Here is a 288,358-nt window from a genome sequence, read left to right on the forward strand (position 1 = left end):
TGACCTCTTCACAATGAGAGTGGTAGATATTTTCTGTTTTAAATAAAATGAGCTTTCCTGTTACAGTAGATTCAAGAGTTCTGTCTATCCAACTTGATGAAAGCTCGACAGAAGAAAATAAAAATTACATACATTTCACAGTTTTAGTTTGGATAAGCAAAAAGTTCTAAGTCACTTATGAATACAGGTGTTGAAAATCTAATGTCACCTGGGTGGACTTAAAATGTTGCCTTGTTTTTTCAAATAATATTGACAAGAAGATCTTGTCTATTGACAAGAACATTTTAGATGTGCATGTTTTTAAGAATGGAACAGGAGTAATAGCTGATCTCTTTGACCTAGCAAAAGTGCTCAGAATTTTTAAACAGATGAATATTATCAACTGTTTCCAATGTGCAACAGCCACAGCCTAATAAGCAATCTATTTTTCACCATTGGGAATACCATCTTTTCGTTATTTAATTTCAATTGAACATTTCTGGCTTATGCTTTGGAAGTACTATTCCAGTGTTGGCAAATGTCCAGAGGTTTGTAGATTTTTGGCTGTTGTAATGGTGATGGAACTGAGATTAAATTTGAGGAAAGGATGTTAGTGACTACAGAGGAAGGAGACGTTCTGGAAAGAAATGTGAGGAAATGGACTAAAAGTTAAGGGTCTCTTCTTACCTGAGTTTGTCATGGTCAATTCTTCCTTTCTTTCCTGGATTAGCATCCCATTTAATTTCTGCTATATTAAGATATGGAAAAGAAATGGTTGCAGGAGGAAATCCCTCAAAGGGTATGGATGGCCATCTGCCCCCTCCAAAGGTCAGAGGTGGTGTTGGGCATTCCGTTGCCTCTGTATATGGATGCTGCTTCTCACTTATTTGCGGTGCTGGCACTGACAAACTCTGAGATCTGGTTTAAAAATTGCTGCTGGCTTTTTTCTACTTTTTGTTCTCTAAGTGTAGACTTCAAGTGTCCCATTTGTTTTGAAAATTCTATGGAACATAAACTTCCTTCTGATCATAGCTGATTTTCTAAAGTTGCTGTGCATGTAGGATTTTTTTTTGTAGAGTTTTTTGCCTCTCAGAGTTAAAGTTGGATAAAAGTTGGTCATTGCATTCTGAGAATGCCGTAATGTTGGCTTTTAGCCATCAAGAAATGCTTTGCGAGTGTTTTTGCTGAGTCTCAGTTCCAGGTTTTCTGAATAAACTAGTGCTTGCTGGTTAAATAAAACTTGAAAAGCAAACCTGATCTAGCTGTTATTAAATGATGGGCTCTTTCTTTTGCAGATTGTCTTAATTGCTTGTAGTTGATTTTCCTGTGTCCTGCCATTTAAAACTGCTAGTTTTGAGGATCGTTGCAACCGTATGTCAGCAGGGACCATCAAATCTTAATCCTGTTCCAGGCTCTGTCTCCGAAATGCTCAGAACAGACTTTATCTTCACTTGAGCATTCCCCAGAAGTTCTAGTTTTCACAATCCCTTATCTCCTAATATTTTAGGATGTACTTTGGGTTATATGTGAGATGTGCCTGCATTCTATTCCTCTATTGTGGTAGCTTTTTTAAGGAAATATGATAGGCAAACTTTGCATGTGATTATACTGGCCCATATGACTTCAGGAAGGAAGGACTCTTGGCAAAATCTGGATGATTTTTCTCTTTGGTTTGTGGTAAGTGAAACTACAATTTAGAGCTCTTTTAAAAAAAATAAAATTCTTAGAAACAATGATTTTCATTTTGCATGTGAATGAAAACACAGACGAAAAGAGGAGATTTAACCTAAAACCTTGAGTTATTTTGTTTTGAATTATTTCTTAAAATGGAAAGTTGAATCAAAATGTTTCAGATTAGCAAAATGCAGCATTTTGATACCACAGAAAAACTAAAAATAAAACAAAAAACCCAAACAAAAAAAACCCCAAACCAACCCATTAATTTTTTTCCCCCACTGAAAACATGAAGTTAACAGCTTTGCACAGTAGTGTTTAAAAAGTTGCATTTTGTCAGTGGGTTTTGGAATCTGGGATTTGGTTTTCTTGTGGTTGCTCTGTGGTGTGACTCCTTCTGCCCTGGTTATTCTGATCTCTGCCTTTGGAAATTGCTCAGAGGTAATAATTATTTTTCCTGTCACCATTGCCAGACATTATCAGTCCTACTAGGTAGCTGCTTATCACTGAAATAAGCAAAAGTTTCCTCTGTCATCTACTAGCTGCCAAATATCACTCACAAGCAATTTTTTCTGCTGCAAGATGGACACGAAACACCTGCTAATTTCAGGCTGGTTGGTAAATCCCTTTGGAGCCTTTACAGGAGGCTACACACAGGCTGTTCCTTCAGTCGCCATTCAAAATGTGTGAGTGTTTTCAAAAGCTGACGTTCATTTCTCTGTGACCTGTATTCACACTTCGTGGCCCATCTTATGGGACTGCAAAGGGAGCCTCATTTTCCAGGATCTCTGTGTATCTCTCTCTGCAGCTCATCCTTGCTACACCGTGTTTAAAAATAATTTTGTATTGAGCAATGAGGATGCTTAGGTTGGCTTGCTTTTTAAAAAAATAAAAGCAGACTGTTTTTAAAGTAGGATGGCAATAACCATACCAGTTGTTGCTGATGGTTCAAAATCTCTCCCTCCAAGTTTCAGGGAGCCTTGCCTGTTGTTAATGCTCCTGCTGAGGCTACAGGGGTTATCTGCTCTGATTCACTGGTACAACCAGTATCTGCCAACTCTCTGAGGACATTCTTGGCAGCTGCAGGACATAATTACCACATTTGAGAATATTTTTTAGGCATTTGGATCTATGGTTGGCTTTTCAGATTGTTCCCCAGCTAACGAACCTGTTACTGGTTTGACACAGTTGACAGCTGGCTGTGCTGGTGGCGAAAGAACTGCCTCTGGGCCTGTCTGAGAATGAGGTTAATGATGGGCTAGATAAGTTCCCTGCATTTCCTATACATCATTTACCTGGAATTGTGCTCTTCACTAGGCTTTTCCATGATGACAAGGGACCTCACCAAACTGCCATATTTACTGAATGGTGCAGCTGGGTGAAATTTCAGCTTATTTATTGGGTTTGTTTGTTTTCTGTTTGTTTTTTTTGAAGCAGTGACAACATCAAAAAATCTCTGCTCTGAAAATGCACTGTTTTAATAAAGGGAAGGGCTGTCAAACATCCATTTTGGGCTGGACTCATACTTGTTAACTGCCTGAGAATCCCTTTTCTCTCTCAAGTTATTATGATCCACACAGGAGTGTTTGTACTTCAGTTGCTTTTGGTTTTCTTGCTTCCTCCCTACAGGGCTTCTGGAGACCATGACTAATGATGGATTTGTGAAGCTTCTATGTAGGTCCCATGTCTGTAACTGCCTCACACGTGGAAGTTTAGTAGCTATTTTTCTTGTGATACTTCATTTGTGGTGAGCTGTGCAAGGTGAAGAGCAAACATAATGTTGATATGTGGTGCTGATGTTTTAAACAGAGCCACAGGAAAATTATTATATTTGGGGAGGACAGCACTAAAGGGATTTTTTTTCCCTTAAAGCTTTTCCCTCTCTCTGGGATGGTTGAAATAGTTAAGTCATTTTAAAAACAAATTCCTATCTTCCCTGATTTAAGATCTATTCCTGCAGTACGTATTGAGTGGGGGAGATACTGTAGCATTTTTATGAGGAGATAAAATATTGGCTTAATGATAATTTGGCAAAGTTTCAAGATATCTGTGGAGACTTCCTGGAAATTAAAAACAACTCAAATGTAAGAGAAAATTAAGCTACTGACCCCAAGTACAAAAGGGGAAGAGCTCAGACATCCATTCTTCCCTGCTCCTTGATTTATTATTTTTTCCTTTCTTTTCTTCTACTTTTTTTTTTTTTTTTTTAAATCCCCTTTTGCTAATTATCTCCCCTTGACCCTGGATGCTCACGTTACAGGTTGGAGGGATAGTTTGTGTAAATTTGCTCTTACCACAGCTGCACATTTTTAATTTTCTGGAGGTTTTATTTTCTGATGGTGGTGAAACTTTTTGTGAAGGTTTCCAAACTGAGCAAGTGTGTCTGAGACCTTTCTGCTTGCAGTATGAGGGCTGAGGAGAGAGACACTTTCTCTGAGAAAATTAAATTCTTCTCTGTACTTCAGCCATTTGCACCATTTTTCTACAGGAAAATGTGTAAATATCTGGAGGTGTGCAGGATGTCATAGAGACTATTTTGGTCTTCCTAGTGCTGTTGCCTGTATATGGTTCATTCGAGCAGACTTCTCCATGCTATTCCCTCATAGGGACCTGAGCTGGTCCTCCTTGACATCCATAGAAGAAGACCTTATTTTTGGGATCAGTATGAGTTTTTGCTCAGTTGGCAAATACTGAATCAGACTGACTAGACCTCTTCTAACATAAGGAATAATTCCTTCTTGTCTGTGGAGCACCTGACCTCACTGCTGGGAAAAGTGGAAGGTGTGGTAATTGGAGACAAGCTTCCTGGTTTGGTTTTTCAGGAGGGTGGAAAGAGATTTTGACATTTGAACCTGCAGAGCCAGACACACCATTGACGTGTTTCATTTAATCACATCAGTCAGATAGTGATAGCCTTTGATTCCAGCACAGCAGACATTCCATGAGAACTGGCTGTGCAGAGCCTGAACAGCTGATTTTAATCCATTGTACGATTTAGCCTTTTAGAAAATTGCTACTTTTTAACACCTTGATCCTGCTCTCCTCCCCTTGATTCTGGGGAAGGCTGGACTGGGATGGAGCATATAACACAGAAGCTTGGGAAAGCTGAGAAAGCAAGGGAAGGGATATCAAGAAATAGGAATCAGAGTAACATTTGGTGGTGGTGTTGAAATGTGTGTATAGGAAAAGTTTCCAGCGTTTGCAGCTACAGGACATTGTAGATGTCACCCAAATATAATGGATGCTGGAGTCTGCAGTCAGCCTCAAAGAGCAGCTGTTGGGGATGTGCCCCACTGCATTGGTTTTAGCTCTGAAACCCACTGTGATTTGCTGTGGTATGGAGCACAGAGAGGGTTCATGGGCTATTCTTGGAGCCTAGACTGGCTTTTGTCTTGGGGAAGGCAGCTGGTCCTATGAAAAGCTCTGGAAATGCTGGTCCCTGCAGGCAGAGCCATGTTGTGCAGTACATCAGCCTGAGGTGTACTGCTGTCATCTGTAAATCCCACAGACATCAGTGGTTCAAGGGCTGATGGAGTCCAGCCCTTTAGAACAGTCATACACAGCACTGACCCTGGTCCCTGATTAAAGTCAGCACTGACTTTCAGGTTTCTTTTATTTATTTGTTTGTTTGTTTATTTATTTCCATGCTAACCCCTTAAAAGCAGAGGTTCAAGCCTTGCACTCTGACCTGTTGTTACTTGCTGTTCCCATTCTTAGCCTCTTAGTTCTGCCTATCATCTGTGTGCTCCAGAACCTCTTTTGGAAACTGTTGTAATTACTACAGAGCCTGTGGAGTCCGTTTTCTTGTCAAAGCTCAAGTTGTGAAACTCTATTTTGTTTTAGATGCAAATAGCAGAAACTTATTAGAGACACTAGAGAGACTCTTAATCCTCCCCCTTCTTAATTTCTCTGTCTTTGCACTGGATATTTCTTTCCTGCCTTTTAAAACAATTGCATGCCTGCTTAGGATATGTCTGTCTACTACTCTGGTTTGAAGAACAGAGGTCACGGAGACAAAGAGGATGTTGCCCACTGCTTTGACAGCAAAATGCTTCAGAACAGGATGCTCTGGATAGGCCAGCTGTGTCTGCTCCAAGACTTGAGCTCTTTGGAGGGAGGCAGTGATACAATAATGTTAGTGGAAATCTTTAGGAATAAATAGGCTTTGGTCCAAGCCAGTTGAAATGTAAAGGAAAGTTCAGAACCAGGCAAGAAGGGTAAGATTACATGGAGCATCTCCCCTGATATCTGGGCATTAGTTTTGTGCTCACCAGCCACTTTGAGATATGCCGAGAACTGGTTGTGTCCAACACTGTTGTTGCCATCACCAAGATCTGTGCAGAGGCTGTTGGAGTGTTTCCTCCAGTAAATGCCCCTGACTGTACTTAAATTCAGGGATAAACAGAGCTGATGGTTCAGTTGTCAAGATAAGCCACCTAGCCTGGATTTTGTGCCTGATTTCTTGCCACCAGTCCATCTCTAGGATCATATAAGGTCTCTTTTCCTCCCTTTAAGACAAGGATGCCAGCACACTCAGCCTCAAAAAGATGTTAGTCTACATTCTATCTTTGTATTCTTATGTTTACATTGAATAGAAAAAAGAAGTGAGCTGAGGAAGAGGAGGAAATCGTAAAGACATAAGTGCAATTTCAAGATCTGGTTGGCCGTCTGATTTTTTTTTTTTTCTTAATTTTATTTTTGTTTTGTTTTATTTTGTTTTTTTTTTACCCAAGGAAATTGTTCAGAGAGCTAACGTGATGTCTGTGAATTGGCAAGGTCTGTGAAATTTTGGATAATCTCTAAAAATGTGTCAGCTACATAAAAAATCTTGCTTGTGGGATTCAAGTAATTAGGATATAAGTAATTTGTAATTCAGGAATTAAATAGCATTGAGATTTCAAAAACTCTTTGAGGAGGCTGAATTATGTTTCTTGGTGTATTTTGTTTGTTATAGTCATGTTTTGCAGCATGTAGATCAAAGATTAATTGTGCCTGTTTAGGCATGGCCTTTGGGTGGGGGACAGAGGGCTTGTCCTTAGTGTGCTGAACGTGTTCCCTATCAGTGCTGACTGATGCTCTGTGTGCCCGTGTTTCACATGATGTGCTTTCCCCTTGCAGCTCTCAATCCTTTTAAGGCTCTTCTCTAATTTAGTAGGAAGAGTAAAGCATTAAAACGTTCTTTTCCTGCCCCTCTATTGCAAAAGTACAATTTCTTCCAAGAGCAGAAAGACTCAACTTCCTTGACCTGAGGAATCCAGGTGATGTGTCAGGGAACCTCAAATACCTGCCAGCTATCAAAAATTTAGCTTTGTGTTTGCATTGTTGGCTCTGAGCTGTGGATCTTCTGAGAGCTGCTGTGTTCACCCTGCTGGACATGCAAGCAGGCCATTCCCAAAAGGTGAACAGAACTTCCTCTCACCTTGAAAAGGGGTGGGGATCTGTGGCCATATACAGCTTTACAGACCCGAGCATCACATGCTGATACTTGTTTGTTTCTTTTTCCTTAATTGTAGCACTGTAGAAACTCAAGACAATTGTCAGGGATTCCATCAGAGGGCAAATGACAGTGGGGGAAAAAAGCTAGAAGAACAAGGTAAGTTTTTTCCCACTAGACTCCCTATGAATTATATTCTTGACAAAAAGGTGCATTATGCATACATGCAGTATAGTTTTGTATCCAGAAATTCACACCAGGGACTTAAGATTTCAAAGACTTTGGACATTTATCTGTTGTAAACGTAATTGTATCTAGAAGTAAATAAGACTCTGCAATTTATAGGCATTTTAATCGTGCGCTATTTATGGACATAGGATTGCTTAGAATAATGCTGCCTTATTTTATACTGATGGTGCTGTATTTTCACCACTGTAGTAAGGGTTATTTCAGCTTTGAATCTTTATCAGAGTCTGTGAGTTTCTAGAGGGTTATAAACTGGCTTGTGTTGTCTCTGAAGAAACATGAACTCTCAAGCTTGGAAGAACATAGTTAAAAATTTAAGATCCATCAGTGTACCGAATATTTATGTTTATGGATAAATACAGAGGATTCTTTCCAAACACGGGTGGGTGTGCTTGTATGAATGTTCTGAAGAGAGAGTTAAAATTAACAGCATTTTATCTGATTCTGCTGTTTGTTATGTAAGGACAGAGAGGGTGCACTCAGAACTAAACAGAAATACTTCTAAAATCAGAGAAGGTTGCTGTAAATAGACCCAAAGCCCTTCCTTCTTCTGAGAACTGGTCCATATGCAGTGCTATTCTCTCTCACCAGGGTAAGGTGGATGTGTTATTGCCCAGCTGGACTAATTTCTGGCAGGCTGCTAGACTGCAGGAGAACACCCACAGGTGTAATATTTTAGTGAGAAAGAGGGTTTAAATTTCTAGCATAGAAATAGGCTGGTAGCAGCAATGTTAACACAAGACAGAGTGTACCTCCTTTCTAATTCTAATATGCTGGCTTTTAATCAGCAGTGGTTTGACGTCTGCTGCTGAATAACAGTGAAAGAAGAGAGTTGCAGAATCAGGGTCCAAGTTTCTTAGCTATTGTATCTTGGAACAAAAGAGACACGTCAGGTCACTTCAGAGTACGCAGTGGGTTGGAAAGTGAGGTGAAACGGAGAAAATGTTTTGGATCTTCATCAACCCACAGAAAAATCTCAGCTGTTGAGTCAGCAGTAGAGATGTTTGTACCTAACTTTAGCCCTTTTATCCTTCCTAGTGTGCTGGCTCAGCTGCATTTGGATGTACCACAGAGGCTTTTCTCAAATGTGAGGTTTGTGCAAGTCTCTCAGATTTTTCTTCTCACTTTCTGCTATTGCTGCCTCTTATTCCCTTAAACAATAAGCTTCCCTACCCCACGATGTACATTTACATGTGTGTATATATGTATCTACACCAGCTCCCTATGTGCAAAGACAATGTTCAAACTCCTGTGTGCTGGTGTCCAGGCAGGTCCATTTATACTTGTCTCTAAGTGCTTACTTCTGCAAATGGGAGCATTGTTTATCTGCTGCTTTGTGACAGTCAGAGATTCTTCTGAAGCATCATAGAAAATCAAATAAATTACTTCAAATTTTATCCTTACTGGAAGAATGTACATTGATTAGTGTAAGTGAGGAGCCAACACATCTCCATCAGCAAGTAATAGCCTCTGGGAAGTAATTTTTTAGCTAAATAGGTGAACAAACCCTGTAAATGGTGATCAGTAAACAACAAAATTCCCCTGTACTTCAATATCAACAAGGATACCACCAATTCTCCTCCTCCTCATTTTTACCATCTCTAGTATTCTGTGTTGTGCTGTCCTTGCCTGAGATGATGGTAGCTCATTGTGTCAGATATTCTTGCTTTTCAGTAAAATAAATAGATTTTTGATTTAGAATAATTTATGTTTAGCAATAGAAGGGAGTGTTTTATTTTCTCCTTCTCATTAGTTACAGTTTGTTAAGGCATTTGCATTTGAAGAAGAACTTTTCCCTCTCTCTTCATATCTTCCTCCCTGTTCAAGCACTTGTGTGCCTCCTCATTTGAAATAGCTTCCTTTTTTTTTTTCCTAAAAAGGTCTTAAAGGCTAATAATACCCCAAATTACAATTATCAGTATTTATCAAAGTAAAACATGGTGTCATGCTGCATTTGATACAAAAGCATCCAGCTGAATATTCTATTAGACAGGTCCTGCAAAGTTAAAAAGAGGACCGGGTTGAGTTATCTCACCATGGGAGGAAAAAGGCATGCACAATCAGATATTTAACACTCCTTTGCAATTATGGGAATTTTTATTCTCTCCCTGATAGGGAACATAGCATTTTACTGCAGTGTTTCAAGTTTGCCTCCAATGGTATCTGATAGAAGTGCTTTTATCCCCTGAAGATACAGTACAAAATACAAATTGGTTTTATCTCAGCTGGAGCTGCCTATTTTCTAAATGAGTTTACTCTGTGCTACTGCCCATCAGGCACATTTTTCATCCTTCATCCCCACTCTTTTGCTATAGCTGGGTTTAAGTCCTTTCTTCTGTCCTTTGTTCCTTCAGCTCAGCGAAGTAAACAGCAGGATTGATCTTACACTGCATTTTGGTATTGTTCCAACTGCTCATCAATAGACATGGGCTGGGAATGCACTGACTGGAAAAGAAGGGCAAGATTGAAATTCACTTTTTGTTCTTTGTGCCTTTTAGTGTGCAGCGGAATGTCCCTAATCGGAAAGCTGCTACACTGACTGCCTATCAACATGCAAATTAATCATCGAGTGATGAGTCCCATATTCGCTAGAAGTAAAAGTCTTTAAAGGTATCCATGCAAAAAAAAAAAAAAAAAAAAAAAAAAAAAAAAAAAAAAAAGAGCGGAGGAAGTAAAACAAGTCTTTTTTTGTCTATTTGTTTTTCTAATGCAGTTGCTGGTGACTGGTAGGGGCAACAAACATTATGGGGTTTGAATCTACTCCCTTGTTTACTGACAAGCCTAATGCTTTAGAAGCATCTAGGTAGGAAAATCTTTTGGTATCCTCATAAGCAAGACAACTTAAACTAAAGATTACCTGTGGTTAGCAGCAAAGCAAAGTAGGGATTCCAAACAAAAGCAATATCATGACTGCAAATTATTTGTACCTGCTTTCCTGAGGAAATGCAGTAGAAATAAACTTACAAACACTGAATGCCATGGTTTCTCATATTTTTAGCACACAGTGTTTCCACTTGTAACTTTTCCCTGGGGTCTTGAAGGATTATAATTGAATTCACGGCTGTAGCAAGAATATATAGTACTACTGTGTTTTAATATCCATTGACTTTTATATGGCAGTTTGATAAAACGTTTGAATGCGGGAAAAATGTAGGTATTCTTTATGGAAGACTAAACAGCTGGCAGAGAATAACTGAGAGCTGGAGAAGAGCTGGCTTACATGTATGAGAGCTGTTCTAGTGTGCTTATCTAGCTGCTGAAGAGCAGTATTTCAGACAAGGTTTCACTTTCCATCATTGTTGGACTGATATGACTATAAATACATTGCACAAGAAATGGCACCAACCTGTGTCCCTAACTGAAGTAGCTTATTTAATCATCAGAGCACCAAATGTATTTCATCTTCCTGTTCTTACTAGTTCTGCAGGACTTATTCTTCATCCTTGCCTGTGTGATTAGAGTCCCAACCACAGAGCTGTATGTATTCTGCAATCTCGAAAACTTTATTTATTTATCCATCTTTCCCACTATATGATCTGAATATATATCTGCATCTTAGAAACAGAAAGGAGGAAGAAATAAGAAAGGATTGCATGCCAGTCTCACACCAGAGACCTACCCACATCCAAAGTTGCTCATAATTTTTGTGTTAGCTTACATTTTTCTCAGCCTTCTTATTCTGCACCCAGGGGTAAAGTATCCTTTGCTATGTAGATAGGGTTGTAATTTTCATTCTTTCTTGGAGGCAAAAATGCTTCCTCCTTATCTATCTCTGGAGGAATCTTTCAGAAAAGGGGAAAGGAAAAAAGAGAGAGAGAAAACCAGAATATTTTATGCTGAGCTGGGTCTGAGCTGTGAAGTACATGTAACAGTCCCAAACCTCTCACAGTCTGGAGAGTGAACACTCTGCTTTGTGTCAGGGTGTCTGGTTTCTGGACTTACAGAGAGCCTCAGGAGGGGAGGGGCACAGCATGGTGTGAGATGGAGGTACAAGCAGAGAGGCCAAACCCAGGGAGAGGAATTTAAGTCTCAGCCACATGGGTATGAAGGAAAGGGGGGTGTGTGTGTGTGTGTCCCCACAATAATCTATTAGTAGCTGGGGCTCTGCCTGCAGGCCCTGAGTACACCTTTGGCTTCCCAGTGTTGTCTGGGCTTGCTGTGTCACCCTGCTGCATGAAAGCAGTGGTGGGTGCACACCTGTGGATTTACACCGGGGCAGCAGGAAGAGTGTTCTCATGATTAACCTACCTCAGCACCAACTGAGAGTGACTTCCAAGCCAGCTGAGAGCCCAGTGGGGCTCTGCCTCAACACTCACTGCAGGGGGAGAGAGAATCTGAACACACTGAGCAGAGTCTCTCTGTGGCTTTGGGTCCAAAAGAATTCGTGCCTTTTAAAAATAGAAAAGAGATTTCTTCTTACTCAGGAAAAGAATAAGGGCTCCTGAAGATTTCCATGGTAACAAATTCTAGTATTTTTAATTTGTAAAGCAGTGGCATGTTATGCCTTTGTTCAATTTTAGGGGCCTTTGTGGTTTTTTTTTTTGGTTTTTTTGTTTGTTTTTTTTTTTTTTTTTTTTTTGTTTTGTTTTGTTTTGTTTTGTTTTGTTTTGTTTTAGTAAAGGGGAGTGGCCAGCTTCCTCCGACCTACCACTGGCTCAAACTAGCAAAGCTGCACAAAGTTTGTGAAGTGTCTCTTTTAAGCTGGAAGTGGCTATCTACATCCTCCTTATCCCACTGTTGTCCTTTGGCTGGGCTGTAGCTGAACTAGGATCCCAGCCTTCTTCCCAGTTGTCAGCAGGCACTGGAAGAGCCATATGCAATGAGAAGAGCTCCTGCCCAGATGTGGATGTGTGGGCATGCTGTCGCCATGGAGCTGTATCCCACTTCCACCTGATCCAGTGCCCTGCTGCCAGAGGGCACCTGGCTGCTGCCCAGGGGAGCTGAAGATCTTCTCAGCTGGAAGTCACCTTCTATGCAAGACACCAGGCTCTTGACTCTCAGCATGAAAGGGCACAGTTTGTTTGCAAGCAGCCAGACCAGGTAATATCTGTACAGACATAAACACAGGCATGTGCTGGTTTTCCCCTCGGGTGCGTTTTGGGCAAAGCTTTGGTTGCAGTGGTGTGTCTGTAAACTGCTGACATGCAGTAACATAACCAAGACCTGCATCTCGGCTTGTTGGAGTCCAACAGTGCTGATACACAGACTTGAGGTTTGAAATGGGCCTTGGTCAAGGGTCTGACTAGTCCTTCCCAGCAAGGATGTGCTCTCTGCTGAGAGAAAGCTTATTCAACAAGGTTGGCAGGACAACAGAGTGCTGACATGTCCATTAAAATTAGTGAGATGTCCTTCCCTCTGCTTCTGCTGCTGGCCTGATCTTTGTGAGCTGTCTTTGTCAGTAGGACCATAGTGATACACGAATCAGTGCTGCATATAAAGAAGGATGTCATATAAAACAAGAAATCTGAAGAGGTCATTGCCTATGCACTCCTTTGCTTTCTTGTAAGCATACAGGTCATGCTCTAGGAATGGTACTCCTCAATTTAGTGCTCCCACTGAGAATCTCCAAACCATGAACCTCTGGATGGAGAGGACAATTGGAGGCACAAATGGTAAAGCTTATTGAGATAAGAACAATTTACTGGAATTAGCAATGAGATAAGAAAAAACACAGCAACACTAATAATGACAGAGGGTACAAGAAAGAAGTGAACAATTCCCAAGGAAACCCTGTGACAACAGACAACACCCAACTGCTCCCTCTCCATGCTATGCCAACTGGAAGACACCCCTTCTTCCTGGATGAGACTCCCTTTCCCCCAGCCCCAGCAATGACATGAGGTGGTATAGAATAATCTCTGGGTCCTGGCCATACCTGACCTACCCTCTCCTGGTTACTGCAAAAATTAACCCCGTCCTGGATGGAACCAGGACAATATATTGGACTAGGAGAGAGGCAGGCATTACTAAACCCATACCCAGAGAGGAGTGGTGGGAGTAATGAACAGTAATTTTACTGTCTGCCACTCTTTCCTAGACATTAAAGTGAAACAATGATGTTAGATGGTTTGTGGTACCTGGCCTCAGTGCTCTATCTCTAGGCCTGCCTGGATATACACTTTCTTGAACAACTGCAGGCATTTTTCACTTACTTGTGCAGGGTCCCTGTTTCTGTAACCTCTGAATTTTGTGCATGCTAATGGCATAGAGCTTCCTGGCTTCTCTCGGAGATGCATTAACCCAGGAGTGCTCTCAGTCGTTACAGATCAGCATGTGCGTATTGATTGCTGTGGCCTGACCCAGAGCCAGGATGAAAGCAGGTTGAAGAGGGCAGTGCTGGCTTGTGAATGAACGTGGGTGACACTCTGGCTCTGTGACATCGAGCTTGTCCCGGTTGAAGTAGTCTTCTGCTCTTTTATATTATTTTGTAACATGTTGCCATGCTACTTTTATTCAGAAAACACTAACTACAGGTATCCCTACTCACATTCCCTTCTCCCTGTGATTGATTGTATGCTGAAGTACTGTAACTAACAGATGTACGTGTGTGCATATATATGTACATGCACCCATATAGGGTGAGTGCCGTTCTGGCTTGCATAAGAGCTTCTGTACCGGTCCTGTTATTTTCCTTTTGCAATATTACAGGTGGATGGGATCTTTTTCTCCTCTTATCTGCATACGTTGCCCATCCCTTTTCCTGAGACTGTGGGCAGTGATGGTGAAGGTTCAGCATCTTTGGATATAAAGTCAAAAAGGGAATCCTCCTCAGTTGCTGACTTGCTGAAGCTGGTCACATGCTGAGTCAGTGAGTTTGGCTCTTCACCTTGGTTGACTTCAGGGGTCAGTAACCTGGGGCCAGACGATTGCCTGGGATGTCACATATTGTTCCTGTAGTTCATGGAAAACTTAATTTTATTGTTGAAGCATTTCATTGATAGTAGCACAACGTTTTTTCAGTTAAAAAGGGTGCTTTTACAAGAGCAGGGCTTTTTAAAGCCATGTAGTGCTTTTTCTTTGACTTTTAAGAAGTGCCCACTGTACAGGCTCGATGTTTGTAGAGTAGGTTTTCCTGCACATGAATGCAGGAGGTCAGGTGCTAATGGAATCAGCTGGAGCTGCATGCAGGTTCCCTGTGGCACTTGGCCTAGCTGCTCTTTAAGAGAAGGAAGATGTTGCAGCAAGAGAGAATGATAACTGTGCTTAGACAACACAGGCTGGTAAGCCTATTGTCTACAGTTTAGGTGTAGGTGGGAGTTTTCCAGCAGAACAACGTGTTGGGCCAGCCAGTCTGCCTACATCAAAATGTTTCTGCAAAAATGGGGCATTTTATTACAGCCTTCCAGAGCTATGAGGACTGTGAGGCCTTGTTGGTTTTTCTGCCTGGTCTTTTGTCAGTGCTAGGCTGCATCGGTAGAGTTCAGAGCAGGAGGTAAGCTGCCACACAGAATAGATGGATGTTAGGCATACAGCCTCTGCTTTTAAGTGATGTTTTTAAAAATATGAGAGATTTCTTTTTGCATGTATGTGGGTTTCTATGTTTTCTGCTTGTTTTTGTTTGGGTTTTTGTTGTTTTTAAATAATTCCTTTTTTTTCAGATCATTAGCAGTAGAGAGGGGGAATCTTACAGCTCAACACAACTTAAAGCTGCAGGAATTTAGACAGATGTTCTGACTCCTTTCTTCCATATTAGTATGAAAGGTTTCAATATATTTGACTTCTTCTCATTGAAGTTGTCCCTGGAGATGGCGTGAATAGCCTTAAATGTTACCAGATCAGCCATTAAAAGTCACTGTCTTCTACAGCCTGTCACCTTTTCTGGGCCTCTAAGGCTCTCGTTTGTGCTGGAGCTTTCCAGTGTGTCTGGGATGGTCATCAGCCCCAGCCCAACCTACAGCCTCACAAGTGAGGGCCAAGGATTCAGATATGGTGATCTGCAGTGGTGAATTTAAAAACCAGACAAAATCTTTTGGCAAAACTAATTTTCTTCTAAAAGTGCTCTCCATTACACTTACTCCCCTCATTTTTATAATGGAATGCACACAACAGTACGCATATTGACTTATGTTTTCAGTCAATATCAAGATTTATTGTCCCCTGAGTTAAATGAATCACAATATTGACCTCATTGTAAGCCAATATCAGCTTAATGTATTTTTTTAGAGTATTTTGTATTCATTTTTAGTAATAGGGCCCATACAGTAGTCTATAATATTCATTTGTATTCCTATTCTTGCTCTTTCCCCCCCCTTTTTTTTATTTCCTTGTCTATGTCTGTTGATGGCTATCACAGGAGTAGACACTGGATTCATTTAATGAATGAGAAATAAAGATGTCCAATAGCTGGTGTATCTCCATTATAGAGACAGAATGAGTCATTTCCACAATCAGCTTGCCTTTAACTTGGGCCAGAAAAAACAAGGTGCAGTGCCTCTAGCAGGCACTGATATACAAACAATAGCCAAGTGTTACTTATATCTTACCACTTCTTTCTTTCCTTCTTTTTCTGTCTATCTTTTTTTTTCTTCTTTCCTTTTTCTTTCCTTTTCTTTCTACATTTCAATTTTCCACAGGAGGGGAAAAACTCAGTATTTCTTTAATATTGTATTCCATTTATCTCCATAAATTGGTTATGGTATACGATCTAAAGGACTCAGCTGTTTTAAAAATAGGTTTATTCCTTTTGCTTTAAGATTATTTCAGATTATTTCCACACAGTATAGGCGAGTTATAAGAAGACACATTTTGCAGACTTCAGTGAGAGCTGCACATTTGCAGTGCATCGTTTCAGATGTGGAATGTTGAACAAAGAAATTAAATTTATATGTATCACCTAAATTATTTCAGATTCATGGTTCAGCAAAGAGTTCAGATCCTAATCAAATATGTAGTTTGCATGGGCACTACACCTTTTCTCAATAATAATATGGCAGTTCTATTTACAATGCTTGACTAGATTTTGTAATAATGCTTTTACTGAAATTTACCTTTTGTTTTTTCTGCTGCAGTCTTGGCTGCCCATTAGACATGTGCACTCTTAGAGCAAAGATAATGATTGCAAGTAACTTTTCATGAGACAAGGGGTGAGAGACAGTGAAATCAGCGCTCCTGTCAAATATTCCTACCTCTCAGACTTTTCCAGTGACTACTAAAATACATGCTGATATATGGGCAAGTAGATCTGTATTCTGTGTTAAAAGGAACGGTTTGAATATCAAGGTTGTGAGAAATTATCTGAAAAGCTGCTTCACTAGAATTGCCCCAACTATCACCTCATCAACATCCTCTGCCTCTACTTCAGCACGAAGGAGAAAAATGCCAGTAGACTATGTAGAGGAGGAGAAAGCAGCAGAAGAAGAGGAATAATACATTATTGGAGCTGAGCTCAGGGTGGGAAAAGGTGAAGGAGCATCCTTCATGTGTTGGTCTTGGCCAAGAAAAGAGGAAGCCCTGAAATGCCTTTTTTTTTTTTTTTTGCTCTGACCTCTACAGTCCATCAATGGACTTTAGAGTGTTCTGCAATGCAGTGAACTGTAAATTAAGAATGTAGAAGCAAGTAATAAGCAATCTTTCTCCACTTTGTTTTTTGCAGTGGACTGCATCTTCCCCACTTGTCCCTGAGCAGAGCCTGAATCTGTGAGAATTTGGGTGACTATCCCAATTTTGGGTGACTGTCCAGGGGACTCTCAGCAGTCCCACTGATTTAGTACTGAGCTAGAGCTGGACCACAAAAGGCTGCACTTCAGTCTTGCCTCTGTGTTTTCTAGAGATTAGATTTTTAGACAGCAAGGGAAAACTATCAGTTTCCTTATTGTTGAGGTATAACTACTGGTGGATGCAGGCTTGGGCTTTTTCCTGTGTCCTAACATAAAACATCTGCAGAGCTGGGCATGCAAACACCCCAACCTGTTTGAGCAAATCAGTCATGTGTGTTCCCCTGAACAACATTTCTTTGATGGGCAATGTGGATTTGCAGATGTGCCCCCTGAAGCAAGCCCAGCTGGAGTCTCTCCAGGGCCTTTGAAGGAGACTCAGATCTTCCCTTAGCCCACATTTACTACCCTGGAGCCAAGGCTGCCAGGGGGGTGCCTGAAGCATCCTTGGGATAGGGATTCCTGGTGGGGTCATGAGAGTGTGAGTGTGCATGTGTGTGTATGCTCTTGAGAAAGGAGATCCAAGGTGTTGGAGAAACACCAGGCTACATGAGAATTACTTGGGGTTTTGTTTTTCTGCACTGAGGGTTGCAGTCTTGCACTGAATGGTTCTGTGCTGAACTCTGAGTTCAAATCCTGTAACTGATGTTTTGTTGGGCTCTTTTTTGTTGTTGTTGTTGTTTTGGGGGTTTTTTTTTGGTTTTTTTTTTTTTTTTTTTTTTGTTTTTTGATGGCAAAGGAAAAATTCCTGCTTTGAAAACAGCATTGTGCCTTATCTTGGCCCATTATTCAGAATAGGTATAGGCTATCCTGTTCAGTGATTTCCACTGGTGTTACACACCTTCAAACCTCCTTCATGTCCCGATGGTTGTGGTTGTCTCTTTTCTTTAAAGATCTGTGATTTTGTTTGTTATTTGGAACATGCTCTCTGTGTGCCTCCGAAGATCTGAAATAAAGGACAAAATAGTTTCCTAATATAAGAGTTTCTCTCTTCTCCAGTCTTTGTTAGGAGGACATGGGAAACCCAGAGGGGAAAACAATCTCCCCCAATGCAGTTTTTTCATTCCTCTTGGGGTTTTATCACTTTAACTTTCTCCTTTTTTTTCCTGCTTATCTAAAATTCTTGTTCTGACACTGTGGGTACTGTAACATCACTGCTTCTGAGGAATTTTGATGCTGAAAATAGGCAGCTAGGGAACAGATGAGAAATTGTTATTTGTAAGGCTAACTTCCTGTGTCTTGCCATCTTGCCATTCTGGTGTCTTTTCTGTGTTTCAAGAGCTCCAGCTCCCTGGGCAGCTACTCTTTCTCTGGCATGCATTCTTATCTGGAACCAAGTAATCCAGAAAACAGCCAAAGGAAGATGTTTTACTCTCTAAATCCTTCTTCTCTTCTGGAAATACAGCTTCCTTTCTCCTTGGCTGAGTGAGTGAAGACTGAGAGAGGAAGTAGATGCAAATGAGATATGAAGTTCCTCTGTTTGTTTCTAATGTTTTTATTTATTCCAGTCCCCAGAAATAAGAAAATAGACCAGAGGAATTAAATAGGAAGGTAAAAAGGAATGGCTTGGAGATGACTACTTCATCTTATGCATTGGGGGTGAGATGCCAGCTGTGTAAATATTTTTGGCAGAACTTCCCAATTTCAGAGGTAGAAAGGAATTCTTCCTCTCCCTCACAGCTTGAAAACTGCAAGGTGAAAATATAAATACAAGTTTATAATTAGGTTTCAGAAATTTCCTTCTGAGTCCTGACATTCCTGAGGCTGCATGAGCAGTGAAGGGTTTCTGTGAAGGTAAGAAAAAAAAAAAAACAAGTAAGAAACTCGAATACTCAAGCAGAGAGTGAGCTGTGATGATGCTAACAGAGAAGCTGTGAAGGAGCACACGAGAGAGGGTATAGAGAATTTGGGTTGTGTATCTGACAGCAAAGAGTAGATCTCTGATAGTTATACATTAATTGGTACAGGAAGGCAATTAGGCACCAAAAAAGGCAAAATGTAAATGCAGTTTTCTGTCCAGAGATGTGTCTTTGAAAAATTCCTGGCGAAGTTTTTAAACTTTGATGTCATTGATCAGATGTTAGCACCAGGTAATTAAATGATAAAATAGAAAGAGAAAGTCCAAGAGAAGACTTTTTTTTTTTCTTAATGATGATCAACTTAACATTCTCAGTAGCTGTTTTCAGGCAGAAGAGTTACATTTGATATCTGGTCAATAAAGCATTTGCTTATTAATAGACTGAATGATTTAAAATTAAATAAATGACCATTCAGATATTTATTAGAAGGCATGATAATGCCTGTAGTTCTAATACAGTGCTTAATTTATTTTAAAAAATAAATTTATAGTACTTTGTAGTGCTTCCTGGTAGATGTTGCTCTACTGGGAGAAGGAATGGCACAAGAAGTACAGTGGTTACAGCCCCATCCTTTTTACGCGTTGCCTGCTTGGTCTGGCACAAAATGCCGTTTAAAAAAAATTTTTTTTTTTTTTTTTTTTTTTTTTATTATTATTATTATACCACCATCCAGGTACTGGGGGGAAAAATTATTTTTAATCTTCAGAAGGGATTTGTAGAGAGGAAAGTAACAGGATGCAAAAATAGCCAAAACCATCAGTTCTTCTAGGAGTGATTCCTCAGAATAAAAACACTCTGTGACTTTTGGGATTGCTGAACTGAAGTGAGTTCAAAAAGGGAAATACCAGTCTCCTACGGACTGAGTTAAGCTTTGGGGGATTAATGTGCAGCTGATGGCAAGCTGAGAGGGGAGGGGGCACAAGGTGCTGGGCAGTAGTGCAAGGGCATACAAAGCTCTTTACAATTTTGAGATCCTTGAACAGTGCTGGGTCATCCCTGTTTCGCCGGCGCTGGAGGTTTGCTGGAAACAAATGCTCAGGAAGCACTCAGGAACGTCCTGTGCAGCGGAGGTAGGAGTGCAAGGCAGCAGAAGTAATACGAAGGAGTTAAGTGGAAAGCTTTTTCAGTGGAGATGCCAGGCTGAACAGACCTGTGACATAAGATGTGAGTCTGTTAAAGGGGATAATGCCACGGGAGCTAGGTCGTACCAAAAAGCATAATTCTCTCTTTTGCCCTGACCGTGTTGAGTCCTGGCTCCCCTCGGTGTCTCTGCTGTGATGTTTAGAAGCCCCAGGATGGGCTGTCCCCTCTTGCAGAATTTGACCGACCCTTTCAACAAGCACCGTGGAAGGAGTTAAGGATGCGAGTTCAGCCTGAAGCTCAGTTTCCTGGCTTATGCTGGTTGTTGCCAAAATCTTAATGTTGTTTTAATGCATTTTTTTGTTCATGAATTCATTTTCCAGAGCTGCCGATTGCACACACTAACCCTTTTTATGTGACTAAAAGCCAGCTGTAGTATCCTTGAAGAATCAAATGCTCTCATAGCTCTGGAAATTGCTCTGGGTGTGCATGCGTGTTTATTTGTGCGTCAGCTCTTTTAATCTTTCTACTGAAAACCTAATATACTGTAACTGGGACATTTTCAAAAAAGAGAACACTTCAAAACAATTCTAAATATAAATTAAATCCATTTCCAAATGGCTTGTTAAAAATGCAGATGGTTTATATTTATTATATCATTTTTTTGTTTTATCACCTTGCAAAATTTTACAGCATAGAATCTTATTTAACGCGGAGGCATTTTAAGCAGCAATATTAGACAGCTGTATGTGCGTCATACTAAGAGATTTTTACAGGATATTAAAGTCGGTTCTGATGTAACCTGGTGTTTTGAGCAGCATAGATTAGGCATTTTTCGATTTAGCAATTTTTTTTTAAGTAGGTGCTTTTTTTTTTTTTTTTTGCCCCTCCCAAAATAGCTTTTTATTCCTTGATTCCAATTGTTCTCAAGATGTAAGGAAATTCAGGCCAGACTGATTGAGAAACTTCTCTCTGAGTTTATACGAATAACAAAGAATGGCCCTGATATTATCTCAGATGAAATTAGGGGTAATTATACTCTATAGCAAATTATATACATAGTTAAAATAAATAACAAAGCACAGTGTTCATATTCTGGTAATTAATTTTTCCCCCCCAAGTTTTGTTTGCCTTTACAATTTTTTCCATTGCAATCAACATGAGAGTATTGCTGGGTAGCAGCAGCACCTGAATAAGTGCCAGCTTGATTTGTTGTTTTTTTCCTTCTCAGCCTCCGACAGGCACGAGCAGGTTTAATGTTAACTCAACTCAACTCCAGCTCCTCTGCTGGTTCTCACACCCTCCAGGTCAGAGCTAAATCCCCTATTAATTAAACAGAAATTATATCCGAAATAAATCACTTGGCGCAAGAAACCCACGGTGGAATTTTTTGAAAGATGTTTGCAATAATTAAACATTCTGTGACTGGTGATATTTTAAATAGCTCTTAAAATACCAATCTCTGATATTTAAAATAGGCTCTTCAGTGGAAAGGTAGTGATCCCATTGAGCAAATAAGATAAACTGCGTCATAGCATAAGAAGGGGAAAAAAACCAATCATCCAACAGCAGCAAAAAATTCCCAAATGTTTTCATATGGCAGCAGTCTTAAAAGTGCTTTAAAGATATAGGTTGGGGGTGATTCTGTCGATGTTTGTGAAGGAAGAGATGATAAACTTTCAGTATCTGTGCACTCCATCTCTGGTTGTTGAAGGGTATGAGGTGGGTTTCCTGGCTCATGGGCACCAGTATAGGAACAGGAAGGGTCATGGATTTTGGCTGGTCTTTTAGGGTTTTGCTGTCTGTTTGTCACCTCCTGCACTGCACCTTTCCTCCTGACTTGGCAATTTCAGGGGCATTTTGTGCAATCAAGAGGAAGCTCAAGTATTTCGTCAGTGTCCCCAGGCAATGTGCCACTTGGGCTGATGAGAGCTCACAGCAGTGCTGCTGCACACTTGCACGGGCTTGCCTCACTCTCTGCCCACTGGCTTTGGAAAACATACAAACAAAATAATACCTCACCACCAGCAAAAAAATCCCGCAAACGGTTCCCTTCTCCCAGAACATGTGAGGAAAATAAATAGTGAGCCTTGCCTGAATGTAGGAAGAGAGTAGGCATGGGAATGGTGGTGTAGGAGGAGACACTGTGTACCTTGTTGGTGGTTGACTGGTCTTTGTGGCCAGTTGGAATCCCTCTGTGCAATGCCTCTTGCAGGCTGGAGAGAGGGAGAGGTTTGGGTGCCTTGTTGGGTTGGGGATCAGTGTAGATGAGTTTTGCACTTCCCTCTTGTGCTCAGAGCCTGATGGACTGTGGCCACCAGCTGGGAGGAGGCAGAGGAGAGCAGCCATGCCCTCTGCCCTGAGAAGGCAGGGAGTTTGTCCCGAGCTGGGCAGACCTAGGGATCCCTCCAGGCCCATCCTTCCCCTGCCCTGGTCTCCGTGAGGTCCTGCAGTCTTAGAGCAGGCAGGGGTGCCTTGAGGTCAAATGCAAAACCGGGATGGGGATAACAATGGTCTTCCTGTGGGAAGTGCAGGCATCTCACATGGGTCTGCTGCTGTACCTTAATTAAAGGTGCAGTGGGTTATATGGAAGTGGATTGTATCTGTACAGAGACTGAAGACTGTCACACAGTACAGCTGTACTCGAATTTCTTCAAGATGTCTTATGTCCAGCCTCTTTTTCCGATCAAACGGTCACTGCTGCATGTTCCCTTAGCTGCCTTTTGCTTTCCATCCAGTCTGCGCACTGTGCCCTTCACCTGTAATCTCTGCCTAGAAAAGGACCTTGTGTGCAGCCCTACCTACTTTCCCAAGGAAAAGTCAGGAAATCCTGTTTATCTTGGTTTAGTCCTTTTTTTAAACTGCATTTTACATTCCACCTGGAATGCAGGCAATTTCAGTGAGAGGCACAAGAACCAAGAGACTTGGCATGTCTTTACTTGAGGAAAAATTGTCTTTCCTACTGCTGCAGCAGTCTGGCTCCTTGTCTGGAGTTTCCTTGTGTTTTGCTGGAGCTTCTCCCTGGCTGCTCACAGGGAGTGCAGCTGAGGAAGGTGCATGGCCAAGGAACCTGGGCAGCATGGTGCTCATTTGGAACAGCTGGGTGGCAGCTCAGACCAATGGTTTGTACCTGTGGGTTGGATTTATGAGCGTTTGGGAAAACACAGCTATTCTACTACGAAAACCATGGCTTTGCCAGTCTAATCCTGTTTTCTCCTTGAGGGATTAATTTCTAAGATTGGGACAAATCTTTCTGGGGGAAGAAGAGGAGGAGTAAGCAAGCGCAACTGTTACTTGGAACAAGAAGTAAGAAGACTAAATGTGAAGAAATGCTAACTTAAACTGATCTAATCACCAAACTGTAGCTCAGGGATATGAGCTATGAAGCTGAGGCTTGGACTACAGGAAACACCCGGACAGGTAAAATACAATAGTTCCTCTGTGCTGGTCAACGCATGTCCTCCTGGCTTAAGTCCCGCAGGTCTGGCAGTCGACGTCTTGTGACTGAGGTTACAATAGCGCTCGAAAGCTGTGGCACCACTGGTCCAAGCTTTGGATGGTCTGGGAGAATTTTCAGGGTCCAGCTCTGCCACCCACCCGTGCTGAAACCCAGTCGTGATGCTCCCCATGCCAGGGAAGGTGGGCTGGGGACAGTCTTATTGTTCAATAATTGCTACCGGCAGATATAAATTATTGCTTGTCCCAGCTGCTTGATGCTTTTAGGTGGGGGTTGAGAGCTGTCCCCTGAGTGGCGGCGCTGTGGTTTATTACTCGTCATTATTCTTTATTCGGGAAGCGATGGTTAGGCTTGGAGTGGGAGCACTACCGCAGGGCCGGCTGCGCGGCGGCGGAGAGTTGCGGGGCGCGGCGGAGCCGGGGCTCGAACCCGCGGCCCCCTCTCGGTGCGGCTGCGGCGGGTGGCCGGCAGAGGGCGCCGGGCCCCCAGGCACGGGGGGCAGTGCACCGGGGCTGCCCCGCGGCCGGAGAGCCCCGCACGCCGCCCCCTTTTCTGCCTGCGGCCCCTCCGCATGGGCGCGGCGCAGAAAAAAAAAAAAAAGGGTGTGTGTGTGTGGAGGGGTGTGAGGGGAGAATAAATTAAATGAAAAAAAAATTTTCCCAATTTTAGCCAGACTAAACTCTTTCCCCCGCGGAAGCGTCGCCCCCCGCGAGGAGCAGTGCGGGAAGGGCTCCACACGAGGCCCTGGGACTGCGGGGCTGCCTGCGCGGGCTGGGGGTGCACAAAGCCATCCTCGCTGACTTTCACTACGAGCCCACGCAGGGAATGCTCACCATCCTATACATTCCTTGGACCAGGTTTTTGGCACGTTGGGGCACTTTAAAGTTGAGCGGATTCATGTACAAATCAATTCGGAATTGGGAAACCATCACTTGCCTTATGTATACATCTCTCCTGTGTTACCAGTTTTCCAGCTGGGAAGGCTGGCAGGCAGACGGCTTCGGAGATGGCTGCCAATGCTGATTCATGACCCAACCCACAAAGGATATTAATATGGTACCATAAGAACATTTTCCCCTGAAAGACAATGAATGTGTAATTTCTGTGATGCAAGTGGAAGTCAGTCTGATGCTGCTCTCTTTGCCAGTAAGTTATACAATAAGTTTGTAAGTGTGCTTGTTGGACAGAGCCAAAACCTCAGAATTGCTTTCAGAGCCAGTTTTTTACCCTATTCGGTTTACTGTGAGCCCCTGTTTTTTGGCCAGCTATAGTCATACTATAAATTAATTTTATTCTGCAATTTTAGAAGGCACTGTAAGGTTTAAGAATATTTTTTCCAGTTGTCACGTTTCTAAATATGCCGTCTTTTATTTTTGCCATATTCATTGCCAAAAAGCACAGCTTAGGAATGTAGTAGGAACATAAGAATTGGCCACAACAGTCCATCTTGTCACTCTCCTGTCTCTGTCGGCTGCTGGTGCCAGATGCAAATTCTTGAAGCAATTACGTAAAAGAAATTCTGCTAAAATAAAAAAATACTGAGGTGTGGCGGGATGGTAGGAAAATAAGAGTTGCAGGAGAGACTGGGCAGAAAGCCTTTTTGTTTATTTAATGTATTTATTCATTCCATCTCCTTACAGATTTGTTTTACAGAACTTTAAGCTGATTTTCATTTTTCCTTCTTTTGCTTACTAGCCCTTAACTGTGCTATATATGCGAAGTAGCATAAACAGAGAGGGGAGCTTCTTACTTTCTGTTTCAGGAGAAGGGAGCTCACTTTCTGTGTTAGGAGGGGACATAAAAGGCTTCAAAAGACGCCAATGATTTGTCAAAGATCATGGGAAGATGCAGCAAATCATTTAGCAGAGGCGACAGCGAGGATGCCTTGTGCAGCACAGTGTCGGGAAGCAGGATATGCTGAATATATTTACAGCAAGTTCATCTAGCCCGTCTAATGGCTAGTTGTTTGAAGTGCTTGCATGAAAGCACAGCACCGTGTGAGTGCTAGAAAATTCAATGGTGCAAGGGAGTTATTTAGCTTATGCCCTTGGTATTAATCACAGGCTCAATAACAACTCCAGAGCAATCTCTTCTGCTCTAATGTGACTTACTCAGATAGCAGCTGAGCAGCCAAGCACTTTACGAAAATCACAATGTCGGATATTTTTTACGTGGAGTGGAATCCCCAGTTTGCGAAGCGCGGCTTTGCAGCCGGCAGAGCAGCAGGACCTGCTCCCTGCCTCAGTTAATCCGCTGGAAAACTGCGTTCCTTGTCACCCTGGGGAGCCTGTCGGGCTTCAGTGGTGACGAGGCACAGGAGGGAGAGAGCTGGCACAAGTCTCAGGGACACTACTGTGAGGTGTGAACGTTCCCGCTGATGTCTGTGGAATCATTTTCTATGCTGCAAATTGGAGTGAAATATCCTCCAGGTGTTCGGTGTCGAGGATTGTGATCTGATCTTTTAGCGGGTTCATTAGCTGGATGAAGGAGACCCTTATGGCATTTCCTCATGCTCTCGTGTGCAGGAAGCTTACAGAAGACATCAGATGAGCATTCAGTGTGAAAGAATACAGAAAATGCAGTGGATTAGGAGACGCTTGTGCATAAAAGTTACTAACCCTACGATGGATCACATTCATAAAGGATTTTAGGGATCAACTTATTCCTCGCTCAAGAATCTTTCCATCTTCACTGATAAGTGTACTGGATGAAGGATATTAATTTAAATGAATGGCTTGTGCTTATGTCTGAAGCTTATCCTCTTTCACTAGCAAGGAAAATAAATGCTTTTTTCTTCTCTTTATTGCAACTCTGTGTGGCGTGGTCCACCAACATAAAAAGAAAGATTTTTTTTTTTTTTTTTCCATACACATGTCCCCCCAAAATGTCGCCCTAAATGATCGAGAGGAGAAAAAAATAAAAAGGACATTCCACACAAATAAAATATGTAATTAAAATGATGAATTATTGTAAGATAGAATATTAGCCTTTTGACATTTTAATCTGAGCAGGAGAGTGAGAGAGTGCATTTGGAGCCGCTCAATTAAATTTAGAATTTTTCCCCTCCATTGTTATGAATAAATAGAAAGATTCTGTAACAGTCTGCGGAATTATTAATTGCAAGTACTGTAGAAGGTGCATGCACCGTATCATGAAATGGAGTATCATTGTTAGTGACTATATTTCTTGGTAATTAAGGCCCAGACTAATGATGCAAGTTTTCTTCAGCATGATTTTCATCTGATTATGAGGCTGCTTCATTAAGAGCACTCAGACTAACGAGCTGTAGCTGTAATAAAGTAATTTTCTGTCTTGTGCTCTGATTGATAAAGAGTTTCTATGGCTAAAAGGAATTGAAAATATAATTATAATTAGAAATGGTTGAATAAAGTTATTACAGGATTGCTGAAGGGTAGTGCAATTGACACCATAATGTTTTTTGGAAGTGTGCATCTTAAAATTAGACTTTATAAAAGGAAGGGGGGAAAAAAAACAACCCACAACCCCAAACCCTCTGTGCTAATAAATGGGCAGAATGTTGCTGCTTCCATAAAATGAACTGTTAGATTAAAGTAAAATGAGGTTTTCCCACATTGTTCAGAACAAGAAAAACATATGCAGGAAGAATGCCGTTGCCTTTCTTCCCAGCATTCCTCTTAAGTGAAGTAAAGCTTATGAAAGTGCTTTTTACTCCATTTATAAAAATTTTCATGCTGCCATATGTTGCAAAAAAGATCTTTTTGATTAAGCTTATGTGTTTTGAAGCATGCGGTATAATTTTGGTGTTTCCCTTTAAAAACGTGCAAAGAATTATGCGAGTCTTTTCTATGTATTAGCATACAGTAACTAGTGTTTTTTTAATACATGTTCTTGGACAGAGAGGTTTTCCTTTCTTTCTGTCTTTTCAAAAATCTCCTTGCATTGGCCAATATCAAAATATAACTGGGTCAAATACAAGGTCTTTCTTTTTTTTTTCTCTAGAGGAGGCAAATCAACTTTTTATCCCAGAAACCTTATTCTTTTTTATGATGTTCATATTATAAACAGTACAAACTCTGTTAGAGCAATCCTTTGTGCGTATGCCATAGGATATATATGCTGCATTGATAGAAAAAACTATAATAAGGGTTTTATTTAGAATTAGCTGGTGCACTTTAGTACTCAGAAGTTGTTTGACTTATTTAATTTGGAGGCTTTCTGTATTGCTGTATCTCCCTCTTTGGAAGTCATGCATATATTTTAAGGCTACAGTTATGCACATTTGGTTATGTAAATCTGTCCTATGCAGACTCCAAGGAACTTTATTGTATTGGATTGAAACAAACAGTAGATCATCTTGATGTATATTTATGCTAATTAACTTAAAGCCAGCATTTTGCATTGATTGCTCAGTCATAATGCTTTTTGGAAGATTTTTAGAATTTTTTAAAATAATTTTTAACACATTATATGGTGATAAAAGTGTGTTATTGGAATACCATTAGCAGGAATAAAAAAAGAGCTGAATTTTATTGGTTGTTCATTGAAAATGTTAGCTGTGATTAGTTACATAATCCTACATTAACCTGTAAATTAAAATTCCTTGGTGCAATTTGATGGCTGATTTAATTTTGTCTTTCTTTGTTTGCCGCAGGCTAATTCCATTATGAATTCTTTATACAGCCTTTTCCCTCAATGATTAGCAGCTTCTACTCAAGTTCTGATTACTATTGTACACTTAGCACTACATAAAGCTGGGGATTAATATTCCCCTGAAGAATTGTTGCTATGGATCTGCTCTATTCCTTCTAAGAGATGTTTCTGCAGCTTCAATTGTCCATAAATTATGATCTCTAGTGCATTATCAGTGGGAGTGAACTAAGCTTAACAAGCTGAAGAGAGCACTCTAGTTCTGAAAGAAAAAGGAAGAGAGAGATAAAAAGATTCTCAATTATTAATTGCAAGGTTTCCATAATACAGAAGTGGTGATACTTTCCCTATCTTCATTCCTGTAAGCATGTAAGAAATCAGAGTGAGTCAGAAATACTGAAGTCCTAGCCCCCTCCAGCACTCAGAGATAAAACCTACAGGAGGATCTTAATTATGTGAAGACAGAGGTGGAAAAATCAGCCCCGTCATCCTGGGGTTTAAGTTTGTAGTTTGGCTCTTCTCATTTCTGTTTCACCTCCTCTGTCCTCCTGATATAGTTTCCAGTCTGTCGATAGCACTATTAGCTTGGCTCAACTGCCTTTCAAATATAGTCAGGATTAATAGAAGATTTAATTGCAGATGTCTGAGGAGCTTTCATATTTGGAGAGGTTTTATTAAGAGAGAGCTATTCCAGTTCAAGTTTGTGAGCTCTTCATTATGCTCCCATCTGTTCCCCTTTGTTAGGACTTTAAAGTCATATTTCTCCTACTGATTCATGGCTGTTTCCCTTTTCCTCCCTTGAAAAATCTGTCTTGAAGGCTGTGCTGCAGCATTATTCTTTCTTGCTGGGTATGTTAGATTTTCCTAATTGAGATGATCACGTCCTTCTGCCTTCCAGCCCCAGCCAAGCCCCCTCTTGCTCAAAATTTAGGCTGCAGATTGTTGGGGTTAGAGACTGGAGCAGTGTGCCTCATTTTCAGGGAAGTCCTCAGAGGGCACAAAGCTGGCTCTGAGCCACCGTGCCTGGCTCCTGCCAGGTCAGAGAGGCAGTGACCTGGCATCACTGACCAGCAGAAGCAGAGCTTCTACTCAGGGCACTAGATCAGAACATCTTTGGCTATTCCATGCCGAAGGGAACAAATCTTTAGTTCAGTTAGACTGACGGTGTGTTTTAGGTTGTCTTGAGACCTTTAGGCATTAAAAAAAAAATTCTTTATACTAAAAGCACTGTTGGATTGCATCTGCTGAGCTATCTCATGCATTGTGGTACACCATCTGTAGTGGTAAATCATATTTAGTTACAAAAATGTTAGATGGCCTCTATAACTCTAGGAGTTACTGTACTTTCTTGAGGCCTGTCTGATAACCTCCTCTAGCCCAAGAGAATAGATTAGGTGCTGGAGCTGACAGTGTTTCAGACATCTTCCAAGATGAAAAAAACCAAACTTTTAATATGTGACTAATAGAAGGTGTTTTTTCATCTCCGTTTTCAAAGCTCCACTTGATAATATTCAGCAAAATCTGTATATGTTTTAAATTAAAACCAGCAGTTGAGTCCAACTGATGTTTTGTGCTTGGAGCTAGTGACAGAAAGAATAAAGGTGACTTAGGTTACTGGATCTGAATTCTCTAGTCTGCTTAGACCACTTTGTGCTGCCTACTGAAACTGCTGGAGATGCCCATCAGACAATTTCTGTTGTCACTGTTGAACCACAGTGTTGCCTCTTGTCTCACCCTGTAGCACAACCAATGGGATATGGTGTATACAGAAGAGTTTTGACTATCCCCAAATGCTAGAGCTGGGGCTAGGAAAACTGGGGAGTAGTTAGGGTGGTCCTTGCAGAAGGAAAAAATGCTTAGTTTTTAAAATTTTTGTTTCTTTCTCACCTGTGTGTTCTCTGCAGTACTCAAAAACTCAGTGTAAAAGACAATTTGACCTTATAGTTTCCATTCTGTCATGTTGAAACTAAGACTATTCTTGAAGAAGCTGCTCTTTTTCTTCCCAAACTACTTTTTTGTCTTCATAGTCTCCTTTTTTCACTGCCATCCTCAATTTAGTAGAGAGCTGTTGAAATTTTACTCCTTTTACTAGGATTTTGGCCTGCCTAGTGTTATTTGGGTGTTTTGGCGCTCTGTTGTGAAAAATAATGTCTTGCATATTTGCCTCCTGTGTCCCCTTCATGACTTTAAATTTGCTATGTCTTCTTTAGGTAGCTATTTTCCACCCTGAACATAACTGCCTTCCTACTCTGAGTGTCTCTTCCTGTGGTCTGGAACTGGTTTTCCTTCTTTGCTCCTTCTCCATTCTGTTGGAGTCTTTTCCAGGTGGGGCAATCAGAACTATCTGCATCCTCCAGACATGGATGTGTTGTGAGTTTGTCCTAATCATATTTTCTTGAGTTTATTGGCGTTTTATTGTCCAGTCACCTACTGCTGAGTAAGTCCTTGTACACTTTGGGTGGGGGAGTCCTAATATTTGTCCCTCTGTGCTGACAATGATTTTTCTGTTAGTCCTTCTACGTTGACAGTGAAGGCAAAACAATGACTGTAAAAAGTTCCTTCATGTGAGTGTTTGTCACTCCTGTTGATTGATGCTAAGGTTGTCCTAGTAGGGGTCTTTGCTTAAGCCTCAGGCACAATCATGTCAGTGATAGCTTACTGACATCAGTGCCATACTAGGCTGTGGTGGCCATTACTTTTTTTCTTTTCCTTTAATTTGGCAATGGAAATCTTCATTCTCCCGACTTCTCTGTTTTCCAGCTGAGATCCTAGTTCTTTGGCATTCACCTTACACATCACTGATCAAATATCAGGGAAATTAAACAATAATTGCTCTTGCTCATTTCTGGGGTTGGGTCTAGCTGTGACTGAAGCTGACTTTGCTTCAGTTTGAATTCAGTAAGATTTTTACTATGATCCAGATCAGTAGAATAGATGAAATCTAGGTCTGAGCTTGTTTTCAGTTCAAGTTTATTTCTCCAGCAGGGATAAAACCCTTAAGTTTTCTTCTTGATCCCCTCTAGCCATCTCCATTTGAGTGCCTGATGTCTCTCCAATGTTATTACTGCCTCTCTCCTCTCTCTGAAATGCTGGCTTCTTCCTCTATCTGCTCTGCCGTAATCAACTGGACTAAAAGTAGTGAAAGAGGGCAGCAGAGATCCTTTTTAATAGTGTATCTGCCTCAGCTATGAAAGGAGAGCTCCTAAAGCAGAGAAGTATTTGTAGCAGTCTGGTGCAGGGCTGGGGATGATGCCAGTGGAATTCCAAGGGAGGAAGCATGGGGACGGAGAACTATGCAGCACAAGGCAGAGATGCTCATGTGTGAAGCCAAGCCAGCACAAAGTGAGATCAGTTCTGAATAAAGGAAAAGTCTCATAATTGTACTGATGATAGAGCAAATGGGATGCAGCCCCAGAATGCTATAAATATTCAGGTCTAAATGCGTGTACCTATTCCATAGGTGTGCCAAGCCAAACTGAGCACTGAAAATTATGTTCAGTGATCTTTTCCAACCCAAAAGGTGCTCTGAATGTGGAGGTAAGGATGGCCTAAAAGAGAGAGAAGTGTGAGTAATGTTAGAGGGAAAGCAGTGAATCCCCTTGAGTCATTTTCAGGGGCTTCTCCTCCAATTCCATGGAATATAGAATTAACCCAAAATTGGGCTGGAAGGTGTACCTCCTGTGTGTATGGAGTTACAGTAATCCGGGTAGAATGGTCAGATGCTTTCCTGTGGTATGTTTGCCCAATCCATTCTGAGGGGCAATCAATGATGGAGGTTATGCAGCTGCTCTTTCTTTTGTGGCAGTACTTTATGGTGCTTTGTGGTGTTTGCTGTAGTCTTTACTTTTAATAGATGTGTCTTGAATCTCCCAGAAACTTCATCCTATTGCTGCTCAGATCCATCCACTCTTGAAGAGGATGCAGAGTTCCTGTGAAGCCCCTATGACACTGCAGAGAGCAGGGGGGCTGTTCTGTGTGTTTTGCAGGCTGCAGACCCTGTTTATCTCTTCTAGCATTATGATTTCTCTTTTCTCGCCTGCAGAGCCATGTTGACTCTGATCCAGTAACCCCTAGACATGTTTCTGGAGAACTGCTATTTAGCCACATGCTTCTTGTGTTTGAGCAGTTAAAACTCCAACATCACTTTTTACTGGTCCTGGTTTAATGTTGCCCTTTTTTTTTTTTTCCTGTCTGTTTCTGTGATTTATCCAAAGCATTTGAATCCTCTTTATCCAGCTCTCTGCTACTGTAAAATGGGCTAAACTTTGTACAAATGAATTTTCGCCCTTACTTGAATTTAAATTGGGATGTCAAATCATAATTATTCTTCTTATACCATGAACAGCTGACATACATTGTTCTGCAGGTCCCATTATTCATGTAATCTTAAAGGAAAATTTTTGCTCTTTGTTGGTGGCTTTACCTCTTCCTGCGGGAAATAAACCTGGAATTTCAGGGCCAGAGGGCAATTTTTCACATTTAAGCTATCTTGCCTAATTTGCTGTTTTATTTGTTTCTAAGGCAGATCATAATGACACTGTGGTATTTTTCATTAAGGGTGTATCTTCCTGTCAGAAAATTCATATGACAGTGAAAAGTGACTCCCTAGAAAACTTCATCCACACCCTTGACTGTCTTTCTTAGACATTTTTGAGTTTAGAAATTTACTTCACCTCCACTCCCCTCCTGTTCTCCTTTCTAGCGATGTCAATACTTTCTGCAAGATCTACATGGCAGAGGTACTCCTTGCTTTGGTTGAGCACCAAAAAATATTTAATTATTATGACACAAGGGCCACTGCATTTTGGAGGAATCATTGCACATCTCACTTAGAAGTTGAGGGCAGCAGGCCGCAAACATCTCAGGTCCCAAGAAGGGCACAGACTTGCTGTGCTGAAGAACAGTAATAGAGACAAGAAAATGAGAGGATACAGGCAGCCTAGAGAAGATTTACAGAGTGTTGTAGAAATAAATACACTGCCAACAGCTTGTCACATGCTCCATTCACGCATTTACTGAACTCTCCAGAAATAGATGTGTTTAATCAAAGAACTGGAACTTTTTAAGATCTGCTGGCAAGTGCACCTCTGCCAGATTTGTTTTCTGGACATGAAGCTACGTCTATAGCAGGGTGGAAAATATTCCTTGATTCAAGGATTTACAGCAAGAATGAATTTACCAGTCAGGTAGATATTGACCACATTTTCACATGCATAATCCGAAGATTAGTGTCTGATAATGAAACATCTAAACTTTGTTTCTGAAATTTTGTGGGCCTTACAAATGGCCTATTTGTCATAGAGATGTTTAGTCCTACTGTATCTCTTTCTCCAAACATGGTTTAACCCAAAGGTGAGAAATTATTTTTGTGGGATAGGGCTTTTAAGTGAGAGTGGATAATTTGTAGTGCATGAAAATATGATAATTCTTGTTACTGCCTTTTCTTTATTTTTATATTCAATATCTCTCACATCTCTCTGCAGCAGCTCTGATGACCAAAGACCTAAATTCTGATTGCTGTGGACTTGTTGCTAACTTTCAATGATGAAAATAGGCTCAGGTCCAAAAGTCCTATGTGAATATTTGCAATTCTTGTTAACCGCAGCAGTGTGTAGCACACATTAAAATTACTTCTGGGACCTTCACCATCTTTCCTATTAAATTGCTTACCTATAATCTGTTCTGGTAAGAGGTGTTCCCCAGGGCTCAATATTGGGCTCAATCCTGTTTATTATCTTTTATCAATGATCAGGATGAGAGGATTGAGAGCAGCCTCAGTAAATTTGCAGATGACACCCAGTTTGGTGGGAGTGCTGATTTGCTGGAGGGTAGGAAGACTCCACAGAGGGACCTGGACAGGCTGGATCCATGGGCTTAGGCCAATTGTAAGAGGCTCAACAGGGTCCTGCACTTTGGCCTCAACAACCCCCTGCAGCATCACAGGCTGGGGCAGAGTGGCTGGAGAGGGGCCCAGCAGAAAAGGAGCTGGGGATGTTGGATGACAGCAGACTGAACATGAGCCAGGTGTGCTCAGGGGGCCAGGAAGGCCAATGGCACCTGGTCTATATCTGGAATAATGTGGCCAGCAGGATGACAGGTGTTTCTTTCCCCTTAGTTGGCACTGGTGAGTGCTGTGCACTCACTACTCAAGTGCTCTATCCAGTTCTGGGCCCCTCAATTCAGGTAGGAAGTGCTGGAATGAGTCCAGAGAAGGGCAACAAGACGGTGAAGGAATGGCTGAGGGAGCTGTGCGTGCTTAGTCTGGGGAAAAGGTGGCCCAGGGGTGGCCTCATCATTCTCTACAGCTCCCTGAAAGGAGGCTGTAGCCAGACAGAGGTTGGGCTCTTCTCCCAGGCAACCAGTGACAGGACAAGAGGACACAGTCTCAAACTGCTTCAAGGCAGGGTTCAAGCAGGACATCAGGAGAAATTGTTTCACAAGAAAGGGTTTTTAAACATCAGAATGGGATGCCCAGGGAATTAATGGAATCACTGTCCCTGGAAGTGTTCAAGAAATGACTGCATGTGACAGTGCCATGGTCTAGTTGACAAGGTGGTGATCAGAGGTTGGACTTGATCTCAGAGGTCTTTTCCAACCTAAATGACTCTGTGGTTCTGTGTAATGGCTCCTTATTAAATGTTGATATCCTCTGATCCTTTTTACTGGGTATTGTCCACACAGTTTTGAAGTGTTGTTCTCCAGTTTTCAGCTTTCTGTCCCTGTATTTTCATATTTAAAGATAAAGTAAGTAACAATAAGAATCTCCATGGACATACCAAAAAAATAAAAACCACTGTACTTCTTCAGACCAAAGTTCAGCAAATCCAGAGTCCTGTTTCTGTTGATAGCTGTAAAAGGATGCTTGTAGAAGATTGTATAAGTGTTAAGATTAATGTTTCCTTACCAATACTCTCCTAATCTTCTAGTACTTTCCAATTAAGGGATTTCCTGATCAATGTGTGGAGTTTTCACAAGGAGTTTTCATCTTGAACCACTGAAAATATCATGTAGTCCCACCATCCTTTGCTAAGGAGCTCTCCAGCTGGTTCTTCATACAAGACAGGTGTTAGGCCTCCTTTGGTGTGTTTTGAAATTTGCTTCCACAAGCTTTATTTGATGATCCTATGCTCTAGTATTGGAAAATTTTGTCCTCTTGAGATCATGTGCAGTTGTTTAGGCTGTTACCACACCCAAAATAATTTCCCTTGCCAGATTGAAGCGTCACATCCTGTTTTGTTTTGCACAGAAATATTGTTCAATGTGCAAGTGTGCGTGGATGAAACCTAGCTTTCTGCCTCTGATGAATGGCAGATGACTGAGCCATGTACGAAGGTTGTTGCAAAGGAGGTTGCTGAATCCAAGTTTCATTCATTCTCATGCGTGTCCACTCCAAGCAGTTAATTTCTGGAATTAGTGAAGTGTTTCTTGTTCCTTCCCTCAACATCATCATAGGGCTGATTGCTGACCAGCTCTCCTGCAGAGAAGCTGAATATTTTGTTTTTGTTGTGTTCTTGCTCTGAGCTGGCATAGAGGAATGAATTGTGGATAGTCAGCTCTTGGGCTGATATAAATCAGCACAACCCTGTTGATTACAGAAAAGCAATACAGCTGGGTTAGCCAAGTCTTTTGATGTGTATGGGAACTGCTTAGTTTCCTATCATAAAAATGGTTAAGTGTGTGCCTGACTTCAAGCATCTTCCAAAGAGCAGTGCTGAAAAGGAGTTGATGCAAAAAACCTTCTCCACAATACTATATTCCTCCTCTGATGTTTTAGTATATGCAGTAGTCAAAATGTTTGCACATGGGTTATTATTATTATAACCCCCAGTGAACTTGTCTCCCCAGCAGGAGCTCAGATATACAAGATAAAGTTAATTGGGCTCCTTTTCAAATGGAGAAGTTAGACCTCCTTCCGGCTTTTCAGGTAAAGGGACATGTTTTGGACTGTTGTTATCTCTCCCTTCTCCCTTGAGCTATGCTAAGTCAAATACTGTAAGCTGATAAACATTATTCTAGCATTGGTAACACTTGTATAAACTCTAGTGCCGTTCCCTTCTTAACACCTCCCACTTCCTTGCATCCGTGTAAATTCTTTGCCCCAGCATGGTGCACAAAGGTCCGATATGGATCATGTAACACACCCAATACAATGAACACTTTCTTTCCATCTTTGCCGGACTCTGGAACTCTTTTGCTTTCCTTCTGTTCAGCGCTGAAACCCAGGCCAGCTTGCCAGTGATTTATTGGGTATTCAGGGTTTCCGGTGATTTACATTTTCCATCTTCCCTTGAAGTGCTGCTTCAGGAGGATGTGGTGTTTGGCTTTACTGTAAAATATTTTTTGCAGTGATTTTACTTCTGAATTCAATAGTCTTACCTTCTTTGTGGGAGTTTTAAAAACAGTACTACTAGCTGGATTTGGGCTTGAGAAAAAATAAAAGGAAAGTTTCTATTTGCAAGCATATAAAAAATGTAATGGTTTTGGTTTGGTTTTTCTTTGCTCTGGAAAGAGAGGAATAAGTCTTGGTTTGACAGACCCCAATTAATTCATTTGGAGTATAAAATTATCTCCATCTTTTCATAGGTATTCATCTAATTGGAAAGTGCTCTTTCTCCTCTCCTCAAGGTCCAGGCAACAAGTAGAACTCTTTCTTTCCATACCTAATCATTAGTGAAGGCTCAGCCTTTGTATTTGGGAGCACTTCTGCGAATATTTATGAAGAGATTGCATCCTTTGGTTAAAAAGTAAGATCAGACCATTCTTTTTTCTTCCCTGCCCCCTGTAGATTTCCAAGTTAGTTGAATAAAAGTTGCCATTTAGCTGTTGGTTCAGGGAACCTGAAGATACTTCTTTTAAGGGATTCACCAGCAACTTCTGAGTTTTGTCTTTCATCTTGTCTGATACTTCAGACAGTGAACTGACTCAAGTAAACTCCTCACCCTACCTTCCTAGGAGCATAAATTAGAGCTTCCTCCTGCAGCAATTAAAATCATTTCAGTTTTCCAGATAGCTGTGAGTCTACAGGGCACATGTCCCCTTTGTCTGGAAGGTCCAGCTGACCCCAGCATTTTTATCTGATGGGGAAGTAATATGGGCTGTGGGATACGTGACAGGCTGTGCTTTCCTTTCCCTTCTGCTGAGGTGTGTCTTGCCTGCTGCATGCACAGTAGGAGAATGATTTACACATCCCCTGAGAGCATAGGAGACCAAAATGGCAGCTACAGCGTAAGGTTTCGACCCTCCCAAGATGCTGGCAGCCTCATGGAACTGGCTGTCCTCCCAAGCTTTCTTCCTTTGTGCCTAAAATCTCCCAATCGCAAATTGGTTGGGCTCTGCTCCAGATACAAGTTACAAGGAAGCTGCATCTTTCAGGTGTGACAATTACTGCCATGGGTAAGACTGTAAGGCCAAGTTAGCTGCTGGTGATCCTCATCCTGCAGTCCAGAATCGTTCAGTTTTATTTTTTCTGTTGTACTGCTGAAAGACTAGTGAATACAGAGTAGAGGGGGCAGCAGGAGAATGAATAAAGGGAGAAGGTGGAAGTTAGTACCATGAAGTAGTGCTGTTCCACAATAGCATTTGCTTTTATTGTGAATCCAACAGCAGTGAAATGAAACCAGGAGAACATGATTCTTCCTCTGTGATGGTTCACCTGCTGCAGTTCCACTGGCTTTCTCCACCCTCATGGCTCAAGCAACTGAAAAGATCTCTTAGAGTGTCAGTTTGTTTTATTTAGCTCTAACATCCTTGAGCTCAAAGTGAATATCTAAAATCCATCAGACAGGATCACTTGTAATATCTTTGAATAAAGCTGTTGAACTTAAGGTCCTGTAAAACCTATAAAGCAGTTTGTCTTTCTTTTAATATCATTGTTGCATACTATAATTTTAATTGCAATATTCTTTCTTGTGAGGCTTTTAAGGATTACTTCTTGAAAGGTGTTGGAAAGGTGAGAATGACAATTAAATCTTATCTCAAGTGTAATTTTATGGTTATATTGTACTATTCCCCAGAAGTATGAGTTTGAAATTGTTGTCGGCTGTGAGTGAATCTCTGGGGCATAACTGAGAAGAAAGTGCTAAAACATGACTCTTTAGCCCAATTATTTTGATGTCTGCATTGGAATGAATTTTCAGTTTCTGGAACTTCTTTGATCATTTCACTAGTGTCATTAAGTAATTATAGTAAAAGAAATAGTCCTATCCTTAAATATGCTATGTTTGTCACAAATTGTTGGAAACTAGAGAGCTGAAAGGATTCCATCTGAATTCTTAGAACCAAAATTGCATGTATGCTCAAATGCAGACTTGCATAGACATTTGAAAAGTCCCATGCAGTGACTTCAGTCCTGAGCATGACTTATTCTTTCTTCTTCAGGAGTTCCTGTTAGAATGATTTTCTTTTTCAGGCAATATTATTCTCAAGTATCCCAGAAGAGAAATGAAAATCCAGTTTTGTGGTTATTGAAATTATTTGCAAGTCTGGATGAAATTCAAATGTTAGTTTGGGCAGAGTAAAAGGACAAAATCTCAGGAAAGTGTAAAGGAAATGTTTAAATATTGATCCAAAGGAAATTTTCCTTTCTTTTAATAACATTTCACGTTATTAACGAATATCTATTTTTAAAAAAATACTTTTGGTGCAACATGACACTTTCATTCTACCCCCAGGAAGATTTTCTTATTTATTCATTTTTGTTGAGAAAAATTTGGTTTCTGGTCATCCTGAGCCTATGCATTTTAAAATTTTCTTTCATATTCATGTAGCTGTAGTTAAATCTACAAGGTTATGGGGATAATTGAATGAAAGGGAGAGTCGTAGGACATTGCCTCTGCAGAATCTTCTCACAGCATGGAGTTTCCTTCAGATAAAACAGTTTGTTAGCTCATGCCTTCAACCAGCTGGACCTTGAGCCAAATCTACCTTGGAGCCCATCCACCCCGTGGTCCTGACAGTGAAGAGGTCACCCACAAAGGAGTGACAAACTGGAGTCAACACTCATGACTGAGCCCGAGTTTTTTTCCTGTGTGCAATCTGCAGGGGCATCTTAAAAGCTGAGGTTAAAAGGATGACTGAGCCCAGCAAATGCGTCTGCAGGTCTTAGCAGAATGAGACTTTTGTGGAGGGGTTGCCAACAGGAGATCCTCTGTCTTGCTGGGAAGGAACTGTCCAGGAACTAGCAAAGATGGATGGTAAATCTCAGATCCTGATCCTGGAAATGATCAGACCTTACTGGTTTCAGAGCTTACTGGTCTGTCAGAACTTACTGGTTTCAGACTCAGTCCTGGGTGTCATTCCTCTGAGTGCAGGAGGAAACTTTGCATTTTGTAATGATTCTGCTTGCACACTTTGGAAGGGTGTAGTGTATGTACCTGCCTGTGAGCTCAGCCTGAACAGGTCCCAGGTAGAAGTCCATTTGGAGAGGCAAAACCCCAGGTATTATTCCTACACTGCTAAGCATGATATGCACAAAGAACAGGAAACAAACTGAATGTTTCTTTTAATAATATTTAAGCCTGCACGATATTACATTTTCATCAAAAGTTCACGTGGAATGAAATTTATTCTAACTTTTTTCCTTTTCTTCTTTGTATTTTAGACATTCTTCTTTGTATTTAATAAGATTATACTTACTGTCAAAGTGCTTTACAAATTGAGGGGGTTAAATTTTTTTTTTCTAAAGGGATTTTTAAAATTTTGTGTGGCTAACTGATATTTTTAAAAATTTCCTAATGAAATCGAGGTCTAGACAGAGGCTGATTTTGCATAAGTCAGGCCATATTTCTTTTTTTCCCTTTGCAATCTCACAACTGAATGACTTCTTCCTGACATGAACGGGAGTTACACATCAAAAAGGAGAAAAAAGCACATTCCCACCCTCTTGCTTTAAAATGTATCCAGGAGATAATATGAAAGGCTTTACAGTCCTAATGATTTTTTCCCCCTAATGTTTATTTTAAAAAGTGTTCCTCTGCAGGGGGTTGATCCAAAGCCCATTGAAGTCAGTGGGAATTTTTCCATAGAATTCAATGAAGTTTGGATCTGGTCCTTAGATAGCTCCAGGAGGTAGCCTGCTCATTTTTTGCAGCTGTCCTTGGGGGTGTTGGAGGAGAACTGCTGCACTGGCAAGTCCATTCAGTGTGAAGAATGCTATTGATTATAAAGCATAACTCCTGCAAAATTTCAGCTGGAAGGGAGTGGGAGGTTCCACATAATAATCAATAGCACAATATGAGACTATATCAAGGAATTGGCATTTTAACAAACACTTTTAAAACAACAAAGGAGATGAGATGGTTTTCATTTAAAGGGCAAAGTCCCCTTTATTCTTGGGATTCCAGGCAGATTAGCCCTGGTATGTCCTCAAATGCTGTACTGAACATATTCATGATGCTTTCTGATCTCTTTGCAGAAGCAGCACATGGAATACTTGCCTTTCTAAATGTACTAAGTTGCACCTTCTTGTTTGCTTTGCAAAGCTGCTTAGTATCTTGTGAATGAGAGATACTCTGGCAAAAACCAGAAATAAGATCGTTCAGAGGGAAGCAAACTGAAGAAGGTGATGAACCTGTACAGTATCTACTTCTTCCAGTTCTACATTTTCCCACTGTCTAGTGGCATGAGAGTCCTCTGAAGCTCTATTTTCACATCTATACACTGCTTATTTTTTCAGTGGTTGCTTAAGTGTGCTGATGAAGGGAGATTCATAAGGGCAGGTAATGAGTGTGTACTGTTAGAGCATAATAAGGTAAAAATCCTAATTCAGACCAAATGTTAATCTTGAAAGAGAAGGTCGAGCCCATTTTGTTCATGGCAGCTCCCATACACAGTTCAGTCATGGCAAACCTGTGTAAGAGTTTGCATGGAGCAGCGGGATGCAGAGGTTTACCAGCTGTGCATAGCCAGATCTCTGTTCCTGCAAGGAGTCCCATGGATTTTTTGCTCATTGGTACTGCTCAGGTTCAGCACCAGGCATGTAGCTGAGGGTAGAGGACGGAGGACCTCTTTGTAGAAATGTATCATTGTCTCTTATCCCAAGTGTTAAATGAACAGCTTGGTTGTGGTGCTATTGATACTAAAACCATAATTATTCAAACCCTGTGGTGATTCCATCCAACACAGGGTGGAAAAACCCCCTTGTTTCTCTGCACACTACTTGTTTTGTATTGAGACATAATCACACAGGGCCATGGATCTTTTCCCTTTTCCACCACTTGTGAAAATATGTAACTACAGCCCCCAAACATCTGGATCCTGATGTTAAGGTGATATAGGAATCTAAGGCTCAACAGGAGTTAGAAGGCAAATATTTAATGATGATATTCTTCTCAAAATCAATTATATAAAACATAATAGTCAGACAAGGCCATAGTTCAGTTCCACCTGGTGCAGCTGCTTGTCTCAGGCAGCAGGAGATAGTCTGTGAGCAGGCATTTCCTGGACAGGTTCTCCTAGCCTTCACCAGATTGTTGTGATAGGTTTTTCTGAAGTGCTAGCTGTTATTTAAAACTCATCAGTGGGGAGCTTTTGTCCCTTTGTGTTCTCTCCCATAACTTTTTCATTCCTTCTTTGGCTGTTAGTGTTGTTGGTGCCCTGGGGCAGGACCACCAAGGTGAGAATCTCCCTTTCATCTTATACCACTTCCTTTGAAGTTCATTTGGCATCCCTCAATTCAGGGCTGAAAAAGATTTACCATCCTGGTCATCATCTTCACGACAAAATTTTATCTCTTTTTCCATATATGCAAATATCAGTAGAGTGGGAATTGGAAGGACCAAGTTGAACACTTTTGTATGTAGGCTTATTCTGAAACAAAGATATAATTTGGAAATATTAGTGATTTAATTTACAGAAATCTATAGTAACTATGTATTATTAACCTGGACTTTTTTACTAAAGAAGTTTCCTATAACTTAAAACATATTGTTTTTTGAAATTTAGCTCTTGGAGTTTATTTAGTTTTGACCGAGAAACTGCTAAATCCCTTATTACTGTCATTTTGTTCTCATCTGATAGAAGAATTGTCCCATTTTATTAATGTTCTTATTTGTCACAGCGGCATTCTATACAATAGATCTGTTTGTATCTCTTTTGTATTTCTGCTTCTTAAGTCACCCAGCTTTCCACAACAAACGTTTGAAATATTTCTTCTCCTCCTCTCCCTCTTTATCTGTCTTGGGCTAAAACTGAATAGAACTGATTAATGGTTGCGGGGGTGAAGAGGGATATGAGAGGGGACCGTGTGAAACCTCTAATTACTTTAATCCCTTTCCACATAAAATTTGGAAAAAAAAACCAAACCAGACCAATTCCCAAATGCAAAATGAAGAAAGCCACTGGCTCAGAAACAGAAAAGCCGCCTGAAAGGCTCTGGGTGAATGGATGCAGGAGACTGGCTTGGGCTGGTGCCTCCACCAGTCATGTGGTGGGATGGGACTAGGTGGTAAAACACTTGACTAAGAGCTTTTTGAAGAACTGGTGGTGTTCCTGCTGGTCATTTACTGATTGGCACTCTAATTTTTTAGAGGTGGGTTTGGTCCTTGGGGCAGGGGAATACAGGTAGATAAGCACAGGTTGTGGACTGCATTCTGTGTTGAAGGTTACTGGGTTCTGGACTGCAGCAAGGGTTGGAACCTTGCCTCCTGTGGCTGTGTGTGTGCTCCATGTCCCAGTGAAGATACACGTGTACCGATATTGCAGAACAGATGTTGGTCAGTGGAGTAAGGTATTCCCCAGTGAAGAGAGGGTGCAGTGTTTCTGAAGGCCTTGTGAACCTTCTACATTTCTGCCCCACAGCTGAGAGGGCATGTGCATTGTGCTTTTTTCCTGGATGTTACATGGTTTTAACATCCACATTGTCAGTTTGACCTTTGTGTGCATGACATAGCGTATTTATTGCACACCTGTATGTGTATATAATATATAGTGTCTGTATATAATAGGCATGCAGTATATTTTGGATTTAGCCTTTCCCTCAATTTATTTCTTTATCACATGTAGCTCTCTGTTCTTGCATGTGCTTGGCACAGTTGGCTATGTTTTTATTTCCAGGAGAAGAGTCTTTTCCACCATCACTGAGAGCTGTGAAGGCTCAGTGCTTTCAGTTGTGTTTAAATTGATTTAGGGAGCCAGTTGGCATTGACTGTTCTAGAAATGTGATAAATATTTACTTATATCTATAGATACATTTAAATCGCAATCCTAAGACCCTTTCCCCCTCTTCACTGAAGACATAAATGCTTTCTCTTTTTTCATCAATAGTTCTGCAAAAGAAGGAAATTTGTATTTAATGAGGGCCTGTCTCCTGGTGTTTACAAATTCCTCTGTGATGAGACTACAGTACTAGCACACGGAGACATTTATACTCTAATACGATTTGCCTTTACAAATATCTGAAAACCTTTTAAAGCAGAGATTAAATTGTTTAGCTCAATATTTAATCTGTTACTTCCTATTTAAAGACGCCCAGTGGAATTTGTCATACACTGAGCTGATAACACGTAATATTGATCAGTCATAAACATAAAACAGAGAAATCTCAGGAAGTCTGCAATCCTTTTCTTTTTAATTAAATTTTGATCTGAACTGCTTTTGATTAATTTTCTTATTTGTAAGTATGTGAATTCTGGGGGCCAGCAAGTTTCTTAAGTTGCCTGGCATTGGTCTCTGGTGAGTGGCTTCGCTCAGGAACAGTATGATTGCATTTTTATGGTTTTCAGATATTTAATAGCTTCTTCCTGTCATTTTCTGAATGAGTGAATAAGGTTTAGCCCTCTGGGAGCCAGTGCAGCATCAGAGAGTGGAGAAAATGACTCGAATCTGTGTACTTGACTGATTGCCTTAGTCTTAATTGTTCTCTTAATTAGCTGCAGTAGCAACTGCATCTGGGGAGAGATCATGGTATTGGTAAACAGCTCCACCTTGGAGCCCTGTGTAATGCCTTTTGGAAACTGACAATGAGCTCTGCATCTCCGCTGAGACACAAACCTGCCAAATCTTCTGCCCCTGAAGTCTTTGGTTTCCTCGTGTGATCTGTCACTTTCGTCTGTGAGATGCAGGCCCCCAACTGTTTGTTCTTAAACAAATTAAGCTTTAATATGCCAAAAGCCGGCTTTATTGAGCAGAATAAGGGAAGGGGAAAACAAAAGAATGTCGGTAGAGGGTTGTTCAGACAACTTGAGGGTGTTATCCAGATTTGGAGTGGGAGACAGATGTGCTTTGGGGAGTCAAGGCAGGCTTGAAATGTTTTATGGTGGGAAACACAGGCAAACTAAGGTCAGAGAAGATGTCTTGTGTCAAAGTAACCTTTTTCCTGTGGGGGTCAGCTCAAGCCTTCAGCGTGAGCTGCTGGCACCACACAGCCTCGGCCTCCAAAGGGAGCTATTTGGCATGTCTGAGGAATGAAAAATAATGGATGGTGGTGGAATTGCCCATCAGTCCAGCTTCGTTTCCCATACACTCAGTGATTCTCTGAACTCATCTCTGGGAGTTGCAATGAGAGGTCTTTAAGGTTGTATTAAGATTTGTGTCATTTAATCCCTATTTCAGCTTTGTAATATAGTCTTGCTACAGCACAGAAGCTGCAATAATAGGCACAGTGGATCCCTAAAGCTGGTGGGTTTTAAGAATATCTGCTAATTCTTAGGTGCTTTCATTGCTGAATAGCTGGCCCAAGATTTAGACTGAATTTAAACCGGGTTTTATGCATCACTGTACCCACACTGTGAGTGCCCATTACAGTGCCTATGGCATTCCATGGAACAGGGCACTGGCAATAGGAAGTGTGAATTAATAGGATTTTAAAGTCTGACTGAAGCAAGTTTGGAGACCAAAAATGTTTTCCTGTTTTTAATTAAATTTCTGTTTCTTTAATCCTGCAAGCAAATAAACTCGCTATAATATTGCAATATTCCCTTTTCAATAAACAGCATATGCCTTTTCATGTGCCTATCTAAATGAAGAGAATACTGATGGATTGTTTGTTTTTGGTGCTGCCAAAAGGAAATGCATGGAAGGACATGAAAAGGTTTGTTGCTGTGTCTTACCTGGCTTTCCAAAGGCCTATTTTTAGACTAGTGAGTATCTCCGTCTTATCAGTGCCAAAAGTTGGGTGTTTTCTATCTCTTAAAGAGGTTTAGTTCATAGCATCATTTGTTGTGTTACTATAAATCAAACCTGTTTATTAGCAGATTACACTTGATCTGCACAGTTCACCCGATCCTTAATTAGCAACAATTTGTGATCATTTTGCGCTGTAGAGGTTTGAGATTTGGAAGACTTCTCCTGCAGTAATATTTTAGATAGCCTTTCTTTGGAAGCTTTTCTATTCTTAGAAACCCTTTGTAACTCTAAATCTTCTGTTGAACCCCTTACTGAACTTTAAGCTGTGGAAAGAAGGCAGGTTCAGGTGAATGATGAGCAGAAAATGTGCATGGGATAAAAAAGGCCATTTAGTCAGGTTTGTAGTAGTTAATTCTGAAATTAGTAGTGAAGGTTAAACTACATTTTGTTATATTAGGGGCAATAAAATTCTGTAGGGAGCTATGGATGCTCAAATCCAGGATCAGTAGTGGTTAAAGTTTTACAGCAAATTAACTCATCCTATGAAACAAGCAGAAATTAAATCTAGGTAGCAAATTCAAGCTATTTATTCTAAGCATGGCTTTACTATTTTTAAATTCCTGTGGAATACTGAAAGGGCAAAACAGATATTTTAAAAAAATATTGTTGAAGTGAAAAAATGAATGCATTCTCCATAACTGTAGCAAGTATCCTTGCTGTTCTGAGAGCAACATAAGCATGAAAACCATTTGCAGCAACAGAGAGATGTGAGGTGAGAGAACATTCAACAGGGCATTACAATTTGGAGGAATGTGACTCTAGATGGGTTATCCTTTCCTTGTTACTGCCTAGCCCTTCTGATCAAACAAGACAGATGTGAAGGTGAGTGGTAGGCACTGAGAGAATAAATGCAGTGGATTCTGTATCAAGGCTCTGAGATGAGGTTTTGTTGTATAGGATGTGTAAAATAGAGGTGAATAAAATATCGAACTCTGGTTTTGGTAAAAAACCACCAAAATTGTTAAAGTGTTTCCTCCTGATACAGCACTCAGTTATTTCTGTGTGCATTCAGTCTTGGAAGACACTTATGTGAGCTCATTCTCTCGTGGTATCTAATGATAATATTAATACTCTGCTGTTTAAACCAACCTAAACCCTCAGAGCCAGTGAGTTGATTATCACCAAAACTGTACCAGTATAAATCCCGAGTTACCCCTGCTGGCTTCAGTAAAATTACAAGTTCTTGGAGAAACTTGTAGCAAGATCCTAATGTGATCTATTGTTAATACCACTTTTAAAAGCCTTAGTTAAAAGCAAATGGGTTACTGAGTAATATGTTCTAAGGGCCAAAGATAATTAGCAGCAATATACCTAAAACTCAGTTTTCTAATTTTTACTATCAAACTGAGATTGCAGTTTGCTTTGCACTTGTTCCACAATGTTTTTAAGCTAACTTGGGCAAATTCCACTTCAAATTTCCTATTCCTGGGTGAGTGAAGATGGATTTTGTTGGAAATAGACACTTGTGTTCATTAGAAATTTTTTAATAAAATGAGATTAAAGTGAGATTAAGAAATAATTTGCTGGAGATTTCTTGTTGCTTCATTAGCTATGTGCCTTTCTGACATCTCTACCTCAAGATGCCCCTCTGTGTTAAAGAGGATGATTCAGAAAAGTTTTGTCTGCTCTGTGAAACAGAAACTGTCTATGCCTGCCTAGTTTCCTGTTTTCCCCAAGCCCCTTCTGGATGTGCTTGTCCGTGCTGCTCATGGAGAATTATGCTATAAAATCCCACGGTGTTTGGAAACCTCAAGGGCCATAATCATAAAAAAAATTGACAATCAACCCTTGATTATTGGGAATGCCAGATATGTTATGAGCACAGCCACAGATTCTTTTCCTGCCTTTGGTCTAGGAGCAACAGAGCCATGTTTTGTGGGTTGCTGTGCTGCCTGGTGTGACTTTGGGGTGTGTTCAGGGATTCCCATGTTCCACAGTCAGAACCATCACAGATGTTCTTTCTATGTTGAGTGCTCATTTTAAGTCCCAAATAAGGAATCATGCAGTTAACACTCTTCTTTTTCTGGATTATTTTCTACTATGTTATTACCCAACATATTGTGAGTTCACTGTAGCTTAGAGTGGTATTTCTAAACCACGTTAGTAATCATAAATGTTGGCTGCAAAGGCAGGCAGTTAATCAAGATAGGAAGTTAAAAGCTGCTGCTTGTGATCCTGTTTTGTAGACATGATGCTCATTCCTAGAAGTCAAAGTCCCTTACTCTGGCTTCCAATCTTACTATTTGCTGTTCATCTTAAGCCCTGACCAGCTCAGTGTGTTTATTCTCCAGCCCAGAGAAGTTATCTTCTTTACAGACTTGGGTAACTGAGGCAGGATGAGAACAAATGAGCTCAAAGTTGCCAAGTTCACACAGAAGGTTTTGGAAGGCAGGGGATGGCTTGGAGGGCATGCTAAGCAAATCCATGCAAAACACCTCTTTCCTGTCCCAGCTTTTAAGGATAATAAAGGCTGATCTTATTCTCAAATCTGTTTTGCATTTGTTTCTACAAGTAAGGGCTATAAATATAAGCAGTCATAGTCCGATTTTCTCAGGGAGTCCATTAATTGCAGGTATCTGAAATTCTTCTCATATATCACTGTGCTTCTAAAACAACCCAAATTTCACTTTATGGTGAAATAGATTATTAGATTATGGTGTGAAATGACCTCAATATCTTCCCGCCATGTGCTTGACTACTTCCAATAAAACTATAGGTAGTGGCTACATTTTAATTTACACCATGGCAATAGAATTAGGCAGATTTTTGGTTAATCTTCATAGTGATTAACTAAAAAAGAAAGATTCAGATCTGAGTGAATACTTGAATCACAATTAATAATTTATTCAATAAATTGTTTGTGCAGATTGCAGAATTCTCTGATTTATTTGCTGTAGGAAGTTGCTCACAAAGTTCTCCAATTAATAATTCATTGTTTGAAGATTGTTCCTAAATACTTATCTTTGTGTGCTTGTGATTTGCAATTCATATTTTATAATTGTTAGTCTTTTGTAGCCTGCTGTCTGGTTGGACAATCAGCTTTCCTGATTAATAAATGTAACTTGTGAATATTGCGATTCTGTATAGAGGCAGAAGTAGAGATGATGTTTGAAATAGTTTTGTTTGTTTTTTTACTTAAAATATGGTACTTTCAGTATTTGATCACTAGTGCTATTCATGTCCAAGAATCAAAGTTTGGATTTGACTGCCTATTTATACACTCAATTTCCATGTGTATATTACACTGAGAAGGGATGATAGAAAAGGTCAGTCAAATCAAAACCCAAAATGACAGCAAAGACAACCAAAAATTTAGTAAATCTGCTTTGCTGAATTGAAATGCATAGTCATGGGCAAGTTCCCCCCACCTGCCACTGTCCATTCAGCTCTACAAGAATCATATTCAGGTCAGCATGAAAGTCTTTATTAGTAATTAATTCACAGGTTGATAACAAAGGTGACCGAGATTTTGCTCAATGCTTAGAAATGAAAATGTACTTGGTAACACTTTGGATTTTTCGTGACCTTTCTGTGTCTGGAGATTAAAATCTGTCATCACTGAAGCTAACAGCAATCATTATGATTTTTGGTTTTCTTCTGGATTTAAGAGTAAGGACTGATTATCAAGGTAGTGAAATAATTATATTTATGTAACCTGCACAACCTGGGTTCTGAGAATCCGCTTTTTTACTCAAATACTGATTAATACAATTTAAAAAAAAATATGCTTAGTGCTGGTACCTGGCAAAACATTGCCAGGAGTTAATTAGGAGCTGATGGAGTAGGATTTCCTTTGTCTGTGACAGACCAAATCTCCTGGGTCTTTGAATAGGCCCCCAAAAGATCTCAGTTCTGGTGGTGTTGATCAGAAGCCAGAATGTTTTCCTGAGATTTGGTGGGAAGAAGAGTGTATTAAAAGTTGTCCTAGGTGTTTGGAAAAGATCTCCATGAATTTGGGCATAAAAAGGTTCTCAAAACAATTATGATTAGCTTCCTATTAAACCAGAAGAGAAGATGTAGCATCTTTTTTACATCCAAATTTTAATCCCTGGTTGAATACTAATAATTTTAGATAAGAACGACTTAGCCTCCTAATGCCAATCTTCTTTATTTTGTCAAGAACTGATTTAACCCACATAATAATTATATAAACAACTGTCCACGCTGGGCCAAATTCCATCCTGACTCAAGGTCCATTTGGGATACAATGGCTCAGAGCTGTTCAGTGTAAATATTCCTTCAATTCTGAACATTACCTTTTTTTTTTTTCCTCCTGACTCTCCATTATATTATCTTTGGAAGGGAATAATGTCAAAAGGCTTTAAAATGTATATATATTATTTTAGTGATTATGTTATCAAAACCCCTCTGGGATATCCTTGCCTCTCTCTCCTTAACACACTTCCCCAGTTCCCCCTCCCCCTGCTCTCTCTAGTGTTTTCTCTAAGAGAGCAAAGTAAAAATTAAATAATAGTTGACATCATTTGGTTGGACTTGTGCTCAGATTCTCTCTATTATTCATGTGATCTTTCTTATTAGTTTTGTTTTTCATTCACCGTTATATTTTATTTACTTTAATGCGCTGGATGCTGGGCTTCAGCCTGGGACTGGAGAGAGACCTGGCATGCTTTCAAACTATTGTTTCACTGTGGTTGGGATTAACGTCATCAGGATTTTCCTCTCTGTTATTTATTAAATCTTTTTCTTCCTCACTCCCTCCCTCTCTCATGTGTGAGGAGTACCTTGGTGATGGTCATGAAATAGAAGCTACATATAAATAGTGAATACAGATTTGGAGTCTTTCATTCACACCTTTGTTTATGGAGACAATGTTAAGTGTAGCAGATCTCCAATTTTATTTGTTTCTCTTTTCAAATCTGAGTTGGATTCTAGCAGAGGAAATGTGTACGTTTAAATTGGACTTGTGTAAATTCCCTAAATTCTCATTTTCTGCAGAAATTTCTGGTCAGCAGCAACTCTGTGCAGAGGTAGCCCTGACTAATAAGCCAATATATATGTGTGGTGTTAGTAAAATAGTGACAGAGGACAATTAAAGGCCTCCATATCTCAGCTGCAAAGGGCAGAATGGGATTGAATTGCCTTTTCAGATCCCCTCTGCAGAATAAGTGTGTCTTTTGGTCAATTTTTTCAGGTAAATATGCACTTAGGGTTGTAGTCAAGTGGCTTAGATCCACCCACCTGCCTTTTGCTGGCTCTAAGCACTCAGAGGTGCCTATCCAGGAGATGTTACTCAGTTTCATACAGAATACAGTCTCTTGTGCTTTTTTCCCATAAAGATGTAATTTTGGAGAAGGAAACATTTAAGCCTTTGGTATTCAACAGATACTTTTTATCTGAAAGCAGTGTTTTCAGTGTGTCTGGCAAGATGGAGCATCTAATTTTTGGTTGCTGGCCATGAAAATTAAGAGGATTTATATCTGGAAGTTCAGAAAGTGCTTCAATTTTGCTTGATCTTGAGATAGACTAGATATTAACAGCAAAAAGGAGGCACATGAGTGGAGTGCAATAGCTGGAACAAGGGCTCCTTCCTCAGAGGGTCCTCTGTCTATGCATGCCTCTTTTGAAAGGTACCTGTCTGTGTTGCATTTTTTTATTTATTAGACAGGATTTACTGTATCAGTAGTCTTCAAAACTGGAATAAAAGGTAAGGCTGAGAATGTAATGAATTCCATGGCACATTTTCTCTTCAAATGAAGAAATACTCTAAAGCTTTTTTGTGTGTGTGTGGGGGGGGTTTGTTTGTTTGTTTGTCTGATTGTTTTTTATTTTTTTTTTAAGGCTGTTTATCACATAAGATTTTCAGGTGGGTTCCAGCATTCCCAAGTTGTTTAAATCGAGACTCTTTTGTCTCTTTTCAAAGAATTTGGTTCCTAGGGAATCTACTTGAGCCCATTCAGGTGTGTTGAATTACATGCTCTTTTTCTATTGAACTGCATTGCTATCTGAAATTTCAGACATTGTGGATTAGTATCGTTGATTTTGTTTATATTTCTTCAGAGTTAGTCTTTATTCTTAATCCTCCTTGACCTGGAAAGGCATTTGTATTGATCCCAACATGTGGGTCTCAGACTATGAAACTTAGGAGCTCCGAGCTGACCTTTGAATGTCTGGTGAACGCATCCTCAATCGTTTTAGCAGAAACGGGGACCTGGATATCTGTTCTCATTTATCCTTTGGTATCACCCGTTTTTCTCCAGCCACTGCATCTGGGATAGATAATTTTTAAACTCTTCCCTTCTCTGAAAAACTGTCTAGGTTTACCAGTCCTGTGGAATAACATGAATTGCAGATCTTCTGGTTAAATGTGAACTGAGTTGGGGCTGTGTTGTGAAGGCACCAACCCCAAAAGAACTTTTAGGCTATAAGAAAATTCAGTCTAATCCTAAGACCTCTGGAAATCATCTCAGAAGGACACTTTTGAAGGGTTGTTTTGAAAGGGATGACTCAGTGGAAGATCTGTCAGTTGAGGCTTTCCTTTGTGAAAACTCCGTTGCAGTGTGATTCCATAAATGTTGCTTCTGCTTGCAATGTTAGCATAGAAAAATTCTCTGATTCTTGTGTGTCAAGTTACAGATAAATTGATCCATAATAATTGATCTATACTGCAGCTAGACTAAATTTGCTACTCAGGAAGCAACTCAAGATGCAGGCTGAAAGTTTCTGCCTTCAAAAGATACAGTTAAAGATAAAAGCATGGTAATGATGTTCATGTTTTCCTAATTATACATTACCTTGGGCTTGGCACAATGGAGTTTTCAGGTCTCAATGGCTTTGCTTTATTCTGAATACACTTGCTAGTGTATTATGGGCATCTTCAATAACACCTTGAGCAAACCAGGCCATGCACCAGAGTGGTCCATTTTTTGGCATTAATTAATTTAAGTGGTGCAGGGGAGTGACTGCAGAAGTTGTTGGAGTACTAGTTCACCAAAAAATGTCATTTGTGCATTAACTCTGTTAGTGAATAACAACCTGCAATCCATATGTTTCTGGCTTATCCTTGAAACTCATTTTCTAAATAAAGTTGAAACCTAACCGATATGGTATTGAGTCCCTTGCTGTTTCAGTTTGTCAGACTTTCCAATAAAAGGCCTGTGTATGATGGCTTCATGCTTTTGGTATGTCAGAAATAGTTCTATGCATATATATTACAAAATTAGGATTTAATTTTTGTTGTGAGCCATAAAAAATTAGATTATATAATTATTATGTTTTCCTTTCTTATCTTTTATATTTTAATATAATTTTTGAGGATGCCACAGGGCACTCCTGCTGTGAATTACCTGCAATAAACTCTCTTAAACAGATAAACATCAAAGAGCAGTAATGTTTTAAAATGAAGCAACCTGCATTCGAAATCTAATTGCTTTATGTTGTAGATCTTGAATGCTTCAGCTGCTAAAAGTGGATGGGGTTTCTCAAGGGCACAGAGGAGTTGCATTACTGGGACTTTAATGCACCAGCAATCATTAGAGTGAAGTTGCTAGCAAAATCCATTTGTTTTCACAGGAACAGGCTTCCTTCTATTTTTCTTCTTCCTTATGGAAAATATCAAGATATGAATAAATTCTCTGCTACCAGGAATCCTGCACTTGTATGTAGAGTGTTCTCATTGAATGGGTTCACAAAATCTTGCGGACTTCATGGTGAGTTCTTGTGGATAATGGATTAACTGCAAACTTCAGTAGGAATATTAACTAAATAATTCCTTTAAAAATAGTTTAGAGGATTTTCTGTAGTCTGGCATTAGTGTTGAACCTAGAGCTGCTACTAGAACTGAAGTACTAAGCCTAGATTCTGTTGAAATGCTGCCAGTGTGACAAAAGGCCCCAAGTTTGCATGTTGGGACATCTACTTCATATAGCTAAGGCACTCTACCTCGTAAGGCTAAGGCTGCTTGGAAAAGCCACCTCCTGACAGTAATGTGAATACAGGATCGGAAAAGCAGGCACCTATGTTACTCAAAAAATACTCTGTGAAAGTTAGTAAGACCTCACACATAGACTAGGATGTTTAGGGTTTTACCATCAAGGGTTATGTTTACCCTGAGCTCCTCAATTTTCAACTTGTCCTTGGTAGCAGTTGTGCTTTGCAGGTGTAAAGGTAAAAATATTTATATTTGGGTACGCAGCTGCATTTGATTGCTCTATGCTTTTAATGATGCTTTAGCTGTGTTGCCTCTTTCATATAGTTTTCTGATGATCTGGGGTCCTGAAATAATGGTTGATAAATGCGTATTTTGTTTAGTTTTAACTTGAAATTGATATGAGACTGGGGCAAAACCAGAGCTGAATAAAGATCCCTATTTAAGCAAAACCTGTATTGAAGATCCAACCTCCCTGATACAGTAATTACAGGGTGCTATCCTTAGAGATGTTAAATAGCTCCCTTTAGTGTATCTGTTTGATCTTGAGCTGTGAATTCCCATTCTCTCGTGGGTGTAACTGTAAACAAGAGGATTTACATTGCTTCAGTGATGTTTTGCTTAAGCGAATCAAAGTTGAAAGGGTATCTTGAATATCTGTAGAAAGCTTTGTGTGTGCAGGGTTCCTGTTCTATATATATGCACAGTGCACCTTTCATGGTAAACTGCAGTGATGCTTTCAGGTTTGAGTTAATTTTAAGCTTTTTATATTTTGGTGTTTTTGTGGACCATTGTGAGTGGGATCCCCTGTCTCTGTGGTAGTGAGCACAAAGAGGCTGTGAAGTTCCAATCTACTACAGCCATCCTTTCAGCTACATAATTTTTTTCAAGACCTATCGTGGAGAACACATTATCATCATAAGATATTTACCAAATTTTATGCTTTCCTAAAGTGCAGTGATTGCAAACAGTGACTGTACCAGGGATGAGGGTCCCTAGGAGAGTGGAATTCTAAGCCATTGTCTTCTGTTGGTGCTTGGAATGCAAGCAGAGGAAGGACTGTTTCTTGAGGGGAAGGTCTGATGGCATTCCATGTCTTGGTGCCTGTGTGGGTTGTCCATCATATCCATAAGGCTCTTCTGCTCCTCCTGTTGCTAACTCAGTTCAGGACTCTGAAAAGGAAAAAAGAAAATGGGGATAGAAGAGGGTGAATATTTTCAGTTCAGTCCCTACCTGACATGGAGAGACACATGGTGTCATCATCAGCTGTGAGAGAGGAAGGAGTAGCATCCCTAGAAACTTGTCCCTCTGCAGGGCTCTCCCCGCTGCTCATCCACTCTTCAGCAGCCAAAATCTACCATTAGAGCACCCTCTGCACATGCATTTTTTAAATCAGGACTTTAATTGAAAAATACAATCCTCCTCCCTTCCCCCAGTTAGCCAAGTAAAAGCCTAATATAATGATTCTTTTTTTTTTAACCTTAACTCAGCCAGATTCTTGCTGTGCCTGACACCTCTCTGTGGCATGATTGATGTATGGAGGGTTTTCCTGTTATCTCTTACCTTCATCTTGTGTGACTCAGAGCTTGTCAGTGTCAGAAGCTACATCTGCCTCTTTAGTTGTGGCAGGAGCCCAAACCGTATCTCTTGGAGGGGACTCCTCCATGATTCCTTTCCAGGTTGTCAATTAAGTCTGTTATTTTCATTTCAGCATGCTTGGTTGCTCTGATCTGAAGGAGACACTCTGCTCTGCTTGGAAGCACTACTTTCAGGAAGACAACAGGAGTTTTGTGAGACCTGTTTTCCTGCCTGAATCCTGTGGGGGAATAAGCATTCATGTTCACATGCTATTAGTTTTTTCAAGACTATTTAAGAAACCACCACTGTTGAACTAGCAGGGAATCTTTCTTTCAGGGACCTTTGCGAGAGCAGCTGATTGGTGTGCCCCAGCTGCAAGCCATCATTTTCTTGGGAAAGTTTTAAGAGTGTCAGAAAAATGACCACCTCCCTTCCTAGCCCTTACTGATGTGTATGGGCTTTGCTGGCCTTTCCAACTCCAGTGTGGGAGGGGTTGTTTGTTTTCCTTGTAAATGTTATCCTGCCATCCTTGTTTTTTAACAATGCTGTATATACATGAAGACGTGCTGCGTATTCAGTGTGGCACATGGATGGAGTGGATGCTTTGAACTGCTTTTGCAACAATGGATTCTGCTTGACTGATAATGAAACCATGGGATAGACCTCAGGGAAGTGAGTCATATGTTAATTTGTTCTTGACGTTTCCTTGGTATGTTAAAAGCTGTGATCTTTCAGAAAAATCTCTTATTTTATTATATATATACTTTTAAAGCTACTTCCTGGGGCCATGGCAGATGCTGTTTTGGAATAGCACCCAATGAGTTGTTTAATGTAGTTCAGTGCTTGGTTGGCATTCTGCTATTGTGCGAATATTTTTGGTAGTTCTTTTACCACAAAGATATTTTATTAAGAGTGGCACATTGTTATACACATGTGGTGCTATGGAGCTTCAGAATATGCATGGGACATAATGTTGAGCTGCAGAAACACAATAGCAATGAGTCACTGAAATCCCTTGTTGGTCACAAGAGTTTGAACAACTGCAGTGATAATCTTTTGAGACAATGTACAACTCCAGTGGTATTTGCTATCTGGTCTGTGGTCTCCCTCAGTTAGCTGCTTGATTGACTTGGCTTCGTGGGTATCCTAATCATGTTGGCACAGTCACTTTGATTAACAGAGACATGCAACTTGGAAATCTCTAGGCTTGCACCGACCTCAATAAAGTTGTGTGCTTTTTCTCTTTCCAAATTTCAGCAGGTTCCTGAGGGCACAAGAAATGTTTTGCACAGCTTTCCATGATGGTTGGTGAATATTGAAATGTGGCGTTCAAGAGGAGTCCATCTGCTTCTCTGTAAATTGTAGGCTCAGAAAAAGAAAGAGTAAATAAATTTAAAAAGAAAAAGAAAAAAGAAGGGTCGAATACAGGATCCTTAAATCTGTGTTATTCTTTCCATGGCCTTTCCCACAGGTCCCAGGTAACTTTAAGCATTAGTTTTAGCCCTTTCTTTGGTAATACAAGAAATTAGTCTCATCAACATGACTTCATTTGTGCCTAATCTGGCCAATCTTCTCCTGTTACATTTACAGTATATTTCTAGGTGTCATAATGAATGCTCACTTGATCTTATTTAATTTCTGTACTCTGTCTTCTGAGAGAGTAGGCTTGTTTTTACAGTCAGGTAAACAGCCTTGCAGGTCCGTTGGCAAAATGAGGGAAAGCTTAATTCCTATTATGCCTCAGACCAGAAGAAATAGAAGTTTAATATCTCATATTACACTTAAGGAAACTGAGGGGATATGAAATCCATGTGGTGTTTTTTACTAGTTGTAATTCCTCTGCAATTTGGTTCTTGATGATATTCCCCAGTGTTCTACTTGTGTTTTTTAAGGAAATACAGTATTTTCAATGGCCATATTGTCAATGGCCATCATCTACTGCTATATGGTCCATCTCCATCACTGAAGGTAAGGATGTCTTCTAAAAGACAGCTCAGTCAAGCCAGAAGGGTATTTAACTTTGATGCTATGAAAGGCAAAGTGTCCAGGGCTGAATTTTGAAATAAAATGTGATTTTGGAGGGAGACATCCCTATCTATCCACAGACATATATCTTTAAAACATGCTTTAGACAGGGTAATTCTCCCAACTGTTGTAAATGTTGTTTGTAGAGAGAGTTTGTAGATTCCTGCAGTTACATTTAAGGTAGTTTCCAGGACCTGTTTGAGTGGTCTCTTTGTTTCCCGAAAACCTTAAGCTTGTTTCTTGGAGCCCTCTCTCTTCCTTAACTCAGCTCTGCCTTGTCTCACAGGGGTTACCAGGTCACATGCGCATTTCAGGGGAGTCATCATTCAAACTTAAAACCTTCTCATCCCCTCTCTGTGATGTTGTTGTTAGGGGTCAAACCTCATGCTTCCATTTCTCATTGAAGAAACTGTTACTTAAAATATACCACAACACCTGCTTCCTTGACCCACTTTGCCCTAAGCCCTTTTTAATAAGATTTTTATTTTTTTTTTCATAAAAGTAAAGAGATGAGGGATCCTGAGGTCACTGTGCCATGTGGGACATCAACTGAATGTGCCAAAGAATGTGAACATGAGTCTTCTCACAAGTGAGTTGTTTCCTGGTGTTGAAATTTCTCCCATTTACAGTTATCCCTCCATTTCTCCAACATTTTTTTGGTCTTTAAAAAAAATTAATTCTTTAGTTGGAATTTATAGTAATAACCTGTTCTTATCGAAAATAATTGTGTTTATTAGTGATTACTTTGAAACATTCTAGGAACAGAATCTGCATTTTCAGTCTTTCAGGAAAAGGAAGGGAATCACATTTTTCAGCTTGTTTTGCCTCATTATGAAAAAGCCCATTTCATTCTGTCTTTTTCTGTCTCCTCCTTTTCTCTCTTCATTCACAAGAACATTAGGACTTACAGACCTAAGCGATTTTAAAATAATTTTGGTTTTTATTGTTATAGAAGCTGCTGTTTCATAATGCATATTAATTTGACACTGCTAATCCTATACAAACACACTTTTGGTACTGACTTCTTAGGAATGCAAGTATTTTAAGTATATCAATGTAAATGGAATTTGTTAGACTGATAGTGTAGTGCTCATGTCTTTATTTCACTTGACTGTCCTAAATCACCACTTGTTGCATATGACATCTGCTTTTGTGTTCTAAGTTATTTGAGTTGGGAAAAGTTAAGCACACAGTGGCTATGAAAATAATCTTATTTTCAGCTACAAGCTGTTTTTTTTTCCTCTCTGTGAGTACTCTGACTGTAGAATGAGACATTTACTCTCTTTGAAGGGAACTGGTGTAACACTACAGAAGAATTTAAGACAATTGGACAGCATGCTAAGAGAAGATACATAAGCATCTGCATGAGAAGATGATTATTTCTTTAAGAAGAGATCAAAAACGGGGAGAGGTGGAGTTTTCCTTTGTTTTGTTTCTGCATGTTTTCAAAATGTACACCCAGTGAGGATGCTCCCTTCTGCTCTGGGCAGGAGCCTGTCTGCTATATGGAACAGAAAAAGCCGTGGGGAATCTACACAAACTCAAAGGATTTCGTACTTTGCTTTTGTCAACTGAAGCTGGAATTGCACCTTATTTTAACAATGGATACTCTCCTGTTACTTTGGCTGGGAATTGAGTGTGCAATTTTATCTCAGTGTCACGCTACTGCAGATGCTGGATGGGAAAAGAGGCCTTCAAATGCAGTTGAAAATACTGCAACCAAAACACTGGACAGCTTGGACTGCTGAAAACATTTTTCATGAAGCTCTGGCTCCCTTAAAGTAGCTGGCAATGCTTCCATTGAGTTCAGTACAGCCAGGATTTTGCCTTATATATTTATTCTGATTTATGAAAAGCTCAGTCATCGTGGTATCTAAGCACTGAGATACGGTATTTAGTTACAAACAATCATTTTAAGAGTGATGCCAAAATCTACACATGCATTAGCCTTGGAGATTAAAGAACATGGAGCTTTGGGTGCATGTGCTTCTCCAGTTGTAATTATTTTTCATTCTAAACACTGCAGACCTCCGTGCTGTTGGGCGCAGAGGGGCTCCAGACTGAGACAAATCAGAAAGATTATGTGATACAGTAAATAGCTCTAAATTAATGGATCTTGCTGAGGTGCCAGTAACTATCTCGGTTTCCCTGTCAGCCCCAGAGGAATTAATAATTCCTCAGATTTTAGCCAGCCATTGCAGGAAAGGATTTTAATCTTCTGCATTTTTTAACTGAAACTGTTTACCTCGCAGTAACTTGTACAGCACTGTGTGCTCTCCACTCTGATGTTGCATCACAATAACTTGCTGTAGAAGAAAGCTGGTTGAGTTCAAATGAAATCTATCCCAAGGAAAGAGTATCCAGAGCAGCTGGTTTCATTTATATATTTTATTTCTGAAGCCCATGAGCATTCCAGTGAGAGATGATATAATTGATTTAAATCAAATTATGAAACACGATACTTTTTTCTAAAATCCACTTTTCTGGCATTCAGTTCTGTAATGTATCACTCACAGGTAATGCTGGTTGAAGTTGAAGAGGCTGAAAAATTCTCCTCATGCAGTCCACTGTTACATGTTCTTGCCTTGGAGCAGAAGCCAAAGTTTCTGTTCGTAACAGAATCGTTGTATCATTAAGGAATTGAGGCTCCATTGCTTCAGGTGAGATGCAAAACCTTATTCCTTTAATTTCTTAGTAATAGAAATGTTCCTAGTTTTTTGCAGTAACATCTTGGCTCAGTGTTTTTTTCCAGCTGATGTAAGTATACACAGAACAAATGCATGGCAAGCAGAACAGAGCTGGTTTTAGAACAGTGAATGTTGGACATTCACTGCAGCACAGGTTAACCTGTATTTTAAGAGGTTCAAAATATTCAGTGTTCAATTGTTCACTCAATTTTCTAAGTCTTTGCTGAGGCTGAAGACCTCGTTAGTATGTTAAAAGCTTGCCAGGGTGCTTGTTTTCCCTAATAACTTCTGAACCGGCCAATTTAAACCAGATTTTATGGAGGTTATGAAATTCCTATAAATTTTCTGAAAAATTTTGGCTGAGCGGAAAGAAGAGGGAACAACTGGTGCTACCAGTAATGGAAAGGCTGCAGCTGGAGCTCAGCCGCTCCCTCCTTAGTTTTGGCCACCCAGCTTGGCTGGCTGGGAGAAACATGGATGTGTGGTGCACGTGTGCAGCTCGGATCTAGGGCCGGCAGATACCTGCCCGCGCAGGGCCGTGGAGGAGGGGTCAGCTGTGAGCAGGTAGACGTGTCTGCAGAGGAAATGTGTCCTCCATAAGCAGCACAGCAGAGGAAGAAAGGTGCTGGAGAGCATCCAGAGGAGGGCAGCTAAGCTGTGGAAAGTTCTGGAGCACAGTTCTGATGAGGAGCAGCTGAGGGAGCTGGGGATATTTAGTCTAGAAAAAAGGAGGCTCAGGGGAGACCTCATCACTCTGTGCAATTCCCTGAAAGGAGGCTGCAACCAAGTAGGGTCAGTCTTTTCTCCAGGGTAATAAGCGATAGGATGAGAGGAAATGGCCTCAAGTTGTGCCGGGGAGGCTTACATTGAACATTAGGAAAAAAAAATTCTCATGGAAAAGGTTATAAAGTGCAGCAACAGGCTTCCCAGGGAAGTGGTGACCTTCCCCGGAAATGTTCAAAAAATGACGGGACATGGCACTTGATGACATGGTTTGATGGTGAATGTGGTGGTGGTGCTGGGCTAATGGTTGGACTCAATGATTTAAGAGGTCTTTTCCCACCTTAATGATTCTATGATTCTTTGTGAACCTTGCACAAATGACAGTGTTTAGGGACACACGTTAGAAATCTCTGAACTTCACTATTTCCACTGCTTGGTTTGAAGCAGCTGCTAGAGGCTGACTGGGGACATGTGCCCTGACCTCACTGGCACCACATGGATGCACACAAGCATGTTGGAGATACTGTGACTCACAGTCTGGGTTAAGATACAGGACAGTAGACTGGGAGGTGATATCGCTGCCTGAGAAGCAGCTGTACCTAGAGGCAAAATGCTTCACGCAGAGGTGAGTGTAACTAGCTTTAAGGAGCCAGTTACAAAACACCATGACAACGGATTTTATTTAGTTACTGGCACCCACCCAAATTGAATGTGTATCTCTGAGCAATGTCAAGTTTCCAAAGTGCTGGTGCTTTTTGGTAGAATCCAAGCAGTGGCTGGTGTATGTGGACATGGTCATGGTTCTGTGTTTTACACTTCTGTCCCTTGATCTTTGCAGGGCCTGTGGGCTTGGGGCATTCATTTGCTAGGATACGCCAGTGAGGAAGCAGGAGACTCCAGCTTTGAAAAGCATTTTTCTAGAAGCTGTTAAAGTAAATGCTTTGTGCACTGCACTAGCCCAAAGCTTGATTTGGGATGAAGGCCTTTTCAAGGTTTCTCCTCTGTTTTTATTTTCCCCTCCTGTAGGAGCTTTTCTGCCAGGCTATGCCCACTGTTAGCCAAACTTATGTTCCATTTCTCAGGTGCTCAATTTAAGTGTGCTGGGAATCACACAGGTAACTTTTGCTCAGTCCTCAAAGAGGACAGCCCCTGTTGATGATGTCGGAGAAAGTATTTGTCTCGGACAAGATGGTTCTCAGCTCCTGTAACTCAAATCTGCACTTATTCTGGGGGACTTTTCAAATAAGTTTCTTGATGGCAAATAATTGTATTAGCTATTCCTCTCGGCTTAGGAACAGAGAGAGAGAGACCTGCTATCAAAAAGGTCCACAGATATAAATAATCCATTCTTATCAGTGTTTATACCATCACTAGCTGGATTTGAACCTGCTCGCAGTTCAACATCTGATTGCCAATACTTCGAGCTGTCTTTCAAGATCAGTGAAGTCATATCATAAATGAAGTATAAAATCTGTCATACCAGTGGTTTACAACAAGCCCACAGCACAGCTCAGTTGGTTGATGGGCCATCTCTGTTTATGTCAGCTGTTAAAAACTCATGCACACAGCCACTCTATGTACTGATGCCATCAAATGTGGTCAACACAGACAGTTCAGCCTGCACAAGTGAGCCAGAAAATGCATTAAAATGCTTAGTCTATTACATACTTCCTTATTTTTGTCATTTTGACATTTATGTGTTGTATCATTGAGGCTTTTGAGAAAGAAGACCCAATTCCTGAAGCAAACTGAACTGAGATGTTCAGTTTATAATGCCACAGCAGTCTGGTTTGCATTTAATTCCAATTGACCACCTGCATGCTGTTAACCTCTGGAAGGTTACTGTGATCACAGTTGTTGTTGTTTATTTAAAAGTTTTGGAGCTCAAGGAAAATACTAGTAATCTGTTACTTAACCTACACTGTTTACTGATCTCATTGAACTTGCAGATGCAGCTTTGCTGGCCGGTGAAAACTGGTGCCAGTAATAGCTTGCACTTATTTTTCAGGCAGGAGTAGGTTGAGCAATTAAAAGAATTTTATTTTTTTTAATAAACATGCTCTCTGTCTGTTGGCTATTTGTCTCCTATGTCAAGATTCTAAGTATAACTTAGAGCATGTGGAAGGTAGCTCCAAATGAGCCAACCTTTCACAGAGGTGTGCTTGAGTTGTGAATGCTGCTGATTACACATGCAAACCCCCAGAGCTGCATGTGAAAACATACAGGAATTGCAGAGGTAACTCAAGTGAATAAGACAGATGCGTTCATATTAATGTTCTCTGACCAGGAGTACTTAAATTGCTGTAATGAAGCATTTTACTAAATGACAGCATTCAGTAATTAGGAATTACTTCTTCAAAAGTACCAACATTTTTTTTAAAAATATGCCTGTTGCCAACACCCACCCAAGCCTACGAACAGACCCTGTTGCCCCTTCAAACCCCCCTGCCCCTTCCCAGCTGCATCTGTATTACTCCAAGAGCTTAGCACAAGATCATAGAGTGGATGGTCTCCAAATAGATGATGAGTGTTTGGTTTTATCACAAGTACCACCTAACCTTTCAGTTTGAGGATGCTCTGTTGGTACGAAATACTGGAAAAGCTTTTTCAGGTAGGTCTGGGTGTGTAGGGGATAAGGGGAGAAAGTTATTTCTGCATTCAAAATCTTGAATATTAATAGCAAATCAAAGGCCAAATGTGGTTTGGTTTAAGATAGTAAACATGCAATCTGGCTCCAAATCCACTTCTCTGATGAACCTTGGTTTATCTGTCACCCTGGTTGTATCTGACTACAGTGTGCTGGGTTAACTAATTGGACTGCAGACTATGGGGATATGTGATGGTCAACCAGATAATACTGCAGCAGCAATTCTTATTTCTAAAGGAAAGGGAATTTGGTTTCCAGATAAAATTTAGGAACACTCAATGTGAAATAGCTTTTTCAAAGAGACTATGTAGTTGAAAACCAAATTTTCCACCAAAAGGCATGAGGTAAAACTTTCTGCCAACCTCTCTTAACCTCTCTACTGCTTTATTGGCCTTTTGTTTACTTGTGTGAGTGTCTGTTGGGACACTCAGGCATGTGGATTCAAATGAGCTGTTCAAATAGATTAAACAACTTTAAACCCCTCTGTGGTCTTTGGAAGTGAATTAGATTAAAGTGAATTAGGGCTATTTTAATTCTGAATGAGTGAGTCCACATGGGCTTAATATAGTTGTATATAGAAACCCACATTAAAATCACATCCTTAGTTAATTTAGATTGTTTCCCATGTAGACAAACCCATCCTGTGTCTGTTTTGCAGGGCATACAGAGCTTGCTTCATCCGTAACTTGCACTATCGACAAGCACAGGAGCTAAATCAAAAATGATTTTACACTGGTATAAATGGTTCCACAAACAATAGGTCGGTAATGCATCTGGCCTGGGATGTGTCCAGAGAAAGAAGCTGGGCCTGAATAGCTTTTAGCTCTCATCATTGAAATCAACAATGCTTGCCAGAAGAAAGCCTTCAGCATTAATTCTGTAAGCTATAAATTATTACAGGGCTCTGATTCCTTGGAATGAAATGCAATAGATAGATGGCAGAGAAATATTATTAATGGATGGTTTACTACGTTCCTAACTGCACTGACTTCACGAGAATACATTATATTACTATCTGGAATAGCAATACTAAGGATTTATTAAAATGACTGAGTAAGAATTGTTAGCTAGGATACCATGCTATATTGGAAACATAAAGTATTCTGCATCAAAGCATGTAATCTGCATCTTTCCTTTTCATCCTTAATTTGATTATGAACTATTACCATGCTTAGCCATAAAATAGGAAAGTTGTACATTTTGATGGTTTCTCAAATGCTGATTTTACTTTCTGCACAAATACTTTGTATCTTTTCAGCATAATTATTTAGCAGCCATTTCGGGTTAATTATTGTCATTAAGAATATGAGTCCTATGAGGGAATATCAATTAAAATATGCACAGCTGAACTTTCAAATGAGTAAATAATTTAGTTTTTGAAAATGACTGGAAACAGCAGGGTAACAGTCAAAAGGGGAACAATTATTTTAATGCTTATTTGACAAATGAGTAATTTTTACAGCAAATTAGTTTCTTATTGTAGCACCCCTACTGGTAACAAGAGAGAAACTGTTAACATGAGTTTTAAAAATAAAACCTGCTAAGATATGCATGCAAAGTTAAGAAAATAATTTGTATGAAGAAAAGGTGATTATGATACACATTGTTAGCTGAAGAATGTTGCCATGCGAATCTAATTAGGGATATAAATCACACAAAATTATGCTTATATATAGGGCTGGATACATTAAAATCATATGCGCAGTTATGCATCAATTTTGTTGTTTGTCAAAGTATTGAAGATAGACCTTCATTGCTCTTCATTCTTGACCCCACCAAATAGAGCAATTGAAAGTTAATAATTTGATGGAATTGCTTATCACAGTAGCAATGGCAAGAAAATTAACAAATGAAGCATGGAATTCCAGGTGTGAATATATGATGTTCACTCAGTTGTGTAGCAGAAAGGAATGTAGAAAAACTTTGCAAGGTGATTGAATTTTATCTCTGTTTTGGAGGAAAGTTTTATGATACACATTGACTTTTTAGCAATGCCATCCTGGTTGTTTATGTTGTTATGTAGGAGGGGTAGAGTGAAAATAAGAGAAAGTGTATAGAAACCAGAGCTATTGAAAATGTTTATGTTTTTTTTCCAAAGCTCTAAGAAGGTGTTTCAAGGCCATCTATATATGTTAAAATGGAAAGGGAATTTCAGCAAAGATGTCTTTTGTCTTTCTCTTATTTGCATGCTCTGTTTCATTTCTGATTTTCATGTTCAGCCTGATTACTGCCTGTAGTCAGCCTCAGTGCTGCTGATGGTTTCCCATAGCTATGATTTGGCATAAGTAGGTGTTTTATAGTGAAACACTGATTACTAAAGAGAATTCAGATTTTCTCTTAGGTTTCAGTGACTTTTTTTTTAAATCCCTCTATCAAGTGTGTCAAACTGCACTACTGAGTTACATTGACTACTACTGAGGCTTGTGCCCAGAGGAGTTTCAGTGAAGGTGACCAAACCTTTTAATGATACAGGGGCTTCCTGGACCAGAGAAGGCAAATTTGGGTGGCCCTGGCATGGCAAGGAATTGAAAATAAATTTAGGAAAAAAATGTGATGACAATGAAAAACTGAACTTGCCATTTCTTGGCAGGAATAGGCAGTTGTTTCTATGCTTGCCAACTGGTCAAATTCAGTTCTAGACTTTGTTACCACCAAACATTTTGCACTCTCTCTGTTCTAGTTCATTTGGGGACTTGATTCTAACTTGCTAGGAAGTAATCTTCCTTTTCCACCTGACCTCAGTGCAATAAAGGGAATTGCAGTACCACCAGTGTGGTCACACACATTCTGTTGATATCCACAACTGAGCATGTAATTAAGGGTGTAGATTTAGTGCTGTCTCATTTGAAAAGCTGCTAGAATTGCAATGTTGTTTTAACAGAGATATTCCCTTACTAGGGTATATCTTCCACATCTATTTTTTTTCAGTGATGTAATGAGACAAGGGGGAAGAATCATAGAAGATATTGAGAAACTTCATATTGTATGCTAGAACTGTTGAAGGCTGGAATCAAGGAACGATTATGAGCCAAGGATCAGCCTGTCTGATCTGTTTTTAAGGAACCTTTCCAGTTTTTGTGTAAACATTTATTTCACAGCAGAGCCTCTTTAAGACAGTTTCACCTTTTTTTGTTTGTCCACCACAGCATTCTCTCACCCCACCTTGAGCCACCACACAGTTTCTCCCTGAAATCTCACAGCACAGAAATTCCAAAGGAAAACACAATGATGTCATTTCAGTCAGACCATAATTTTCCAGCTGTTGGAAGAAGGCACATTGTGGTGTTTATTTCACTACTTATAAAGATTTGTGGTAAGGAGGGAAATACTTTACTTCCAAGATCATTGTTCAAGCAATTGAAACTGTTCATCTGGTGCTTTGTGCCAGAGCGGGGGGAGGCAGAAGGGATGATGCGGGAGAGCAGCATGCGTGCATGGCCTTAGGTAACTGCATGGATGAAACCTCGGAGGAATTAAAGGATATTTTTCATTTTTGTTCTTATGGCAAGAAGGAAGGAGGCATGTAGTAGGCAGCTTTTCAGCATATCTGTGCCAGTGTGAAATTTTGCAATTCCCATTACTGGCTTTGCATTTGGCAGGGCTTTGCATGGATAAAGCAAGCTGTCACCTGGGCTGGTGTCAGGTTTTCTCTTGCATCTACCATGGACAAGCCTTTGTCCTGAACTGTGAGTTCTGCTGTAAGCCAGAGCTCTATACGTGGTGGAAATGGCTTATTGTAACATTGGTCAATGTGGATTTGAAAGCCTCATGGCAAAGATTTCCAGAGGCAGTTGGGACTTTCAGCAGCTTAGATTCTACTGAAAATGATGTTTTTTGCTTGGAAAACCCCAAACCACCAAGCAATCAGTCCTGAGCCTGCAATATCTCCTCTGTTCAGAGTGGCAAAGCTGCATCATGTTGTATTGGTGGCCCAAGTGCTCCTCATGCTTTACAAAAGCCCTTGCATGTGTGACAGTCTAGAGACATCCCCTCTCATCTCTGGAGATGACCAACTGTCCTCAGGCAAATGAAGTGGGAGGAAGCAGACAGGTGTCTGAGAGATGTGGCATACTTTGATACACTCATTTCTCATTAGTTAAGTAGCATAGTGGAAAGTGGGGTGGCTCTGACATGTGAGAATTTTTGGACAGTCCCTCTCAGTACTTCAGTCAGGAAATGTTAGCCAAGCTCGCCCTCCAGTTCATCTGAGAACTCCAGAAGGGCCGAACACAATAACAAACAAAAGTCTTTTGGATGCTGCTGTTGCTCATTTTTTCACTGTGTGGGTCAATTAAAGCATTGCTGCCTTTTGGGAACTCAGCTGGAAGAAGAAAACAGGCCTGGAAAAAATAACTGCATTATGTGAGACCACTGGCTACTGCTGGAATTGTGTCAGTTTATAACATATTAGACAGGTTCCCTGTGCATCTGCTGCGAAGCTTATGCTGAAAGGAGTTGAGCTTTAGCAATGAGAGCAGCCAACAACAGCAAAAAACAAGCTGTGGGCTCTTGGATCCTGTGTAATTCCAGAGGTTGTGGGCAGCATAAGTGAGTAGGAGAGAAAATTAAACTGTTAAAATGTTCCCCTGATGTACCCTGCAGCTTGTAAAGACAATCACCTGTTCAAAGGGGTGATTTCTTCGTTGGAGGGAAGATGTGTAGATGAGTGATAAACAAAATAGCTGCAGGTTTGATTTAGTCCCGACATTTTTCATTATGTTCAATTCCATGTAATTTAACCTCACTCTTTCCCTGCTCTACATGCCTTTTCTGTCATGCTTGGCACATACTATCCACTCAAAATGCCAGTTTAAGAGAATAAAAGTAGTCCAGCACAGAAATGTTTGCTAGCTGGGCACACAGTAGCCACCCCTCGCTGGCTATTGAAGCATGGACAGAAGCAGAGCTGAAATTTGTCATTGATTTGGTCCAGAAATTGAAGCAACCCCTTGAACCTGACACATAAATATAGTCACTTCAGCTTTTAACCCTGCTCCCCATTACCTCATCATATTTTACCATGAAGGAAACATATACTACAATGTATTCTTTGTCAGACACAGTCCGCACCCTTATGTAAACTGCATTTTCATTCCTCTTCCCGTGCAGACACATTCCCCAACAGGCATTCCTCAGACATGCCAGTCAACGCTTTACTGCTTAGCAAATCTATTGGATTAACACAATTACAGTAAAAGCATGGGACAAAATAAATATTCCCCAAAGTACCTTTAGGAGGATTTTGCCATTTCTTGGTTAGTAAGAGATGATCCCTCAACAGACACCAGGCTGACCCTGCTTTCATTTCTCTTATTTCATCTCTCCCAATGGAACAAGAAAAATATATCACTGTATGGGCAGCAGGAGAATGAACAGCCTGGTATTATCTGTACTTTTTGATTCAGTCTGCAGGGAAAGCTGAGAGTCAGGGGAAGAACCAGGGAACTCTGTGTTCAGCCAAATTCCAAAGCCTTTGGTGTCTGGCCAGATTTACAAAACTTAATTGTATGTTTGTATTGTGTGTTGCAATATTTCAGTGATTTGCAAAGTGGCTCTCGTGGATCCCTTTTGGGCACTTGGCTCCCCCAGACATTCCCACTAAACGCATGCACAGCTTCCATGCTTGTGGTACAATGTCCAGTGTCCCCACACTCACGTGTGTGGTGGTCCCTTACCTATCTAGTCATCCCAAGGGAAACACAGAGGGAAGCTGAGTTGCTCCACTGGTCAACCTGGAGCTGTTCAGAGGGCGTTTTTCCCCGGGGTGTTGGCATCAACTCCTGCTTCCCCAGCAGGGACTTAGCAGAAGTGGGAGGGAGCTCATCATACCTGCCTCAGTGTTCTCTTCCAAAGTGCCCTGAGGCAACTTCAACCGTTTCAGTTGTTCACTGTTAGTATTTTCCTTTGAATCGTGTTACAGTGGATGGCAATGCTGCTTTTTCCTTAAAGAGGCACCACTGACGGTTTTTTCCCCACCACTCTTAACTTCCTGGTCCAGTTGAGTCATTCAAGATCGGAAGTCTCCAGTGAGTTTGGATCTGAATGTGACTGGATTGATCTGTGCTACTGCCAGTACTTCTTTAGGTGATAGAGGGAGAGAGAAAAGGAAAAAATGAAGGCAAACATTGAATTTATAGCACTCCAGATGTCAGAGAAATGAATATAAAAGTGCAGATGCCTTATAGCCAGGCAGGCTGCTCAAATGTATGCAAATGGATGACAAGTTTATGTGAATATGGCTGAAAAAAGGGAAAATGCTTAAATAATCCCATTCTCATTGCTTTAAGTCTTGGATGTTGGGTTTGGTGGAAGTCACAATTGTGATAACCCAAAAAAAGACAAAGCTCTGGTAAATGTGGCTAGCTAGCTAGACTTTGATTGGTCTGAATGTTCTTGGACATATCAGTAAAGTAACATAAATTCATACCTTTTAAGTTATGGGGTCTATTGATCAAGCTTTGCCCTGCACAGCAGTATTTAGATTATTCTGCAAATCATCTTCATGGTTAGCTGTGAGAGATGGCTGCAGTGTCTTCAGTTAGGGTGGTGTACATGTATGGATTTAAGCGAAGAGATGTATTTGCACATACATTTCACATATGAGCTTCTCAATTGTTTGAGGGTAACAAAACAATTCTTTCTGTCAAATGTGCCTCCAACTTGTGAATTGATTGTATCTGCCTTCCTGCAAACTGTTTAAGAGCAGCTCGTCTTCCTGGTATTTTTATTAGCTTGCAAAGAAGCTTCTCGAAAGCATGAAATGCCAAAAGGAAAAGCCTCTGGCTAAGTTCTACCATGGACATACAAAATTCAGTAGTGTCTGCCTGCAGCCAAGTAGAAGAAAGAGCCAGTGGTCATCAGACTAAGGCATCCCTCTATGCAGGACCTTGAATAACTTTCTATGCCTTTTTACTGTTGGATAAGAGCAACTTAAAATTATAGTAGTAGGCAGCCATTATGTTGAGAAAAACTGATACAGTCTGGATAATCTGCTGCTGAACAGCTTGTATGGGTCTGTGTCCAAACTCTATGTCTTTAAATAACGTTTCAAGCCGACTAGCTTTTCTGGATTCCTTTGCTTAAAAAATCAGAGAGGATTTTTGGATGGCAACTGCTATTAATGTCACTAAGCATTTCTCGGGTTTGTTCTTTGTTCATTTGTGCAGGAAAAGACCTACCATATCCATAGTCCCATGATGCAATACTAGAACCTTTAAAAAAGTTATTAAACAGGTTGTAAAATCCCCCTTAAAAATATGCTTCGATTTGTACAATTTTTAGAAATGGCAGAGGACAAAACCACATCCTTACCCACATTAAGCTCCCAAACACCCCTGCCATGCCCCCCCCCAAGCCTTAATTTATAATATCTTAGTTTTACTATATAGAAAAGGTGAGAAAAACAATACAAGTTATACAACACACTTACAAATACCAGCTTATATGAGCTAACACTGGCAGTTAACATCTTAGATTTTTCTCAGCAATAAGCTACATCTGCAGAACTTATGAGTTGGGTTTTATAAAGTTCACAATTCAAAAATGTCTCTGTGCTAAAGGGCTTTGGCTTTCTAGCTCAGGGCAAATTTTATATGCTACAGTCTGTAACCATCTTTGTTTCTAGAAAAGTATATGCATGGATCATGGATTAAAACGTTTTACTATGTGCCATGTGAGTTTTATTATCTGAATAGATCATATCCTAAACAGGTCAACTGCCTCTGATTTAAACGCACGGAGAATTTATTAATGCAGTGGGTTTATCACGTGGTACTGCAGGTATTCTTCAGTCTCAGCTACTACCCAAAAGGGAGAGCAGTATGCTGGGCATCCAAAATCAACATCAAATCTAATCCCCCTTCATTTCAATAAATGCAAGGGTCAGTATAAAGAAATAAGTCTCAGCACTTGTTGTGATGAGGCATTATATATGGCATTGTAAGGGTGTTTGATGTAGTGTTCTCCCTTGTTCTTCCTGTTTGCAAGATCATCTCCTTGATGAAAGATTTTCTGTGCACCAAGAACCATAGTAGAGACCAACAAGAGTGTGGTTTAACTGCACACAAAAAATAGAAGGTCAGGCGTTCCTGGATGCTCCAGACACCTCTGCAGATGCTGAGGTGCATTGTGATTGTGTACAGTGGAAAATACAAAAAGTGTGAGTATTTGGAAATCAGAGGAGAAACAGAAGAAAAAGTAGATATAATATCTGTGAATGGAAACAGTTGTCTCTATGGGACAAAGTCAGGAAGGGTAGTATTACTACTATATATTTATTGTTAGAATTAGCTGCTATTAAATATGTTTCAGTATTGTATTATTGTTTTCAGTGAGACCAAACTGACTATTATATAGCTGTGCAACAATTTCCCAAGGGAAGTATGGGGAAGCTATTTACTGATTTGCTTAAATCTCTGTTGAACAAAGCAGTGGAAAAAACTTTGTAGGAAATAATCACCCATTGGAAGGAAGCTGGAATAGGTTACATAATAGGGATCATATTTCTGTGACAATGAATGATTCTGTTTATACAATCTTCATTGCTGGTCGTGTACCCTAGACTTTGTTTATTTTTGTCTCATCCCAAAATGATAAGAAGATAAATTCAACTAACATTTTTTCCCAGGTGTTCTAGAAAGTAGTTCAGTGTTTCTTGCCTAAATTTGCACATGGCACTATCACCGTGCACACAAAGTCTTGCTTCTCCTGGACACATACATGTTTTTCTGTACTGAATTCTTAACAGACTGTAGAATCTATCTATAAAAAAGGGAGAAGGGAGAGGGTCTTGGGAGTTATGCACTGATCAGTGTAACCTTGATATCTTAAAAGGTATTAGATACTAGAATAAATTATTAAGCAGTCCATGTGTAAGCACCATTAAGATAAAAAGGTGATAAAAGAGAGTCAACACATATTTGTTGAGAATAAATCATGTTAAACCTATCTAATTTCCTTCCTTCCCAGGGAAACTGGCTTAGTGGATAAGGTGAAAGTGGTAAATGTGATACATCTTGACTTAAGCCAGGATTTTTGACACTATGGGAGATTATATGCTCTCATGTAAACTGGACAAATTTTGCCTGGATAACAGGGGACAGCGTGATTCTTTAAAAACCCCATACTGAGAAGGCAGTTAGCAGTGATGCCCTGCTAAAAGAATTCGCTTTTTCTCTTGAAGAGGCTTAATTTTGGGCCTGGTTCCCATTAATATTTTCATTAGTGGCTTGAATGATGGGATAGAAAGTGAATATGCAAAATTTAGACTGAGGATACAGAAGTGCTTTAGCACACAGGATTAGAAGAACAAATGAACACGACACATTGGAAAAATATATCAGTATGAAGGCATTCAGATTATAGAATTGCAAAGTGATATCTGTCAGAGAATCTGTAACTGCATGGGGACTTTGCATTAGGAGAGAAGATGGAACTTTAGTACCTGGAAAGTGGAACAGAAATGAAAGATGAGAGCAACTCTCTGTCCAGTGGCCAAAAGTCAGCAGCTGGATTTTTGGACCTGTGTTTTTTCACTTCTTTTTAAAGTGATGCAGACAGATGGGATGTAATCTGGAAGAATGACTCAAATTATTTGAGACTTAGAAAATATGATCTGTGATGAAAGATTGAAAGATTTGTATGTGTTTGTCTAGAAAAGGTATGTCTGAGGAAAGGTATAAGTCTTGTAGGCAACTGCTGCTAGAAAGGGAATGCAGATCTATCAGTCACCATGGCTGTGGACTGTAGGATTGCAAGGACTATATTTTCACACATGTTTAATAGAAGGCTCTCTGTAAAAACTAAACTGAACTCAGATTTATCAGATCAGTGCTTTTCTTGTTCAGGCATGTGAAAAGTGTGTCACACACTTAGCTCTCAACAGTGCTACTGACCTTGATCTGTTGTTGTTGCTCTCTCTGCCCAGATTGCCATCGTGTCTCTGTATTTAATTTGATATCTATGGGGGCAGTGTGTCTATAGCTTTGCATCCTGCTGTCAGTGTTTCCTGAAGTGTAGATTAACCTGAGGTGTAGATTAAAGATGTGAAAAAAATCCAGAGACTGGCTTCACCAGTAGCAAAACAAGGCTTTTGGTTGTTTAAAAAATACTTGTATCGATAGGATTGTTAATCAATGGAATAAGTTACCCAGGGATGTTGCAGACTCTCTTCTAAAGGTTTTGAGAAATTTGATGGACATATGCCATGGCTGCAAGTAAACTTACTACTGCTTCTAGGTAACAAGATAGACTGGAGGTCCTCTTAAGATTCCTTTTAGTCTGATGTCTGTATGATTTCTGTGACATAATGTTTTGCAACAGTATAATATATTTTATATCCTTGCAAAAAATGCACAGAACTGACATAATCCAGGCGGTTTTGCTTTATGTTGAGAGATGACAATGTTTGAATGCATTCATAAAAGTCTCAGGAAAATAAATGCCTGATTTGACTTTAAATAGAAATGAACATGGCAAGAATGATATGCTGAATAATGACCCTGCAAAAAAACCCCTAGCTCAGTTCCTCACTACTATCACGGGGCATTGATTATCTATCATGTCTAGTTTGTGTGAAAACGTAAGAATTTAAATTGTAGCCTCACCCAGAACAAACACAGATGCGTTTTCTCTAGGTGTTAATCTCCCAAAGGCCCACAGTCTTGTAATGTAAACAGACCTTGCAGCCCCAGCCTGGTTCACTCTGTATCAAATAAGCTGTATTAATATCCTGGGTCAAAACTTTCTTCAAGCAGCCTGAGGGCAGAAGCCATCCAAATCCATGTGCACTGACACCTTCCCAGCGACAAGCCTCTCTCTGCTGGACCCTTAATTTATGACTCGTATGTTTTCTGTTTGTGAGAAATGTAGTGTTTATTTGACACATGAAGCTTCTGATAACTCTGCTATTGTTAAATTTCATCCTGCTTCTGAGGGGAATGCTTGTCCTGCCCCCCCAAAACCTAAGGAAGGAATGAAGAGGAAGGTTGCAAGGAAATCTAACTGCACTCCTTAAAATACTGCTTTGAGAAAGGAGTCAAGCCTTCTCATTCCAGCTCCTACTCTTAGCATTTTCTCCATAGTAGAGAAGCTTGATCTGACAGTGGTGAAATTAGTAAAATGTCTGAGTGAAACTGTTCCTATTTTTTTTCTCCTGATTCACTACCATTTCACCCCGGCTCTTAAATTGGAGTGTGTGCTTGTTAAATCAGTGATTGGAGGTGATCTGCTCCAGGTGCCCTCCAACTCTTCCAAGGAAGGCTCCTTCCATTGCTGCCCTGCTGGCTGTAGGAATTATCTTGGGTGCTGCTGGAGCCTATTTTGGGAGGGTAGTTGTATTCTGGTGCCTTGCCTTGTTTGTGCTGCAAGTGGCCTCTGAAGGCAGAAAGGCAGAGGGCAGTCTTTGTCTTCTCTGCACAAGGCTGTTAATACATGGCACATGTCCACGGAAAACAATAGCTACATGAGAGATGGCTATGTCCCATGGGTGGCCTTTCAGGAGCAGGGAGATTTTGAAAGAAAAATGTTGCTGTGCCCAACTTCCCTTGTGTACATGCTGCTACCAGAAACTTCCCCCTATGAATCCCTTTTCTTCAGAGCCAAAGCCAAATCCTGCTGTAGTCTATAACCAGAAGAGTGTCCTGCTGACTTCTACAGGATACTTGTCTGAGGGTGGCATGAAATAGCTCCCAAACTGCAAATCCTTCCAGCTCCCTTCTTGTGAATACTGTGGCTTAGCTCCACTGCTAGTCTGGAATATGACCCCGCCCTCATCCATTGCTGATTAACCCTTGGAGATCTGCTAGTCCGGCTGGTGGCTCGTCTGTCCATGGCCATGGTGGCAAGATGGGGATTGCTGAAGGATTCAGTACCAAATGTGTAGTGTTGAGGATTTCTATTTATCATATCAATTCTGTGTTGTTTTATTGAGTCTTTGCTCATAATACAGAGTGCTTGCAAGCCCTGAAAAAACTGCAGGTCCTACCTAAAGATAATTTACGTGAATTTTAAGGAAAATCCTTGAAAGAATTGACCCAAAGAAAAGCTTGCACTCATTTTTTATGGTTATTTTTGGCACTGCTTGTCTGACTTCGAGGTGTATGTAATGTCAGCTCTGGTATCTCATGACTTCAGTGAGGGACTGTGAGCATTTGGGAAGAAAGTAACTGTCTGTTAGGTTTCAACTGGAATGATGTATTAAATTTTCAGACTAGGCTTTCTTCAAGCACAGTGTTGACAGCATGCTCAACTTGTAGCACTTGGAGTTAGATGGATATTTACCAAAGTAACACATCTTAAACAATTTAACAAAAATGGAAACAAGCAAAAACCTCAAAACAAAACACTTTTCTGACAGATTGGTAGTTACTGTCCTAGTGTGAGTGACTTTGCCCCTTCCTTGGTTGTCAGTGTCTTTTCCCCGGGACCTCTGCTATTACACCACCAAAATTTCCAGCCTTCTAATTACACAAAAGCATCAACAAATAGAAATAAGGACAAATAAAAGGCAAGAGCCTAATGTGTTTTCAGTTGTACATTGCTCCTAATGAAAGTCATGTGTGCAAAAAACCTCAATGATTTTGTCCTGGCTTACTGAAATTAAACAAAGAATGATACCTATTTATAATCCTGAGAGTTCTGCCAGTAATATATTTTATCACTATGGTTGCAAAAAAACAAAGAGTTACTGAGGAAGTATTTTTCACAAAAATGGATGAGCATGGAGAGTTTCATGGAAAGAGTTGCTGCTTGTGGTGGAATAGCGTAGAAATATGAAGCAAGTGAGGAGAAGCAGTTAAAAGCAAAAAGGCACTTTACTTTTATTATGGTGCTGATGTTTACTGTTCCCTTTCATTTCATCAGATTGATTTGCAATAACCTTCTGTCATCTACACATGCTAGTTTTTCTACTGTCGTTTCAGCAGGGAAGAAAAGTGGGATATTTAAATAATTTTGTTTATTTGTAATTAGAAAGCAAGTAACTTAATTTCTTTTTCTTAAATTGAACAGATTACATTTAATAAGTACAACAGAGGGCTTACCAAAGTGTTCTCAAAGTAAGGTAAACCACATGCACCATCCCACACAAAAAGGATATAAAAATTGAATTTCTGAATGTTTTTTTATGGAGTAATTTATTGTGGCTAAATGCAACCAGCCTCCTTTTCTGCTGCCCCATTGTGTTCAGAGCTCACCAGCTGGCATTAACTGCATAATATGGTCCCTAGAAGGGAGTGGCTGGAATACCATAATTGTGATAGGGTGAGGCTATAGATGAGATCTTAGCAGGAATCCATCCTCAAACTCTACCTAATTCAAAAAATGCCTATTGCAGGCAATATGCGATGTGTGACAGGTCTGAAAAATGTAATAGCAAGATTCAGACCTAGTGCTCATCCATTTCAAGGAGCATGCAGAGAGTTCCTTAGTGGTGGCAGGTATTTTGGGAAGACTTCTGCAAGCTGTTTGAAAAGTGAGACTCCAATCTTTACCAGGGCATTCAGGGTATGAGCAGTACTCATCACCAGTGGTAATAAGCCTGAAGGTGTAGTGTTCAGATCCTGTTTGTTACACATTCAGGGACTCCTCTAGATGAAATTTTCTTTACACTTTTCATCTTCTAAGAAAAGAAAAAAAGTGATTTATTCCTAGGAGGGGACACTTTAAAAAGACATTTGCAACATTAAACCTTTTTTTTAAGGTGCCGCACCTCTTTGTCTCTTTCAGATGTGAAGAGCTGGTTTAGGTCTGGCATCTTCCATAACCCCACATTAGTACTTGCCTTTCATATCAGGTGTGTAAAACTAGTCTGCCTATTATAGAGTGAGCTGTGATTGAATCCTTTATTTATGACTTCTGCCCCACATTGCATTAATTAGAATGCAAATTAAGTGTTTCCTGGAAAGCTGCTGTTTACTTCTGGCATACTTTACATGTTTCATTAGTCTTAGGACCCTGACAGTCAAATAATGTCAATTTAACAAGTTATCAGTCAGCAGAGCTGCTGTAATTGTACATAAACATGCACGTAGGCATTGAGGGCTGCAATGGGATGCAGACTTGGGTTTGCCTCCAGCGAAAGACATTTAAGATATGTTATCTTGTCTTGTCTTAGCTACTGGGCTCATCTAATTAGAGGTAAATCTTTTCCAACAGCACAGTTTGATATTGTGCTCGGGCCTTTAATTTACACCACTACTTCTGAATTTGATATTGTAAGATGTGTTTAATTGAGAACCTCAGTTTTCACTGGAGAGTAGGTTATTTGGCCAGTGAACTTGACAGTAATTGAACAGTCTGTATCCATGAGTAGCAGGACATGAGACTCATAGAATGGTTTGGGTTGGTAGGGATCTTAAAGGTTATCTAGTTCTAATCCTCCTGCCATGGACAGGGATGCCATTCACTAGATTGGATTGTTCAAAGCCCCTTTCGACCTTGCCTTCCAGGGATAGGGTATCCACAAACCTCTCTGGGCAACCTGTTCCTCTGCTTCACCACCCTCTGGAGAAATGGATTCCTTCCTTATATCTAATTTAAACCTGATCTCTTCCAGTTTAAAACCACTGTCCCTTGTCCTGTCACTATTTTCCCATATAAAAAGTCCCTTTCCCTTCTTTTAATAAGCCTCCCTACAGGTACTGGAAGGCTGCAATCAGGTCTCCTTGGAGCCTCCTCTTCTTCAGGCTGAACAACCCCAACTCTCTCAGCCTGTGTTCTATTCCTCTGATCTTCTTCAGTGATCTCTGAGCTGAATCCATCAGATCCATATATATCCTGTGCTAAGGACCAGTTTGAAGTGGATTGTGACTGAACAGACCCCAAATTACAGAGTTATTTTTTTCTGTTTTAACCATGCAGTTTAGCACAGTCTGCATTTTCATGCATGTCCCTGTTTACCAGCCTTTAGGAGCTGCCACTTGAGTGAAGTGGCTGTGTCCAGTGCCTCTCTAGGCCTGAGAGCATCTGCTGTGGTTTGACAGTGTGGCTGAGCGAGGTTCCCTCACCTTCCTGGCACAGATCCATAGAACTTTGTGAGGACTGATGTCCTGTGTGGATCTTCTCTTGTCTGGTGGGTCTGGAGGGGAAGCCACACAAGGAGCAGCTACGTCACTTAGTCTGTTCAGCCTGAAGAAGAGGGGGCTGAGAGGAGACCTCACTGCAGGCACAACTTCCTCGTGAGGGGAAGAGGAGGGGCAGGCATTGATCTCTTCTCTCTGGTGATCAGTGACAGGACCCAGAGGGAATGGCCTGAGGCTGAGTCAGGAGAGGTTTAGGTTGGATATTAGGGAAAGGTTCTTCACCTAGAGGGCAGTTCGGGGCTGGAACAGGCTCCCCAGAGAAGTGGTTGCAGCCTCAAGCCTGACAGAGCTCAAGAATCATTTGGAAATGCTCTAGTGCACATGGTGTGATTCCTGGGTTGGTCTGTGCGGGGCCAGGAGCTGGTCTGTGAGGAACCTGATGGGTCCCTTCCAACTCTATGATTTTATAGCTGTGCAAAGTGCAGAGTTGAAAGATTACATTTTCTGTTTTTTTAAAATGTTGGAAATTATGTCATTTTGGAGGAAAATCTATTTTGAGGGCATGATTAAAGAGTGAGAATGGTGGTGTTGCTGGGTTGATGGTTGACTAGAAGGTCTTAAAGGTTTTTTCCAACATTAACGATTCTATGATTCAGAAATAAGCACTACTTTCTTAACCTTTCAAGGTGCTGTGATGAAAGATGTATCTGTGGATGTGTTTGAACCCCAGAGGAAGAATTTTCATGCGAGAAGGAGCTTACACCAAAGTAATGAAGAGTTTGGCCCCTGGCACCGTTATTTTCCCCGACTCCCACAGTGACAGAAGGGACTGGAGGGAAGTAACCTATCCCATTTCTGTTTGAAAATATTTAGCTTGAGTGATGTGAAGATTTCAGTAGATCTGTGACAAGATCAAAGACTATAAATTATTTAACAGTGGTTCTACTTTTGTGGAATTATTTAAAGTATCATAATTGCAGCTCAGCTTCCCAGCCTTCATTTTCAAGTCTGGAATTCTGTTGGGAACTATCATAATCACTGAAGAGTATAATATTACAGGCTGGGTATAAAAATATCTTTTTAATGACTAGCAAATTAGTGAAATGTCTTGACCTAAATCTAGACCAAACAGAAGACAGTGTTTTTATGGAGGGGTAAGAAAGACTAAATTGTCACCACATTGTTATTCTTGTTAAATTCTCCACTACTTAAAATGTCAGTTGATTAGATAAAATTTGTAACACTGTGCATCAAGGCAAGTGATGAAGGGCTGTGTGTTACATAGTTTCTTGGCATTTCTGCACTTTTGTTTTCCTTTTAATGGTAGCATGCGCATTCTGTGACTGAAACTTGGAAAAATAAAGGCTATTCATTACTTTAGTACCCTGTGAACAATAGAGATCATGAAAGGCATCGCAGGGAACTCCTCTGTGTGTTGGTTCTTCAAGAAACAAGATGAGCCCTTGGAGGGTTTTCTCATAGGATTCAAGTAATTGTTGTGTGCATGATCTGCCTGGCTAAACTCTTTGTGTCTGACTTAAATAAGATCTAGAAGAGACAGGAATGTCTCACTCCATACTATGTGATTCATAGTGTTATCCAAGTCTCTGTTAACATAGAAACAGGAATTTATTCTCCAAATTCTGGTTTGCAAATGACTTAAAGGAAACTGAGCCCTTGTGTTCTTGTGTGCAATCAGTTTTCAGTGGCAAAATACTCAGTTTGATGAATTTTGACCATACATTGAAGATACCATGCAGACCTCTGCAGATGAGGACTCTATTTCCAATTACGTTGCCAATTTTCACTGCAATTTGGGGCAAGTCACTGGCCTTTCTGTTCTTCATTGCCCCCAAATCTAGCCAGAAGTGATAACTGACTGGTTTACATGTTAAGCATTATGATGCTGCAGCTGCATTTGCAGTGCAGTCTGTAACGAGAGAGGGAAATAAGAGTGGTGGTGCAGACAGGCTGTCTGCATTTTGCCTTTGTGCCAGGGTACAATAGGTATTTCTGAGGCAGAGACCACCTTAGTGTCCCGCCTTCACAGAACTCCTTATGCAATGAGACTGCATTCTGAGCACCAAAGGCAGGAACAGAGGTGGTCTCCATTCTTGCCAGGGCCCATGGTGCTCTGCATTGCAAAGACAAATGGCAAATTTGTTCAGCACCTGGCTGCAATGGATGTGATTAGTCTTTAATTAATATTAATTAAAGCATGAAGCATGCACGAGCATGAAGGAGATTCATAAATTAAATGGAAAAGACTGTTATCTTGAGAATTTGTGTTCTGGTAGGACCTGTGTAGCAGGTTGGAAGCAACCTACAACAAGGATACATTCAGTACCTGCATGGATTGTGGATGCATGTCAGATGTGGAATGTTCTCCCAGAAGACAAACACAATGTGAACAATCCTTTTTACTGGCAAATGTCATCTGTTAGATATCAGCCTAATTTTCTCCAGTGACACAAAGCAGACTTCACCCTTGCTGTGTTGAGCATTTAGTTTGGCTGTGTGCAACCTAGGGCTCTGGCTCAGCTACTCCTTCAGGCTGTGTGTTGACATACACTGGGGATCTGGAATCTCCAAGGCATTTAAGCAAGATTCTATCATGGTGCAGCCATTTCTTTCACTTCTCCCTGCTGAATAACATCCTCCTACTCCTTGAAAGTACAGTAGAAATATATTGCTTGAAGAGTTTACTCATTTTGTTACCATTCCTTGCTGTCTGGTTTTGCTGAAGTTGTGCTGGCAGACCAGGAAGGGCTTAGAAAAGGACATTAGGAGAATGATCAGAGACCTGGAAACCCTACACACATAAGCTCAGTCTAGTTAGCTTATCCAACACCGTGACCTAATGATTCTTAGATGTACTTTGAATGAAGAGGTTTTTATTAGTGGATAGTTTTTTCCTGTCCTAGGAAAAGGCTGGACAAAATAGGAAATAAGGATATTGTTTTGGTATTTTAATTTTGTTTCTATTTTGTTTTGTTTACCTTTTTCTTCCCTTAAATTGTAAGAGTGATTAACTCCTGCTTTCCTGGGTATGTAGTGAGGTCTTCATAATTTTCAGTCTTTTGAGCTAAAGCTTTTCATTTCTGGGGACAGGAGAGGTTTTTATGGCCTGTGGTTGTAAGAGCTCATGGTCAAGCAGACTTGATTCTGCCACTTGTATGCAATGAGCTGCAATGACTTTTCTGGTCCCTTCCAGAACAGTATTCCTAGGCCTGTGTCTTCCAATAAACCGCCATCCTTTGATTTTCAAGAAGAATGAAAGTTTGAGTGGAGCAACCACTGACTTTAGATTTTCCAGTATAAGAGATCAAATGTCCACAGTCCTTCCACATAGCCATAAATCTGCAGCTGTTCAAACTCGGCTTGATAAGTGGTAGAAGCTGTCTTTCACTGAAGAAGCTCCAAACCCCTCTCTTTACCAAGAAGATTTTGCCAGGAAGTCTCTTGGTGAGACTGTATGCAAGCAGGCTTTGGAAAGCTTCCAAATATGTTCCACACTGTACACAAACTAGACAGGGCTGAAATCTCATCTAGTGTGTGTCCTGGAATTACTACTCATCCGTCTTTATAATAAATGAGTGCTGTTTGGCTATAATCTTTCTAAGCTGTAATGCAGTGGCATCTCGGAGTGCAAGAGTCCTGTCTTAGATGACTACATTCAAAACATACCCTAGGGACTGTTAGAGAAATTTATAATCATCCCTTTAGAATCCCAGGATTAAATTCTAAGTGGCAAGCAAATAAATAAACAATGTTTCTCCCTAATGCCTATTTATTTACTGTAGATCAATGGAACATTCAAGGATGAAATTGGTTTCCTCAGAGGATTAAAGATATATTTAAAATAGGCTTTATTAGGCCTAGTGTGGGTTCTGGAGGGGTGGAGGGTTAGTGGGAGCCAGGTTATCAGAAACTGTTCAATTCTGAAAGAACTATTTAGGAATAGGAGAAAAGAAATTAAGTTAAAGGATGCCTAATTTTGGTTCATCAGTTTGACATCCTGATAAAAGAAGTCTTTGGAATTGCCTGCTGTTGCTGGGAACTGGGCAAACACTGTAGAAATGCATTGACACATGACATGTGGGCCAACAGATGGGATTGCAATAGCTGTTCAGGGCAGGGTCTGCTGTTTTCCCTCTTTTTGTGCCCAGTCCAGAAGAACAGATGACATCTGTGTGCATGAGAGGTGACCTCAGCAGCTGCAGAGCCCAGCAGCTGGACTGCACCCCACTTCTATCTCCTCTGACCAAAATATAACTGGCCACGAGGCAGGTTCCTCCTGCTCTTGGGCTAGCTATGATAATTGATGCTGTTTTGCTGTTTTCCTTCTCTAGTTTTTACTGGGCTCCTCATCTGTCTGAGTTTGGAAGGATTCTTTTGATTCTGTACTGCCAAAAGGAAAAAGAATAGCAGCAGTGGAGAGTCCAGGGCTGTTTAACTAAAGTGCAGAATGGTTTGGAGTGCCTGTGGGGCGCTCTTTGCTGCCATGCCATAAAAAACCCCTAAAGCACTGTCTTTTCATCTTTGGGAAAAAAACAAACCAAAAACTCTAAAAAAACAATGTTAGCAACCACAGAATGAAAGAATAACCCATGCAGTCTATAAGACCAAAGTGAGATCACAACATCAGTAAGTGCCCAGGTGAACAAAAGACCTGTGAAATGAAAATATATTGTGTTTGTATAGAATGTTTTCTTCCCTCTCTTCCTGGTTGCTGCTCTCTGTGGTTTCTGAGTGAGTTGCAGTGTTCTCAAAGACTGACAATATTGCAGCTCTGTTGACCAAGATGTAGGTTTCAATGTAACCTCTGCTGATGAGAGAACGAAGTACACATGGAATCTGCAAGGATGTGTGTAGATTCTCAAAGTCTTCTATGTACTGCATGTATCTTCTCTACCCTTATTTTTTCTGGTATTGTTTTTCCTGCACATTTTATTTCTTAAATTTAGTCTCATTTTTACTGCAAGCTTTATCCAAGTTGTTAGTTTCTCTCCTGTCATGGTGGTGACACCTGAATGTAAAATCTTCCTGTTGAAGCTGTGTCTATAGTATTTCTTTCTAGTGCAAAGGCAGTGGAATTTGCACCTGGAATTCTTGTGCTTCTAAGATAGGGGAGAGCCTGTTACTAAACTTCACAGAGGCTGTAACAACATATGAACATGGCAGGACATGAGGAAAAGGTCCTTTTGATTAATTTTTTAGTACAGTCCTTTTTTTTTCTCGGTTAAAACTTGTGTTCCACACGAGGCAATGATTTCTGCCAGGCTGCTGTGTGCCAGGCAAAGCAAAAGAGTTAAATGTTATTGAGTATCTGTGACTAAGACGCTTCATGTGGAGGAGAAGGATGGCGGTGATCGAAGCAACTATGAGGAAGAATAACTTGGGCATTTGGTTAATGATGGCTGAAATCTGAAGAGGAAGGAGAGTGACAAATTTGAGTAGTAGATAGTGAATAGGAGCCTGAAAGAATGTGGAAAATATGTACAGTGCCAAAAAGAGACTCTTCAGAGGTCTATAAATGATGCAGGGAATTGTGAATGCTAAGATACAGTTGGGGGACTGATTATATATATGTGATGGACTTAAAAATTCTTACAGGTGCCTGGAGAGGTTACGTGAAAAAGAAAATTTGCATGATGGGACTAAAAGGCATTGCTAATTGATAACTATAGGCTCTGCTTTTGAGAAACCATGAGAATTTTAAATTATGGGAAGGTTATGACTGTGGGCTTTCCAAATGAAATCTTTGTGTCAGGGGGAGGTGAAATATTCCTCTACATTTTGTTGGAGGACTGAAGTTTTGGGGTTGTTGTCAGGGAAATGTTTATGGCTATGGTAAATTGCATTTTTTTAAACTCTATTTAATTTAAAAACCCTTTGTCCCATTTGCTGTATTAGTCTTACAGTTCTTGCTTTAGGCTTATATTAAAAGTTGGCAGTCTCAGATGGAGGAAAACTAGGGGATAGGTCAGATGCTAATTAATTTCATGCTAATTATGCCATAATTTGAAATCCAGTGGATTAGTTTTCTGTAGGAGAGCTGAAATATATGGAAAGACAAAAATGAATAAGGATCATTAATCCCTGTAAAATTGCTTGGGATGCTCTAAGAAAAGAGAGTCTGTTGTTGCTTTTATTTTTTTGTTTGAAGTGTTTTAAAGGCGCCTGTACTGTGGGTTATATGAAAGATTCATTTTTGCTGAAAACCAACTTTTTGTTCCTGAAACACCTAAAAGAAATACCTCAGTGGCTGGCTAAGCTCTTGCTGAGGGTCCCCTCCTCACAGGATGAGTGTTTGGATTTGGACAGAGCTCCTGTTTCCCCGCCATGGGAGGGTAGTCCAGACCTTTGAGCAGAGTGCCTGGGAGGGAGAAAACAGTACTTCTCACAGGATCATAGACTGCTTGGTTGGAAGGGGACCTTGGGGATTACCTGGCCCAAACTTTCTTGGCAAAAGCACAGTCTAGACTAGGTGGCCCAGCATCCTGTCCAGCTGAATCTTGTCAGTTGTCTATTTCTTCTCTAGAAGTAGACAAGGCTGGAATGGACAAGGGAGGGATGCCAACCACTTCTCGCTCTCTGCATTTCCCTCCTGCCGAGTCTCCAGTGGCTGGTTGGAGAGCTTGACTTGGAGCCAGACTGGGGGGAGTAATTTACTTCTGGCCTCTAATGGCTATAAATTACTACATGCCCTGGGGAACTGCAGCTATAAAGGTAGAGCTGTGACTCAGAGGTGGATCCCATGCTCACCACCTCTATAAGGTCGCTCTCTTACACATGGAGCACCAAGCTCTGACTGATATAAAAAAATTGCCCTGTATGGCTGGTCCCATACAAAATATCTCTGATTATTGGAGTTTTCTCCATATGTATTGTCAGTCTAATAAAGCTCAGCAACATAATTCCGAAACTCTGGGGAGCAGTGACTTCCCGAGAAATCGTCTCTTGTTCTGAAATCCAGGGAGCTCCAACTCAGTGAGGAGGCAGGGAGGAATGGCACAGGTTTCACCACTGAACTTTTGTTTTGCTTTCTGCTTATGAACACCATGCAGAAGTTCAAATAACATTACAAAGCAGAAAGCTTTATGATTAATTATGCCTGGTACAGGTATAATTTAAACATATTGACTTGTCTGAAGTGCCAGGCGGTGCAATAGGGGAGACAGGAAGTGGCTGGTCAAGATTGCTGAACCAAGGTGGAATAAGAAGTCAGGGAGAGGAAGCGCATCATCATTTAACTTTGCTTGGCAGCTCAGCAGAAAACTGATGCAATTGCTGATGGATGCTGATATCAAAGGGAGAAAAATCATGACAAATTCTTTGTGCTTTTAAAATTAATGTAAAGCTAATCAATAGCTTGACTTGGTGCAACATAAAAATGTAGTACTGAGACCTCCATTAAAATGATTTTTCTTTAAACCTATATTCTGGGATTGCTATTAAAGAGGCTTTAGAGATAATAACGGCAGTTAAAAGAGAGCTTTCCAATTCCCACCAGGTCGTTGCATTTCACAGCAACTACTCTGTAGCTGTGCTGGGAACTAGGTAATGTCAGCCTTTGAAAGATTATGTTTTCTTTAGAGTTTTTTCTTTACACACCAGTGGGTCCCTAGGAATATTTAAGATAGCGCATAAATGGGGTCAGGGATGGAGAGAAGAAGAAACCTTTTGACTGTACTAGACTCATTGTGCTAAAAGAGACCTCTGCTGCTTTTTCTCTCCCCCTCCCCCAGAAAACTGGGACCATATGTGAATCTGTGAGCCACAGTTCAGAATCCAACCAGCTGCCTTAGGTTTCTGATAACAGATCATGTCGTAGTGAAGGCTCTCTTACCTTTGATAACCCATGTGTCTAAAATCAGAATATGTATATTTTTCTCAACTTAGTGGATGTGTTTTATCATCCTGTGCTCACATTCTTCACTCTCTCACTCAAGCTGGTCATAACTGTTTAATGGTTATGACTGTGCCATCTGTAAAAGTGTTACATGGCTCTCCACAGTCCTGCTCAGAGATGTCTATTCCCTCTAAATTGTTTCTCTGTGGGTGCCGGTCACAGAGGCTCCAAAACTCAGCACTCCTGGAGCTGACTGGTGATTCATGCCTCCAGAGTTCCATGTGCCAAAGCCAGAAGTGAGCCTTCTGCCCAATGCATTTTTCCCTCCTCCTTTCCTAAAATGCTCTGATCGTTGTGAAATTGCAGCTATGCAAAACATTTGCAACAAAGTGAATGTTGTGCAAGTAGGTGAAATTTGCATGGTGTGGTTTTGGAAATGGCTTTTTTTTTTTGCCTAGGCAGGCACTATTCCAGGTGTTCTGGTTTTACTTTTCTTGTGTGCATAGCCTCTGCTCTGAGAGAGCAGCAGTGTTTTCTGGACTTACCTTTAGGGAACACAAAATGGGTTCATCAGGCTTGCCTCTTCTATCACCTCAAATATGATCCGAGCTTCCCCATCATCTCAGATTAAATCTCAGCTTCCCTGTGCTGGTCTTCTGAGTCCTAGTGCTCCTGTAGAATTTGCCAAGGCTGAATCATGATTCTGTGGCAGCTTCTCCACTTTGTTTTTCAGTGGTTTTGGAGGAGATGATTTTGTTATTTGGAGTTCCCCATTCTCAGCAGCTGTTGCCACTATTTATGTGTGGGTGAGACAAAGCTGCAAAAAGTTTTGGTGTTGCATTCTGCCCTTCTCCTGAGCTGGTCCTGGGAGCTTTTTGATGGTAAGTTACAATTTCATCAGGAATGTTTACAGTATAACTTCACTGAAGTTCCCTTTTGACAGCAGTGGTCACAAATATGATGTTTCCATAAATTTATTTTTCACCTTAGTATGAATTATTGCATTTATTGCATCTATGCAGGCCGTGACATTGCTAATAACCCATTATATGAGGCTGATGCAAGTCCAAAGAACTGCTTTAGTGTGACTATTAAACATGACATAGGATTTGTGATTCAACTCTTAGGGTTTCGTTTACATAGATGGGGGCATGGAAATGAAGGGAACCTTCAAAGATTAACATGAGCATCTGGATTGGATGGTAATAAAGTTTCACTGTGGGAGAGATTTTGAAGGCATGGAGATGGCATTGTAAGTTGTTCTGAAAGCTGCCAATTGTTGTCAGTATGTTGACAATTATTTTCAGTTTGTTTTGTTTTAGTTTTTAATTGTGAAAATGTTCCCAGAAGCTTAATAAATGAGGACATGTTCTTATAAATATTGAGCTAAAATGTAAAAACTCCCATGGTCCAGCTTTGGTTATGAAACCTACTTCTTGCAGTTGATGTCATTCTGCCCCTTGAAGGCCTATGCTCAGTAGTGGTGTCTCTAGTTGTAGGATGAGGATATTTGTCTCAGCCTGCAATGAGATAAAGTGTAGAATATGCTTCTTTTAAACTGCACATGCAGCCTTGCAAATGGATTTAATCCCACTCCAACACATGGCTCTGTTTGTGGACATAGGAAGCCAGAAAACAGCAATATATTCTGTATAGTATTTATAAGCTCCATGAAAAACTGCTGAACCAAAAAATCTAATCTTCAAAAATTAAGATCAGGATTGTGCTTGCAGACGTGTCTTGTAGTTAGTTTTCTTTCATCCCTTAGATATCTTCTTTTTCAAAGATGATGGAGGTTGTTGAAACTTCTGATTGTCCATTGCATTCAAAAATAGTTTGTGAAGTACCACCTCTAGTGGGTCTAAGAGATTTCCTCCTCCTTTTGTGCATGACCAAAACCAAAATTAAGTGACTTCCTCCCAGTCGTTTAATTAGCTTTCCCAATACTGTAATGGGGACGTGGGAGCTCTGGGTAACCATCCCAAAGCCAGTTTCTGAAAGCCAAGTGTGCACTGACTAGGGCTGGAACAAATTGAAGATTTTTAGCTTCTTGCTCACATTTTTGCATGAGTCTTATGGAAAATACAGAACTTGTACCCTTATGTTATTTACCTGTTAATAATATCTCTGTTCTTGCCTCTACAGTGAAAGACAAAATAATGAGCAATGAGTGGACTAGAGACTTGAATTCCACTTGGTTTCTTGATGGCTCCAAGGAGCCCTCCAAATAAGTACTCCAAATGTGTACTGCTTAGAGAGTAAGTTATCCCTCATTGTGAACATAAGTGGCAGAAATTAGCTCTTCTGTTTCTGAAAACCAATGTTTAATTCTATGCATTTCAATTTTGCAAACTGTTTATCATGGCTAGAGAAAGTAAACTTTCAAGGATGGTAAGTTTTGCTTTGCTGCTGATAAACCTGCTCCTACTAATACTTTTTTAATGCAAAAACAACCCCTGCTGACTTGTGCAAAGTAACACTTTGATGTATACCTGTCCAAGATTCTAAGTATTCAAACTCATCTGTGGGAAAGAAATACATTAAGAGAGATTATTAGGAATTCCTCTCCTTATGGGTTTTTCCATGTCTTCTGTGGTCCATCTGTGAAATGGACCATAAGGAGGAAGCATAGGGAGTAGGAGATCACCATAGTGGGAAGACAAAAACAATGAAACCTCAATGAATTGATGATGAAAGGAAGGGAGACAAAAAGACTCCAAAGTGAGCTGTGGGTGATCTGGGGGAAAAGAAAGGAGAACATAGTGTCTGAATGCCCAGAAGAAAAGAAGGGGCCGCAGAACTGTCGGCCAGTTTAGCAAAAATGAGGAAACGAATAATGGGGAGAACAGCAATAAGCTGATGCAGTTTGCAGCGTGCAGAATTAGAAACAGAGTCTGCAGACAGGAAAGGAATACATTTTGCCTGTTGTATTTTATTGAGTAGGACCTTGTCCTGTTTTCATCTGGGATACAGGTCATTTTCTTCTTAGCAGCTGGTACACAGCTGTGTTTTGGGTTTAGGATGAGAACAATGTTAATGCACTGATGTTTTGGCTGTTGCTGAGCAGTGCTTGCCCTAAATCAAGGACTTCTCAGTGTCTCATGCTCTGCCAGCGAGGAGTAGCAGAAGAAGCTGTGAGGGAACATGGCCAGGACAGCTGACCAGAACTGGCCAAAGTGATATTCCATACCATAGAGCATCATGCCCAGTACATAAACTGGGGGAAGTTGGCTGGGAGGGGCTGACCACTGTCTCAGCTTTGGTCAGGGGGTGATGAGAAATTGTGCTGTGCATCACTTTTCTATCTTGTTTTATTTCATATCTCTCTCCTTTTTTATTACAAATATCATTATTATTGGTGGTAACACTAGGTTTGGGATATTTTAGAACTTTGTTTTAATATTAAACTGTTCTTATCTCAATGCATAAGTTTTCCTTTTTTTTGTCTTTCCCTGTTTCTCCCCAGTGGTGGAGGGAGCGAGCAAGCAGCTGCTTTGGGACTTAGTTGCTGGCTGGGGTTATACCATCTTGGACCTTAATCTCTGAATGGTTTGCCTGTCTTAGTGGACCAACTGGAGAAATTGGGTGTGATGCAGAGTGAATGAGAGGGACAGCATCTGGCTCTAAATTTGCTGTACTCCTTCTGCTTCATGTCAATGCCACAGAATAAAGTTTTGTATTAGGGAAATCGGGACCTCCATTAAAAATGTATATCACATTAGGTGATATATTACTCTTCCAAACCCTGGTCTCGAACATCCAAAAATAGCTTGCCATGGACATGTAAGGCAGGTCATAGACTCTGGTGAACAATATTTAGTGTTCCAGGGGGATGGGGAGAAATGCTCTAATGAAATCACCAGCCTTGAACTAAGCTGCTTTTCTTAGGTGGCTCCCCCAGACCTCAGCAAAAATGTGTCTGTGCAGGTTCAGCCAAGCTGCCTGTTGAATAGTTTGGCCAAATGCAGGAAGCAAGATCTTTGACCTTCTGCAGTGTCCTCATTGTAGACGCATGCATATAATTTCCAGTAATTTAACAGGAGCTTTAGCTTGAAAAAGATTTAGGTTTTATTACTTTCATTCATCATCATTAACTCATGCCATGTGGCGGAGAGGAGGGAATGACATATTTCCGCAATTAGATTCAGTATTTTGCATGAAAAAATGAGCTGTTACAGCAAATGCTTCTTTTGAAATAGGGACTAAAACCAATGGAAACAAAAGTTGTGATTTGTGCTTGGAAGACATGAGTTAAAGAGGGATATTTTTACTATGAAGTCTTCTTTAAGTTGTGGTTAGAAATTGCTTAACCTTCTCACCTGTTCCTACTGTGTACTTGGCTTATGTTCAAAAAATGTTTTCATCCAGTACCTTGATGCGCTTCTAATTTGTCTGTTACAAATGTGCTATATTTCTGCTTACTCTTAAAAGGTGCACTGGCTTCATCTGCTGAAGGTACCTTTGTGTAGGGCTGTTTCAGTGTGAAGGGGGAGTGTGAAATTTCATTTGATTTTAAGTTCGTATGGGTTTGCTTTGCTTGAATTTTGATTTAGCTGAGCCCAACAACTTAACACAAAACACAGGTAGGAAAATCATATTTCTTATGGTGCAGAATGCCAAAGGGATTAGTTCTTTGGCTTGCTTCTGGGCTGAGGTGCACGTCAAGCATTTTGCTGCACTTTATTTTTTAACTCTTTGCTGAGCAAGGGCCTGATCCTGTTCTCCATGAAGTCGAAGGAAAGTTTCCCATCATGGGAGCAACATGGGGCCTGACGTAGGTAATGAAACCCAAAACTGGGTGAGTTTTATGTGGTTGAATGTTCCTGCCAGCATTTCTCACGACTGTGTGTGTGACACATGCTCCCTCTAGATAATCTAATGAAGAATATGTGTAGAGCCAAACATGTATTTTATTTTTCAGAGCAGGCTGCATTTTTCGTCATTTACCTTTTCTTCTTGTATGCATCTCATTCCTGTGGATGTTCACACGAGCCAGTACTCCTGATAGTTTTTATGCTTTCCTTCTTGGAATGTTGGTTTTCTTTTCTGCATGTTCAATTACATGTGCACATTCATCTATCATTATTTCTCTCCACTGGAGGATGTTTTGCAGGATATTTATGCAGCATTTGTAATACTCTCATCCACGATTTGGATCTCTTACTGACAGCAAAAGTTCAATTCTTTTTGCTGCTGTTTTATTAATTTTATAGCTTTATCTAGCTAAACTACTTGCAAGTTCTATAGTGGAATTTTAGTAATTTGGTTGAATTTTCCCCTTCTAATTCAATTGTGCATTGAATTCTGTTCAAATTCATACTTGTTTGTACTAGTTTTAAGGCATTTAAAAATATAAGGTCCTCATTTATCAGGATTTCTCTACTGATTGCATTCTTACATTGTTGTCATAATTCTCACTGGATTTTTTTGTTGTTGTTGCTCTCACTCTTCTTCGGAAAAAAAAATATTGTTTGATTATGCTTGCCAGCTCATTTCTGTTTCAGGAGAAAAAAAATTCTCCTTTATGTTCCTGCACTCTGTTACCTATGTTAGCAGTGAGTGTCTAGCTGTGGGTGGCGGGGAGATGTACAGAAGCAAACCACTGTAGTCTCTCCTTGCACCAGATGCCCTCAACACTATTTTTGCTAGAATATCCACCATGAGAAAAACATTGGAAATGTCACCTAAACTCGGCTTATATTTTCTTGTGACCTCACCACAGGCATGAGAGGAAGAATTCAGACCTAGTTTGATTTCTCTCCTGCACCTTTGGAAGAGCACGATGCCTGCCTGGCACTCTTAGGAAGGTTAAAACTTGTCCTCTCCACAACGGGTATGTCTGGGGCCTCAGTTCTTGCTCCTCATTTCAAACATACACAGAGGTCAGCACCAGACCACTGGAGTAAAACTTTCTGGTTTGGATATATTTTCATGACAATATACTAAAATGCAGTCTCTAACATTTGGCATAAGTGTCAGAGAAGAAACTATGCCGATAATTTATTTATTTTACTTATAATTCATCTGGCTATTGATCTAGGTTGAGTTTGGCTCCAGTTCTGCCCTTCAGCAGCTTTTTTGTAAACAGGTTCTTTTTATCTTCATAAGTCAGAGTTTGACATTCCTACTCTGCAATAAATTACACCTGTGTCTTCAGTACCATGCTAATGCCTGGATTTAGTGACAAAAGGAAGGAATTTGAGCTTAGCTTTTCAACTTGAAAGGCCTTGCCTTTTCCATTACTCAGGCTCCACACCGAAACTTCTTTTTCTCTACCCCCTTTAATGCCTTTCCAGAACGAAGAGCAAACTGAAACAAATTCATTTCCCATCTTTGGAAATCTACATTTTAGTCCACTTTCTTAAGTTTTTGGGGTTAAATTTTAATTAAATTTAAAGGTAAAATGTGGAAGGGTCACAAGATTACTCATGTAAGAAATGTATCCATAGAAGCAAATAGACTCTACACTCAGGGATTATTAATATGAGGCGAATTTACTGAAGAAATTCTAGGATCAGGCCCATGATATGGAATTTGATTTAATTCACTCATACATAATGATTATCCACAGCTCTGAGCAGATGTAGTAATGACTACAATTACTTGTAGATCACTTTTTGCTATGATTAAATCTGTACATTGTATTATTCTTGAGGCAGCAGTTTTTAATATTCAGCTTACTCCCCTCCCTCATCAACATTGACTGTATACAAGCTCAGAGGCAAATCCCCAATTCAGCAATGAATAACTTTTTGCCATGAGCTAGTCTTGGCTTGTGCTGGAGCCCTTTGGTGTATGCATCTAATGCTCCAAGTTCAGCTTTGGAGCACTAAAATTTCGCGTGTGTGTGTGTGTGCTTTCAAATGTATTTCAATTGTGAAGCCCCTCTCCAGCTTCAAGGCAGAACTTTCAGAATAATGTTGAGTGTGCAAATGGAGCTGTCACCTGTGACGTGTCTCAGTGACCAAGGACTGAAACAAGGGAGTGACCAGCAACCTGACCTAGAAGTTTGATTTTCCCTTAGGAGCTTTCAGCTGACTCAGGTTAGTTTTGCTGGAGCCAGCAAATTTCTGCTTTCTGCACTCTTGGTTCTGCCCGAGTCTCTTTGCGCAAGCCTCAAGGAGTCTACAGACTGCCTTTCAATTTGTTCTTTTCTTAGATCAGGGTAGGAGTTAATTCGAGAGCAGAAAGAATTGAACGGTGTTAGGGAATGCTGAGGATATGCAAAAGGTCTTGTGCTGGTGGGCATATGAGAGAACAGTACTATTTGAATAGGGCATTTGCCAAATGTTTGTCATTCATGTGTGATACTTGTCTCATCTTTAAATTAAGCCCAGCAAATATCGCAAATAGACCAAATGGAGATAAATATAACTGAACATTTAAAAAGTCACTTTATAAGCTTGATTGTTCTACTTTTGATTAAAAAAATCTTTTTGATAATTGGAGACCAGGTTAAAGAAAATCAGAAGAATATCACTGTCTGTGGGCTAGCTGAAGATTTTCTAATTAAGAGAACAAGTTTCATCAGCCACCTCCTCCCACAATATTTCCATTTCAGCAAAATGAGACTTGTCAAAAAATACTCACCACTCTTGACTGTGGTTCTTCATCCACCTAGGGAGGATCACTGCATCAAACAAAGGCATCTGTCACAGTTCTTGTAATCTGTGTTTGTTTCTGGATTTGTTTTTTCTGATGAAAGCCATGACAAAACCTCTGATTATGATGAGGCAATATTTTAAAGCAATGAATTGTGTTTGGGAGATGAAAAGTTGTAGAATTTATACTCAGCTAGGTGACCAGGAAAGAACCTGTTAAGGAGCATTTGGTTTCATATTGCTCCATGGCTGATAGTCTTGATTTCTAGTTTGCAGCAAATTTTACCCACAGAATCACACACAGAATCACTGGATTGGAAGAAACCTTCAAGATCATCAAGTCCAACCCATGCCCTGATATCTCAACTAAACCATGGCACTGAGTGCCATATCCAGTCTTTTTTTAAATACATCCAGGGATGGTGACTCCACCACCTCCCTGGGCAGACGATCCCAGTACTTTATCATTCTTTCTGTAAAAACCTTTTCCTAATATCCAACCTATATTTCTCTTGGTGCAGCTTGAGACTGTGTCCTCTCGTTCTGCCAGCTGCTGCCTGGAGAAGAGACCAACCCCACCTGACTACAGCCACCTTTCAGGGAGTTGTAGAAAGTGGGAAGGTCACCCCTTAGTCTCCTTTTCTCCAGGCTAAACAACCCCAGCTCCCTCAGCCATTCCTCACAGGGTTTGTGTTCCAAGCCCCTCATCAGTCTTGTTGCCCTCCTCTGGACGTGCTCAAGCATATTAGTTCCTAAACTGAGAGTCCAGAACCGGATACAGCACTCAAGGTGTGACCTCACCAGTGCCAAGTACAGGTGTAGAATGATCTCCCTGGTCCTGCTGGTCACACTATTCCTGACTCAGACCAGGATGCCGTTGGCCTTCTTGGCCACCAGGGCACACTGCTGGCTGTCAACCAGTACCCGCAGGTCCATTTCTGCCTGGGCACTGTGCAGCCACACTGTCCCCAGTCTATAACACTGCAGGGGGTTATTGTGGCCAAAATGCAGGACTTGGAACTTGGACTTATTAAACCTCATCCTATTGGACTCTGCCCATTCATCCAACCATTCCAAGTCTCTCTGCAGAGCCCTCCTACCTTCCAACAGATTGGCACACGCTCCCAGCTTAGTGTTGTCTGCAAATTTACTAATGAAGGCCTCAATACCCTCATCCATGCCATCGATAAAAATATTGACCAGAACTGGCTCCAGCACAGACCCCTGGGGGATACAATTGGTGGCTGATCCCCAGCTGGATACAGCACCGTTCACCACGACTCTCTGGCCATCCAGCCAGTTCTTAATCCAGCAAAGAGTGCTCCAAGACATTGGCTGCCAGCTTTTCCAGGAGTATGCTGTAAGAGACTATGTCAAAGGCCTTGCTGAAGTCCAGGTGCACAACATCCACAGCCTTTCATGCATCCACCAGGCAGGTCACCTGGTCATAAAAAGAGATCGGGTTGGTCAAACACAACCTACCCCTCCTAAACCCTTGCTGGCTGGGTCTGTTACCAAGCCATCCTGTAAGGGCTGTGTGCTGACACTCAGTATAAACTATTTCATTACCTGACCAGGTAATGAGGTCAGGCTAACTGGCCTATAATTACCAGGATCCTCCTTCCTACCCTTTTTGTAAATGGGCGTCACATTGGCCAGCTTCCAGTCATCTGGAACCTCACCAGTAAGCATTTAGGAATGCTTTTGATTGCAGATGACCTAAAACAAAATTCTGGAAAATAGCTACTCATAAACACTTCCTGTTGCAAAACCCATTATTTTAAACCATTGCATTGCCCTTAGGGCAATGTGATAAAGGAGCAGAAAGATAAAAAAGAGAGAAAAAAAAGATCTGATTCACAGTAAAATGCCAAACTGTATGTGTAGAAATCAATTCTGTGCATAAAGCAGCTGAAAGGAGTGTCAGTTCTCTTAACAATTATATTTATCTTAATGATTAGCTGCACTAACACCCAGGAGCAGTGGACTCTGCATTGATTACAAGAAAATTATGCATGTTGCTCAATGTGGATGAATGCTGTCCTGGAATGCAAGTTGATGTCTTCAGATTGAACAAAACCCCCTGTGTTTTATAAGCTGGCCTCTGATCAGAAAGGGTTACCGTGATCTGCAGTGTCTCAAGGTGTAAGTGTGCTAATAGCAAGGTGGGTAAGAGCTGACATGATACTCAGGGTTTGGTTTTATAAAAAAGTCATTGACCACTTTAAGGGACACTCAGCACTCTAGACATAACTGCAAACCTGGAGGCCATTTGTCATAAAGATTATTACTAGGTGGTTAAGCACTTGAAAGGCTACCACTTGATGCAAGACCTTCCCTATAAAAGCTTGGCTATAGGTCGGTAATTTGCCAATATTCCTGGGTCGGGAGAAAGCAGCTTAAGATCAGAAATAATAATAGAACATTTTAAAGCTGACAGTACAATGCCAGAAATGGGGGAAGTATTGATAATTTTCATGATAAAAAGACCCTATCAGTTTTAGGGGGAGGAAAAGAGTCACAAAGGAATCTAGTTGAAGATTTGAAGAGATACTTCAAAGGGCTTCATTAATATAAAAGGAAAGATTAGCCCAAAAACAAAAGAATAGGAGAGGAGTTTGCAGGTATAAACCCAACAGAAGAATATAATAATGTCAGACATGGGGTATTTGAGTGAAAAGCTAAAGAGAAATTAAAACAAAGCTATCTTTAAGCTTTTCAAACCAATAATGTCATTAGGGACATCCTCCAAAAGTTAAGATGACGGTTTTTATGGAATGCTGCTGTAAAACCTAATTTTGAACACAAATGCAGTGCTGGCATGAGGAAGGATAAGAAAAGCAGCAGACGACTTATAGCCACTTTCATACACAACCTAGGGCCAAGTTCTTCCCAAGATCTTTGGGAATTTCACTGCTTTTGTGAAACAACAGCAACTGTAATTTCTTCTTCTAGGGCTTAAAGTGTAGTCCAAGAGCTTAATAAAACAACATGAAGGAAAGCTCATTTGCTTGACTTTGTATGCAAGTTCACATTTGAAGCTGAAGAGCAAACAGTGCCATGAGATACCCATTGTGACTCATGAATGGAAAATGAATTATGTTGTTCAAGTATCATGTTCACTTGCATATTTCCACGTTGCAAAACAATAGCTTACAAAATGCTGCACGCAGCATGCCTATAATTTTGGGTTGGAGTTGAAGGGCAATTTAGTAATATTTTGCCCAAAGGCTCCAAGCAGCATTGACACAGTTTTGGCCCCTTGTGGCTTCCTTTTTGAAGACACAATAATGACCTGGTTTGTGTCCCAGGGAGCTTCCAATCTAATTGAAGATCCAAGAATGCTGAAGATAAACAGGAAGGGAAAAAAATAGATGAAGGGAAAAGGATGATATTCATTTACCTACTCGTGGCAATAGTACCTGTCCTCTCTACTCCTCTACTCCTTCCATTCAAGCACAGTTCTATGCTTGTGACATCCCTACTACAGCAATAACATGCATTAATTCAGAGGCTCAGCAACTTGGGTTCACTGAGCTCTTCAGTTAGTCTGGTTGGCTAGAATTTCTTTTGGATTGAGTGAGAAGTGTGTATCTAGCTTTCTGCTGCATCTCATGTTTGTACCTCAGTTTTTAGATGCTTTATTCAGTGCCTTAGGAGAAGGGTGTAGGTAAGCTGCAGCCCAACGTGTTGAGGCTCTGCTGCTGTCAGATCGTGGGCCATTGCCTGTGTGGCTGGTAGGAAGGAGCTGCGTGAGACGATGTCTGCCCTTGGATGCAGGGGGAGGTGTCTTCTTCCCAAGCTGCTGGGAGTCCAATGCAAAAGCTGGTTCATTTCTCCCAGGAGAAGGCAAAGGCTGTCCTGTCTGCAGAATTTAGGTTTAGAAAATATCCTTCTGGAAAAAATGACCAGTTCTGTTGAGTAGACCCTGTTAATTTACTTCTTTTCCCTGTGTGACCACATTTTTAGAGAGAGACATTTTTATACCCACATGCATCTCATTGGCAGCTGTTGTAAATAAGTTTGAACTATTTTTCTCCATGAACATCCTGATTTCTGTGCAGGCTCTTTTCATGTCTTGATTATTTTAGCCCACTGTTCATTGTTTGCAGAGGTACTGTATACACAGTATTTTTAATTGACTATCCAAATGAATTACTGTTGCTGATTTGGTTACACTAAACCCTGTTCTGTTATCAAACAAATTTGCTGTCAAATAAAAGATCAGCATTATTATACTATGCCCCACTTCATGGATTAAAAAGGGTATTTATTCTAATTAAACTATCAAGAAAAGCACACAGAATGTTCTAAAAATGGGCAGCACTTAGAGTCACAGCTGTTAACAAATGTGGTACATCTGATTCGAGATTAAGATACAAAGGAAGAGCAATTAGAATTCAATAAATTAAATAGGATCTTAGGACCAAGGTTACAGTAAAAGACAATAGTTTTAAAAATGCCTGTAAGAGAAAGTAATTTACTATGTATAACTTAAACGCATAAAATCTTTCAATGACCCAGTTCTGGATCAACTACATAAAATGATGATGATGATGATTGCCATTGTAAATGGTTCTGAGGATGGACATGTCTTATGTACTTTTTTGCTCTTGTGAGTAAATGTGTAGGTATGAATTCTTCCAAGACTAGAATGCATGATTATCAATCATTTATACCAAGCAGAGATAGTCCTGCTCACCTGTCATGGCAGAAAGTGGATTTATTCCTTTTCTGAGCAAGCTCAGTAAGATCTTTCTTTTGTTGTGGAATGTTGGCTTACTGTGTTAATACTGAACTTTTTTTTTTCATTTGAATTGTAAGGAAACAGAAAATACTTAGTTGGTTTAACTTGGTCTCACAGCACACCAGACAGAGCTGTGCATTATCTTTAGGCTTCCTTAGCTTTACATACAGTCAGATAAGTTTTGGCTCCTTCTGTCTAATGCTGTTTCCTCTAATGGTTGAAGAAATGGAACATTATACTACCTAACGTGTGGGGGTCACATTAATCACAAAAAATTCTTTTAATGTCTCAGAAGTAACTGTCAAACTGGACATACTGAATCTATTTAAACTAAAGCATGCCATTTTTTATCTACAGTGATCTTTAATTCACATAAAAGGGTCAAGAAAATGTGATTAAGTGGCAGTTTTAAAATGTACTATAATATTAAATAGCTTGATTAAGTGACAACTATAAAATGTAATACAATATTAAGTATCTGGCTGTGTCCCAAAAGAACTTTAAAGTATTTTGAATGGTTTGGGAATTCTCTAGCCCATCATGAGTTACAAAAGAGCATTTTTATTAAACATAAACAAGTGAACTCAGGAGAAAACCCAACAGAAAATGTCTTGTCATGGAGCAAAAAGTGTCAGTCCTTGCTTCAAATTAAAATGACTGCCTTTCCGAAAAAGATCCAAAGGAAACAAATAGGACTCCTTCTAATGATGCCACTCTAATGAGAACACAGGAACAAAGAGCCCTCTGACTAAGGATGCAAACAGGATAGTCTGGTGGGTCAAGTAAACACTTTTACATTGTGTGGGTAAATAAAAGAAGTTCATATGTTGCTTTCCTAGCTTTCCTAGCTTTCTAAGTCTGAAGTATCATTACAGTGATGTGTTTATCACGCTGGGGAGTAGAGCCCTCAGAGATCTCCAGCAAATTCCTGTTTGGCTGGCATGCCCTGTACTTTCCTTGAAAAAGAAAATTGAAGTGATGAAAATGCTTTAAAGGGCGCAACTTGATCAGAATATGACCTTTGTGACTATAAAATACCTAGTCTTTGGAAAGAAAAGAAGGGTGATCAGTGGGGAGAATGTGATTTTTCAGCTGGTTTGTGGAGAGCTGCGTTAGTGGTTACCATGCTGGAGAAGCCAAGAGAAGACATGTTGCTCGGCAGTTCACTCTCCAAAGTGTGGAGTACTGAAAGTAGACCTGGTGTGCAAAGGACTGAGACATTTTGGGGTCACCATTGTGATGAAATGTCATCACCAGTGCTGTCTGTGTGAGCATGAACAGGCTTACATAAACTGGGGAATTCTGTTGCCTCACCTCTTTGTACCAGATTTAGCTTTTAGTTGTCTCTTTTCAAACAGAAATTGGTGGTTTCACATGTGTTCACTTGTGGGTTTAGGGCTGTCCAGTATTTTAAATTCCCTTGGAATTTTAGTTTCACAGCTTTTTCCTAGGTGAACATGGAAAATTTGCTGAATTTGGGCATGGGCATTTTGAAATTCTAATCTGTAACACATCTATTCAGTTTCATCTGTTTGTGGTGTTTCCTGGGTTTCCCTGAAAGCATTCAAATATATGTTCTCATGCTAAGACACTTGAAGCAGAATTTGAGGGGTATGGGTTGGATTGATAGGCAATCTCCACAAATGGGGCCATGGACTTTTCTTATTAAATGGCATCTGATTCTGGGTTACTAGTAACCCCAGCCCCTCTGGTGAGCTTCCTTGCACATCTCTAATATATGGTTCAGGATATACAACCACTCACTCTTCTACATGGATTCATACACAGAGCACATATGAATGAAGAAAAACACCCCCATACTGTGCTGGTTCTGACCAGTTCTGGAGTTTTCAAGTCAGATGCTAAACCAGTTTTAGTATACATTTTCCAATTTCTTCATGCTGAGCAGTGTCTTTTGCATTTTCTCAGGGGTTGTGTGGAGAATGAGTATGATTTCCATTTAAATATTGGGAGCCACTCTGGAGTTGTGACAGGACTACCTGTCACAGATGAAAATACTATAACCATGTTTTTTCGAAATCCATTCATTGGTTTATGGACCCCAGATCCTCAGGAGAGGGACACAAATCCGCATAATGTTCTTACATGCTGGTTTTTGCATTTGGATCTCTGATGTAGCTGACAGATGTGCAAAATCCCATCTAGCCAGGTATCTCCCTTCTGCCTACACAATCCGTGGAGATCGAGAACACACATTATTCCAGTTAAAGCCTTGAATCCAGGCTAATAACTTTCCCTCCTGATCTTCTGCTTTCAGATGCCATCCTATGAATTAGGCTTCTTAAATGTTATCCTCAGTAAGTTCAGGACAACACATAAACTTTACTATTTCCTACATTCAGTAATTAAATTACTTGTCAACTCAGTAAGTGATAGAGCATAAATGAGACTTAATGCACCAACCACTCTGCTACAAAAGCTTAAATACGAAGTTTTATATTACTGAGAAGCGAAGGAATTGTCACAGCAGATGAGGTGTGAAATCTAGCAAAACTTCTGAGGCCTCTTTAGAAATGTCCAAAAGCAGAGGAACCAGAAAAGGATCTAGGAAATTAAAATTTTGGTCTCCTCCAGTCACTGGGTTTCAGTTTTAAAATTTAACTGCTTTCCTCGTAAGAAGTAATTCCAAGGTTTGTCCTGGAGTCCCAGAAGCACCAGCAGAGATGTTCCAATCTGATGATTCTGCAGCAAGGCACAGTTCCCTCTGGAGGCTGAGCTCCTTGGTAGGGTAACTCCTCAAATATTTGCAATTAAACGTGTCACAGTTTATATGTCAGAGACAAAGTAGTTGGCTTGTGGGGGTAGGAGTCACCCTGAATATCCAGCACCTTTGCTGTAATGTTAGCAAGGATAAATATTGGAGAGGAATTGTTTCTGACCTTAAAATAATAATCTCCACAATGGATTAACCAAACAGACCTAAAACAACACAAGGAGATTTCAGCAACCGTGCTGTTCCTATGTAAAGAAAAAAAAAAAAAAAGGAAAACCAGTCACCTCCAGTTCTCCTTAAAGCAAGAACTCATACTTCAGCTGAGATGAACGATTTATAAATGCTTGAACCAAATAGCCTAACCGTATATGTACATTTTAATGTTTTAGGTAATATGCATGGCTATTAGAAAACACTGCAGTCACATTAGTGGTCACACACTCTCTCCACATCTGCTGTCCTTTTGGAGATATAGGTGATCCCGTAGAAGAATAGCTGTTTGTTTCAGGACCCACTGGAGTTAATCTCAGTATTTCAAAAGGTAAAAGATCCATCTAGGTGGCTCATTTTGGATTTTATGGCCAGCTAAGTGATTGCAACTTGTGATCAAACAGCATCAAGGTGAAGAAAGAAGCCAGGAGAGCACAGCTCTATTCGGGACTGGGTTTCCTGAGAATTACAAGGGAGGGTGAGGACAGGATCCATGTGTTGGTACTGACACCCATTAGGTTCTCACTTCCTAATTCCATTAGATTCCACTAGGAATAGCCAAGCTGTTCTAATCGTGCATATACTTCCGTATGGGAAAGTAACCCAGCCCATTCCTTTTTCCTGATGACATGTTAGTTAGTAGCATATGCAGAGTCTGGATGTTTGCTTTCTTGATGAATCCAGGAAATGAGTAAACACCTACCAAGTAATAGCCACCCCCACCTTCTTCCAATCAAATAGCTGTCACTTGGGTCTTGCATTTTTTTCTAGGCTAACTAGGATGATGTTGAAAATATGAGCTCCTATCCTTGAGTAATTTTGAAGCAAATTGAAATCCATGCTGGGAACCTGATGTGCTTGCTTTAGCTGACTTGCTAGCAGCATAAATTATTTTAATTACAACTTGTGTTTGATGCTCTACAAGACTTGATCCTGCAATGCTATACAGACCAAGTGCTTGTGATTTGCTTGCAGGGTGATACTTCCAGGTTTGTGAGAGCCTTTGAAACTGAATTGAGCTGGAGGATCCTGATGCAAAATCTTTTGAACTGAAGGGAAAAAGCAATCTGTTGGCTTGGGTTTAGATTGAGAGATTTGTTTTGACTAAGTCTATCTTCTCCTTCAGTACTTTTCTGGTTTCTGTTTTATGTATTCTGAGCTCAAATGGATCTGACAAAATTTTTTTGCAAATGTTCTTCCTCTGTGAATTGACTGTTTCAAACATGAGGGGTATTTTTTTCTGACTGGCTGCATAAGTCACCTGCTGGTGTTTCTATTCTGTCATTGGTTGTGTAGAAATATTCTTCCAAATAACGGCATTTGCTTTAACATTTGTTTTCTGCAAACACTTGTGCCAGGAAACCAGATTGTATGGCTGAAATGAATGAATATTTTTATCTGCATTAGTCACCCGAATCTAATTTTAAATCTCTAAGGAAGAGAGAGGTGGGAGTTCGCCTGATTTGTGCTAATCTTAGTTGAAGATGTATATTAGTGCTCCAAAGTCAGATCCTTTTAGTACCCTGTTTAATAATCAATAAATTAGCTAAAACATAGCTTGAAAAGATTTTTACATTGGCAGTAATAAATTATTTTTAGTATATTTTTGTTATATTTTATTTCTTTTTACTTCTTGTGGGTGCTATTCATCAAAGTTGCTGAAATGACAGTGGTAGCTTTATTAAAATAATAGAGGCTGGGGTTTTCAAAGGGACACAAGAAAGAAGGGCCTCCCATTGAAATTCTGTGAAGTAACATGTATTGTCAGGATGTTGCATTATACTCTATTTTGTGAATGCATTTTTGAGGCTGTGTTGTACTGCAGACATAAATATTTATAGCTGAGACTGTGATCCTGCCTTTGCTTATGCATGTGTCTAACTTAAACACATGTGAGTACTTCCCTTGGCTCCAATAGGACTATTTGCATTCATAAAACTGAGGATGCAGCTGGTATTTTTTCATGGAATTGTTAATAATTCTACTGTGTGAAACTACAGATGCATTTTTGTGAGAGGAAAACTACACCTCTACCTGGGAAGGTACAGTTCTGTATAAACTGATGCTTCTATGACCTTCCCTTTTATACTCCCAGGACAGAAAACCTGAGCTGCCACACCTCCTCGGACACACTGACCATCTATTCATTCCTTCCTATGAATTTTTTATAACTGCTTGTCTTTGTACAATACAAAGCAAAGAGACAAATGCGAAGTTGGCCATCAGTTTTCTAATGGAGCGAGAGCATAATTAATCAGAAATAACACCTAAGAATAAGTGGTGCAGAAGAGTATTTCCCAGGGAGGTAACGTAACCTCCTTGGGATGTAAGTCAACTTGTATTAATCACATGATAAGATTGGTGACAGTTTGTCTTTGCAGCCTTTTGGATTTGTTAGCCAGCAACTTTCTAGCTAATTATTCAGATTTGTGTGGGTTTTGATTTTTGGTAAGGGTGAATGGAATATTAGACTAGAGATCAAAAGTCATTGAGTCAAACAGAAATGCTGGAAAACAATTCTGTTGGTGATGAAAGACAAATTATTTGAATGGAGACAGGGACAGAGCATCACCAGAACAGCAAGTGTTGTGTCCCCTTGACAGCTCTGATTAACGTACTGCAAGCAGGCATCAGGGCTGAGCTGGGGTGTGAAAACTGTGTCATGTTTACTCCCATTAGTGAATGGCATTAAATGGGGTCATAACTTTCACTTCAGACTCTTGCAAAAGATCTCTTTTGGAAGGTGTATGGCTGAGAATGGTCTCAAACCTGGAGCTGTTCTAATTACTTTTTTTACTGGCTCTGTGGTGCTGCCATAAATAAACCCAAGAATATGCTTGTGTGCTGATGATATATTTTTTGTGACTTGGATATTGTGTCTAATGTTTGTGGCTGTCTTAGTGTGTGAAGAGTCTTGTGTTGTTCATTGTTTGTCCCACAGTATTCCTAGCAGAGAGATAAATAAGGCAATGCGATGGACATCTTATCACATTTTGCTGTTTTTTATAACACCTTTTTCTCAGAAGATTTTAGTTACAGTTTTCACTGTTATTCACAGCTGTTAGCAAGTACGTACAGGTAAATGTGTGTTTTGAGCTGTTTTCTGAAAATAAAAAAAAAAGAGCCTTAAGCATATGCTTGAGTGCTTTTCTGAACCCAGGCCTAAGACAGGTTTGATTAGAAAAAGACGATGCTTTGCCCACATAAATAGTAGTGCTTTTGTTTCCTCCTGAATAGTGAGCTGGACATTTGGACTTGGTTCACTTGGCGCTGATGATACGTGACCCTGCAGGCTGTAGTCTCAGCTGGCTTCCATTTTGGGCTTGCAAGTTCCTCAGCAAATTTTATAATGGCTTTTTGAATCGGTGATGAAATCTTATTTCTCTCTGTACCTATCTGAATATGAGTGCTTGCCATGGAGAGATTAGCATGTAAGGAGAGATAGTGCCTTTTTCTGCAGAATGTGGGGCTACAAAGGACCACTTGGACATAGGTATGTTTTTGAACTCTTCTGATCTACTCCTCCTTAGGAGAACCTTCCCTTTTGCACTTTCTTGAAAATTCCCACGTGGAGATCTCCTTTGCTGTGTGCTCCTGGTAGTCCAGGAGACATCTCCCTCTAGTTCCTTGTCATCCATCAGAGTATTCAATTTCCTTTGTAGCAGTGTTTGTGTTGCCTATCTTGTTTCACAGAAGTCCTGCCACTGACTTTCCCAGCTGCTGGGGGCTTTGGTGTGGTGCAGTTAATGCTGTCATTCACTTCTGCTGGTACATAACTGGGCACTTCCCAGTCTTTTCAGAAGAGCTTATTTCCTACCACCCACAGCTTGATGAGGAGTGTAGTACTTATGAATTTGGATTAAATTCCATGGCACAATGTGCAGGCCACTGTTGGACAGTGTTTCCACAAGCCATGCTTTTAGCAATATAGGTAGGAACATTTTCTTGAGTGCTAGAGAATGCTTAATTGTCAGGAAAAAGAACTATCTTCCCTATACTGAATTGGTTGTGCAGAAGAGAAACTATGTAACTGAAGTGCGTTTTTTTCCCTGTTTAATGTGGTCCAGGGATCTTGCTGGCTCTCCAGTGGGTTGGGTGGTAGTGGGAGATTACTTGAGCCAGACCTGAATTTCTCCTCTAGAACCCAAACTGTCAGGCCTTTTTAAAAACCCATAAGACACTGAAGTTGCACAAATTCTGTTTTTCTTTGGACAAGTGTCTGTTCCTACGTTAAATAGGGAATGTGTCCTCTTTTTGAATTACTGCTGTAACCGCCAAAGAAGGTTTTGGGTTCATCTACATGTAGGCCAGAACTAGTAAGAGCCATGAGCCTTGTTTGGGCTACACTGATTTTCTCCAGTTGGAGGCTAGATAGACCTTCTGTCTGATTTTGAGACTCTCTTGGCTTTTTTTTCTTTGACTCAGACCATCTGATCCTCTATATCTGAGCAAATTCTGATTCATGTTCACACTCTTCCCATTTCTCCTTTGCATCTGGTACTCGCTGGAATAAACAGTTGATGAACTGTGGTACAATAAGTGTACAGATGTTCTCTCAGCATGCCAGCTGCACTTATGATTCTCCTCTCCATAACTGTATATCTTGCACCTTTACTATACTTGAAATTACTTGTAGATGTTGAGCCTGGTTTTGTGTGGGAGAGCTCCTGTAGTGTAGCAGAGGTTCATGTCAGCTCCCTGGGTTTCTTCTCCTTAGGTTAGAAGATGCTTCGCAGCTTTCTCTCTAAACACAGAATTCCTACAAGAGCATGAAACATTTTGCAGAACAGTGGGCATTAAGAAAATGGAAGAGTTGAGGCTTTGATTTAATTCTTTATTTGCCCTCCACTTGTATATGAAAACAGATGCTGTTCCTGGCATATACTTACAGAATATTCACCCTGTGAATACCCCAGTATTCATTTTCACAGCAAAATATTCTAGACTTCTTATACACAAAACCCCAAAGAACTAATTTTCTCCTTAGAATTATTTGACAAGCTCATCAGTTGTGCAATGATTTTCTCTAATGTTTTTGTTGTTTTTTTAAATGTAATTTCTCTCTGGGTTTTTATACCACAAGAGGTAGCCAAAGATCAGGTATTAATTTCCACCCAAGAATGTTTGTTTATATCTTCCAGATAAATTAAAATATGATTCAGTGCATCAGCAGGCTGTAAATTACAATACTAGGGAATGCTAATGGTTTTATAGGAGCCAGGACCAAAATTTACATGAAGACTCTTGATCTGTTTGGGAGTGTTATGTTAGGCTCATCAATTTTTCTTGAGCTGACCTAATAATTACCTTCCTCAAGGCAAGGCTTGTATGTTTTAAATTCCTACTTGCTTTGTTAGTTTATACTCTAACCCGGTTTTGCCAGCACTTCAAATATAGCTGTGTTTGGGGAGGGGGGCGGGGAGTGAAAATAGAACAGTTTTGCTTTTTAGATGAGACTTTTATGGCTCAGGGGCTTTTTTGGTGGGGGGGACATGTGTGGAGGAATACTAAAAGAAACCCTCACAGAAGGAATTTTATTTTAATGCTATTACAGTAGGACAGACTAGTTGTCCTGAGCTGTATTTAATTTAGCTGTTGTGATATTAAAGCACTGGAGATGCTGGAGCGCAAACTTCTGGAGGTAGTTCAGACTCCATGTGAGACATGGGTGTCACTGAATTTCAGTCCACTGTGCCCTAACCCTCCTGTTTCTGAACTTCCAATGTCCTGGTCCCTTTTGTTCGCCTTGTACTGGAGTCAGAGTTCTCACCTTTCCTTTGGAAGGAGACATCTTGTTTGGTCACAGGCAAAGCACACATGGCAAGGGAAGCTAAGGTACTTCACCATCCCTAGTTGCTAATGAAGGGCAGATCCTCATAGGACAGCTGAGAGTTTTTATCCAGGAAAAGGTTTCTCAGTCGAAATAAACAAATATTTGTACCTTGTTCACGTCATGATTGCTGATAACTAATTATTTATTTCAATTTAAAAAGTTCAAGATCATGTAGAGGGTTTTTTTTTTAATATCTCCAGGGATGGAGATGATACAAATTTCTGGGAAACATGCTACTGTTTAACCACAATTACAGTAATAATGTTTTTACTATGTTTAAATTGAATGTTCTGTAATTCAAATGGTGCCGGTTGCCTCTTGAGCACCTCTGAGAAGAGCCTGGCTCCATCTTCTTTACTGCCATCCAAAATCCCCATCAGATATTTATGCACATGGATAAAGTCCTGATTCTTCTCCAGCCCATGCAACCCAAGCTGCCTCAGGCTCTTTCCATGATGGATGCTATAGTCCCTTAATCACTTTAGTTGCTCTTCACTGGGTTTCCTCCTGTATGTCTGTGCCTGTCTTGTACTGGGGAAGACAAATCCATTTCCTGCAGTATCTACCTCAATGTGTATAAATTAAAAACCACTCATTTGAAAGCCCACCAGTCCTCTTCTTTCTAAAAAGGGTGCCCTGTGTTTTCCTGGGAGTGTTCCCAGTGAAGAGATCATGAACACTGCTGCATTCACTTGGGTGCTGGTTGCAGTGAAGCACAGGAGTGTACCTTCCTCCCTGTGCAGCAATGTTGGCTGCAGATAAAGTGACCTTTTTGAGTGTAACCAGATTATGTTAAATATAAAAACCCTGGGCAAAGTGCAATGAAAGTGGAGAAAGCTGCTAACATAAAACTTGCTATATTGAAGCACAAATAGAGGTTAATGAAGGAAACACTGACCTGTTCTATGTAGTCTATGACAATAAGACTAGAAAATTTTGAGGGCATCCACTTGAGTTAAAAGGCATGAAATCAGAGTCAGTTTGCATTCTGAGCATACCTATATCCTGCTGAAAGCAATAGGTTTTTGCCTAAAAAAACTTTAGGACTTATGCCAAATTGAGTCAGTCTCATCTCACTGATATGAGTTTCCAGTATTCTGCTCTGGGATGTCCTTAAATGTGTGATGGTGACCTTTTATGATGGTAGGGCCACCAGCAATGGTTCTGTAAATGCTAAGCTGATTCTTGCTAGCTGTGATTTTATTTATTTATTTATTTATTTATTTATTTTTCTGATGAGCGGTCAACACCTAATGGTACATAAAACTGTATTTGCTAGGATTTGGCATGAGACATGGCTGGTTAAAATGTTTGACCTATAAGGGGAAGAGCAAGCTTTATGGAAATCACTTTTATGTAGGGGCCAGCTGAAACTGTTTGAATTCAGTAACTTGTTTTGCATGAAGCAGGTGGTATCATAAGTAGATGGGTTTGACACAAACCAGTGTGGCAGCCTCATGCCACTGAGCTCTGCTGTGTAAATACTGTGAGTTTGCCCAAATACTGTTCAAAAACATAGAGGAACCTTCTGACGCAAAAATCTATGAAGAGGAGAACAAAAGACTAATTATTTTGAAGAGAGAACGATAACTAATTGGCAAGGAAACCCAAGCTGCTGGGACAGCACAGTATTCACATGAGGGCTGGTAGCGTCACTGGCAGCAGCAAACTTTTCCTTATTACCACTCACCTCGGTCTTTCATTGTTTGAGCTGCAAAGCTGATGAGAGTAGAGGAAGACTGCAAAGTACATGTGGTGTCAAGTCTTCATGAACTAAACATGTCCTGTTCTGTTAATCCTCAAGCTAAACGGGCATGCTGGAGCAGGAAAACCCCTTGGGTGTGAGATCCCTTATACCTCTGGTCAAAGCAAAGAGCAGCGCATCCCCTCTCTGGTTTTTTGCAGCCCTGAAAATGGGAAACCTAGTGGCTGGAAATTTCTGCTCGTCACAAATGCATAGGTGCTGCCTGTATGTTTATGGATTGACACATATCCAACTATACATAGGTGCTGCCTGTATGTTTATGGATTGACACATATCCAACTATACAAAGCAGAAAATATCAAGTAAAGCCTCAGCACCCACACTTCCAGAAGGAAAGTGTGTTTTTATGCTTTTTCTCACTGATTTCCTGATACGACCTGCTACTAGCTAAATAAGTTTGGATATCTCTCCCCTTTCTCAGATGGTTCAGAGCATAGAATTGGTGGTCTCTGTGTCAGTTATTAAGGATAGGACTGAAAAGGAAAAACAACATTTTTCTTTTGGAAATTTTCTGTAATTCAATTCCCCGTAAAGTGTGGTGGAGGGGGGAGAGGGCCTTGAGCCTGCACTGTTGACTGGTTAGTGACCTTCAGCAATTTACATAAGCTATTTCCTCAACTATGGAATGAGGATAATGGTACCCTAAATTCTACTTTAAAAAAATTGCATCAGGGCTAGATATTGTTGAACTACTGCTTTAGTACAAAGAACATATCTTTAGTGTAGCAGAAAAATTTCTGGAGACTTAGAAGTCAATAGAAGAAAGTGAATCTTCAAAAATGTGTTATTTATAAAAATCTTTAAATTGAGACAACAGGGAAAAATTAAAATTCTCTTTTTTTCTTCCTCTTTTCTTCCCTCCACCCTCCACCGTTTACTTTTCAACATGGTGTTGAAGTGGGTTTTGCTTTTGTCTATAATCGGTTCAACCTCTGAGTTCCCAGCACTGCAGAAGTCTCTATTAATTCTTTGCTCTGGAATTTTTGTTTTAAAGTCATAGGAATGTGTTGGTTCTTGCAGCATGCTGGGAAAGCTTATTTGGCAAAAATCTATAATTTTAGCCAAACTTGAGATGGCAACACTGACGGTAAAGTTGTGACAAAAAACTCGACAGAAACCAGACAATTTGAAGATGAAGTAGGTACTCTCTTCTTATTCAGAGTGGCACATAAGAGACTTCATAGCAAAGCGAATTCACATAGTTGCCCAAATTCCAGTCTGAGGCATCTGCTGGTGCCTCAAGAGGTGGTGTTTGTACCAAATTTGAGAAGGGTGAACTATCGCTAGCCTGCTGTTAGCCTGGCAGTAGTTGTGTTTTCTTAAAATTCAAGTTTCTGAAGTCAAGATGTTATGTGAAAATCTTACTTTTCATTAAATCCTGAGATCCCAGGGCTTTGGAGATAACTTGAAAATCTGAACCCCAAAGACTCACCCCCCCCCCCAAAAAAAAAGTAAGACTCACCCCCCTCATTTAAATTGTGTGTAATAAGGAACTCTTTGAACTATTAAGAATTTCAAAGGATTATTTTTAACACTCAAGGCAGTCTGTTTGGGAGTTTGCGTGTATGTGTCATCCCATTGAAATCAATTATTTACTCTCTTCTCCCCTAAGTTTTCTCTGTGTTTGGGTAAAACCATCCTATCCTGCTAAGGGCAATGGGTATGTGTTTTCTCACTGAGATGTGCGTCTCCACATGTCAGTAGCAGGAATGATCTCTCTCAGTGTCTCCATTCCAATTCAGTCTCATGGGGAGCTTCTGTTTCTTCTGAACAAACTGTAACTCATCCCTATGAGTGCTGACTAGCACTTGGCTCTAGTGGGAGCTGCTCTTGTGCTGCTTTTCTATTTCAAAGTAGCCCTTGAGGTGACACAGTGCTAGATCACTATCAATGGAACTTCATCCCAGAGTGGCAATGTCAGATGCTGTGGGAAACCATATAAAAGCCAATGAAATATTCCTTCTTTAAGCACGTCTAGGCTGCCAGCAGCAGATAGTCAGCTCCCCTGGAGACAGCACTGTTGAGTTACTCTCTCAGACAATACTCTTGGCAAAAGCTTGAGGAGCAGTACAGCTGTCTGTTAGGGGGATTGTTATTGTCTTAGGGAGATGATATGAGCTGCCTTGCCTAGGGATGTCAGGATAAAATCCTACATACTGTCAGAATATCTTTGGGGGCTGTGACACTTCAGCTCTATTCCTTTCTCCTGTTGCATGTAGCATCCCTCCTTGCAAAACTGCTGTGTCCAGTAGATGCAGTTAAATGAGATGCCCTTACAGCATCTTTTCCAGAACCAAAGCATGCCTCAGATTACGATGATAGCTGGTGATGTGTCATCATCTTCCTGGAAGGGACTGGAGACACTTCTTCAGTGTCCAGAGACATGAAAATGTGCATGTCTGAGAAATATAATAAAAGATCACATTCTGAAATCCGTAAGACCATTTGGGAAGCAACATATTGTTAGAATTGATCCATGGGGTGGTTGCATTTCATAAGCTGCATCTGTAGCTTTTGATAACATGGCTGGTTTTGGTAGGGTTTGGGCAGCCCTTCCAGCAGCAGCTGTCTCTATTCTCTTCCCACCTCAACCTTGCTGTTGAGACCAAGCACCTCATTGCCAAATCTATTTCGCCTGTATCCTTGAGATGTCTCTAGTTGTTCCATAGTCTGAAATTGGCCTAGTGTTTTGGCAGCAGGAAGTAATGTGCCTAGCGAACTCTTCCTTATGGACACTGTATTTATAAAGCTAATCTCATTTCCTTCCACACCTTGTGTGGACGATAAGATGCCCTTGTGTTTTGCGTTGTGCAGAAGAATAGAAACCCCATTCAGGTGTTTACCTTGCCGTTTCCTTCCTTCAGGCAGAGATGCTGGGTACATGTTACAGAGCAGTTCAAAGATAAGCTATTGCTACTCTGTAACTGATGGAATGGCAGAGTTTTTGCACTCCCCACAAAGTATGTACACACAGTGTTCTGTGTCTGACTGAACTACAGGTGTTTGTTGTCAGAAGGACCCATTTTCAGTCGTAAGTTTTGGGTCATCCCAGCTTATGTGGCTTTTCTGCAGGAGAGTTGTGCCTGTGACAGGAATGGATGAGTCTGGACTGGGTTCTCAGACTTCCAGACAGCTGTGAAGATATTGGGCAATACCAGTGGATGCTGTCCCCGAAGAAAGGAAAATTTAGGGGTAAGCATGTTTATTCATTTCTGTTATGGTGGGTTTTAAATTTTTTTTTCTTTTTTTTTTTTTTTTTTTTTTTTTTGTTTTTTTTTTTTGTTTTTTGGCTTTTTGGTTTTTGTTTGTTTGTTTGTTTGTTGTTTTGTTTTGTTTTGTTTTAGTTTGGGTTGAGTTTCTATTTAGAACTAAGCATTTCATTTCCTTGCCTGGACTTGTGAAGTAACATTTAGGTAGTTTTTAAATCTGAAGAAGCTGTACCTTTATAACTTACTTCCAGGATAGGTTTTCAATTGGTTCCACAACAAAAGCAAGATTTCCGAAGCACTGCTGGGTGGGTTTTCAACAAGATTCAGCCAGCCAGGATGCTTAGCTTGGTGACTGAGTGCTGATTTGTCTCCAAAAAGCGTGTCCCAGATATTGATAATACCCTCAGAAAAGTTTGGAAATAAGTTGATGGGCTCACTTCTATTCCTTGTGATGACTACATCTGCAGGTTACAAAGCACTGAGCAAAGCATCATCTGTGGGCCAGGGCTTATGGAATATGCAGGTAGAGCTCTTCATCCTTCATGGTTTTGAGTGAGGTCATGTTTGACATACTAGAAAAAGGAATTCCTTTTTGCTATTACCAGTTCTCCAGTATAGATGCGATTACTTCTTTTGCCGGTTTTGCTTATGAGTGTCTAGTACTTATGTGTCACTCCTTCATAAATGAATGTATATTACATCATGCTGGTCATGGACAAGTGCCACAAAATTGTATCATTGGGCAAAAATGGAAGAGAGGATATTTCAACGTGTCAGGATTCCTACTTTTGAAGATTTGTTGGGGTGTTTGCTGTGTTCAGGAAAGACCAAGCTTTCTCCTGAAAAACAAAATTCCTGGAACCAGTTCTGTCACCATATAGCTGATGCACTGAGGCAGATTCCCTCCAACCTGTCTGTAGGCAGCCAAACCGAAATTCTTACCACAGTACAGAAGTGAACATCCTTTCACTGAGAAGTGCTTCACGGACAGCACTCATGTGAGCACATGCACATATTATCCTTTTTTCATCCCTTTGGGGGCGAGTGGGCAGGGGCATGCATTAAATTCTCCTATTGCATTTTGGATGTGCTGACTGGGTGAGTTGCTGGAGATGAGATGAATCACTAGGAGTGGTTGCAGCAAGTCAGCATTACATCCCCTCCTGCTGGGTTTTTATTTGAGTAGTTTGCTGATCATAGGGCACCGCCTTTTGCCTCTCTAAGAAAGCTGTGCAATACTATCTTATTTTATTGTGTGTTAAATGTACAGGTTGTTTTATGAATCACTACTCACTTCTCATTCAGTTTCTCAACCAAGTATAAGTTTCAATACAACCAGTGAAATACTTCACTTTTAGCAAAAGATATCATATTTGTTAATGTGGTCTGGACTCCTTTTGTAACATACTGAGTCTTAAACTCATTTCCTTTGATGTCCCTGGGTTTTCATAGTCCGTAAGGATTAAAAAAATAAAACCCCATGATGCAAGGAAATAACTTGTGGTTTCTTTACAAATTAATAAGGTCTAAGCAACATTGTATATTTCTTTTTAAAAGTGTGTAATAAAAGCCAGAGGAATGTACTGCTGCACTGATGACCACAGTGGAAGAAATAATCTTTTTCTCTGTTTCGCTGTGCTAAAACTCTTGGGGCTGATGTGTTCTTAGGCTGATACAGTAGCATTGTTTTGGGTTCCCACTCACTGCCTTGAGCAGTCCCACATGGCTGGGTACAGAGTGAGTACTGCCTGTGGAGTTGGAACATGAATATGAAGCATGCTAGTGCTAGTATCAATTAGACAGTGACCCAGAAATTCTTGGAAGAATGATTTTTCAGCTGTATCCTGTCTCCAGGGCTTACAACTCTAATGGTAACTCCTCGCTGACTCCAATGTAGAAAGCTGGAACAACTGGGGAGTGAGCCAGAGGAAGATGAGGGGGGACAGAGCTGAGATGCTTCTCCTGAGAGAAACAAATCATTCAGGCAAAGGCATAATCAAAACTCTTGGATTGTTAACAAAATAGCCGTTTCAATCATATGTGCCTAGGATTGTATCGGGCCGAAGTGTCATCTAGACAGATGTACTTACAGTTTGCTTTCCATAATAAGTGTTGGATTTTTGAAAATATTTTAATGACATCTGGGTATTTTACTAGGCCTCAGATTCTTGCTAACTTTCCAGGTCATGCAGCCACCTTTGCATCATCTGGCCTCCCAACCTCTTCCATTCTTTCCGAGTCTTATGAAGAACATTAAACTTGCAGATGCAATTATTGTATAATAAAGTATTGATTTCCTAAGGAACACTTTAATATCTGCTTTCATAATTAGCATTTACAAGGCATCAAAATTAACCATGTACAGCCTTACCAATTAATTACAAGGCCCTTTTATTTCTGAAATATATAAGTATCAGTGCCCATGTGCTGAGAAGAGCTGAGCATCTTGTCTAGTTTCACTGTGTGCCAACATATGATATGTTTAGATAAGACTAGTGTAAAAGCAGAGTATTAAAAGGAAGTTTTTGTTTTTTCATATGCCATTTGATAATTGCCTTTATTTACCCATTTCTTCCAGCTATTGGCATTGTCTTCTTATGTGTGTCGTAATACTTTTTCCCTGGTAATTTCTATTTTCTGTAGCAGTGGCTCTTCTTGAGAGTAGCTCTGGTCAGCTTCAGGCATGAAAGCAAATAAAGCGTTTGTTTCTCGATTAGATTTTTTCTCTTTCACTGGGATAAATCTCAGAGGGATGCTGTAGCTAAGTTTTAGTCCTCCACAGGAGTAAAATCCTTTGCAGATTCTGTCTAATCAAAAGCCTCCCCCCTCTGATTCTGTTGTTGTGGATGAAATCTACAGGAAGGAGTTTTCTGCTCAAATTTGGTGCTGAAGACCTATGGAGGGGCTTTTCTTCTCTAGGTAGATTGATGGTTCTGCCACAGTAGCTGCTGTTTTAATGTGTATCATCTTCAGCTCTTGTTAGTGTGGCCTCTGAGTTCCTCAGCAACCTGGAGATCTGTTTCTCTCTGTGCCCTCTACTGCCCCATGCCGAGCAGTTTGTTCCTTGCTTCCCCCATAAGTCTTGGTGAGACACAGAAAACCACGCTAATTCTTTTTATAGGGTCCTTTTTCATGCTGTCTTTGGACCCCTAAAAAAACCTTGGTTGTGGGATTTTTGGTCTAAATCTGAACCAGAGACAGGCAGTAGTGCTCTCTCAGCAAAGGAGAAACCCTGTTTCAAAGATCTGCTCAGAAGATTTCATCTGTGTTGAGCAGGATTGAGCTCCATGGTCCAAAGCAACACAAGAAAAGACCTTATGAAAGGATGTAAGAGTGGTGTGGGGATCGACAAAATTTGGAGTCTTCTTTGTGCTTCTTGGGGTAATAAAATCATGAGAGTGGAGAAAGACAACGTTTTTCATTCATTAGTAATGAACTGAGTTTGACTCGTAGCAAAAGTGAAGACTCTCAGACGACAGAAATCAAGGGGATTAAATGTGTTAACTCACTATATCTGACTGGAGGGTGTTGGAAGGAATCCCCCTCAAAAACTCTGTAGGAAAGAGAAACTCTGAAAACCGAAGGATTACAAAATTTATATTGCAGCTATTGGCTTCCAGGGAGTATCAGGCTGATAGCTGCCATAAAATCAAAGCTCTGTTGACACTTTAGTCAATAGCCATCTCATATCACCTTCCCAGGACATCCAGATTTGGGTTATGCTCAGATACTTTTTAGGGCAGGTTTACACAAATTTTTATCTTCCAGAATCAATTTTCAAAAATATATTTGAGCAGGGAAAGGGGGGGAATATGCATCATTTGGAGGGAATTTTTCTATTTTTAGGAGCACAGTCGTGGTATCATTTCAGTTGAAGAAAATATTTGTATCATCCTTCATATCTACTGACCAAGACACTGCCTTTTACATAGATTTTAAAACTCTGTGTTTAGCTGCAATAGCTGTAAAAATAAAAACATCAATATCTGATGCTCTGCATGTCTGGTCAGAAGTTTGTTTTCAGAACCAGCCTATACTGTGCCATTCAAGCTGTGGGTCAAGTCCAGTTTCAGAAAGGCAAATTTTCTGTGGCAGGCAGTTGTTATCTGCTGGTATTCCAAAAAGGCAAAGTTCTCTACCACAGCCTCAGCTGTTGGTTTGCCTGTACAGGTTTCTCATTGGGTAGACAGAGCACGAAAGCACCAGGCTTCGATAAGTAACTATGACAGACAGTATGCAAGAGTGCCAATCTACCTGTTCACTTACTGACACTTGCATGTAGAGCCTGTTTTTCCTGACAATTTTCCCAGTAGGATTTGAGTGCTGGATTCACAATCCATTTGGATCCTCAGAGCAGGTATTTTTCTGCCTGTTATTATCCAGAGGCTCTTCCCAGATGCAGTGAACTCAAGAAGAGTATCTCTGAAGACACTGGAGCCTGCTGAAGCCAGACGCACTTGAAAGAGCCCCAGCATGCCGAGTATTCCCACATGGAGATGTGTAGCTGAGACCTGCACTTCTGTTGGCTCAGGGACCTCTGCTTGGAAATGCTCAGTTTCTTGATGAGTTCCCATTTTAGATGAGTGTTGAAAAGCGAAAGTCCCAAGGGATATGTGCTGACCCTCATACCAGGCCTGATCACACAGGTGTGCTGTTGTGAACCAGTTACCGATCTATCCCACGTTCTTGTTTTACTGCAGCACAGATCTCTGTCTCTAGTTTAAGTGTCATCCGCTTAGCTGTGCTTGGTTCATGACAGATGAATAGGCAGGCACTTCCTCTGGGTGAGAGCTGGCCGTTCTTAGGTGAAAGGCAGGAACACTGATCTGCACATGGTGAGTGACAACACCCTCGTTTGTGCTGCTGTTTCAAGATGTTAGCAGGTATGGCTGTCAGGATTAACCCTGCATTCCAGAAAATTCCTTTAAATAAATCACTTGGAAAGTGACTGTGGGCAGGCTACTCCTCCCTCTGGGTATAGGTAAAGCTCACAGGGTGGTACAGTCAAGTTACTGCATTAAGAGTTGACTCTAGGATGGACACATGCACACACATATATTTGTCTTATTTGGGGTGTGGGAAGAGGGATTATTTAGATTGTCTGTTCAGGATTTTTTTTTTAAAAGCCCTTTGTCTGGAAGTACCAGAAAGCATGAGACAAACTGATTGCCTTCATGGCCCAATGAGCAAAAAGAAAGAAGTACTCCTGTTACCTGGAGACATTCAAGAAGGCAAGTGCAATTAGTCCGTAGATAATTAAGCTGTACATAATCGGAGTAGTAGAGACAAACCACCTTATTCTGCAGATGTAGCAGAGCAGGAGAAGCCCTCTTTTAGAAACTGCATGACAGGGAAGGGAGAGAAGGTAGAAACTGCTTGATCAACATTATTTGTACATGTCCTCAGCAAACACAAGCTCCACTGGGGCCTTTTCTTGCAGCCTTCCTCCTGGGAATGCTGTCAAGGGAGGGAATGTTTCAAAGCTTGTTGTCTTCACTCGGGTCTTGCTGAGGCAAAAGTTTCACTGATGGAAGCAACTTGGAGTGGCTTACTATTTTAGTCCAGTAAGACCGGGAGTGAGGGTATTTAGGAAACGAGCAGTGCCCAGGAGGATTGGTGATTGCTCTTGGTCTCCCCCCTGTTCAAGGCTGCCCCAGTGCTTAGCACAGGTCTCAGACAGCTGCTCCTCAGGACCCCTCTGTTGCCCATGGCAAATCCCTGCCATGCCTATGGAGTGAGGTGCCCAGCTACAGAGGGGCAGTGGAGCTCAGTATTTCCCTCTGCCCAAAGAACCCATAGCTGTTTGTGTCAGGAAGCCCAATGGGTCTGTCAGCCTGCCGGCTCTGTAGCAAGGCACACTTCACTAAACCTTCTGGAACATTTATAATTAATGCTTAATTGATTTCCATAATGCAAGATCAACATATTGGCCTCTTCCAGTACATCTTGTCTCACATGAACAGTCCTTACTAATATCATTTTGTCTTTTCTGTGAGGTTTCATCTCAGGCAAGATTCTTGATGAACTTGCTGCTTGTAAAAATATCCAAATGTTCCTAACACAGATCAAATGCTGGCCTCAGGTCCCTTGGTGTTTCTTTTCCAGGAAGGGTGGCTTCTTTTTATCATAATGTTAGGAGTCTGTGTCTTTTCCAAGACTCAATTTTCTTTCTTGTATCTGCCCCTCTGGGGAAAGGTCATATTCACTTCACTCTAGTTGCCAAATTTTGAAAACCTGGTCTTAGAAAACGACCCTGCGTAGTATCACCTCAGCATATCAATGTTGAGTTTTTTTCTCTTCCATACATCTACAGGAGATTTACCCACTCTGGAACTGAGGTTGGAATATTGTCCCAATAAGCATAGCCTGTGCTAGATTACTTTCAGCCAAAACCGCCCAAATCAAGCCCTCCAAACCTCATACGAAAGGTTCTTGTTGAACCCAACTAAAGATTCCCCCAAAAAATACATGATCAAAGGAGTCCAATGGATGCAGTGTCAGCCTCCCTCCTCAACCGCCAGTCTGGGGAAGAGGGAAAGATTTCCATCTGAAATAATGTGGCTTTGTTTCACATCTGTAAGAGTGAGGACAAATGCAGGAGGTGACAGAATTTGGAGAAAGACATTAATAAAGGTGATAGAAAGCAAACAGTCTTGCAGGAAACAAAACAGCTCATGGTGTCAGGGCAGTGGCCACTTTAAATCTGTTTCTGCTATTTGTCTTTGCACTTTTCAGGTGGCTTTATTCAGGCCACACCTGTGTGTTTCTTCACAGAACAGGTGCAAGATGGTATCATCAAGATAGAAACAAAGTGCTGCCATTATCTCTGTCCTTTCAAAGTCTGAGGTCTGAGGTCAGAAAACAAAGTCAGCAATGACCTGCAATGCTGCTCCACGTTGTCTTGGTCCAGCCATTTATTTTAGTTAAACAAAGATCTGGTTGTTATTGTAATTTCTGTAGTTGTGCCTAAGCAACATTACTTTCTACACACCTCTGGCAGTTCAGCACCATAATTATGTGCCTGATTTCTTAGATTTTGACTGTCCGAAGAGGGAGCTGGTCTAGAAATCATGAACAGAAGAGGAATCTACCATACTAAAAACCCACCAGTTTACAGAGCAGGTAAAGGGAGAAGACTTTCCAGCACACGTGTGCTGAAGAGAAACCAAACTTCTGTGAAGTTCAGCAGGGACTTTGCTCTCAGGAGAGAAGGCATTTTCTAAGTCACAGTTACAATTCTTCTCCACTATCTGCTGCTATCAAATACTTCGATACTAATGACAAATAATGATGGATGCTGCTTCTTTGAGGTGGGAGAAGAAAAGTATTGCTGGTGCATTGTCCTGTTTTTTAAATTTCAAATATCTTTGTTTCAGTTACAAGAGCATTATTCACTGAAGTCACAGACCTTTTTTGTTTATCAAGTGTAATTTGATAACTAAAAAGAAAAAATTTCCTATTTGTGCTTAAAGAGAACCATGACTTCTATATCAACTGCTCTTTTATTCTGTTTGTGTGAGCATACACGAACACATGGGAATCACAAGTGGGCATCAGGAGCACATACGGTGAGGTACTGAAGTACTGAAAGTGAAAATAAAATCTTTCCCAATAGAAGCTTGTGGTCCAAATACATCAGTTTCGAAAATTGGCACATGTATAAAGAAATTCGAAATAAATCTACATAGTAACAAGGAAAAAGGGGCTACTGCAGACAATTAAATACAGGATCTGTGTGATAAATCTTTTATCTGAAATTAGCAATGTGTATATTGAGTGGATCAAGATGAGCATGCTACTCTTATAGAAAACTTGTACATGTGAAACCTGTCATCTCTTATTAAAAGACAAATTACATTTTGAGGCATTACATAAATAATGGAATCACATGGCTACCTGATCTTGGTTATTTCTTAGTAAAGTGTAAGACATTTCAAACATCTCTTTATTCTAAATTGTAGACCTGTAATTCTCCTGAACTGTCAGCACAAGTTGAATAGCTCTAAAGGCTTGGAATGAATTCCTAGTCTGTTTGAAGTCAGTGGGAGTGGTGTGCCTGGCTTAAACGAAGCAAAGGTTTTCAACTTCAGTGCCTGGGAAGGGGTGCCTCTGGCTCTTATTTGCTAAAGGAGATGTCCAGTCACTGTCTCGTGAATAGAAATTGTATCTCTGTTTCCATCTATTCATTAGTAAATTCTACTAAAATAAACAAAAAATTTAGTCTGATGCTCTTAGTTTGGATGACCTGCACAAGCTGGGCTTGGCCTTTAGGAGGCGATGCTTTGTGCCATGAGTGGCAGAATGAATAAAACTGGATTTTCGTGTTATCCACATCTGCCATGCTGTTATGCTGCAATGACACCAGCCTGTGCGGCTGCACCTCTGCTTGCTGTTGGGTGTGTGGTCTACCTGGAGCTCTGTGCACACAAACCAGCAGGGGAGAGGACTCTGCTGCTTGGGTGACCGCTCCCAAGAAGAATTTGTAACAGCTGAGCCTGCTGTTCTCTCAGGAGACAGGTGCTGATTCAGACCTTTCTCAACAATGAGAGAATGTTTTCATGCTTTTCATGAAATTTATAGGAACTTCCTAATCCCTGAAGTTTGTAGCCCTCTAGAAAATCTGGCTGAAGCTGGACAATACATTTAGAAGGTATTAGTGGGGCTGGGCAGACAGCAGGAAGGCATCAGCTCTAGTTTGAAATTGAATGAGGGGATAACAAACTAGAAAAGGCACAGATTGTTTCCTTTCCCTTTATTAAAAATACCAGAGAATTTGATAGGGATCAATCAATTTCATACAGGTGTTGATCCAAAATTTTGATTAAATGAGGCAGCCATTCTAAAGAAGCTATTTAATGAAGAAGAACAATATTTCATAGAAATCTAGCATGAGTATTATTAAAGGTATGAAAAACAATCGGTTTCTTTTGCTTTGCAATGGGCAGCAAAAAAAATTGCTTAAATTCACTCTGAATGAATTCCATAGTACCTGTTTGGAATCCAGGTGGAAGTCAACACCATTTTGTCAGAATTGACCACCGCTGGTCACTGAAGTCAATAGATTTGTACCTGGTGATACTGTATGTGTTTGTGGTCCTGTGTCTGTCAGTGATAGTTAAGGTCCAGACTTTCAAAGAGATCCAAGAATTCATAGAACTTAGCAAATTTATAAAATAGCATGTCCGCAGCTACTTAGCATGTCCTCCTGCCAGAGTTGGATGGGTCTGTGTCTCCAATGCTCACCTTTTCCCTTTTGTCTGGAGGGATAGGTGAAGATGTGTTTTCCCAGAGATGATAAAGGTTGTTTAGGAAATGATAAAAAAGTCAATCAATCTAAGCTGAATTTTAATGTGAGGAAAATGCTGTGAGATCTAGGGCTGGAATTAAACCAGGATTTATAATGAAGAGAGAGTTTGGATATGATCAAAATAAATGAAACAGTTTGTGTATCAAGTTTTATAGTCAGTAAAGTTTTAAATGACAGATTTAGTCTGATCATACAGACATCATATAGTGGATGAAAATTGCCTGTATGGAGAAATTTCCTTACAATCTTAAGCCTACTGTGTTATATTCTGGTCTTAGCTTATGGAGTTGCGTTTGAAGTAAGACTGATTTATTTAGTGTAGATTTACATCCAAACAACAGAGATAAGATTCTCCCTTATTTTCAGTATTGGCATAAACTGTATCTCCTCACACCAATCATTGTCTTGACACAGAAGCATCTTCTCTGTTATTCTGCCATTTAAAGCAGTTTTCATTTACCTCTCTCTGTCCTTCACCTCGTTTACTGATAAAAATGCCGTTTGGAAACACAGTTTGTTGTTTCCTCATGGTTCCTAAAGTTATTTTTCTGCTTCTTTCATCAGTTACTTATTTTTAGCTGTGGTATTTCAGGTAGAATTACAAAATTAATGTATAGGATATTCTAAAAGGGATCCAAGAACCAGTTGTACTGGTCTATGTGGGACAAGATGAATTCAGCTGAATAAGGATGATGAGGAAGACTGGTGGCTAAATCTGGGGAAGAAAGTATGCGACTACTCATTTTGATGGATGGTCTTAACTTGTCCTGCTAAAAAGGGCTTTGAGAGTCTGGATGAAGAAATCAGAACAGTGTTCTAGACTAGTCTAGAAGTCTACAACCTTCAACAGTATCACAGTAGCAGGGGGGAATCTGTGAGGAAAAGGAAAGTAACTGTGTGAAATATTTCAGAGCAGTTAAAACTAAGGCAGATCGATTCTCAGGTTCTCCATTAACTACATGGTATTGAAAATGTGTAGGCATATCAGGTTGATTTTTTTTTGAGCATTTTCTTTAGAATAATGAGTTTCTTCTGTGTTTGCATATCACTATGTCTCTGTTTATGTATGGCTTCTAAACATAACACTATAAGCGTTTTTCCCTCTTCACAAATCAAGGCTATTGATGGTTTCTCTTTTCATTGTTGTTTCCTCCTCTTTTAGAGAGCTGTCAGCTGACCAAAAAAAAAAGACCTTGTGCATGGCAGCATGTTTCTTTCTTCATGTCTTTATATGTTTGTCATTATTCCACTGTAAAGAATTTATACTCATTGGCTTAATCTCTATTTATTAGTAGTACTTCCTATTAATGGCTTATTAATTTCATGTTTAAAAAAACATTGGTTCGTGATGATAAGCAAATCATTAAAGAAGGTATTTATGAACTTACTGAATTCTAAAAGAGGAATTTCTCTATTAGAAAAGGGAAATTAGTTTACTTTTTGCACCCTTTCTCTCCCATGTTTTCAGAATTTCCAGAATTATTTATCAAGAGAACTTTATGAACCCTGAACAGGGAAGAAGTGGAGACCCTGTCTCTGAACCAAGCTCTTTGCAGTTTCTCCGTCACTGGGTAGTTTGTTTCTTTTTTGCTATGCTAGGGCTGGTTTCCAACATTTTATCCCTAATTTAGCAGCAAAAGTGCACAGTGGGGTTGGCTTTCCCCAGGCTTTTTTGTGTGTTTTTGCAATGTTGGCATTGGTTTCCTCCCTTGTCTTATAGAACACTCAAGAAACAAATACAGCTTGTCCAAAATACACGGATGATAACTACCCCAAACATACACATTTTGCTTTTATTCCCACATACATTTTGGCAGGGTAAAGAGCTCATTTGGCTTCCTATGTATTTGAGCAAGGAGGGAAAGTTTTGTCGTTTCTCCCTTCTATTCTGTGTTTTTATTCATTCATCATATTGTTCTTTCAACCTGCATAAAGAAACCCCAAGCACTATCACAACTGGCAAAGATTAAAATCAGTGACTAATATCCTTGCTACAATGAACTTCACCAAACCCTAGCACGAGACATAAATAATACAAAAGGCCCTCTCATATTTTGAGGAACTGATATGAAAATTATAATAATTGTTCCACAGTTAATGGTACAAGAACTCAGTAACACTTAAGGACCTCCATACTGGATTTGATTTGCAGCCAGATGGAGCCTTTCCATTAAATCAATGTAGTTTACACTATGCCCCAAAAAGAGGTGAGCAAAATTTTCATATTCAGTTTGGACTTTTCCTCCCTTCCGAACTCATTCTTAGCAGCTGAGGGAGAAACACTTGAAGGGGTAAATAACCACTTGAGTGGTTATGAGATGACATGGTTGCATTAACTCTGTGTTTAGAAAATCTGTCTGTGTTCAGGTTGGTGCCTGGAGCCCTGGGCACAATGCTCTGATCTTATAGGGGAGAACAAGCCAGCCTCCCACCATCAGCCAAATAATCTAATAACTGCAGCTCTCTGAACACTGTAGCAGATCCAAAGCTTCAAATTAACCAAAAGGAGGTGCTAGGGGAACAGGTGAAAATAGCCATTGACTTTTCCTTAGGACTGCAGTTAATTGAAAGGATATTTTCTCCTACATGGAAAGTGTGAATGGATGATATGAAACAACTAATTAAACTTTGGCCCTTGGATCTAAGCATTGCTTTTAGACTGGCTTGTGACCCAATATAAAATCTGATTTAGAGATGGGCAGTCAAGGAACTTCATATAATCCAGGCAGGTGAGCTTAGCTGCTTGTTTTGTTTGGTTTTTTTTTAATACAAAGTTTTCTCTACAACAGTAAAAATTCAGGAAAATGGTTCAAACTCTGAAATAGAAGTGTCACAAAAGTCAGATTTGTTAACTGTTTCCACCAGGTGTAAGGCTGGGCGCATGTTGCTTTTGGTGTTCAACTCAGCAGAGAATGCAAATAAAGGATGAGGTTCTTCAAAGACCTATTAGCAGTTGAGCTAATAGTTACACTTGAATAAAAATTAAGACTCAAGCTGGCACAATTTGGAGCTGACGCCAGCGAGATTTAGCAAATGGCCATGTTCTCAGGCTGCTTGGGGCATGATGTCTAGTGGTGTATGGAGAGGAAGGACTGAAACACTAAAACAGCCAAAAGAAACCCATCGGGCAGTGGGAACATAGTGCATGATCCTTATACCCCTCGGGGGCTGTGGGTTCACTATCCCCAGTAAAAATCTGGAGAGGAACTATCTCAAGGACAAGAGATTAATTTCAGATTAGACTTCTTAAGGTTTTCTTTTTTTCTCTTTTCTTACAGTCGAGACTCAAATCTCATAATTTTGGTTCAGCAAAAGGTACCTTTTAACCCTGTGACTTAAAGGAAAATCTTGTTGAACACTAAGTGGAAAGGAATATATACAAACTCAGGATTATATGTAATTGGTATGTATTATAAATGCACAAATTCATGTAGCTTTGCATCAATCTCAGTAATTAATTTTCTGCTACCAATGTCAGAATTAGAGGAGGCATTCTAACCAATTCCTCTGTTTGTATGAAGTCTGGAAGTCTGGCAATTGGCAGAATCTTGCCTCTATTAAATTAGGGGTAAAACTCGCTGACTTCAGGGAGTTGAGATTTCAGCCTGAGAAACAATGTTTTTATTTTAAAAAAATATTATAATGAAAATAACTTTTGAAGCTTTATCTATGAAAAAAGGAGACAACCAGGAGGCTAGAAATATATCACAGCAGGAGGTGACCTTTCTCATATTTATCCAGATAAAATAATCTGATGAATAATCTGAAATAAATATGAAGAACTGCCCATCTTCTGAAATAAGACACAGTGTCTTGTGAGACTTTCATTCCATGAGCAAAGGCAGACCACCCATTGAAATAACAATTGCAAAGGATATTAATGCACTTTCCTCTTCAGATTCCACACACATGAAATCTTTGTACTGCTTAAGAAAGAGTTAACTGGTTCTTGGCTTTAAACTTTATTTTGGTTGTTTTGTAACTGCAAGGGTCTCCTTAAAGCTTTGAAGGGTCCCTTAGCTGTCTCTTGCTTCAGAGGAAAACATTTACTAGGGAAAGAAATTTTAGGTCAGGAGTGTGTTTTTCACAAAAAAGAACTTCAGTGAAATTGCAGAAATTGCCTTATTTGTATAGTTTATATCTAAAAGGCTAAGGATTCCAAATAGCCATGATTTTGGAGTCAGGCGCTAGAAATCATGCTGCTAGTGAGCTTCAGAAGAGAACTTTCAGTTCTTGCTCTGCATGTTACCTTTAAATCTTATTTTCCTAATTTTTCTAATTACCATTTTTCTAATTACCATTTTTGCTAGAAACTGCCTTGCAGATTAAATATTCTCATAATCTCATAATCTGTATGAATCCAGAATTTTGTGCTTTAAGAAAGATTGCTGCCTTTCTGAGACCTCAAACAAACAAAAAATCCTTTGAAAATCCTACTGCAGAATTGTTGATTAAAGGAATACTCACTCTGAAGTTCATCATACGTGTAGCCTGTGTGAGAATAAGGGTAAAATGGGATTTTAACATTCAATAACAAATTGTTATTTGAGAAAAGAGTCACTTGACAAAATTATTTCATATTCATCATTAGGAATTAAATTCCCTGAACAAAGCACATTTGTTTCACGGTGTAATAAATAGCTACTGCAAAATATGAGGATTTGACTTAATGGGAACTGCACAGTTAAAATTGCCTCCAAGGAAAGTTGTGCACATGGACATGCACTCAGAGTCTTCAACGACTCCTTTTCTTCTTTCAATTTGACCTGCTGCAGAGTGATATGGATAGTTTTCACCAATTTTCCCCCCATTATAGAACTCTATATGCTCGTGAAAAAAACAAACATGACTTGAAAGAGAGATTTCCCTATTCTGCCCAGCTGAGCACTCAGAAAGCTTGCATGGGAGTGCGAAACACTTCTCATGGATATATTAAGTGCTACCATCTGTTTGAATTGTTTAGAAACGTCTTTTTGGGCCAAAGCCTGCCCTTATGAGGATACAGTTTAACATGAAAGTCTCCGCAGTTCCCTGAATGTGAATAAGGCAGCAAAACTGAATCCTTTCATGCCTGCCAATCATGCTCTTTTCTTTAGCTACAATAACTGAATCAGAGTAACAACTCCAAAAATTGAGCCTGTGCTTGTCTTGATGACTCCTTACAAGTCGTTGCACTGATTTCAAGGGTTTTTTCTCCACTAACTCTAATATTGCATTGGGCAACAGTAATGAGTGAAACACAGTTTGTGGGCAAACACAAAAACAGTGCCTTGTTTTCTTTTAACTTTGTTGTAATGTTTTCTTTTTTACCAGAAGTCTAAAAAAAACTTGGAAAAATATGGAAGAAAAACTTGTATATAAACTGGTTTTTGTTCTCTGGGAACAGTAAAAAGCCCCTTAGAATACTATATAAGGTGATATTATTGCTGCCATACTTTAGAATTTCTGTCTGAGCTAACAAATGCATTTTGAATGAAGTTATTTTGTCAAAATTTACAGCATTTGGCAATTATGATTCTTATATGTTATAAGCCAAACGTTATTTTTAATCCTTAATATTGTGTTAGTGAAGTTATGATTAGCATATACACAGGAATAGCAAGTTAATTTTTCTCCTGGAACACCACTTTCCTTTGTATCTCAGATAGTCACTACTTCTTCATAAACTAAATTTTATACTGTAGATTTAATTTTGATTTACATGTCAAAATCAGTGATGTTTTTTCAATATTGTATTTTTCTTTTTTCCCCCTCCTTTATTATATCCCAAGGGAAAAAAACCACAAACCAATCCTAAAAGTTAATGTGTAGCACATATTTGTAACTTTTTCAGATACTGTTATTCTGAAATGAAAAATGCACTCTAATCACTTTCCCTCTCTATACCAAGTATTACTTTATTTTGTGATATATCTAGAACTGCTGTGTACTTAACTACCTGTTTAGTTTCTTCCTATTTGTCTGGATTTGTTTGCCTTAGAAAAAGAGGAAAAATAGACCAAGAGAGGCAATTTCAAATTTTTATAATTCCTGGAAGTGCTATTCAACTGCAGGGCTCATGCAGTTGAAGCCACATGCGCTGGTTTTAGCTGGGGTAGAGTTAATTTTATTCCCAGTGGCTATTACAGGGCAGAATTTGGTAGTGAAGCCTCCTTCTTCACCAGTGTTTGGAGTAAAGTAGCATTTCATCACAGTGGTGTGTGTATGTGTGCAAAGGAACTTGGATAAGTTTTTAAGAGCCCTGGCACAGCTGTGTCTGAGTCCTCACTGTTTACCTTTTCCCTTTTTCTGAATTGCATTGTGCCATTTCATTTTCACACTTCAGCCTTCTCAATGTAGCAGCTATCCTGTCTTGCTGCTCCAGAACAGATCCCATCACTTATATCACCTCTCAGCCTGGTCAGTTCAGTTTGCTGCACCTTAGGTTTCAAACTTTGGTGATGAACTTTCCATGATTTCAGACTTCAAAAGGTCCCCAACCTGTCAGAGTGGCAAATCAGGACACTGATTACAGTGACTACAGTTATACCAGATATCATCATGCTGGCCATCTCTGCATGTGTCTCTGTGTTTCCTGATATGGACTGAGGATGCAGGAGGTATTTTTGAGTTACTTTAAGAAAACCTACCTTGGGAGGCCTGTGCAGACTGAAGTGCTGAGGTTATGCTTGTCCAGTACATGTTTCATTCACTGTACATATTTCACTGGGCCAAACTTACTGTTCTGTAGCAAAAAGAAACAAAAATAGACTGAGATCACATATCAGAGCTCTGGAGTAGCTAATGCTTTTGCCCAAAAAAGCCTGAGCAATGTCCTTTATAGGTATCAGACGAACTCCTGGCACTCTGTATCTGCAGTTTCAGCTGAGCGATTGTGGTGCCAGTGGGACCACCTGAGCCACAGGCACAAGGTGGGTTTTTTTTGCTAATTTCTGGTCAGCCTTCTTTGTCCAAGCAATATAAATACACATATGCTTGATCTTTGCAAAGATAAATATGGGGCTATATCTTACAATCTTGGGAAGCGGATCTGGTCCAGGATGTGGCAGTTCGTTATTAGACATGGTCTCTTCCTTGAGTGCTAGCAGCCAAAGCTCCTGTGCTGGCTGATCTCCGAAATTTTTTTCTTCTCCCAGTCATAATCTTAGCCATAAATGGAACAGGACTTGCCTCCTGCTTTGAAAGATGCTGCCTCATTTGTCCTTTGAGACTTTGCAAGCAAGAATTGCTGCTTCAGCTTTCATTCACTCCCTGGTCCTGAAATAGTTTCTGGATTTGAGCCAAGTCTTTTCAAGGTGATGATAGGGATGGGAGCTAGGACGGAACTTGTGCATGGCAGGGATGGGAATTTGAGCCAGGATGTCTGTTTTAGTTGGCAGATTGTTGTCTTGGACCTGCCTGCTAGTCTGCTCAAGCCAAGATCATTGCTGTCCAAACTGCAGTGTGAGATGTGCACATCTTGACCAGCAGTGGGGCTGAGTTCCTTGGCTGTCTCATGAAGAGATGCTCAGTTTTATTCAGCCTGAGACGTTGGTGACTAAAATGTTCAACTGCTCCCAAATTACCATGGTTTTTTCATAAGTACGAACTAAAAAAAATTCTGCTGAAATGAAACCTCATGGTGAGATCACTACATCGTGCCTTGCTTGAAAGAAGATTATTTTTCCTGGTATGTGTGTTCTGCAAGGAAATGGGAGGGAAAGTCCCAGAGAAAAGTAAAACTTCAGCAACAGAGATTTTCCTTTCCTGGGTCTGATCCCTGTTACACCCTGCATCTGAAATCAGCAGGGGTTGTGCAGATCCATTGTCTTGTACCTGAAATCAAAATATTGCTGCAGATAGTCCCAGGAAAGATTTTGCCTGACTCTTTTGGCCAAGTACAGTATATTCTTTAGTGCTTCTCACCCTGCTGAGATTTGATGAAGTCTGTAAAGGAAGCAGAAGAAAGGACTCGGTTTTAAAAATGTGTTTACTTCCTTCGAACCACCTGGCCATATGGACTTTCAGAAGGTTGAGAATTTGTTTTATACAACCTGCTTACCCTCCCAGGTGGGCTTTAATAAACTTCTTCAGCTTTAGAGTCCAGCCCCACAGCTGAATTTCATTCAAGGTCCATGTTTCTCTCTAGCTTGTATACAATATAAGGACCAGTCATGTGCACTCACCATCTCCTGGAGGGTGTTGAGCACTTCAAATTTACTGGCAACCATCCTCAGTCCCTGGCCAGTGTCATCCTGCTTGTAAGAAAAATACATCATGAGAGAAAGGCTCTGTTATGGATACTGTTATTAAAGAAAACATTACTTGTTCTTAAATCTTAACCAGATTATGTAGGGTTTTGAATTTTCAGTAACAATAATTTTATGGTGTTCCCATCAGGAGGTAAGGACTGCTGTCAGCTCCACTGGCATTAATCCAGCTTTCATCAAAACTGAGATTCTGGATTGAGAAGGAGAATTGAATTTTTATCCTAGAGCTTTTGTTCCTCAGCAGTTAAAACCAAAAAAACAGGACAATTTGGGAGAACTCCAAGGTTTGGGTTTTTGTCTGAAGCAGAGAATTTGTTTTCTTCCAATTCTAACACAGCCTGTGATGCTTTAATATTTTGCTAAAATTGTTGTACTATGGTACTGTGTTTAGTTATTCAGCTCTTGCACACTTTAGAGGCTTGAGTTATCTTAAATCCCTAACTTAAAAAAAATAAAGCAAACCTTTCATTTTATCAGTGCACAGGTATATGGATATTTAAGCAATATAGAATTTCATATTCTTAACTCTGTGGGCACTTCACTAGAAAAACTGGTTATTTACTAGTTGCAGGTTGCAGTGAGATTTACTGTTAGGGTTAAACCCCATTACAAAGCCTGACCTCATTACATAAATTACTAATTCACAATAAGATGTGCATTTTATCTGTTTGCTTGGTGGAAGCAGTTTGCTGAAAACCCTCTTTAGTTCCTTTTGGCGAGAGTGTGGAGCACTACTTGACACCTTGGCCTGGTTTGGAGCCCAGATGTAATGGATCCTTTGTCAGTGCATGCCACCAACAGGAGCTGCATCTGCTTGGACTCGCGGCCAAATCTAGTTCCCACTAAGCTACCAAGGGTCACCACGGAGACATTTAGTACTAGAACAGCTCATTTTAAATATTAGATTTCAGCCTTTGAGTGCTTATTGGAAGTTTACAGTTGCAGTTGCCTTAGAACATCTTCTTTTTCATAGGAGGGGAAAAAACACTTCAGGGAAGTTAAAAAGCCTAGATGATAGATTTGGCATTGCGCATTCATTGCAGTTGCTTAGCTAAGAAAGATCCATCTATAAATACTTTAATATTATTTATTAAATTATGGTGGATTTTAAAACATACCTAATAATAACATTAAATGTTTCAATGTTTAACAGGCACACACATTGTTTTAACGATATCTACAAGTTATGTGCTTTGCAACAGCTTGTTATGGTTTCATCTGTTAGGCATTTAGCATGCATTCACTTTATTTATTTCTTCAGGAAAAAAAGGAAATCTCTCTAGTAAGATGCAAAGGAATGAAGCTGCATCTAATGACCAATTAACAAATAAGATCGAAAGAAGTCGAAATTTAAAGCTATCAGGCATCATTGCCTGCTGTGTGAGGGTGGTGCTGCTGGCTGGGCTGGGCTGCGTTCCTGCTCTAGGGTGACAGCACAGCTTTAATGAAGAAATAGAGAAATAGCCTTGATCCGTGGTATCAGGAGTGATTGGGACTGGCAAGTAGTGCATTAAAATGAAGATATTTTCTGTCAGGACACAGAGTTTTTTTGGTAAGTAACAGCTTTTCCAAAGCAGACCCCTACCTTCCTCCCTTCCTACAGGTGATGTGCTCACCAGGCTATGAAGGGAACCCTTCAGTTCCTCTTTGAGAAGCAGCATCTGCTGGAAGGATTGCAAAGATGTGTTTTCTGGTAAGTTCCACCTCATGAGTGTCAGGCACTGGCTGGCTTCAGCATCTGTTTGTTTCAAAGGAATTTGAGGGCAGAGTTCAGTCTTCTGTTATCAACATGCCCTTATTAATATATTTATTATAAATATATAAATCTGATACTTATGAAAAGCTCTTTGCATATAGTCCTTAGAGAAAGCTCTGCCTGAGAGATTTATGCCCTGTTTTTTCTCACAAGGCAGAGACTCACAGTTGACATACATTTTTAAGCCCAGGTGAAATCACTAACGCTTTAAGAAAAGGGAAAAATTAGGGAAGTGGTTGTACTTCTTTAGGGAAGTGATTTTCCTCCTGTACTCAACACTGGTGAAGCTGTAGCACCTTATATCTGGTGTCCAGTTCTGGGCCTTTCACTTCTAGATAGACATTGAGGTGCTGTAGCATGTCCAGAGAAGGGCAACAGAGAGAGTCTGGGGGAGAGTCTGGAGCACAAATCTGATGAGCATCTGAGGGAGCTGGGGGGTGCTCAGCCTGGAGAAAAGGAGGCTCAGGGGAGATCTCTTTGCTCTTCACAACTCCCTGACAGGATGGTGGACCCAGGTGGAGATTGACCTCTTCTCCCAGGTAAACAGCGACAGGATAATAGGAAATAACCTCAAGCTGCGCTAAGGGAGTTTCAGGTTGGTTATAGGAAGTTTCTTCATTGAAACTCTTGTCAAGCATTGGAACAGACTGCCCAGGGAGGTGGTGGAGTCACCATCCCTGGAAGTGTTCAAGCAATGACTTGATGTGGCACTTAATGCCATGGTTTTGTTGACAAGGTGATCAGTCAAAGATTGGACTTGATGCCCTTGGACGTCTTTTCCTACCTTAGTGATGCTATGATTCTTTGAAAAGACAAAATTATTTCTGAACATTTAGGACAAGAGTTTAACTGCAGATAATTTTTTCTGAAGTCTTTCCTTTGGGAACCTGAAACTACAAGACTTTTCATTCTGTTGATTAACAATGAGAGACCAGCCAATGATTCCTGGAGCATGACATCAATTTCTCTTCTTTTAATCCCACTGTAATTGGTGGGACTTCCAGTGTGATGCTGGAGGAAGAGTGTACCTGTATGGAGGTATCGCTAACAAAGTCTTAAAACACCTGAAACATCTGATTTCTCCTCTAGCAGTCTCTGTCTGTGTTATGAAGGTGGGGATATGTGTCTGAGAATTCTTAACCTGCACACTGGCAAGTTTTTGCCCCACCACAGCTACTAAATAGGGAATTGGCTCTTTCCATGACCAGCTGTTAAGTGGGGAGGAAACCTCTGGCCAGTAGGAAGAAGGCATAGAGAGACTAAATGGGGTTTTGTCCGATTTTTTTCTCCCCACATATTTCCACAAGTTGAACACTGTTAACTAGACACCAAGACACCAAACAGTTAAGGCAGAGATTTTTGGATCATGGGTAACTGATACTGGCCTTGCAAGGCTATTGCGTACAAGACTCCCATTTTTAAGTGCCTGAATATGGATGTTGGTGCCTTGCTTCAGGCATTTGGTTTGCAAATGCTGGTGTTGGGTATTTGCCAGGAATAGAATTGGAATCTTTTGACTTTGTGGTTTAACTCTTAGGCAGCATTTCTTCTTCCCAGTACACCATATCCTGTGCTTATTCATATGGAGAACAAGCATGATACTTCCAGAGGGAAAATTATTTTTCAGTGATGAATGAGAATATGTGGAATTTAGGATTCTTGCATTGGACTTTTTTTGATTACTGTTGAAGAAGGAGTGTTTTATTTTCTCAATTCATCCCTTTTTTGGTTAATGCCCTTTGGAAGAGAGATCCCTAGCATGACTCCTTTTACTGAGTTAATGGATTATTTTAGGGTTTCTGAGCCAGAGAGTGTAACTGCTCAGCCTGGTTTAGGTATGTGCTCGTGCTGGAGAGAAGAGCAGTTTCTGCTCTCCATGGGAAGGTTACCATCTTGCCATCCCAAAAGAGAGCATATCAGCCAGTCTTCTCTATCTCTGACGTGGCAAGAAAAAGATAGGAAAAACTATATGGCAGGAAAGGGAAGGACTCCTCATGTCTTTGCCTCTCTTCCAATCTCCTTGGTTTGGGGAGAAGAAGAAAGGAAATAAATTCGACTTCTGAAAAATTACTCTTTGCCTGGGATAGATAGTTGCCTGGCAGACATGCACCTGGAAAGTTTTCTGTGAGAGCTCTGTGAATCTGGAGCATATTCAGAGCAGACTTATCTTGAGAGAATTTTGCTGGAATAAGTGCCTAGAAAATATGCTTGAGCTGAAGGTCTTCTACAGATTTGGAAGTGCACCAAAAGGAAAAATTGGCCAAAAGGGAAAGGCTTGATACAGGCAATCATTCCCCAATGCTATAAGTTCTTGCTTTAGAGCACATGGTTGTGAGAACCTCTCCATTAAATGGTTATTGCTTTTTTTTTCTCTATACAGACAAATTGTTTCCCCCCCTCACTTCATTATGGGAGATGGCTGAACTGTTTTAACTGAAATTTTCCCAAGTAACTGAGCCCAAGACAGAGACATTGGCTAGGAAAATATCATACCAGCATAGACAGTTTGGCAATGTCTTTAGTTAATGAAAGCCGAATTTCTTAATGGAAAGTGTCAGGCACCCTTAACCATAAGTAGTATGAAAATGCAGCCTATAATTATGCAAATGAAGAGGGGGCATCTTTGCCAGCTGGACCTGTTTCCCAAATATTGCATTCACTTATAAGAATCTGGAGTAGTTGCATGATATATAACAAGGTGGTTATAAAATGACATTTTAAGTGTGACATGAGCTGCCACTTATAACAGTGAATAAAGTCTTTGTTGGAAAACGGTAGGTCGAATTCTGCTGCAGAAAGTCCTGGAGATCTAGGATTATGTGGGGCTTCAGAAAGTTTGGCAAGAATTTTTTTACTGGTAGAAATCAATAATCTTCTGACTGTCATAATTTTTGTAAGCAAGGTAGGAGTTACAACTGATGTGTTGTGAAAGGCAAATTTGATGAATGGAGATTAAAAGGGGTAATCACTGCTGCTGAGATTGGGATTTTGCACTGTGTGCAATGAGTAGACAAGTAAACATTTTTATTTTATCTCTTCTATAAATATAATTTGATCTCTGGGGGTTTACTTCCCTTCTGAAGGAGCAGAAATTTGCCAGAGGTGGGAACAATTATTTCTAATGCAGTTAGTGAGCTGAGAATGGTCATTCATATGTCTCACTTATAAGCTCAAAATTAAGGAGCTAAGAAAAGCAGCAACTGTGTTCTTACATTCTCCATACCTTCTTGGGCTATGGAATGGGGACTGTCAAGGTCCATCTAGACATTTAATTTAACTAGGTTTTGGTGATTGCCTTGTTCCTTTATGGTCTCTTCCTTTGGCACACTTGAATACATTAAATGTGGAAAAACTAATGCTATTTAGGTTTGTTCTATGCTCTTGGGATCATCTTGCTTAGGGTTTACAGAGTTGCTCAGAATAGATGCTCTGTACACCCTCTGGGCCGTGTGTCACATGGCAGTCGGCCATACACCATGACACAGATGGTTCCTGCCAGTCTTTTTTTCTATAGAAGAAAGATGCCAGCATTAACTAATCCATAAAGCTCCCTCATGCTGGGCATCCACCCAGTTAGAGCGATTTAAACCTCCATGGTGTCTTAAACACTCTTGTTGATGTTGTTGCCTTGGTGCTCCATTTCCTCCTGGTGCTAACTCCAAGCCTTTATTGGAGCGCAGTACTGGGCAATCAGCAGAGATCACAGTGGCAGTTTTATGTTTGGAGTACAGTTTATGCTCTGGAAAACAACCTGCCTTGCTAGAAGGGCTTCTCTCAGATCTGCTGCTCTGCTTGTTTTTTAGGATGCAATCCTTGCTAGTGAAACAAAGAGTATCTTTCTTAGTCATTTTCAGTCTGGGATATGGTGGTACAGGCTATGCAGTGTTACTTTTCAGCTTAGGTGAAGCTAGGATATGGGCTTATGGCTTCTCTCTGGAAGAAAAGCTAGCCAAAATCCTTTGGGAATAAGCATCTTGTGGGGGAGGATCCTTGGACACAAGGCATTGGTACTCTGAGCTTGCTGATGGTGGGGAACAACCAGAGCACTAAGCGAATCAATCACTTGGATTTCTAGAGGGATAAGGTAGAAATTACTGAGCAATTATAAGAGGTGGCAGATGACAAATACAAATGCTTTTCCCTTAATTTTTCAGCAGATGATCTCATTTTACACCAGATATTCAGCTGCTGTAGATCAGACTACTCCCTTGAAGCCTATGCTGATTTGCACCCACTACAGAGCTGGCAGTGGCATGCTTGATTTAAAAAAGAAAATAATTGTGGTTGTAGTGTAAAATCAGCTTAGTTTTGGATTAGAGAAGCTTTCAGCATTTCAGTCACTCTGGAGGTTGCATACACCATGTGTTTGTGAAGTCGCAGGCTGACACATACAAACTTTCCGGTCTTTCAGGTGAATCTGTACGTTCATCTGCTTCAGTGGCTCTTTTGGAAAATTCTCAGGCTTCTCCCTAAGGGTTTTTCTGCATTATTTATTTTGAAAGCAGGGCTTTTAAAAAGAATTCTTACCAGACCCATTTGGCCTCATACCCTGTCTTTGAGTTTAACTCATTCAAGTATATATCTGTGAAATCAGGTAGGAATATGAATATTGTGAGACGTTGGATACTGTTGTGTAATTAAGCTGCAGTTTGAAATCTGAATTTTTTTCCCCAGATTAGCCCCTCAAAATTCGGTTTATTATCTGGTGCAGGGAATGTAATATGGGCCCCTGTATTCTGTGATCTCGAGGTAATGTTTTGTCTTCTCTCTCCTCTCTCTTTGCCTGTTATAACCCACCATTATTTTTTTCCTCTATGCAGCTGAGGAGTCAGAGATGCTGCTGTTAAGACCACATCAGCTGTTCCTGCGGTGCAGGCATATGGATAGACAGAATACAGTCTGAGGGTTACTTAAAACATCCCTGTAATGCAGCTGATTTACATTGGCCCAGGGGAAGGGGTGAACTGGAAGCATGAGGAGGCTTTTAAACTTAACCACGTCTTGTTCAAGGCAGAGAAAAATATCCATCCCATCAGATAGGAGAGTGGTGGTTCAACTCCTCCAGCTATTTTAAGAAGGCAAAAACAATGCAGTGTATATTTACATAGAATCCCCTTAAGGACATCTGTCATGCTGGAGATTAAACTAAAAGTCTCTCTCCAGTTTAATGTTATGCCTTCAGGCAGTCTAAAACCAATAGATTTAGTTACTCTGCTCCACATCCTAGATTACTAGCACAGGCAGTTTTTATTCTCGCCCCTATTTTCTAGAAGCACAGAACATTCACTTGTAAATTACTGGCTTTGTGTGGGTTTTCTAGGCCACTTCCACTTACATCTTGGAGCCTGGCCCTATGCTAGGTTTGTGATTAGTGTTTTTTACATTAACTTCTAGCAGCCACACTTTCCTTGCTTCTATCTCCATGTGGTGCATTAGGCAAGTTATTGAACTAATTTCTTTCCCTTCATTGTGACACATATCACAGGAGCTACATTTCCATCCATTACCTTTCATTCACGAGTTTGCATTGCTTTTAGGACTTGAACTCCAACTACCAGCAACCAACCAACCAACCACAACAAAAACCCAAACCAAACTCCCCCCAAAACCCTACCTCACCCCCCAAGAACAAAAAAAAAACAAAACACAAAAAAAATCAAACAAAACCCCCCCCAACCCCCAAAAAACTGGCCGAAGAGCAGAGAGAAAAGTAACAATCTGAATGTTATTATGTTGACTTCTAAAACCAAGTTTGCTTTCCTTACTCACTCTTGCTGTCCTGCTACCACTGAGTCTACTTGATGTCTGCAGCCAAGATTAATTTTGCTCAGCCTGCTTGCTTGTTTGCTCACTGTGTGGCCTGCATGTGGGAAGTTTGGCCACAGCATTTGAAGAGACATGTTATTTTGTGGAAGGAGAGAGGATTCCTTGAAGGAGGAAGCTGCAGAGGTTTCCCCAGCAGAGGCATCACTTGGCCAGTTGACTTTACAGCCCTAGATGTGTCTCCATTAACGTAATTGAAGGAATACAAACAACAGACATTTCGGACACCTTCTGCAGGATGAAATTTCCAGTTTCCAGTTTTCACCAGTTGGTTACAAATAAGCCAGAATTGAACAGTAACGCTGTCACCAATGTCAAAATTCCCCCTGCTAGAAGCAGAGGGTTTTTAGCAGGAGCCTGTTGGCAGGTGTTTCACAGAGAGCAAAGGATTATCTCCTTTAAGTGACCATTTATAAAGCCAGCTTTACTCATTAGATGTAAAGTTCAGTATTCTGCCAGCAACTTTCACATTTGTGAGCTGAATGTCCCATCTTGTGGCAACTCCTGCATTCTACAGTGTTCAACTTGCCCATGTATCCTTAAGGCAATCCCAGTAAGTGAGGCAAGTGTGAGCCCCCCCTTTCTTTCACTGTTTATCCTTGATGCTTTTAAGACACTCCATATCTGCAAATCCAATGTATTATTTTGCAGTTTCTGTGCACATTGCTAAGTCCACAAGTCTTAGATTAGACACAACAATCTCAGATCAGGCTTAGCCAGTTAATTGTTTGACTTCATTACTAATGACAGATGAACATTCTTCATAACCTATCTTCCAAGATGCTTCCAAATGAGCAGACCCTGGTTAGTGTTATGGCTGTGCCACATATACTGTCATTCTTTCCCCTTGCTTTTTGGTTAAATTATGAAATTTGAACCTCATCAGGCAAGCACAGAATTTGCTGGGGGACTTGAAACACCACATTAGCTATATAAGGGCTTTCAAGGCTCTTAACAGATTTCTCCATTAAACTCATAAATTTCTCCATAAATTCCATTTTATATTTGAATCCTAGTCAGTACCACCGGCTGCGGCATCAACAAGGAATAAATTAAGACTGCTAGGAAGCTCTCCTTGACAGTCGTTCCTATTAAAGCTCAGATGAACTGGCTTGCGGTAGGGTAGGTGCTGCACATCTCCATGCAGCATGTCCAGAACCTCTCTCTTGCATTCTGGCCATATTTCAAGGGAGATTGTTGCATTCCATTGGTTCAGCTGTCCCCACACATCCGAAGGGCCTTGTCCTTCCATCATTTTCTGTACAATGCTATAGAGGGGCTGACTATACTGCTGGTTAAACTGCATTGGGTTTGAGTTAAAATCTAAACAGGAGCAGCAAAGCTGTGCATGATGACTCTTCCTGAATGAGCACCCAGTAACCACCCAGAACTGAAGCATGAGAGCAGCCAGTGGGAGTTGGCCCAGTGCAGAGACCAGAGGTGAAAAAGCTGTCCATGTGATTTGTGCCAGAGGATCCTGGGCTACTGCCTCCATGAAGGTTGTGATCACAGAACTATGTAAGGATGAGGACACGTAATCCTGCATAAAGGATGAACAGAACAGAATTGCCCTGGTTCTGCAGGCCATTTACCTGGATGGTGGGTCCTTCTCTGCATGAGCTGTGTATTGGAGAGGAGAACAAACTCAACCTACCTTTCACCTCTCAATTGTTTATAAATTGCACAGAAACAAAGTTCAGTGTTTCTGTTTTCAGGAAACAGAAATATAAGGATAATAAAAGTGATGTCCCCCTCACGGGTATCAGCCCACAGAACTTGTGGGCTGCTTAGGGGAAGAATAAAGTGTCTTTTAAGATATATATCAGGACAGCTGCACTCAGCCCCCTCATCCTTTCCAGTCTGATTTTTTTGGTTCCACACTAACTTTTTAATATTCAAATCCTTCTGTGGTAAGGCATTCCCCAGTTCAGCTAAGCCCTATTGCAGCACTGCAGCTCCAGATACACCTGACAGCTCTGAAGGAGCTCTGGTTTTTTTGGGAGGGCTGTCCTTCTGTGGCACCTACATTTCCCAGATGTGACCAAGGGAAATGATCCAAATTATAAAGACCTAGCGCTGACAACAAAGGTAAGGTCTTTAATTTGTAACAGGAAGTGCTGAAGATGCTCAGCTAAGGGTATCAAAAAACAAAAGAGCTGTGACAAAAAGTCTTGATAACTAAAGAGGGATAATTTAGCGGTCCTGAATTAACAGTAATACAAACATGGTGCTACATCAGAAACGAGCTGTGTAAATACCTTGTGGGGATGAAGGTAGCCCTCACCAAATCTGCTTGTATGAACTGTAGAATTTATTCTGTGTGACAAAAAAAGACATGGGCAGTATTTTAAGGAGGGAAAAAAAAAAACAAGGGTTGGAGCCTGCATTTAAACTCAGCCTGCAGGAACAGTTTACATAACCAAAGCTGTGGCTGTGCCATTAAGGTGGCCCCTTATGAGTTCATCCAGTTCTAATTATAAAGCCACATTATTACACTCTGTGGAAATATCAGATAGAGAATATAAACCCAAAAGAAGGCCAAGAGGTTTCAGTCTTCACAGTTAGGTATTTCCTTGCTCTGGAATTCTTAAGAGAATGAGTCAGATTAGCAGAAAGGACCTGGCTCTGAATTAAACTCTGTCGCTCTCAAAGTTATGGTGCTTTCATTTCTCTCTTCCTTTCCAGTTGCTCTAAGATTTTTTTTTCCTTTGAGAAAGATTTAAATATACCAAAGAAGCACCATTTTCAAATTCCGATAGGTGATTTCAAAACCTCATTAGCAGCAGCCAAGATGTGGAGAGCACATGCTCCATGTGAGGGGTCCGGATCACTGCTCAGTGCAAATCTGCAGGGTTTCTGTGAGTTTGGGAGTGCTGCAGATTTGCACCAGCTGGGTGTGCAGACTTGCCTTTCCACCAGCACATATGCTAACCCTGGCAGAGAACTGAAGCCCAGATTGTGAACTGCTTCCTCACAAGGATGAACAGCTACTCATAAGCAGTTAAATTGACTTTGCTGGGCCTCTTAGGTGAAGAGCTCCTTACTGGGGAAGGTGCAGGATTCATAATGCAGCCCTTAATTTTTATCCTGTAAATAGCTGCTGGGTTTGCTCAGTGCTGTAAATGATCATCGTTTTGCAGTGGATGAGAGTGGATGATGAAATCTGAGACTAAAGGAATCGATACCTGCTAACACAAAAAAGAGAAAGAAAAATTCCTTTAACCTCAATTCCATTACCTCCCTCTAAAGAGATGTTCCTTCAGCTACACAGCAGCAAAAGCAGATACGTGGTTCTGTTTCACCAAGCCATCAAACATTATAAAAGTCAGTTATATAAATGCTGGTGACATTTGATTCCAGGTCTGTGTGGGCAGCCTTTTTCACAACAGTTTTCTAAACAGGCAATTCATTTTTCCAGGTAATTAAAAATGTTTGCACAGGCTAGTAGATTTATCTTTTGAAACCATTTTAGCACTAGTGCTCTCCAGAGTGGTATCAGTTGACACAGTGCATAATCTAGAAGAGACTAATTGCTGCATGATTTCTAATTTTTCTGCAGTCGTGTAAATGAGCTGAAGCCTGCACAGGTTAAGCCTATTAGAGTGAATGATTTTGCTCTCATGTTGTTATCTTCATTTGCTGTTGTCCTATCAACTCAGAGTAGGGAATCTGCTGTCATGAAAAGCAGGCGAGGGAACAATGTCTGACTGAAAAGTCTTGTTTCATTATTTTTTAATTCATACAGTACTACCTGCCTAATGCAGTTTTCTGATTACCATGAGAGGCAGCCAGTAATGCAGTTCTATTCAAATAAGGGAAGCAGTGCTTTAATTTAAGTTAAGAAATCATCCACATTTCTTACCAGGCAACAAGGACTGTGATTCAATAATACATGAATTTAATAATGCATAATGGTAGGCTTTGCAGGTACTAAATAACAAGATCAGAATGAATTAGTATGCTACGTTGTTCTACGGGAGTCCATCTCCTTTGCGCATGTGCTCCTCCACTGTCCCTGTTTTGCTTTTCCTTGAGCTATTTCCCTAAGAGATAGGATAAACAAATTGAGTTTTAGTTCCTGAAACCCTCATTACAGATCTCCTAAAACCCTTTTAGGTTGTGTAGGAAAGACTAATAAGATACTGTGTGTAGCTGTCCCATGTTATGCAGAAACCCAGGTCTGCAGCGAGGAAGTCAAATAATGCAGTTTTCCATGAAGGAAGTCCTCAGGAGACCTGAGCAGTAGGGCACTGCTGTGGCTCCTCGTAGGTGATCATCCCAAGATATAAGTGCTCTTCTAGTTACAGGTTTGGTGCTTGTTTCAAGTCTAAATAAACTCATAGCTTTGTTATGTGTTAATATGAGAAAGTGTTCCCTTTCCTTGGGCTTCTATCCCAGCAGGTTTCAGGTAGCAACCACACTTTCATTGTGTGATGACACTATGTAGCTCTGCTCAAGTTAATTTAAATTGATCTGCCTTGGGTATTAATAATACTACATGCAGGTTTCATGAACCTTTTAAGGTCTCTAGATAACAGGGAGATGCAAGCTGAGAGGAGAATCTGTATTTACATCTCCTAACTCATGTGGCTCTGTTAGGACACTAATCCCTCAGGGCTTCCCCCTCTATTCCTTAGCACCTGAAGCTGACAGGACTTTCTCCCTCTCATGGTTAGGAGGGACTGCTGAAGTGTGAGCAGTCACCTCCATTCATCAGGAATGACCTGCAACAAGCTGTCTGTTCACACAGACCTCCTGAGCATCTACTCTTTTCTTTTCTTTGAAAAAGGAGGCACAAGATCCTAGCAAAAATACAAAGTGAGGGTATACCTTCTCACTCTGATTCTCATATATTGTGGTCCTTGACTTCAAGTCTTCCCCTTAGAGACATTGCACCCAGTTCCTCACCATCTCAATGCCTCTGTCTCACCCATGTTGCCTCTTGGAAAGGTTTGGGATTGCATTATTTTGCATTTTTTGACAGCCTTCAGTTCAGTGAGGCCTGCATTCCAGCTGGCTGGCTTTACTGGTAGCTGTCTTTGTTTTAGGTGAGAGGGATATTGTTACCACAGAGTCGGACGTTGTCACCACATGAGCATCCAGACCTAGACTCATCTGGAGGGCTGGCAGTTCAAGAAAAGTTTTCTATAGGAGCACATAAGCAAGTGTGGAGCAAGGAGAAAAGAAAAAAAAAAAAGAGAACTGTGGTCTCCATTCTGCTCTCATCAAAAGGGTATGTAGATCTCAGTTAGTTTCCATTCTGCAGCCCTCAAAAATGTTTCCTCCGTGCAATCCCATTGGTTTAAATAGACTTATTCTTGATTCACACTGTCCTCATATGTTTATAATAAAAATTCTTACCAGTGCCATTAATACCCTGCAGATCATTCAAACTGAAAGAATTTTTTCAGAACAAATTCAAGTTTCATCATTTATGCTTTCTGTACAGTCCTTACATTTCACTCATCACAAGCAATAAAAACTTACTAATCAGTTTCACTTTTATTTACAATCCAATTTGATCCCTAGCACAATGACATCCTGTTTAGGTTCATGATATTGGAATGAATCGGTCTGAATCTTTTTTTAAAAAACAACCTAATTCCATTACTATCTTTGACTTTTTTTTTTTTTTTTAAGTTGATCGTCTCCTTTTATTGGCAGTTTAGGAAATAAAACATTTGTATTCCTTAACAGCATTCCTCCTAATTCTAAAATGCCCCTGGGAAAGCTCTGATTAACTGTACTACATTCAAATGTAGAATTATCTAATTACTGTTTCCATACCAAGAACTTCCAGAGGACAGGATTATGTCGTTTTTAGCTCCTTTGTGTTCGGAGAATGCTTCTGTATAACATCTGTGTGTACATGCTACACAGAGACGTGTGTAGGGCAGGGTGCACACATACAACAAATACATGGGTGAAGGACTACAGAAATTGACATTTTGTTCCTTTTCTCCCTAGTCTCTTTTGCCTAGTATTAGTTTTCTTTTCAGTAACAAATTTTGTTCATCCTCTGTAGACAGAAGCTTGCTTGAAGTTGTAAAATAGATTTCTTCTCACATTTTCCTGCTCAATAAACCTCTTGTTCCATTGTGGAATCTGTGGAAGTCTTCTCTGGGGACAAAGCTAGAATGTGGAATTCATTACGTATTGCCCAGTGCTCCACGTGAAGCACTCCTCTGGATTCCTTCAACACAAAAACATGCTTTATACCATTGCAGGCGCTTTTGCGAATTTTGAAGTAAATCCAGCTCAGAGCTGGTATATCAATGGCAAATCCTCTTAGCTCTGGTTACAGGAGATCAGGATGTTATTTCAGCATTCATATTTGGGAGCTGTTCCATTAACACCTACAACAGTAGATGCAGATATGTTTGGCTGCTGTTTAGGAGGATCTGTTTGATGACTTATCCTGATGACAGGGTTTCAAATTCTGTTCTTACTTGCAGCTATGTAACTCCACAGAGGTTGCTAGTTTAATATTTACAGCATACCATCATCTCTCTGCCAAGGCAGGGACACTTAGCTCAAAGGAAATGCTCACTGTCTTAAATCCTTGATGCCACATCCTGCTAACGTCCTCGTATCCCTAAAATGTCCTTATTCAGAGGTGCAGTCTTTAGATGTGGATTTATTGCAGGGACTAGTCCTGCTCATTAGCACCAGCCCATGCAGTGCACGTGGCCATTTTCCTTCCCCAGGTAGCTCATGGCTTGAATGCCTGTCCTGTAACTTCTGGCCTGCTTATAGTCCTTTTCCTAGGGCACTGTTCACAGGGAAAGATGTGAGGAGTGTTTCGGAGCCACCATTCCTTCCTGTTTTGTACAAAGTGTTTGTAGGATGTCTTCTAAGTGAAGACTGCTGCTCAGCTGCTGTTGGGCTTAGGGATGTGGGAAGCGGAGGGATAACTTGGAAACCACTAAAGAAATGAATGATACAAATGACATCAACAGAAGCGCAGCTCAAGAGTGAAGGGATACAGAGAGATGGTTTTCCCTGGGAAACCCTATTTAGAGCATTGTCAAAGCAGAATCACGGTGGTGCTGAAAATGGTATTTTTATAATTTATTATAATATTTTCTCCCAGTGCATATGGAATATGGGACAGCTTTCCAGGCATTTTAGTTATAGCTCAGCAGTGAGTTTAAACAGATTAATAATTATCAACTTGTCATTCTTTCCCACTCCCAGTGTCTTCCATCAGCTCATCTAAAAGCTTTGAAGGGCATGGAAATTTCAGCTGATTTCAAAGCTGGCTCAGTGGTGGGGTGCAAGTTCTGCCAGCCCATTTCTTGCTTTGGGTCTGCACTAAGCTTTTCAAAGGTCTGTGTTCTGGATAGCAGCAGAGATGAGAAATACTTCTATGTGTCCAAGCCTCTTGTGATAGAAAGAGTATTTACTTGGGTGATATTCGGTCCAGTTACAATATTACAGAGCAGAAGAGGTTGTAGGGAATTGATGTTGCTTGTGGCATTAGCCATTCATATACTTTAAGCACTTCTTAAATAAGGGCATATCTTTTTAAACACCCAAAATAATACATAGTTTAATTGAAGCTGTTATTTTCCTGGTTTTCTTGAGAAAAATTTCCTGTGTTTTATATCAGCCTAATGAACTGACCTGTCCTCACTGTCAGCTCACCCTTCTTCTTTAACCATGACTCTTCTGATACTTGATGTTTTGCATTTGCTTTCATTTTCCCCTTGATCTTGCAATTCCTGAAGGCACGCATTCAAAGAAAATCCTCAGTTTTCCCTTAAAGAGCCAGGCCTTCTCTCTACGGAAAAGACCATGAAGATGTGGCCATTAGAGAGTTATTACATCCATGAAGGTGTGAAAAAGCTGTTTTGAAGTAGAGTATTTTCGGTATACCACTCATTCTCAGCTTATCCTATGATTTCTGAATGACTGTCCTATGATTCTGAGATGCAAGAGGCTGCAAGTTTGGTTTCTAGGGTGCGTGTGTTAGGGGATAGGCAGTGAAAGTACTGATCATTTTGAATGGGGTTAAGCACAAATGATTTGAAGTTTTCCAGCTTTGTATTCTAAAGGAGCTTAATCAGTGTCATCAAAATGCAAAGGGTTGTTTCACTGAGCTTTGAAAGTGGGAGTTGTCATGAATTGTGTTTATTACTGCAGTGCATTTGAGGTCAACACAAAAATCCTTCACTAGATGAACATGGAGCTGTAGGTGTCTCTTGTCTTCAGAGATATTCCAGTAGAAACAGGAAAGGGAGCACAGTCAGGGTGGGTGGAAGATACCCTCAGGGAGCAGCGTGAGGCCCTTTCAATTCTCCAGTGTGGGGGAACGAGCTGGATTTCATGAAAAAGAGGTGAATTTGTCTGCAAGGGTAAAGGCAACAGAGGAGAGGACAGAAGAAAGGAAGGCATAAGGTGGAGGTGAAGATAGGCCGCAGTCAAATAGCTTTGGAGAGAGAAGGAGTATTTGGAGGATGTTTCTGTGTGTCCAGAAGCCTCTCTCTTGAGGTTTATTCTCTGGAATTAGCCTTCTGGAGGAGAGGGCCCCCATCTAGAGCTTGTGGGGCTTGGAAAGCAGCAGCTGTCTTTGGTACTTTTCTAAATCTGTGGGGACAATTAGGCTGTTTGTCTGGGTTTTGGTATTCACTTTCCTAATGTATATTTCCTCTACTCCTGGTAATTTTTCTCCTTTCTTTTGTTAACGTCTTGGCAGTGAAATGGCGTGACCAGGGGCTACTCCTGTCTCAGGTGTTCCATGGTACACCAGGAGTGTTCTGGAACAACTTTGAGGATAAAGCAGTCTGGAAGAAGGATGAAGCAGAACATTATAAAATCAATGTTAACAATCTTTTTTAAAGACAAAGTTGTACAAGGTTTGAGTGACAAGATTCCTTCTTGCAGCACAAGTCTCCATTTCATAATTTGATCTCCAGATGGCTGCGATTATTCTCAATCTGGAAAAAGTATATTAATGAAGATTTTCGGTTTTTTTTAATTGCATGTGATATGAATTCTCTTTCAATTTAAATTATCAATTTTTTTTTCATTTTGTTCAAAAGTAAATTCAGTAGGGAACTGTAGACCCCTCCTACCAGAGAGGATTGATGTCATGATTTCAGCTTGTTAGCTGCATCATTTGGAAATGCAGGACAACTTTTTTTCTTTAAATATCCAGGTAGAAAAGAGAAAGATTCAACGATGTTGATCAGAGCACAAACGCCATGCTGGGAGAATTAGTCAGTCCTCTTCCATGAGAAGAGGACTCTTTTGTGCTGTGTAGAAATAGTTGCATGAAAGTGAAAAACTTGAATACTGGTGCATTGAGGCATATGCTGGACAAGCAGAGACTCTCCTCTCCTGGTATCAAGGGACAGGAAGCTACAGGAAGGAGACTGGCCTGTTTTGGCAGGAGGGGACAAAAAAGAACAAGAGTATTACTCTAAATCTAGAATTCCTTTTCCAATAAAGTAGACTATCTCTTACATCCTTTTTTTTTTTTTTTTCTTTCATGTGGCTGGGACTTGCTTGATTTTGGTGCTTCCTAGCTCTGTCTTCTTGGAAGAGAAGAAGATGAGAGAATAAGTATTGCCCATCTCTCTCTTGTTCTTCCTCTCAGCATCTGCTCTAACAAGCCATCCAGAGGCTCCTTCTTTTCAATCTGGAGGTCACAAAGCTTCTCTGGGGCAAGGCAGGCCCAGTGTCCTGTTCTAACTGCTGTAACTCCGTATTTTTTGTCAAATTTGTCAGGGTTTGCGTGCACCATACCCTTCAGCCAGCACCCTCAATGTAGGATGAACTTTTTTTACTGAGGACATTTTGTATCATAGCGCATCACCCTTGTATCTAGGAGAAACAAGACTTTGGGGTTTTTATTACATTTTGTCATTTCAGGCGTAAAGAAAGAGAAAAATCATGTTAAGCACATGTTCTTTCCATAAGTGATAACGATGGTGGATTTTAACATCTCGTTTAAAAAATTCTCCTCTCTCAAGACACCACCTTTCTGATTAGACTGAATGTCAGAACACCACATTTACTGTGTGTTAGGGCAGTACTAACCCCAGACAGCTTCAGGAGTTGTGCTTAAGGGGCTCAAAGGTAAAGGTGCTTCCTGGCTTTTGAGAAAAAGGAATCCAGCCAGTCCTGTAGGTCAGCCAGTCATCAAGAGCAAAATGACTGTGCAGGTCCAGGAGATAAAAAATTAGTTCCACAACACAGAAACACATGGCTGCTCTTGCAATGGCAATGAATCTGCCTGGAAATGTAACAGCTCGTAAGACATGTAACCGAAATTGTATTGTTCAGGAGTGGAACAAATTAATTAGGCTAAACGGAGACTTTGGCTGTCATGACTCCAGTGAGAAAATTCACAGGCTGTCTTTTTCCAATAGCTTTCCTCCTTTTGCCTGTGTGGACTGGGGTTTTCTGTGCCTTTTTTGCTCTCTGCCTCTCCATTCAAGCCTCTGTCCCCAGCCCAAGAGCTAAGGGACTCCTGCTTCTTCCCTGGATAAAGGACTAGCAGCCGGCAGTGAGGAAGAGCTGAAGTCGAGGATGTCCCTTTCCAACCTCTGTGATTACTCAGAGTCACAGTTTCTCCTCCCTGTTGAACTTAATCCCTCCTTTGAGGTCTTTTCAAGCTATTCTTGCTGTGCTGCTCTCTATTCCATCCCTGCAGTGAGAGGGATGCCATGTACAGCCTGCAAATAGCATGGTTCTGGAGCGGGGAGAGACCCTCTTAGTTGCTTTCAGGAGCAGAGCTGAGTTTCACTGCTGTGCTGACTGTGATTCTGATGGTTTCCTCAAGTTAAATTGCCAGGTGGTTGGAAGAATTTTGGCTGTGCTGCTTTTAATTTTTTTTAATTATTATTATTATTTTAAGTTTCTGGCTTTTTTGCCAACAGGAATGCATCAAGGGAAGATGAAGGATGTGAAGAAATAGCACCATTGAGATTAAAGGGACCAAATTTTACCAGCAATCACAGCAAATATCTGACTTGCTTAAGTGAAGCCAATTACTGTATTATTGCCTCCTTCTGCACAATGCACAGTAGGGATGTCACTGGATAATGGTTTGCATGTAGAGTTAATCACTTTGATGCATTTCTGACTGATCCCAGCAAATTATGTTTTGGTTCCACTATATTAAACACAAGAGCAGGGGATTATCATTAATAAATCTAAGGCACAGCATGCATAAATCTTGAATAAATCAAATATCAATTACATAGGCAGTATCTGCTGACATCTGCTTTCATCAAATAATATATTTGAAATAGATTTTATTCCACTTTGTTGGAGTCAAAGGAATGTTAGATTGGTGTGCAAAGACCCCTACTCTAAAGAGTTGGGTTATGTAGGAGTGCTATTGCTTGCTGAGCAACATAAAACAGTTCTTTTTTTTCTATTGCCTTTCATTTTTAGACATAAATAGCATATTGGTTTCATAGAGTAACTCACACAGTAAAGGGAGGAACTTGTATCTTTCGGGAGCTCTTCTGTGTGCTCTCTTTTCAAGTATTTGATGAGGGTTGGTTCTAATGAGGCTACCATGTACTTGCAACCTTTTCATGTCACAGCTGCCTGGGTGGGCTGAATCTGGCCTGGGATTTCCCTGTGGGTTGTGACAGGTGGAAAGAAAGTTAGTTAATGCCCGATTTCAAGGGAATTACAGAAAGGGAGGATTAGATGTGGGCAGAGCTCAGTGGCTGTGGGTGTTGGAAGGCCTGTGGGCAGGGTGAGTATTTACCTCTGAACACATCATCTCCCTGTCAAGGGCAGGTGGGTGTTTCTCTGGCTTGTGGGAACATGCAAAGCAGGAATTTAAGGTGATGGAGAGTCCTCTTCAGCTCTCCTTCCTCTTCCTGGCTGCAGAAGCGACTCCCTCTATTGTGTGCCCTCCCTGCCTCCCTCCCCTGGGTCTGAAGGCACATGGGACCGAGTCTGCACCCGTTCCTGTTCCTCCACTGCCCCAGGGAGAGGAAGGGCTCCTCCTGGCCCACTCCAATGGCTGAGCCACTCCTCCAACAGGGCATGGAGCAAGTAAGCAATATGATGCTGGCGTATCAGTGCAGTGTCTTCAAATATTTTGTCTTCCCCTTTACTCCCCTTTTCCTATTAACTACCTCTTCACCTCATTTCCAGGTTAATGGAGACTGATGTGGTGGCCAGTGACAAGACCCAAGCGAATGGCATAAAGTTGGGTCAGGGGAGGTTTACGTTGGGTATTTGGAAAGGGTTTTTTCACCCAGAGGGTGGTTGGGCACTGGAACAGGAACCCCAGGGAAGAGGTCACAGCACCAAGCCTGACAGAGCTCAAGAAGTGTTTTGAACAATGCTCTCAGGCACTTGTGACTCTTGGGGTGTCCTGTGCAGGGCCAGAAGCTGGACTTGGTGATCCTGATGGGTGCCTTCCAACTCAGCATTTTCTGTGATTCTGTGACTATGAGTACCCCATAATATGAGACCACACAGTCTCCTCTTGAAGGAAAAAAACAAACAAGATAAAACAAGTGTGCTCTGAGCACTTCCATTTCCAGCTCTTCTCAGCCCGCTGAAGTCCCATGTTGGCCTTAGCTCCACAGAGGCCCTTCAGACATTGGAAATGCTGCTTAATGAGGCCAGTGGATCTGCAAGTTCATTTCATGTTCTCTCTGGATAGAAAAAATTAATCTGAAGACCCTGGAGGACATAACTGTATCTTCTCCAGGGCTTTCTGTAATACAATTAAACTTATACACAGATGTTTTCAAATATGTGCATACACCATATTGAGTACATGTAGGTGGATTTAGTTTTCTAATGTTGGTTTACCATTTGTACAGTGTGCTTCTTTGTGAACAAAATTATTTCTTTTCTCTCTGGACATCTGTTGAGTGTGTTAATTCTGAGAAAATGTGTAGATATGAAAACTATATTGTGTGATCACCAAGCCAGAAGGAAAGTAATAGTTTTTCTCATTTTTTTTTCTGAAAGATCTGTCATCTTCTAAATTTTAGCAACTATAAAATTCCTTTATCTTATGCATTCACAGAAATGAAAAAGTTGCTATACTATGGATTTGTGTATTTACATACAGCCTGCTTTCTCTTGTGCATAATCCTGAAAGGCTGAAAGGCACTGGGAGCCTTGTCCAATTTGTAGCCAGTGCCAATTTTTACCCTGATTCCTGCAGTAACATCAGCAGGTCTGTGGACAGCACAGCACTCAGAGTATGGAAAGTTAAGAAGAGTATGTGTGAAGAACTTATAGAAGTAATGCCCCTTGGGAAATGTTTTGAAAATATCTGATACTTGATATAATCTACTGCATTCCAAATGCAAAAAAATAAAAAGCTCTTTAGAAGTGTTTTTCTGAGTCCCAGGGATGTCCTCTGGCAGAGATGGTCTAGCTGTTTCCAGAGAGGGAGGGACTCCACTGCAACTAGGAAAAATAAATAAAACAAAATAAAAAGCAACATACCTGCTGCTTTTGTTATGGTACTGGGAATATTTAGGATGTTAGGCAAGAACTCTTCAGGCTTGTGTTCAAGTCTGATTCCTTTCTTAAAAGAGAATAAATTACAATATAAAGCTTTAAATTGTCTTCCTATCTGCCTTGTAGGATTCCTGTTGCCTTCTGTGGACATTATACCTGGGCAATAGGAAACAGGTTCTTGATCCCGCTTTCAATTTAACAAGTCCTATTGCTGCTGTCAGGTATAATGATCTGAACCTGGGGGTGACAGTATGGATCTACAGTGCTGCAACACTGTCTTATCCATGCCCTGTTGCAGAAGGAGCTGGAGTTCACTTGAAAATAGGCAATGTTCAGCTTTTGCCTGTCACTTCTTTTACTTTTTTTTTTTTTTTTTTTTTTGGTTGTTGTTGTTTGGTTTAGAGTTGTTTTTTTGTGAGTTTTTTTGTTGTTGTTGTTTGGTTTGGTTTTTTTTTTTTTGGTGTTGATTTTTTGGTTTTGTTTTTTACAGCTTTAAAGAAAATTCAGAATAAGATCTGGTTTGTAAGACAGAGATCTTCTGTCTGAGGAAGGGATCCAGAATGTTGAAAGAAATGCTGCTCTAACTCTGTAGTTATGTCAGTCATGCCTGGTCCATGCCACTGTATGAGAACATCTGTAGAGTTAGATATCTGTGTTTTATTCTGTCACAGATATCTAAATCTTCTTGATTTGATATGGATGTTGTTGTGTGGCACCTTGTGTCTGCTGTATGTACACATGTGTACATGTGCAGGGGAAAGCAAAACCTGAGGGCAGGGAGGGATTTCACAGCCAACATTTTCAGCCAAGTCACATTTTTAAGTACAAGGAGAATAGCAATTTAAATTTGATTTTTTTTTTCTTTTTCTCTAAGGGAGGCATGTACAGCATGAATTTGACCTCACTGTATGACAACCACCTTGCCCACAAGTCAGGAAGGTGGCTTTCCATTTAAATTTCATACATTCTCATTCTTTAATTTGCTGCATTTTTTTTTGTGTTGCTGGAGTTTTATCACCAGCCACAGGCTACTAGTCTGGAATGGATCAGAATTTCAAGCTCAGTCACAACTTTAGAAGATGCAAAACAGGGGGAGGTGAAGGGAAAGGTGGAGGGAAGTACAAAATGGTGCTGCCCGCTCCATGAAATAGATGAGAGCAGCCAGAGCTGCCAGCAAGGAGAGCATTTCCCACTGCTGCTGGGCTTCATGTCTCCGGGACACCCCACAACTGTGTCAAAATACAGAGACATGGATAAGTAGATAGAACATGAGGAGATGTTGAACAGAGTGCTCCATACAGCCTGTCCTTCAGGCTGATCCCAGCCTTCCTGTCCCCGTGTCAGCCCGTGGGGTCTTGACCTCCCCTTTGACACAACCTGTGGGCCCACCACCACTGTTTTCATGGATAGGATAAAAATCGTTAAAAAGCCCCCTGCTTGTCACGTGAAGCAGCTCGGTTTAAGGAGAAAGCTTTCCTAAAATGAGCTTATCCATAAGACTGTGTGTAATTTGAATTGGAAGGAAAAGAAATACACAGGGATTATGTAAGATAGTGGAAGATTGAAAATACTTCCATTTTCCTGGCATTGTTTCTTTTTCTGTGAGTTTAATTGGTATCTAGCAATTATTTAAAGTGGCTAGCAACCATGATGCAAGTATTTACAGTCATTAGCAACTCCTCATGTTGGAAAATAAGCCTATTGAGTACTAAATTAAGTCAGACTGCTTAATTAATACCATCTCATGGTTGTCCTGAAGAAATTTCCCTACTTGCAAGTCTGTATGGATGGCAGAGTACACTCTCATAAGCTGATCTGTGGGCTTTGAAGCAAGCTGGCATGATGTGTTACTGAAAGCAGTAAGATTTGTGTAGTGCAGGCAGTTTGCAAGGCCTTCTGCAGGGATGAATGTGGAAGGCTTCCCAGATCTTTTATATTTATTTATTTATATGTACAGACACATATATAATCTGCCTTTTAGTTAATTAGCTAACGTTTGTAAAGTGCTTTGAGGATTAAGTGCTATGTGAGTGCTAATTATTATTATTATTATCTCTCAGTATGTCTTAGCAGACAAGGTCAACCAACAAGACGCTGAAGAACATTTCTGCTAATGAAGGCTGTATAGACTGCTCTTTATTTTTCTTCCCTGCCCCCTTCCCTGTGACGGAAGATGGTGCCAGACAGTAGGAAGGACCTCCTTAATGATGAGGTTTGGTGGAATCCTGGACTAGGTTGCGTGGGGAGCCCAGCACATATCTGCTACTGGGCATCCTTTGGAACAGGATGGACATACCTGTGTCAAGGAGGACCAACGTGTGGCTAGTCCTGCCTGAAAGGACCATGGTGTGTGTCGTGGTTACTGGAAGTCCCTCCAAGACATGGGATATGGTGGCTACCTTCCAGTCTGTCAGTTTGGTGCTGTCCTGGGTCCATGCACGTCAAAATGTCTATAAGCTGTCCATGCAAGGCATGGAAAGGGTTGCAAAGCATTGGAACACACTGCTCAGGGAAGTAGTGGAGTCACCATCCTTGGAAGTGCTTAAAAACGTGTGAATGTGGAGTCTGAAGAGATGATTTAGAGGTAAACATGGTAACGGTGCTGGGTTGATGATTGGACTTGATAATCTGAAAGGTCTTTTCTGACCTTCATGACTCTATGATTCTAAAATGTGCAGGTGTTTCTGATCCAGCAAGAAAACTCCCCATACAGGTGTTGAGGTCTTGTTTGCAATCCTTTTAAAAAGCCTGCATGATAAGGTTGCATTGTTTCATTGTGCAGCACCCCCTCTGTGGAGCGCTATCCCTCCCAGAGCAAAGCAGGCAGAATTTCTGCTTGTGGACCACCAGATCTTGCAGCCCGTGCAGGAACACAAGTTGACTTTTGCATTTGACACAGAATAATAATGCACTTAGCACTGCTTTGCTTTGTTTGTGAGGAGCCAGGTGCCAGCAAAGAAGTCCTTTTCTGCCTGGTACAGATTGTTCCTCTGTGCCTGTACCTTTCACCAAATGGAGTTTTCCCCTTTTCACTTCTCCCTGGCTTGATACCATGTGAGTGACTGTTACGTGCAATAAGAGTGATACAGTGTGAATGCAGAGTGCCTTTCAGCCTTTTTTATGATGTGCAGACATTAAATAGCCCTCATAAAATCTTTTCAAGCAGAATACATGTTTTTATTTAATACACACACATCAATGTATTTAGAGAGGTCTAAGTGTATGTATCTGCCTAAAAGAAAGAAGCAACGTACCAAACAATGAAAGGTTAAAGAGAAGCCTTAGAAACCTCAACAGGCATCATGATCCATAACTTTGGTCAGATGTTTTCTATGAGAACAGCAAAGCAAATCACATTTCTTTATTTCTAAGCATCTGACTAAGATTTAATTGCTCTTAAATGTTTATTTCTACACTTGCACGAAGGTACGTCCATGGTAACATGGGTGTATGGTGCTGTCATTTGATGTAGTGTTTGGTTAAGCATATCTTTAATTGCTGGCAGGTAGTAACTGGTTCTCAAAACTTCTGTTGGCCAAGATTGAACTATTACTCCTTGTCTTCTTTACCAAAAGAAGAAGTATCTGATTTTGGCTTCATGGCATCCTTCTTTTTATTTTTGTTAAAATTTGTTAAGAATATGGATGGGGGAAGAAGGGACATAATTAAAGCCCTAGATGTAGTAAATATAAAGTATTGCTTTTGATTTAATGTGATTTTCTTTCTTTTTCCTGTCTCTTAAAATTACCTTAAATAAGTAGGATTGATGTTTTTTGCGGGGAGTAAAGAAACACAGCTCGGAGAGTTTGGAGTTGCTATGTCCTTGTAGCTGAAATTCAAGCCTTCTCTCAGGACAAAGCAAATGCATGTGAAAGGGGAAAGAAAAGATGAGGGAATAGCTAGCACCTGAGACACAAGCTGTTTATTTTTGCTTACTGGCTGCTACAGACTCTGCCCTGACACCTGACAAACTCAGGTCTGCTGGGTAATTAAAGGCATTGTGCCTTAGCCTGCATTTTGCATGTAGTCACAGAAGCCTTGCAAAAGATGGAGTCATGGCTGAAAGAGTGAAATCTTTATCCGAAGAACAGCAGAATTCAGGTCAAAGAGGAGCAGGAGTAGAGTGAGGAGGGAAAAGGCAAGAAGGAGACACCAGAGAAGCAGTGTGCAAAGCTGGTGTTGGTGGTGGTGTGGGACTTTTTCCCCTCCAACTTGCACGCTGATCCTCAAAGGAGTGTATGTCAGTAAACTTCTCCTAACTAAGACACATTGCCTTAAATTATGGAATTAATTAATTTAATTAGTCAAAGAAATTTCTGTTTAGTTATCACTTGTATTGTTTAGGTGTTATGTATAACACGTGTGATGCGTATATATAAAAAGTTAAATATATATGTGTGTGTTATGCTTATATCATCATAGAATTTTACTATATAATTATGAGTTATTACATAATTCAATTACAGTAATTATTGAAAAATAATATATTATTATGCTATAATATGATTGTATTATTATATATAGGTGTATATAGGAATGTAGGAGCTCAGGAGATATTTGGGTGGCTGACAGAAGGTTGGACATAAATCTGAGTAAAGCTCAGTTGCTGAATGGAAGTCAATGAAGCCACCAAAGTGCAAAATTAAAGTTCTCTCTCTCTCTCTCATATTTTTTTTTCCCCCTATAACTGTGCTTGTATTTTCAGGGTAAATAATCCGGTTTTAAAACTCTTCTGGTAAATGCACTCACGTTAGTTATGGGGACCATGCATTACTAAAGAAAAATTTCCTGTATCAGAAGGGTTACAGTGAAAACAAAAGCAGTGAGAAAGGCGGTGACTATACGGAATTACATTGTTACGAGAGACAGTAAATAGACTGTATGAGATACTGATCAGCCCATAAAAGTGAAGCTTGGATGAACCTGGCAATGGTCTGAATGGTGGTCAGCAAGTTCTCAAGCAATGACTTTTTACTGCTGTTTGTACTACCTGAAACTGGAGGGCTCTCCCTGAAATATTTAGGCAGCAAGTTGAAATCAGTGAAAAGGAAGTTTTGCTCTCCCCCTGCTTCCCCAACACCCTCAGTGTGCAATTGCAGTGTGAAACTCCTTGTCACAGGATGTTGTAGAAGCCAACGGTATAAATGGGTTCAAGAAGGGATTAGACAAATTCATGTAGAAGTCTACTGGGAGCTATTAAACATGATTGTCCAGATGCAACCTCTGGCTCAGGAAGTCCCCAAACTGCTGATTGCTGGAATCTGAGAGGTTATACCAGAGGAGGGATCACTGTAATTGCCATGCTGCTTATATTTGCTTCTGAAGCACCCAGCGCTCCCCGCTGGGGAAAAAGAAATACTGGGTTGGATGGGCCATCAGTGACTCAGAATGGCTCATCTATTTTTATGTTCTTAATTGTCGCAAAATGAATAGGCAAGTTACCTCGTTTTTCTCCTCTCTACAAGCTGAAATTCACTAGTGCCAAGAAATTCAGATTTCCAACTGCTTGGGCCACTCAGGACAGGCTCCTCAGAGCCAGAAATGATGCAGCACAGCATATTAAGTATAACATATTCCATACTGGCCTCTGTGACTGCCTGGGGCCAAGTGAGGCAGGCAGCCCAGATCAATGGCTGGAACCACATCTTCCCTCTGGGTACAAATGCCTATTTGCTTATATGAGTAAAGGCACTCAAGCAAAGTCAACTCCAAACTTGGGGATGGAATTTGAGGAAGAAAAAAGTGTATTTCTTGCAGTATCTCCTCTGGAGCAGGTAGGAAAGGATTAAGCAGCAAAGCTGGCAGATGAAGGAAGGTTTACTGCCTGCATATACCATACCAGTGGTTACTACTCTAAAAGCTGAGCAGAGAAGCTTGGAATTGGTGGGTTTTGTGCAGTATTGGCATTACTCCATCTCTTGTGGTATAGGGGTGAAGGTAACTAATTGTAGATCCAGAGCCATGACTTATGTCCTCACTCCAGACTGGTACAAAGGCTGATCTCACTCACTCTGCCCTTGTAAAGAGGCTTGTTTGTACTAAGGGGTGAGTTAAAACAACCTCATTTGCCTGTGTAACATTGCCTTGGGAAACAGGAGTGAGTTGGCCAAAGTGGATTTGGGTAGCTCTTTAGCCAAATTGAAATTCATGTTGAAGAGCTAAGGAAGGAACTGAGACTCTGCAGCTTGTCTGTGGGGCAGCACCCTCCAGGGCTAAGTCTGCAGGGGGTTGTGTCTAGGGCTGGGTGCTGTGTGATCAGGCTAACTTATGGTGTGGATGCCAGCAATTGCCCCAGAAAAGAACTTAAACCCAGGGGCCTAGACACAAACCAGCTGAAATTGGAAGCAGTTTGGAGGCTAAGGTCTGCTTTTCAACTCTGTCCAGTGTGTGTGTGTTTACCCAAAGTTATGGTCCCCTCCCCCTTCTTCCCCTCTGGCATCCCCTTTCCTTAATTTTTCATAAATGTTGCCACTGGGGATTTGTATATGAGAAAAAAACGAGGTGAAAAAAGCGAAGGGAGAAGGAGGAGGAGAGATGTACCTCTTCTGCAAATGCAGCAATTCAGATGGGGGAATGTGCTGTAAAAGTTTCTGCCTTGACGTGTGTATGTGAAACATGGCCAAGATATGGTTTCTGTGGGAATTGTACGTTTGAATTTTCTGCCTTATGTGTGGTTAAATTCTCAACCACAACATTGCATTAAATAGTCAGGCTTTTTTTTATATATTAGTTGTTGTACCCGTAAAGCTTAATGTTTTGCTGCTTTCCGAAGGTGGGAGGGTATTTGTGTGTTTTTCTGCTAGGGCGATGACATGGCTGTTTACTTTAGATCGGAGTGCGGAGGATACACTCGGATTTCTGCCAAAGCAAAAGGAGGGGGGAGGTGTTAGGAGCTCTTTTCTAGTGAGAAGGGATGGCTCAGCAACAGGGGTGCACTGCCAGACCAACAGCAATTAGCCTAGGGGACAGGAATGGGCCTTGGGATTTCCTGTTGTCATACGAATTTTATCTCTAAGTAAACAGTACCGAATTTGCTCCAACTGGTAGAGCACTCGGGTTTTTTCTGCTCTTCCCTGCACCTTCTCTCCTCCAGATATTTCCTCTGCAACCTCTGGGAACTGATATGAGTGACCTTTGTAGGAAAACTGCACTGGCTGTCTAGTAAAAACCAGCTTTACCACCAGCATTAATTGCTGCTGGGGCTGAGACTCTCCACACAAACCAAGCACTGATGTGATGTGAAGCTTTGGTTTCCTCTCAGCCCCTATAGGAGCCTATAGAAGGTCATAAGGAACATGGGGGATTATGGCACCACATCCATTCTGTATGTTTGAGACTGCCAGTGCTGGACGTTTTAATGCCAGTGTAGATGAGGGCTGTGGTCCATTGAAATGTAAATTAGAAGGGTTTCACATGAAGTGTTTACGTGCTGTGCCAGCAGTAGGTTGAAAGGTGAAGGCTTAAACTTGACTAATGTATTTTATTTTAATCAGTGGCCAGCAAAAGAAAATGGATGTTTACAGGTCCTGTGAAATGCATTAACTTGGGCTGGGTTCATTATTGCAGCCCTGAGCAGTCTTAGGGAATCACAGGCATCAGAAATTGTCTCCTGTAGCACTGAGGGACGTGGGATAGGCTGGCGAAAAGAGGGTCCTTCTCACTGCTTTTTTTTAGTTATGCATTTTTTGGATACTGTTACCAAATTTTTTCTTTGAAAACACTGGTTCCAACTTCCTGTAGCCACCAAAAGTAGTTACACTTTTCAGACTCTGGTCCTGGTGGAAGTCAGGCAAAGCTTGGAGCTTTGCTAAACCTGTTGGAGATGGAGATCTGGGAATAAAGGGAAACCAAATCACCAAGGTGGTTTATGTGGAAGCTTAAACCATCCTCTTCCAGCCTGCTGAAGGTTATTATCTTCATGAAAGGTTATTATTTTCTATATGGAAGATGTTATCTTACCTATCATTCCTGCTTCATATGCCTAGTGAGTCCTTCCCCATGTGAGCACCCCTGGTATTTTTTGCGTTGGTGCTCCTGTACACTCCTTTCCAGCCAAGAAGCAATGATCCCATATTTGAAAGCCAAGGGTGTCCTTCTGACATTCCCACTGTGTCTTCACTCTGTGTTTTGAATTTCCACATTTCCTATGGGCACAAACTTCCAGACCAAATGGAGATGAAATGTCTTTCTTCCTTTGCCTCCTGCAAAGAGTGTTTGGGTGCTTTTAACACCCTGAGCCTGAACTGAGGTGGGTGAGGGCCATCCTGTGTGTGTAAGTTAGTGTTTATCCCCACAGGATACACTTGGGGCTCTGCTCTCAGGCCTAATGGGTAGGTAAAAGGCAGCTGGCTTTAAAACTTCTCTAGAAGAATATAAATATATTTTCTGTTTTGACCCATCAAGTCCTTGAGCAGCTTGTGATGTTTTCAAAAGGCAAAGTCCAATTTCCTTCACTGTCCCCACAACAAAATCCTGTCCACTGGAATGGGTGGGAGGTTTTCCTTGGTCTTTGAGAGAAGGGCTTCAACTTGCATGTGTCTGGTAGAGACAATCTGGGTATCTCTAAGGGTTTTCCCAGGATTTTCTGGCCTGTTGGATAAAGTTTTCTTTTCACTCTTCCTCTGACAGCTCTAAGGGCACAGGCAAGGGCACTGTCAGCAGTGAGTTTATTGGCTTTCTCTCCTATGATTTGGTTAATTTCTGCCCTTTTTTGAAACAATTCTTTGGTTTTGAAAGCAAATGGTGTCTATAACATAGTGAATTGGACACTAAATTTCTATTAATTCATGAAAACTAAAATAGAATCCATTAGGAGTAGTTTGGTATTAGTGTGAAAGGAGATGTAAATTATCTACTATCATGCTTGAAATGCAAAAGCTAATCATGTTTGGTATCAGGCCAGCTACCATTAAAGTAATTATTTTTAATCATCAGCTTTTGGTGACGTGAATACTCATATTTGTTGATTTACTGTGGAAAGCATTTTACATTGTAAATAAAAAGCTGAGAAAATATACATTTTGTTTCAATGATAATAATAATTATTCAGATAAAAAGACATTTGCTGTTATGAAGCCAAAAGAGTTGGTGTCTGTCCCCATGTCAGTCGATATAATGCCTGTCATATTAAATGGGAAGTCCACCAACTGCGGGAGGGATTTAGATCCTATTCCTGTGTGATCACTACATTTTTTTATCCTTTAAAATTACCAACAATTATTAGCAACCTGAACCACTGCTGTTGAACACCTTTTCTGTTTAAGTTGATATAAATTCAAGCAGGGGTGTCCTATGTGCAACCAATATTCGATGATAAACCCCGTAAAATTTTGTAAATGGTCTATATGAACTAGGTTAAAATTCCCAATTTTACCTTGTTTTCATTAGTTTTTCAGTGATGGTGAGCCTCCTAATTTCTTATACTAGTTCTCTTAGGGAAATATGCTGGCACTGCATGACAAAATATTATTCTGAAGTTTGGAAGTATGAAATAAGAGGACCTGCAAAACACTTAGGGAACAACTCGCGGATATGACTGAAAGTCTGTATTTACCCCAGTGGTCCATCTGCCCAAAATATGTACGTCTGGTTTGCAGAAAGTATTCTTTAATTTCACAGGCACAGAATCTCTGGGTATGAAATATACAGCATTTAGGTAAAAAATTACTTAATTAAACAATCAAGGAGTTCGAATTCAGCATGTAGTGACTGGACAGGCAGTGAGCATACAAAAGCAATTCAGGGAGCGGAAAGGATTATTAGCAGGTAAAGCAAAAACAGCACAAAATATTAAGTGTAGGGCTGTTTGTGATTTTAAGCAGAGGGCCTGGTTCCTGGCTGTTAATTACAGTAGAATAAAAAGCTTATTACAGGGCGTGGGACTAGCATGTGCTCAGAGTCTCAGAGGCAATTCCACCACATGCATCTTGACAGAATATCTTGTACAAGCCCAGATATAAAAGAACCGACTAACGCAGGCAACTAAAGAAAGGAAAGCAAACAAAAGTTCATCACTCGATTCTCTCCTTAGTTAAGCAGATCCAACCAAACACAGGCTGTTTCCAAAGCCTTGAGAGCACTGCCATGCCAGCTGAGCTGGCCACATGCTGGCTGGCTTAGGGGACCTGTGGGAGTGTTGGCTGCCATTTCCTTGGCACCAGCAACTCCACCACTCAGCAACCTGGGTATTGATTTAGTCAGACTTCCAGTAGCTTCCTTTTCCTCCAATTTTGGACCAAGTGGTCCAAAAGTTGTGCAAGTTGTGTTGCTGAGTAACATGGCAGAAGTTCCCCGTATTGCTGTGGGAGAGGTTGTGCTCCACTGCAGTTCTGTGTCCTTCTGCCCCCACACAAGTTCAAATCCCAAAATCTGGATCCTCTTTGGGCCTCTCCTTTCTGAAGAGCATGGTCTGTATGACCAGCCCTTGTAGGGTGATGCCTGTTTTGTCAGGAGTGAGGAGCCTCTGTCAGCCTGCTCTGGTGGGACATGTGAAGCTCACGAAAGATAAAGCATGTGAAGCTTTATCCAAGATAAAGCTGCCTCTGTACACCTCCTCCTTTGGAGCACAGACGTGTGTGGAAGACTGCCCACACAAACTGCTTTTAACGCTGGCCCACAAGTTAGGGCTTGAATTTGGGTCTTTATATTCTAAAAATAGAGTACAAATGCTTAAAAAAAAGGCATCAGTTGGCCCATGGTCTTCCTTGCAGAAACATGCTCTATGAGTGTTTTAGGTTGTTTCTTAAAAGAATAAAACCCCAACCAAGCAAAGAAAGAGAAACATTATGTGGGGGGAAGTCTAAGAATGCCTAGCAAGTAGTTTAAAATAAATTAGGTCAAAAAATATATCAAAAATTTAAATATTGGTTTAATTGGTTGTGAAAATAAAACTCAGTTGGATTTTTCTGAAGGCCTGAATATAAATAGATAATTGGGGCAGTGCTAAATCAAAATGCTTCCTATTTTTGTGTATTTTAGTTCTTTTTTAACTTGACAAAGCCAAGAAAGTTGAAGACGTATTCTGTCCTGAAAACTATTTAGTTCTATGTGAAATAATAATATGGGTAAATACATACTTTACTAGCAATTCTTTGGGGATATAATAGTTCTTCGGGGACAAATAGTTCTTTAAATATTGTGCCTTATCCTGCAGGCAGTTCCAATATCAGCTTAACTGACTTCTCATCAGAATTGTAAGGGAGAAAAAATTAGTTCTGAAAATTTTTCATTAAGCTCTTAGGGAGAAAAATACTTTCTTTGAGGTTTTTTTAGTATTTGGCTTCATTCAGAATTGCATCGTCCATCAGTTTCAAATCTTTCTGCTTGATGGGAAAAAAAGGGACTTGGAAATGTTTCTTTTATAAAATTATAATGTGTATTACAAACTTCATTTTGGGGGATTTATTTTTACATTTTATATAATAATATAATTGTATATACTAATTGTACATAATTGTATATAATTTGTGTAATTTTATATAATTATTTTATATAATAGTACAGCATTATAAAATTTTGAGAAAGAATTTGTTTTCAAAAAGGAAAATTCCAGATCTTTCACTTCAAAACACTGCAATTTTTTTGACTGTTCACCCTACTGCATTTTTTTAATATATCTACAGGAACATTTCAGAAAATATTGCATGAAATTTTTCAAGATTTTGATTGACTGTCTGATTATTCTCTCAAAGTTTTCTAGGCATCTTCCATTTGTTTTGTAGCCCTTTTTTAAGCTTCCTGCACTCAGTTTCGCTTCCACAGCATTTTTCTCATCCAGTTTTCTCTCTGACACTCCAGCAAAACAGGTATCGTCATCCATGTCCTGCTCTCATATTTTCTCAGATTGTTGGACAAGGTACCGTTTCATCTATTTTATAAAATTTACACTTGTCCTTCCCACGGCCATTTATGTAATTTTTTTTTTTATCGGGAAGGAATTGGTCCGCGCTCCATCTGGCTCTGTGTGAAATGCTCACTCCACCCCTGGTGCTGTGCTAAATCCCCTTTCTGCCCTCAGTGTGCGGCTCTGGGAGCCTCTGCAGCAGCAGTGTTGGTGTGGGTTACCTTCGCTGTGAGCTAGATGGTGCTAAAGAATTTGTGCATGTCATCGCTGAGGAGACCTTTTGGAGTCCAAACCTCTGTTCGGCTCCTGGGCTCGCAATTAAAAAATAGGCGCCTTTGCTTTGTCCTAAGTGCGGCGTCAGCTGCCGCTGGTGCCTACAAGGAGCCTAAACCAGCGAGAGACCTGCTCTGGAGCACGTTATGAGTTAGGCTTCTTGGTTTGATGTGAGCTAAGGATCAGCCCCAGGAGCCTTATGCATACTTTGACATAAAAGAGGTTTTTCCCGCAGAGGAATCCCTCCCTCAGCTGTGCGGGTTTCCTAACCTCCGGAGCAGCGATGGGCTTACAGCAGCAGGCAAGCGCTTTGCATTTCGCTCTTGCTGTGCCTGTCTTGAGAGGGGAAAGATTTCCTCTGCCTTTCAGAGCTCAACCCTGCAGCAGTTGTGAAAGTTTTAGAAGTGAATAATTTAGAAAACAAACAAAACCCAACACCACCCCTCCAGCTTGCAGTAAGTACTCTTGGAGCCCAGGTTTCCTTGCTGTTTGAGCACTGCTGTTTTGGATTAACAGAGCCCTGGCTCTGATAAATACTAACAAAGTGTAACGAATGATCAAAGCTGCATTTACAACCCAATGAGCTTGAAATGATTGATCTGGATGACATAATAATGATAACCAGTGAGATGAGGCATGCAGGACTCTACCCCTCAAGGTACTGGAAGGAAAGAGCAGGTATTAAAAATGACTCCACTTCTTAGGTCATCAGGTTGTTCCCATTCTGATATAAGTGGAAGACAAATGCAAGACCCTTGCTTTCCCACAGAAGAGCCCTGCAGCTGCTTTGGGCTGTTCATATTCTTTTGATAGTAATTCATTGTTTTATACATATTACAAAGTTTGACTGATTGTGGAGTAAGTAAGACCGAGTCATTTATGACTGTTCCCTGTGCTGCTGGGGATCTCAGCCTCTTGCCTGTACTTCAAAGTGTGTTGTAATCTCAAATGTTGTTCTCTGCAAGGCCGTAGTCACAGATGTGAAAGGATATAAATGTGTCTACGGCATGGATTTTTGCCATCTGAAAGTTTCCTGTTATCCCCCAGAAGACTGGCTACAGAATTAATGACAAGACAATGTAGACAAACCATAACTATTCTAAAGTGGCTATGCTTTAGAACTTGGCTGCCTCTGGTCCCATGACCTCTCCAACAGCAGTATGTCTCCTTATAGCCTTCCAGAATCAAGCTTCCAACAGAATTCCTTTCCTCCTACAAAACAGAAGTGTCTGTGTCTACTTGCAGATGAGAAAGAATTAAGCCGTACTTGATGTGTTCATTTTTGTCTTTTTTTTCTTCCTTTCAGTCTGACAGCAAAGATTGTCTGGATATGTGGAACGTCCACATTCCTCAGCATTCCTTAAAGACAACTCACCCTTCTATAAAATCAGCGCAACCTGCTGTTTATTTCTAGCAGGTTGCTTTTTCCAGGTAGGAACAAAAGTCTTTGTACCCCTAATGCCACCAGTTCAGGGTTATGGAAGACAATCTATTTGCACACGTAGAAGATGCTCTCACAATGTTATGAACATCTCTGCTCTACAGGTCTGATCCTGATGTGTCCCTTGCTCTGGATTTACAGCAGACAAGGATTCCTTTAGGGACAAGTTGCTGCTGTACCATTAGCAGCCACCAGCTACTTCTTCCTTTCATCTTTTCTCACACACAGAAAAAGGTATGGCAGAATAAACTTGTTTACACAGGGGCCAAGGAGCATTAGCATTTTAAAAACACTGGGCTGAATCCTCAGCAGCATGAAAGCAAACAGTAACACCTTTGAAGTCATGGGAATTTTTCTCATTTACCATCTGAGACTCTTTTTCAGTGTGATACTAACAGCATATTCACAATATCTACATATACAACAGGATTTCTCCAGGTTTCCAAAAAGTTGACAAGGAGAAAATCAGTTGCTCTGGAAGGCAATTAGAGTATTTAAATATGAATCTGAATTGCTCTGTGGAGGAGACTATCTTTTACTCTCCCCTTCCACTGCCATCCCTTTGCCCCTCACTGGACTGTAAAGACTCTGCCAGGTTAAGCACCTGAAGCAAGGTGCTTGAAATTCGGGCAGCTGAGTATCATGTCCTGTCACCACTTTCAGCACTAACTACAGCCGTTCCTCGAGGAGTTCCTCAAAGCAGCTCCATCTGCTTCCCTAACCTAAAACATCCCCCACATTAGCAGTGACAGGTAGGACTGACAAGTATGTGGACAGTCACGAATGCTTTTCTAAAGATTTCTAAACTACCCCAAAATTCTTTTACCACAACAGTATTACCATCTATGACAGCTGACCTCAGACTTGGTTCTCTGAGCAGTGAGTTCAATTATCTTTAATACTTTCAACATTTAAATAGTTAACAATAAACAAAGTTCTTTAGAAGTGTAGGGGGATGGCTACATGTGTGTCTGCTAAAGTTGTCAGGCAATGATGGAAAAAAAAAATTAAAAATCTCTAATTGCTTCCAGACAATGCCTTTTGGATAGGGCTGTGAGAGAGCAAGGGGAGAGCTCATACTCTGTCACAGGGACTGCTCCCAGCCAGAGAGGAGTCAGCTGCAGCCCTAACATCTCTCCAGTCCTGCCAGGTGGCCTTCTTAGTGCCAGTGGAAAAGCTTTGCCCAAAACAATCAGGTTCTTCAGTTCTCTGCAATACCCCTGGCTAACACAAAGCTTGTGGAAAGTCAGATGTACAGCGAAGTGAGCCAGTAGATCTGGGTCTACTGCTTCTACTGGGTCTTTCTCCACAACTGTGGGCTTGTCCTGTCACTGCCAGTAAAATCTGAGATAAATCTGAGCTGCTGAGGGCTGGACTTAGGTAGCTAATTTGTTCAGGTCCTACAGTAGGAAGTGGCATTGTGTCATTGATATAAAGATAAATTCCTGGAATTTCCAATGTATTCTTAGCTGGTAGTATAACTCTAACACAGAAAATTGGATTCACTTAGTTTTTGCTGCAATTGGAAAACAAAAGCAGAAGGGGCTGGGAGAGACGGCAGCAGAGAGCACTAAGGAAACTTCACTGGCTGCAAACAGCATTAACAATCAGTGCCAGAACTGAGGGAGGATTAATAAGGTCATATATTCTGTGATGACAAGTGGGAGAGCTTCTACTTGAACTACCAGGACGTAGCTCGAGCAGCTCCTGCCACTAGTCCAGCCCTGGCTATGATAAACCATCCTCGAAGGTGACTTTTCAGGAGAGCCTAATTTCTGAAGAAGCACAGAAAAAAAAATTAGGTGTCAGGAAATTTAGCTCTTACTAAATTCCACAGAAGTGATTAACTGCTCTCCAAAGCCTCTACAAGCTTCTGTGTTACTACAGTCTTGCCATTTACTCTGTTTGGCTCAGCCTCAGACAATTCTTTATCAGACTTTTCTGATACTTAAATGCTAGGCATTAGAAATGCATCTTAAAAAAGACTTGAGCTTAGTTTATGGTGGCATGAAGTGGTAGTATTGAGGATATTTCTCTCTGGGAAAATCTGTATTGGTCCTTGTCAGTTCATAATGAAGATATATTATTATTCATTCGAGTGACTGTGTCCAGTGGATACTGTCCTGCACTGGTGTCTTTTACTATCTCAGAGTTTTAAAAAAATCCAACTGTGGAGTTGAAACCACTTAAATATTTTATTACAGAAAATGTAAGCTCAAGCATGAAGTTTAGCAGTCAAACTATATTTATATCTGTGCACATATATATGCTTTTACAGACCCCAGGGTTTTATTTTATCCTAACTAATATGAGTAAATGGTTGGATTGCAGTGGAATTGTTAAGGATGTATATGAGTATCATTTTTATATCAGGACTTAAACAAGTCTCCAGTAAAGCAGTACTGTGGTTTCTTGCAGTTGGAATGATCAGAGACTGTAATAAAAGGAGTCCATAGAAATGGATGACCCTACCAGCAAAGAAATCCACAGGAACATCTTGAGTGAATTCATTGCTACATGTTGACATCCAGTGGAGAAATGGCCTCAGAAACCTCCTTTCATCATCTATACAGTAACCTTAGGCAGGGGCCCCTGAAAGTGATGTTGCTTAACCTGAAGTTTTGTCTTTCAGATGGATTTAAAGAATTTAAGTCACTGTCAACAGTTACTGCAGAGAAGGCAGTGGAGATTCAAGATATTGGTAAAGCACCACATTTCATCTGGAACCTTCTCCACTCGTGGCTGAGCTGGTGTAATTGAGTTTATGAGGAGCCATCATCTGTTTCAGTCTAAAGTCAGCTGGGTTAATTTAAGGCAGGGCTGACTAGCTGGCAGGGGAGAGCAGTTTAAACCTACCCCAGCCATTACTGCTGCAGCCTGGCCTACTTCCAGCACGGAGTCTACAAGGAGTTGGACTATATTTAGCTTCAGCTTATTCTCTGCCCCCTCGATTTACATGCTGACCCATGCCAGCTGTGACTCAAGTCTTCCTGGCCCCTTTTGCTGACATCCTCCAACCTGTCTGCTTGTTTAGATTCACGCTGTTTGCTGCTGTGGTATTTATTTTTGACCATGAAAATATGACTGGGCAGCTGTCTTGCTCGGAGACCTTGGGCAAGTATTTTAATCCCTCATACTTAGTCTGCAGATCTGGAAAATAAAGAATTACTCCAGGAGTCCTGACAGGATGCTCTATCATACGATGCTGGATATTTGTGCACCACTCCACTTTCTCTGTAGAAAAACTGAATGTATTTAATATAGCATATATTGTATATTTGTAACATTAGCAGAGTAATTCAGTCAAGGACCATGTGTTTATTACCCCAAGAAGGGATACATGCTGTCATTACAAAAAAATTTTAGTTCTTACTGTATTCATGGAAAGTGCACCAGATTATAGTTTTCTCCACCAAACAAGCACTTTTTTAATCTTGGAAGCTTCTTTTTCATCCATTCCAACTTTGACTTCAATCTTTCATGGACAAAAAATTGTCAGGCAGCTTTATAGGATTTCCAGTTACAAATAATACAAGTCTTAACACGTTTCATAAGCAAGGGAATATGATGTACTTTATGATCTGATAAAAGTAAACCTGAGGGAGCTATTCCTAAAAGTGCCACTCTGGGTCAAGGATGAGATCACATCTGAGAAGGCAGCAGTGGTATCAAATACCTTGTGTAAACAATGACATAAAAGGTTTTAGAAATCTGCCTGAACTCAGGGGTCTGGATTGACTCCTAGTGATGTCAACCGCGTGTCTATAATGCCCAGAAAATGTCTCGTTCTTCTTCTTTTCTAGGAATAATTACCCCTTAATGACAGCAACAAGTGAATTTAGGTCCCTTGATGTCCCCTGTGAGCTGATTATTATGTGTTCCCAATGTCACAATCAATGGAACGGAGGACCAAAAAGTTTTTGTCAGGCAGATTTTCCACCTTGGACATCTTTCTCACTACGTCATAGCAGCATCAACACCTTTTGGGTTGGGGTTCTTTACCTGCCTTTCTTGGGGCTACCAAAAGATTAATTTTTTTCAATGTGGTCTCATATATTGACCCCTTTACCTGGAGCAGGTTGCTCAGAGGTCCAAACAGCCTGGCCTTGAACAGTTCCAGAGATGGGGCATGCACAGCTTCTCTGGGCAACTTTCTTAGAAGCCCACCAAAGGTGACAGGGAAATGTGTTAATGGCAGGTGGGAAACCTTTTTCTTTCCTGGATGTGGGAGGTTATTGTTGTAACTGTGGTGCTGAATACCAAATGTGCATTATTTGACGAACTTCACCAAGGCTCTTGCTAGACAAGTGTAACTGAAGTCTTGTCCCTGACTCCTGCATTGTCAGGAATAGTGGGGTCTGAGGTTTCCATAGCTGTGTCCTGAACATTCATGAATAAAATGAGCAAACTCCCTGTTCCTTGTGCAGTGAAGCATCACACTTGTGTCTTTAGTAAAAGTCCATCCCCTTACTAAAATGTCTTTGTGAAATAGAAGATTACAGCTACTGGGGATTTGGTTCACTATCTAAGAAAAGAATGAAGTTATTGACACAAATTCAGAAAGAGAGAACTAAAAGGTTCATTGAAGAACTAATGAGTATTTAACATCATATACAAAAAGTAGTCTAGAGACCAGGAGCTGTGTATTTTCAGTGTTTGATCTACATATGACATAATCTGACCCTTTTGCAGATATAAGTGTGTTGAACAAATTCTCATATAACCTGAAAACAGAGGAAGAGCATTTCTTAGAGTAGAAGGAAGGATAAGAATATATAGGGAATGGGGGGTGGAAGGGGAGTGTAGCCAAAAGGTTGGTTATCAACTTCAATTTTACTTTCAAATGTATTACCAAGGCCTGCAGTCCTCCTCATGCTCCCCAGCTGGTATTTCTGCAGGTAAAGCATGCACAAATTACAGTAATTTACACCAGTTTGGACACTAATCTGGCAATGTTAATTTAACAGAACCACTCTGCCCATGTGTTGCAATTGGAGCGTGTTTAACTTGTACCCAGGTGTCCATTCCACTTGGCAGTGATCTCAGATCCTAGCAGGAATATCCCACCCACTGCTGTTCCACCAATCTGAGCAGCCTTGGAGTAAATGCTGTTCACCTGGCAGGGTTGGGAAAGGAAGAAAAACCTAACAAAGAACTGCTCCAAAGGAGCTGCTGAGAGGTGTATTGTTTCTGATTGTCCTATCCTTTTCTTCTGCTTGGCCTCGAAATTGTACCTGACTGGTTTCTGCCTCCATTGCTGGTAATGCCTCTCACTGACCCTCGGCTCAAGTTTGTTTCATAAGCTGAGATCTGTAAAACTGCAGTCAAACAATTCCACTACTTGTTCTAATTTAGTGAGGGGTGAGAATTAACAGATGGTGTCATTATCAAAAGCTGTTCAAGTGTTGAAACAACATACATTCCACAAATACAGAAAAACAAATATAAACTGCTGTAATTTTTCCAGTATTGGTTGAATTATAATCACACTTTGCATTTATACAGGGCTTTTTAATCCACAGCTTTGAAGCGCTTCCAGATTGTACTTAAAGCTCAGCCCAGATCTGTGAGAGAGGAGAGCATAACATTACCTGCCCTACGGAGTTGGAGGTGTGGTGCCGAGTGTTAAAGGCTTACATTGGACACCTGCACAGGGGCTCTGGCTTCTTCACCTGGCTCTGCTGCTGCTCCAGCTGAATGCTCCTGGGTAAGTGGTTTCATTTCTCCATAGCTGAATTTCTGTTTCTAAACAAGGAATGATAATGCTTTGCCTCCTTTGGGAAGTGTTGTGTTTCCAACAGATGAAAAGTGCTGTCTTGTAAGGTGTGGGTGTTGTTGATATCATCGCTGTTGCAACTATTTAAGAGCAGATGCTGGGAGGACTTAATAAGAAATACATGGTCTAGGTTTCCAGAGGGACTGAGCATATCAGGGTTCTAACTGAAGTTCTTCTAAAAGCTTGATTTTTAAGTGTCCCATGGTGAACATTGTTAAACAAAAGTAAAGGTTTTTCTGATTTCAGATTTTTTTCCCCCTCTTCTTTTTGTTATCCTTGGTAGTTATTACAACTTCTCAAGATTTTTCTATTTCAGCTTTCTCCATATTCCATCTTCACAGTTAACCAGTGTGTTGCCTTTGTCTGGACTATGCTCTTACAGGTGTGAGGGATTCTACTATTAAAATAGGCAAGTAATTGTACTGAGGATAAAAGTTTGAGGATTTGAGCTCACTTTCTTGTGCACTCTATTTTTGGGCTTTGCTATGAGGTCATGATTCAGGAATAAAAACCCCCAGATACAATGAAGATGATCTCTTGTTGGTAAGTTGGGTGGTAAGACTGCATAACAATAGTAATGGATTTTATAAAAAAAGCTCAATCTATGATCATTGAATTTCAGGAGTGTGTGCTTCAGAAGATAATATTTATGCTGTTGGTTATATTTATATTTTGATTGGTCCAAAGGATTCAGTGGAGTTTTGTATAGATGCTTTGACGATCTGGATTTTTATAATAAATGTGTGTGGGGAGGGAGGAAACAAGGAAAAAAAGAGAGTGGAAAAAAACCCCCAGCATTCTGGGAGAGGAAGGTCTGAGATTAATCATGGGAAATTCTAGCCCAAAAATCAAAGTTAATGTATTTAAGGTTCCCTTCCTCACATGAATGCATTCATACGAGTATTGAATTGGGAGAGACCTGTGAGTTTGTTCTCCATTCCTTTGGGCAAATACCATGGTACAGCTCACATCTGTGCAGTCTGAAACCTCTACCTCCCACAAGAAGTCAGCAATGCTTGAATGGCTTCCTAGGAGCAAATCCTGGCCTGTGGCAACCCCTGAACTCCACTTGGCCCTTGGCAAGGAGGGAGCCAATCCACCAGCAGGCCAGAAAGTGCCACTACAGCAACAAAAACAGGGCAGTGCTGGAGCCTACTATAAGGCTGCTTGTGTTCACAGGCTATAGCTGGTGATCATGTCATATAAGCTACTCAAAATCCCTCTGAAAGGCTGGAGTCTGTGCAAATTTCTAGCTGTGTGCAGGGTGGATGTCTTTGTAACATACGCCTATTTTAAGGAGACCACATTTCACACATTTCTTATAAAGTGTTGCACTTAAGTTGCTTTTGTGCTGAAAGATGACTTCTCCTGCCAGGAGGTCCTGCTGGTGGCCTGATGATGGGGTAGGAGTGGCAATGAGGTGGCAGAGCAGGGGGTGTTGTTTTGCCCTGTTGGGTTCTATATGGGAAATACACTTAGTCCTGAAACCCAAAATTCTATTGTCTCCTTTTATGCACCAGAATGTCATGAATGGTGCTTATTTATTTATTCCTTTGGTCTTGGTCAGATGAAAAGAAGAAAGAAAGGACTAGTTGAGACTTATCTAGCTTTGACAACATTTGAGGCCTTATAAACGTGGGTTTCAGTGGCATTTGATGGAAGTTACTGCAAACTGTCAAACCAGCCTGGAAACCAGCACAAGACAAGACAACCACAAATCTGGCAAGAAATTAGTGCTGCTAGATGCCTTTGCTGTTCCTTTAGCTTTTGGATTTGAAGCACTTCGGTTTTCCTTTTTTTTTTTGTTTTAATACTCTCAAAGTGGAACTCAGAGCTTGGGCTGCCTAGCCAAAGTTTAGCTGGCCTTTTGCATCTCTGCCAAACTTCCTGTTTTCAGCAAAAACAATTTATTATCTTCCTGGTCCTTTAGACCTGAAAGGATTTGCGAGTAAAAATAAACTTGTGGTGGTTTTTTGGGTTATTTTACATGGCCTTTCAGAAAAATAAACTCACTTACTTCCTCTCAATTATGTGGTCTATGCTAGTAAAGAAAAGTATTTAACCTTTGGACCACTAGGAAGATGCAGAAAATATTTTAATTATGCAAAACTTCTGCACTCTGAACTTTTAAAGTACAGATAATTATTTTTTCATAGAAATCTTTTTTTCACTATAGATCTTTGTTTTCATGTGATTGGGCAATAGCATCACTTGGCCAAATGCATGTTAAAGGAGTTTGGAGTGAGTAAAAATTGGAAATTTTTGCTCTAAAAATTTCCTAAGCCTTTCCTAAAGCTTTATTCTTGGAAATCCATGGATATGTAGTAACAAAAGAGAAAAATCTATGACAGGTAGGCAGTAATCCTCCCTCTTACTGACCAAATGAGATCTGAAGTAAGAAATTAGGCAGCAAAACTATCCCTTGTCTTCATGGAGGGAAAACAAGAAGTCACAAACCCAAGCCCTGCTGCAAAAAAAAATTGGAGAAGAATCTCATCTCTAAAAATAAAATTTATGTAAGTTATCAAAAAAAAAAAAAAGAAAAAAAAAAGGCACCGAACTAGCAATCTGTGTCATTCATCCCCAATGCCTCTGCAGTGTAAGGGAATGGAACAAAAGCATGTCTGTAAAATTGACGTTGGCAGGAGTAGGGCTGCGAGTGGGAGGTGGTAACTTGGCATTGGACAGTTCTATCTCTGCATGCTATTAAAAATTACTGCACACTACCTGCAACGTTGGGAAGATGTTGGTGTCTATTTTTTGTATTGTACTTCAAAGGTTTAACAAATTCTTTGAAGGTGACTTAACAGCTATTAAACGATACTAAAGGAGGAAAAAAAAATCGAAATCTTTCCAAAGAAGTTTAAAGGATGTGTTTAATATTAGTGTTGGAAATGTGCTATAAATCCTCATAGTTTATGTGTGTCACCATTTCTGAGATGGCATTTATCACAGCGGAGGGAGAAGGAACAATTCACAGAGGAAAGGATCTTTTAAGAGTTTTATATGTTCCTCTCTATGTCACCGAAAAAAAGGGAAAAAATGTTATTTGAGCAGAAGCCCTCAGCTGCACAGAAATCCTTGAACAGTTGTAATGTCCAGGCTGTATGACAGCAGGACACTCCTGCTGTTTTCCTTAAGGAAAACTACTTTTTTTTGCCATTTTTGGCAGTTTGTTGTCTTTCACAAAATAGCAAGAACCTCTCCAAGCCAAGTAATAGGAAGAAGTGAAAAATTTCATTTAATATGTGGTAAAAAGCCCAAAGTTTGAATAACAAAAGTAAAAATTCAAACACTCTGAATGGGATGCTTCTGTTGATATTTTCTATTTTAGTTCTATCAATTAATTCATATAGGAAATTCTAAAAAGTGTCAGGAAGCTAAATTCACCTGTGATTTATTAGCTGGAAAGATGTTCCTGTAGAGACAGTTTCAGTTTCTTGCATCTTTGAAAAACTAAGCCAGGAGTTTTGTCCAGAGCTCTGTATTCATCCTTTCAAAAATGAAAACGTTTAAAGGGGTGTTGCAAATAATTTCTGATTCTACTAGCTTCAAAGAAGTTAACTGCATTTAGTGTCCTCAGCTCTTAGCTTAATTTGTTAAATCGAGCTGCTTCTGAAATTTATAGTAAAATTGTTTCTCTCTGGGGAAATAATTACTATTCCTCCTACTGATGTGTGTGTGCAGAAGTTTGTCAGCAGAGGAATTCAAGTAGATGAGTTTAAATGAAGTGTTTCATTCAGTAGCACTGAGTTGGTATCCTAACAAGAAGGGGAGTTGATCTATTGATTCTTGACTCTTGGGGTTGTGCCCTATTGATGGGAAATTCTGTTTTGGTATAGTTTTCCTGAAAGGGAAACCTGACTGACCTGTAAGGGGTTGTAAATGAAGTAGGGCTGATTCATTCTGGGCTTCCTGTTCACCTTGCCATAAAGTAGAGATGTGATTTGGGGTTTCAGAGCTATCAATTGATGGTCATGAAGCAAGGAAGAGGTGTTTAGTATCTGACAAGGCTGAGCCTGTAATAAAAACCTTAATTTTGCGTGATCTTAATAAAACCATTTCTCAAGAGAAGAGATTAAATTAATGTGTGCACCTTGAAGAGGCTTTGACAGAGGGAAGTTCTGGCAGACCTGCCTGGCCTAAAACTGTTTTGATGCTCAAGGGGAAGGATTTTGGTGGGATGCTGGAATAGATGTAAATCCTGTCATCTGCTGAGTCTCATCTAATTGAGCCCCTGTCTTGGTACAGAAGTTGGGGATCAGAGAATTTCTCCAGGTTTGTAGGAACATAAGGGTTTTTTTCCAAACTGGGAAAGGTACCTACCGGGAGTTTGGAGCATTTCCCAGAACCTCCAAAACTGGAGCCAAGTATTTCAGTGGATTCCATGTCTTTTTTGCATTGTCATTAATGGATGTAAAGATTCTAGCCTGGCCATGTACAATACCTGCAGGCAGGGTTTTCTGCAATATACTGTGAAACGTTTTTCATGGTTTTCCATCATCTGAGCTACTTGGTAATGCAATGTTTCTCTCCTCCTGAACCATGCAGCATATTATGGTTTTGGTTGAGAAGAAACTTTGCCCTGAATAGTTTGAAGTCTCAGTTCAGAAGCAGAAAGCCATACTGGAGGCTTTCTTAGGTCTTCACTAGGTAAATTTATCAGTGAAATGAGAGCCAGATGGATTTGAGTGATTGTTGCAATACGGCATCTTGCATTGCATGGAGAATGGGGTGGTGGTGGCTCATCAGCTCCTGGCTTCCCCATCTGCTGCAAGAAGCTGAAGAATAAAGTTTTGTCAAATCCACTAGTGGCTACATTTGAAAGAAGCTGGAGCTTTCAAGTCTTATAATGTGTAGATGAGAAGCACAGAGGGTGCTGTGCTGCCTTTTGGGATGCAGCACAGCCCTTGGACAGGTGCTGCCTGGTTAGTTTTCCCCTGGAGAAAGTGAGGACAAGGATGGCATCTCCAATAGCTTGGAGGGTGGCTTGGCTCAAGTCAGCTTTAGACACACATAAAAGACTGTTTGTGTTAAGCTCTTTCTTTTTTAATGCTTAACCAGTGTTCCTAGTGAATCCGAAGAATTGCCTATAAAAGTTTCTACCTCCGTTTCCTTCCCTAGGCTTGTCAGTTGTTACTTATATCCCAGTAATGGCAGAGAGGAAATACTGCTTTTTTTTTTTTTTTTTTTTCTTTATTCAGTGTGTCTGGAACCCACCCTGAATTTGAAGCACCTCACAAATTTTTAAAACCAGCCATTAACAAATACTAGATGAACATCTTTTGTGCTTAGGTTCATCCTTTTTTCCCTGGAACTGATTTTAAATGAAAAGTCTTTTTTTCTTACAAAAAGCCAAACACCTTGTTGCATCAACAGAAACCTGCAGCTCTCTGAATGTGCTCCATCCCAAAGGCTGCTGGAAGACACCTTGCAATAACCTGTGGATTTAGCTGTGAAAGAAGGTGGAGTACATTATGTGATCTAAGTTTTGGGAAACTAGAACTGGAAGAGCATTTCACAATCAAGGGCCCTTTAGGAGATCCTGGGTTTGTGTGTCTTTGCTAAGTTTAATCATTTGAGTGATATGCTTTCCAGTCCAACTATCTGCTTTAGACCACAAAATTTCAGCCAAAGCAATCCCGAAAAAATAGGGTTGGTAGGGTGGAGCAGTACAGGGAGAAGCCTGAAACAGTGTATTGCAATAGTAGATGGTGGGGAAAAAAGAGAGAAAGACCCAATTCTGGTGATATTTTTTTTAATACTGTATGGCACACCCATGTTTTGGAGCAGAGGCATGAAAATTGGCAAGAAACTGACTTTTGTTTCAAGGATATGCCTTTTGCAGTTTTTGTCCAAAATCCACACAAATTTGGCAAAGCTGCCAGGCTTTTAACGATCTTGGTTCATGCATATTCAGCAGCAAGGAGTTGGATTTCAGCAGTGCATAACAGTCTCTGCCCAAAGAGAGTACCCGAGGCGGGAGCACTGCAGGACGGAAGGTGAAGGTACACATTCCATGTGCTGCCCATTTCCTCAGGGCTTTTAGAGGATGGCAAGCCCTTGTGCTAGGAAGCCTACACCTCTGTGTGGGTTTATTTGTGCCAGAGCAGCCTTGAGGGCGTTCCTATCGGAATGAAGATGAGAGGAGTGGCAGGGAAGGCAACCCGAGAGCAGAAGCCTGGAGTTTGGTGGAAAGGTGAAGGACTAGGAAGGTGGCAGAGGAGGAGCAAAAAGACAATAAGCCCTGGTGAGGACTTGGCAAAGGGTCAAGGCCTTGGACTTTGGCCAGAAAGATGAGGGATGAGGTCAGGAGAAGAGACAAGATCATGGAGGGGCAGGGTTGTGAATTAAGGCACACAGGTTTGAAGGGGTGAGAGCCGGCTGGGGAGGAGAACAGAGACAAGAGCTGGATTGAAGTAGGTGAGGCTTCTGTTTTTCTCTCACTACAATCTTCATCTGTGCTCATTCCAGGCTAAATGTGCCAAATAAAAATTACAAGTGCCAGGACAAGTCTGCCCCCCAAATTGAAACATCCCTCCCTTTGATCACGTTCCTTTTCCTGTGTCAGCACATAGACTTCAGGAACTAGAGTTTAGGTTATTTGACCAGGTTCTCAGCTGGTCACACCTAGTTTAACTTTATCAATAGCTTCCTACAGATTTATATAGAGAGCCTGGTCCTATAAGCACTTCCCACCTCTGTTATTTCCTAACATGGCTTATACCTTTAAAGATAATAAAGATGTCGTTTGTTATTCTCAGACATGTCGGGAGGCTGAGTTTTCTTATGAGTAGCCAAGAGTAAAATCTGTCTCTTCCTCTGTAAATTATCTTCATTTTACTGTGTTTTAAAACGTATCACTTGGAAGTCTAAAATATTTGACAGTCTGCAAATGTATTCAAAATACTGCAGCATTTAGCAATGGTCAAATATCTAGCTATATGTTATATACTGTCACATATATTTAATATATGTGCAAAAATGTCACCAGACAGAATAGTTATGGGGAAAATATTGTAATAAATGTAAAAATTGTCATCTACTGATGAAAATGACCCTAATTTATTTGGACCGCTGACATGCATATATATCTTTACTCTGACATTTTATTCTATAGTTTTAATAAATAACTTAGTTTTAGTACTTGTTTTCATCGTGTATAATATCTTGGGATGAGGTAGAAGTTGGAATGTAGAAGGAATCAAGTAGAAATCACTAGGTGGTGCCTCTTGTTTTCCAAGAGTAGTGAAATAAAGTTTGAATGTGTTTTAATAGTCTTGAATATTTAAATGCCCTTGGGCATCTTGTGTTTAGAAGGAATTTTTGTTTATTAGTTTCTTTATGTATTTCCTGTTTATTTCTTCCCTGTTTTGTATAAACTTCAAAGGTCATTTTTTGCTTGTGACACTATGAAATCCTGGAAAATGTTCATAAGGTCAAATGGGTTGTTTTGATGTGGTGCTTGGATGTTCATTCTCTCGCAGTTTTTGAAGTAAATAAGGCTATGTTAACATAAAACCATGTAGCAAGTTGGTTGTATTAACTATCTGGTAGACTAACTATTAACTATCTGGGAGGAGGGGATAGATTTTAATTCCTTTTTCTTATTGATTTCTCTAGTCTCCATTTGACTGCAGATTGCTGTGATGTTATCTAGGGACAAAATCCATCAAACTTCTGAAAATTCTCCCAGCTGCTGTGAAGCTCGCATGGGAGGTCAGTGGACTTCTTGCAGGCTCTGAGTATTAAAATACAAGATATCACTGAATCTTTCTGAATGGGGGTGAGACTTTTATTAGTATTTAATATTAGTAGCAAAGTAGCAGCCTTATTTTCTTCTGGTAATTTCGGATCATTTCTCAGTCCACCAGATTTAACCACCTTACTAATGTGCTCTACAATGTTCTGTACCAAATATTAATATCAGCGTTATTACAGTGTCAGCACTTCTCTGGTGTTAGCAGATATATTGTTTTCATTATATAAATCTGGTCCCCACACACCCTGCTTTCCAGTTTAATTAATCCTCTGTCACACCAATGCTGCCAAGAAACCTGTAGCTATTTATGGAAAAGCATCATATTTTAATATGCAAAAGCTAAATATGACTTGGAATGCTACAAACTGTGCTACAAGTGGGATTTGGAAGTAAAAAATTAATTTGACTCAATAATGACTCCCTTTAATGCTTTTCACCCTGTGAAAAATGTTAGCTCTGACTAAGCAGATAGCAGATTCGCTTTAATTTTGAGTTTTTTGACCTTGAGATCTCTTAGACTAGTCTGCATGTGGTGTTGATGGGCCATACTCAAACAAGGAAAAATAACTTCTAGTTATTTTTTGTGCTCTATACAGCAAGAGCACAAACCACAGGGATCAGGTGATAAAACTTCTCTGTAAGGAAATCTTCGGGGGGAAACAATTTTTGTTTGCTATGTAGAAAACCGGATGGATAAGTCTTCACTGGTGAGTCACCAGCATTTTCCAAGACCTTCCATATGGCAGAGAGGGATATCCTCCCACATCTCTTCAAAAGTGCCCAAAGATTCATGATTCTGGCTATTTGCATCAATTCCCTGCATATAAATGTCTCAATAGGGAAAGAGAGGCTTCAAAGAAAACACGGAAATTAACCTCAAAATATTGGGCAGAAATAGCTTACATGTTATGAGTTTGGAAAGTTGCATTCATGCCAAAACAGTAACTTTCTGGTGGTATTGCTTCAGGCCATAAGTTTGCTGGCTAAAAGCACCTGGAACTGGCCAGGGCTTGTATTGGATATATCTTTGTTCCTTCTTCACATCCTGAAATCTAAGCCATGACATTCTCCTAAAAAAAGTTATGTTGGCTCTTCCCCAGCTTATTGTGTTTAGCTTTATCTTGAATGATTCTATTCTTTACAATTTCAGCAGCTTTTGTCCAGAAATTACTTACTACTATATTTCCTGCATGCTTTTTTTCTGGGATTGATTGTATGCTTGCCAACTACAATGTCTCTAGCACCAGGTGGATATAAATGGTGGAGTTACAGTACCACTGTAAGTGGTGTTTTCATAGTCTGGTATTTTTGAATTCCTTTAGAATTCTTTGGGGAAGCAGATATGAGAACTGATGTGGTCACTTGGCTACTGTACCTTTAAGAACTGAGAAATTTGGAGGCTGTGTGCAGATGATATAGTGTTGGACTTAGCTTGTCCTGTAGTCTTACTCTACAAAGGCCACAGGGGCTCTTAAAAGTAGCTGAATTTTTTCCTCAGTATACATTCTGAACACTTTTGCAAACATTCGGTTTAAAACGAATGATTGTGTATTTACATATGCAAAATAAAAATCAATTATATTCTTAATAACAAATATATGCCAGTAATTCTGTTGAAAAAAGTGCTTGTGGTGCACACTCCATTTTTCTATTTAATATCCCAGCTGTTTTACTAGTCCACATTTTTCTTTATAATACTGAAAGTGAGAAAACCATGTTTCTAGAAAAAAGTACTTGAAACTATTTTTGATTGAACTCAAAGGCATTCAGGAGCAAGCAAATGCTGTCAAGTGTCTTCAGCCAGTAGATTTCAATTTGTATTTAATACTTGCATAACTTAAACATTAGCCAAGAGAATTTTAAGCATTTTTTTTTCTTTAATTTGACTTTAAAAAAGTAAAAAAGGCTCCTCCTGGACTGAGATCTTGTATCTCAAGTTTCAGACCGAAGTAAACTTTTACAGCCGAGTTGTAAAATAGCAGTTTATGAGACAAACTCTGCCAAAACTTTAACTATAACTGTGCCAATGTGCCATTATAATAATCCAGCAATAATCATGGTCCATTATATTAAATCACTCGCACAGACAAAGACTGCTAACCTTTCCAAGTGGGAAAAAATGTTCCTTTCAGATCAGGGATAAATTCCAACTGAGAAGACCAAATGCTGCAGCCTTTAAGTAGTGAATACATTTACTTCTCCCCAGGGCTCAAATAACCCAACATTTGGTAAATGTTTAACAAGGACGAATTCTGCCTCCCATTTGCGCTTTACTCATATACACTAGATTAACAAATTTAGTTTAACAAGATGATCTGTGTTACCCCCTGGTATCCCCCAATTAAATCCTTCCTCCTGTTACTGGTGTATCATCACAGTCCATTTGTTTGATAAGAGGACCCAAGGTAATTAGCTGTGTGGCAGAAGAGTGTCTTACACCAGCCCTGCTTCTCACACAGGCGAATCTCCCCCCTATACAAGAAGGTGTTTTTGCTGTTGCTCTTTCCTTTTTTTTCTTGGGTTTTTTAAGGGATCTCCTATTTGTAACATTTTCAGAGGAGATTAAACCAGCACAGCATGTAACTCTTGACTCCAGTTATGCCTCCCCTGCAGCATGTCAGGAGCTAAATCAAAGCCTCTGCAGGAATTCACAAATCCAGCTTAGAAATCTCATATTTAGTGCTGGATAAATGAACATTGTTGAGGACAGAATAACTGTTGGTGCTCTGACAGGTTCAGGGAGCAGTGTAGGCTGTGCCTCTGGTGTCTTTCTGCGGTCACCAATTCCTCTGTCAGCCTCCTTTATTTTCAGCTGGGTTTTGTCACATTCAGATGCACTGTGATTTCGTGTTCTATCTGTCAAGCTGGATGGATGGCAAAACTATATGTGTAGGCTCACATCAATGAGAAGGTTTCCGATTTGGTGAAAGTTTTCCTGCTTTTTGTTTGTTTGGTTGGTTTGGTTTTTTGTTTGTTTGCTTTAACTTGTTGAGTCTTTTTTGATTTTGTTTGGTTTTCCTCTCCCTTCAGTTTGTAAAGTGGTTGGGCTTCTGCTGTGAAAAGGAATTTGAGGCTCTTCTGTTTTCTTGGGAACACATTAGCGACTTCAGAGCTACCAACTTTGTCATTCTTAGAGCTTAATGCCAGCAAGCGCAGGGAGGAGAGCAGAGTTAGTCTGGGAAGGACCTGAAGCCCATGTTGGTGATCTGAAATCCACTGAGCAGCTGCATTTAATTCCAGAACTAGAGCTTCTACCTATGCTTAACACTGGAGCAGGGGTGGTGACAGCTGGGAAAAATCTCTAATGCTTTTAACAGCCATCAGTGTCACTGATGAATAAAGCACCTTCCTGTGCCTTAATCGGAGGAAGGGCTTTACCTCTGTTACTGAAACTGCCTAGAGGATTCTCCTGCGCGTGTCCATGCCTGTGTGTGCCATTATTGCCACGGCAGTGTTTTGTAGGATTTTCCTCCTGTCCAGAAATGAAGGCCTGGTTGAAAGCTGGGCAGTGTTGTTGGTGTGCTGGAGGAGACCCAAGGCAGGAATAGTGTGATGCTGCTCGGAGTGCACTTCAGCACTGCAGCATTCCTCTGTGAACCCCTGAGTTTTGTCACTTCGCCGGCACCAAGGTCGCCACACCTGATAGTGCTCAGTGACTTAAATATCCTTGTCAAAAGAGCCCTTGGATCAGCTCAGTATTGTAGTGATGACAAGGACTGTGGTGGTCTGCTTTATGGTAGGGGTGACCCTGTTATTTGGATTGGCGGGTCCCTAGCTGAGCACCAAGCCAGCACCCTTCCAGGTGGCTTTTTCCTGGTTTCTGACAGACTGGCCTTCAGGAAACATTCATTTTGATACTTGCTCTTATCCCATTTCTGTCTCTGAGGCATCAAATTAGGTGATGGCAATGTCAGACTCTAGTCAGCTGATAGTGAATATAACTTTCTTCTTGTGTGATAACCATCACCAGGGGCTCAATCTGCTTGCTACAGCACGTGGGAGTTGCACCATCTTTGTGGGAGAGTTCTCATATCCTAGGAAAAGACAGCCATGTGTTTCCTTCAGCTTCACATAGAGACTAGTTTGGGACCTACCCACAGGTAAAAAGCAAGAACTTTGCCTGTGTCCTTGCCTAATCATTTTGGCCGTAATTGCTAAGGTGATTGGTTTGGGGAAACTCCTCAGTGGGAAGGAATTTACCCATGAGCTCTCGAAATCCATTTGCTTCTGAGTTTTTTACCTGAAAGGGTCTCCACATGAAGGTGTGTTTTATTTTGCAACTGCATCCTTTAATTGCTGGAAAAGGAAGAAATTCTCACTTGTTTGTATTTTTATTAATCAAGCTAAATAGAATATTTAGCTTGCACAGCCTTGCAAAAAGGCACCAAAGGGCTCATTTCGATAAATAGGACTCTTCATTCTTGAGTTATTCACACAGTCATGCTGCTGTTCTGAAGCACAAGAAAGAAAGAAAGAAAGAAAGAAAGAAAGAAGCCACTCAAGAGCTTCTGTAACACCGAGAAAAATGAGTCAGTGGGAGGACTATGTAATAAAACTGTGTCACAAGCTAATCACTCCTTGCTGATATACAAATGCTACAGCAGAAACCTGTCCTTGTCATAAAGATGCAATTTCCAATGTCTCAGTAGTTTGAACAAAAGGTAAATACTCAGATGATGGAGCAAAGAGCCCATAGTTCCATAACCATAGCTCCTTAACCATCTCCTTCTGTATATGAAAGTAATACTTCCCATTTTTCTCCACTGTCTTTCTAAGAAGAAAAAAACATTCCAAAGTACTTGAGAAAAGAATAACCCTTGCAGAAGATATGAACTCATTTAAGGAATTAGTGAAATAAAAGATGATACTTTCTGGGTTTGACAGATCATTTTCACTTTGGGAGCTAATACATAGCAATGAAGTCGGATCCCCAAATTGCTGATTCTACAGGTTCAGGCATTTCAAGGCACTCAAGTGATGTCTTTATTGAAGTCAGCTTTACCAATTCCTGTCTACTCAACAGCTTGCCTATCTGGCTGAGATGCTCTTTTAATACAGGTTCAAATAGTAGTTGATTCTGCAAAATGCCAAAAATTATCTGTAAGTCCTCAAATTTCAGTAAGGTTTGTGAAAAAACTCATGAAGTACTCTAGACCTTGCAATGTATTTTTATGGATTTTTAGATGGACTTTATTCTTAGCAAGATCAGGAAGTGATTTCTAGGCCTGAGAGTTTGCTGCAGCTCAGGAACATTGGGAAGGTTGAGAGAAGCCTTGCAGGAAAGGACCTATTTGTTTAGAATGGAATGGTTAATTGACAAAGCTTTTCTTTATTCTCTGTTTGGCCCACTAATTTTTAGTTATTTTGAAAGTCAATTACTCCAGTTTCTGTTCTGATAACATCTAGTGATAGAGCTAATGAGTGTCTTTATAGCTGCTGATGTGTTACTGGCTGTTTAAGCAGCAGGTTCCGTTCTGGCTGAGCTGGGTCTCCTTCAGGTGTACTTGAAGTCACAGTGCGTTCAAACAAGCTGTCCAGAGCTGTCTGCTTCTCCTGAAACTCACTGAGTGGAGCCCTAACCCCAGACTAAATGTTGATCTGTTTTAGTGGTGTAAAATTGAGGAGACACTAAAAGAGTCTGTCATTGAGCCTTGCATCGTGTTATGTTAGAGCTACAGTCCTTGTGGAAGTATAGAAGGGTCCAAGAGATCTGAAGCCCTTACAGTTTCTCCAGAGTACAATATTTTATTGCTTCCCCTAAGAATGAGCTATGCCCTGGTGATGCAGCCTGGTTCTGGGAACAACCATGTGTTTTGTGCCATGAGATCAGGCCACACTACCAGGCTCATAGGAAAACTTGTGCCATAAGGCTGGTCTTGTGCCCAGGGAAGGTGCTAGAACCTGTGATCATCCAGAAAGACTGACAGAAAGTTTTCTGGTTCTGTTCAGAGGTTGCTTAAGTGCTCTCCCGTAAAACTGGGTTTTGTCTGAGAAAATGGTGTGAACGATCTGGAGGGAAATGCAGACTTTCCACTCTCTACGTGTCCTATACAAAATGGCAATTTTCCAGTGTCACTTGCAAACCATCTTTTCCTTGATGTGTAAGTAGATGCCAGAGAATTTGGTATAAGCTTTTGCATTGCACTGAAGGCCATAAAAACCATCAAAATCTCCTTTTTTGGTTGCAAGAGAGTGGCTGTCTAGCTTGGTGGGTAAGGCTGGCCCAACTTTGACTGTTTTTATGAGTCTCTTTTTAGGTAGAAATTCAAAAATATCTTCCTCTTAACTACTTCCAAAAGGTCAGTGGAAAGTGCTGCTTTACCAGTTACACAAAACACTTTGGGGGTGAGGAAGAACAGAAATGAGTTGTCCTCTGCTTTTCTCATGGCAGACATATTCAAGACCAACAACTTTCTCTCTGCTCTTCTCATGGCAGACATATTCAAGACCAACAACTTTCTCTCTGCTCTGCTGTGAAAATGCCATTAAAATAGTTGGTTTACATCCTTTCTCTTCTTTTTTGATTAATGATTTTGATGCAAACACATGTTTTAGGCAGGCTTTACTACTAGCACCACATCCGCTGAAACCTTGTAGACCTCATCAGAAAGTCCTAATCCACCTGAAGGCATGGGATGCCAGGGCAGCCTGGGAGCAAGGATGGAGCTCCAGTCTGCTCAGAGCTGCTCAGAGAGCTTTTACACAACTCTATTTTTGGCTCTTTGCTTGCTCAAATGAAACTGTCTGATTAAGTAACACATAGGAAATAGATTTCAGTCCAAGTCTAAATCATCAAGCTATTAATTTTTTAAAAAGTGGTTCCTGGATTTTTTTTCCTCAAAATCCATGCTCACTGCTTTCCATGTTAGTTTTCCCTCAGAGGGACACTCAGGAAGTTCATTCTGATTAGGTGTGAATTCACAGTGTATGAGCTGTGTAGACATCCTTGTGCTAAATGAAAACTGCCTGAAGTTGGCTTAGCTTTTTTAGTTGTCCACCCTAGGTCTCAGTAAGAATTTTCTTGCTGAGATATAATTAGCTGATTTAACTAATCCTTCTTTAAAATTAATTTGGATTACTTTCCCTGGCTGTCCCCAGAGAGATAGAAGTGCTTAGCTCTCCTAACAACTAATGCTATCATGTTCTGGAATGGACACAGTACTTCTGCAGCGTCCCATATTTTGAGCCCATTGGGATGGGGAGCAAAGAACTTGTATTATCTAGTCTAAATTTGCCACCCATTCAGTCTGTGCAATTCACTTCCAAAGTTATTACTGGAGCTGAAACTTGTATTTCAGGTACGTCTGACCTTTTTCTCAAGCAAACAATGCTCTAATTTCAAGAGAAACCATGAGGTGAGGATAAGGTCTTTGAGTTCTTCTTAAATTGCTTAAGTGCTGGGTGCACTAGATTCTCTGACATCTTTGATAATTAACATGCAGTCTAAATCAAAATATTTTAATTAATAAATAAATTTGATATAGCATCAGTGAGGATGTCAGATCTCAACCTAGACCAAGGGAGTAAGAAGTATCTAGACAGAATGGACCTGCTTGTGTAGGGCCTGATGAACTGTAGCTTTTGATTCTGGTCCTAAACCACTAGTTTTTTGAGTTTTGGTTGGTTGGTTTTTATTGGGTTTTTTTGACAATGGACTGGAAAAGGGTGGATGGAATACATGTACTTGAATGGAGAAAGGAAAAGAGATTAACCTAGATGAGACTCCTCTGAGTTAGTTAATTGTATCCCAAGTATTGTTATCAGCATTCCCCTATCCAATTGGAAGAATGTGATACGTAATATTCCGCAGCTATCTGTCCTGCTTCCAGCTCTGTTCAATGTTCTCATTAATGACTTGCACAGTGCAGTACAGAATTAAATTTGCAGACAACGTGAAGTTATAAAGACCTGCAAATATAGAAGGGGACAGGATTAGGAATTTAGAAAGGCGTATAGAAATTGAGGAACTGGTTAAAAAAAACGACAAAAAAAGGAATAAAATTTGACTTGGGACTAAGCTCACAAGTCATTGACTGCATGAGCATGGGATGCGTAACGTGCAGGTGATGACAGTTTGAGAAAGTTTTGGTGAATTATAGTTAGATCACAAGCTGAACGCAAATTTAACCCTAAAACCAGGCATGTCATGGTATTGCAAAGAAAGGCAAACCTTTTAATCAAAACTTAGTAGGCATTTACCTCTCAAGACACTGTTATGTCACTTGGCACTGATAAGGTTTCAACTGGGTTTGCTACTATTCTTCAAAGTTGGAAAGATTTTGAATAAACACTGAGAACATTTTATGGGTCTGGGAAAAATGGCTTAGGAGGAGAAATTGGAAAAACTACAGTTTTCTTGTCTTCTAAGGGACACTGAAGTTAGGCATAAATACTCTTTAAGTACATTAAAGACTTTTAAAAAAATTTAGGTGGTTACCTCTTTTACAAGTTTGTGTGGGGGCCAAAATCACAGCAGGAGAGTTCCAGGTTAGATTGCTAGGAAAATTTCCCCAGAAATAATAGTAGCATTGGGTTAGAGCAGATTGCCTGGTGGAGCCATGTACTTGCTGCTATTGATGGTCAGTAGAAACAGTTGAGAAATGAGTTTATCAGCAGTGAAATGAATATAGTCACCCCTGTCTTGTGGGATGACTGAGGACTCCTTGGGGGCTTTTTTGGTCTGGGGATTTGAGAGCAATCAGTACAGTACTTGGAGTAGTATCCAGGGGCAGCAGTTACTCAATTGGATATTTATGCTACTATTTTAATCTTTGCAGGTAATTAGTTAAATTATTTCTAGACTCTCTATGAGTAACTAGGTCAGCATCAGGATCTTCTGAGAGCAGCTCAGTTGTGTACACAGAGATACCTGTTTTTCAAATGCATGGCTGTTTTCTATGAAGCTTTATTCCCAATCACACTATAACATCCCAGTTAGGATCCTGGACTAGAATTTGACAATGCTTTTGCTGTCAAATATAGGAAATAAAATTATATGAACATATATTTTTTCTGTATTAAACACATCTAGAGTAATATGCCAACTTCTCTTTTTTCTTATTATGTCCCTTCTTACAGCTGTAACCTCGGATAAAACTATAAGGGAAGGGTAGGCAGGTAGGCTGGAGGACCCCCCAATCAGCTTTTTCCCCTGTGATGTGAGGCCCCACTGAAGATAAAATCCTCTCCATCAGCACACATCTGGAAAATGTTTTGCACTGTTTTGAAAGAGAAGGCTGGGAGAAAGGTCACAGTTATAGGGCAAAATACAAAATATATTCCTTGATTTATCACATTAAAACATTTAAAAACTTGTAAATTTCCCAAATTTTCATCATCTTTGGAGAAACTGTTTTCTTTCATATTCAAGCATTTTCTTGGCTTTTATACCTTCAGTGTGGACAACATTTAGGAAGAGGAGACGATTTTTCTGCATTTTGGAATAGTGAGTAAGTTTGGAGCAGTCATTTGAATGGTTCATTTGTGCGCGTGCACCTCTATGTCTAAATAATCATAGTAATTTCCTTTATTAAATTCTTCAAAGTCCCAGATGAAATCTGGGTTTCAGTATAGTTAACTGCATGTAATTCAAGATACAAAAAAGGGAAAGAAGCATTTACCGCACAGACAGGGAACTGAATCACACAGAACTAAGAGACTGTCCAAAAATAATACAGAAAAATTGAGGCAGAGCATGGATTCAAGCCTGAACTTTGTGATAGCTCACTCAAATCCCTAATTACAAGGCTGTTTTTAAATTTCCACGTTGTTCTCTTATACATAACAAGTGTCCTCACTTAGGCCTTTAACTATTTTGTTTTTAAATTAAACCTTTCTTCGCTCTGCTGGAACACAGAGCTGGAACACTAGTGTGACAAAGTGGAAAATGGTGATTTCACACCAAAGCTAGAGAGATGTTGGCCAAATGGATAGGATGCAGTCTTGCATCAGGCTTGACCCATTAGGTATCGTGTCAAGAAGTGCCACATTGCTGCCTGCCTGCACCTTTGTGATGTATCTCACACTTGTCGCCACAGCCCCTGGCGTGGCTCTCGCTGCGGTTATCGCTCAGGATCCTTGGCTTGGGACACGGAGGCCAGCTGTGCTGTTAGACAAGTGCCATCGTGGGAAGCTGGAGCTGCAGCCAACGTAGCTGGGATATCGGCGCTGCTTTTGATGTTCTTGGACCCATCCTCTTTGCAGCTCTCCTTTTTCCCTCACTCTCACTTCCTCCAGATAATTTAAACTCTGGAGATCAGATGAAAATTTCTACTCAGCAATTTTTTTTCCACCCCTCCCCCCACGCTTTTAATCCTAGGAGCTTGTTCAGGGAGAAATATGTGCAATCTCAGAGACACATGTGGATGTGAAAGAGTGAGCTTAGTAAGGCCTTTCTTCAGGTTAAGAAAACAGCAAACTCGTTCTGTGACATTCTCTCATCATCCGGTGACCTGTGCAAGGCACAGGGAGCGTTGTACATACACCTGAAGCTAAAACAAAGCTGAAAAACATCTAAAACACTGCAGCTGTTGGGTGGAGTTGGAGTGAATGAGCAGGTGCATACCAAAGCAAAATTATCTCGGGTTGTGTTCCTGTCCTGTTACATAATCATTAAGCAGGTTTGGGGATAGAAAACTTCCAAGAAAAAGGAAAAGAAGAGTGGGAAATGGCAATTCAGAAGTCAGTGGCTTCCTGAAATCAGCCCAATAGCTGCTCCTAGCTGCCCAGTTGCCAGGTTTTGGCAGAGATTTAGAAGCTGAGTATCTGTTGACTGTCATGCCAGTGCTGTCAGTCACCTACGTTCAGGTTAATGCTTCAGGGAGCTGGCCAAACTCCAGGGGATAACTCGCCTAAATAAAGATATCATTGCTCTTTTCTTGGAACTAGATGTTCTTCCCTCCTCCCTCAGTCTTTGCTCTGTCTTTGTGCTGTGGAAAAATGAGATGGCTTTGTGCAACTTGGGGGATGTTCAGATACAGACGAAAATTTCACATCCCTGCAGGGAAAAAAAAAGGCTTAAATCTAAAAACCTTAAAATTTAGACTGACCCAGATTAATGTGTGTGTGTGTGTGTGTGTGTGTGTGTGTGTGTGTTTCAGAACAGGATGAACTGAACAGATAGGCTGAAAAATGCAGTGAGTAATATGTGTAAACTCAAGCCTTTGGTATGCAGCTTAATCTGGCACAGCACCCAACTTGCCTGACTAATCTGCTTTATGTCAGCATGACAAGGTTTGTTGGAAGTGATGATATCTTTTAGTAGACAAAGTAATTTAGTTGGCTATCTATTAGTAGTATTAGACAAGGTTTCAAGCACATAAGCCCTTCTGCAGACCACCTGAAAGCTTAAAAGAAGGTGTCACCTTTGTTTTTATCTGACCTGTGGAAACAGTTGGGAGCTTAAAGCTTGCCTGCTCTCTCAATCTTTTCTGCTTAGTCTTATGAAGGATTTATTCTACCTTGTCTACATGATGTCTAGAGACTACCTTATCCACCCAAGAGTATAATAATTTCTTTCTTTCAAATGTTACTCTGTGTTAACAGGAAATATTTCAGAACAGCTGGGTTTGGGGTGGGGATTAGGTTTCTGGGTACCCAGATTTTCTTTGCTGGTCATCTCCTCTGTGCTGTGTGTATTCTGTATTGTCTTAAAATCAGAGCCTCTTGTGATGTCTGAATTTTTGTATCCAAAGGGGATGTCTAAATTCAGTAACCACTATTGAAAAGCACAGATTTTGAAGTTAATTGAAATAAGATAAAGGACAATAAATTAGTTAAGTTGCTCTTCCTCTATGTTGTTTGCCTTCAGCAAAGAAGAAGAAGAAATGAAGTTATTTAGACACTTGCCTGTGTTGTGGATTAGAAGTGATAAAGTCAAATAGCTACCAAATGCTTTACAAAAATAGCAAAATCTAGCAAGTGAGTAAAGGAATCGGAATACTCAAACTGAAGCCAAAAAAGAAAGTAATGAAAACCATCCTCTCTCATGAATAGTTTTGGTCCTCATTATAGATTAGTAGTTTTCTGAGATGATGTAGAAATGTTCCTTATTATCACAGCTTTATTGCCTACCTCTGTACATCTGTTCCAAAATTCATTTCAAAATGGCCAGACATTTCAATAATCCAGTGTGGCTTGGAATTTTCATATTGTTTCTGGTGCGTTAAAATCTGGGTGGAAAGCTGGTACTTTTAAATTTACAATTGCACAGACCGTACAACATCTGGGTAGCTTTGCTCTATTGCTTTCCCCGTTCCTTTAAATTTAGACTGAAGTTATGATGTGCATGAAAGGCTAAAGACCTTGTGTGTGGCAGGTGTTATTTCAAGCTGACAAAAATTCAGTAATATGTTCATTTTATTTTGATATGGCCTTTTACAAAACTGCATAAAACTCTGATTCAAACCTTGGCAATATAATTTTATTTTAAAAGCAGGCAAATGGGGCATCTCCTGGACTAGGAGAAAGTAACAATCAGCTTGGATGTATGCATGTGTTTGTGCTTATTTAAAAATATATTCATGAAATTGTTCCCTAAGAAGTTATTTATTATTATTCCCTACAATTAAGCTTCTCTGTTGAGATGCACTTATGTACTTTCTGGAGGATCAGTAAGATGTTTTGGACTCTTATTTTCCAAGAAAAAGAACACTGAGGCAAATTGCAAACGTCTTATATATATTAAATATATTATATCACACACATTAGATATATATAGATTCCTTAGAAATGTCTTGATTAATTACTCATTGTTGGCAGTCCAATAGCCATAATTAAAATGATCTGTATAGAAGAATCTTTAGCAGAGTGAAACCTCTTGGTTCTAGTGGTCCATGCTGAACTTTGCTGCTTTACATGAGCTAAGACATATTTGATATATGGCTGTTCTGCCCCAATACATCCATGGCATCCTAAATATAGTCTATATAAAAGACTTCTTTAGCCTGCAGAGTTAGTACTTATATTTCTATTTAAAGACAAACAAACAAAAAATTCCAAACCAACAACAACTCCACACTCTCCTAACCCTCCCAAAATATTAATTCATAAATATGGAAAGGATGTGAACTTTATGTGAATCATCCCTGTGTCTTATTGAAACAAAATCTTCAGGGAGATTTTTAAATGCTGCACACCTGAATCTTCTGAATGAGTCCATGGGGTTTTCTGTATTGTTCGTGTTTAGCAAGGAAAAAAAAAAGAATTTTGGGGAACACTGTGCATGTAACTAAATCCCAGCTTAATGGTTTTACTCTGTAATCCTTTGGAGTTCCTGTACCCTCCTCTGAGAGACATATGGGAGGGTGCTTGTGGCTGGAACATTGGTTAAAAGCCCCATCCCAGTTGTGTTCGGCATTACTCCTGAGGTGGGTATAGTGCTATTTTGCCAGAACAGGTCTGATCAAACTGCATTTTCACCTGACCTTCTCCTCACCCCTAATAACTTCCTGGTTGCTTGGTCAGAGAGAGATTCATGAGCAAGAACAAAGTGTGATGTGTCGGTCCCAGCAGCGAGGGAAACCAGAAAACTTAATAAGAGAAAAGGGAGGGGGAAAGAAGAGAGAGAATGAGACGGAAGAGAGGCTGAAAGCGAGTCTGGGTTTCAGACAGAAGCACTTCAGCTTCTGGTCTACTGTAATTACCTAGCCACTGAAGAAATAAAACCTTGAAAATCAATTTTATAAAAAAATCAATGTTTCAAACCATTTGAAAAGCTCTCATAATTTTAAATCCCTCTACAATGTACATGTTCAGAGCCCTGATCACCTTCAAAGTGAAGTACTCCAAAAACTTTATATTGTTCTGCACAGAAAAGGCTCCAAAACCTCATTTCACTCCCAAATGGAAGCAGTGTTGAAAATGTGAAGTGTACCAATAATTTTTAAATACACCTCTCTGTCCAACCCTCCCCATGCTTCCATGAAGTTCATACATCTCAGAATTTTAGTGTTTTATTTATATTGAAAAAATTTCTGCTTATAATCTGTAAAGATGATTTTTGTCAACTATAATAAAAGATTTTTTTAAGTTAAAAATATGAAGGGTTTTCTCCGGTTTTTAGTTACTGAAATGATGAATTTTTTCACATTAAAAGTTTTTATATTTATTCCTGTATTTAGTACAGACAAAAGTACAAATTGATGAGTATAGCTGTTATAATTTCCTAACTTACAGCTCTGTGCAGAAAGTGATTTTACATTGAATTGTAATTTCATTCACAAGGGCTTTAGACCTTATATAATTAAAATACCTCAATCCTCTTCAAATTAGAAAAGCAAATTGTTACATATCATAAGTAGGTGCTTTTCACTCTAATGACAGTCACTTAGATGATTTATGACATACATTATTTTATATCAAAGTACAATGAAATAGGCATTACCAAAGGTAATCTCAGTAATGTCTGAAAAGGGATCTCAAACCTCAGTGCAACAATGAATGCAGTATTTAAAATGCAAAACCCAAAGACATTATTATGGTTTTGATTTCTTATGCCACAGCTTCTCCTGATCTGTTATATTAGTACAGCAATACAAAGGGTGTTTTGGATGTATTTTGCTAAGATAACAGAGGGGGAAAATGAAATATAAAGTCAGGTTTTATGCAGGAATTGTTATCAAAGGGATGATAAAGTAAAACCACATAATCACAAGGAAAAACGATGATGTACAGACTGAAATATATTGAGTTCATGTACTAATTTTCAGCTTTTAAGACCTTGCATTATTAAAATGCATAATAAAATAAAATGCTTGGATAATGTATAAACAAATCAGAATAAAGCAGCTTCTTGAATATTATTATTTTCATATTTCTGTATCCTGTATGAAATTATCCCTTCTCTCCTCCCCCACTCCTGCTGCAGTGACCATTCCAGAGTCAATGGTGAGAATCCCAGTGTCCTCAGTGTCCTTTGTGGCAGGCAAATGCTACTCTGCAACACTGCCTCAGAACAGGGACAAATGGCTATAAATGAGAACAAATGGCTGTATGTTGGCTACGAATACTTCTATGCTGGAGATGAGAAAAAGTGCCTAACCATCTGAAGAGTGAGACAGGAGCAAAATCCCCGCAGGAATAATTGAAATTTAAAAAACAAAATTAAAACATTAGAAAGGTACATTGATTTTAAGTATGAAGTTGAGATTTGAGGCAGTTGCCTGCAGTGTTCTAGGACCTATAGGGCCGCTTGTGGGATCCATCCTGCAGCAGCAGCCTTGCAGAGATTTTCCTGTGCTAGTTGCTGAATGGATGTACTTGTGTGAAGTGAGGAGGTCTTGGTGTGTGAGGGCCCAAAAGTCATAAAGGCTGACGGAAAGGGTGTCTGAATAAGCAAATAAATGCCAGAGCTGCTTGGTTTGGGATGAGTAATTCTTGGAGTTTCAACAGTTCTGGTGTATGGACTTCACAAGGGCAGAAAAGTGAGCATCAGGGAACCCACAAAAATAGTTAAAGGATTGGGAAACCTGATTTACTCTGAAAATCTTAGGAAAGCCCAGCCTTGAGGGTTATGGGAGACTCGATCACCTGCTGGGACAGCATGCAGGGGGAGCACAAAGCCCCTGTTAAATCTGCCAGATCCCAGGGCAGGCCTCAGAAGGGGTTCTGAGAGAATTCCCAGCCTGTCATTCCATTCTCCCCCACTCCGTCCCCTCATGCCCAAACAATATTTGGTGGAGTTGGACCCGTTCAGCCTCAAAATGGATGAAGATCATGAACTTCCCAAGGGCTGAGAAGGATAGGCAACATGTTGTTGATCATGAAAAATGTTCAAAAGGAGATGTCAAGTTTTCTGAGAGAGATCTTTCCCAGGAATCAGCTCTCAAAGCACTGTGACTGTGCCAGCTGAGCATGTTTGTCCCTGATGGCTGCATAATCGATGGTGTTGTGGTCTGGTGCTCACTGACTGAGCCCCAGCCTGAACGTGCTCAGCAGTTTGCCTCTCATTTGTGTCAGCATCTAAATAAAGATGAATACCATTTATTTTTTCCTCTTTTCAAGATGGGCTGTTAATTTTATAACAGAAGAGCAATCTAATGACTTACATAACTGGGATCACGTTTTTAAAAATTACAGAAGACTTTTTTTTCAACAGTCATAATTAGGGAGAAAATTGTAAAGGCTCTTAACACCAAGATAAGTTCAGGGTTAGAGTATGGTTATTATGGTCCTAATAGCACCATGGCTGTGGGTTTGATCCCCTTATAGACAATTCACTTAGGAGGCGGACCTGATGATCCTTGTGGTTCCCTTCCAACTCAGAATATTCTGTAAAATGGCAGCAGTTAGATTTCAAAAGCATCCTGAACAGCAAGAGTTCCCCTTACTCGGAAAATCTGGTCACAGTTTTACATTCCAAAATGGAACCTTGGGGGTTTAAAAACATAATAAATTCACATTTCATTTTGAATAGAATTTCTTTCCAGTGCCTGTGCTTAAAGTGCTACTTGGAATAAACACTGTTGGCAGGAAAAAACCCAACATCTATCTTGAGGCTAATTTCGTATTTAGCCCTGACAAGTTGTGGTTAGTCAGTCCTGGCTCATTGTGCCACTACAGTCTCAGCTGAGAAAATGGAGATAGTAGTCTACAGTGCTTCAGTCTGGCCCAAGTTCCCTGCTGCTTCACAGCTGGAGTATCAAAAGCTCTTCCCATTCCCCCCCATTTTCCCACCCAGATGAAGGGGCTGAGCTTACCACACTTGCAAGACCTGTTCTGGTCAGTGCTGGAAGTGGGTAAAGGATGTGAAGGCAGGAGCTACAGTGCTGCTTCTTGGTGGGTGCAGAAATACTTCCATGTATCTCAGAAGCATTTTCCTACTTTCAGTGGTTAATATTCTCCTCTGCCCAACTTGATCAACATTTCCTGCTTAATAAGGGAGACAATAATAGGAAGAAATTCTTCCCTGTGAGGGTAGTAAGGCTCTGACACAGATTGTCCAGAGAAGCTGTGGATGCCCCATCCCTGGAACTGTTCAAGGCCAGGCTGGATGAGGCTGTGAGCAGCCTGGTCTAGTGGAAAGTCCCTGCCCATGGCAGAAGATTGGAATAAGATGATTTCTAAGGTCTTTCAACTCAAGCCTTTCTATGATTCTGTGAAAAATTCAGCTTAATTAACAAGTGTTTGTGCTTCTGGGTGAAGTGTTTTACTCTGGGGACAATTGGGAAGAAAATGGAGGGGAGGTTTCCTGGATAACAGCAAATGGTCATGTTGGGCATGGTTAGGGATTCAAGCTTGACCAGTCGCTATCTGCATTCTTTGGTAGATCTAAAGTTGGATTCCTCCTTGTAACTCTTTTTGTCTTGTTATGAGCTCCCCTGGTGTGACAGGTGGGATTTTGAATGGTCAATGGTTATATGAACAAACCACCAACTATAATCGTGGCCTTGTACTTAAAAAGAGAAATTTTTCCCTACCCTGCCATTGCCTGAAAAACTTCAGTGACTGAAATATGTGCAAAGCTCAGAGCTCTTGAGCAGACATGCTTTTCTGGGATCTCCTGATGATGATGGCGTAGAAAAGAGCCAGGAAGAAAACTGTTGTGGGAGGGAATGCATTGTGAAGGTAGGTAACCATTTAGAACTGATGAGTGCACCTTGGAGAGCAAGAGACTTTTTAATAACAATGATGAAGCTGTTTGACATGGATAAACTGGATTTTGCTATGAGGGGGCTGCTATCATTTAAAAATAAAACTTTTTTTTAACAAGATTCTGTAAGGATGCTTTTCCTATTGCTTTCTGTAGTGACATTACCTGCCAGTTGCTGTTTTCCACATTTAAAGCTATTTTCTTACTTAAGACTTGGAGATTCAGTTCCACTGCTATTAATTCTGCAGAAATTCCTACCAGACAAACTGTGGAAAGATCATTGTGGTGTTTTTAAGATATGATGGAATGTAAGAGGCGTAGGAAATGCATAGAGCAACAAGCATAGTAAGGGTTTCTCTTCTATTCTACCAAAGAGGAAAAAATAAAGTGATGAACTCTTGGGGTTAAGACAGCTTTGTGGGGTTGAGGCTGAAGGAGGGATGACTGGTGCTTTTCTCAGCTATATGATGAAGCTGAAGTCAACACTTACCTAATTCAGCTGTTTATGTGGGGAGAAGGATGCTCGTGTGCCAGATGGTGGGTCCAGAGGTTCAGTACTGCCTGTCCTCACACAGAGGCACTTTGTCTGCCTGGCATGCTCTGCCTGGGTGCTTCTAGGGCATTTCCTGTTTTTCCAGCATGGACTTACATGATTCTTTGTCAAGGTGTGTTTGGCAAGAACTCTTTACCATTGGATGGTCCAGGAGAAAGACATACCTCTATGCTTGGTGGAAGTCACCTATTTAGGACTTTGAATTCATCAGTACTGCTTTTACTGGGGTTTTTTTGTTTTTCAAGAACTCATCTGCTCTATTTGTAATATCCTCTATCCTCATCCTCCGAAAAGGCAAGTACAATAAGCCCAGAGAATTGCTTTGAGCAGTGAAATTTTGTACTTGTAACATGAGCCATCCTAAATAGCCTAATGCCCATGTGGATCTGCTGGGCACTGCTCTTCATTGCATCCAGCTCTCGTGGAGGAGAGTTTGGGGTCATCTCACAGCTGGCTACAAAGCCTGTGTTCTTTCTAGCTTGGTCCCAGCTGTGTCTGCAAGCACTAGTTCCTGTTTTCCACTCATCTCTTAGCCAAATACTCTGTACTCCGATCTTTCCCCAAGCCGTCTTTGGCTCCTTGTCCTCCAACCATGCTTCCTGTGGCATGGAAAGCAGAGGGGGAGGCAGCTGCATTGGTTCTTCCTGCATTCAGGATGCTATGGCTATTCCGTCCTCAATCTGCTGGAGGCTTTCTGTCCCCTAGAAGGACCAAAGTTCCTTCCTTTCCAGGTTATTCCAAAGCTTGTTTCTTCTGAGCTGCACCATAGGCCCTAGAGGAGAAAGGCAGATTATGGAGAATATTCCAGTCTGTCTGGTCCAGGCCTGCTCTCACTTGGGAGAAGGTTGCTGGAGAGTCATGGAAACTCTGTCACTATTCACTGCATTATTCCTGAAATTTGGGAAGCAGCTTTTAATCAGCTTCAAGAGCACAGGGCTACACTCCCCTGGCCTGTTGACTGTGGGCTTTGGGGAGCATGTGTCACCCACAGAAGCCAGGAGGAAGAGTGGGTATCCATGGAGTGGGATCCCTTCATGGATGCAAGAGGGCTCCACTGATTTCTATTTTGATGTAGCACTATTCCTCTCACCCTGCTTGGGTGCCATGCTGCAAGTGATTTTGAGAAGAAATAATATGTGTCCTTGCTCCAACAGGATATAAAAATGACTTTATATTAGACAGTCCATATTTTATTGAAGTTTGCTTCTATTAGTGTCATAGAAGGCCTTGATTTCAATATAACAATATGGAAGTGCATGTGTAATTTGTCCTCTGATCACATTAATGCTAAACCACTGTACATGGTAGTAATGTTAAACTAATGTGACAGAATAATATAAGTATAAAGTGATGTACAACCATTAATATTATAGAAAGTTATTCATTTTACACAAAGGATTCTAAGGAGTAATTTGAATAAAACTCCTTGTCTCTCCCTCTGATCTAGTTGAGCTACTTTGATCAAAAGATAAGCCTGATCAACAAACTTAATATTAGCTAATTTCCATACAAAGGCTTCTTGTCTCCTGCTCATGCATCGCTCAAACCCAGCTTGCTGTTCTTGGGAGCTCTACTCTCTACAGCATCTGATCTTGAGGAACAGAGAGAAGAGATGTGAGATCAGAGGTGAAGCAATTTATTGGTAACCTGGTCCACTTGGGCATGCACATTTCCCCAGTCAAGTTTAAAGGGCATGTAAAGCTTTAGTGAATTGAGCCGTAAATGTTTAATTGTACGAGTTGCTCCTTGAATACAATAGTGGGGCAAGTTGCAACCACTAGCAAAAATGACTGTGTACTGAGTACAAAAGCAACCTTCTTTCACAGCAGATTTCAGTTTTGCTCAGAGAGCTGTATAGCATTTATTTTAACTCCCTGCAAACTTAATATCTCTGAATAAACAAAGTAGGAGCTGGATGATATCAAGACATGCTTTCCTCTCATTTAATCAGATCATTGAGGACAGCCAACAAGAATAAATAGTATGTGAAAAGCCAGATTTCCAATAAAATTAAATGAAAAGTTATAAGGCTGTGGTTTTAGGAACAGCCTCTCTTTTGTGGTTTTTGGTTGAGTGTGTTTGTCAGATTTTTATAAGAACATTATTGCTTTAAGAAAAAAATTTAAACCCTGAGAAATTACTCTCAGTCTAACGAGTTCTTTTCCACTGACTACAGACATCATTAGGGGATGGCTATAGCCCGAGGCTGTGCATGAACTTTTTCTTCTAACTGTACACTTTATGTATAATTTAGCTTTCTTGCCTAAATTATTCAAGCAAATAGTGAGTGAAAATAATGGAGTTCACTGAAACCTTCCACAGTATTAAAATAAAACAGTTTTTTACGTTGTTTTGAATTTTTAAGCTTTTTAATCACGGATTTCAAATGGAATACGCATGACTTCAGCTCTTCTCTGCTTGTCCCCCTGTGTCTTTTTTCAGTAAAAGGAAGGAAGAAAGGAAACGAACTTCAGCAAATATCCCATTAATTAATAAATGTTACTTACAACTACTTAAAATTGAAGTAATAGTAATTAAGCAAAACCTATAGATATAGAAAATACATTCAGCAAGTATTGAACTACAGACTGTTATCTCTTTCACCCCAAATAAGGTCAAATACTGTTGAGTTGCTTTAAGCTGCAAAATACTGTTAGGGATCTCTATTTTATAAGTCTAAACTCTAAAAGCTAACACAAAGGCTAAAATTATTTCAGATGGTATTTTTCTAGCCTGATATCAGTCTTCAAAAAAATCTTGCTTTGAAACCCAGGCATTGATCTTATGCTAGGAAATTGGTACCTTTTCAGGGAGCCCTGCAGATTTCTTCCAGGTGAAGAATCAACACTTTAAATATTTACTATTGGAGCCAGTCCTCTGCAATCTTGTGCCTCAAATTCCTTTTATAGAGTACTGCTGATGCTATTATTAATGTGGTAAGAATTATATCTAAATCTGAATGGATTCACTAACTCTATGCCATCAAGAAAACATACCCTGCAGAAGTTAAGCAATATTAGTAATATCTGCAAGCAACTCTACCATTCCTTAGCTTGGGTACATTGTGCTTTCACTGGATGTCTGTTAGAAGTAGCATAATAATGATTTTCCATATATGATGGGAAAGGAGCCATGTCTAGGCACCTGCTGTGGTTCAAGATGGGATTGGACTCTGCAATCCCATTGCAGATCAGCCACTAGTGAAGAATCTCTGTGGGATTCAGACCATGCTCTCAGTGAGAAGCATGACAGGAGGCAGAGGTGTAAGTACAGCTTTAAGTGATTTTCCTTGCACATAAACAATAACTAATGTCTGTGGTTTGTCAGTGGGCGTTGGATTAACCCCAAGTAGTCAAATGTCCAACATCTCTCAGTGCCTGATGTAGCTACTGTCACTGAGCTCTGCTCTTGTGCACTGTGGCAGCTTCTTGATCCACACAGCTTATTTATTCAGACTGCGGAAATACTGGACCATTTGCTTCAGGAGCTTTCCCCCAGTCTGAGGTTGTACATAAGATGTATTTCCACATCTGAAAACAAGGTCGGAGTCTTGAAAAAAAAAAAAAACCAACAGTGTGTCTTTGGAGATACTTTTTAAATTTATGATTCTATGACAAAGAAATACCCCAGGAGCAACTTTGTCACAACCCTTAAAAATCACAAAGTGAACCAACAGACAAGAGTAAAGACAAGTTTGATGAACATTTTTTTGAATTTTGCAATTCTCCTGCATTTTTTGGCAATCATTGGCATAGCACAGGTAGCAGCAGGCAAAGATATCTGGAAACCAATAATAATCACAGAATCACAGAATCAATCAGGTTGGGAAAGACCTATGATCACTGAGTCCAACCTATGACTTGACACCACGGTGTCAGTCAGACCATGGCACTGAGTTCCATGTCCAGTCTTCCCTGAAATACCTCCTGGGACAGTGACTCCACCACCTCCCTGGGCAGCCCATTCCAATGTCAAACCCCCCCTTCTGTGAAGAAGTTCCTCTCAATGTCCAATCTAAACTTCTCCTGGTGCAGCCTAGGACTAGGTCCTCTTGTCCTAAATGGGATTTGTTCTATGGAAACCACCTTGAAAAGATATTCACTCTAGATTAATTATTGCTGTGATTTTTTTCCTTTTATTACTTTCTTTAAAGGAGATAATTTTTTTCTGATAAGAGTAGACATTTTTTACATTTTGTGTTTATTAAAACCTGCTGCCCTGATTGTAAGGGTATTTTGTGTCACTGTTGGGCTCATTGTATGCCTCAATTGCTTGCAGTCACTTCTGCGTGTATATGCATCAGGGGCAGTTGCATAAATTAATTAAACCAAATAATTAAAATTTAATTCCATACAATTCATAGGATGTACAGTCTGTGCTTTTGCTGAAGAACTTTCTGAAGTGAAGCCTGTAGTGATGGCTATTGACTGTGAACTTAGAAAATGAGTAGTAGAGCCATATAACATGGAGGATCCTCTCATGTTCGCCTTTTGGTCTTATATTGTGAAGTGTTTGGTGTTGCACAAGAAACTGATATCACTTTTAATGCACAGTGCATCAGTCTTTACTTCTCTAGTTAATGCAAGTGATGATATGCAATCCTGATGTAACAATTCCATGGGAAGTACCTTTTTACTCGTCTGCATTTATTTGATTGCTCTTGAGTCTTCAACACTTGGGGGGAAAAAATCAGGAAGAGAAAAGAAGAATTACAGAACTGGGAAGCACTTGAAACTGAGCTGCTAAGTTAATTGCCCAGTAAGGTCTAGACTGTGAAATCCTTTGACAGTACAACATCCTTTTTCCACTGAATTCATGTTCATCAAAGCCCAGCTCAGCATCAGATGAGAAAATTCTCCTTTTAGGGATGTTGGACATTCTGTACAACCACAAGATCAGCACAGAATTACTCAATTCCCTATTTGTGTCAGGAAATTAAAACACTTGGTGAAACCAAAATGATTTCTCATTACACCTTGTAGAACAGCTGCTTCCTTTCCTTTTTCTCCTTATGCACTTCCTTTTTTTTCTTTTTTGTTTTTTTTTTTTTTAAATCTGTTTGGCAATAGGCTTTGGGTTGGTATTCCATGGCAATCTATCATTTGACTGCCCAATGCATTGAATATGCCTGACTCATGCTTGTTCACATGCTGTAGAGGAATCTGAGACTTCCTCATCCGTATTTTTTTTAAACAAAATTTCCACTCTATTTAGTTGTGTGGTAGATTTTATGAAGTATGGGTTCCTAGAAAGGAACAGACTGTGGTAGCTATGGTACTGTTCTGTGCTCTCTGTGTTATTAGTCAGCTTGCCTAAAATTTAATCTGCCGCCTATCACAGTTGCCCCATGGATATTTTGTCTGTGTGTGTATTTAAGGCAATTTCCAGACTTTAGGCAGAACCTAGGAGAGGGAAAAGCAGCTCTGCTGAAGTGTCCCCTGGACATGATGAAATACATTTAACGGTTCATCCAGCAAATGGAATTTTTATGTCAGACTCAGCCCTTGTCACTTCTGCCCAGGGGTGGATTAATGGCTGAGCTTATGGGGCCATGGCCCCGTTCCCCCAAACACTATGGAACTCTGGCTTCTCCTGTCACCACAGGAACCTCCATCGTGGCTGGCAGCCAGGGGGTGACATGAAGATGCATTGCTGGGAAGGAGCTCAAGGAGCTCCCTGTGAGTCACAGAGGCAGCTCATTAAATACAGCATCTTCAGAGACAGTGCAGTTGCTCCCACACCTGGCCCCTGTCACATTTCCCAACCCACATCTTGGGAAAATCTTTCACCTCATAAAATTTTGGGAGCCTTTGCTGCTTTATGGACCAAGGTACAGAATAGGAGAAAAATCTCAGTTTTGGTCCTGACTTTCTACATTAAACAGAAGGAAACATTGGTTTCCCTTTGAAACATTGACTGGTTCATCAGTTTCTCTCATCCTGAGTGGTTTTGCTGGAAGTTTCCTGCTGTCCAAGTTTTCTCCATCCAATTCAGTCTGTCTTGTTGCAGAGCTTCCCACTTTTTCTTGTGTCTCTATCTTGTATTCACCCAAAATTTACCTCTCTCACTTTTTAATCTTTTTTTTTTCTTAGCACTCCTTCAGTTTGGCCTGGGCCAGTAGGAATATCTTGGGTTGCCTCACCTAATGGTCCAACTGTTTTCCTGTATTACCAAACAGACTTAACTGAACTGCTTTCAAACACTGAGGGCTAATTAGCTACATTTCTGTTCCTCTGAAAAGACTTAAAAATTTCATTCCAAACTTGCCAGAAAAGAAACAAAATTTAGACTAGATATTTTCAATAAAAAGGGAAAATGAAAGTTTGTGCCTTACAGCACTTCTCTCAGACTTGTTGAAGGGAACTGAATACACATGAATGACCTCCTCTATAAACATGTCTCTTCCTTATTCCATGAATGTTTAATTATGGGTGAAAATGGGACAACCCCAGCAACAGAAATTTATGGCAACCCCGCCTAAAGCTTGATGGGTTGAGATATTTTCACAAGAATGTGGGAGACATTGGGATCGAAAGTCTGCTCTAGCAGAGTAATGGCAGGGTTTGAATGTGTGGTTTGGTCCTGTGTGAATAGTTTAAATCCCCAGGCTGTTTCATTTAGAGAGAGAAGCCAACATTGATCCCTTCTGTGGAGATGTCCCATTTGGTGGCTGGAGACTGTAGGGAACATGCTATGCTCCATGAAACTGTTGTAATTGTACTTTTAAATCCGTTTGTGCAAATCTGCAAAGAAGTAGCAAATTAAAAAGGAATTCATGGGCAGAAAATCTGTCTCTACTTGGTTTCATATGAAATGTTACTTAGACCTTGGATTATAGAAAGGTTAAGCATCATCAGTGAACACTGAACTATGGAATAAACCACCAGCAGTGGTGTGAAAAATACAACCCTCTAGGTTGTTTGATTTTTCTTACAAGTGTCTGCAGCAAAATGTTGTGGGGTTTTTTTTTTCACATCTAATGGCATTTTCAAGCTAAATAAATTTATGTGTATTTTGTTTTACAGGCAACAAACACTTAAATCTAGGTCAGGTTGATTGAGAATTTTTCCTTTCTTTTTCCCTCCAAATTTTCATTTTCCAGGAGTATACTGATGAATCTCTCATTCTCTTAAAACTTTGCCCTCAAAATTCTACTTACATATGCTTGTAGAACACTTTGTGGTAATTACTTGTGAGAGCTGCAATATCAAAATACATTTTATTGTGATGCACTTACTTCAGGATAGTGTGTTCCATGTTCTGCCAGTCCTTATGCTCTTCTGCAGGTGCCTGTAAGTACTTAGGAAATGTAGAAACTCAAACCAGTCTTTTCAATGTAGTGTTGTAAAAAAGTTTTAGCTTTGTTACACTTTGTTTTTATAATTCATTTTATTGTGCAGAATTCTGAGAGGGGTGAAATGATGGGTGGGTAAAGGAGACAGTAAAAAGAGGAAGAGTGGTCTTGTTTGAACTCACTGTTCCAAGAAGAAATCAGAACTGAAGTTTCATGGCCCATAATATTTTCAGGTGCTTTTATAAAGGGCTCTTTTTTTCCCTCCCTACTCTTTTGAGTTTTAAAGCACCAGCTCTGTTTATATGGTGGAGTTGGAGGCCATGTCTTCTCATACAGCCCCTGCACAGTGTCAGTAGGCACTACACAAATGACAAGACCCTGGATTTTTCTAAGTTTGGTCAACCTGAATTTAAGGGTTGTTTTAGGACAGTGGGAGCAGCTCCTTTGGGAAGCCCACACAGTCATTGCCCTGCTTCTATGACTGGACAGAGCTCTAAGAGCACTGCAGCTCTCTGGGGTGCATCCAAACAGGATAACACGTAGACAAGAAACACTGTCAGTACCTGGCTAACCAGTGAGAAGGAGGAAAGAGTGGGTAAGAAACCCTGAACACAACACTACACTAATGCCTTCATGTCTTGAAACCTGTCTAGAGGATTAATAGTTCTTATGGTCGGCTGCTAGTGATGGTCTCTGAGATCTGACCTCCCATGTCCCATGACAGGAGAGTGGGAGAAGAGAAGAAATCCTACAGACACCTCTGCCACACTGGCTGGAGACTCTTGTCTGCAACCTGATGTTCTTTAAGGCCATTTCTCCCTCTTTCAGAGTAGTGACATTCCTTATTAGCCATCATTTTTTATTCCAAGTGAGATACACAACAGATGGTTACACTGGTGAGATATGTGTGTTTTTCTCACAAGAAAAAAAAAATAAAAAGGCCAACTTTGCAGCTCTGTTTTGCATTAACCACAGAGGTGTAAAATACTGCCAAATTTGAGAGCATTTTTATTTATCTCTGGCTAGGCTTCATATGATTGCAAATGACTAGGCAAGGTGTGGAGAGTGAAAAGTCAGGCCCAGACTCACAAGGGAAAGGGGAACTGGCTGAAAGATATCTTGGATTGAAATTCACTCCAGAAGGGAAAAATAAGAGGAGTAAAAATGTTCCTTCTCTCTTCCTCCTGCTGCCCTCTTTCTCCTTGTGCACTTTTCATTTTGTTAGAGCACTATTTATAAGTACTTTTACAGTCTGCCTACTGAACCCCTTCTTCATCTAGACAATCTTTTGCCATGCCATCCAGGGAACTATCTGCTTCTTTTTTGCCCCACAGAGATTATTTGGCAGGCATACTGCTAGCCCTCCTTGCCCTGTCAGAGATCTCATATCTGGTGCAGTTTGCTATTTTTATGGTTCCTGGTTATTTTGCTGTAAACATTCGTATCATGGGCATCATGACCCCAATACATTGGGTACAGCCTGGAACAACAGCAAAAAATGATTCCTGTCCCGAATATCTTTTATTCAGCCATCCTGTTTCCCAACCTGTATTAGCAGAAGAAAACTGGGACAAAAGAAAACTCCGCTGCAGGGGCCTCGAGGTTTTTACATGTTGATGTTTTTCGGGTTGGCAGCCTGCCTTGCTTCGCCATGTGGCTCTTCAAGAGGTGGCATTTCAATACCACACATCCAAGAAGGATGGGGAAGGCGGGCAGCAGAGCTGATGGCCCACCCTCGGTCGAGTCTTCAGCCAGGAGAACCTCTGGAGACACAGGCACAGCTACCGCCGATTCTTTTATTCTTTCCCTCCCGCTTGGTCATTATGCTTCAGCTTTGAAACTGAGCTTTGTTTTAGCCTGGTAGCCCGTGGCAGTGGACTGGAGAGAGGAGGCTTTTACTGAGCTACCAAAGGCATTGTGTGCACGGGAAGAAAATGTGTGAAGAATTGAAATTATATGGTTGTACAGGGAGTTTGTTGTGGTGGTAACACTGGCTCACATCTCCTGGTAGCTAACAGAGCATGGTGGGACGATCTGAAGATGAAATGAGTTTGATATGCTGGGACATGACATTTTAAAAGAATGGTGAAATTATATTTCTTATTTTCCTTTGTGCAGAGAGAATGCATCTTGGCTTTCTGTACAAAGTGTGTGATTGTGGGGTACTTGCAGTCTAGTTCTTGCCTTCAGAATAGAAGCCACACTGTCCAGTCCTCCGTCTTTCCCTTTTGTCTTACTGCTGCAGGCAGTACACAAAGCACATGGTGGAGTCCCAGGTCCGGATCCTGAGTTTCCCTTAGCCAGTGCCCGTGGGCAGCACTACCAGGGGCCTCCACTGTAGGGCTGCTCCCCGTGATGTTCTTGGAGACAAATGGCAGCAGGGTGCAGAAAGAACAGGAAAATTTCAGAGATGTAACTCCCAGCAAGAGGTAAGATGGTTTAACTAAGCGTTGGTGATATTGGCATTCAAGAAAAATGGTTTTATTCACAAAGTGGGGAAAAATAAGGGAAAGCTGAAGTCTGAGGTCAGAAATATCTATTTTCAACATATCTGGAATCCTAGGAAGGGCAAAGTAGGTCGTTTATCCCATGGAAGCGATTGTGAGCAGGTTGATATCTGGGTTCTGCTAGCCAAGCTAGTTGGCTAAAATTGTTTAAATGCCATCAGCCACATAAGCTGCACATTATTTTTTTTCCTTCCCCCTAGTTGGCTGCCCAGTAAGTGCTTTCAATGTGCACTGTGTGAGCTGAAATGGCACATGAATAATGTTACAGGTGACACCTCCAACCTCTCTGTTCAGGAAGGTGCATGTCAGTGAAACCACATCACGGGTACCTGCACACTGTCAGGACGCACAAAAGGAGTGTTACCATTGCCAGGACAAAGTGATAAAAAGAAAGATGACATGAGAGGAACTATTCCTAGAAATGTCTTTTTCAGTAGTCATCTATTCCTAATAATCCCTGTGATTTTTGAGAGTCATTCTGAGCCCTAACTCCTTCCATTGACCGTGGAAATAATTACGGGTGTAGATATCCTTAATTTGCTTTAGTGTAAATTAAAGCTGAATACCATCTTAATTTATGTGCTTTCTCTAAATGCCTTTACAGATTTTTTTTTTTAAGATCAAAAACAAAGCATCCACTGCATATGATAAGAATGTTACTGGTTTGGGCTGATTGCACTTTTTCGGTGTATAATGAAGAGCTTACTACTTGTGAGCAGGGAGAAGATTTAATGAATCACAAAAGTACATAATTTATTGTAGAATGTATTCCACACATGTTTCAGAGCAAATTCCATGGAAAATGTATGTGAGTTGTATTTCTATGAATCAGACTCTCAGAATTCTTCCTTAGAAACAGCTTGTTCTACATTTTTATAAAGGAGCTGCAGCATTTATAGTGCACCATTGAATTAACATTTTGTGGTTAAAAATGCAGCCCAAGAAATTAAAATTATATTTGAAACATAAATCCTGCGTGCTAACAACTATCGTTATAAAAGCCAGCCAGAATAAACAGACATAGCTTGTTTTCTGCAAGGCTCTTTCTGGAGACCAGTTCTCAAAAAACATCTGTAGAAATGCTAGGGAAGAATAAAATAAAAAGAGCCTCAGCAGGAATAGAATCCATCAGTGGTTAGGTGTGTTATAAATACATTATTTCTTCATTGTAATGGTATACAGGCGAGACTGGGGGTGACCTCACTGGCTGTCGGACCTCAAGTTACTCCCAGGGAAGGAGCCTGTGGGATGGGATTCCCTCCCTACACACGTGGGTGGGGAGTGAGCAAACCCAGATAATGTGGAGGGACTCCGTAGTGGCTGTACATGTAGGAGCTGTTGGATTGGCTTTGTATCAGACCTGGGGCTTTGAGAGCTTTTGTTATCCTGCCTCGAAACTAAATGTGCAGAAATCTTTTATTGCTTACTCAGAGGTTCTCACTGATGTTTTGACCACCTCAAGCTCAACTTGATTAGGTGCTTCTATGAGTCCATCCTTGCAAAGCAAAATCCTGTTCTTACTGCTGGATGTTGACTAACGATTTTAGTGACACAGCTTCAGGCAAAATCTTTGCTAAAATGCCAGGGCATCTGTCCTCTTTAAAATCAGCACATACATAGTCTTGGACACCCTAAATATTAGCTGCTGCAGAAATTGCTGGTCAATTATTTCTTTTTAGTCTTATTAAAACACATTTTTGAGTCATAAGAAAAAGCTCAACCTCTTCCTAGAAGACTTTTGATAAGAGGAGAGAAAATTTTACAACTACAGAAAGCAGAATAAACTGGAAAAAGATGAAGCTTTATTGGAATATAGTCCAGGTTTATCTGTGTTACTTCTTAGCAGGCAACTATAGACAAATTTGTGTGACCGTATACAAGTACAGACTTGTATAAGACCTCTGGTTTTCAATCAAAACTGGCAAGACTAATGGAAGAAATGGTTTAATATATCAAGACTATATCTACAAGTATGAAGTTAGTTTACTAATTGAGGATTATTACATTTTGGTCATGTTCTTTTGACTGTTCCCTGGGATTATGGGAACTGGACAGGGAGAAAGGTGGTGCTGCAAAAAAACGTTGGGGATTGGAGTTAATAAGGTTCTAGTAAGTTAGAGCTATCAGGCTGCTTGGTAGGGCAGCACCTATGGGAAGGGGACTGCTCAAGTTCCTCTCTTCCTCTATTACTTCTGCAGCTGTTCTTGATGGTTGCAGCCTCAGATGGCTTCTTCAAAGCCAGGCAAGTAATCTGAAGGACAAATGTCCCAAAACTAAAGGAAAGAAATGATCAATAATTAGTAGTTGTGTTGTTTTGCCTTCTTTTGTGGTCATCGCAGCTGGGTCCCTGTGCATGCCACATCTTCTGTGGCACTCAGAAATGCTCTGTGCTACTGCACAAGCTTCCACTGAAACCAATCCAAAATTACCAAAACACTTCAAAAGCCTTGAGAACATCACCCAGTTAAAAGTAATTATCTTCCTTAAGGCCTTTCCTATCCTAGCTCCTTAAATATGTAGGGCTACAGGGTCTAAATTCAAACTTCATACAGTATCTCTTGGGACGTGAGGCCAGTCAAATTCAGGCACTTCATACCTCTGCAATCACTTGAGTTTCCTGGTTCACCTTAGCTGTGTACCTCAGACCTTTGGAGATGAGCCTGTTTTAGCAAGGGATATTATAAGAATAGACTCTATTTAGAAAATAAGCACTGGGAAATCATCAAAAACTTTCGAGGTTGGTTGGTTGCTTGGTTGGTTGGTTGCTTGGTTGGTTGGTTTTCTCTTTTTTTTTATCCAATAAAATTCACTCTTCCTTAAAGGAGGCCCAAAGCTGATGTCATGACTGGTACTAATTTGAGATTAAATCTACACTTTCCCAACAGAGACCAGCAACCTCCACTCAAGTTGTCATCTTGTTCATTTAGGTAAAGAGAGGGAGAAATGTTCCCTTCCTTCTGTGCACTTTTCCTCTTTAACAGTGGAGGGAAAGAAACAGGATTTCTGCTGCTCCTTTCTCTCCATTCTCAGTGTTGCATAGCCCATGAAATGAGTGAGATCCAAAGATGGTTTTGGTGACCATGGCAGGGCAGTAGACTTGAGCTTGGTACAACCTGGTCCACAAACTCTGATGCTGAGCAAGTCTTGTAAGAAACATGGATCCATCTCAGGATTGTGGCTCCATCCTTGCAAACATTTTACATCACATTAAGCACATTGTACAAGCATTTGTTTGCCAGTTCAGAGACTATAACAATATGTCTTTATTCCAGAGATTTTTTTTTCCCCGCAGCTCGGTAAAGCTATTACAGTTGAATATGGAGGGAAAAAAGGAAACACGGGGCATTTTCAAGATTGTATTGCCTTTTTTATGTGTCCTCCCCATTAAGTAGGCATTGCTCTCACTGCAGTCAATCTAATTTTGCTATCCACATTGCAGCCAAATAAAAAAGTAGGATTTTATATTAGCACTTTTTGGATAGGATTATGCTGTCATAAACAGTCTCAGCAGGAGTTTCAGCCAGGGCTTGATGTGCAGTAATATGGTTGAAATGTCTACTTCTGGTTTCCTTACATGGGACATCAGTCCCAGCTTTTGTGGATCTGACAGATCAGCTGATAACAGCTACATATTCCCTGCTTTGTATTCTGCTTTTATTCTTGCTGATCACTAACTTTAAGCACAAACCAGAAGGTTCAACGGGATCACTGGGATAGGGCAGGTAACATCTATGAGCAACTATATGAGGACTGAAAAACATCCCAAACACTGGTGCTTTACATGGAACTCAGTTAACTTTATTACTGAGTATAATGTTAATCTGAGTAACATTATGAAAAAAACCCTGTATTTAAAGGAAAAAACAAATGAATAGCCTTCCTTGTTTTATTAATATCTAAAGTCTTTAACTCTGGTAAAGTGAGGATTATTTTGTTGTCATGCTGATCACCTCTCCTTGCTGGTACCATGTCCTTTCCCTCCTCCTGCAAACAGGAAGAAAACCAGTCACCCAGTTTTGCCTGCTCAGCCACACGGGATTGTGCCACTCACCACTCAAGGCTTTGGGAACATCTGCAGGCATCTGGTAGATGTATCCACTCTGTCTGTCTGTTTAATCTTGTACCAGACATTTCAGATCCACTTTTTGAAAATACCCTGTAAAAGATTTGCATAATTAAAAGAGGAGTAGAACTTCCAAAGGGACCAATGCCTGCATCTCTTGCCTCCTGCTGGCAGCAGCATTAGCTGGAAAAGGGTTAAACTGGAGTCCCAAAGTCCTTTTAAAACCTTCTGGTTGATTTTGCCATGTTGCTGTTGTAGTTTGGGGTGGAATAGTCCTCTGGATGTCTGCAGGAGCTTTGCTTTTAACGTCAGTTATAGCCTAAGAGCTGGGATTTTTTCCAAGACGTTTCACACTTTCTTTTGAGGTTGGGGCCAAAGTTTAGATGTTTCAATACCCAGCATACAGGCCCCCAACCCCTCCCTGGAGCTGGCCTGCAGACCACTAATTCAATAGGAGACATGGCCTAAGTAATCCATGTTAATGATGTGCCTATTTAAACCATGTTGCCTGATAAGAGATGTCTGGTATCTATTACACTCAGAAGATGGAAAAAAGGCTACTTTTCAAGAACACAAACTGTAAAAGATGCACAGAAATGAGTATGTTGGTGTAATTTTCTTCACCTCTGTTTCCAAAGGGGGAAAAATGGAATGTTTGGCAAATCTTAGGCACTGGACATTAAAGAGTGGCTACCGTAAACATGGTAATAGAAGCTGTGTCATCTCTCTCCATTGCCTCAATGTGCAGCCCTTTATTTATGTTTCCTGGGAAAAGAGGTCTCTTGTTCTTAGAGTGAAGAAAGGCCTGGTTTTGAAAAAAAACACGAGGGGCCAGATCCTCAGGAAGTAGAGAGTGGAGTAGTCCTGGAGACCTCCCTGAAGCAAGTTCAACCCATCTCAGCAGAAGCTACACCCAGTTATCTACAACATGGAGCCAGAGGGTGGGGAAGGTGAAAAAAGGGCTGTTGCTGCTTTTCATTGGTTTTGTTTACGGGGAAAGTTTGTTATTCCTTTTCCAGCTAAACTAATCTGACTTGGGGAGATGGCCTTGAGCACACACAAAGCTCCTGCAGTCAGCAGCAAGCTGTAATCAGTGGAAAGCTGTGTAGCATTGTGGTCAGAGATCCAAATATTCCCTTTCCTTGGAATGCAGCTTCCCTTGTTTCCTCTGAGAGCAATGTCTGCTCCCAGCCCTCTCTCTTCTCTTCTGGCACTGCTGAGATAAAGCACTTGGTGGGTGTTGTGGAAGAAACCAAGGGGCCTGCCCTGCAGGGCTGAGGTCTATTATTTTTCTTAAAGAAGAAGGGATTTGGAAGAGACACAATATTATTTCAAGTGTGGCTATATTTAAACTCTCAGCTTCTGCACAGATTGTTACCTGGTGTATGTTAGCAGGTTGCCATGGGCTTTAGAGTGGCGATGTTGACACACACCTGAGAAGCTGCAAACACTTTTATTGAAAATTCCCATTTTTGCATGATTTCAGGCATAGCATCCCATGATCAGCATTCATTTTCTTGGTATGGTGAAACTTCAAGTATGCTAAAATAAGGCTATATCCTGCAATAATCAAATTAGTTTGGATCACTGGGAAGGAGAAAGAGGCTGATGACTGGGGGAGATATTTTCTTAAGTAAGAGTTGTCTCAACAGCAATGAAAAAAGTTGAATTGAGCTCCCCTTTCCTTTTTTTCTTTCTTTTTTTTTTTTTTTTCCCCATCACTAGGGGCATATTTCATGAAGTCCCCATTGAGATTAGATACACTGAGCCTATTTGCATACTTGGAAGAGGTCCCCTTTTAGAAGAGTACAGTGACTAACTCTTGCATTTAATATTTAAGTTCTAAATATAAATGCAGTCTAGAAGGAGTTTGTCTGTGAAACTATCCTGTTTGCTTTCTCACTAGCTAGACTTCTTAATGGTGTGATTTTCTATGCTGGGGAAGTTCTGATTATAATATAGGCACAAATGTGCATGTTGTGTACCCTTGTTAATTGAAAGCCTGAATATTTAATGCGCTGAGACTGCGCATCTATTTACTGAGCGCACAAGGAAGGCTACAAACCCTGAGCACAAATCTCCCATAGATATGCGGGCCAAGACCTGCATTTGCACTGTTTGAGATAAAGACAAGAACTTCTGGACTACTAGGACAATTTGGCATATCGGCCTGGCGCAGAGCAACGTGTGATTAAAAAAAATTCCACAGTGTGGATCCATTTGAATACCAAGTTATTTTATAAAGCCTTCAGTGTGTGTTTTGAATGCACATTTGCTGTTATGAATAACAGGAATTGTTTGGCTTGGACTGCCTTTGTGCCGATGCCAGCTGGCATGGAGCGAAGCTGTGACACATGACACTACAGCTGTGTCCACATGTTTCTGCCTTGCAGTATCCACTTATATAATTTACTTTTTTGATCTGCAGTTGAACTGTTCAAGTGAGTATAATTTGCTTTTTTGATTCAGAGTCGAACTATTTAAGTGAACTCATCAAATTACACATACCAGCCACTTCTGTGAGAATACTTATTTTGTCATTGTCAGAAAAGTGTATTCATTATCAGTCATTTGTGGCAACACAACAACTTTATTGAATCCATTCCAGTAAAAAATACATCCCAAATTGAACTTGAGTATTTATTCCACTTAATACACATAATTGCAAGACAATAGCTCCATATTTAATTAAATGAGCCATTAAAAGAGTAACTAATGATGACCTTACTGTAACTGACAGACCAGACCAGGCTTATGTTTTCCTGTACATCATTGGGATGTTCTTATTTGCCATCACAGTTGGATTTGCAATTGGGAAACAGTAACCTGCTACATCCAGCTTAATAATTTTTATTTGGTCATTTTTTCAGGCTGTTGCAGGAATACATCTTATGCAATACTGCATTTAAGATCAGTAAACTTGGAATACAGAGCTGAAATTGAACTTAACCTAAAGGGAATGTAGTGTGCTGAAACTCTTGTTGAAGAAAACACACTAGCTCAATTCCAGATATCCAAAACCAAGGCAGGAAATAGAAGAAAAAAATAGAAAAAAAGGTGTACAAGAAAATTTTTCAGCCTGCTGGTAAAGCAGAAATAACATGGCAGTAAAACAGACAACATTTTCATGTAAGCCTATTTTATTTTATTTACCTCTTCAATCAGAGTGAAATAGGAGAGGGCATGGATTTAGCTTTTTCCCTCTGAATTTAGGAAATAGTACCCAAGCGTTTTATTCCCAGGGCACACTGAACTCCGCTGCACTTTGTACTGTCTTCCTTAATTCAGTGCAGCTTTGCAAATGTCAGGTCTGGTACAGACCAAAGTAGCTGTACATTATCTGCTGTATGGTCCTGGTAGAGCCGTGTGCTGTTACAGAGCCAGGGTCACAAGTTCATGGCAGAAATGATTCATGTAGCCTGGAGGAGGGAGCCCAAATTCAACGTGTGAGACCTGAGAGGAGAGTGGGGACTGATGCTGCTGGGTGCCCCTGTCCCAGGCTCTCCCCTTGCTGGCTCCTGTAGAAGGGACAGAAAAGGTGTGGAGAGGGCAGCATCACATCTGGTGTCCTGTGGTGACCTGAGCCGTGACACAGATATATGGATATACATATTTCCCATCCAAAAAAAACCCCCCATATATATAAAAATATGCAAAAATATGTATATATATATACACAGGCACCCCTATAAATGCATGGGAAAAGCTGACCTGAGTTTGAACACAGTGCGCTGTGGTGAGAGCTGAGACATGCATGACAACTGAATATTAAATTCTGTTAGCTCTTGGAGTTATTCAGCAGCAAAGAGCTTTAAAGAAACCAAAGTAATTCAGATTTAACAACCAAAAAAAAAAAAAAAAGAATAGGAAAAAAAAACAAAAAAAGAGAGAGAATATGCAGAACTTTAAAAATCTGAGTATTTTCTCAAGACACTCTGTATGTATTATGTTCTTGGTCAATAACATTGCCTTTATAATCATATTGACAACTTGTGCAGAAATGTATGTGGCATGGCAAATTGCAATTTAATGTCAAATGACAATAAAACAGCCAGAGATCATTCAACTGAAACAAAATATCACTTTAATTAAGCACTGCACAGGATAGCTGTAACAAATATGTTATTAACACATAAAGTACTCTGTTTCAGGTAAGGCTCATGCTATGAGAAAGCAAATTCAGAGCTGGGGCTGACAGTGTGTATTTCACTCATCCCATTGTGCCGAGGTACAGCAGCATGTATAATCAGATCCAGTTGCCCTTGAAGCTGAAAGGGAGCCTTTCCATCTTAATGACTCACGAGTTGCCACATATACCAAATTTGAGGCAAGACTTGGAAGAATGTGCTCTTAGGATTAATGACACAGTTGCATGTGGGGTTTGGTCTCTTTTTTGCAGAGAGGTGAACCACAAAAAAATTTGGTCATTTAATTTCTGGGGCCTCTCTCAACTCTCTGAATTTCTAGTGCCCACAGCATAAGCCTGAAAAATCTCATGGATAGGCTTTCCCACATGGGTTTTGGAGTCCAGTCAGACTGGGGAGCAGAACCCAAGACCTTGTTTGTTTTTGAATTACATAGCATCAGGGTACATGTGGTATAAAGACCTGAGAGAGAGAAGATAGTGAAAGCCAGGAAGCATGGATCTGTGTAAGTGCAGGAAGGCATTAACAATTCTTTTTCCAAACCCCTAAAACATTTTTCTGATCTTTAAGATGATTCTTGTTTAATTTTCTTGTTTCCTTCTAGTTTTCCTAAATAGACTGATACAACAGGACTGAAATACAGTAAAACAATTACTTGGGCTTGTACTGTTATCAAGACTTTTTACAGCCAGTTTCACCAGACAAACTCTGATTGGTGTTTGGTTTCTTTAGGATGGATATTTGAAAGAAATTTAATATTTTTTTTAAATCCATGTTTTACTGGGGTGTGGGATAAATGACTGGTATAAAGTATTGGTAAGAGCCAGAGGAAAAATCCACACTCTGTATCTCGTTCTTCAAGTTTGAAGTTAGGGAGGAACAAGTAAGCTCTATATACAGGCTGTGAGAAACAATCCCAGAGTAATTAAGGTAATTAAGCATTTCTAGGTATTGGACAACTCCCTTATATTCATTTATATGCAAAGAAAAATTGAAAGGTGGCTTGATAACTCCACAAAGACCATGAAACTCCCAGAGTGGCCAGCTCAGTGGGATGTCTTTTTCTTTCCTGACTGAGTTTAGTGTTTAAAACAATTAATGCAAGGGTTACATTGTGTGAAACACAGACAAGTTGATGTACATCTGTGCCATTTGCAAAGGGTTTTATCATAACCCAGCTAAATAAATGCCACTGCTTGTGTTTTGAATCAAGTCCTCAAGGTGTTCAGTCATTCCTGCCTCAAGCTGTGCTGTTCCTACCTGAAAGCTGTCACTCTAAATAGCTGAGTGTCAGGTGTTCCTGTGGAAACAGAGTTGATGCATCGAATAAATAACAACGTGTCACCTGGAGCCGTTGCATCTTCTCTGACGAAGTGCATCAAAGAAAGCAAACATTATTGTTTTCAACGTCCATTGCATCACCATGCAAAAATTCTCAAGTGATGAAAGCACTGAACAATTTTTGTTGCAGCGCTTTTAGATTCAGAGGGAAAATATGTCATTTGGCTGGATGTGTATGCAATATTGATGAAATGTTTTGTAATCTCGTGTCAGTTTAGGAAGTATTTGTGAAATGAAAGAGTTCTTAATCACCCTTACTCTCTGGGTGTTGATCGTCTCAGACCATGCATAGTCTGGCATAGCAAGAGTAATTTATATCAAATTTGAGAGTAATAAGGGAGTTGGTATGGTCATCACTCCATGATGAGGAAAGCAGGGATGAACTTCAGGATAGGAATAGTTGAGGAGAGAGATATTGCCTCCTTTTGTTTGTCTTGTAGAATATTCTATTAGTTTGATGCAAGATGTGTGATTTTTGCCTTATTTTTCCTCTTATATTAGAGTTTAGTTAAAAAAGAAGACATTTTAGGCATTTCTACATTTTGTGAAACTGCTTTTTCAACTATTTCCTAGTTTACTAGTTGTCTTCACTCTTGGAAACAGCCCCTTTTATCCTTTGACAATATCTGATTAGGTAATTTTGTTTTTCCATAAAGAAATTAGGGCTGTTGATTTTATTGTTTTTTCAGTCCTGTCCCCTTAACTGGAACTTAAATCTGTAGTTTGAGCATGCCTATCTAGTTTGCTGCTGAAAATTTTAACTACCATTCCCTTTTTAATCATAGTCATCATGTGGTATTGTGGGCTTAAACTCTTCAGTCATTGTTCTTACTATAAAGTAACAGCAAAGAGTTAGAGGGATTTGGGGAATATTTGGGGAACCATAACTTGTACTCATCTGACTTCATATATGCCAGATATGATCTATTAATTTGGAAGGTGATTTGTCTTGCTGGCAGAATTTGAATTTTGAACCAAAATAAGGCTTGGAAGGAGTAGAAGATAGAGAGCTTACTAAGTTGTTGGTCATCCTTTAATGATTCACAGAATGGATCAGATTGGAAGGGACAACAGTGGCATGTCTGAATCAATCTCCCTGCTCAGGCAGGGTCATCCCAGAGCACATGGGAAAGGAGTGTGTTCAGATGCTTCTGGAATATCTCTAATGAGGGAGATTCCACACCTCTGGGTGATCTGTTCCAGTGCTCAGTCACTACACAGAAAAAATCCTTCCTCATGTTCAGGTGGAACTTCCTGTGCATCGGTTTCTGCCCATTGCTCTTGTCCTATTGCTTGGCACCACCACGGAGAGCCTGGCTCTGTCAATTATTGATGTCTCTGTGAAATGAGAACTTTTTTTTTCTTCTCTTCTTCCCAAATGTCCTGTAAAGTTTATAATAGTGTGTGTGTTTCTGGTGTGATGGCAATATGACCCACATGATGGATTTACAGACAATTTTGACAGGAGTGACCTGAATGTCAAATTTAAGTTACCTCCAATGTAGCTGGAGTTTGGAAGATGCTCTATAATAGCTTTGGGAGAGACAAAGTTGTCTGACCATAACTTCTTTTAAGATCTAGACACAGTAGTGAAAAGGGAAGAATTAGTCACAGATGTTTAATGTCCCCTCCCAGGGCCAAGGCATTGGACTTGAATTTAAAACAGCCTAGTAGGACAAGCAAATTTAGTCAAGTGCTGGACAGTGAAGAAATGTGACGTTTTACCTTTGCTGTCTGAGAATCCTGGCAATAAAACAGCAGCCTAAAGCTTTGGGACATGACATGACAGTTACTTGCAAAATGATCAATGTTTACAAAGTTAGCATAAAGAAAAACAGGCCCTTTTCTTGTCTTTTTTTTTTTTGTGTGTGTGTAGCCCTGCCTTTTAAACTAGTAGTATTTATTAATAAGTCTAACATTAAAAAAAAAAAAAAAGAAAAGAAAAAAATTAAATTTGGGGTATTCCCTCCCCAAGGTCCATTTACTATCCAAACAGAAGCCTTTGACAGAAGCTTTTCAATCATCTCTGCAGAAGTTTTTGGAATTATTCAGTGGTGCTTTGAGCAGTCTCTCTGGACAGATTTGTTTGCAGGTATTGCAATTGATAGTTTTGATGAGTGCTAAATAACTGTGGCTTTCTCTTTTTCTGAACAAGCATGATATCATGTGTTTTCCAATTGCACTTCTAGTTGCAGTGGTTACCATTTTAGAAGAACCATCTGCCAATTGTTACCATACTGTGGTATCTGAGGTCCCACACTTATTTCCTATTCTGAGGACAGAGCACACTACACTATCTCTTACAGAACTTTGAGGCAAAAGTTGATTAATATGGACTTTTTAATGGTAACCACTGTGATTTTTTTATTCCTATAATTTATGATATTATGCATAATAATATGAATATCACTGAATTATTTATCAACCTATGTTGGTAAATAATAATGAGGTAATAGCAGTGAATTATTTCTATATTTACACCAGTAAATAATGAGGAGAAGAAATAATTTAGAGCAGGCTCAGTCTCTTGCTAGCCTACACCAATTAAAACAAATTATGTTTGCAAATGTATTTTCATGCCAAAAGAACAGAGCTGCCTTGCGGAGGTTTTAGATTCCAAAAAACATCTAGAGGTTAGCCCCAGTATGATGGTGTAGCAGCAGTTGCTGCCACCATCTTTGGATATATAAATGGAAGTGAAAGAGAGGATCTGCATTTACTGATGTTTTGCATTGCTGAGACTCCTGCAGTTTGGGATATGCAGTTTGGGTTTCCATTTCTGAGGATGTTCAGGTGTGAGAGTGCAGCAAATAGCTGTGAGAAACCCTTAAGGTGATGGAGATGAGACCTCCTCTACTCATTGTTGTAAAAAGAGAATTGAAAGGTGGCTTGACTTGAAGAATCTCTCAGGGAAAGAAAGTACCAAGCAGTACAAAATTGTTTAATTTGGCGGATAAATGATGCAAAACAAAACCCGTATCAGGAAGCTGAAATGAGACAAATGTAAATTGGAAATGTAGGTGCTCCTGGAATAAATAACTGCTCAAACAAACTGCCAGTGAAAGAGATAGACTTTTGTGCTTTCAAATTAAGACAGAAGGCTGTTTACTAGAAAATAGTTTCCTATAATAGAAGCACAGTGGGAAAATAAAAAACGCTTAAACTCACCTGCTTGGAGTTTTCCACAAAGAAAGAGTCAGCTACAGATACTTAAAGTAGCAGTGAGTAAACTCTGTGGCTGAGCATGTGATTTTGGCTGAAGGCAATAAGCAGAGCTTACTATAAGGGTAACTTCATCCATGGCATTTCATAGCCTGTGATAAAAAGCTCAGCCGGGACAAAGTTGTGTTTCTCCCAAACTTAAATTGCATGGAGCTGTTGCGTGCCAACTGTGTATGTTGTGGGAGGTGTGGAACGTGGGATGGAGACGAGGAGGGCCTGGGATACATTTCCAGCCCTGCAACCAACTGGCTGTCTTCAGGCTATTCTTCAGCTGTCAGATCCCTGCTTTTCCACTTATAAAATTGGCGTAACAATATTTACCTTGTTAAGGAAGCATGTCATGATTTTCAGCTAAAAAATGTTAAGGGCTATTACTATTTATTGTTGTGTTGCATTTTTGACATATTCGTTCAGATTTATTTCTTGACGCTTCTGCAAATACTCCTGGCTTCTGTCCTGAAGGATTTCAAAAGTTGCTGGATGGAAGCTGATTTTCTTAGTTTCTAGTTCAAAAGAGGGGAGGGCCCCCTTTTGGACTGGAGAAGAAGATGAAAAATGTGACTTTTTTAATGGTCATGTCCTGCCGTGAATCTTTTGGATATGAAGGGGAAGTCAAAATTATAAAATGAGCATCTTTGGAAAGGAGAAACATTGAGGAATTTATTCTTTTGCTTTTATAACTCAGTTCTGAGTGAAAATTTTTCCTTTAAAGCTGTTGTGTTACTTCAAATATGAATGAGATTGCTTCCTGTAACTGTGTGAGATGCATTCGATAGGAATGTCTGCAGGAGTAGGTCGGAAGAAAGTGGTGGTTGTTTGACCACCTGCCTGATTCAAGGTGCTCAGTTGAAACATACCTTCCCTCCATGGGTGGCCTTTTTCCAAAGGCATTTAAATGATGCAGGGGCACAAGCCCCACTGATTGCAAGTTGCAAAACACTGCTGCAGGAGCTCAGTTGGAATCCTCCTCCTATTACCTAAGGTAGGTTCAGGCAACTGGGTACCCAGCAGAAATAACATCACGAGCGACATCTTCTGTGCCATGTGTCCCAGCATGTCAACTTGAAACACTGCCTGCGTGATGAAGAGTAATGCAAAAACCCAACTAGATCGTGAGCAGGTGCCATGCCTGTAAAAGCAGATGAAGCTGTGATCTAAAAATTGTTGGCTGCATTTTGAACTCTGTTATTGGAGCAAGAATATTTTTGAAAAAAGAAAAATGAAAAAAATAAAGGCGCAAAATGGAGTAAGTCCTTTTGGAGAAACACTGGAGAAGCCAAGCTCCAGCTTTGAAAAATTTTCCCCACCACAACTATCATTAGCCAAGTCATAATCCGTGTGAAAACTGAGACAAGTTAAATGGTAGCAGAGCTATTGAGCATAGCTAGAACAAGGCCTTTGGAGAAGGAAAAGTAAATCCCCATGGGATTCCATACCTGCAGAGCTCACGGCCTTTTATCTTTCATTAGCAGATATTGTGTGTTATTGGACAGTACCTAATGCAGTTACTTGCAGGAACATTTAATCAAATAGTCTATTCTTCTCCCAGGCGGCTTAGCCCACTGCAGTTTTATAGTTACCTACTTCAGCTGGAACAGTGCCTTTCAGCTGTAAAAGCAAATAGGCAACATGGAAAAAAGTCTCGTTTTATCAAAACAGACAGAACTATTCCAGCTGCTGATATTAAGGTAAAAATAGCAAGGTTAAATGTTAAACAACCTCTGAGTGGACTTTTATAACTACAAAGAAAGCCAGACCAGTTGCTCTGAAAGCACTTTCCATTAAAAAAAATTCTTGTTTTACTTCTCAAAAAAAAATTTATTTTCCTCCATTGCTGATGATTAATCACAGTGGAAAGTGGTTCCCTTGATAACAAATATATCAGTAACGTGTGGTGCTTCCTGCTCCAGCATCTTGTAACTCACAAAAGTTTCCATGGCCAGATTTGAATACTCAAAGTGCTAATAATGTCTTCTAGTCAGCCTTCCTACTGCTCAGAAAATTTCACTCCTGTGGCTTTTTGGCTTGTTTTGAGAAATCACTGTAGAGGTTAGTGAACTTCTCAATGTGTTGGTATTTAAACTGTGGTCAGACAGTCAAGGAGAAAAAAAAAGAAAAATAAGAAAAGGAAAAAAATAAGAAAGAGAAGAAAAAAGTTCACGACAAGAAATTCCCTCTTAAGAATTGTTTATATGACCATTTGCATAGGAATTGAACTGATTGTGAAACCTCCATGTTAAAATGGAATTCCTCTGACTCTTATCGTATCTTGAAAAATATAGTGCATTAAATGAAAAGATGCTTAAAACAATGCCGGGGTTTTGTTCCAGAGAAACATTTGGGCACTTTCACTGGGAAAGGAGGTTAAAAGGTTGTAAATGCTTTCTCCAGGGGCTCTGTCTGACAGTGAACATGTGTTTCCTCCCTTTAATCGGCTCGCCAGTAGCCAGAAAGCTGCTTGTTTTCTGCAGAGGTTGTCAAAAATGATTTCAGTCTGGAGACGATGAATGATAAAAGGTTTTCAAACACAGTTTTGCACTGTAGCATTTGCAGTCCCAGAGAGGATGGATTGTATTACAATCTCAGTGCAAAGGGCCATGTTCCCATAGCAAGAAAACAGGGCCTCGTTCAACCTGTTTGATGCTCCCTCTTACCTTTCAAAATTGAAAAACCAAAGCTGGACCTCAACTAAAGAAACAAAAAAAAAAAAAAAAGGAAAAAATATCATCCCAAGAGTGCGTTCCTTCTCTGGTAAATTAAGTGGTTTACTTTTAGTAAAATTTCAGGGTTTCTCATGCTGTTCCTGAGTGTCACATTTCCTTCAGAAGTTTATAGAGTGCTGCTTCTTTTCCTGGATATTTTATACAGGCCACGGGGTTGTTCTGTTGAAGTTAGCAATAAACCTTTCTCCACTAACACCGAGCCTATAGTCCAAAGATCTGGTGCCATAAAATACCAACTTACCTTAGTTTCTGCTGAAATCACCCTTTCAGACAGAACTCACCATATTCCTGAGATAAATACCTGTGTGTGTGCAGAAACCAAATTGTTTCTTTTTTGGCAAGACTTTGAAAACTGGGTAAGAAATGCCAGCAAAAAAGATTTCACCTGCAGGTATTACTGCCAAATACAGGGTCTAACAGGGGACTTATGAGGCTGGTTGGACTCAGGTACCATTTCCAATGAGGGAATTGTTAACTCTCCAAAAATCCCGTACATCAGATCTTATTTTTAAAAACACATATGTGATAACAGCGACAGTAAGCCTTGTCCATGACAGATGATTTTATCCCTGAACCCCTGCAGCCTGTACCCAGTGCCTGTGTGAAGTTTAGTTACCTTGTCTCTCGAGCACATTGATTAACATGATGCTGGATGTTTTGCCATTATATAAACTGCTTATTTTTGCCAGAAATTCTTTCTTCCCAAACTCAATATCATTTCAGTATTTAGTCCCACATCAACAAACCGGTCTTTTTCAGCTTTTTCACTGCCAAGTTCCATCTAATCTCAATCACCTTTCTCTTTACATTAATTCTGCCACAAAATCCTACTTTTTTCCCACCTTCCCATCAACTTCATCCATCCTTTTTTTTTTCTGTTTTAATACACATAATTTTATCTATATTCTTCCTTAGCTTCTTCACCACCCTCACCTACCTCCATCTTTGCCAAAACTTGGGTGGAAAAAGAGCTGAGAGAGCAGTGAGAGTAGGAGTAATTTGTGGGGGATAACTGAGCTCAGCAAGTGCCCCTGAGTAAATACTGTGCAATGTGGGTCAGATGCATGGAAAGAAAGCAAATTTTAGACATACTGAATATATTTGGTAGCTTGATGACACTTCCAATGTTTTTCTACTCTTTTCCTTTTCCTTGGCTTTTTAACTGAAAGGAGCACAGCAGAGCTTCTATTCCCAATTTCAGCAATTCTCCTTTCAGTTCCATTGCGCTGCTCCTAACAGGAACTTCCTGTTTACTTGCTACATTCAAAAGGATGTATATAAACAGGAGAGTCACAGAAATTACTAAATACTAGGCACAGAAGGTTTTTATTATCATCTTTTGAGTCTTGTACACAGGGAAGGCTTCATTCTTTCTTTTTTGTTTTTCTTTTTTTTTTCCTGGGCACAACTAAATTCCAAAATATTTCTTGCGTGGTAACTGGTATTCCAGTCTTTATTATTTCTGACAGTTTTAAATAGTTTCAGTTGAATTTTTTGCCAAGAAAGGCAGGCTATCAGACAGCAACTCTATTGTGTAGAACCAAAAAATGGAGTGTACACTCGACGTATACTTGGAAAATCTGAACACAAAACATCTTTTTTTCATCTGAACTTGCTTACCATTCAAGCAACGTAATGTTGTCACTGGGAGGTTTTACTGCATGTATGGTCAGCTTAGAAGTCTCCATTGGTGCCAAAAAGACATATAACAGGTGCATGGAGAATTTGCTAATGTGCTCTGAAGAACCTGTGCAAAACAAGAAATAGTGCAAGTGTCTGGAAAGTCCCCATCTGTCCCAACAGCATCTCTCTGTTGGCATTGCTCTCGACTAGTTCTTGGGCAGCACTTTAAATACTTAAAACCCTATCTCAATGCAAAGTTTCATTGTGACCTTGACCTTCTCAAAACTTTTCTCATACTAACTAAAGTGCCAGGGAGGGACAAGGCAAAGGCAACACATCCCACCAGAAGAAGGTTCAATTCCTCCTCCTCCTGATGCTGAAATATTTGGTTAATGTCATAGGTTTGGCTAAGTGGATTCAATCAACTGTTCTCACTCTATTATAGTTCATAATCCCTATTCAAGATGAAGTGCACTGCAGCCTAATGAATGTGGTAATGGAATCCTTGTGTATGTTTTTCCACAGCGGGGTGCAGATTAGCATAAGTGTCATATTCTGTTGGCATGCCTGCTATTGTATCTGAGGCGTTGCACACACTGGGAATTTTTCAACTGGATAATAATAAGATGAATATGGTATGCACATGCACATAGAGCACACGGGTTTTAGAAAGTGATCTATAATAAATCTCACCTGGAGGAGCATTATGATAGATTAACTTTGTGTTTTGGCTTAAAAACACAGTGTTTTGGCCAAATGAATGGTAACATGAGTACAAAAGAATTAGATTAAATTTCATGCACAGATTTAAAGAATGTTGTCATTTAGGGCAGCAGAGTGCTAAGAGTCTTGCGTAGGTCTTAGAGTTTCATATATTCATACATTCAAGTTCAGAAGCCTGGCTCAGATGTCCTTCCCCCTTGTTCAAAGCTGATTGTTACAGCTCCAAGAGTTGGCACATAGGTTGAGAAAAGCTTCTGGATTGTAGATCACCATGTATGTGCCTCCTCGGGCTGTAGCTGTCAGTCTGTGAAAGATGAAAAGAAAAACCCAGCTATCTTTATTTCATTAGCACTTGAGTTTTACCTGCTGAACCAGCTCTTTTTCTCACAGGCTGAACCCACTAGGACATGGCAGTTCACACTCCAACAAAAATCCCTTACAAAACACAGAGTCAAGTGGCTGCCATGGAGTGGTGTGTAGCATATGGTCTACACTTGACCGCTGAAATTAATTTTGCTCCAAATTGTGGGATGCAGTTTTAATTACTTAAGGCATTTTAGTTTTCCTCTGGTTAAAAAAACTCTTGATGAATCTCCTTGCACATCACCTAGGAGAGACAGCACAGCTCATTATTAGTCCCAGAATTTATTACTTGATTATTGAAAGTGCAGGTCTGAGAAATTCATACCACTTAAGGAATGGTTTAGTGTGACTAATCAAAGAGGTTTTCCTGGCACACAGGAGGTATCAATATATATAGACTAGTGTAGAAAGGCATATCTTTAGGCTTTTAAGCATGGTGGATGGTAACAGCTTAAACATATTAATCAGCCCAAGGCAAGTGCTGCTTCTGTATCACATTTTAATCTGATTCTTTCTACAGTGCTAGAAAAATTATATCTGTGGCTGCAATAACATATAGAAAAAATTTGTTTGACAAGTGAATGAGACAATCAGACCAGTCATTCAGCCCTCAGAAATAACCACAAATTTCATTTACCTTCATTATCGGTACATTTCTGCATAATCACAAGTCAGACTATTTGAACTTTACTGAGAAGTGGTGAGCCATCAAAGGGGACTAATGTTTGTTTGTTTGGTATTTAGTCTGGAGGACCTTTGCTTTTAAAATGTTCTATTAGCATGGGTCAGTAATCTGATATTTTGTTCCTGACTTGGACTTGAGAGGGCTAGGCTAATATCTGCAATACAACTGAGTTTCATGTATTGGCCTCTGTTGTATTCCAAAGCCTGAATGACCTTTTCAAAACTCTGAGGAACCTGTGTCAGGCCCAGGTGCAAGAATTCATTTTATAGCTACTTCACAAAGCTCATTTTAAATATAAATAAATAAGCAAATAAATACATTCTACTGCTGATTAAAAGAATGTAAATTGGAGGTTCGAGTGAAGTTCAAGTACCCTTTACAATGGCATCACTCTTTTCCTTGATCATGGTCTGAAAGGCTGGGTGGCAAATGTATTTAAGACTCTGAGGAAAAGGGCTGTTAAGTCAACCTTGGTAACTTAACTGAAACTGTATATGTGTAAATCCATCGCAAATCCCTGGCCTTTTACAACTCATGTCCCAGTGGAAATCAGATCACAGAACTGTTTACAAGAGACTACGAGTCATTTGGATAAAAAGCCATGACAGCAGACTCCATTTTATTTGAAATTTTAGTAACCCAAGCCAAAAAAATATTCTAAAAGTAAAACAATAAGAATTAGGCAGCTATTATGAGTTGATTATATTTACTATATTTTGAATTTGGTAGGGAGAAGAACAATTTCACTGTAAAGGTCAATGCTCTGCCTTTTTACAATCAATTGTAATCTTCAGTTTAAAGATTACTCTCCTGTTAAAAAAAAAAAAAGAAGAAAAAAAAAAGAAAAAGAAAAAAGAAGTGCATATATATCTTTTACCCTGAGCTTTCGATGTCCTGAATAGCAATTTTTAAAACCACTAGAAGTAGTACCATAAAATTATTTTACAACATTATTTAATGTGTGAGCTAATCCCCAGCTAATGGTCAATTTTTGTCATTTTTTCTAAGTGAGGAGGAGAGAGGAGGGTGGGGAACCTGCTTCTGTTCAGCCCAATGTCCCATCAGTGCAGGAGCAAAAGGGAATTGCTTCAAGATCTAGTGCTCTGAGTAATCTTCTTGGCATCACAAATACCATGTTTTCATCAGCACTTCAATCAGTCTTCTCTACACAATATTTTATGAGTATATGTTGGCAAATAGTTGTACTTAAACTCGTGTAAGTTTGGGTGGTGGGGATTTTCCTTCTTCCTCAAGTCGCTCTGAACGATTTAGTACAAACAGATGTGGGTGTACCGTTAACTTGAAAAATTAACCTTCTTTCTTGAGGAAATAATTATTTTACAATTAATACTTGCAGAAAGGAGGGAAGCCTGCCTCTGTGCCCACTGACATAGGAAAATTCTTGGATTGGTGTGATCAAATTGCTTTTGATGCTCCTTGTAGTTGAGGCTGCCTTGTCCCCATACTGTCCCCATCCTACATGCCACCTACCAGCTGTCCCCATCAGCTCTTGCCTGAGTCCTTTCCATGGCAGAAGCCTCAATGGAGGAAGCAAGTGAAACCCACACCCCATACTTCTCTTTGAGGTGACCCTGTGGCTCAGTGTGGTCAGTCATGGAAATGACTGCTGATGTGTAGTGGGTTTGTGCCTCCACTGGTGGAATTCTCTGGTGGCTTGGCTGGGCTCCTGTCACAATGTCCTTGTTTTGCACTGTGCTGCATATGGGCATGATAACCTTGACCAGTTTATCTGCCTGGAGGTTCAAGTTCATTTCTCATCCCTTATGTAGGTTTTTGGTGTCTGCCCTGGGCACATGGGATTTCTGAGGTGTTTTTGTCCTTGAGAAAGTAGAAATAGTGCTTGTCCCTGGGGTGCCCTGAGCAATAAATTGCTAATATTGGTAATGTCCATAGAAATCCTTGAAGGGAGGAGGGTGTGTAACTAGGTTTGTGATTTGGAAAAGAGAAAATGTGAGTCCTTATGAGATTGTACCTTTTGGGCAGGAGATAAAGGGCATTTACTGTTATCTATGGTGGTGAAGTTATAGTGAGGATACCTGCACCCCACCACTGAGCACCACAAAGAACACAAACCTGTAATATTTATATTCTAGATTAGTGCTTTTATTTTGTTATGTATTTTCCATGCACTGAGGAAGCTCAAAACACAACTGAGGTACAGAGAAATGGTTTGTTTTTTCCTCATATATAAAAGGACTGAAAAGTCATGTTGGGGTTTTTGTAAGTAGTTACTGTACGTTGCACTTGAAGGGCAGAAGCAAACTGAGAGAGTGGGGAAATCAGTGTCCACTGGTGCTGTCTCATGAAGGTAATTCCTGCTCTGTTTTTCCAGGGGGAGAGCAGAGCATTCTGTCCCCCCATGAGCTGAGCACATGTACACACAAACATGGGAGGAAATGTGTCTACACAAATATAGCTTTTAATGGCTGAGCCAGCAGTATGAGAGCTGACATCAGTGATGCAGGCATGTGTATGTGCGGGGCAGAAGTGGTCTGTTTGCTGAACAGTTCTGCTCCAAGCACTGTTATTCTCCCACAGTTGCTCACTCCAGTCTGCAAAACCATGGCTTCAGTGAAAATCCTTCAAGGTACGTTCCATGGAGAACAGCTGCTGTTTCTCTCCTTGCTCAGGATTGTCTTCTACTGCTCAAGCGAAAAAGCAGCCCAAGTCTAAAGGCACTTGCTACTTATAGGAAAATCAGGATCTCCCAGGTAGGAGCAGAATGAGAATTATGTTGTACTATGTATCAACTCCCCTTCTTGCAACCAGTTTGCAGCCTGTGTGGTGAACAAACCTCAGCTGTATGGATGGTTTGGGGTAAAAGCATCATAAATGCCATCAAAATCATGTCAAAGTATTGTGTCAGGAAAATCACCCAGTTGCTGCTCCATATGCTCTCCTTCCACTAACCTCCTGGCTTGGACTACTGTAGTTATTACAGTTCCAATTATCTGGCAGAAGATGGTCCCTTACTACAAGAAGGGACGCATGTGTCAGTCCCAAGTAGATCCTGATCCTGGGGACCAAGCACTATAATTGGATCTGATTAGCACAGTGGGGAGACTTGGGATCAAATCTGTGGCATTTTTGGAAGAGAAGATTTTGCTCTTCATGTTGAGAGTTGCAAGACAAGAGCATTCACTACTCTGTGGGAGCGAGTTGTAAATTCTCAAAAGGGTTTCCTACTTCTTATTTATTGGACACATCACTGCAGTAAAAGTTCCCTGGGAATAATCTGTACCTCTGTCCTCACCCAGCTTCTTGTCCTTGGCCTCGCTGGGGACTAAATGCTGTTCTTTGAGGGAATCAAGGAATGAAAGTATTGGATACTCCGTAAAAATAGCCCAAGAAACAGACGAGGTCAGCTTCTCAAATATTCATGCTTTGCTACTGTTTCCTTTAGCACACAGGGCAGCAAAGTCGCAATGAAGGTAGAGAGCAGACAGCCGATGCTGAGGATCTGCCACCTTCCCTGTGCATGCACTGTGGGAGGGTTTCCCTGGGATTAGCTCTCATCTGGTTCCCATGGACTGAGTGCCTGGTGTAGTGCCTGGAATACATTAAATATGTATCTTCCAGCTTTCGTTTCATCTGAATGGATCTCTGCTTTGCACACCATGAAAACAGCTCACAGTTTGAATCAAAGTGCTACAGTCGTCCACATTCTTAACTCAAACTAAAATGAGAGGACAGATGCATTCTTCCATCCATCCAATACTGAATGATTGGCATTAGGCAGATCCTTATTATCTGCAGGAACCTGCACATCCCCACGCAGCCCCACCCCCCATCAGCTTGGGAATACTGTCTTTCCCTCAGCTGCAAAGCCTAAGAGTCTATAATTCCTCTTTTCCCACAATAATTTGCACATAAACAGCCAGCAGTTACAATATAGCCTTTTTCCCTAGCATCGGCTAAATAATAGTGACACATTCCCTACTGTCATTGGGTTCTGCTAATTTTAGCACAGATGTAGTTCTTATTTCTTTGGGAGAGCCATAAAACCTTCTTCCAGCTTTATGTTTTATTCCTCTTTGAAGCCCAAACAAATTAGCAAAGTTGAGAACTTTATTTTCAGAGTTCATTAAGCCCTTAACAGTAAATCCTTTTCTCACGTTCCAGATGTTGTGGTTTCCTTGACCTCAGTTTATATTTCCTTCTGATATGAACAAGCCAACATCTTATTCCAGCCTTACCAATTTCTTTGGAGAATGGAGCAAAGCGGGTGCATGTAGCCTCCTGAAAGGTTTTCAGAGAAACAGAATGAAAAAATCTTGCTGTGGTGCCAGCCTGAGCCCAAGGTTTTGTCTGTACCCACTAGACATTGCCTCCACTGCTTAATGCCCTGACCTCTGCGGAGCTATTTTTACATATCAAATGCATTTTTGGTTATATATTTTTCATCCCTTTCATTTGAGTACTTTACATTTCAGAGGCAGTGCTCACCTGCATTTGGGTATGTTGAAAGCATGTCCCTTGAATAAATTAGATGTTTTGTTTTGGCAACACATTGAGATCTGCACAAATCCTTATTTTCTGCTTTGATGCTGCAGAGTATTTTGGACACGCTGAAATTTAGCAGTTTGGGCAGTCCCCTGGATTTGAACAATGTCAATTATGCATCTCATGCATTAATTAAACACCCAAATATAACTATTCTCTTCCAGCCACTAGTGAATCATTTTAAATGTAGTTTGTGCCTTTTCATCCTCTTCAAATATTGCATTTTTGAAGACAAGCACCTGCAAGCCTTTTAGGAGGTGTTACTCCTGCTGTTACTGACATTTTAATAAATGCAGAAATAAATGCTCCCCACCAAATTGTCTAACGTCAACACTTACCTCATCGAAAGAAGTGAGTCAGTTTGAGCAGAATTTATAACATGTGCTGTACCTATAGCTGCCTGACGTGAAGAACATCCAGTTTTGTATCAATTTTTCCTGTTTTCTTTGAAACCATAGTAACTATCAGGCTGCGTTCATAAATATTACAATGAATATTTGTCTTGTGCACTTGCATGGGAAAACATATGAAAAATGGATCAAAGACAGCAATTCATAAAGGTGGGGGGCGGGAAGAAAATTCCTCATGGTGTATGAGTCTGCCTTCCATGTGAGTGTAGGTGCTCACTCTTGCCAACAAACATTTTATGGTAGGGACAGACAAGTACAGTACAGAGGGTAATGCCCAGAAACAAGACAGTCACTGGTATTTGGTGATTTCTTGCTTAAGAGAGCACCTCAAGGCATCACCAAATGTGACTGACAAGATGTTGCTTCGTTCTCTGCAGATAAGCATTTCTAGAAAGAGGGAACCTTGTTTGGCATGTGAGCCAGCTGCTGGGAGACTGAGCATCTGTTAGCTGAAATAGGTGGGAGAAATATGGAAGGGACAAGGAGGAGGAGTTTAAATGTAGCTGAAGCTTTCTAAAGGGCTCCATAATGGACAGCCATTGCCTATTTTTTCTTGAGAGGTTTTAACATCATTTATTTGGCCTTGAGTCTTTCAGTCTGCCCCAGATAACAATATTCTTCCTCTGAGGACTGTAGGAGAGCTGAAAATATTTACACGTGTTTGCAGGGATAGTGGGTAGCATTTCGGTTTTTATTTTTACAGAAATATGTATTTTTGTGGTTCTTATAGACATAAATCCCCTATCTTTATTTTTAAGTTATCCATTTATTTTACCAGTCCAACGTATTGGCCAGCTGGTATATTACCCTTTTTTTTTTTTGAAAGCAGCCCCATGTAAAGAACATATCCAGACAGGACAATCAGGGAGACAGGTTATTAACTTTGTTTCAGTTTGGTGCAATCAAGTAATTCTTCAACTAGAAAGAAGGGAATGACAAAAGAAATTTCTGAGGTGTGAGTTTTTCTAGATAGCAAATAGTTAAGCTGCATGGCTGGGATTTCCAAGTTTAAGAAGATATCAAAAATTTGGCCAGAATCATCTTGAATCATTTACTAGTTGTTGATAGAGAAACCACAAAGGATTTTTTTCTCTTTTGTTTGTTTGGTTTGTTTTCGAGTTTTTGGGATTTTGAGGAGTTAGGTTTTGTGTTTGTTTGGTTTGGTTTGGTTTGGTTTGGTTTTTTGGAGGGGGGAGATTGGTGCTTTTGGGGTTTTTTAAGGAGACAAAGCACATAGAGGTGGGGTCATGTCACCACTTCTGTTCTCTATGTCTGAGAAAACAAAGCTTTGTGGATTTTTGCCAGGTTTAATTCAGGGCTGCATCACCTTCTCAGTTTCACCACTGGAAAGCCAGAATAATTTTGTTATTTCTTTACTTAATAAACATGAGTCTGGTCTTCTGTCTTGGCGTGACTGTATGATGCTTATATCTCTAAATCGTCTGTTCTGTTGGTGTTGAATGTTAAATTCTGCAACTTTAAGACTGGTTCCAGGAGTGAAAGGGCAGGGGGGGGAAGAAGAAGTGCAGAGTTTGTTATCAGAGACTGCACGGGCTCCCCCACATTCCTGCACTCTGACTGTGTTGTCCGCGGTGGAGGGAGCTCTCCTTTGCTCTTGGTTGGTTTTTTGGCTAGCTGGGGCGGACAAGCCCCCTGGATTGTTTTTTTCCCTTTTTCTGTTTTCCTGGAGCTGTTTGAACCTGCTTTGGACTGGGAACCCAGGGGAGCGCTGAGGGCTCGCACCTCTGGCCCACCGGGCCTGGCCTGGGCTGCGGCGTTTCCCGGCACCAGAGGGACTGGGAGCGGGCTGGGTGGGCTGGGCAGCCCACGGAAAGAACTCTTCTGGATCTGCCATCTCCTCGGAACGGCGGAGGGTTTTGCTGTTTGATGTTGTTCATTGTTGCGTTGGGATGTGTGTTGCCTGTTAAATAAATGGTTTTCTTTTTTCCACTTCTCTCCAATTTTTTTTTTTCCCTTTTTCCAGAGGGACCTCGTTCAGAGGTTTCCTCCCAAATTTGCCCTAAACCAGGACATCTCCTCTATACCAAGTCAGGCAGAAACCTTGTGCTGCTGACACCATCCCAGGGTAAAGTGTATGTAAGGTATATTATTCATCAGGGGCTAAAATCAGGAGCCACAGTCCCCAGCATTATAGTGAGAAAAATGCTGGGTTTGTTTTATTTCTTGTTTCTGACACTCTGGATTATGCTTTGAGGTTTCCATCCAAACCCAGAATTACTGAAACTTACTGGACATGTGGCTTGGGATTGGAGAGGACTTGCTTTCTGATAACTTGGAACCAGTTACCGAAGAGCTCTGAATAGTCCTATTAATTGAAAAGATCCTTTCAGGATATCAACAAGTAAAATTGTTGAGAGCAAATAATGGTGTTGGGTCTGGAGAACCCAGATCACTCCATTGTACTTTTCCACTTACCCTTCTACAGGCACAGATACCTGTTTTGTGAGAAATATAGGTTTTTCCCAAAAAGCCCTGAGGTGCACCTGTGTGTTGGGGTGAGGTCATGGTTGGGGTGACACAGCCGCAGGTTTCAGCTGAGACAAGAAGTGGCAAAGAAATATGTGTGTGTTTTCAGGACCCACCCAGAATTGCTGCGGGGGCAAGGTTAAGAGTGGGATGGAAATTTGGGGTGGGAGGTGGGAGAATTGGTGTGAGAGCCTGAGGTGGTTTCCCTCCTCCCAGGAATTTCTCAGTGTTGGAACCTGCAGCTGGAAAAAGACTCAGTTTTGACTGGCACTTTCAGATTTCTCTTGCCTTAGGAATTCTGCTGGATCACCAGGCATTTCAGATGTGAGAGACAAAAGTGTGGTAGAGCTGGAGATAAAACTGACAATTTTTGGGTGGCTCTTTTTTTCTCAATAGGTATATTCCATATTTGAAGGTTTTGTTATCAAATAAGTTTAGGAGAGCTTTTTTCCCTGCTTGCAGAGAAAAAAAGTCTTTGCCTTAGAATATATTAGATGTTCTTTCCGATTTTTTTTTTTTTTTTTTTAATTTTTAATGATCACATTTCACTGAAAAAAGCTGCACTTCCAGAGTCTTGATGCCTAGTGCCTCTGAGCCTCTGTTTCTGGTAATGTTAGTGGACAGTACTGATCCAGCCTGTTGGGATTCCACCTGGACTTCTTGGTGGTTGCAAAAATGTACTTTAAGGGAAGAAAATTTAAGAGTTCAGTCCCACATCCTGGAAAATAGACATACAGGGTCAGGATGTGGCTCCCTCGCTGCCATGAAGCAAAGTAGGGTTGGCCAAGGGTTTGGCTCTTAGGGTCTTGTCAGACCTGTGTCCCAGCGGGAGCTGGGCTTGCCCAAGAGCTTCTGGTAGAGCCAACCCAGCTGTGATGGCTGGAGGTGCCTATATGAAGTCTCTGAGTCATCCTTCTCTGCACTTTAGCAGAGGACTCAAAAAGTACAACTAGATTTTTTTTGTCATGAGCCATTCAAGGAGCAGCTATTCCTTTTGGCTCTTCTTGGCAGCAGGGTAAGTGATTCACAGAATTAGGAGGTACCCTTGTGGTAGTGCTTTCCATGTCCTGGTTGGTCCACTGGCAATTTCCCCACTCAGGAAAGGAGATGAGGAGAAATTGAATAAATTCAAAACCTTTGAATCTGGGCTGCCCAGTGTATTGACAAGGAGTACATGGCGTGTGTGGAAGTTGCTGTTGGGCATTGGAGAAGTAGGGTGTTTTCAGGAAGAACATATAGGATGTATGAGTTTCCCACGCCTCCAAAGGTTTGAGGTTGGGAATGGACTGAGCCTTAGGTGATTTAATGAGTGTGCAGAGTGAAGGGCAAAAAAGAGTAGAAAGAGAGGAGGAATTATGCAAGAGAAGGGGTAGGTGGCTATGTGGCAGAGAGGTTTTCCTCCTCTTGGCTCTTCCACATGATTCCCAGGAAAGCACATCGTGCACAGTTGAAAGGAAAGATAAAGACCAAAGACGTATATTTTTAAAGACTAATCTTGGCATCAGGAGGGGATACTAAAAATAAATAGGACCTTTTTCTTGTGAATTAAAATATTTCTGACTTGATGAAATGTTTCGCAAAGGAGGACTTCTCTTTCTTGTCAACATTTAAGTAGACAACATGGGTGTGCAAATAAGACTAATTCTTCTTTTGATATCCCTGAATCCTTTTTTTTTTTCTCCCTTCCCCCATTGTCTTCAGAGTCAGCTGCAGTGCTTGCCTGTAGCTTCACTGACCCCCTCGGAGCCTAAAGAGTTCCCCACCCACTCACCCTAGGCAATAAAGGCTTTCTTTAGGTGTGGAGCTTTTGACTCTCAGCTCACACCATGGGATCAATAGCATCTGGAGCCCTGGAACATTTTAAAGAGTTGTCCAAATGTTCATCACTGAAGGAAACTCATCAAAGTTGCTCTTGGATCTTTCTGCTCAAAGGGGAAGGTGTTATCAGGACATAAGGGGTAGTTTTGCTCGTAGGCTGGGGAGATACAATAAATGACCTTTCTGTGAAGGCAGAGTCCATTTCACGGTGCTTGTAGCATCCAGTGACATGCCTGAGAACAAGTTTTGTAGCCGCAACTAGAGGAAGCAGGCAATGCTCATGGAGTGTCAGATAATCCACTGTGACATATGATCCAAAAACATAAGGCTGACGAATATTCCTGGCACTAGGTGCCCGTGCTGAGAGCAGATTATGAATTTTTAAATGTTTGATGTTCTTTCAACAGTTAAAAGCCATTTTGGGCAACAGATACCTCTGAAGATATTTTAAATAATAATTTTTTTACCACTGGATCTTATCAGTGCTTGATTTTGAGAAGCAGCATCACAGAAGGCAGAGGGCTCTCTAAGGACTTAGTTCTGATCTCACTTACCCCTATTTATATCCGGAGTAACTCGGCTGAAACAAATGGAATTTACTCCTGCATTAAGCAAGTGTAACTAAGAGCAGAATATAACAGGCCCCTCTGTTTGGTGTTTTCTGTACCTCTCTCCTGGCAAACTATTTTCACAGGTTAGGATGTTTCAGTGGCAAGGGGAAGCCAGAGAATCTGGGTTTTAGAGCATGGATGGGCACAACTTCCCTGCAAGACCTGGCAGCTGGCCCAAGGAAGAGCACTTAGGCAGCAAAAAGCCATGAGTCTGTGGGCTCCAACGTGGGAATACCCTCTGCCTAAGCTAGTAACCAAAATCCATGGGGACTTAAGGATTTTACTTATAACAGTTTATAGAACCAAAACTTGTATGCATGAATTTTAAAAAAGCCCCTATTATTGTTTTTATAATATGTATAGGTATATAAGTGAAACCAACATGCATCATAGTGGGAAGCACTGATTCTAATAGATATCCAGCCCCGAGTTTGTATTTACCATCTTTCCATACCGGGGTATGTTTTCAGAACTAGAATCTGTATGGATGAATTTAAAAACCAAACCATTTGTAGTTACTACTCTTGTTGTTGTTGTTGTTGTCATTATTATATAAGTGAAACCCATTTACACAGTAGTAGGAAATACTGATTCTAATGAGCCATAGCCAGACAGAGCTGGGTTTGTATTTATTCTTTCCAGTCCTGTGTATGTATTACAAGCTATGTGGCTCTGCTGAGCTCTCTTGATCTGGGCATTTTCCCCTCTCAGGCAATTGCATTTCCCACTAAATACTATGCTCTGCTTTTCCTGCCCTGCTGGCAGTGCAAATGTGCCAATCTCATTCTAGAGCCATGGTTCCTGTTATGGGATCAAATGTTAGGATTTTAAAAGCTAAAGTTTGATGTGGATGAACAACTGCCTATAAAATGCATTAAGCTCTTACCCTGTAATGTATTTAATTTCACACTGACTGATGGTATTGCCCCTGAATGGATTACGGCAGGGGGCTGCCATTGTCCTACTAAACCACACTGGTTAAATAATACCTTGGAGTCTAAAGCTGCTCTGGGAGCATTTCATATTGGCTAACATGTGAAATGAATACCTAGCTTTTCTGTGAGCACTTTGGGTTGGTTTAGAAAAAAAATTAAATTGCAAAAAACAACTACATGTTGAGTTGGTTTACAATGCAGAAAAAATTTGCAAAGTTGTAGGATGGTTCTCCCTCTGTGAAACACAGACCAGCAGCTATAAAGGGCCCTGGTTCAGAGAAGTGCAGGTGGTTGCCTTGGCTCAGCAGGCTGGGAAGGCTCCTGGAGCAAAGTGGGAGCACATTACTTCCCAGGAGAGGTCCCCCTAAGCTCATTCCTCGTGGGTGTTTGGTGCTTGCAGTATATTTATTTAAGCAGTGTCTCCTTGACATTAGTGCCCAAAAGGTAAGACTGGAGAGCTGCTCAGGGCTCAGATATGTTAATGTCTCAGTGTCATAGTTGAGGGATATTAGCTTTGTTACCGGGCCTTTTTAATCAATTGTTTTTAGCTTCAAGAGATCTTCCCTGCTAAACAATTCCTGCTTAGCCTGCATTCTCTGCCCCTTGTGCTGAAGTAAATCAAGAGTTCCTTCAATGGAGTTACACCTTCTGTATGCAGAGTCAGGCTCCTGGACTCTACCAATCATTGATGCACATCCTGCCCTGAATAATTTTGGGAAAGCCTGTGGTTAACTCTATGAGCAAATGCCTGCCTGTTTCACCCTGCTCCCCATTATGCAAGACAACCTCAAATCAAGGAGTATTTCTCAAGTCCATGTGACTGCAGGCAAATTCTGTGCTAAGCAATTTTAAAACTATGTGCTTTATCTGCATTAGTATATTTATGTGTATATATAAATATGAGGATGTATAAAATGTATATAGAAAGAGAGAGGTCTGTAACATCCACAAGTATCACTCATGAATATGTGGCTAGGGATGTGATTATCCACAGTGTGCTGAGGCACGAGCCCTTAGCAACTTTGCTTATTGCATTGATTAGGAAAAATTATAAGATCTTTTCTTTCTTTAAAAAGAGAAAGACCTGTGATAAGAAAAGGATAAGGAGGTATTAAAGTGCCACTAGTCTTTTTTTTTCTCCAGACTTTAGCAGAGCCAGGAAAGAATGCTGGAAGTCATCAGAGGCATGGCTGGGATAGAGAGTGTTAATTCTTCCATATCTAAGCCTCTTTGTCAAAATTCCCTTTGTCTCTTGCCCCAGGTCATTAAACACTAATCCCATCACTCTTCCTAATCCGATGCAGTGGAGCTAGAGTTCAGTTTCCGAAACTGTCTTTGTTGCTTTCCTAATAGACAGCTCGGTCTGGATTTTGGTTGGTTCGGTCACATTTAGGGCTTTCCAGCACAGTTCTTTAATGAAGTGCCATTAATGAAACTTTTCCTTCTTCATGCAGTGTGCACGGGCATCAATTGGTTTAGCGTTAAGTAGGGTAAGGTGCCCAGTCATCTCAGCAGCCTTTGCAAAATGTGACTGTCAAAGGCAAAACCTAGGAAACAACACCATTGAGGAATATAGCCAGTGAAGTACTCATTTAATTACTAAGGATTTACAAAAGAAAATCTGTTCTTTGTGGCTTACAAAAGACAACAAGCTCAGAAGAGATAGTAAAAGGTTTGGAATCTATTCTCTTTTCTCCCTCCCCCTCTTCCCAACAAATCCTGTAAGAGGAAATGTGGCTGAGCAAAGGCATCAAAGCCTATTGTAAACTCTTTCCAACCTGCTGCAGGAACACTAACTTTCTAAGTGGGAGGTGTTCCACTTGCTGCTAAAATAAACTTTGAGACCTCTCCTGCCAGGAGTTGTGGCCACATTATGCAAATCAATTCTTCTGTGGCAGAAAATCGAGCATTGGTCCATTCCTCTGTGCTGAGAATAAAACCTGCTTCTTAACAAAAATGTTTCTGATAATGGGAGATGGTTTGTAGAGTTGTGTTTGGCTGCATGGGTTTCATCTGGCATAGTGGATATCTTGAAGTGAGTACTTCCGAGGCAGAGAATAGATGGCAAAACTTTGTGTCTTTCTTATGGCAGTGGTGCTGAAACCCTCCGTATTCAGTTCATTTGCCACAAGCATAAGAAGGGAAGGAAGATGCTGGAAACTTCTGAAAAGAGTTGTTTATGTCTGGAGCAGGCCCACCTCTAATTTTCAACTGTTGCCAAAATGACAGATTCTGTACATAGGTTTAAGTATAACCATTACATCTTTGGAAAACTTTCTTCTGCAGCCAGGTACAGGAGTTCCTGAGTTAATTGGAGCATCTTTCCACTGAGTCTTGAGCTGTGGATTTGGAACAACTTCCATATTCTCAGTGGGATGGAAAGTTAAAAAAAAATAACGACTGAGGGTAGGAAAACTATTGAAGCTGGCAAATCTGCTGGCTGTGAATAGTTTCTTTGGTAGGTGTTAACATTTTTTCCTGTGATATGAACTATCTACTTACCATCAAACTTGTGCTATGAAATAAACCACATCTTATTGTACAGCACGCTTTCCATACATTCTGTTTTACAATGTTCATGTGACGTATAAATGAGATCCAGGTTTGATTATTAAACAATGTAATTGCTCTGTCAAATTTGATAATATAGTGCTCTGGAACAGAGTGCTCCAAGGGAGAGTATTCCTTTAAAGGCTCTTTTAACAACTGGTGGGTCTGTGTTTGGTTTGTTTAAGTCCTATTTTTCTCTTTTTTCCTTTCTTGTTTTTACATTATCTATCTATCCATCTATCTATCTATCTATCTATCTATCTATCTGCCTATCTATCTCTCAGTTAGTTTGAGCACTGTTTGCTTTTTGTTTATGTTCTTGTATTCTTGGATTTTATTCTGTTTTGTTGCCAAAATGTTCTGGCAGGTGACACCCTAACTTGATCTTCTTCAAACATTTTGGTGCAATTATGTTGCCTCTGGTTGTAAGCCAGCTCAAGAACTTGCTCTACTAAAAAAAATCTCTCAAATCCCCTAGGACAATAAATCAGATCCATTTACAAACTGAATAAATCACAACAAAATGATTCATTTGCCAATGAAACCACAGCATTCTCTAGAGATAAAGAAAAACAACTGCATTTTCCCACTTCATCACGGTTTCTTTCCCCCTTCAAATTCCAATGTGCATCTACTGTTGGCAATAAAATTACACTTGCATGTTGTTAAAATTTGTTCATATGCTTCAGCAATTCTACTTTCCCTGTAACTGACTTGCCAAGTCCTTTACTTGAGGGAATTGGAACAGCTTTCACATGTGATGAGGAAAAATTTCCTGTACAAGTCACTTCAAAGAACAACAACAATAATAATAATAATAATAATAAAAAAATCCAGAGCATATCCTGGTGTTGTTTATGACCAATGTTGGAGCAGCACACCCCACAGCAACATCACCAGCTGAGTGCCAGCTGTCTGCTAGTCTCTGACCCTTTAAACTTAGTCCTCACTCAAGCTGATCTGCTAATGGTGAATTAGCTCCCCATGGCTACATCCTGGCAGAGCTTTTCATTTAATCCTTCCCTTCCTTCTATTTCCCAACTACTGACGTTTTTTTCCACTCATCTCTCTCTGCTTTCACCAACTGCAGCTCAGATGTAAGAGGAGTTTTGGATGAGTCCATGCAACTTCTGGGGAATGTCTCTGCAGGACATGGCCCCTAATAACTTTATAATCATTAAAAATGCCTGTTGGGGATGGACATCAAAGCACCAAGTACTGGTTAATGGTAAGTTCTCTTTGAACCAGCTGTGACGCTAAATGTAATAATCACCAGTCTAACTAGTTGTGGATGTTTAGGTTAAGGCTGGATGCCTTTCTTGAGCACAGGCTGGTAGGAAGCATGCCTGGCTTGCATGGCTGCCACTTTGGGACCAGTTTCATGCTCACTTACACAAGTGGCAGAATCCCCTTGGATTCTGCCCAACTGAGCCAGGCTATCAGCTGTGGGGGTAAAGAATGGATCTCATTATTGATTAATATCACTTTGTTGATACAGCCATGAATGAAACATCTGTTAGTTTCCTTGGCTGGGACTGATTTTCCCTCTCTGCCATCTATAGGAGCTCATGCAGGGCTCCATGCACGTGGAATTTTCTCATGAAGCCCTTGACGTAATTCCAACAAAAGGACGTGAAGAATTTCCTTTCCTTTGCTAGTGGTGGCATTCAGACAGAAAGAGAACCCCTGGAAAATGTAAAAGCTTTTGTAAAAACATGAGAAAAGCATTTAAAGCCTTTTCAAAGAAAGAAAACATCAATGTAAAGCCTCCCATAGTTGTCTGCCCATGCAGCCTCTCTTGATGTGAAGAGATTTTAACCTTGCAGGGGAGGGAGGCAGAACTGAGGGTTTTGTTGGTTTCATTGTTCTGCTGGTTTGTTTTAAGTTCTGCGATATCTTCTTTTCTATCAACACATGCGTGAACTGTGATTATACTTGAACATTTATTTAGCCCTTCAGAAGCATCACTATTCAAGCATAAAAAATGCTTGTGTGTGTTGCTTTGGCCAATAAATTTCTTTGATGCTTGGCAGGAGTTTACACTCTGATACTCTGTAGTGGTTTTCACTGAAAGACTTCAGTGATGAATTACCAACCCAGTATCTTCTGGATGGACTGCACAGCTGTGTAGATCAGTCCCTCTTTCCTACTCCACACCCAACTCCTCTTAACTTCCCAGGCAGTGTTACTGATGGTCAAAGTCAAAGCATCTCAGAAAGGAGCCACCAAGCTGAAGGTCTCCAAAAGAGAGTTTCAGACAGGGGAAAGGGAGATGGGAAACAGAGTGGTGAAGAAGGAGAGCTGGGAGAGACTTCTCTCCCCAGAAACAAAGAAACTGTGGAGAGAAGTAAGAAGGTACAGAAATGCATAGAAAGGATGTGCAGCTTTCCACCATTTATATGCTTATGCTTAGATGCTCTGCCTCTCTGATGGCACTGTCCATTGCCTTACTAGCACTTTCAAAGCCTTGGAAAAGAAATGTCCTTTAAAAAAGGGAGTTAATAAAAGAAGACCAGCTCTTCAACTGACATCTCCTTCCTAAACAGCCACACTAGGGCTGTGGCAATTCCTGTCTTGCTTGCTTGGGTGGCTGAACAGAAAAGACACAAGAAGTTTAGTTTAATTGTAAAGAAGAGAGAAAGCTATTCAAATCCAAATGCGCTGGAGCATCCAAAATACATTCAGGGTCTCCTGTTTCTTCTTCTCATCTATCTTCTCCCAGAGTAAATATCTTAGTGTGAGTTTTCATGAGAAAAATAAAACCAAGAATTTTCAGTCCTTGTTTAGAAGAGGGGAGAAGCAGAGATTTTTAATAAATTTATCAAAGGAATGTGTCAACTTTATTACAGTCTTCTTCCCCTGCTCTTGTCATCTTTCCTTTGTAGCAAAATCCTCCCTGCCTCCATGCAAAACCAGAAAATATGCTCTTGTACCCATCCAGAAACACCAGGTACCAGGTCTGAGGAGTTTCTGCTTGTTGGGGGGTCCCAGAGGGGTCTGCCTAGGTCTCGCTTGGAGAAGTGAGTACTGGTGGCTTTGTCCAGGAAGATAGTACAAGTGAGATAGGGTGGGAAGGACATAGTTTTTTTGAGCACTCTTCTGTTGGTGACAGAGTCCAGCAGTTCAAGGATTTTGGTTGCCTGGTGTCCTGCCTGTCCTGCCAAGCATATCGTTTTTCCTATAGAAACTCCCATTTGTGAACAAACTTTTTCCTGCAAATATGCTTGTAGAGGTATGTAGGTGAAAGTCATTGACCTCAGTTTCAGAAGAAGTCATATTCCATGACCTAATGGCCTTAGGATGTCTGTTAAAAATTCCAGATTTAAAATTGTCCTTGTGAAAAGAAGTGCCAAATTCTAAAATTATCCTACGAGAAAGGCTCATACAAAGATTTCTCTTTCAGCAGGGTTTGCATATCAGGTTTCTGCTGCTCAAAGGATTCACAGTGCAGTATGTCAGCTTTGATGACGGAAATATTACCCTCTTGCCTGGATTTTATTTTATGTTTGTTTTCCCTTCTGCCTCTAGTAGTCTCCAGCACTCCTCCTGAAAAAGGCTGATTACCCATCCATACCCTGCCGGAGGAACGGCAGCAATTCCGCAGCCCCGCTGCCAGTGGGGCAGGGGTAAGGGCTGGCTGTGCCCCCGAGAGCAGAACTTTCCAAGAGAAACACTCAGACAACACAGATCTTGAGTGCCTTGGCCATAAATCTTCTCTGGGCATCCTGCCTGCTTTATGGACTCTGCCATTTTCTCTCAGACAATTCAGAGCCTGCCCTCTTGCCTCTTGCAGAGGCAGAAAGAGCACAGCTTGCTCTGGAGAGAAGAAGATTTAAGTTTTCTATAATATTGGATGAAATTACCAGAAAAGTTGATAGTATGTGATTCTTTTAAGCTAGCAAGAGAGTGGTGACAGTGTTCTGCTCTCTGCAAAGTTAGTAGAAAGGAGAGGGCAATGTGATTTTAGTCCATATCTTTTAAGGGAAGGATGAGAAATAATCAGCTTAATATGCAGTAAAGGAAATTTAGATGAGATATTACAAACTTCCTCATACCAAAACCAGTTAAGTACTGGAGCAGAATATTCAGTAACTATGCGGAATCACCACTGTAGGAGACACATCTGTAAAGGTTGGGTTTAAGGAAACATAATCCTGTCTCCAACAGATGGTGTGGATGATTCCTCAGGGACAACACTCATCTCAGTTTCATATGGTTCACTACAGAGAGGTTTCCCACTATAAAGAGGCTAATATCTGATTCCTAGGTTCAAAAAAGAACATTAAAAAAGCAATACGGGTTCAAAACTAAAAATCTAACCCAGTGTCTCATCTGCTAACGAGGACCCACAACATCTGGAAGGAATGTAAGAGCAAGAGCGTCATATAGGGATACTTCCTCTGAATTATCTCCCACTTGGTAAATTTTGGAATTCAGGGATGTGACTTCTCTATCCAATGGCTTTTTATTCTTAAGGTCAGTCTAAATATCTCACCTGTCTGGTTTTTCTGTCAGATTTTTGCATTTGCTTTTTGACTCACAAAGAAGAAAGTGGTCATGAGAAGGTGGAAGAGGAAAAAGTATGAGAGGAGCTAAAAAGAGAAAATGGGAAAGGGTGAAAGAAGGAAACAGAAGGAAAGAGAAAGGAAGAAAATCAGAAGTGAAAGCAAGGAATGAATACAAAGATGAAAGGATGTGAATACCTTGTCACTAAGGAAAGCAGGGAAACAGGTGGTAGCATTAGGTGTGACATCAGTGACTAAGTCCAAGCCAAGACAAATCTGACAAGTGAGGCACTGCTGCTCTCCACAGCTTAGATGTCTTGTTTGGGAGCTGAGTCAGTGGAAGTCCACGCATCACTAGTGTATTTTCCAGCCATGGAGTGTAACACCTGGACAGCAAACCCCTCCTTTTATTGCCCACCCTCTGCTTGCCCTGAAGTTCCAGTCCTTCCCTGGGGCTGGAGGGGCTGAGAGCGGGCTGCTGTGCTGGGGAGAAGTTGGATCTGATGCCAAAAGGTCTCCAGTGCTGGTGGAAATGGCACCTGGAGAATCCAATAGTGGGGTAGCAGTGAAGGTCTACCACATCCAGACTTATGCTGAAAAATTAATGTATTGGTGTCTTGTGAACTTTTTCTCATGGCTGGTTTAGCTGAGTATGTGCTGATGACTTGGGAGAAGGGGCATTCGAAACCAAATATCTGTCAGAAGTTTCTTTGGATTGTAGCATTTTTGGTCTGAAAAGGTTGATTTATTAAGTGTGGTTGCAGGAGGAGAGTGTTGGGAGACAATATTGATGGGTCTCTGTTGTTACTTTGTTTTTCACAAAAGATGTCTGGCATTCACGGGTTTACCCTGTCCTGACAGGAACACATTTGAAACCAAAAAAATACGGTTTTTTTCCTTTACCCTCCTGTTCTCCCCCAGTTCTGACAGACTAGTAGCCCTGAACTCTGTTGTTGACTTTGCACATGTTCTTGTTGGGAGGTTTATGGATGGTTAATTATCTGAATTAAGTTACTGCCTGTGACTGTAATCCAGGAGACTTCTGTTCCATAGCCAGTATTACACTGAACCTTGCAGCTTTACACTATTAGTTGAATTCTGTTGTTCTCATCTTTGTTGCATGTCTGGATTTGTCTTCTTAAGCTTGAGAGTGGGAGAGGCGTTCAGATTTCCTTCAGCATGAGGCAGCACTACTCATGTTCAAGCTGGTGATGTTACCAGTGGCAATCTGCACTAAAACAAAATCTGTAACTAAGCTGTCACTTTGGTTAAAATATCTTTCTTGGGGAAAAAAAAAATGAAGCGGGATCTCTCTGTGTCAGGAGAGAAGGGGGAAGCTAAGACTGTCACACACTAGTAGTATATAACATCCAGAAATTACATTAATTGAGTGCTTCCACTATCCCATCTTTTTCTAATTTTGTGAATATCACATGTAGAACAGCATCATGTGGTTGTTAATTATGACAACCAAAGTGCAATTTTGTAATAAGGCTAGCAGATGTTTGCAGCACTAAATATTCAGACCAAACCCAGTTCTTTTTACCCAACACACATCCAGTCAAGATCACGTAGAGTGTCTGAATTTTTTTTTTAATTTATTGTTCTCTATAAATTCCCTCTAGCTCACCTTTTAATCTCTCTATTTGTGATGTGATCTGTAAGATCAGGTTACAGAAAATTACAATATTCCATTTGCTCGTAATTAGCCTCTCATTTGCTTTCCATCAGGCAAAGAGAAATTTTGCCACTGATTGTGGTAGGACAGGACCAGCCCCTCTGTTTTGTTTTCATGAGGATTTTAAAGACCGTGTGAACATACGAAAAGTTTGTGTTGACCAAAATGTCTGTGATGAACTGAAAGACAGTAATTTACACTCATGTGAGAAGAGCTCTGTTAAGAGCCATCAATCCCACTTGTGACAGCGTATTGACACTTGCTGGTCTTCAGGATTCATTTCTTAAAATGCTAATGTAGACAAGTTCCTGTCTGTTGTGGGAAAATATGGGGGAACTTTTGTTAGATGAGACACTCAAGTGCAAATAAATGTTTCCTGTACGAAAGCATTTGGCTCAAATCTTTCCTCTTTTTTTTTTTTTTTTTTATCTCCTAAATTGTTTCCCCATGTCCTTAGTGACACCCTTAGGAAAAAATTAAAAATTAACATCATTAAAAATAAAAGTCAACTGTGCACATGCCAGAGATAATTGGAGATTTATAATATGCCCTATATAACTCGTGAGCACTGAAATAATATACGTGAATGATGGGCTGAAACTTCATGGCATGAAGGATGCCTTTCTGGATAATTTACATCTTGGGGGGTAGTATCTTAAAATCAGAGGTCCTGTCTTCACTCTGTGCACATTAAAAACCACATGGTGCTTTTCATAAGAGCCTGGGCTTGCCCCAGCAAAAATTTTTCCCTGGGTCTTTAGTCTTGCAGCCTGTGCTGTGCTCAGACCATCTGGTCACCATTCTGCAACCCTGGCCATGGCTGTGCTTAATGGCAAAATGATTTCTGTCTGTATACAGTTGGTAGAGTGTTTTGCATACTGCATATGCTCAAGGTATTACATATGAAAGGCATTATGTAAGATTACAGGGAAAGAAAAATACTCTCTTAAAAATTGTCAGTAATTGCCCAGACTGCTCTTGTGACACCATTTGGTGATAAAGGACCTTAACCAGTGCTCTGAAATGGTCCAGTTTTTAACTTGTATTTTAAATTTATTTACTGTGAAATTCTCTGCTTTTTGTTGTCCTTATTATTGGCACCTCAGATGGCTCTCCTAGAGGCCAGACTTGGATGCCCGGTCATCTAAAGATAACTCACAATGGACAAAAGAGAGGAGTCTGGGTACATGCCCAGGCTTTTACACCCCACATGAGAATCACTCAGCATGCATCCCACATTTCCCCACTCCCAGCTCCATGCTCCTGGGCTGACACAGGTGCCCACAGCTCAAGCTCACACTGCTACAGTGGAACTCAATACAGCTGACGTGAGGGGTTTTAAAAAAACAATTTGTCCTGGATGTTAGTGTATCCATTCCACTCCTGGTCCTTTCAGGTTGTAATCAAAGACCTAAAGCTTAGTTTGGCTGCTTAACATGGGCATTAGGTGAGGGTGGAGGTGACACAAACTTTCGGGGATTTCCTCATTAGTGTTAAGCAAGGCTGGGGGTGACCCAAAATTTTGGGGACATCTGTGCCAGGCTAGTAGTTATATGGACCCATGGAGACCTGTGTCCAGTGGGAGTGGGCACTGGAGGTCTAACCAGGGCATCGCCAATGGCTCAGGCTGGAATTACTCTGCCTGCCTCTTCCCATGGTTTTTGGCACCTGCCACTGTCTTTCCATGCAGCATGAATCCTTCTCCAAACAGGACGTACCGGGAGTGACCCTTTACAAGATTTCCTGTATCAAGGCCTGTGCTACTGAAGTTTCTTAGCAGGTAAACACACAGTGAGGGTGTTTCCCAGTCACCTGGGCACCCACACAGCTTGGCTGCAGACACAGCTGTAGCCATGCAGCACGAGTGTAGGGCAGGGGAATTCAGCCAGAACATGAGCAAGACCCATAACTGGTGACAGTTCAGCCTGAGAAAGCCAGGCTGCAGCACTGGGACACAGAGCTCTGGGGTTCCAGGGAGGACTGCAGGGCTTTTTAGGCTCTGCTAAAGGGGGGCAACATTCATGAAGGAGCACATGAAGTGTGTGCTCGAGTCTGAGGTCCCTTTTAGTCAGATCCTGATGTAACTTTATTCCTGATTTTCGAGGCAAGGCTGTTTCAGTGGTGCCTCCTGTCCCTTGCTCACACACCTTTTGGGTGAAACAAGGAATGTTCCGTCATTTGCAGGGTTCCACAGTCACGCATCATTTCAATCTAAAAATAAATCCCGAACGTGGTATACTGGTTTTGAAGACTAGTTGAACTGTGCTTTCCATGCAGAAATGATGTTGCATTATATTTTCATCTTGGGCACAAAGCCAGCACTAACTGCTCACCAATATAATTATGAGCAAGAGTACTGTGGGGCTGGGCTGTGCAAGGCTTTGGGGTCTGCAGTGGAGCTGGGGAAACTCCACCATTCAATCATCTTTCTGTGCATGTGAAAAACTTAGGAATACACACTTTTAAGGAAGCTTACTCAGAATCAGGTTTTTAACATAACTACAGTAACTTCTAATTTTTTTTTTTATTCCTGAAAGAGGTAAAAAGAGCCTTAAATTTATTAAAACCATAAGATGACTATGGTTGTAAAAGAGGTCTTTCAACAGCTTCTACTTAGACACCAAGGAGCCATGCTGGACCCCCTCTTCCTAAGTCCTTGCAGACATCAGTGAGTAGCCCTGCCTCAAAAAATAAAGAACAAAAAGATTAAATAATGGCACAATTTCACCCGGAATCATTTGGTCTGTTGGTGAAAGTCGCACAGAAAAGTCCTAAAATTATACAAATATAATAATAAATCAATTCAGCATGTCCTTTCTGCTTTTCTACATTAATAAATTAACCATGTAACGTTGTTCAAAATTATGTCAGTTACGCATATAATAATCTTTTAAATTAATGAAGTGATGAAGCAGTTTGATGACACCCATGATTTACAGGGCTGCTTTTAGCTAATGTTAAAAGCCTTTCATTTAATAAATTGTCCCCTTGAGAAATTACCAAAAATTAATATTTTCTATGCTAAATGTTCCAAGGTTTACACTTTTTCACTATATTAGCAAACAACAAGGGAGAAGCATTTTTCAAAATATATTTTCTTTTACATATATTTAATTGAAATTAATTAGTATATTACTTTAAAAGGAAATGATCACAGGGAAAGGTGTGGGATCATTTATGAGAGTTTCTTATGGCAATAAAATAGCATTTAAACAATGGAATTAATCATGTCCTTAAAATTTTTATGATAGATTGGGAATCATTCCAAGCTTTTTGATTAAATAGAAGGACATTCCGTACAGACTGGACCAAAAAGAAAAAAAAAAAATTCCAGCTATTTCACTGCAGTTAATATCTCCCTGGTTCCATTATGTCAGGTTACGTGCTGAATATTTACCGAGCTGAAAGCAAAAGTCCAAGTGAGGCTCGCAAGATCTATTTTGCTTTGCTCTTCCTTGTGCTTGGCACCCTGATGTAATGTATGCATAAGGTTGTGAATGCTTAATATTCCCCATTTTATGCACATCTTATCAGAAGCAAGCTTTAAAGCCACTTTTTCCTAGGCTTGGTTGGGATTCAAGGAACATAACATGAAATGGTATAGTGTGTCCTATAAAAGAGGTTAAAACGGAGGTTATAATTATGAAAGCTCAATAGATTTGAAAGCTAACACTGTACCCACTCACATGTGATACTATCTCTAGAAAGGCAAAGAGATATATAGGACTATAAAGGGAAGCCTGTAATTGATGCTCTCTGTACTTATTAGGATTTGTTTTAGTATCATCAGGGACTCATTTTTGTACTACCTCTGAATAAATAATGTGCATAGTAGGTTGGGTCAATTCCTTTTCACTTTGAAATATTTTCAGCGGTTGCACTAAAACCAAGGATAATTCATCAGCTTTTTGTAAGGCAGCTGGATGTAATGTGAAAAATAGGTGCATTAACTGATTTATTTGGGGGGGGAAACCTCTATAACGGGGGCCAGCATGAAAAGGAAGGGACTCTTGGCCCTAGGGGTGATGGGAGAGCATTTTCCATCTCAATCAGGAGCATTCCTCAAAAAATAAACAAGACCTCAGCAAAAATACCCTGTTCAAGTGTTTGTATTTGAACGCTCCATGGGTGAAGTCTGCCACACAGCAGAGGCTCCGAAGGGACACCCACATATAATTACCCATGGACAGAGCTTTGCCTCTGGTAAGTAAACCACCATAATGAGCACAGCTCCTCAAATACAAATTTGTTTTAAAAAATAAGTCAAACAGAACCATCCCAAAAAGCCTAAAAATTGATTCCAGTGAAGGCTTTGTTTGGCTCCTGCTTCTGGCACTGATTCCAGAGTTTAGTATCTCCGGCAAGTTACTGCTTTATCCTGGGTGACAAGTTCCAGATCTCTCAAACTGCTCTGGCCCCATCGGTAGGAGAGACACAGTGATGCTTAGCTAATGTTTGTGTCCTTTAGTCCTTTGATAAGCCTGTAGATGAAAAGAGCCACAGAAGGACAAATTAATTATTAATAGCAGTTATTAACAAATTAGTTGTAGGTCCTAATATTTCTACAGGTACCTCTCTGCTACAGCATCTGAAATAGTAAGGGATTTTTGCTGGAAAGTTTGGCTTGTATGGGGTTTGTTTTGTGAAAATATGTATTTCGTGGGGGGCGGGGCTTTGCAGAGCTGCCTCTGGAGCCTTTCCTGGTGCTCCAACCCTTCCTTGGAAAAAGAGCATCAAGGCAATCCTGCCTGACTGTCACACTAGGCAGTGAGGGAGAGGGGTTATTTTCTCCAGTTCTTTTCCAGTGTGAAATTCCCCCTTGAAGTTCAGTCTTCAGTGAGGGTCTAGTTTCATTTGGTTGCAAGAAACACTGTCAGTCTAGCAAAGTGAGGAGAATTTCTGTTGTGGTGGAAAACAGTGTTGCACACACTCCTGCATACAAAGTTTGTCCACCCAGAAAGGAAGAGCCTGATCCTGTAAAGGCAGAAGGGATTTGTTATGAGATCTGGGGGTACTTCCATAAATTTCTCTAGTGATTTACACTGAGCAAGGATCAAGACAGCGTTTTCTGAAAAACTGTGAAATATTTTGAGGATCATATCAATTGTCTTCTACTGTGCGATTAGTTTTGGATACCATCTTGGAAGTGCTACCAACTTTTGGGTATTTGCAAAAGCATCTGTTAATGTGAAGTGTAGCTGCCAAATAATTAATAAACCAAAAAAGACTGTGCATGGAAGGGTTACTCTCTGCCCCCAGGCAACCAAGCCACCTGTAAATTCTAGCCATAGACAAAATTCACGGGTACAAATTTGAGACTAAGTAGGGAAAGTGGTTGCTCCAACAGCTGGAGTGACCAATAGCCACTGGGTTTGATGTGAGTTCTCAAGACATTTGGCAAACCTTTGATTGTAGTAGAAAAATTAATGTGTGTGAGTCTAGTTTTTACTGTGAAACTTCCAGATTATTTTAGAGATTATTAGTTTTGGGGATTTGTTGAAAGAGTATCTCACACTAATTTCTGTATGAAAATGGACCTTCCAAGCTGGAAAACTAAGAGAACTGATAATAAGAGGGATTTAATGATACTTATTTGTTAAAGATCAGAAATAATGGTATTTATTTCTCCTTAGTAAGATTCTTTGGGTTTAATTTCTAAGGAAACATAAGTAGTAATAACAATAAACACATAGAATAAGTTGTGATCTCTGAGAAAAGCACCTCCAACCATCAGAAAAATTAGAGAATTTCTTAATTTGTGCTTCTGTTGGGATAGACAAGGATTGTATCAACCTATGTAACAGAATGTATCTAAATGCAGATAGGGCCACTAAACCCCTACATTTCTGCTGACAGAGTTTCTGCTTAAATATTTTTATAACAAAAAGAAAAAAAAAATCCCTGGAACGAATTGAGGGGTCGGTCTCTAGCAGTTATGGGGAAATTACCTCAGACAGCCTCAAGAGACTTGGCAGAGGAGGGTCAAGAGTATGCAGGAGAAAAGAAGCAGTCCTTGAGCAGGACCAAGGGCTACCTCCTCTACTGCTGTTTTGATGAAAGCTGTGGGCCTGAAGGGGAAGTTTCAGTATAATAAACCCCAGAAATTTGCACTTTCAGCTCATGCCCTTGGTGATTTTGTAGTATCTGCCTTTGTGGGGTTGGCTGTACCTGCCTCTGCATCCACACCAGGCATCTCTTCAAGCTTTTGGCAGAAGCTTCTGGTCCATGTAAATCTCTTTTGCACCTACAATTTGGCAAAGGCTCAGCTGTTATCTGTGAGGAGCATGATTCAAGCCTTGCTCCAAACAAGTGGTAGTGGTGGGACCATGCTGTTGGGTCTCCTCACTGAGGGACAGAAGCTTCTACACAGAGATGAGCATTACATTGGGGGCTGATTTCTGGATAATTAAGTAGCGGATAAGTCTGCATAAGAGTTTATCACAATTTTATTGGCCACAGCAAGGTAGCGTTATGAGGAAGATCTATTGTTACTCTTGCCTAATTGTCAGTCATATCAGCTGTATGCCTGTGTCCTTCCAGAGTTGAAGACACCCTTCATATTGTGTGCCAACAAGACTAATTTTATTAGCACCTTTTTGTGCAAAACCAGCTTCTTTCATTTAAAGTTGTCAGACCTGAAGGTCATGGAGGGCGGTAGAAGAGCTTAGAAAGTCTTACAGATCCTCTTGCAGAGGTGAGGCTTCCAAACAGCTGAGCACCACGTTTTCAGACCTTAGATATGGGATGCAAAGCACAGCTAGATTAGCAAAGTGTTGTGTGCCAAATCAGGCACCTTAATTGAAATTCAGGCCAGTGCTGAAATTCTGTAGGGAAGTTCTGCTCTATGTGACCATTAAATTTCTACTGCACATCTCTGAAGGGGATGGGAAAACAGATTCCTGTCCAATGTTTGCAGTGCTTAGTATCCCCATCTTCTTGCTACTCCATCATTTGCCCACTGCTTTTTAATTACTTGACGAGGAAGAATGTGTGCATTTGCATGTGCAAGATTTAGCTGGGGTGTCACACCATATTTGTGAGTGGATGCAGAGGTTTTAGGCCTTTCCTAAGCAACCTCAGTCTAATGTGAGGATGATGGTGGGACTAGATTTGTCCTCATATATTCTTATTATCAGTCCACCAATTTCATCAGGTCACGGTGCCACTTTCCTGAGGCTCTCCAGTCTTGTGGAGTATCAGCCCTTGGCACGGGGTAGTTTACCATGCTGAAAAAGTTCACTTGACAGTATAATTGACTAAAACTAGATTTGCTAGAAGAGCAGCTAGTCTTATCACTGGTATGCCCAGCAGATGCTGTTTGAATTAGCTAAGAAATAAAGTGATGAAAAATGAAACTAAACAATCTCTTTAATAAAGAAGAATGAGCCAGACAACATTTGAGTGAAGAATGTCCTTTCCTGACAGTAGAGTCAGCACACACCACAGTGGGCAGTGGATGAAGACAAGTGAGAAAGAAGAAGAGTAGGACAGGAAGGCTCCAATGGACACAGTCTTCCCCCTTTTCTGGTTCCTTGGTTTGCATCATATCCAAGTCCTGGATGAGATAGGGGCAAGCCCTTAAGGCCTTTTCAAAACCTGCAAGATCAAAGACTGAATAGTACATCAGCAACACAAGCACTAAAGGACCAGAGAGAAAAGAGGTGCTGACTGCAAAATTAAAAAAAAAAAATAAAAAAAAAAATAAAAAAATAAAAAAATAAAGGAAGGCTTGAATCCTGACAGTTTGTTGGCTGACTGTACAGCACAAGGTGATACCGAGTTTGGTTCTTGCTTGCTGATGGGTACAGAGAAAAGGTTGTGATATGGTCAGGATCAGACTGGGCTTGCACAGAGGAGAGAAATTCATGGAGCCTGACTCACCCCTGGTTCACACTTTGCACAGTCTGTTCCAGCCTCTGCAGAGGAGGTGCAAGAATTGCCAGTTCACGTGGTTGTGTAATACACTAGAGGAGGCTGAGTTCATCCCAGCAGCTGCCTGCAGTGGCAATGAGGGTTTGCCTGGCACTAAGGAAGGCAAGACAGAAAAAGCAACCCCCCAGGGGAGGGGAAAAAAGTAGAAGTAAAAATGGTAGTGGAGGGGTCGCTACTGGTGCTTTATGTGATAGCTGCAAAGATGAGTGGAGAGACCTACACATGGGAGCACTCATCGTGCCCTGCAAAAGCATCTCCCATCCTCTAAGCAGGATGACAAGAGCAAGTAAGTGCACTTTAATTAGAAACAGTATTAACTATTACTTGCAGCAACTTTTTGCCCAAAAAACATAAAATTCTTTGCATTTTGGATAGAAACTCCTCCCCAGGGAATCTATATTTTTCATTTTCAGAGCTAATGCAGAAATTCTGCTATTTCAGTTAGCAGAAGAAAAAGTTCCCATTCATCATGGATGCTATTTGAGGCGATGCAGTTGCACGTGCAGCCTTATGGAGCTGTGGAGGGTGAAAAATACTGTCTAGGCTGCCAGCTTCGTGCCAAGCTACTGTCTGATGCTGTGAAAAGATATATTGTATCTTCTTCAGCTTTTAATACCTGTAATAGCCAGCAGACCCTGGCAGACCAAGCTGTCATGAATGGGTCAGTGAGACATAATGAAACATCCATGAGGGAAGAAGCATCCTGGCATTATACATGAATTTGCACAGGTTTGCAGGGCAGCCAGCTCTTCCATATCTCACGTTACGTTAGCTGTTTATAAATTATGCCCTAAGTTTTATCACACACGCATATTCATTTTTAATGCTTAAAAACACATTAAAAATAATTTTTGCTAAAGGATGATCCCTAATTCCATCAGGAGCAAAGCTAAGGAAATGATACATGCAAATTTGAGCAGGGGTTGGTACCATTAATCTCTGGCTTGTCTTCCTGGAGGGAACTTGCCAGTCCTGGCTGGGTCTGTCAGAGCTTGCAGCCTGGATGGGAGCCTAAAGGCCTTGGATGAAACCCTACCTGCATGCCAAAGGTCCTTAACTCCCCAAACTTGCCGCTCCCACACCCAAAGGAAAGTGCTCGAGCTCTCCTGCATTCCCACAAAGACTAAATCTTTCAATTGCCTCCCACACAAACCAAGGGAAAGGATAGAGCAAAATGCATTTATGAGCATTTGAATAATCATTGGGATGAGTACTTTTTACTGACATAGCACCTTTTGTTCAAGTGATTTATAAGCATCCATTAAGCCTGACAACTTCCCTGAAGGGTAATTTTATTTTTTTTTCATTCTCGGGAAGTGGAGAGCTGAGATTTGCTGGAGGATAGGGCAGGAAACTCATGGCCAGGCTGTAAATGGGAACCCTGCGTGAGGGATTTCCTCTCCCCCCTCCATAGGGTTTCCTCTTGGCTCTCTAATCGTTAAGTAAGATCTTGATGACCAGATGCTCATAGATAACATAGCTCAAATATTGTTTCCTTTTTGCAAACTGCATGCTGGTTTGGTTCAAAGGCCAAATCCTATTCCACCATCATCTGGTGGCAGGGATCCCATCAAACATCAGTAGTAGAGAGGCCAAGCTGCACGAGTTTGGAAAACAAAGCTAAATACGTGAGAACTTTTACAGTTGCAGAGCACAGTGTTATTTAGAGCATTTTCTTCTACTTGAGAAAAACCTGGAAAGCTTTAAATGAGACTCTTTCTAAAGGGCACATCCAGGCGCTTTATCCAAAACCATTGGCAAGACATTTCCCTCCCAGATAGCATGCACGTTCCTGGGTGCAGTGACAATATTTCTTCCCTGACATCGCCAGTTAAAAGGATTTATTTTCAGTAAAATAGAGTACTTCAGTTGTGTGATGGGCAAAAAAAGGTACTCTATAATTAAAAGTGGGATTAGACAGAAAAATGAGATGTTAGGCAGATAATTAGGGAACTATTATAATTAGAATGTGCTTTTAAATCCCCTAGTAACTTCTATTATGAAAGGGATGTCCTCTGATTAACTAATATTTCCTTTAAGTAGATTTTTTCCTCTTCCTTTTGGACAGGAAAGCTTGAATTGAATGACTTCACCTTAAAAAGTCACAGTTTACTGGGGCCTGAGTTTTTCTTGTAACAAGCCAGTTTTGTTCAGGAAAAAAGACCTATATTGGGGTTGAAAGTGGCAGAGAAGATTTTCCTAGTAAGCTTATTAAATTGCTTCTCTCCTCTATTAAATACAATCTTATTTGTAGACAGTACTTAGTATTCTTTGTATTGAGCCTTTAAGAGAAATTATTGCTGTTGGAGCAGTGATAGCCTTAGATTAAATTTTTATTCATGCAGGTTTTATACAAGCAGAACTGCTGCATATTTCTATGTGAAGCAGAAAGCTGTGATGGTTTTGAAAGGATGGGGAGCTTCAGCTAGAGCTGTCTGACAGCTGCTGTTGATGAACACAAACCAACAAGCTTCTCAGAAGATGCTTGTCTCTCCCTGGCTCTGCAGCAGGGAGTAGGGAAGGACAGAGATCAGTCCCACTTCTTACAGTCCCATAAATCAAGTCAGTACATTTATAAGTGAGTTAAAACTGGGGGAAATGAGAGGATAAACTGCTCTGTTTCCCTCACCTGAGCCTTTTCAGGTGTTGGTTTGCAGGGAACTTCTGTGAGAAAGTGTCGTATGTAAACAGGGAAAAGTAGAAAAGGAAAATAACTTGCTGGAAGTGCAGTATCCCTCCCTGGATTTTATTTTATTTTATTTTATTTTATTTTATTTTATTTTATTTTATTTTATTTTATTTTATTTTATTTTATTTCATTTTATTTTATTTTATTTATTTATTTGATTTTTTTTTTAATTTAGTCTAAAATTTTAGGAATTGAGAGAGAAGTGAGTGCAAAAGTTCATTTTGATTGCAAAGGCCAAATGTTGCCTTTTATTTGTAAAGGAGGTGGGGAAGGCAGAGGAGGAGACAGCCAAACGTCCAGGCCCAGCACTGATGCCTATTTCTGTATTGCTGTATTTGGACAAACAAGACTCCTGTTCTTTCACCTAAAAACCATAAAAGTAGATGGAAAATTGCTTTATTCAGGGTCAAGAACCTTGGCATCCGTCTGCAGATATAAAGATAACTTACTTAAAAGCCATTTGTGGTACGTCTGATTCCAGTTTACTGGACATAATGTTGAGAAAAACACTCAGAAAAATGATTTTATATAGCCAATTGGTCAGGGAAAGGATGAAACTAATTCCAAATATAGTACATGGGTCCTGGAGAAAGCAGCCTGGGGAAGATGCACCCAGCCTAAGGTTAGAGGTTCCCAAGTCTGACAAGGGCATTGCTGCATGAGCAGCAAAAAAGGCTGGAATAGTTATTTCTATTCTGGTGAGTGGAAAGGATGTTCCAGCCTACCACATCTGGAAGGGGAAAAGCATCTCTTCAGGGTGTCTTAAGGAGCTATGCATGTGGAGATCATCTCTGAAGCCCCAGAGATCATCAGTGCCCCAACACTGCTCTCAGGCAGTATGCTGCCACGTCTACCTGCTCAGTAACCAGAGAACAGCAACGAAATGCCAGTGATGGGAGAGGCTGAAAAAATATCACCAGCTGCCAGTGACATTGCTGGAGGGACCCAAGGGCAAGGGTTCTTCCAAAGATGGGAAGCTCTCAGGGGCCGAGACAGCCTGGCTTGATGCATACACTGGTTATGTGGAGAAGCAGCAGCTCTGCTGCCTGGCAGGGCATCATGTGATGATTTTTAGCCTTTCTCCATGGATCTGAAGGACTGGTGGGACCAGTCCCTTGTTGGGGTCAGAGGGACCAGACAGTAATGGTCTAACAGCAAAGCCTCCTGACTTAGTGCTCTTGTTGAAGGAGATGGCCATATCAATAGTACCATCCAGGACCATGTTGCTGAGTATTCATGGTGACTGTGCAGACTCTGGAAAGAGAAATACCAAGCTGAACTGCAGAGATGCTGATGCTGGGGTGGACTGGGGTCATCTGATATCTCCTGACTTCCCAAGATGAATGCTGACATCCCAGTCAGGAGAGGAACACCCAAGCTACAGGGAGTGAAGGGAGTTTGGTGATTCAAAGCTGTGGCCTCCTGCCCTGTATTTGTAGGATGGAGGTCACAGAGGAACATGAACTTAATCCTCTGAAAAATATCTGGGCTTCTCACTCCTGCAGAAAAGAGCCATTTGGTCTAATGATACCTTCCAGCTCTGCAGTGCCACTCAGCCAAGATGCTGGAAGCATTTTAGGTATCTTAATTCATCCTCTCAGCAAGCAGCCAAGCCTCTGCACAGCAAAGTGCTCATGTTAACAGTACAGCACAATGGGGAAAATACAGCATAGAAGAATATGATAGGTTTATGTCTTTTATGGCTTATGCTGCAAACACATAAAAACAATTAGGATTTGGAGAATATTTTTTAAAAGCAAAAGGAATGATTGGCATGGCAGAGAAAGTAAATATTATACCCTTGAGAGAGTTAGGGACATATTATTTTTCCAATTTTACAGAAGAGAAATGCCAGATCAAAATTACTTTCCTAAGATCACACAGGGTGATCCTGTCACCTTTTCTATTGAGTAGTTCTTACTCAAGGGTTTGTCTGTCTTTGTGCCCAAAGACCTCCTTTAAAGCCTGCTATCCAGTGGTGTAGTTTTACAGTGTATTAGCTACTCTGTATTTATTCCCCACATAAATATCTCTTCAAAGTGAGCTGCCTCACCCAAAGGCACTTTCAGAAGTGTAAGGCCAGCGATAATGCTGCTAAAAGAATTAACACTGTCCCACATTATTAGTGGTAATTAGTACTGGTTAGGACAGGAGTTAATGCACACTAGTGGACATAAATTCTGCCTTTGTGTCCCTGTGCTGACATAAAACCAGCCTGGGAATAAGATCCCACTGGGTGAGATAGCAAAGGGACCAGGTTGATTATCTGATGCCTCAGGATGCTGGAGCTCAAATTTTCTTTATTCCAGACCTTTCTTCCCATCATGAAAGCTTGCGCCCTCTTTTTGGCAAGAGAACAGTTCTACCAGTGATCCCCGTGGTAATTGATAACCCATCATTTCTCTGGGTCTTGGGGGAAAAAGAAAACTGGAATATTAAAACCTGGCCATTCTGTCAATACAGTCAAATAACTCCAGGGATTGTTTCATAGCTTCCCCCTCTGGGGTTAACTCTTTATGGCAGCATAGCTAAATTGCAGGCTCAACAGCAAAGAAAACCAATCAAAAAAAGACAGTATCAAAATAAACTCAGGTTATCCCCTCCTGCTGGTGGGGTGATGGATGACTTTGCATAGAAAGAAGGATGGTGGCATGGGTGCAAGTGCCAGTGCACGTCTGGCATGCACATGGATTCAGGATACCACAGCAAACCTCTTGGGAAATGGTTGGGAAATGAAGAACTGAGCAGATAGAGAGGATACTTCCGTAATGCTTCAAATGTATTTTATTTCAAACCGTTTCCCACAGCTTATCTGAGGTTGGAATAGTCCTCCTTGTGGAAGGACTTCAAGTTTTAAAGAAAACGTGGATTGCACAAAGTCAGCTGACTGCAGAAACTCTCCTCCTTCTTTCCTTCCTTCCTTCTTCCTTTGAAGATGATTTGACATAGCCATCAATAGTTGTAAGAACTTGAAAGGGAAAAACTTAGTAAAGCGAAGGTAATCTTTTGGACTCAAACCCCTCATTTTTATGCTAGAGAACTGCTGTGCTTTTTGGATTCAGGAAAATAACTTCACAAACACATGCAGAATCTCAAGATACAGTCACAAAGGAAAATGAACTTTTCTAACATAAAGACTACCCACTTCAGCTCCTTGGAACAGCCACTGAGAGCTGGGTTTTACTGGGGGTTGAAGGATGTGCAGGCTGAATTGCCGTAGGTGCTAAGACTGAGTCTGATTTCCAGAATCACTGAGATCCATCTGCTTCCACTGTCTTCACCCAGACCTGCTGGAGCTGAACATCATTCATAATCAGGGCCCAGCTGGTCACTAGAAAAAGGCCTTTTCCATAAAAGTTATTTGAACTGTAATTTTAGGTTCACTTTCTAAAATACAGAGATAAACCTCTGTATGGACACTTACTTAGACTTAACCTGATCTTATCTTAACATTGATTTTGATGATGAGGGATTAATTTAAGCTAAACAAACAGAAAGTGCTTGTAAATTGATTTTTAATTTTTTTTTATTCTGGGTTCACCTTAGCTAAGTTAAGAATTCAGCTGAAGTTAAAACTGGCATATTTTTATGTCAGCTAGTTCTGTCTAGAAACCTGTGTGTCTGTTTGTGCTGGCTCATTGGGCGCTTGTAAATGGATTTCATTTTGATCAAAGAGGCAGTGTGATTCTCAGCCCGCTGGAGAGGGACCCCCGAGGTGACGTCAGCCAAGGGAAGAGTCACCAACAGCAGCAAATGTGTCACAGAAGAACTTCAAAGCAGGATCCACAGGCAACCTTGGCTAGGAGCAGGGAACAGATCCAAGGGAAAACATGAGGCAGGCTGGCTTGGCATCCTAAACAAAATCTAAATTAAGAGACAGGCAGGTAAGAAGAACTTTATGAAAGGCACTGAAAAGTGGAAAGACAGAATGGAATAAACTACATGTCCAAATCAGGAAGTGGTCCCGTGATGGAGTTTCTTAGGAGGTCTCTCGCTTGAAACACTGGGGGTTTTTAACACATTCATGAGGTAAAGTTTCTCTGAGAGCTAGTGGTTGCTTGTGATGGTCTTGGCGTGTGTTTGGAGGAACACACAATCCCATTGGGCAGTGAAAAAGCACTCAGTGGAGGCAAAAACCCTCTGTGGGACATAGCACAGCAGCAGGGCAGACCACAAGACCAGGTGACCAGGCAAGGAATGTATGTCAAGCCACATTTTATATTCTTGGTGCCGACACTGACACTTTTGGAGAGTACTATGTGGTACATAGCTCTAGGGGGAGTCACCTGAGTCAAGAAGGCAAGAGATTCTTTTGAGTGGTCCCTCAGGGAGGAGCCTGGCCCTGCATCCCAAAGGTCAGAAGAAGAAATGAGATGGTTACCTACCTCCTCAATGAAGGACAATGAAGGTAACATAAGTGCTGCTGATGGATCTCAGCCTACATGATGCCAGTAGGGAAATATTTGGGATAATTGCAGCTTTTCTGAAAGAATGTGAAGAGAACTGCAAATATATGCAACTGTTGTAAAAGTCTCAAATGTGGAGACGCTCAGAAAGAGAAAACATAATGCTCACAACTTTGTCATACCAGTACAGAGGGAGGAGAAGGAGATGGTTCCTCCTCCATTCTTGGATATGGAAAGCCAGGGCAGAAAGCCACCAGTCCTTCGAGTTCAGTGAGGCAGAGCAGAATTTGAACTGTGTGGGGAAGTCAGAGGGTGGAGCTTTCCCCTAAGTTACAGACCCAACATGTGCTTCTAATAGAGAAACTAAAGCAGAAGCTAGAGTTACTGCAAGGCTGAGTGTACTAATGAATCAAATTGTCTCTACACTACTTCAAAGGCTTTGGGAAGAAGCAAGAATAACTAGAAATGTAATACTAATGGTAAGGACAATGTGGCTGGCACTGGTTAAATCCAGCAAGGGTCTCTTCATCAGCAGAGAGGCAAACTGTGTATGGAAAAGAAGGGGAAAAAAATGGATCCGGTGTTGCTGTACAGCAGAGGAGAGGGAACAGCTGTGTCCTCAAGTTTGGTGACAATAAATGCAAGGCAGAATGGGCTTGGTTCAAAAATGAGGAGAGCAGTACCATGATAAAATTTGAAGGGGATCCAAGTTAGAAGTGTTTCAAATAGCAGCAAGGACAGGAAAGTAATAGAAAAGGGTTACAACTGATCAGCAATGTAGACAACTATAATAAACTTCAACTTGGAAACATAAAAGAAAAATATGATCTTGGAAGATATTAGAAAAATAATTTAAAGCATGATATTCCATGGAGGGGAGAGATCTGGGTAAGGTTCAGAGTTTCTGTTTATGAGTTAATGAAGAGAGGGGTGGGAACAGCTTGTCTTCCAGCAGAGGCCCAAGAGACAAAGCATCTCGCCTTTCCTTCTTGCACCATCACTTTTTTTTGGTTTAAGGCCTTGAAAACTTTCTGTGTTTCGAGTGCTCTGTCATAGAATGAGGATTTCCTGTCGAGCACACATGCTCATAAGATGTTCTGCTGCTACAGTGGCACCCCCTAAACCACGAGCTGTCACATATTATTTGGGTGAGTGGTCCCGTTTCAGGGGATGCACTTGAGAACGAATAAACTGAAAGGGATGTTAGACATGGAGAGGAGGACTGAAGTGATAGAAGGTTTAGTGCATCTGCATGGTATCTCATAAACTTGACTCTGTTCTGATCATGTTTGCATCTGCAGAGTTATAAAAGTGTTTTGAGGCAAGAAGAGGGGTGAGACAAAGAATTCAACGTCCCCAAAATCCCTGGGGAACTGCTTGGGTCGGTAGAGCCTTCCGACATACTTTAATTAGCTCCACCACAGTGGGATTCAGAGCTACTTTGGTCATATCTATGTGTGCTGTGATGCATATCTGCCTTCAGATGCAGCCCTTCTCAAAACGTGACTTAGGAACTTAATCCCAGTGATTTACAATAAGAGTTGGCTGGTAGGCAACCCCTAAAGTGGAACTTAATATCCGCATTCACTGAAGATGGTTTACATCTTTTGCAGAAATTAGGTGCCAAATTTTCAATGGGCTGTGGTCACTGTTGTGTTGAGAGAAGAGACAAAATATCTTTAGAAATCTGAACTGAAATGTTGAATGTGGGATAGCCCTCCTCAAATCCCTCTTAGCTAAAAATGAGAGTACTCAATGGATCTCAATTCTGCTAAATGCAAGGAAATAGCATTGCTGGAGAGCTGAGTTGATGATTCTATGAGATGATTCTTTAGTTCCATGTAAAAAGTACTTCCTTTCTACAGTCTGGATGTCTATCTGATTTCATGTCTTCTTCCCACAACTAAGTTGATGATAAGAGCAGGAAAGCATATTTTCAAAGTGTAATAACAGCTTTTCAAGCAAAGCTAGCATCCTCAAGGTAAAAATAGTGCCCTAGTGTGGTAAGCAAACATTCTCTTGATAAATCTTGGTGGATTATTCTGACTGCAGTTTCGTCTTGACAGCTGCAGATTCCAGCAGAACTTTTATATGAACCCTTTAACCGAGCCACAGAAAGTGACTGTTGCCATCATGTCATTATGAAGGATGCTCAGAATCCCCAGACCATTGGAGTTTCCCATCTGAAACCGGTGCCTGGGCCTGGCCCAGTCCCTGTGCATCTCAGTGCCCTCACTGCAGACCTGCAAGGCTCGCATGGAGAATTCAGGGGCCAAGCCAGGATGAGGGGCTGTCCCCACCATGGCTGCAGGGCTGTGGAGGAGGAGATGCTGCTGCTGCTGCCTTGTGGGAGGCCCAGGGCTTGGGAGGCAGCTCATGGGTCTGGGGCCCCTCCGAGGGAATGCTTGCTCTGCTTGGAGGAAAGTGCAGCTTTCACTGCCTCCCTCCCCGATTCCCCTCCTTCTCTCCTTCAGTTTTTTTTTTCCCCTTCCCTGCCTGCTTCTCACAGCTGCTGCCTTGGGGACCCAGCCTTGGTGAGGGAGGAGGCCGCCTTCCCCTACAAGGCTCAAGGGCGAGGGCAGCTGCCTCTGCAGGATGGAGAGGGGTGGCAGTGGGATGAGGACACTTATCCTTGGAGGCTAAGCCTGCCTTTCTGGTTTGGGGCTGATATGGCTTGTGGGGCACTGCTGTGAGTGGGGAGGTGTAGGGAAATGGGAGTGCCACGTTTGAGTTACTCTGCTGTAAGGGAGGTTTTAAGAATGGTTAACAAGGAGAGTTTTTCCTAAGTTGTCCTTAGAGCAGTCCTTCATTGTGCATGCACGCATGTACCCATAGAGGCTTTTCTCACAGCTGTCATAGCTGGCCAAAAATTGTCCACGGGAGCTCAAAGAGACACATATATCCGTGCACCCACCTCTCAGACCGCAAAGTGAATGGCAGATACCCATCCTGCTGTCACCCACACTACTGCAGATCCTCTCTGCTTTTCTGCATTCTTGTGCACCAGCTTGGATCCAAACTGCTTAGAGTTGAGCCACTTGTGCCCAAAGAAATGCTACAAAATGAAGGAGCAAGAGCAACTGGAAGCTCTTTTGCTGCTTCCCCCACTCCCGTATTTTTTTCTTTCTTGCCGAGAGAATTGTTTGCGGGTGGAAGAGAGGGATGTTTAAATAGCTCCGCAGATCCATTTAGTAAAGTCAATATGCAATTATGCGAAAGCCTGTGGTAATACCCCCCCTGATGCAGATAGCAGCGGTCGGAGCTGTCCTGGGGGGAACCGCAGGCAGCTGTAACTCTCGGGACGGGGGTCTGCAGGGATCCTGGCACGCTTCCCTGACTCCCCAGCCCCTTGCAGCCCAGGCACAGGTCGGTGCCCGGCGCCGTCGGGCTTGCAGGGCTGGGGACCCCGGGAACACCCTGAGCCCCGTCCGGCACCGCGCTCCCGGGCACAGGGCTTCGCTTCTTATTTTCCTCTGTTTTTCTAATTTTTAAAGCGTAATTGATTTGCAATTTGATTTGTAACCCGATTTTTCATAGACGGTATCGTTTGCGGGAAGTCCCCTCCGAGAGTTCAGTGCCTGCAGAGAGCTCCGGGTTCCTTCCCATCCCACCGGGCTGAACAGCCCCAGATCCCCTCTCGGATGAATGTCCATCCTCTGCGATCGGCATCGGAGGCACGCCGAAATAATGCTGCGTATGGGCTCATTAGCCGAGGTGCAGATGGGCTTAGGTAATAGGAATGGAGCAATAGTGAAAATTAGTTTGGAGGGAAACATCAAATCGAAAAGCTCTGACAAAACTCCACTTTGCTCTAGTTCAGCCGAGGTACTGTCAGACACCAATATTCAATTCTATGTCGCTTCAAATTATTTTGTTACTCGCTGATTTGCTTCTCGTACAATGTCGCAAGTACTTTCAGTCTCATTTGAAAGGGTAAAATACTTCGTTCAACTTTTTAGAAGAGTGGCCTTCGACTCTTACACCAGGGACACGCAATCACTTAATTTCTGCTTTATGTACACTGAGGAAAGTATCCGTAATAACTTCTTGATAAAAATAAAATAAAATAAAGCCAAAAGGATCAGTCAGGTTGTTGTTTCCTTCAAAGACAGCAGTTTTACCCGCAGAGATGAACTGGGAGCTGAATTTAGCCCAGCAGAAGCAGGAAAAGTCTCCAGAATAAAAGAAAGTATCGAATATTTTAGGCTAATGTCACCCTCTGTTGAATTCTGGCAAGTGGTTCTGAAGGCAAAGAGCTGTCGGAGCTGATGTGCCACAAGTGGCAGGAGGGTTTGCTTATACCTTCATTTAACCTATTAAAAGAAATCCTCACTATTGTTCGGCTACGTGGGTGTCTCCGTCTTTTTCGGCTACGTGAGGGCATATGTGTGGACTGAGAGCAGGCGCTTAGAGATCTTTGCTTTAAAACATTCCTTGGAGTTCACGTAGACCACTAGATTTTTATCTGCGTGTCCAGTCGGCTGCTGACACTGTCTGTAAATACGACAAAGACTTTGCATTTCACAGCCCTTCTGCCGCTCTCGCCTGGTAAAAGTCAAGGGTTTATGTTAGAAGTCTGGGGTTTTTTTAAACAAAACCAAAGACTTTTCCCCTCTCTTTTTTAAGTCTCTTCTTGTGCTTTGTATTTTTGAGGAGAGCAATCCAGGCGCCACGAGAGCGGAGAAGCAAGTGGGCAGGGAGAGGGGAGAGGGGAATTGCCCAGCTAGGCTGCATCTGCCTGCCTGGGAGCACCCGCGGCTCAGGCACGGGCAAAGGTTTGGAAACTTAAAACACCAGCGTCATCGCTTCCTCTAAACCGGGACTAACGCTGGGCCGGCGTAAACTGCCCTCCTGCTGCTCCACCAAGGACTGGCATCAAAGTGATTGCCTCCACTGCCCTCCGGGAGCACCGGCCGGGAGCTGCCCGGATTGGGATCTGCCTCTGCCCAATGGCTGGTGGCGGGGGAGAAGTTTTTAAACCGTTCGTAAATATTTTCTCTTTTTTTTTTTTTTTTTTTTTTTTTTTAATAAAATTCCTCTTTCCTACATATTTAGCTAATGTGCAAATACCTCGCACGGATAAACTCAAACCATCTTTACCATATCATTGCTCCACGATCTGCAGTCAGTAAAATCCTAAACACTTTAAAGTGGGGTTTTTGTACAGTTATACAGGTGTAGCCTAAGGAAAAAATAAGTGTCGCTACGACTTTTCTAAGGCTTTTTCTGTCTCTGGTCGCTATTCTACTGAGCACTTGGGCGTCCCTGACCCCTCCAAATTGCCGAAAACTGGACTTTTCTGTCGCAGAAAAAAAAAAGGCTGTAGTTTCCTCGTCTCCCAGTAGACGGCACAAGAGCTCAATCCTTGGGACTCAGAGCAGCCCAGCGGTTTTTTTTTTTGTTGGTTTTTTTTTTTGTTTGTTTGTTTTTTTTTTTTAATTAAGCAGACACAGTTTTATCCAGCAATTTCTTTTATTGTTATTATTATTTAATTCAACGAGAAGTATAGGAATATCGACTGGAAAGAAAGAGGGTTTGGCATAGGCAGGGAGTACAGAATTACCGGGGGGAGAATGGGCTAAAGGCAGGGATCGTCGCTAACCCCGGCCCGGAGCAGTGTTTCCAAATTAACCCAAATGAACTTGTAGAACTTAAATAGTGTAAGAAAAAACCCTTCAACAACCCCAACGCGATGGTGCTGCCGGCTCAAGTGTTAGTCTACGGATTTTAGGCTGAAATTTTCTATTTGTAGTGTGAAATAGGAAGCGCAAGGCTCAGATCGGCTCTGCGCTGCCTTGCCCGGGCTATCCCGAGGTACCACCGCAGGGAAAACCTGGCAGCCGTCGCAACTTTTGTCCCTGAAGGACTCCTTTTGTGTGCGAGTGCCTTCAATCCCGCCGCCGGCACTGCTGTCACCGTTGAAGTCTCGAAAGTCCTGGCCAGTAACTCATTTCCCAGTTAATTTTATTTAAGAAGAAAAAAAAAAGATAGCGCTGCTTGGAAACTTTTAAGACAACCGTAAATTTTATTAGGAAATATTTTATGAAGCCCCCCCCATTTAATTAATCTCACCCCTCCATAACTTCTGCAAGCTTCAGGGCCGGCCGTGGCGGGAGCGAGCAGCCGCTGCTCCCGTTCCCCGGCCCCCGCGGACCCAGGGCCCGAGCTGTGCCGCCGGTGGGCGCGGGGCAGCCCCGGCTCACCTCGGGCTGACTCTCCGGACAGACCCGTCGCTCTTTTGTTTTCTTTATCGGAAGCCAGTGAACAAACCCCCCAAATCCTGGCGCTGCGCTTCTTCTGCGCGCTTAAACCCCTCGCTCTTAAACTCCTTTTATGATCATCCGCACCCCACCCCCCACCCCGATCTGACCTTTAACAGGCTCTAAACAAGTGCGGGTTTCCCCCCCACTTCCCCGTCCTTCTTTCAGCCGTTCCATCAGGCTCTGACTTTTCGGGTATTTCATCTCGTATCGTTCCCCTCCTTCCTTAACTGAAGCATTCCTGGATTATCTCCCGGCCGCCTTTCCAATGCTTTCTTCTCCGGTTTCTTGTTTGTTTCGCTCTTCTGGTTGTTCTTATTTCAGTTTTCAAATTTCAGTATCAATGGTGAAAGAGCACACTTGGATGCTAATTCTGCCCCCGTCCCACCGCTCCCCTCCTCCCCAGTCCCTGCTAGGAAGGCGGCAGGGAAGCCAGCTAGAAACCATTTGATTGTTCCTAGGTATGACTAATTCTTTCCTTAAGCTGGGAAATTCAGCCTGATTAAAAGCCTCATTTATTATCCGATAAGCAAATGGACTCAGATTCCACCTTGTGGAGGAGGCTTCCTTGCTCCCCAGACGCCTTTTTTTTTGCCTCGGCTCGTTGGATGCCTTCGCCAAAGGCCCAGTGGCGGTCTGGGGGGGCCGCGCAGAAGCGCGCAGCGCTCCGCAGAGAGGCCGCTGCCCGGCCCGCCGCACCCACCAGACCCCCTCGCTCTTTCCTTATTGTTTTTCCCCTACCGTATTTCCCCCCGCCCCTCACCCTTTCCGCCAGGCGATGGACAAGCTTAAATAGATTCCCGCAAACCAGCAAGTTTTTGGAGGGAAAAAAGATAATAAAAAAACCAACAACCAAAACCCCCCCAAAAAACCCCCAAGCAGAGCTGCTTTCCTAAAAAGGCGTCTGGGCGAGATGCTGCGCGGGTCCCGCTGCAGCGCAGCGCATCCGCCGCGGCAGGAGTTTACCGGGATAGCGCGGATTTGGCCGTTTACTTTTTCCCGTTTAATAGATGATTAATTGCTGTTCGGATTAGCTTTTTTTCTTTTTTTTTCTTTTTTTTTTTTTTTTTTTTTTTTAAGTTTTCCTTCTTTCTTTTTTTCTGGCCGGCCTCTCACGGGCGGAGAGGAGAGCTGAGCACTTCCTCACAGCGAGCCCTAAGAGTAATAATTGTTTGCTAATTGTAAAATCCTTATCCAGGATGAGGTTTGGGCAAACAATTTGTAGGGCTGTAATTACATTGTAAAAGTGTTTCGGGCTGAGTTGCGCTGAATTAAGCTCATAAAGGCCTGGTGGAGACGCTGAAAAAGGGTCTTTTGGCTTTTTTTTTTTTTTTTTTTTTTTTTATTTTTTTTTTTTTTTTTTTTTTTTTCATGGTGGGAGGGGGGGAAGGAAAAGAGGATGGAAAGAGGAGGAAACGCGTCCCTGGAAGCCGGGTCACAGCAACCCCCTGCGAGGGAGCGCTGCGGTGGGGAATCGTTACCAAGCGCCTTTCCCCGGGGAAATCACCAGAGAAATGAACCCCACGCGCGTGGCTCGGGTGGGTGGGTGGGGGTCAGCGCATGAAAACGGCTCTTACCTGAGAGGTCTGGATTTCTCTCGCCGGGATAAAAAGCCGGTCCTAGCAGAAAGGGGGGCGGGAGGGGGGGACTGAAACGGGTTTCCCCGAAGTTTGAGACGTGGCGGCGGGGGCCGAGCCGCTGCCCGCCGTCCCCGGGGGATTTACCAGAGGAACCCCTCCGTCACTCCCCCGTTTCCCACAGCAGCTCAGTCGGGACCGCTGTACCGGGGGCTCTCCTCTTCCCGCCCCGCTGCCCGGGCGGAAGATGCGATAGCGTCGGGCCAGCTATTCCCGCAAGCGCCCGCTCGGGGCTCGGCGCAGCCCGGCCCGCAGGTAGGGGAGGAAGGGGCACGGCGAGTTCTCCGCTCCCAGGCCGGCGGGGACCGGCGGGGCTGCGGGGAGAGATGGCTGTGCTTTTGAACGCAAGGGAGCGGACCAGCGGCCAGGCGGATGGAGGCACCGGCGAGGGGGATCGCCCCACGCAGGACAGGGCGCCCGCGGAGCTCAGCGGAGGAGATGGGCATAGGGATGGGAATAAGGATGGGGACGGGCACAGGGATGGACGGGGACCGGGATGGGGGGGCGCCTTCCCCCCCTCCCCCCCCGGCGCGCCGGTCAGAGCCCCGCTTCCCGCCCGGACCAATGGGGGCGCGGCGCGGGGCGGCGCGGCGCTGATTGGTCGGCGGCGGCGCGGCGGCGGCTGCCGGGGGCCGGGTGAGCTCACTCGGCCGGCGGCCGCGGGGGGAGCCGCCGGGAAGGGGGGGGTGCCCGGCGAGGCGGGCGGCGGAGCGAGGGGCGGGCGGCGGCGCGAACCCGGGGCGCTGCGCGGGCGCTGCAGGGGGCGGCGGCGCCGCCGCCGCCGCCAGACAAAGGCGACGGGAGCGCCCCCGCGGCTGCCGGGGAGGGACGGGCGCGCGTTCCGCGTGCGCGCGGGGAGGCGCGGAGGGCAGGGCCGGGAGGGGGCGGTGTGTCCAACCCGCGGCGCTGCGCGGGCGCGGGGCGGGCGGCGCGCCCCCCTGTGCCAGTGGCGGAGTTGCTGCCGCCCAGCGCATTGTGTAAGACGCGACCTGTTATGGCCACCACTACTTCCGGGTTCCCGCAGTCTGCTCCAGCCCGGCGCTGCGCTGCGCTCGGGCGGAGCGGCGGCGGCGGCGGCGGACGGACGGCAGCGCTCGGACCGCGGCGGCGGCAGCGCCTCCCCCCGCCTCCCCCTCCCGCCATCCCGCCCCGCTGCCCTTCCTCCCGCGCCCGCCCCGCACGGCACCCGCGCCCGGTCCGCCTCCGCCAGCCTCGCCCGGCGGCCGCGCAGGGGCAGAGCGAGCCGGCGCCGGCGAGGAATTAGGAGCGATCCGAGGAGGAGCGAAAAAAAAAAGCCCCCCATCATCATCATCATCATCATCATCATCATAATAACCATAATAAAAGGAGAGCCGGCGCGTTAGCGAGCCTTTTTAATTTTTCCCCCTCCTTCTCCTCCTCCCTCGATTTAATTTTTTTTTTTTTTTTTTTTTTTTTTTTTTTTTTTTTTTGGGTGATCGCACTCGAAAATTAACATTCGCGGTGTCCTGCGCGGTGGGAGCACACGCAGCGGATCATCATCAGTCATTCACCACCTTGACAACCTCGCCTGTGATTGACAGCCGGAGTGGCAAAAAGCCATGAGACTTGGTAGTTGGGTTTGAGGGGCACTTTAAAAAAAAAAAAAACAACAAAAAAAACTGATTTGGGGAAAGGATATTTGCTTTCGCCCCGCTGCTGTCTTGGAAACGAGAGGGGGAGAGTAAGACAGACAGGGAGAGAGGGAAGAAAGAAAGAAAAAAGAAGGAAGGAAGGAGGGAGAGTTGATTTTTTTTTCTTCTAATTTTTTTTCTCCTTTTTTAATGCTGAGTTACCGTATCGCTTCGCTGAGATCCAGCAAGCCGAAGATTTTACTCGATTGCTTCCATTGCTGGAGACGCTAAGGGATTTTTGCCTTTTTTTGGGGGTGAGGGGGGGGAACTTCGTGTTTCTTTCTTTTCGCACTGGCCTTAAAGAGGATATATTAGAAGTTGAAGTAGGAAGGGAGCAAGCAGGCCGATGGCGCAAAGGGTACGTATGATTAAAAAAAATGGATTTCAAATGTGAAATAATATTGAAACGTGGCTGACAGAGACGCTGCGAAAAAAGTTTTTTTTTTTTTGTTTTTTTTTTTGTTTTTTTTTTTTTGTTTGTTTTTTGTTTTTGTTTTGTTTTGTTTTTTTTTTTTTTTTCTCCTTTTTGGAATAGGGGCACAAAGCGGGTGTCCTGCAGCGGGAGGGTTTATCAGTTGTACTAGTAGGCTTAAAACCTGTGTCTATTGCTATTTTCTTGATTCTTTTACTCCCCATCCCGGAGTTCTCAGGGAAGAGGCAAGCTTTCTATACATTAATGACATACAGGCATGTAAGTGAATATGTCCAAGCCTCTGTATTTGTTGGTTTTGTAGCTCTAGTTCTACCAATGTCTTTTTTAAAATCACCAGTGCTTGAAATATTTGAATGTGTGCATGTCTCTGAGCATTTTGCTGTGTTAGTGATGATATACCGCTTCACTTTCAGAAGATAAGCTCTGGCTGGGAGTAAGCACAACTTTTTTTTTTTTCTTCTTTTACCTCCTTTTTTTCTCACCCCCCCTTTTTTAATACATATATTATAACCCAAAAGGTGCAGTGCAGTGGGCATACCCCCCCACTCTTTTAGAAGGAAAGTGACTTTAATTTGGAGGTTAGCAGCATTCACTACCATGTGTATTGTTGTTTCTGTTTTGGATGCGATCTCTTTTTTTCTTTTTTTTTTTCCCTAACTACCTCCTAAATTGAAGTTTTGAGAAAAAAAATAAATCAGCTGTAGTCGGGTGAACAGGGATTTGGGGAAGGAAAAAAGACCTGGAAAGAATTTTTTTGCCTAATTTGCCTGCCGCCGTCCGAGAGCTGGTTGGGAAAGAAAGTTCCTCTGCTGACAACTTGCCTTTTACTCTTTCGTTCCAAGCAAGTGTCAGGGATCTTTAAAAGCGTTTATTCACACCTTCGCTTTTAATAGATGAAAAGTGGCCGTTTCCCCCGCTGCCTGGGAACCGCAGTAGCTTTCGGTCCTTAATCTTTAACAAAGAAAACCCTTTCTTAAAAAAAAAAAAAAAAAAAAAAAAAAAAAAAAAAAAAAGGCATTCCCGAGAGCCCGGGCGAACGTTTTCAGCTTTTCGGCTTTAAAAGTTGTGTTCGCGTGGAATTGCTGGAAATCCGCAAATCGCTCATTCTCGTTTTTGGTTTGGTTTTGTTTACCGCTGCTGAAGTTTTTGCATCCTCGCTGGTGAGGTACCTGACTTCTTATCAGCGGGAAAAAGTTTAGCGGAGGGAAATTTGGACACCGGGAACCGCTTCCATTCACGGGGTGGGGGTGGGTGAAGGGGGGGTGGTGCTGGGAACTTTGGGGATGGGAACTTTGGGGTGGTTTTTTTTTTTCACTTTTATTTATTTTATTATCAATGCTATGATTGTTGCTGTTGTTGTTATTTCTCCTCCGCCCCAGACTCGGAGGGCTCGGGGCCGGAGCAGCCCAGCCCCTGTGCTCCCAGCCCGGGGCGGCTTTCCTTCCCCAGGGCCGGCGCCGCGGAGCCCGGGCGCGCTCGGGGGGGATCGCGGCTCGTCGCCGGGGTGGGACAGGGGAGCGGAGCTGCTGCCGGGGGCGCTGCCCCCGCCTCCCCCTGACGCCTCTCTGCTCTCTCTGCCCCGCAGTACGACGAGCTGCCCCACTACGGCGGCATGGAAGGGGTGGGCATCCCGACCACCATGTACGGGGACCCCCACGGCGCCCGCCCCATGCAGCCCGTCCACCACCTGAACCACGGGCCGCCGCTGCACTCGCACCAGTACCCGCACGCCGCCCACGCCAACGCCATGCCCCCCGCCATGGGCGCCTCCGTCAATGACGCCCTCAAGAGAGATAAAGATGCCATCTACGGGTAGGTGCCGCGCAGGGCTCCGCGCAACCTGCGCGGGATGGAGCGGGGGGCAGCGCGGGGAGGGGAAGGGCGGGATGGGGAGCGCCGCGCCGAAGAGCGCCGCGTTCCTAATTTTGTGTCGTTACTGTTTTGGGAGGCGGGTGGGGGAGAGGGTTGGGGTCCCCCTGGCACGGGGAGCAGCGTGGGCTCGAGGAAAAAACGGAGCTTGCTGGAGGGGCGGCAGGCATCACCGCGGGAGGAGGAGGAAAATAATATTCCCAGGGCACAACCTGCGCCGGGTGGTAAATCTCTGCACGGAGTTTTGGAGCAAGGGAGAGTTTGGAGAGCTTCACCCAACTTTTCAACCTTGTTCGTCTTTCCTTGTCCTGAGAAAGCTCAAGAGCTGCTTCTCTCAAATCTTTTTATTTTTTTATTTTCTTTTAATTTTTTTAAACCTTTTATCCGACAGCATTGAGTGTTTCTCAATGTGGCAACTTGTTACGCAGTTTCTAGGCCGTTGCGATGGGAGCTGACGGGGTTATTACATTGGGCGCAGATGCTTTTAAAATGTGTTTGCCCAGCTGGAGTTTGAAGGGAAGTTTAAGAGCCTTTAAAAATCACTCTCAGGACAGTGAGGAGAAGGCTGTGGAAAATAAAATTCGTGGAGTTTGGTTTCTTTATCGGGTTATCAGAAATCTGAAGGGTTGGTTAAAAGTCGGTGGTGTGAGGTACCCAGAAGGAAAAAAAAAAGTATGAAGCCCTGGGAGAAAAAAAAAGAAATCCCTGTTTATACATATATATACGTGTGTGTGCGTCCACGCTTATTTATTTATTTAAATTATTAAACGGGCGAGGGAAGCAGATGCACACGCTGCCTTTCTCCCGCGGAGGCTTTCCAAGCTGCGATTGCCCAGGAGCACCTGGTTCCCCCCGTGGGTCGGCGGCTGCGGAGCCCCGGGGGGCGGAGAGCCGGGCAGGCCATAGGGAGTCAGCCCAGCTCGGCCAGCGCCTGCCAGTGGGTCGGAGCTGTGCTGGGTGGGTTTAAGGGCTTTTTCTCATGTATATAATTTTTTTTTTTTCATTTGGATGGGGATTGTTTCTTTTAATGTTTTTCTGTTGGTTTGGGTTTGTTTTTTCCCCCCTTTCACTCCCAGCAAGTCCTCCAACAGAAAGCGGGAATTAAAAGCATGAGAGACAGAAGTGTATGCCCAGGGATTTTAATTTTTTTCTTTTTTTTTTTTTTCCTAAAGACAAGGAAAGTTAATTCAAAATGGCTGCTGGAACCGGCTTGGGTTTTATTCTTGGCTTGTCCTAAGGTTGCATTAGCAATATCTGCGGCCAGACAGTGCGGAAAGGCCGGGGAGATGCCGGGCTGCCGGCCGGCTGGCTGTGGGAAGGGGCCGGGAGGCGGCGGGGGGTGCCGGAGCCCCCTCTGTGGGTGCCCCCTTCCCCATGCACGCTGCTGTGGGACTAACTATTGTTGTGTTTGGGTTTTTTTTTGTTTGTTTTTTTGTTTGTTTGTTTGTTTGTTGTTGTTTCGTTATGATATTTTCCTCCCCTCTGTGTGTGTGACTATTGTATTTTCTTTCAGACACCCCCTGTTCCCTCTTTTAGCACTGATTTTTGAGAAATGTGAATTAGCTACATGCACACCCAGGGAGCCCGGGGTAGCGGGAGGCGATGTTTGCTCCTCTGAGTCTTTCAATGAAGACATAGCAGTGTTCGCCAAACAGGTCAGCAAAACCGGGTTGAAAACAGTAAAAGAAAAATAAAAAAGGGGGAAAAAAATCGTATCGAGAAAAACAAGTCTCTGTTGAGATAAAGATGTGCGTTTCCCCCTCCCCCCTCTCTTACTGAAAGAGGCAAAAAAAATAAAACAAAACAAAATCCCCTGAACCCCAACCAAAACAAAACATGAAAAAAAAAAAAAAAATCAGGAAATCTCGGCATTTACTACCCCCCCCTTAAAAAATGGATAAAGTGGAGCGGTCTGTGTCCGGCCGGGAGTTTCGCTACGCGGCTCCCGGGAGCCGGGACAGGCTCTGCCGGGGAAGCTCCATAGGTATTTTTCAGTGTATTTGATTCACTTGCTCAAGTGTTTGGCTGATGTACTAAATCCAGCAGTCAGGGCTTTGCACGGAAGGTTACATAATGGACCCGACAGTGTAATGAAGCAAGAAATAATAACGTCTGCTTTTTCTGCTTCCATATTTCAAATAATTTTTATTATTTTCCTCCTTTCCTCCCCTTTCTTACATTTAGATCCGAGCAGAGAAACCCCTCTTTTCCTCTAATCCTGAACTGGATAACTTGGTAAGAGTTAACACTTCTTCCTCTCCCCACCCCCACCCTCCCTTCCCTTCCCATTTATTTATTATTTTTTTAAAAGTTCTGTGTCATCTAAAGAGGTGGTTTGGTGATGTGAAAATTTCTCACGTGGATTTAAAAAAATTATAATTGTTACAATGATGATTTTTATATTTACAAGTAAATATGGTGTGGTTATTGCTTGGAAGTAAAAAATCCCATAAGGATATACAGAAAGGAAAACCCCATCCAAAGAGGAGCTGGTGGGTTTGATGGTGAGCTTGCCTGCGCAAGAGAAGCGTGGATTTATCCCCGCTGTAACCAGCCCCTCCACGCACCTTTTAAGCAGCTCGATGGGAAACATAGAGGATTACAATGGCTGGAGATGCACCAGTGGCAAATTCACTGAAAATGAGGTCGTTTCTCTCTTTCTTTCCATCCCCTGTTAAGGATAAATATTTTGCCTTCACTGCAGGAGTCCTGCTCCTGCTTTCACTAAGCGAGGAGCCAGTGATGGTGTTTAGAGGGTTGTTGTTTTTGGTTTTTTTTTAAAGAAATGTTTATGATCCATATAATTCAGTTGCTTCGTTGCAATTGGGATTTTTTTTTTTGTTAACTCTAGATCACTTCTCGTTAAACAGCGCACAAAGCCACCGCTATTAAGTTTTAGTGTTATTGCCATAAATCAAAACAACTTTTTATTTACTACTAGAGAAAAGTCAAGCTACAAAGTGCGGCCGGGGCGACTGTGGGAAATATCCCCAAATCCAGGAATGAGATTAATGTTTGTGTTGTTTGTGTCTTTGCAGATGATTCAAGCCATACAAGTATTAAGGTTTCATCTGTTGGAATTAGAGAAGGTAATTTTTGTCTCTCTCTCTCCCTCCCTCCCTTTCTCTCTACCTTCCCTCCCCCCCCCCTCCTTTCTTCCTCCTCCGTTTCAGTACTGCTGAAGTTCAGGCTTCTGGTAAATTTGCATAAATGTCTTTCTTTCTGGTAATTAGTGTCAAGACCAATCTTGGCGTCCATTTCTCTTCGCAGTTTAATTACAATTTCAGCCTCTAAAACCAAGCTCTCAAACGCCCAGGCCTTGTGTTCATTGTAATACTTTGCTGGCCTTGTATAAATAGTTGCAGTTCTGTGGTGCCGCAGATGAGACTTGAAATGGTTAGTTCAGTCAAGCCCCTGAAATTGTGATTAAAAAAAATAGATATTGTTTTTTTCTTAGTGATGATGAAGAAGAGATTTTGAAAGGGGGAATTTTAAATTTTTTTTTTTTTAAAGAGCCATCTGCAGGTCAGGCTCAGGGCGCTGATTGTCCTGTAACATTTTGCAGAGACAAAGCAGAGTTGATAGTTCTGTCTGTCTCTTGTTCCTGTGAATTTTGTACACCTCTGAGCAGGAGAAAGAGATTGCAGCCTAAGCGCAGGTTTTTTTTGTTGGCTGTTTTAGAAATCTTAGGAGGGAGAATGCTAATTTCTAAGCAGGCAGTGTCAACCGAGCTCACGTTAAATTGGAAGTGCGCTCTGGGTTTCCTGAGGATTTTTTACGTGTCATTGATAGCTGGCCTAGAAGAGAATTCCCTGTCTCCTAAAAATAAACATTTTGAGAGGTTTTTAAATAGTTGAAAAGTTTCTCATGAGCCTCAGTCACTTTATCTAACCATAACTGTCAGGTTGTTCTCGCTCTACCGAAATGTGTTAAAATCTGCCCATTAATAAAGGCAGCTCAGGTACAAGTCTATCAGAGCAACTGGGGATTTCAGGGCATGAATGCCTATAATGTATTTCAGCTCAGTGCATGTAGATTTTTTTTTTTTAATCCTTTTTTCTATCCTCATACCGCTTTGGAAAGGGTTTATGATGAAATAACTGGATGAAATTAAATAGTTTACCTTAAATATCACCCATGCAGGTCACCTCTCTAATGGCCACAGCTCCGGGAGCAGATGAATTTAACACGGGTGTTGAATATGTTGTAGCCTGTGAATCATCTTGTCACTGTCAATTTTCTGGGATATCTCTATTTTGCGAGAAAAGAAAGTTATTCCTAATTCTGGATGCGTCTAGAGGTCTCAGGGGGATAATTGCAGTGTGTTTCCCCTATTTAGGACTTTTGATGTCACAGGGGCGAAGGGGGGAGACTGGTTGCACTTGTCAATTTTACTTATGTATTCCTGATTATATTTTCTTCCCTTTTTTCCCCCTCTCTCTTATTTCTCTTTTTTTTTTTTCCTTTTACCTTTTTTTTTTTTTTTAACCTCTATCATAACGTAGGTACACGAATTATGTGACAATTTCTGCCACCGGTATATTAGCTGTTTGAAAGGAAAAATGCCTATCGATTTGGTCATAGACGATAGAGAGGGCGGATCAAAATCGGACAGTGAAGACATAACAAGATCAGCAAATCTAACCGACCAGGTATGATCTTGCCAACGTCGCACACGCTAAAATTTGTATGCAGATCGCTTGCTGGGTCACTACGCCTCCTTTTATTATTTGCATATGATTAAGTCCCTTTTAGATAAATTTCCATCGAAATGAAAATTTTTGAATAATGTGGCTATTATTGCTTCATTAAGGCTTGCTCCCGGATTCGACCTGGCGAGATGAGCTTGTAAAAGCATCGCCTGCAAACTCGACCTGTTTCTTGTCGCTTTTAATTTTTGTCTTTATTTTAGTTACCCTTTCCAATAATGGAAATGGTATCTGTAAATCACTGGCTTCTTGGTAGCTGAGGGAAGGAAGGGCTTTGGAGTCGTTGACCAAAATAATAATAAAATCCGAGATAGGTGGTCCAGAGAAGACAGAGAGGGTTTGAAATCTAGCAAATACTGGCTATTTTCTTCCCGTCTCTACGGTTCATTAGTCCATCTTGTCAGTTCTCCTTGGCCGAACGCTTTTAGACTTGAGTGAACATTGCTTTGTGCACGCCTGCCTGCTGCAAACGCGCCCATTTTATTTTACTTAATAGAAAAAAAAAAGGGAGAAAATAAAATGGGATTCAGGTTTTAAATTCTTTTCCTTGATCTTTCAAGTTTTCAAGCCCTCTCTTTAAAAGATAAATATAGTCAAAGCCAAAGCCAAGCCAGCAAAGCCTCGCGTGGCTGTGACGGTTGTCCAGGTTTTGTTTGGGATGGTTCAGGCCTTTAATGTCGGCTGCAGCGGGGTGGGAAATGTGGGTGAGCTGAGTGGGAAGAGCTGGCTGTCCCCTCTCCCTTCCCTCCTTCTTCCACTGGGCACAGACTGGGACCCTTGCCTTTTCATGGGAGCATTTGGGGCTGATGCAGGAGGTGCCCAGATCTAAATCAAGCTCTTGGATTGTGGTAGTGACTGAGATTTGGCTTTTATGTGAGTTGGGTGAAATGATGGGGTTTTCACAGTCGGTTTGTTTGCTCTGAACCAAGGGGTAGCAGCGCTTTGCCTTTGAGAGAGGGGACCTCAAGCACACGCACAAAAAATAAATCCCTAGTTAAACCCCCCAAGTTATTTCTTCTTTTTGATCAGCTGCGTAAATACAGTGTTAGGAGTGATCTGCTTCTGACTCTGGAGGTTTCCTTTTGTTCAAGCAAGGCGCAGCCAAGCAGGGAGGAGTTTCCTCAGCTGCTTTGCTGTTATCACTGGCACTGTCAGCTGGGAGTTATTTTATAGATCACCAACATGAAGGTGCGTTGCATTGCAGTGTGGGCAGTATCTGAAATATTTTCTCCTATCTGCCAAAGTCTGTCGGTTTGTGACGGGGAGGCAGGCTTGAAGGAAGGCATGAACTTTTTAAAAGGGGTTTATGTACACATAGGTAGGTTGTTTTGAGGGACTGTTTTTCCCACCCAATTTTGTTGTGCAGGGGAAAAGCTTGGCAGAGTGGGTGGAGGGTGGTGCGGCAGGGAGGTACCCGGGGCTGGTGAGGATGCTCCGGGGACCCGCCGACCCCGCGCAGCGCCTTAGAGCGAGGGGAACCCTCCAGCCAGGGTCTAGCTGAGGGAAACTCGGCTCGCTGCTGTTGAATAAAAATTGTAATCCAACAAGTCTAACTAGAAAATGGGTTTCTAAAAGCTCTGGAGTGCTGGATGCATAAAGCTATTTGAGCAAATTACAAGAATCGCTCAGGGGCACGAATGAAATCAACACTTTAATTGCCTCCAAAATGAAGATTTATACCCCATTTTCCCAACGAATCATTATTTTATTAAAGCGAAAGCTAAAGAAATGAAGCTACAGTTTTGGGGACGTCGGGGGTCGGCGTGTTTCTCCACCACCCCGCGCCCCACCTTTTGTTGCCCGGAGCGCGGACATTGCGCCGTCCCCTCTCCAGCTGCCCGGGCCGGCCCCGGCAGCCCCGGCTTGTGCGAGCGCTGCCCCAGCCGCGCCCCGGGGCGCTCGGGCTGCGCTCCGGGCAGCGGGCGCGCAGCCCCGCGCCCACCCGTCCGCACCCGCGGAGCTGCGCGGGGAGCGGGCTTTGCTCTCTTCGGGGAAGGGAGAAGGTGCAGAAATGCGCTTTTCTACCCTCCTCCCCCCACGGGCGATGAGGCGGGGGATCAAACCCACGGAGACCGGGCGGGGGTTGCGCGGGGTGGAGGGTGGTTTACCGGGGGCCGCGCAGTTCCCCGCGCCCTCCGGTACGCTGCGGTGCCAAGACCGGCCCCGGCGCGGCCGGCAGTATCGGGGCCCTAATGGTTCAATAATAAGGTGTTGAGTGCTGGTCGCCGGGGCGGCTAATTAGGATGTGACTGCGCAGGGCGCGTTTATGGCTGTGCGGCCCTGGGATGCGCGGGCGCGCAGGGCCGGGCGGTGGGAGCGAGGGGCTGGCTCCGGGCGTCGGGCCCCCCGCCTGCCCACGGCTCTGCTTGGGAGAGTAGTAAAAGAGTAAGTATGTAAAAGCTTTTATTATGGATTTAATTACATTTTCTTATATTGTGATAGTAAAGGTTACAGTTAACAGGGTGTTTTTTAGTTTTAATTTATAGGTTTTCCCTTATTTATTCTTTCCCTATAGGCCCCTCAAAGCCAGTGCCTTTAAGTCCCCCCGGTTAATAGAAAGCAATGACACTAATGCTAGATTTTGCAAAGTAAAGCCCTATAACACTAACCATTGTTCAGTGATTTAACCAGCTCAGTGGCACTAGGTCACTAAAATAGCATCCTTCTCCCACGGGCTCGACCCCGCTGCCTGCCAGGGTGAGACCTGCAGAGTTGGTGTTTACTGTCACGGCTCCACAAGTACAAGGCAGGAGTTTGGGCTTTTTTGGTGGGGAGAGTTGAAGTCAAAAAACTTAACGGGACTTAAAAAAACCTAGCTGAAGAATTGCAGTAATTTTCAAAATAAACCTTTTTTAATCATTAGCTTTTCAAACATTTACATGTTTAAATTTTCGGTGTTTGTCAGAGCCCAGAAAGATTTAGAACCCAGCTGTTGTGCGATGTGTCTGGGAAAACTCCCTCTGATTGAAAAAAAAGCCCAAAGACTGCCTGTAGTCCGACAACAGAAATTCGGTTTCGTAGGTAATCCTGAACTGTTACCGTGGGGCTGTTGTCTTGAAGCCGTATCACCTTGGCACCCAGGTGCTCTAGTCCAGACTGTAAAATCCTCCTACAAAAGCGTGTCTACAAGAAAGCCTTTAGAAAGTCCTTTAGGGAAAACATGGTACAAAGTATCCACCACATCCAAATAAAGTACATTAGCTGTGTAAGATAGATTTTATAGGGACAAAACAGTATTTTTCTTACTGAAAATAAACTTGTTGAGCCCGACCACAGTAGCATTGCTTGACAAAAATTACAGTTTAATAATGCACAAGCCAGTTACAGATACAGAAACTTTTAAAGGCAAATCGGCAAAGAGCCAAATTCCGATAGGAACTATGAGGGAAATGATCAAAAAATGAACATGAAATAAGACTTCCTGCAAGAAGGTCCATAATTCAACATTATTTGACTCCACTGTCAGGGAAATTGTTGAGGGGTAGTAAACCGATACTAGAGTCTCAGTCATTTTTGTTACAGTCTTAAATGTTTGCAACTGTGGCGTTTTAGATGGCCCTTCTTGGCTGATAATATAACACATATATACGCACATATATAATAAAGCAACACCTCTATTTATGTTGCAATAGATTTTATTTTAATGTGTGCAGTTGTGGAGTTGCTCTAACAAAAATGTGGATAGACAGCAGCTTTTTTTTTTAATTGAACAATTACTTAAAATATATTCTTTACAAAGAAAGAATCATAAACTGGAATCCAATATAAAGCATAGCTGAAGGTGGTAGAGTTGTTCAGGGCATTGACCAGTAACGACTAGACTTAACTTTCCAAATTCTCAAATATATTCGCTATACCCTGTAGCCAATACAAAAATAATGCCTTAGGGAAAAAATTACCGAGAAATACTATTTTATTTCGGGACTTCTTCACAGGTACTTTCAAACCATGCATGGTTTTGAAAGAGGAGAGCTAAGAATATTGCTGCCTTTAGGATATGTGCTCATATATTGGAGGAACAGGCATCAAAATAATAGATGTGGTGCAGAGGGTGCGAGGTAGAATTCGTTTTTGCATAATAAAAGAGTTACAGCAAAGTAGGATCTGAGAAGGACCAATAAAATTATGTTTAAAAGACTAGAAATTTAATTCTCTTCCTCTGATTTTGTAATTTGAGTCAGTGAATCCTTTTTTGTTTGTTTTCGACTAATTTTTATTATTTTTGCTGTGATATTTAGAAGCTGTTACCATGCCACAGTTTGGCAGGTTATTTATGTGAAGATAGGATACGTTAATTTCTGTTCCAGACATGTTTTCATCTGATACACTGCGGCTGAAATTGTATTAGCAAAATAAGATTTTCTTTGCTCCCCATTTCTTTAAGCGAGTAAATACATTGTTGAGTAGACATAAGATGAATATATTTTCTTTAGTTTATGATTTCAGTCCATGCATCCTTGGGGTTCTTTTTTATTTTTTAATAATTCAAGAACCGAAAAGTGGCCGTCCTTACAGCTGGGTGTAAGCTTTGCTGCCTTCCCGAAGTTGCATGCTCAGGCCTAATTTCCATGTAAAGTTTTCCAAACTGAAGTTAGTTCTTGTTGTAAAGGATAGTTTAATTCCCAGGTTTTTTGGGAATTCTTTTCAACATCAGGCCTGACAGAGCTGAGTTCAAACCCCAATTAACCTCAGAATTGATCCTAAACATTTGCGAGTGTGTCCCAAGGTGTTCCTGTAAGCCAGAGCTTGCCGCATCTGCGTTAGGAGCCGTAGATTGTTATTTTGGGGAAACTTGGAGGCTTTAAAGTTATGAAAAAATGAGTTTTACCTTAAGTTTAACCTTTATGGCTGAGGGTTTGAGTCTTTCCATGGCTGCTGGTCCACAGGTAACAATAAAGGTAATGGGCTCTGCATGCGGAAGGGTTACTGCAGCCCCGCGTGGGCAATGTTAGACCTTAAAACAATCAGATTATATTGCACTCAATCAAAACGAGTAAGTGTACATCATGCTGATAGATACTACTTTAAAGAGCACTGAAAATCCGGTACAGCTTCTTTAAATTAGGGAATCTTTCTTTTGTTTTGTTTTGCATTTCTGCGTTTGGGGTTTTTTGGTCACGTGAGCATGCAGTTAGGAGCTATCTTGTGTAATCTAAACAAGTTTAAGAAAATAAAGAGGAGAGTTGTTTCTCGTCAGGAACGTTTTTGAAGGTTTCTGGAATTGTTTCCCGGTGAGGGTTGTGTGAGAGGAGGAGAGGCCGCTGTACGCTACAGTGTCACCTCGTGTCCTTGGTGTATTATTACCTTCTTCTCCACATGCTCTGTTTTTCATGGCAGGCTTTGACTTACATGGCAAATTGGGAATAATTAGTGGTTATATTTTTATTTTTCCCTGCAGTTGCAACAGTATTTGGGGAGGGTAGCTCTAAGACAGCACACGTTTTGTGTTTGGACTTCTTTGAGTGTACTTACGCCGCTGATTAATGGCTTGGTAGCTAACCCACCGCTGAAACTCTGTAACGCATCTGAAATACAACTTGTCGGCAGTTGCTTCAGCTCTTCTTTGGCCTGCTTAGTGTGGTTGTCTTTTCACTCTCACTGCCTTCAAAGGGCAAAAAATAAGAGATGTAACCTGGAGCACAGGTGAGAGCAGAATCCCATCAGGCCAGTGCCCTCAGGATTCCTTTTTTTAATTTAGATGAGATCCCTGGAAAGCTTCAGTCCCTCAGTGGTGGCGGTGGGGGCTTGGTCTCTGTTAGCGAGAGGGCTCTGGCACAGGGGAACCCCATCGCCCCTGAGGGCTCAACTCCTTGAGCTGCCTCACTGATTGCTGCTGTCGTGGGTTCACTTATTTATTTTTGGGAGCACATATCCAAGAGGTAAAGGGCGATGTGGAGATTTCAGGCTTATGTGAGTCATTGTGTGTACGAAAGCAATAGTGCAGGCAGCAAGTGGTTTCTGGGGGCTATTATGCTTTGGAAAAGGGAGTTTGAGATTTGTCGGTAGATGTCTGGGGAAACGTTGAAAATTTAAATGTTGGTGAGGTGAATTAAAAAAAAAAAGTGAGTTTGTCCTATAGGCAAAAGGTCTGTTTTCAATTTTAAAAACAAGAGATTTTAGAATTATAACACAGAGGCTGCCATTTTCTTATGAACTTGTGGGGCAGAGGTAGGATGGATTTTTGCCCAAATTTGGCCTCTTCTGTTGGCAACAGGATGGGGTGCTGAAAGTCATGGTGTCTCCTTATTTTGCAAATGGTTCTTATTTTGCAAGCATCTTCAAATCTAGGCCATTGAAGAAATGTTTCCTCCTTGACCCTGTCAGAGGTTATACTTAAGTCATCCATGAGTTTTGGGGATCAGTTAAGGGATAGCTGTGAAAGGCAATGGCCCATAACACACAGGGAGTGGGACAGTTGATCTAATGTTCCCTGCCTGGCCTCAAAACTCGATGAATTTCTGGGTTTGTCCACACAAGGACGCTCAGGAGAGGTAAGACAAATTGATTGGGTGTAAAATTAAAGTGCATTAGTTAAAGTGCATTGGACTATTGTGTGGATGCTCTCATTCAGAAGTAAAGTGGCCTTAGTTCACTTTAGCCTAATCCCCTTTGGAGTAGGCCACTTTTCTTTTGAATGAGAACATCCACATTAACTTTTAGTTAATTCGTCTTTGAGCGTCCTGGCTGCCTCGTGCCCGGTGCTCTGGAGAGGTTTGGCCGGCCAGGCGCTGGCTCCCCGTGAGCTTTAGGTAAGCTTTTCATTAGGCTTAGTTCATCTCCACAGCAGCACTTAACTGCCTGTGCCCGTCATCGCCCCAACCGGGGCTCCACACCCTCCTCTCCTCTCCTCCTGCAGCTTAACAGCGATATTGTTGTTAGCGCTGCCTGGGAAAAAAAAAAAATACTGGGAAGTTTTATGGTGGCAGGGATTTGGGAAGGATCCGGCTGAGGTGGCAAGGACAAAGGCTTGGCTAGGCTGTGAGGCACGGGGAGAGCTGCCTGCACCCTGTCCAGGGGGGCAGTGGTTTGGGCATTGTGTTTCCCAGGTGAATTTGGCATCAGGCCGACACGCTCCCTGCATAGATAGTTTCTTCCCTATCCAGTGGTAAGTAATTTTTTAAAGACAGTGAAGAAATCTAGATTAACTTTTTTCAGCTGGTATTTCCAATAAGAAGGCCAAGACTGAATATTAGCCTGTAGGAGAGCTAGTTTACCTGGTGGAAAAAATTAATGGTAAAGTGATTTTGGAGCTGTTTTATATTCTTGCTTGAAGTTCACTGAGCCTGAGTTTGTGTTAGAGATATTTTCAGGTGTCTTCTAGAGCTTATAAGTAACCTATTTATTTACTTTTTACTGACTCGGCCATGTGTGCATATGCTGTGCCATGTCACACGCTTGCCATTGCCCCTTTCATTCATAATAAAATTTACAAGGCTTCTTGCATTAGTAAGCAATTTGCTATTGGAGCCTTTCCTAGAAATACAGAATTCTATTTCACCAAAGTATTGTATTTCCTCTTCAATCAGTACTGAGGTGAGCTATTTTCTCAAGGACTCTCCAGGCATCTATATGATATTCCCACTTGGACAAATGATCTCCAAAACTGTATTACCTACTTCTTCATTCTGAAGAGCCATTGCAGTAAATTAAAATTCTCTTATTAACATCACCAGACTTTGAATTTGGCCAGTTATTTTTGTTTGCAACTTGGCTTTCATTTTTTTTCTTTTTTTTTCTTTTTTTCTTTTTGGTTTTTTTTTGGTGGGTTTGGTTTTTTGTTTTGTTTTTTTTTTCATTTTTTGAGTGTTGTTTGTTTGTTGGTTTGGTTGGTTTTTTTAATATAAAGCAAATATGCATCCAAACCTTCTTTGCTGAAGTAAACTGGCCAATAATAAGAGGGGTAATTCTTTATTTGCTTAAAAGAACTGCCTGTTTTAACTTCAGAAGTACTGACCTAGAGTAAAGCAACAGCTGATACCATCACAGGCAGTGTACTATATTCAAACAGCTGTACAAAATGCAAAGCTGCGGTATTAATCCTGCCATTCACAGTTTATTTGAAGTTTTTCAAGCTTCTCTCATATGGGCATGGCATCAATGCCTAATTATGCCTCCATTAGGGTTACTGGGCCCTTAATACAGAAAATTATTGTATTTAAACTTTGGAAAGCTGCATCAATGTAATGTAAGATTCTTGCAGCTGGCACACGTTCAGGGAATGCAAACTTTACCTTGTAATTTTATTTTCATTCATTTGGCCTTTAGGTTTTGTTCCAGTTTTGTTCATGAGGCCAGACCATTGCTGGTGTTTTTAACACTGGCTTTAAATATCTCCATTTAAGTCTGCGTAGCTCTCAGGAGAAGACAGGGTAAGAGCAGATTAAAAACCCCATGGCTTTGTTGGGGTGCAGGGCTACAAGTGTATGTGCAAATAGAAATGGTAGAACCTATTGCCTCATGGGTCTGTTTTGGCCTGCACTGAGCCTGGGCCAGCTCTGTCACTGCAAGCAGGATTTGATGTTTGGACATTAAAGTCTTGGCCCCTGGCAGGGCTGGTGGTACCTTTTGCATTGGGGTGGGGTATGCAAGGAACCCTGGCCTCAGCCGGGATATCACCTGCTTGCTCAGCAGCAACCCGAAGTGTGTGCTCTTACATGGGGGTCAGTGGCTGCTTGCTGATATTTGGATTAATCTGGTGACCTAAGCATTAACCGTGGCCAACTCCTTGCTAGAAACCTTGGGAGGACACAAATACTGTAGACTCAGTAGGTGGCACTTTGGTTTTAGGCTTGAGCCAGTATAGGGGACTCTTCTTCTTGGGGTGCAGTCACAGAGATACTTTGGCTCCTGAGCTCCTACACTCACACTTGCATCATCGAGGTACCTTGCATAGGTAGAGTTGGCCAAATTTTTTGATAAGGGGAGTGTCCCAATGGCTTGTGATTTGTAGATTTTCTCTGGCATACTGTTGTGCAGTGTTACAGGAGAGTAGTGTCACTGCTGTGTTTTGGTGATGGGTACAGCCGTGTCACCAGGGGTCATTTGAAGTCACAGCCTTGCTCTCCCCTTTGCTCATGTTGACATAGGCATTTTGGGCAGTGCTTAACATGGACATAGCTGAGTGGCACCACTGGGCATCACCGACAGGAGGGTGATGAGGAGAGAAGCCTTTCAAACACATGCATGAGTCAGTGGCAGGCAGTTTCCCGTCATTTCCTGATATTTGTAGGGATGCTTGGGAAGAGGGTCCCTGTGTTTGCATGGAAGCTTGCACACTGGTACTTAGTGCTTAGGCACTGTGCTCGAGCTGTTCCCTCCTTTACTCCTCTCTGCCTGGAGCATTTTGCAGCTGTGTTACCCCTGGAGGCTCCTGGCCCTCCTCCCTGTTGTGCAACCAGTTGTACTGGTGTGACTTCCACCTTCTATGGGAGCGTCATTGTGCTTTCCCTGTGCCTGTGAGGCCTGTGGCAGTGTTTTGTGGCACAGCCATGTAGAAAAATCAGGGTATGTATACAGATGTATCTTGCTACATTAATCTAACTCCTGTGAGGGATCTCTTTTTCATTACTATTTTCTGTAAAGCCGGAGTGATGGTATGCACATGATTAGTATGTGCGGGGAGGATTAATTTTGTTCTAAATGCACATGTGTGCATCGAGCTGATGTTTGGCCCTCAGTGACAAGTTTTTAAGAGATCCTTTGGGTGAGAAGTGATAGAGCAATGCTGGAGGGGCAGGGGTGGGGAATGCTGCTCTGCTGACAGCATAAGGCAGGAAGGGAGATGGGTATTCTCTTCCCAGGTCTGTCACTGAGGTTCTGGAATGAGACGATTAGGTGCTTGTTAGCTGAGATTTTCTACTTCTCCTTTTCCCTTATCATCAGGTAGAGTTGATATCTTAATTTATATGTCATCTAGTGATAGCAAGGTATATATAGAATATATTTAAGAATAAGCCATATAGCATAATGATATGTTATAGTAATTATTTCACTCTGTGGATAATTTGAAGAAAATGTTGCCAAGAAAGCAAAATGTTTCTGTTTGGTGTCATAGAAAATACTGTGCTGAATTGGAAGGCTGATGGTAAACATTGCTTTTGGTGGCTTTATGCTTTGGTTTTGGCCTCTTCTGCTATTTTCCACTTAATTAGCATTTTTAAAAAGTATTCAAAGGAGGAAGGGGATAAAGTGAAGCTCTGGATGGAATAGGTAGGAGTGCTGCTGGTAGCTTCTGCAGAAGGAGTAGAGTTGCAGGGTTGACTGGAAATATTTGTGAGGTGGTGGCTAGTCTGCCTGGCCTGAGATTTGCCTGGCCTGAGGCACGGATCCATGTGGGGCCATGCCATGAGCCCTATGCTGCTACAAGCATCACTGGGTGCTCCAAAAGCTCCCTGGGAGGTGCAGTGGGACCACACAGACCTCTCAGCCCAACATTTTTGTGTGACTCTGGCAGCTAGCTGCGCTTCCAAGCCACCCCTCAATGAGCGGGTGGAGGCATCAGGGAACCATGGCCACCTCAGCCTGGCAAACCATCCCTGGAGCTCACTGGCCTCTGGCTCCCATAGACGGGGTTTGGTGTGTTTTGTGGCCACTGGCTTGCTGGCATGTGGCTTGCAGAGCTGAGCTGTGTGACCGCTTCTGCTGCGCTGCAGATTTGGCTTGTTGTGAAATGGGAGAAAGTGGAGGAGCTGCTCTGCAGAAGGGTTTGGCCATGAGTGTTGGAAAATGTGAATCACGGGGATTCCAGTTTTAAGCCTTCTGGAGATAACGGGCAGCACGTACTCGAGTGTGTGGCTTCCAGAGGGCCTTAAAAAACAAGGCGGTGCCCTCAAGATTAAGCAAACATTTTATAATCAGGGATGCATTTTATACCCAATGCAGGCTTTGCAGGTATCACATCCATCCAGACAGAAAGGTGTAGCTGGAGCAAAGTTAATTATATTGCAATTTAATTTTGGTGTTGAACAACAATGTAAGGCGAGCGGGCTCTTGAATCCTGTGAACAATGTGCCGTAATCAAAATACGCTGACTCCAAATGGCGTCTGTTGTCAGTTAGCTAAAAAAACCATCTGATATTTGTGACACGAGCTCGGGTTTTTGCTTGTGATGGAACTGGAACGAAGCATGGCTGTTGCAGAGCAAAGGCTGTGCTTGTGCCTTCCTTTCCCGGGAAGCCCCACTCGGGCTGATGGGATGTTGGAAGTCAGAGCCTGCATTTAAGTAATGCAAAAAATTTGCAGCGAGTGCGCCAATGGGTTAATTTTGTCTTCCCAGAAGGTACTGTCCCTAAAAATCTGTAAGGGGGATGCTTAGAGATGTAAGTTTTGCTGTAAGTAAACCTTTGCTGAGTCCAGATATTCAGGGTGAAGAGCATGTCTCTCTGCAGCACTGACTCCCTCTGAGGCTGCCTTTTGGGACCCTGGTGAGACAGAAGGGAGAGGGTGGGAAAAGTTGAGGTTGTGGTCTCTCTCTCCCCACCAAGTCTGTCTGGGACCTCAGCCAGTCATCTGACAGCCTGTGCTGTCTCATTTGTACCTGAGCATCTGGCAGATCCCCTTCTAAATGACTTTTAACACATAAATGCAATAAAGGGAAGGGACAACAGGCTCTCGTTTTCAGGCTAAGTGGCGAGATGTTTTTCCTGTTTACACCTTTGGAGGAATCATTACATGAAATATTGAACAGGAAACTCTTGCTCGTCTCTGAAGACCTCTTTCCTGGTCTAGAAAGATGTGGAAAATTCTCCAGTCTTATTAAATTTAGTAGGAGCGCCAAGGAGGACTAACACACCTCAAGGACTTACACACCAAGTTTCTGGATGTAGAAGTGTTGTTTGGGGCTGACTTTGTGCATGTTTCTGCATGATATTTAAACTTTAAAAAAAAATCTAGGTGGGACAATGATTTTTATCTCCTGACTGCAAAGCTGTGTTTCCTTGTGTCAGAAAAGAGCCAGGGATTAATGCTATCTAGCGATATATCCCTTATCAAAGGGAGGAGACAGGTTTACAATGTGGGGTTGCTCTAAATAGAAAGTACTAGTCCATGTTTGTTGTGTGGGAGACAAAAACCCTGCATCACCATCAGCTGGCTCAGTTAACCTGAGGCTGGGCAGGCAGTGTTTACTGTTGAGCTGGAATTAAAAAAAAAAAAAAAAGCAATGAAATAAGGTCAGTCAAATTTCAAGACTCACTGTGACTGAGGTTGTTGCTGTTTAGGTGTCCATCAAGGCTACCACGTGCAGCACCCTCCAATGAAAGAAGCAAACCCTAAAGTCTAAGTGTCTGAAAGCTGTTTGCTTTTATTATTGCCAGAGGTTTTGCTGGATGCCTCTAGAGCCCTTTCTCAAAGACAAGTCCATCTGCCCATGCTGTCCCCTCGAGAGGACTTTGGAGATGGTTCCCCAAGTGCAGCAGGTTTGATTTCAGCATAGGCAGAAGGTGTTGGAGCTGTGTTTCTGACAGAATGCAGCCCAGGTTAGTGGGGGCTCTGCATAGCTGTGAACGTGTGCAACCCTGTGTGCACACAAACACACATAAACGGGATTTTTTAAAGTCTTGCCCCTGCAGAGTTGACAGGGCTTTGATGCCTTCTGGAAGAGAAGAGCTGTGGTTTTTCTCCTTCCTCTTTGTCTTTATGTCCCGCCCAGTCTGATGATCTCCATTTAATTCTCCTTTATTTTTTGTGGTTTATGTTTGCTCCTTCTAATTATTCTTTTTCCTTTGAAAAGCATTATCACCCTGTCCTTTTGCACTCACGTTTTCCATTCATCCTGTTTAGGGCTGTCAGGCCCTTTCCTTTCCTCTCGGTGCCATGGTCTCTTTTCCTCCATGCTTTGAGGGTAAGGAGGGAGTCAGAAGGCTGTGCTGTGTTAGAGATGCGTCCGTGGGTACACAGCTGGTGTCAGGCACCCCACACCTGGGTAGGGTCAGCGCTGAGGCACGACAGCAGAGCTCATGGAGAGCACTGGTGCTGTTTGGTGGGTCTTGATTTGGTGACCTTTGACAGTGTGCAGTGTTAGTTGTGCCTCTGGTACCTCTTCAGGTAAATTCCTGGCCTTGTGAAAATCAGTGGCAAAAGTCT

The 288,358-nt window shown here is 41.2% G+C and overlaps 2 protein-coding genes and 2 long non-coding RNA genes across 6 annotated transcripts in view; 3 read left to right on the forward strand and 1 right to left on the reverse strand.

Annotated features, from left to right (window-relative positions):
- The first annotated feature begins 52,666 nt into the window (after positions 1 to 52,666).
- Positions 52,667 to 59,355, forward strand: LOC106861042 (uncharacterized). The gene is made up of 6 exons (XR_001404052.2): positions 52,667 to 52,799; positions 54,729 to 55,267; positions 55,853 to 56,073; positions 57,123 to 57,209; positions 57,911 to 58,031; positions 59,137 to 59,355. It is a non-coding gene; the product is annotated as an uncharacterized LOC106861042 (long non-coding RNA).
- Positions 59,356 to 111,320: 51,965 nt separating this feature from the next.
- LOC148224175 (uncharacterized) lies at positions 111,321 to 227,137 on the forward strand. The gene is made up of 6 exons (XR_015802130.1): positions 111,321 to 111,634; positions 163,666 to 163,790; positions 163,905 to 164,034; positions 166,433 to 166,501; positions 169,306 to 169,507; positions 226,730 to 227,137. It is a non-coding gene; the product is annotated as an uncharacterized LOC148224175 (long non-coding RNA).
- Positions 227,138 to 263,714: 36,577 nt separating this feature from the next.
- Positions 263,715 to 268,115, reverse strand: LOC148224176 (uncharacterized). Its single transcript, XM_088160971.1, has one exon. It carries the CDS (start codon positions 267,949 to 267,951, stop codon positions 266,716 to 266,718), a length of 1,236 nt encoding a protein of 411 aa, XP_088017097.1. The 5' UTR covers positions 267,952 to 268,115; the 3' UTR covers positions 263,715 to 266,715.
- Positions 267,946 to 288,358, forward strand: part of MEIS1 (Meis homeobox 1) — a 107,041-nt gene continuing 86,628 nt past the window's right edge. For 2 of the 3 annotated variants that reach the window (XM_088160974.1, XM_088160973.1), the window contains exons 1-6: positions 267,946 to 268,622; positions 270,283 to 270,509; positions 272,080 to 272,221; positions 272,751 to 272,801; positions 273,605 to 273,655; positions 275,072 to 275,218. In XM_088160974.1, the coding sequence (XP_088017100.1) occupies positions 268,611 to 268,622; positions 270,283 to 270,509; positions 272,080 to 272,221; positions 272,751 to 272,801; positions 273,605 to 273,655; positions 275,072 to 275,218 (630 nt within the window). In that variant the 5' untranslated portion in view covers positions 267,946 to 268,610. Of the gene's footprint in view, positions 268,956 to 270,282; positions 270,510 to 272,079; positions 272,222 to 272,750; positions 272,802 to 273,604; positions 273,656 to 275,071; positions 275,219 to 288,358 lie in introns of all 3 variants that reach the window. The other variant, XM_088160972.1, reaches the window with a different exon arrangement.

This window comes from Sturnus vulgaris, chromosome 3 (genome assembly GCF_052056855.1).
Source record: "Sturnus vulgaris isolate bStuVul1 chromosome 3, bStuVul1.hap1, whole genome shotgun sequence".
NCBI lineage: Eukaryota > Metazoa > Chordata > Aves > Passeriformes > Sturnidae > Sturnus > Sturnus vulgaris.

Bases quoted from the DNA above. Each gene is read 5' to 3' on its own strand.
- LOC148224176 (XM_088160971.1), bottom strand. From the start codon at position 267,951: ATGGTTATTATGATGATGATGATGATGATGATGATGATGGGGGGCTTT.